Below are 288,358 nucleotides of genomic sequence, written 5' to 3'. Positions count from 1 at the left end.
GAGAGAGTACCTGCCATAGAGGGGTGGGGGGTGTTGGGAGGGAACCTGGGAACACCGGTGCTGGGAAATGTACACTGGTGGAGGGATGGGTGTTGGAACACTGTAGACTGAAACCTAATCATAAACAGCTTTGTAAGGGTCTATCTCAATAGTGATTCAATAAAAATGTCTTGGAAAAAAATTATAATAAAAGATGCCCAATTTTAGGAGTGGTCAAGCATACACACATATTACAAGGGATCTTTTTCTCTCAAGACACTAGCAAGAATCAAAAGTAGCCAGGCACATTATTTGGAAGAATCTAAAAAGTGTTATATGTTCACATACTTCTTTGATCCCAGTGATCCCACGGAGCGACAGTACAGAGAGTAGGGCATTAGTCCTTGCGTATGGCTGATCCGGGTTCAATCCCCCGCTCTCCATATGGTTCCCCCCAAGTCGGCCAGGAGTGATCTCTGGTCCACGAGCCAGAAGTAAGCTCTAAAAACTGCTGGGTGTGGCCCAACACACACACACACACACACACACACACACACACACACACACACACACACACACACGAGCATATAGTGGCCCAGGGATGAGATTCAGCCATGAAGCTGCACATTCAGTCCCAGCATGACCCACACGCAATTCTACCCACTTTGCAGCTGGGGAACCCTGGAGCCACACCAAAGTGTGTGTGAACCCTGGTCATGGTAGAAACAACAATTAAACTGAAAGCAAAGGGCGGAGGAAATACCAATGTTTTACATGCTTAGGAGGACTGCTTCTGTTTCTTTACACATCAAGGGGTCTGCATCTATGGGTGCACTGTGGGCACAAACCAAGTGTCCACAGAGAAGGCATGCAGGGATTCTTGTTTCCTCCTCTGTGTGAAGACTAAACTATCAATATGCTTATTGGGTTTAACATCCAATTTGTTACTCTTAGTCATTCTTTCTGAACAAATAACTAACTAGAGGGGGCCGAGCTACAGTCATCCTAGGGTAAGGCTGACAGAGAAAATACTAGATTCTCTGTTAATATTTCAGACCGATAATGAATGATTTCTTGATAGAAGAACATGCAATATTGAACCATTCAAACTGAATGCAGTGTTCTGAGTATCTCTTGGGCATGGTCAACCCCCAGACCTGGCTGAGACTGTGGGTTACTGCAATCAAGGGAGCATCATTTGGATCCTGGCGAATGTTCTGACTCCATGGAGTCTTTTGTTTCCATGTCCAGATTTACTGAACATTTAAATCAAAAGTGTACCTCCCTAGGGGCCTGAGAGATGGCCTATGGGCTAGAGCAGAGCAGAGGTAAAAATGAGTTTGAGTTTGATTTCACTCACACTGCTTAGTATCACCCACCACCACCACCAAAAAAAATACCTATGTATACTGACTTCCCATAAAAAGATATTTTTCAGGGGGCTGGAGCGATAGCACAGTGGGTAGGGTGTTTGCCTTGCACTCGGCCGGCCCAGGTTCGATTCCCAGCATCCCATATGGTCTCCCAGCATTGCCAGGAGTAATTCCTGAGTGCATAGCCAGGAGTAACCCCTGTGCACAGCTGGGTGTGACCCAAAAAGAAAAAAAAAGATATTTTTCAGAACAAATGAAATTAAATCTATTTAATTTGTATATATTTTCATGCCACACAACCTCTTATTGTCTAGTTCTCCCTCTCAGAAAACCCACCAAGCTACCAAGAATATCCTACCAGCACGGCAGAGCCTGGCAAGTTCCCTGTGGCATATTCGATATGCCAAAAACAGTAACAATGATGGGTCTCATTGCTCTGACTCTGAAAAAGCCTCCAATGTGGCACCGTTGGGAAGGATGAGTAAAGAGAGGTTGCTAAAATCTCAGGGCTAGGGTGAATGGAGATGTTACTGGCGCCTGCTCGAGCAAATCGATGAACAAAGGGATGACAGTGATACAGTGATACAGTGATATTTTTTGTTCAGTGCAATCAAGCACATTGCTTTTTTTTAATCTTCACTTTCATTTTACCGAAACTACTGTTATTGTAATTGAAAAAAATTTAAATTGTTTTCTATTTAAATTTCCCAACACCAACTTGGCTCACGGATATCACTTTTATGTTGAGGTTCACATCAGGCTTTAGCAAATAAAACCCCTCTCTAAATTATCTCTCGTGGGGGTGGGTGCATTGAGTCCAGAAGTCCCCAACAGGATTCTTCTGTCACTGTATCATTGCCTTAGCACCTTTAGCATGATGAGCAATTTTAGCTATGGTTATCGAGTGGGGACATTTCTGCCCGCAATTACAGGAGCCATGTGGTATCTGTTTCATTGCTGATCCATGGGGACACTGGGAGCAAAGCCCGCAGGCACTCCAGCCTAGCCCTAGCCCGGCAGAGTCCCCCTCCAGGCCCACACTGGTCTCCCTCCTCTGGACAGACTCAAGAAGTGCTGATGGAGCAGGAGATAACTCAAGTAGGACTGCACATGCCTAGCATGTTTGGGACCCTGAGTGTAATATCCCCTCTTCCCTGGCACCTCTGGGTGTGGCCCCAAGCTCCCAGCACTACTATATTAATTTTTTTATTTTTATCTTATTTTATTTTACTTTGCTTTTTGGGTCACACCCGGCATTGCACAGGGGTTACTCTTGGCAGTACACTCAGGAATTACTCCTGGCAGTGCTTGGGGACCATATGGGATGCTGGGAATCGAACCTGGGTTGGCCGCGTGCAAGGCAAATGCCCTACCCGCTGTGCTATTGCTCCAGCCCCACTACTATATTTTTTTAAGAGAAGAAGGAGAAGGAGGAGGAGGAGAAGAAGAAGAAGAAAAAGGAGGAGGAGGAGGAGGAGAAGAAGAAGAAGAAGAAGAAGAAGAAGAAGAAGAAAAAGGAAGAGGAGGAGAAGGAGGAGAAGGAGAGGGGGAAGGGCAGAGGGGGAGGGGGTGAGGGAGAGGGAGAAGGAGAAGGAGAAGAAGAACCCCTGGGGCCAAAGAGAGAAGGCTTGATGTGCTGAGCACCTGCTCTGTACACAGAGGACACAGAATTGATCCCTGTCACTTCATGGTTCCCCCAGCACGGTGCCAGAAGTATCCCCCAAACACTGCTGGGTGTGGCAAGAGAAAAGAAAGAAAGAAAGAAAGAAAGAAAGAAAGAAAGAAAGAAAGAAAGAAAGAAAGAAAGAAAGAAAGAAAGAAAGAAAGAAAGAAAGAAAGAAAGAAGAGAAGAGAAGAGAAGAGAAGAGAAGAGAAGAGAAGAGAAGAGAAGAGAAGAGAAGAGAAGAGAAGAGAAGAGAAGAGAAGAGAAGAGAAGAGAAGAGAAGAGAAGAGAAGAGAAGAGAAAAGCTAATTCCTGCAGCCCATGCCAGAGTTTCCCATTCAGTCCACGTGCTGTGGCTCACTGATCTCTGGTAAAGCCCAGGTTACCCTAAGAATCAGCAGGGTTGGACCCCAGCCCTCAACCTGAGGCTGTGCTGTCTGACACGGAAGCCCCTGTGTGCATTCGCCATTGACGTTTAAGTGCACAAGATATCATAATCGGGGGCTGGAGGTAGGTAAAGCAGGTAGGGCATTTGCCTTGCACGTGGCTGACCTGGGTTCAATTCCTAGCATTCCATATGGTCCCCCGAGCACTGCCAGGAGTAATTCCTGAGTGCACAGTCAGGAGTAACCTCTGTACATCGCCAAATGTGACCCCCCCCCTTGAAAAAAAAAGATATAATCAGAAGCTTTAGCTCTTCACTTGCACAAGCCCATACACGGAGCCAGGGGAAGGGGGAGGGTGGAATATTTCCCATCAACTCAAAAAGTTCCATCTTCCCTGGCTAACGTCGGGCTGGTGGCTGTCAGCCCAGACTGCACGACCCACATGCCTGACAGCTGGGAGCTTGTCATGATGCCCAGCCCCGCCCCAGCCGAGGAGACCTGAACCTCCGGGAGCGTCCAGCGCCAGGGGCTGGGAAAGCTGCTGCTGACCACTCTGTGACCTGGTTAGGGACCTCTGGGCCAAGCATCCCAGGGGGCCAAACACCTGATGAGGTATCAGGGGCTCCGCATCCCTGGGGTCAAAGCTGTTCTGACACGAGGGCCCCTTCCTGCCAGCAGCTCTGAGAAGCCCAAAATCAACAGGAAACTGTCAAGTGCGCCGGCACCGGAGTCCAGGGGCCAGCTGGACTCGCCCGAGCTTCCTCTCATGTGCGCCTCAAACCTGACTCGCAGACAGAGCTGGTCCACCCCGCGGTGGCCGGGGAGTCCCCTGGCTCAGGGAGGACGGGGTGCAGAGCAGCTCAGAGGCACTTCCCAGCCTGAGAATCCTCCTCGGAGGAATGAGGTCGGGGCTTCCCAAGATTCCACTCCAGCGGGCAGAGCAGTCTAGGATGTCACCCCACACTTCAGACCCTTCACAGCAGACACAAAAACATCAAAGGCACCAGAAGTAAAGGGGGCAGAGGCGCATGAAGGTGGGGGAAGTCCTGCGTTCAGTCCCTGGACCACACACACACACACACACACACACACAATCACAGAGGGATGAAGAAGAAGAGAAGCAAAGCAAGAATCAACTCTCTAAGCCTGGCTGCAGGTTCAAATCCCCTGTCCCGCAGGTATCAAGGGAGCCCCTGAGAGGCCGGCTGTTTGTTCTGCTTATTTGTTTTTTTTTTTCTTTGTTTGTTTGGCGGGCGTCACACCGGGTGGTGCTCAGGCCTTACTCGGCTCTGCGCTCAGAGATTACTCCTGGCGGGGCTCAGGTTCCATGGGGTGCTGGGGCTTGAACCCAAGCCAGCAGCATGCACATTAAGTGTCTGACCTACTGTGTTGGATAGACCTTAAGACCTTGCTAATTAACAGTTTGATTACAGGAAGAGCAGATAAACTGGTAGAAGTGGTTACAGATAAACAAAGGAATGGGAGTGACTCTGGAGCACTTTGATTGGCGTGACTGATATACTAAGCTCCTAGTGGCAAGGGGAGCAGGACATACCAATGTAGTCTAGAATTGTTTAGAGATTATTACCAGATAAACCCAAACTCTGTGGCAAGGGAGAAAGGACAAACCAATGATATCCAACACTACTGTATGATCACTCTGGCCCCGCCTGTGGTTTGAATGTCACAGCTCTGTGCCCTGAGATCCCCCACATGGCAGCCAACTGTGAGCAGGGACTACTAGAAAAGGTGTGACCCCCCCAGGAAGCACAGGTATGAGAACCACAACTGAAGTTGTGCGACCCCCAGGGAGTACTTCCAAAGATAAGCAACCACCGTTGGAGGTACCACCCAGCCAGCACTGCCCTTAGTCTGATGTACCACCCGTAGCCCATCACTGCCCACAGTCTAATGTACCACCCCCACCCATCACTGCTCACAGTCTGATGTACCACCCCCACCAGCACTGTCCATAGTCTGATGTACCACCCCCAACCCATCACTGCCCTCAGTATGATGTACCACCCCCAACCCATCACTGCCCTCAGTCTGATGTACCACCCCCAACCCATCACTGCCCTCAGTATAATGTACCACCCCCAGCCATCACTGCCCTCAGTATGATGTACCACCCCCTACTATCACTGCCCTCAGTATGATGTAACACCCCCAACCCATCACTGCCCACAGTCTGATGTTCCACCCCCACCGGCACTGTCCACAGCCTGACGTACCACCCCCAACCCATCACTGCCCTCAGTATGATGTACCAGCCCCAACCCATGACTGCCCTCAGTATGATGTACCAGCCCCAACCCATCACTGCCCACAGCCTGATGTACAACCCCCAACCCATCACTGCCCACAGTCTGATGTACCACCCCAGCCCAGCACTGCCGTCAGTCTGATGTACCACCCAAAGCCAGCATCACATCTAAGTGCATGAGTGCCATGATCACTGCTACTGCATTAACGGTGGGAAAGGAAGAGGGAGGGGAAGGAGCTAGCTCTGTGGGGTGGCACCTGCCTTGGTGGCCTGGCACCTGCCGTGAGTTCAATCCTCAGCACTGCCCACACACCAGGTGTGATCACAGGGATCCAGGTCTGCGCACCCCCCAACACACAGCAGCCACACAAAGGAGTGGGAACAGCAGCAGTGATGTCCCCCAGTCCCATGCATGCTGCTGAGGGTACCCACACCACACGAGTCAGTCAGAGGAAAGGCGCAGAACAGAACGAGCTCTCGTACGCGGCACATAAAGGTACACAGCGAGGCAGCAACAGAGATCCAGAGGCAACATAAGGAGGGAACTGGTGGGCACGGCTGAGCCTGAGCCGGGTTGGGCTTTAAGAGAGGAGGCTGGGTTTCTTAAGGGAGGGAGACGGGTACAGGGTGATGGGTGTGGTGTTGGAATTATGTCCGTGAGAAGCCATTATTAATAGTATTGTAAACCAAAAAATTCTAACAAAAAGGAAAAAGCAACTGCAGTGAAGGGAGGGGTGGGGTGACCCCGAAGGCCGGCCCCTGCCTCCAGCTCCTGAGAATGCCGTGTCTGGCTCCTGGCCTCTGGGCGGCTTCTGAGGTTTATGAATATAAATTCGCATTTAGCTGAATTAGACCTTCATTGTAATGGACAGAAATGCAAAATTGAGATCAATGTTGGGAAAACTCACAAGTGACATGCAAGTCATCATAAGAAGAAAAGTTCCAGGGCTGAAGCAATAGCACAGCGGGTACGGCATTTGCCTTGCACGCAGCAGACCCGGGTTTGATTCCCAGCATCCCATATGGTCCCCCCCAGCACTGCCAGGAGTAATTCCTGAGTGCAAAGCCAGGAGTAACCCCTGAGCATCACCGAGTGTGACCCCCCCCAAAAAAAAATAAAAAGAAAGAATGAAAAGTTCCTGGTACACTGGGCAGTGTTGTGAGTCAGCTCTGTGGAAACTTGACATTTGAGGAACTGATGTCCAGCACGCGGGCTCTGCCATGAACCGGTCATGTGAAGGAGAACCGCCCTGTGGGGATCCCCAAAGGAGTGAGGGGACACACACGGGAAGCCCAGGAGGCAACATGGCGTGCCTTCCTGTGTGAGTTCTGACCTCAGGGCCGGGACAGCCCATGGACACCACTGTCCGAGTCACCCTGAGGACCAGCCCAGCCCTAGATGCAAAATATGTGCTGGCCACTCAGACTGTACTGCTGTCGAGGGCTCAGATACTTCCCTGGGGTCTGTAAACATGCTAACCGTGATGCTGAGAGCAGAACCCCGGTTCCTCAACAGAGGCCTGCCACAGCTGTTTCCATATCAGGAAAGAGACTGCAGAAGGAGCCAGACCCTACCCTCGAGCGTCCCATGCACAGGGGCTCAGCGACTCCGAGTGTCCTGCAGGCCTGTCCTCCCATCACATCTCGGCCACTGTTAGCCTTGGGGGAGCCTACCCAACTCACTTAGCCTCAGTTTCCCTGTCAGTAATGAGGACATGAGACACTCAATTATGCTCCAGTCAGGAGGGATCACATATATGATCAGAGTAGGGTACCTACATCTATGCCATGGAACCAAGCAGCGCGACAGGCACTGTTGGGTCTGTGGGTCACAGACACAGACACACACACACACATGCACACACACCACTTTGGGAAAGCTCCAGCAAACGTCAGCTGCATGGTTTCACTATTATCACCCTCTTCCTGGTCTGGGAGTCCCTCCCCAACGGTACCCCTCACCCACTTCTCACTGGAGCACACAGGGTTCGCCTCCGAGTTCCAGCCCCAAGGCTTCAGCCCGGTTTCCCTCCACACCCAAATACCAGAATCACCTCCATAAAGCCTGTCCCTGCCTCCCAGTCAGCCTGAGTGCCTCCTCTAGGAAGCTTTCCAGGACCACGAAGCACCCAGCATCCCTCTCACTGATCCACCCACCAGCGATACTTGCTAGTGCCTCTTCGGCTTTGCACAAAATATTAGGGCAGGTCAGTGTGAACCGACTCCAGCCCCATCCCCCTGCACAGGAACATACTGCTGAAGCCCAAACTGTATGAAACAGGGGCAAGACACACTGGGTCCCCACAACCTGCAGTTTGTGTGCAAAGGAAGACACATACACACACATACAAACACACACACAAGCACACATACATATGCACACATACACACATGCACACACATATACATTTACATGCACACACATGCACACACATGTACAAGCACACATTGCATGCACACACATATGCACACACATACACACACGCTCACAGGAGCACACATATGCACACACACATGCACCACACACGCGCGCACGCGCGCACACACACACACACACACACACACACACACCGTGTCCTATACCTGTGACCAGCAGAATCACCAGAAGACTGGGCAATGCATTTCCCTGGCAAACTTTCTAAGATTTCGAACTTTTCCAGGCTTCTGGTAGCCTGAGCCCCTCCTCGGCCCGCCCGAGTCTCTGAGTCCTCCCTCCTCGTCTCTCTGTCCTCCCCAGCCCAGGCTTTGTCACAGGCTGACCCAGTTCCCAGACAAAGGCTCCCTGTGAGCCGCTCACCAGACAGCAAGGCTGGGCCTGCTCCCAGGGCCCAGACCCCAGGAGTCGGCACAAGAGCAGGAAGGAACCCACCGCCGTGGGCACCGCACACAGCTGCCCCACAGGGGCTTCCGAGCGCCCGAGTCCACAGGCCGCCCAACCCATGGCCACAGGCCTGTCAGATCACATGCCCCCACCCGCGGCCCAGGAGACCCAGGCCCCTCATCCCCACCTAGGGACGCTGCCCCGTCACCTTTGTCTGCTCTGCCTTTGCCCAGAATCCCTTCCTGCTGCACACGCACCATCACAGCAGAAGGCACCGCCAGAGCCAGAGCGGCGCTGCGGTCCTGACTCCTAAACCCCCTGCCCCCCAGTCCCACCTCTGCCACGAGCCTCCGTGCGCAGCGCCCGGCCTGTGCACACTCTGTCTGCCGCGTCCTGCATGTGCAGCCGCCCTCAGCGGGAGAGGGCTGGGCCAGGACACGAGCCAACAGGCGCACACCTGACTCCAGCCCTTCCCCTTCCCTGCAGCCGGGCGGCTCCCAGGTCTGCCCAGGGCTTCCTTCCCAAAGCTGCAGCAGGCCTCTCCCCAAGCGCGGGCCCAGGGCCAGACCCACAAGAGGCAGGTCTCTCACAAACGGGAGCGCAAACACCAGCACCCCGGGGTCCGAGTTCTGGAATCTACCCACCACTGTCCTGCTGGAACCTGCAGGTCATGGACCATGTCCCTCGCCAAGTCTCACCTGTTCCGCCCCATCGTCTCATGGTCCTTGACCACCACATGAAGCTCTGAGCTGTGGTCCAGGGGGATGCCCTTGAGGTCCCACTCAAAGCCCTGCAAGGAAAGGAAAGACATCTTAGCCTGAGCCCAGTGTCAGGGTCACCACGGACCCCACATGCCACTGAGTGCTAGTAGATGAGCGGAAGAATGAGTAAGATAAATGAATATATGGGGGCTCGAGATAGTTCAGTGGGTAGGGAGCTTGCCTGGCACACAGCCAACCGAGGTTCAATTCCTAGAACCACGTATCATTCCCTGAGCCCCACTAGGAGCGGTTTCTGAGCACAGAGACAGGAATAACCTCTGAGCATTACCGGGTGTGGCCCAAAGGCCCCACACACACCAAAAAAAAAAAAAAAAAAGAATATATGAAAGAAGCAGTGTGTGAATGATGAATGAGTACATGAACGAATGTGCCAATGAATAAACACATTAATGAATGAACATGTAAAAGAGCACATGAATGAATGAATGAATGAATGAATGAAGAGCATAACTTCAGAGCTTTAAAATTAAAACAGCAGAGAAACAGAAATGTAGCAGAAAAGAAAAGGAAACTCTGTTTACCCAACCAGGAAACTGTACCGGAGACAGCAGATCCACGGGCTAGTGCAGAGGCATGACAGCAGTGCCAAGCTGGATATACCCATTCAGAGGCATCAGGACCCTCCTTGGAGCAAAGGGGCCCTGTGCCTCTGAACCACAGCCCCTCCAGGCATCCGCGACTTCCAAGTTAGGACAGGGAGCCACAGGCTTTTGGTTGAGGGCCCAGTGGCCAGCAGGAACCGGGGGGCACAGGTGCCAGAGAAAGAGCACAGCAGACAGGGTGCTTGCCTTGAACACAGCCCACCTGGGCCCCCCAAGCAGTGCCAGGAGTAATCCCTGAGCACAGCGGGTGTGGCCGAAAACAAAAGGAAAAAAAGAAGAGCCCGAGGAGAACCTAGGTGACCAGAAAGGGCTGTAGGGAGGAGAGCTGTGTGAGGGAGACCAGGCAGGCCAGAGGGCCCCTGGACAGCCTGGTCTCTCTACCGCCACACTCGGCATCCCATAAGGGAGACATCTCTCCTGGCCCAGCAAGCCAGGCTACGAGCCGCTCCCTCAGCTAGTACCAGGAGACGCCAGCTGGCACCCCCTGGGACTGGGAACCCACCACCTTGATGATGCAGAGAGAACAGACTGAGGACAGGGACACCCGCATACCTCATTCCACACAGGGTTCACGCTGTTCTTGATGACTTTGGTTCTCTTCTTCACCCCTACAAATGACACAAAGAAACAGTGGGCACCGGTTCTGACATTCCCTGCCGCTCGTCCACCAAGAAAATGCAAATGCATATGGATTCTCAGAGACACCACACACACACACACACACACACACACACACACACACACACACACAGCCTGTAAAGAAGGCCCCACACCAACCCTGCAACCTTGCTTGGCTCAGGCAGCCCCATCAGGAGAGGCTGACTCTTACCCAGACCAACTCTTTGGATGAGTCTGTTCTTGTATCCCTCGATGTCTACATAAAGTTGCCTACTTTTTCTTTTCTCTCTCTCTCTCTCTTTTTTTTATTATAGTTAATTTGTTTTGGGTTTTTGTTTGGTTTCGGTTTTGGTTCTGGTTTTGGAGCACACCCAGAGATGATGCTCAAGGCTTATTCCTGGCAGTGCTCAGGGGATCCTAAGGATAGAACCTAGGTCAGCTGTATGCAAGGCAAGCACCTTACCCCCTGTACTATTGCTCCAGCCCCCACATAAAGTCTTTAACTTGTAAATGCCCTTATTATTTCTAAAATTTAATCACTTTCACCAAGAAACAATCTCATTTCCTTTGATCTGGGTGCAGTGCACCCTCGAGGTGCTCAGGAACCGCCAGAGCTATGCTCGATGCTCAAAGCTCTAGGACAGTGTGGTGTCAGGGGTGGAACCAGGGTCATCGCCCTAACTCCTTAACCCCTGAACCTTCCCTCCAGCCCCTCCTTTTCCTTTTTACCAACACCTACTTCCTCATATTATAGGATTCCGTTTTTCTGAAATGTCCAGAATGAGCATATCCAGAGACAGAAAACAGTCATGTTTTTTTTTTTTTTTTTGCTTTTGGGGTTACACCCGGCGATGCACAGGGGTTACTCCTGGCTCTGCACTCAGGAATTACCCTTGGCGGTGCTCAGGGGACCATATGGGATGCTGGGATTCGAACCCAGGTTGGCCGCTTGCAAGGCAAATGCCCTACCCGCTGTGCTATTGCTCCAGCCCCAGAGAGTCATGGTTTTTAACACAAGTGATACAAGTGATAAAGTTTCTAAATCCCCTCAGCGTGGCCATGGTGGGTCTGTCTGAAGTACATGATGTCTTGGGGGTCCTACATGAGCATGAGAACAGGGTCGCAAGCATGCAGACTAGGAGCAGATCCTCATGCACTGGTGGCTGAAACTGGACCCACAATGCCCCACCTGAATGTCACTTTTGTCCTGGCATGAAGGGTGGGTGAGAACAGAGGAGCTTGACATTCCCAGCAGCTTCACAAAGGCCCCATGCTCAGTGGAAGATAAAAAATTCCACCAGAATGGGGGGGCTGGAGCAATAGCACAGCGGGTAGGGCGTTTGCCTTGCACGCGGCCGACCCGGGTTCGATTCCCAGCATCCCATATGGTCCCCTGAGCACCGCCAGGGGTAATTCCTGAGTACAGAGCCAGGAGCAACCCCTGTGCATTGCCGGGTGTGACCCAAAAAGCAAAAAAAAAAAAAAAAAAAAAAAAAATTCCACCAGAATGGAAGCCAGAGTGAGAGCACAGCAATAAGGTGCTTGCCTTGTCCATGACTATACAGGGTGCCGGTTCAATCCCCAGCACCCTATACAGTCCCCCAAGCACCACCAGGAGTAATTCCTGAGTGGAGAACCAGGAGTAGCCTCGAGGCATTGCCAGGTATAGTGCAAAACACAAATAAAACAAAATAAAGCAAAAAAAGCAAAAAATTCCACCAGACACAAAACAGATATTCGGGATGGACCTTTGAGGTGCCTGAGTTCAGCACCACCTGTGCACAGCGTCTGGGAGAGGCCTCTGGTCTCAGTTTGAGTGTCCCACCTGGACTTGAAAGCCCCCCAAGCTTCTGGAAACGTCTCTCCAGATGATGAGTCCTCCTCCAAAGCTGAGCCTTGTAGCTCTTATCCAGTTCCCCACGGCACAACCTCCTGGGTTAGTGGGACAGGGGTCGTTTTAAGCTTGGGGAAGAGAAAGACCAGGAGTCATTGGTTTAGCAGCCAGGACACAAACAAGGCTGCTGGTGGGAGGACAGGCAGGGAGAAAGGGCTAAGGAGAGCTATGAAGGATCATCTGAGGAGAGAACAGACCCTCTGCTCGCAGAGGCTGCATGACCGAGCCTGCAAAGGCTGCATGACTGAAAAATGAGGGTGATCCCCCCAAGCTGGTGTCACCAACCACTCCTACAGCCTGTTGAAAGCCCTGGAATAAGAAGGCACACAGGCTTTGGCATGAAGCAGACCACCAGAAAACTGAGTTTCTGGGGGGCTTTAAGGTAGCAGGTCTCAACCTTTCCTGAGACCCCAAAATGGGAAGACCCTAAATAAGAAGACCCCGAATGAGACCCATCTCTTGGCTTTCACTGCATTTACAATGAAGACTGTGGGGGCTGCGTGGGCATGGCTCAGAGATGCAAGGCACCTTCCCTGGGCTGGAGAGAGAGCATCGGGCCAACCTGGTTCGATCCCCAGCACCACATATGGTCCCCCAAGCACTGCCAGAAATGATCCCTGAGCACAAAGCCAGGAGTAAGCCCTGAGAATTGCCAGGTATGGTGCAAAAACAAACAAAATACCTGCCTTGCAAATGTGAGGCTGGGAGTTGGAGCCCCTCACATGCCTGGCACCATCCCTACAGCTCCGCCGTGGGAGACCCCTGAGGCGGTGTGTGACAGTGCACAACCCCCGGCAAACATCACTGCAACAAGCATGTTCAAGTGAGAGACCAGGAAGTGAGATGCCTAATGGATATGTATGTGAGCACGGTAACACAGACTGCAGGAGCACCCCAACTCAAGAGTGCAACCCTCCCCCCGCAAGCACGTGTATGAGCATGTGACCCCCCAGCCAACACGAGGACCATGTGAGCACATGAGCCCCAGTCACCACAATATCAAAGACAAGGAAAGGGGGGCAAAGAAACCAAGACTGGGGCACTTAAAAATTAAACTTATTGGGGCTGGAGCAATAGCACAGAAGGTAGGGCATTTGCCTTGCACGCGGCTGACCAGGGTTCAATTCCCAGCATCCCATATGGTCCCCTGAGCACTGCCAGGAGTAATTCCTGAGTGCAGAGCCAGGAGTAACCCCTGTGCATCACCAGGTGTGACCCAAAAAGCAGAAAAAAAATTAAACTTATTAAGATTTGGTAGCTTCAAATTGACAACAATAAACCCAGGACATGTTTACATATTTTTAAGACATATCAAAAGAACAATGTAGCACTGTAGCACTGTCATCCCGTTGTTCATGAAGTTGCTCAAGTGGGCACCAGTAATGTCTCCATCGTGAGACTTGTTACTATTTTTTGCGTATCGAATACACCATGGGTAGCTTGCCAGGCTCTGCCATAAAGGCAGGATACTCTCGGTAGCTTGCCGGAGAGCCCGCACGGCAGCCTTACTCAAGGCAAACACCCGACCCGCTTGTACTATCACTCCAGCTCTGCATTTCTTAGACTTCTAAAACTTAGCTGCAGTGCAAATTCTGAGTCATATTAATGACTGTTTTTTAACCCTGTTATATTAAAGACCATAGTCTATCTTTCATTTTGAACAAATAATTAATCCAAGTATGATTGCATAAAGCCTTTCACTGATGATTTAGATCATTTTCATTCATTGAGTTATATAAGTCTTCCAAATTACCTGCATTATTATACAATACCAAACTTGCATTCGTTAATACTATCTATATCAGAAACCATAACTCAATTTTGATCCTTCTCCAGGCATTTATTATGAAGTCACTTCATGACAAAACCATCACGAGTTGGAAATATCTGAAGTCAAAATGCAATAATACACTTAGCCCTACCAAACAACACAGCCCAGCTGAGCCTGCCTTTCATATGCTCGGAATACATACGTTAGACTGCAGTGGGCCAAAATCATCTATACAAAGCTTTTGTGTGTGGGGGGGGGTAAGTGGGAGCTGTTTGGGGGCTACACCCAGCAGTGTTCAGGGCTTACTCCTGGCTCTGGCTGAGATCTGAGGCCCATACGTGGTGCTAAGATTTAAACCAGTGTCAGCCACAGGCAGATCAAGTACCTTATCTTCTGTGCTATCTTTCTGGTCCCTGGTAATTTTTGTTAGGGATTACTCCTGGCTCTACACTCAGGGATCACTCTAGGCAGTTTTCAGGGGAGTGTACATGGTGCTGAGGATTGAATCTGGGTTGGCCACACGTACTGCTAGTTCCTTATCCCCTGCACTATCTCTACAGCCAAAGTATAAGGAAGTACAGCTAATCTCCTACAGTTTGCCAGATACTGCATTGAAGGTGATAATAGAGTGGCTGTTGACCTGGTAGCCCAAAACCTATTCATCAGTGACTCAATAAACTCAATGACAGGTGCTGAAGCCCACTGTCCCTGTCCAGCACCATCAGAAGGTAAGAAAAGATCAACATTCGACACCTAACGTCCAATTTCTACTGAAAGCATATTTTTTCTACACCACTGTAAAGTGAGAGCTTGTAAGTAGAACAATATAAGTCAGGAAGCATCTGTACTGGGAAGCTGGAAGACACACATTTCCTAAAATTACAGTTTTCACCTGAAAGCTCCAATCTTAAGATTGGCCATGAGTGATGAATGTCAGCTCTTTTCCTCAAAGCAACAGGCTCATGAGGATGTTATCGAGAAAACATCCACCAAATGCCCGGTTCTGAATCATCCTGGTTTGTCCTCCACTCCACCAACAAACAGCACCGTTTGAGAAAACTCCAAGATGGCTAGTTGAGCTGGCAACTCAGACACACAAATGCTTTCCTGGTAATAGCTGCCATTTCCCAGTGAGCACAGGAATTCTTTGCATATACTGCCCCTTCCCACACACAGTACAGGGGCCAGAGATGTGGTTCAGTGGCAGAGCACAAGCCTCACCTATACAGGAGATCCTGAATCCAATTCCTGCATGCCCCTTCCCCCTAAAAAATAAACCACTACAAATACATGTCTTCAGGCTCGAGATCAGTAACATTCAGAATTAGATCCTTTCACCAGAAACCTTCTTTAATAAGACAGGCTTGATTCTGTCTGTGAATTCGTGAGGGTCAAGAATGCCGTGACTCGTCCTCAACCCACCCTCAGTGCCATCTTGCCGCACCTAGCAGTGAAGAATCCAGGCCGGCGGGCACTGCAAGCCGGAGAATGCTCCAGACCCCAGACCAGGCCAACAACACCAGGGTGCCAGGCAGAGAAGGTACAACCAACCCGCCTTCTCCAGATGGAGTCCCAGCAACACTGAGCTTCTACTAACACGGTTCCGGTATGTGGGACTGGGATATTTCTCCAAGCCACGGGGCCGCTTATGCAGCCATGCGACCTTTTCTAATATACAAAAAAAAAACTACTCAGGAACGGCTTTCCCACCCCTGAGTGTCCATTATCCCAGAGGCACAGAAACCAATCTCAGAATGCAGCGGCTGCTGGCAGATATACTCCTGGACTGTGAACTAAGCTACGGCCCCGTGCAGCCCCGGGAGGAGAAGGGTTTCTGTCCCTCTGCCTTTTCCCCTTTGCGGCAGCATGGCGACCGCCACCGTTCAGAACCAATTGGACAGAGAGGTAGGAGCTTGCAGTGATGGGTCGCATGGGGAATCTCGAGAACAGGGTGAGGGGGCAGAACTGGCCCTACCTTCTTCCCAAATGAGACCCCAAGCATTGCCTACAAACAGCTCCCCAGCTCCTGAACAGCCATGATCCCAGAGGCACACAAACCAATCTCGGAATGCGGCGGCTGCTGGCAGAAATACCTCTGGACTTAATACCAAAATCCCAAAACTGGGCGGCCACTTTCATGACCGTGCAACATCATATGCTCTTTGTTACCAACAATAGAAAACATACAATCTAATGATGTCATTCTGACAGGTCTGACCATTGGGAGAAAAACTCCAAAAACTCCAAATAATGATAGTGAGTTTTCTGTAATCAAGGTAAGGAGAGAGTAAAGTGAAAATTATCTGCCACACAAGCAGGGGAGGAGTGTGTGTGTGTGTGTGGGGGGGTGTATGCTGGGGTTTTGGTGGTGGAACATGTGCACTGGTGAAGGGATGGGTGTTTGAGCATAATATGACTGAGACTTGATCCTGAAAGCTCTATAACTGTTCTCACTGTGACTCAATTAAAAAAAAAATTATTTTTAAAAAAAAAAGAATGCCGTGACTTGGACAAGTTGGTGTGAAGGCCCTGGCTGATATGGAGGCGCCTTGGAGCACGTCCCCCCAACCTCCCTGCAGATGCCGCCCAGGGGAAAGGGGAAGCTCCTTTGTGTCACTGTACAAAGACCTGCCACACTTGGAGAACTTCTCAGATAAGTCATTGAACCTCGCAGGCACTATTTTCTTATCACATGGGGGAAATCAAGCAGGCCAGGATGAGTGAGGCGCCTGGCACGCAGCACCGAGTAAATGTGAGTTGGTATCACTGTGCTCTGGGTGTCACGCTGGTGCTTCTAATAAACTTCTACTGGTGCTTAAAACCCCACTCAGAGTTTCTCCTCTGATTGCCCCAGAGATGAAGCAAGCTGTGGCCACACGTATCAGACAGAGGCTAACGGTGAGTGCCTATGTCTGTCTGCCCAGCTGGACTATGGGCTGCAGAGAGTAGACGTCACGTCTTTATCATGCTAGGGACCCTAGCACATGGGGAGGCATCTGGAATTGGGTGCAGAATGGGTCCTGCTCATCCCCTAACTGGCTGCAAGTTCACTTGCTCACCCTACAGGCTAGGATCTCCCTTTGCCGGGGACACCAGAAGCATGGATCAACAGCATGGCGGCTTCTTAACAGACAACGGGAGGCCCAGTGTGTGGGGAAGCACTCTGGAGGGGCCCCAGTTATATTCTCAAAGATGGTCCAAGCCCACCCAGACCAAAGCCCTCGTGGTGGACTACACAGGCAGGGTTCCAGCAGAGGCCGGACACATGGATGTGAGCCAGTCAAGAAATATCCAGGGCTGGGGGGGGGGCGGGGAGGGGAGGGAGGGCGGAGCCATAGCACCGTGGGTAGAGCATTTGCCTTACATGCGACCGACCAGGGTTCAATCACCAGCATCCCATATGGCCCCCTGAGCACCACCAGGAGTAATTTCTGAGGGAGTAACCCCTGAGCACCTCAGGGCATGACCCAAAAAGAAAAAAAAAAAAAAAGCCACCGTGACCATGGAAAGGGCTTCAAAGGTCTCTCAGCCGAGCTCCCCCTACAGTGGCTGCTGAGAAGGCTCTCAGGGCACTCAGATGCTATAGCCCAGTGCTCTCCCCTCCCCTCCCCTGTCGACTCCCCAAGACATCCCATAATAACCTGGAAAATTCCATCGGCGGCTCTGAATTGTCCCTTTGGAAACTCATTTCCTGGGGCTCCAAGCAGTACGAACTTCAAAATAATAAGTAGATTGGGGTGGGGGTGGGGGCGGGGGGCGGGAATGAGCCTTGTCTATGGGCCAAGCTCCAGGCCGAGTGTCTTTGAAACGTTTTCCATTTCCTGCCTTCCCTGGAGATGAGGAACGGCCAGGTTCTCTGTGAGGTTTCCCTCACGGAGTGAGATGGCCCAGCGCCAAGGCCCTGCGGGTGAGGGCAGGGCAGGGCAGGGCCAGCCGTGGGTGCTGCGGCACGAACAGGAGCAGGAAAGGCATGTAGCCGTGACACGGCACCATCACGGGCTTCCCAGACGCCAAGGAAAGGGAGGGCACGCTGCTAATTAGGAAACAGTTAAGAAAATAGTTCCTTCCTCCTCGTGGATGAGGGCCTGTCCTGCCCTTGATGATTAGCCTCGGCCTTATGAGAAGTGGCTTCGTGCATGATTGAACGGACTCCAGGAAGAGAACCGGAGGGCTCCCATGGCAGGCCACGAGGTGGTCTCCCCAGACGGCTCTCCCCAGAACTGGGGGCCAGGGCCCTCTGAGAACCCTCCTCTGGGGTAACCTGCAGACTGGACTGACTCTGAGGAGAGAATGAACCTGCCCTGCCAGGGCGGAATTGTCTGCATTCTTGGAAATTTCCCACTGGGACACACAGAAAGGCGCTTGCCTTGCACATGGCCAATCTGTGTTCAATCCCTGGCACCCCATATGGGCCCTCTAGCACAGAAGCACAGAGCCAGGAGTGCTCCCTAAGTGCAGCCAGTATGGAAGGGGGATGGGAGGAAGGAAGAAAGAAAAGAAAGAAAGAAAGAAAGAAAGAAAGAAAGAAAGAAAGAAAGAAAGAAAGAAAGAAAGAAAGAAAGAAAGAAAGAAAGAAAGAAAGAAAGAAAGAAAGAAAGAGAAAAAGAAAGAAAGGAAGAAAGGGAGAGAGATTGAAAGAAAGAAAGAAAGAAAGAAAGAAAGAAAGAAAGAAAGAAAGAAAGAAAGAAAGAAAGAAAGAAAGAAAGAAAGAAGGAAGGAAGGAAGGAAGGAAGGAAAGAAAGAAAGAAAGAAAGAAAGAAAGAAAGAAAGAAAGAAAGAAAGAAAGAAAGAAAGAAAGAAAGAAAGAAAGAAAGAAAGAAAGAAAGAAAGAAAGAAAGAAAGAAGGAAGGAAGGATGAAGGAGGAAAGAGGGAGGGAGGGAAGAAACAGAAAAGAGTCAAACTCTTGGGCTCAACCACACACTTGGGGTCACCTGGCTGAGCAGGCTCCACTAGCAGAAGCCACACACTTGACCACAGCTGCCAACATGGTGTGGCCTCACCCAAGAAGCCAGAGTGCTTCCCCTGGCATCTGGTCCAGTGGAGCTGCAGCATCCAAGGGACTGACTCAAACTGCAGGCTTCACCCACCACTTCTAGCCCAGCAAGTAGGGATGAGTCCCTTTCATGGGCCAGGTGCTTGTTAGCCTTCTAGAACCTGGGCACCCTGGGAGTCATTTGTAGAAGGAAGCACCCTGGCAGAACCAGCTGGTTCTCTTGACCTCTTGACCTCTTGGTTGGCCAGACGGACACCCCTGACCACGACCCCTGCACAAAGGTAAGGCACATTCAGAAAGCAGAATGCTCGTTTCTGTGATGCTCACAGAGGCTTTGGGCCATTGGGAGAGTAGAGAAGATGGAGCAAATACAGGGGTTATCACGGGCAGTGAGGGTCACCCACCGGGGACGCTTCTAGGCCCAGAAAGTTAGTGGAAAGGCTGAAAACTGCTATTGCAAAATACCAAATCATCTCACTTGTCTGTGGTAGATCATGACAAAACAAGGGAACAGACATATTGAAAGCGAGAAGCCCTTGGCCTTGGATTATAAAACTGAGATTATCAAGAAATGGGGGAGGGTCAGAGCGATGGCACAGCAGGTAGGGCATTTGCCTTGCATGAGGCAGACCCAGGTTCGACTCCCGGCATCCCATATTGTTCCCCCAGCATCACCAGGAGTAATTTCTGAGTGCTGGGCCAGGAGTCGCAAGACACGGAGCATAACTGGGTGTGATCCGGAAAGGAAAAAAAAAAAAAGAAAAGAAATGGGGGAAAGAGGAGGCCAGAGTGACAGTACAGCAGGCAGGGCACTTCCCTTGCACACAGCCAACTTGGTTTGATCACCAACATCCCATATGGTGCCCAAGGCTACCTGGAGTGGTACCAGCAAGCACAGTCAGGAGTAAACTGAGCACTGCCAGGTGTGGCACAAAACACAAAGCCAAAGAAGTGGGGAATACTCTCTCTCTACAAAGAAGGAGAGAGAGAGAGAGAGAGAGAGAGAGAGAGAGAGAGAGAGAGAGAGAGAGAGAGAGAGAGAGAGAAAGAGAGAGAGAGAAATGAAGAGGCAAACCAGAGACTAAAGAAGTGGAGGACCCTCGGGAATTTTGGTGATGGTGAAGGTGTAGTAACTTTCTACATTAGAACTAGAAATGTTAACTATTATAATCTTGTTGCCTAAACTATATAAAAAAATATAAACCATAAGTAAAACAGTAGAAGAAAAAAAATGCATTTCCCACTGTAGTTCAAAAGGGTACCAAAAGCCTCAATATCATTTCCCAGAAGAACAAAGAAGGTGGAAGATCCATGCTACGGACCAGCACTTAGCCTTCAAGAGGAAGGAATTCTAATACCTATCACCACGCAGATGAGCTTGAAAACATCACACTGAAATAAGCTAACACAGCAGGGCAAATATTCTATGGCTTCATGTAAAAGAGGCATCTGGAATAGTCAAGTCCTAGGAACTGGAGGTAGAATGGAGGGGTTAAGGATTGGGAGTGGGGTCGGGAGTTTATTGGCTTTTCCCCCCCCTCATTTTAGGCATTGTTATTTTCAATCCCATTAATCATTCCCATCCTCCGCCCTCTACTTTATTGTTTAATGTGTTAGAGTCTCAATTTGGATAGGAGAGGGGCACCTGGAGTGACTGGGTGGGAGGCGGGGACAATGGCCTAGTGAAAGGGGGAGTGTTCAGGACCAGAGCAAGTGTTACAGGCTGCTTCCTGGCCATGAAGTAGATGACAGATGCATTGTGAGAAGGGGTGGGACACCTTCAGAAAAGTTCTAGAGATAGTGGCGGTGAACCATGAGCGTTGAATGGTCGATGCCACTGAATTACTGAAAAATGGTTAACGTGGTAATTGGTTTTATATTTTATATATTATATATGTTACCACAATGAAACAAAAAAATTTTTTTTTAAAAATCCCACCACCGGTCAACATCCAGAGACTATAAAACCAAGCTCCTGAAAGACATCTTATAGCCTACCTGGCAAGCTACCAAGCTATAACCTGGCAAGCTACCAAGAGCTTCCTGCCCGCATGGGAGAGCCTCGCAAACTCCCCATGTTGTATTCACATGCCAAAACCCGTAACAATGATGGGTCTCATTCCCCTAACCCTGAAAGAGCCTCCAATGCGGCACCATTGGAAAGGACGAGTAAAGATTCTAAAGATTCCAGCCCCAATCTAAAATTGGGGCTGGAGCGATAATACAGCGGGTAGGGCATTTGCCTTGCACGCAGCAGACCCGGGTTCAATTCTCAGCATCCCATATGATCCCCCAAGCACCGCAAGGAGTGATTCCTGAGTGCAGAACCAGGAGTCAGCCCTGAGCATTGCCGGGTGTGACCCAAAAAGCCAAAAAAATTAAAAAATTAAAAATAAATAAAATCTCACGGCTAGGACGAATGGAGACATTACTGCTCGATAATTCGACAATCAATGGGATGATGATGATGATGATGATGATGATGATGATGATGATGATGATGATGATGAAGAAAAAGTGCTTAGAGCACCAAGTCTTGAAAAGACTCATACTTAGAAAAAGCTGCTACTCCTAGCTTGTAGGGACCACTGACCTCCATGCAGGGGGATGGGAATAAAGGCGTGCAGAGGGTTATGCCTTCCTCACACGTGCCCAACTCTGTGCTGGGTGGGACTCATCAAAGGGATTGTGGACACCACAGCCACCACACTAGGCATTCAAGTGAAGAAGAAGTGGTCCCCACCTGCAGAGCTGAAATGCTGGGAGCTGACCCAGTAGGGTGGCCTCTGAAGATGGCCCAGTAAGCCCCGCTGGAGGACAGAGAGTGAAGACAGCAAGAGACACACGCTCTTGGAACTGTCTAGCGCAGTCTAGAGACTTGGGGCACACACCCACCCCCACCCCCTGCTCCCCGAAGCATTATGTCAGGAGCCGGAGTGTGGAGCGCCCACGTGTTCACTAACTCATCAGTGCACTGGCAGAATGTGGGGTTTCCAGAAAGGAAATTCTCCCAGGCTTTGAAAGGGGGCAGATGCTGGGGCTGGAGAGCCAGCACAGAGGCCAGGGCGCCTGCCTTGCATACAGCCAAGCCCAGTTCAATGCCCAGTACCACATAAGGTTCCCCGTGCAGCCCCGAGTGCAGACCCAGAGTAAGCCCTTAGCACAGCTGGGTGTGCCCTCCCTAAGGCCCTCCCCCACCAAAAAAACAACAACAACAACAAATTAAATTTTTTTTTAAATAAACAAAAGGAGAAGGAGTTTCTGGAAGGTGCTATAAAATGTCTGGACTCTGAAGGCATGGCTATAAAGGAATAAGATTCGGGGAGGGGTATGAGACGTTATTGTTACTATTAAATGGGCACAGGGCTTCAGTTGGGGAAATCAAAGCATTCTGGAGAGGATACATGAGTGATGACTGCAAACTCAGATAAATGTTCTTAATATCGGTGGCTAAGCGCTACATCTGAATACGGGTCAGGTGGTAAATGGCACATTCTGTGTATTTTACACCATTTTTAAGGTCCAGCTGCCAGATGGTAAAGACACAGGCGGTGGGGCCGGGGCTCATGGCTATTGTCTGGGTGGAGCAGGGGCAGAAGGAGGTGCAGGATAGGGCTCGAGGGGCACCAGCAGTAACTTGGTGGGGGGGGCGATGGCCTAGTTGGGGGGCGATCAGGACCAGAGCGAGTGCTACAGGCTGTTTTCTGCCCGTGAAGTAGGCGACAGACGCACTGTGAGAAGGGGTGGGACACCTTCAGATCCTGGGCGCAGTCTCTCGCTGATCATGGTGGCCAAGAACCGCGAGCGCCACGTTTCCAGGCATCACATTAAAACGCCCTTCAGACAGAGAAGTGCCAGAAATCGGACGCATCAGGCAAGCCCATCAAAAGGCAGCAGCAAGTGAATGAAGCGAAAATACCACTGGTGGTTGGGGACAACAAGGGCTAGGAGGTCTGGTCAGTGGTTGGAATCCACCACAGGGCTGGGAGGGAGGAGGGGCAGAGAGGGGGTTGGTAAGATAGAGAAGAGACCAGCATGACAGTAATAGTTGGAAGTTGTCACGCTGGACACGAACCTAGTGTTCAATGTAGGTAAAGGGATAACCTTTCAGTATCTGTATTGCTGTATTGCAAACCGCAGTGCACAACAGGAGAGAGAGAGGGAGAGAGAGAGAGAGAGAGAGAGAGAGAGAGAGAGAGAGAGAGAGAGAGAGAGAGAGAGAGAGGTGCCTGCCAGAGAAGCAGGCTTCGGGGTGGGTGGATGATAGGGATGATAGGAGGGAACCTGGGGACACTGGTGCAGGGAAATGAACACTGATGGAGGGATGGGTGTTGGAATATTGTATGACTGAAACCTAATCATGAACAGCTTTGTAAGGGTCTATCTCACAGTGATTCAATTTAAATAATTTAATTTAATTTAATTTAAAAAAAGAAAAGAAAAAAAAATAACCCTAGTGAAACTGGAGCGATAGTAGCATGGATGGGTCAATCCCCAGCACCTCATACGGTCCCCTGAGTAATGCCAAGAGTGATCCTTGAGTGCAGAGCCAGGAATAAGCCCTGAGCACTGCTGGGTGTGGCCCAAAAAACAACATTAAAAATACCCCTGGCATCTGCGGAAGGAAGGCGACTTTCCTTCCTTGCGTAGGGACCCTTAACAGAAAAAGGAGGTAGGCTCTGATGATTGCCCTGACTCATGCCCATACACCCCAAGAGCCGTGCAGCTGTCACTTCCTTCCCTCCTCTTGTCACCCTTATCTCCATTTTTCTAAATCCTGAAACTTCACTTTCTGGGAAACAGAAGCCAGGAAGAGGCAGTGGCGGAGGTGGGGGTACACTGGCTGTGATGGGCTGCACGCCGTAGGGGCCACCTTTAGACTCAACAGGACCATTAGAACTTGGGAAGGTACTCTCAGTGACAAAGTGCTAATACCCTCCATTTATAAAGAGCACAAACACTTTTACCACCCGTTCCCCCAAATAACAGGCAAATTGAAAGCAATTCCGGGTCAGCCAGAGAGGTCCAAGGCCTCTTCCTGGCATTCGGGAGCCCCGGGTTGAATCCCTGGTTCTGACCCCAGCACCACATCATCTCCTGAACACTGCTGGGGGCAACTCCCAAGTATCACTGGGTGTGACCCCCAAAGCAACAACAACAACAACAAAGAAATGAAAGGCAATTCAGGGGTCTGGCAAGAGAGCATAACAGGTAAGACGGCTTGCCTTGCATGCAGCTGGCCAGGGGTTGATCCCTGCCACCCCATATTGTGGTCCCCTGTGCATCAGCAGGAGTGGTTCCTGCTCTCAGAACCAGAAGGAAGCCCTGAGCACTGTTGGGGGTGGTCTAAATACAAACAAAATTTTGTTAAATACTTGCATAATAATGCTTTTAATAAAAAAAATATTAGCAGGATTAAATGAAAATAAACCTCAAGCTTGTCTGGCAGGATGGTGAAACTGGTACAGATTTTGCATGCAGCCAAGCAGGGGTCAATCCCTGGCACCACATATTGTCCCCTAAGCCTACCAGGAATGATCACTGAGAACAGAGCCAGGAGTAATCCCCGAGCATCACGGGGTGTGGCCCAAAACAACAAAATTGCCAGATTCAGAGAGTGCTAGAGAGACAGTACAGCAGATAGGGCACTTGCCTTGCATGCAACTGCCCTGGGTTCAATCTCCAGCACCACTTAAGCTCCAAAGCTTCTGGCTAGAGTCAGAGAAGTGCCCAGGAGATAGAAGAGGGGGAAGAAAACCCTGGGGAGCAGGGGAGGACCTGGCAGGATGGGAGAGAGGGAAGAACAATAGCAGCTCTTGAGTTTCTAGCTGATGATCCCAGGAAAGCAGGTAGAAATCCAAGTGAAGACCCAGGAGATGCAACTGACAAGAAAAATAGCACATTTGGGCATAAGGACCAGGGACTTGGTCTTGTTTTCAGAGAAAACATCCATTCCCAGTACCTCAAAGAACATGCAGCATGTAGTAGGTGTCCAGTAAATAATATTGATTAATGAGATAAATCTGCAGAGGCAGGACATGAATAATCACATTAGAAGCTGAAAAATGAACAGGACAGAAAGTTGAACTAGATCACCAAGTGCTTCACAGGTGGCCTAGCCAAAATATCTCCCATGGCCCACGTATGGCAGTTTTACTAACAGGCACAAGAACAAGGGAATGATGATTCATTAACAGCCTCCACCCTGAAGCCTTAAGACAGGGGAGCCAAACGGTGCCCCCAGAGTGGAGCCCACAGAGCTCCTGGTCTATTTTGAGAAGCAAGTCCTGAAATTACATCCCAGGCTGGAATGCCCAGGAACAACTGCAAGGAGGGTGAGGCCAGTCAGGGGCACGTACTGGAGCTGCTTAGGGGAGCCCAACACTTCTTCCATATGAGGAGGTTGATTGTTTTGTTTGGGTTTTGTTTTGTTTTGTTTTGTTTTGTTTTGTTTAGCTTTTTGGGTCACACCCAGCGATGCACAGGGGTTACTCCTGGCTCATGCACTCAGGAATTACTCCTGGCGTTGCTTGGGGGACCATATGGGATACTGGGAATTGAATCCTGGTCGGCCACGTGCAAGGCAAACACCTTACCCGCTATGCTATCGATTGGAAGTTCTCTGCCCTGCCTGTCCCTTAGGGGACTTTTTTTCTCCAGAAGTACCTAAATCTGGCCCCTCCTCCACAGAGCCTGCTTCAAAAGAGAGCAACCTGGGAGGGGCTGGAGAGATAATACAAGGATTAGTGTGCTTACCTTGCAAGGAGTTCAATCCCTGGCACCCCTCAGGGTCTCCTGGGCACTGCCAGGAATTATCCCTGAGCACAGAGCCAGGAGTAATCCCTGAGCACTGACAAGTGCACACACACGCACAGACACACAGACACACACAGAGACACACAGACACACATACGTAAATTCTTTTCAACATAATTCCGATATGCAGCCAGGATTAAGAATCCAAGGTTTACCTAGGTCTAAAAGTAACAGTGGGGGCTGGAGCAATAGCACAGCGGGTAGGGCATTTGCCTTGCACGAGGCCGACCCAGGCTCGATTACCAGCATCCCATATGGTCCTCTGAGCACCGCCAGGGGTAATTCCTGAGTGCAACGCCAGGAATAACCCCTGTGCATTGCCAGGTGTGACCCAAAAAGGCAATAAATAAATAAATTAATTAATTAATTAATTAATTAATTAATAAAATAAAAGTAACAGTTTCATCCCTAAGCATCAATTCAGCCGAAATGCCAGCACAGAGACCTGCCGGGAGAGGCGCGTTAGTTTTACCTTCCACCCCAGCTCACCTGCATCTCTCTAAGGGATGGTGTCAAATGCTGAATCTCTGAACACTTAGCACCAGCAGCACCACCCCTTTTCTGGAGAGGACCCAGGAATCTGTCTCCCAGGTAATATTTTTCAGGAGATTCATGGGCTCTGAAAAGCCTAGGGAGCCGGGATTCAGAGTGGGTGTGGTGCTCCAGGTACATCAGAACCGCAAACACAGGCTGAGCCAGAACTGACACAAAACCACCAAGCACCTCTGTGTACCTGGTGAGGACAGGCTGTAGCTGCTCTCAGCATCGTGGCTTCCTGAGCAAGGAGCAAGCTACTGGGGGCATGCACCAGTCACTCCAGCAAGGCACTGTGCCTCTGGGAACCAGAGACTAGTGGTCAGAGAATCCTGAGTGCCTTCCTGGAGAAGGTGTGGGTGCAGCCAGATCAAAGAACTGGTGATGTTTTATTCTATTTCAGTTTGGGAAGGGGATTGTCAATGGGAAGATATAGTGTATAGGATAACATTGCCACAAGAAGCTTAGGTTTATTTGAGTTACTTTCATCACAGTGCTCCCATTCCTCTGTGTTTATTTGTAACTTCTTCCTTTGTGCTCTGTTAACTTGTAGATATTGTTTTTCTCTTCTCCTTAAGTCCTTTGCATAGTTAATTTAGATCAATGTCCTCTTTGTACGAGCACAAGAAGACAGTTAATGCTATGTCTGGGCAGCAAGATGGAGCGCAGAGAGATGAGCAGAAGAGCCAGGAGGAGACGGGAATGAGGGGCAGTGTGAGGCTAGAATGGGGGGCTCAGAGAGATTGGAACAGGTGAGTGGGGAGAATGGAATAAACAGCAACTGATCAACCAACTGGCTTGACCCTCATTTCCTCCTCCATCTGCCCCATGGCACGGGCCTCCCCAGCTGGGCAAGTGGCCCGAGACCTCCCAACCTAGGCGGTGATGGGGAAAGCCGTCAGGGCCTTCCCTGGCCACCCAAAGTTTATACAATAGTGCACCATGGCAAAAGATGGGGCACCCAGAGGCTGAGAGTCAGAGTGGGTGCGGCCACTGCACCCCCGTGCCAGGGGATCTGCACTAGACTGTGTCACCTACCTGGCACAAGGGCACTGTCCACTAGAGCAGTTTCTGCCCCACCCACTAACCTGGCTGCCTCATCCACTGCCCCCAGGGTTTCACTTCCCCATCCACAGGGCAGGAAGAGCTAGCAGCTCTCCCGATACGTTCCAGAACCAGGGGAGAGCTATGATTCCTCAGAAGAGTCCCAGTGCGTCCGAGGAACCTGGGCTGGGTAGGTCCCCAGACTCAGAGTCCTTAGGGAACTTCTTTCCCAGCTGCGGGTGAGCCGGCCAGGGCTAGGCAAAAAATGGCTGCGGCAGAATCTGAAGGATGGGAAATCGAGGCGTTTCCTGAAGTTGCTTTTTAGGAATGTCACCGATGGATGCAAAGAGCCAAGCATTTCAAAAAATTTTAGGACACTTTCCAAACAATAGACTGTGAACTGTCCCAAGACCAAAAAAAAAAAAAAGTCACATAAAGTTCTGACCTTGCCAAATTATTGTGTCTTTCATCTAAGCTTTTAATTATTATGTATTTGGAGGGTGGGGGGTCTTTGGGGAACAGATGGAGATCATAGGTCAGAGTTAAGGGTCCCCTGGAGCTCTCTGTAGTTTTCGTACCTCAGGGAAACACCAGCTGCTCATCCATCTATATTGAAGTATCTTTAGTGACACAAAATTGTAATTGGGGGAGGCCATGCCCAGTGCTTTTTGGGGCTTACTCCTGGCTCTGTGCTGGAGGATCACTCCTGGTGGGCTCAGGGGACCATATGGTGTGCCAGGGATCAACCCAGGGTGGGCTACAGGCAAAGCAAGCACCTTACCTCCTGGACTATCACTCTTGCTCCATACAGATATATATATATTTTAAGTCTGAACAAACTTTTATTTGTATTAACTTTTTAAAAAAATTTTTTTTAATTTTACTGAATCACCGTGAGATAGTTACAAGCTTTCATGTTTGGGTTACAATCTCACAATGATCAAATACCCATCCCTCCACCAGTGCACATTCCCCACCACCAATATCCCGGGTATACCCCCCCTTTCCCACCCTCCCCCTGCCTCTATGGCAGAAAATATTCCCCATACTCTCTCTCTACTTTTGGGCATTATGGCTTGCAACACAGACACTGAGAGGTCATCATGTTTGGTCCATTATCTACTTTCGGCATGCATCTCCCATCCTGACTGGTTCCTCCAGCCATCATTTTCTTAGTGACCCCTTCTCTATTCCATCCATACAGATATTTTTAAGCTGCACAAAACCATAGCACGTGCCTGGTGGTAGGAGGAAAGCCTCTCTCTTCTTATTTATCTTCCTTTGCAGAACTGGGGTCCTGACTCACAGCCATTGTTTCTTCTCTGAAATTCGACAGATTCTTCCTCTTCCATTTCCCCCTCCTGAGACACCTCCTTCCGTGGGAATGTCTGCCCTGAAGCGGGTTGGGTGGTTGCTGGTAAGGGAGGAGGGTGTCCTTTGTTATCTCACAGAACCTCCTCACTAAGCAGCATCTGGAGGCTTTGGGGGTCTTTACTTTTGGAGCAGCACCCCTAAACAACCCTCAAAAGTCCTCCTGTCAGGACCTTGTCCGTCCTAGTCTATCTGTCCCTTTTCCTCTCAAGTGAAAAGAAGCAGGTTTCCATAAGGCTGGTATTGCCTAAAGATGGCAAATGAGAGGGCTGGAGCCATAGCACAGAGGGTTGGGCGTTTGCCTTGCACGCAGCCAACCCAGGTTCGATTCCCAGCATCCCATATGGTCCCCTGAGCCCTGCCAGGAGTAATTCCTGAGTGCAGAGCCAGGAGTAACCCCTGAGCACCGCTGGGTGTGACCCAAAAAGCAAAAATATAAAAATAAATAAAAAATAATGAATGAATGAAATAGACGTAACTTTCAAAGCAACCTGGACAAGCCCCACGTTTAAGCAATCCCGTTCCTTGCCCCGATCAGCACCCACTCTTATCCCTACTTCCCCGCGGTATTTTGGTTTGGGTATTTTTTTTTCTCTCTCTCTCAGTTCATCTGGAATGGGTCTTACAATCTATGGACCTTTTCGCTCTCCAAACTTTTAGAGCACGAGGCCACGGCGAGCAGTTCCCGCTCCCCACTCCTCTGCAGAAGCCGGCGCTGAGGTTTCTGTCTGATGCCCCGACAGGCAGAGCCGCGCAGCCCGCGCACCCGGACAGACAGACCAGACGGAGAGGCGCGGGCAAGGCGCCGGGCGCAGCGGCCACAAGGGCTCTCACCTCGGAACGTTAGACTGGCCACCGGGTCGCTGCGCCGGTCCTTCTTCACGCTGGGGAGGTCGCTGGCCCTCACCAGCAGGCAGCACAGCATGGTTGAGCCGCCCCGGGCAGCACGCTGGCCCAGGCACCACCGAGCAAGGACCCGCCTCGGCCACGCCAAACGGGAGCGTCACCCTCGCTGCTGCCCGGGGGCGAAGTCGCCAGGGCAAGGGAGAGGCCCTCTCTCGGAAGACACCGGACACCCTCGGGGCGGACCCTCCCCTCCCGCCCCTGCCCGCCGGGACCCGCCCTGCCCGCGGTGGCGGGGCGGGACAGGGGTCAGATGGGCGCGCGCGGGGGCGCTGGGCCCCGCTCGCCGCTTGCAAAGGACGCACCGGAGCCCACTGCGGGGCGCACGGCTTAGCCGTCGGATCCTGTTGCGGGTGGGCGCGCAGCGCCCGCTCAGGGACCAGGAGAGCCCCGTGTGCGGCCGACCGACCCGACCCCAGCGCCCACTCGAGACGTCAGGCGGACAGAGGGACGGAGACGCGAAGGAGGGCGGGCGGGGGTCGCCGACGGGGACTACGGGGCGCCGGACGGTACAGACGGGGTGCGCCGAGCCTGGAGCGCGGAGCCCGCACCGCCGGGCGCAGCCTGGCCCGGTTCTGCCTTCCGTGCCGGGTCTGCGGCGCTGTGGATCTGCCGGCCGCCCAGCACCGCCAGGCTCCGAGCCCTCGCGAACCCGCCTCGGCTTTCTCCAGAGCAGCGAGGGGCCCCGAGGTGGAGTCTCGGTCCAAAATGTTCCCCAGAGAGCAGGGCTCCACGCTGTCCAAGAGGGCCCCTGCAACGTCTCCTCCTGTCTCGACGTGGAGGAAATTTCTGAGCTCTCCATCCTTAGGAGGTGACAGCCCTTAGCACCACCTTGTGTCACATCTGGTTTCCTCCCAGCGGATGAGCTGTTTCAGCTGCAGTCCAGGGCTCCTGCCCTCTCTATCCATGGGTCCCGTCACCTAGCACCTGGCCTCCTGCTACCTCCCAAATAATCACTCAACTCGGTGCGCTGGTGACAATGTAACCATTACTAGTTATTATTCCTCTGTAAAATAACTTCACCTCCGCTGCTTGATCTCGTTTGAACACGTGTACTCATGTATCTCACTTGCTTCTCTCTGTTTCTATGCTTGCTTATCACCATTTTGGAGAAGCCTATGTTCTCTCTCCAATACATCTCTCTCTCTCTCTCTCTCTCTCTCTCTCTCTCTCTCTCTCTCTCTCTCTCTCTCTCTCTCTCTCATACATACCTCTCTCTGTCTCTGTCTCTGTCTCTTCACATCTTTAAAATTTTTCAACAAAAAATACTTGCTTCACAAAAAGAAAAGAAGAAAGGAAAGAAGGGAGGAAGGAAGGGAAGGAGGAAGGAAGGAAGAAGGAAGGAGAGAGAAGAAAGAAAGAAAGAAAGAAAGAAAGAAAGAAAGAAAGAAAGAAAGAAAGAAAGAAAGAAAGAAAGAAAGAAAGAAAGAAAGAAAGAAAGAAAGAAAGAAAGAAAGAAAGAAAGAAGGAAGGAAGGAAGGAAGAAATCTCATCTCCCTGATAGAAGACTTTTACTTGGAAGATTCACATTTTTTTTTCTAACGTGAGGGACATACTCTACCACTGAGCCACATCTGTCCCTTATGAACATTTCCTCCTTCTATTGTTTCTGTGTCAGGGTTCACCAGTGTCACATGAATGTCCCTGGCTGCAGAGCTTTTAGTTGCAGTGCTTACTGAATTTCACACACAGCGGGCTGTAAAGCACTGGAGTTCACACACTTTTTTTTTTTTATCACCATGTGGAAAGTTACAGAGTTCTCAAGTTTATGTCTCAGTTATACCGTATTCAAACACCATCCCTTCACCAGTGCCCATATTCCACCACCAAAATCCCCGGTATACCCCCCGCCCCCCACCCCAACTGTATAACTGATGAATTTCACTTCATTTTCTCTTCACCTTGATTACGTTCCGTATTTCAACACAAAACTCATTATTATTGTGGGAGTTATACCCCGAAACAAGATAACCCTATTAAGGAAGCATTTGATAATTAGTTTTCCATTAAAAGATTGTATGTTTTCAGGTTTTAGAAAAGGTCGCGTGGCTCGGATGTGTCCCAGTCCCGAATCCCGGAGCCGTGTAAGTTGCTGCTCAGTGTCGCCAGGGCTCCATCTGGAGAAGGTGTGCTGGCTGCACCTCCTCCTTCCGGCTCCCCGGTGTTGTTGGCCCCAATTCGGGTCCGGAGCATTTTCCGGGCCGCGTTGCTCACCAGAATGCCTGCCGCTTCTCTGTTGATGGAGTTCACACACTTTTAAAATAAATTATTATTACTTGGTTTGAGGGCAGCTCCCAACAATGTTTAGGAATTACTCCTGGCTCGATGCTCAAGGATCGCTCCTGGTTATATTTGCGGGACCCTATGCCATGTCAGGGACCAAACCAGGGTCAGCCACATACAAAGCAAGTGTCTTACCCCCTCCAGCCTTTACTTAGTCTTCTTTTCCAGGGACCCTGGGGACTACACCCACCTCTACTCAGTAGATAGTACTCGCCCAGTAGGCAGCTGCTCAGGCTTGGCATATCTGGGGGTCCATGCAGTGCTGGGCCCACCAGAACCTGGGGGTCCCACCTCAGTGCTGGGTGTTGAATGTGGGGCCTCACTCCAATGAGCCATCTCCCCACCAAGGGTGCCACACTGGGCCGCGGCCAGGGGAGTCCACTCAGCAGGGCTGCTGGGATGGCACTCGGGCATGAGGGCTGGTGCCAGGAGAGCCGACTCGGAGCCTCACCAGTCTCCTGCTGACAAGGCACTCGCTCTACTTACAGCAGCGGCAGCCCAGGGCCCAGCTCAGCCTGTGTATGAGTCTACACCACAACCCTGGGGAAATTCAACTTTGCCAACCCCATCCTTGGGCTCTCCCCGCTGAGCCTGTGGGAGAATGGACAGCTCCCTGGCCCCTCTGTGGCCTGAGGCCAGGCCCCCCAACTCAGCGTGCCCCTGACGCTGCTGGACAACCACACTGGGCTCCTGCGGTCACTTCCGCCTCCCTCTCTCCTCTTGCACGCTTTTCTCCTCCCAGCCCCACAGCACCCCGGGGCCATCCTCCCCTCCACTTACTCCCAATGGACGGAGCAGAGAGCTTCCGCTGGCCTCAGCCTCCTGAATCCAGTTGCTTCTGGGTGCAGGTCCTTTTTCCTCTCTCAGTATGACCCACAGGCCCCAAGTTGTTCCCCTGAAGAGACAATGCTCCAGGCTGGGATAAGCCCTTCTTTATGAGAATGAAAAAGAAAGCTTCAGTTTCCCCTTGCCAGCTGCTGGGAGCAGTCTCATTTTTGACTGCCCCTATCATATATATATATAAATAATATATATACATTTATATATGTATATATATATGATAGGGCTATATATATAGCCACATATATATATGTATATATATATATATATGTATATATAGCCTTTTTGGGGGTCACACCTGGCGATGCTCAAGGGCTACTCCTGGCTTTGCACTCAGGAATCACTCCTGGCAATGCTCAGGGGACCATATGGGCTGCTGGTAATCGAACCCGAGTCGGCCACAGCAGGACAAACGCCCTACCTTCTGTGCTATCACTCCAGCCCCTATCCTATATTTTTAATGTTCCTGTGAATCCCTCAGCTGTTCCTGATAAACGGGAAGTTAGCAATTCCCCAAGACCATAAAATTCTCCCCCTGAACTTAGGCTCACTGGGAAACTAAGATGGTTGATGGGCAATAACTAAAGCAAATGGCCAGACATAAGAAATATAAAGAGTCCAATTTTCATTGAAAGGGGCTACACGAAACATTCCTATCTTTAAGTTCCCACATGATCTGTAACACAAAGACCCAATTTTCCTATGAACACCCCCACCCCCCCACCAAAAAACATGAGCCATAGTTCACTAAATCCTATGCTAAGTTCCTCCCTACTTGGGGAGTTCCTTTTCCTTTCTCTTTTACTTTCTGATAAACTTTTCTAATTTGTAACTCTGAGTCTAAGCATTTTTATTACTCAATATTTTCATTCCTGGAAACAGTGAAGAATCTGGGAACCATGAACCAGCACAGGAACCAGCTGTCTCTGCTCCTGTTTTGAGAGCACAGAGGCATGCAGACCCAGTGGGCACCTGCGCTAGGATCTCGCAGACACGAAGGGAAATGGAGCAGGAATGGGTGTTGACTGAAGGGGGCTGGACACGGTACCCACCTGGAGCCCAGACTCTCTCAGGATCCTGCCTAGGCCTGCTACCCAATGGGTCTTGCTCCCAGGAAGACTGGTTTGAGGGATGAAACTCACTTTCAGACGTCCTCGTTTGGGTTGGAAAGACAGCAGAGGAGCTAAGGCGCGTCTCTTGCACCCGGCTGACTTAGGCTAACTATGTGAGATCCCTGAACCTGTCCAGGAGTGTCCCCTGAGCACAGAGCCAGAAGTAGCCTCTGAGCACCACCAGACATTGCCAATGCCCTTCCCTGCAAGACTACATTGTTAAAATATCTCTGGGGCAAGGTTTCACTTATCTGCCACCTGCAACAACTTTGCTGCTGCCCAGGACTTTGGTTACCATCAATGTGTCCCACCACCCTCCCCTCTGCGAGCTACTTGGGGACCTGTCACCAGTCACCTCCCCATCATCTGGTCATTTCTGGTCCACTATCCACATTGGTGGCAGAGAAGGTAGCTCAAGTGGTAGAACACATGTCTAGCATATGTAAGGCCTGGATTCAATTCCTGGCACTCCATGCCTCTCCTGATATATATATATACACATACATACATAAGTATATATACGCATATGTGTGCATGTATGTATGCATGTATGTATTTATCAGGGTATCCTCACTAATAAAACCCTGCAAAGTTCCCCTTATACTGTTTGGGGGATGAAGCCCAGCTACTTTCTCGGGGAGACACTGGGCTCGGCCCCTCACTCTCTGAGCTCTAGCTCCAGCAGCTTCTCAGTTTCTAGAACGTGCTGATTCCTTCTCAGCTCTGAGCTCTGTAGCTCCCTCTGCCTAGGATGGTCTTCCCCTCCCTCTTCCCCGTTTTCCGGAGACCCCAGAGAAGCCCTATCTGGTCTCCTGGTCTAGGCTGACCCGCACACTGTCATTTTCCCGCGTAGGACTGGTCCCCAGCATCAGGAGCAACTATTCATGCACCTGTTTGTTTGCTAAGTGGGTCACACAGAATCCAGGGGAAACCCAGTCTGCCCCAACCAGCCGGGTTCCCCCAGTGGCAGCCAGTGCTGGCCTGGCACGAGCACTCCAGAGTTCTTCCCAATCCACTTTAAGGTGAAATCTGTGTTTTTCTTTTTTTCTTTTTCTTTTCTTTTTCTGCATTTTGGGTCACACCTGGAGATGCACAGGGGTTACTCCTGGCTCTGCACTCAGGAATTACTCCTGGCGGTGCTCAGGGAACCATATGGGATGCTGGGAATCATATCCGGGTCAGCCGCGTGCAAGGCAAACGCCCTACCCTCTGTGCTGTTGCTCCAGCCCAGAAATCTGTTTTTCAAAGAGGACAGTACTGCCCCCTAGAGGACATCTTAGATACTTTTGTTTTGTTTTGTTTTGTTTTGTTTTGTTTTTTGCTTTTTGGGTCACACCCAGCGATGCTCAGGGGTTACTCCTGGCTTTGCACTCAGGAATTACTTCTGGCAGTGCTTGGGGGACCATATGGGATGCCGGGGATCGAACCCAGGTCGGCCGCGTGCAAGGCAAACGCCCTACCCGCTGTGCTATTGCTCCGGCCCCGTTTTGTTTTGTTTTGTTTTGTTTGTTTTGAAGCCACACCTGGTGATATTCTGGGGTTACTCCTGGTTTTGTGCTCAGGAATCACTCCCACTGGTGTTCAGGGAACCATATAGGATGCTCGATGTCAAACCTGGGTTGGCCGCAAGCAAGGCAAATGCCCTACCCACTGTACTGTAGCTCCAGTCCCCCTTTTTGGATACTTAAAAAAAAATGATTTTAGGCTTCACTCCTCTCAGGACCACTCCTCACCCTGTTTCCGGCCCTAATGTATTAGAAGCAGCACAGGATGTCGAGAAGGGACATAGCACATATGTGCAGAGGAATAATCCTTTCACAAACACTTGGCTACTGTCCAAGGAACAGGGGCTCTGCACGCCTGCTGTGAAGAGCTGGTGGCCAGAGACCTGAACACTTCCTGGGACCCTATTCTGTGCCCCTTCCTGACCTCCCCAGAATGGCTGCCCATTCTCAGCCCAGCACTTATCTCCAGTGTAGACCACATCCTGGGCCCAGACACAAGGGACATGTCTCAGAAAAAAGCAGCTCTCTCAGAGCGTCCCCTTAGAGATGATCTTTCTTTTGGTTTCATGAGAATTTCCCAAAGCTACTTTACCTGGACACACTCCTCATAGACCCAGTAGGTGAGCTGACCGGCCTATCCCAGTGGCCAGCGAGGGAAGGAGACACCTGTTTCGAAGCAGAGTTTGCCAGCAAGCTTGTTTGACTTCAGTTGTCATGTTAGCTGCACTGAGGTGGGGGTCAGGGTAGATAGAGGTGAGGAGCCCTCCTGGCCCACCTTCCCCCTGCACCCCTCCCCTGTAGTCCTGGGCAGCGCTGACTGATCACTCCAGCAAGAGGACAGCCAGGACCAAGGTCTCTGACTTGTCTCCAATACTTCCAATGCTGCCACTGGCATCGCCAGGGCACAGGCTTGTTGCTTGTGCCCAAACCACACAGTTACTTGGTTTTGTTACCCGCTGTGTCTGAGTAACAAAAACTTGGATAGTAACAAAAACAGGCACATGAGAGACTTCCCTTACAACTCTGGGGTTACAGTTGCTCTTGGAAGATCAGTGAAGCTGAAAATCACGGCCTCATTCTTTACCTAACACCCATCAGCTGGTTCCTGTGGATAGGGGACCCCAGTGGCCACCATCCATCCAACGTGCCAGTGGGATCCAGAGAATGATGCTTCACAGAGGCAGGGGAGGATCGAACCACACCTCAGAGGCTCAGCAACAGGGCCTGGCACCCAGTGGGTATGGGGCAGAGGTGAGAGCTCTCAGTAGCACGAGAGCTCTTCATGCTAGTGAACCACTCTGCAAAGAGACCAGGCGCAGGGAGCAGAGAAAGAGTGAGTCTGACCTGGGAGAGAGACTGGGCGGTATCTTAGAGTCAGCGGAGTGATTTCTGTTCCACAGAAGGTCTAGCACTGTCACTGTCGTCTCCCTTCTGCTTAGAAAGGGCTGCTCAGGAGGGCCAGCCAGAGGACACACGACAGCATGCCTGGACATAGAGGGACAGGCAGCCCTCCCTCAGCTCACTGCGCCCGTTCTGCTGGGACAGCGGCTGAACCAACAGAGCTGATGGGCAAACATGTCACAGTCTTCTGGATGTGTGTGGTGACTCCATGGTGTGTGTATCACTGCATCACTGTCATCCCGTTGTTCATCAATTTGCTCGAATGGGCGCCAGTAACATCTCCATTCGTCCCTGTCATGACTAGTGTAGCCCGATGGCATTTGGGGGGAACTTTCAGGGTCAGGGGAATGAGGATCGTCGTTGTTACTGTTTTTTGGCATATCAAGTACACCAGTCTCTGCCATGCGGGCGGGATACTCTCAGTATGTGTATAATACAGGCTAACTCTCAAAATTATGATGATAAATATGGTGGAAGTGTATATAATGACTATATTATAGCCAGCACGTATCTAGTACCAGGTATTATTCCAAGTGTGTTATGTGGTTTAACACAAAAGCTGATGGGGTGGGCAGGCAGGGGACACAGAAGGAAAACTGGGGACACTGGTGGGGAGAGATATTGTATGACTGAAATTTTATCACAGATATATAATCTTTAATTATATACCTCACAATAACTCAACTTTAAAAAAATTTTAAAATACACAAACCCTTCAGAACATCCCTTCCAAAGCAGGCACGATGGCTCTCATAAACACTTTAAAGATAAGGAAACTGAAACAGCGTATTTAAGAACTTGCCCAAAGACCTAGTTAGGAAGAGCAAAGCTGGCATTCCAAACCCAAGAACTCAGATAGAGCAGGTCCAGACCTGCGCTCTCTCCATCCTTCTCCCTGCTATTTGCTGCTTTTGTCCCCCTGGAAGGGGGCCAGGGCACCAGCTATCTGCACTCCAGAACAGAACGTCTCCACCCTCCTTCACCCAGGCCTCGCTAACGCGGGGCCCACAGCTCTAGTGCACCCTTGATACTGATTTCTCAGCCCCTGAGCAGCCACCACAGGCCTGCTGGGCATCTCATCTATAGCCTGGCACGAAGAACTGCTCAGAGGTGACTGACCAGTCCTCTGAGGCCCAGAGAGGGTGATGTCGAAGGGCAGAGACCCCCTGAGACAAGAAAGCCCCCATCAGAGCAGAGAAAGAGTGTGAGGAGTCTGGGCCTGCATGGGAAAGGGAGTGATGGCAGAAGGGACGACCCGTGGCAGGGTATAAAGGGGAAACGTGCGGACAGACTGGCTCTGGGCTTCAAGCTGCCCCTGCTCCTTTTTCTGTTCACATCTGGGGAAGCAGAGGACCAGCCAGAGGGAGAGAGAAAGGGGGCGGTGGGGGGAGCTACGGGATAGCTCAAATCTCTTTCGTAGGACTTTAAAGAAACAGCATCTGCTCTTGTCACACACATAGCCAGCCACCCTGGCACCACAGTGTCTCTGAGCTCTGCCAGGGACCAGCACAGAGTCAAGAACAACCCCCAAGAACTGCTAGGTATGGCCCAAGAACCACCCTCCCCTCCCCCCGCAATTTTGAATTAAAAGTAAATAAGTGAGGGCCAGAGAGATAGAGCACAAGGGTCAAGGCACTGGCCTTGTACCCAGCTAACCCTAGTTTAATCCCTGGCACTGTGCATGGTCCCCTGAGCCCTGCCACGAGTGATTCTTGAGTGCAGAGCTGGGAGTAAAGGCCTGAGCATAGTTGTGGCCCCCAAAACCAAAATAAACGTAAAGGAATAGCACCTGTGAAAATGGTAAGGAAGCTCATTTTCTATTTTGGGAATAGTCATTCTCAGCTAAAACTTTATTCGGGGTTGGGGTTGTCCCTCAAGCAGTGTCCAGGGGCCCAGGGCCACTCCTGGTGACACTCGGCTCAGCGCTGCTCAGGCCCAACGGTACTGGAGGTACCACCAGAGCATGGAACCCAGGTGCTGAGAATGGACCCCAGAGGCTCCACATGCCAGGAATGTGCTCTGGCCCTTTAAGTCACCCCCCACCCCCAGACTAAATGCACATTCTCCGGGCATGAGAGTCCTCCTTCTTTGGGTCATTGGTCTCAGTCTGGGCTGTCTCCAGGCTGCCTCCCCCACTCTGACCCAGCCCTCTGCTGGGAGCACAGCCCTGCCGTATCCTGGCTCAGGCCCAGGTGCCTGGCTGTGGGCAGCACAGGGAATGCTTCCCAAAGCACTCTCTTCCTCTGAGCCATGAGTGCTGAGAACAACTAAGGGCACTGATGGGGGCAGGGGACGTTTGGGCCACTGTGTCACCTGGGGGAGGACCGAGGACCCTTGCCTCCTCTGGGCCTCTTTGCTCATGTGGAGAGGGAATTCCAGGCCACCCTCTGGCCTCACCCTCCGGTGCTGTGGGAGCAGGGGATGGAATTTCTGCCCTGGAGCGGTGAGGGGTGCCCGTGGCTATTGCTGTCAGAGAGCCACAGGCAGACTTTCGTGAGCCCCCCGCCTAAAGGGCATGGGAAGGCCAGGTCCCCGCCAGCTGACCGGGGGAACTCCTCCGGAAGAGGCTGTGCTCTGCGGAGCGAGTCCCTGAGAGCCGAGTCCGTGCAATCATTCACCAGCCTGGCCCTGGCCAGGACAGTGAGGCTGCGCAGGCCTGCAGGCACACAGAGGCCAAATTTGGACATGGGCTAAGTCAGAGGCGGCTGATGCAGGAGGTGGACCTCGGCCAGGCCGGGCAGGAGGGACTGCATTCCCCCGGAAGGGCTGGCTCAAGCAGGGGGTCCCAGCCTGCCCTCTCTGCAGCCGGGGAAGCACCATGGTCAGTGGACAGCCTGCTTCCCTGCTCCTCAGGACAGGGGAGTCCCCGCACCCCAGGAGCCAGGTCACAAGGGCAGGACTGACCACAGGCAGAAGGTGGGGCTGGCTCAGGGACACAGCTGTAGGATGGTGGGGGAGCCGCTCCCCTGACAACCCCAGGGACAGAAATAGCAGCAACAGGAGAGGAGCCCCCTGGGCTGCACTTCCTGTGGGTAACACAATCTGGATGGGAGCCAGCACCTAAGTTCATCGTTTGTCGGGCTTCTTTCCTGCCGCCTGCAGGAGGTGGGGGCTGGTGGTGGGGAACCAGGAAGTCTGGGATAGGAAAGAGCACAGTGAGGAAGGGGGCTGAGGTCAGGGAAGGGAGAAGGAAATCTGGCCAGAGGCGAAGGAGACCAGTCCCTGGGTACAGAGGCAGGACCTGCATGGAGGCCCCTGTCCCAGGCAACTGAGGGGCAGCATCCCCGGAAGGACTGTGTGGACACTGAGCATGCACCACCAGCTCCTTAAAGACAGCTGGGGACCACGTGTGTTTCTGGGTGTGCGCTCGTAGGCCCTGAAAGGGGCAGGAGCTTGTGACAAGGAAAGGGACTGGCTGACGCCTGACGGGGCCCAGGGAAGCTGGGATGTAGGTAGATTTGAAATCGCGTTGCGTCAGCAGAGCTGGGAGACTGGGGCAGGGACCAGGGAAGCTGGGGGCACTAATTCCCACTCTTGGCCCCTGGTCCTTCTCCCCAGAATGACTCCAAACCCAATGAAGCCCAGCAGGGACTTGACCCTGAGTGTCCCGGGAGCACACGGGGTCCTGTCATGACCGAGCCTGCCCGCCCAGCTCCAGCAGCGAGTAGAGGCCAGCGGCGCGGCCAGGCCAGGGCGCGGCAGTGCGAGTCGAGCTACTTAGAATAAGGCAGGTGGGGGACCCAATCTCGCGCGCCGGCAGCCAAGCCCGCTGCCCCCAAAGAGCCTTCCTTGAAAGACCCAAAGAAGACAAGTGAGACCAGGTTGCCGCCCGGCCTTCCCGGGCCGGGGGAAATCTCCGTTCAGCCACGCGCCTTGCCTCAGTTTCCCTCTGAGTGCCCCCCAGACCCCTCTAGCCACCCTCCACCCCTGCCCCGCGAGCAAGTTCTGCCAAGTTCCCAGTCCGGCGGGTCGCGATGAAGCACAGTGCGGGGTACCCACCGCGGGGTCCCCGGTGCCCGCCCGACGGGGTCCGGGCGCCTCCTACCTGCGAACACGGCGGAGCAGTAGGCATCGCTGATGTCGGCGTCCGACGTGTGCACGTTCTCGGCGTAGAGGATGAAGACCCGGAGCATGACTCGGTCGGGCAGGGCGCGGGGCGCGCGGGGGGGAAGGTCGGGCCGGGCGGCGGCGGGCGCGGGTGGGCTCCGGGCGAGCCTGACGGTGGGGACTGAGCCACCCGCGGCGCGCGCTCGGGAACCGGGGGCTTCTGCTCCCCTTCCGCCCTCCCCGGGCCCGGCCGGGCTGTGTAATTCAATGCTCCGGCCGCGGACTCTCCCAATGACACGGCGTTTTGCACCTGGCGGGGGTGGGGGTGGGGGACCGGACTGGGCGGCGGCCGCCGGAGCCCCGGGGCTGCCCCAGTGTCGCTATGCCCGCATCCCGCGCAGCCCGCATCGCGCTGGCCCCTCCCCGACTGTCCACTCTTCTCCCGGAGCCGCCCCAGCGCCCCGGTAGGTGGCGAGATCCCGGGAACAGTCTGTAGGAGGGCGGGGTGGGGGGCGTCCAGGCTGGGGGACAGCCACAGGGCCGGCGCTTTTTCAAGAAGACGCGAGCTGAGGAACGTCGCAGATCGGTGATTTTCAAAACTTTGCCGCCTCCCCCCCCCCCCACCCGCCCCAGTTCTCCCCCTACCCTCCCACCGATCGTAAAAGCAGTGACACGTGCTGCTTTCAACGCCAAAAAGTACAAAAGGAGGCCGCGGGTATAAGAGCTTGCAGTTGTGAGGCCCTGGGTGCTGCTAGTCATCTGGAAAAGAAGAAAAGAGGGTGTGGAAGCAGCAGCGCCCAAGAGCCGCTCAACAGGCGGCAGTCCCGGATTTGCAGCAGGAGACCCGCTTTCTCCAGCCCTGAGCACCGCTAGGTGTGGAAGAAAGAAGAGAACGGGAGAGGAAGTACAGCAGGTAAGGCGCTTGTCCTGCACACTGTCGACCGAGGGTAGATCCCTCGCACCACCATGTGGTCCCCTGAGCAGTACCAGGAGTAACTAGCCTTGAGCACAGCTGGGTCCAGCCCCAAGCTCCCCAAATTCAAAATAACTTTTTTCAAAAGAAAGAGAAATTGATCTGAAATGGATAGTATTACCATTTGTATACTTTCCCATTCCAAGTGTTTTGTTCCTGTGAGTGTGGGTTTATGTTATATCTGAGATCAGGTTGTTGTCCTGCTTTTTCATATGGCATTTTTTTGAATCATTACATTTTTCCCCCCCATAGGGAACAGAGCTTGCCTTGCATGCAGTGGACCCCATTTAATTTCCCATTCAATGCTGAGCCCACAAGGACCCTCCAGCACTGCTGGTGTAGTGCCAGGGTGACAGGTATCTTCCCCAACATGCCCTCTGGCTGTCCCACTCTGAATGTGTGGTTGCCAGGTTGACCAGGGGTCACCGGGAAGGGTCTCCTGGGCACCACTTGAGAGACATTCTCCCCGCCCCCACCAAATTTCTTCCTAAAGAAAGTTTTTTTTTTTTAAAAAAGAAAGTTTTCTATAGCTGCATCGTTTTCTATCAAATGTAGCTCTTCCCTCTCACTATTACAAGAATGAGAACCAGTTTTTATTTAAAAAAAAAAATGCAGTCTAAGAGTATCTTGAACTCCCCTCTATTGGTTGGGTCCTGGCCCTGGGAATTAGTAGGTCACAGGACATGGCATTTTTAAAGGCCCAGGACCTATTTCTAAACTGCTTTCCCGGAGCCACGTAGATTCACTCCCGGCAGCGTCTGAGTCACCTTCTAAAGAGGGCCTTTGGCTATCTACACAGCTGTCAGCCAAGCCTCCCCCACGCCCCAGCCCTGCTACACCCAGGGCAAGAAGGGGAGCTGCTGTCAGACCAGCTCTGGCCCCTGTGGCAGTTCTGGGAGGGGACAAGGCTTCCCCGAAGCTCTGACATTTGAAGAGCGAGAGATCAGAAGGCCCTGCGGTCATGCATGGTCCCACTGCGCAATCCTGCATTCCTAGCAGCAACCTGCAACAGCTTCCTTCCCTGTTTTTTGCCTCTAGCACAGAGGCCACTGGGGAGTGGGGGAAGGGGAAAATCACTCATTCAGCAGGTAGCTGTCAAATCCCACTGCCTGCAAGTCCCCTGGTTGATGGGGATACACGATAAGGCAGAGAAGTGATATGGTCCCAACTAGGACCCTTTCTGGTCCCCACATTCACACACTGAAACACAAAGGCCTCATTAGAACCTTAAGTATAGGTGGAGGTAGGCCCTTTCGAGGCTTAGTTCAGGTGGACTCGAATCCAAGCAGATGGATGCGTTCTTCTAAGAAGGGAAAATTGGAAACAGAGGCAGCCAGAATGCATATCCACAGCAGGAAGACTGGAAGAGGACATAGTGAAAAGGCCACAGAGAGAGGTCCCAGAAGAAACACAACCTGCCTAACTACAATCTGACCTTGGATTTCTGACCTCAAACAGCGAGAAAATGACTATTAAATCACCCAGTCAGTGATATGGTGTGACAGCAGCGAAAAAAACTGAACAGGTCCCTGACTTCAAGGGGTTTCCACTTGCATGGAGAAAACCGACACTTATCAAAGAATCAAGTCAATCATGTGCCATTGCCAATGAGAACAGACAAGAGAAGATGAAATGTGGGCAAGGTGAGGACAGAGAGACCTTCATCTAGTTGCAGGGACCATGGCAGTTATTGGAGAACTGGCTCTGAAGGCTAATTAGAATTAGCTAAGTAAAACTGAGAAAAAGCATATTCTAGGAAGACGGTGTGAGTGCTTGGGCCAAAGAGATAGTACAGTGGGTAGGATGTTTGCCTTGCACTTGGCTGATCTGGGTTTGATCACTGGTATCACATATGGTTCTCCAAGCCCTGCCAGGAGTGCTCCCTGAGCCAGGAAGCCCTGAGCATCACTGGGGATGCCCAACCCTCCCCCAACAACAAAAAAAGGAAGTGAGTTCTCCTGTTCAAGACCTTGGGAAGATGGGGCTGGAGAGATAGCACAGCGGGTAGGGCATCTGCCTGGCACACGGCCGACCCGGGTTCAATTCCCAGCATCCCATATGGTCCCCTGAGCACCACCAGGGGTAATTCCTGAGTGCAGAGCCAGGAGTGACCCCTGTGCATCACCGGGTGTAACCCAAAAAGCAAAAAAAAAAAAAAAAAAGACCTTGGGAAGAATGTGGATGGGAGAAGATCCATATGACTAGATCATAAACTGGAGGTGCTTGGGGGCTCAGAAAAGGTGGGGCTGGAGAGAAAAAAAAGTCCTGTACAGGGCTGGAGCGATAGCACAGCAGGTCGGGCATTTGCCTTGCACGTGGCTGACCCGGGTTCGATTCGCAGCATCCCATATGGTCCCCTGATCACCACCAGGAGTAATTCTTGAGTGCAGGAGCCAGGAGTAACCCCTGTGCATCACTGGGTGTGAGCCAAAAAGCAAAACAAGAACAAAAACAAAAAAATAAAACAGGCTTGTGGGATGACAGGATTCCACTGACTTTTCCAAATCTCTGGCTTAGAGAATGAGTTTTGCATGAGGTCGGAGTAAGGAAGAGAGATCAGTTAGAAGCTCCAGCAGAGATTCAAGGTAAGAGATGGTGGTGACAGCCGCAGGTGGGAAGAATGGAGGTAAGAGTCTGGAACAATTGTACAGTGGGGTCAACCCTGACATTCCATATGGTCCCTGAGGCCATCAGAAATGATCCTTGAGGGCTGGAGAGATAGCACAGCGGGTAGGGCGTTTGCCTTGCACGCGGCCGACCCGGGTTCAAATCCCAGCATCCCATATGGTCCCCTGAGCACAGCCAGGGGTAATTCCTGAGTGCAGAGCCAGGAGTAACCCCTGTGCATCGCCAGTTGTGACCCAAAAAGCCAAAAAAAAAAAAAGAAAAAAAAAAAGAAATGATCCTTAAGCACACAGCCAGGAGTAAATTCTGAGCATTTCGGTGTGTCCCAAACCCAACCTTTCATGTCCCCCCCACAAAAAAGAAAAAGAATGGAACTAGGGCGGGAGCGATAGTTCAGCGGGCAGGGCGTTTGCCCTGCAGATGGCCAACCCAGGTTCAATCCCCGGCATTCTATATGGTCCCCCAAGCACCACCAGGAGTAATTCCTGAGTGCAGAGTCAGGGGTAACCCCTGAGCACTGCTGGGTGTGACCCAAAAAGCAAAAAAAAAAAAAAAAAATGGTACTAAGAGTAGTAAAGTGAAGCTGGAAGTAGGAGGCTCCTTCTTCGGAGCAGGTGGACTAGATCAAGTTTCTTGCTGCTAAACTTAGTCATTCTGTGTAACTGTAGAAAAAAATCTTGGCTTGGATGAAGTAATTGACTCATTCATTCACCCATCCATTCACTTATCCAACCAAAGGTTCACCTTGTCTCCAACAGTAGTTTGGCAAATTCAGCTTTTAGAGAAGGGCATCACATAAACTATAACTTCTTTAAGGAAAGAGGCCCTGTTGATCTTAGGGAAAGCCCAAATTATGATCTATTTTTAAAGAAGTACTGTTTGGGGGCTGGAGCAATGGCACAGCGGGTAGGGCATTTGCATTGCACGTGGCCAACCCGGGTTCGATTCCCAGCTTCCCATGTGGTCCCCTGGGCACCGCCAGGGGTAATTCCTGAGTGCAGAGCCGGGAGTAACCCCTGTGCATCACCGGGTGTGATCCAAAAAAAAAAAAAAAAAGAACAACAACAACAAGTACTGTTTGGCTCAATTGGATACATAAAGTACCACAAACCTATGGGAAGCAGTGCCAAAATTAGATCCAAGGAGCCCCTAGCAGCTCATAAAGGTGTGTGGCTGAGGTGACTAGGAAAGAACGAGCTCTCTTTACTGGATAAATAAACATTCACCCGAAAACTTCTCAGTTTTGTTTATTCAGTCTTCTCAAAAACTGCAGAAATGGATTGTACATAGCCTCGTCTGGACATAAATGAGTTCCAAGTGAGTATGCACCCCAACTTTACCCATGTGTAAGACATGATGGGGTTTCTTTTCTATTTGAAGGAACCATATTTTCTGAAATTCATTCCTGAAATAAAGGACAACACACACACACAGGTGCTGAGCAGAATCAATCTGACGAGTTCCACCAAGAACTGGGAACTGGGAGTGCTGGTCTCTAGGGGTGTCTGGTGTTCTGGTGGCAACAAAAGGAGGGTCTAAACAAGCCATGTGCAAGAGAAAATTCAGCAGAGAAATCGGGGCTGAGGTGAAGGGAATGGGAGAAAGGAATTCTTCTGCTTATTCCTGGATTCCATTATTCTATTCTTCAGGATTCCACCTGGGAGTGCAGAGAGATAGGCTGAGAGCTTCCATTGTCTCCTAAACTCTCCTACTCATGAGTGGCCCTGAAGACCAGAAGTTCTCTCTCCCCCTCCCTCGCCCTGTCCCTCTCCCTGTCACAGTACAGCGTCATTGTGGCTCAGTTAAATGGATGCTGTCAGGACTTGCAGTCAGTCTTTAAAGAACTTGGCTTCAAGAAGTCTGAGAAGCTACAGTGACACCAAATAACCACCTTTGCCTGCTGTAGGATGGGGGATTATAGCTGTAGTTTCTGAGTCCCGCCCACTTCCCAAACCACAGCTCCCAGTTCTGTTATCTTTTCTTGCCTCACATGTTATCTTGGGTACTACTGTTAGCAGCCAAGAATGCAAGGGAGGGAACATCATCACCCTGCAGTGAATCTCTACACATTTTGCCTAGGGTAAGTGGAAATATGATTCTGTTTCTTGTTACCAAAGACCCACCTCTGACAGCAAACGTGGAGAGAGTAGAACTAATGGCTTTTATAAATGCTTTGGGATTAGACCAGAAAAGAAGAGCAGCAGTGGAGAAAAGAGATTAGAATTCAGATGAAGTTCAGGAAATTTCTTGAAGTGCCAGGTGTGTGTGTGTGTGTGTGTGTGTGTGTGTGTACTGAAATATCTCATGAAGTTTTAGGAGAAAATAACTGCCAGGGCTGCCAATATGACTGTCTGTATAGTGTGCTGCTGAGTTAAGTATGGGGATCTTTCTAGACTACAGCCCCCTAGAAGTCAGAGTGTTGAACTGCAGTTCACCATGTTCCTCAAGAGAAATTCTACTCTACTACCACAATAAGTTGGCTGCTATGCAGGTGTACATCTTTATGTAGTTAACATGCATTAGTCCAAGGGGCTGGAGCTAGGGTGCTCGCCTTCCATGCAACTTATCTGGGTTCCGTCCCTGGCACTACATATGGTCTCCCGAGCACTGCTAGGAGTAACCCCTGAGCATTACAAGTTGTGACCCAAATAAAACCCATTAAAGTGCTTTAGCTTGGGGGCAGGCAACCACTCTCTACTCCATCCCAGGAAATTCCAGAAACCCTGGCAGCCACACCCACACCCCACAGCTGCTGCCATATACATTCATCCAGCTGCCCAGCTTACAGGTTCACAACTACACCTCCAAGGATGTGCAATTAAGTCACTAATATTCATGGTACACCAGTCCCCTGGCTGTAAACTCTGGGGCACCCTTGGGAGGGGGAGGGAGGACAAGTTGTGCCATGCCATTGACCCAACTCTACTGCTTCATGTCTCATTTCTGCAAAGATACCAAACATATGATAATTCCAGGTATATATGTCCTCAGGATGAGAATGCTGGGTCTTCTCAGAGTTGGGGTAGGTAACATCCTCCATCATTCTGTACTTCTGGAAGCCCTGGCCGCCACATGCACCCCACAATTGCCACCATGTAAACTCATTGGCCCAGTTCTATAAATCCTGGAACTTCTGGAGCATGTGGTCACATATGTGGCCAAGAAACAGCTCCAAATACTGACACCCCAATAGGAGCACAGTAAAGCAGAAGGGGAAGTAATATAGAAGCCAACTAAGCTCAATGAACAAAAACAGTGACATGGGAGGTGCCTCCAGCAACAAAACAGCTTAGTAAAGCCTCAGATGTGGACTTCTGATTCCCTGGAAAGTTATAATAATTTTCACAAATTTTCACTGAAACCTTTTTTGATAATTCCATTAGCCATTTAGTTGTAGCAAGCTTGAGAAAATAAATTATTTTGTGTGTGATAAAGGGGGTGTTGAGGGTGGTTGGAAAAATAGGGACGATGGTGGAGGTAAAGGATTTTGGTGGGGGCTGGAGCGATAGCATAGCAGCGGGGAGGGCGTTTGCCTTTCATGTAGCCAGACTGGGTTCAGTGGTCCCTTGAGCACCACGAGGAGTGCAGAGCCGGGAGTAACCCCTGTGCATCACCAAGTGTGATCCAAAAAACCAAAAGAAAAAATAAAAAAAGAAAGGACTCTGGTGGCAGGATTGGAACACTGAATGCCCATAACAAGTGCTTTATGAACAACTTCGTAAACCAGTGTTTAAACAAAGTATAATAAATAAAATTAATTAAATAAGTATTTAAAAATTGCTTAAATGTTTTAATCCTTTCCTTTGTCGCTTCAGCTGTTATTGGCTTGATAAGTGCTTCTGCCCTCATCCCAGGCTATGTAAAGATTGACATATATTTATCTGCTGAGTTTGTTTAGTTCTTAAAAACTCTCTCTAGAATACTTTGATTTCTCCACTGCTAAAAGAAAGAAGTAGAGCCCTCCCAACTTAAGAAATTGTGAATAAGGTATCTGAATCTTTTCAGAGTAAATTCACTTCTACTTCTATGAGCTGAGTTTTTTGAGGACCACATGTCTGTGTTCAGATGGAAGAATCCAGTGGGTGTGATATTTTGAGGGCAGGGAGTAAGGATGACAATTGTTGGATCCCAGTTTCGGTGTAACTATTGATTTAACTTTCCAGTAAACTTAAGTTTACTCATCTGTAAAATGGATTAAATAACAATATAGAGATAAATATAAAATGATAATAAAATGCATTCAGGGTTCTGGGAGATATAACAGGGAGCATGTATGATTCAGGTTCGTTGAGGAGCATTAGGTCATCCCAGAATTATTGGGTATAGTCCTGAAGACCCTCATGCATAGCAAGAGGTGACCCTGGGGGTCCTCCACACTGCAGGCCTGAGTGACACTGTATCCTCGGGTGATAGTATTCAACTGTCCACTTGGTTGACTGATGATCATTAAGAAATGGGCCCTGGGCCCTCTGGGGCATTGTGTGGGGTTCCCAAATTAACTTAACTAAAATTAATAATGGACTTGGGGGATAGTATAGCAGGTGAGTCATTTGCCTTACATGTAGCTAACCTGGGTTCAATCCCCAGCACCACATATGATCCCTTGAGTACCATCAGGGGTAATCCTGAGCACAGGAACAGGAGTAACCCCTGACCAGGTGTGACCACCAAACAAAAACTACAAAAAGAAATGTATGCAAGCACTACTTCAGAGACTTTTCAGATTATGGGGGAGGGTCTCTCTTCTCTAGACTAGATTTAAAATAAAAATTATAGCAGATCAAATTAGTACACCAAGGCAGAATCTAATTAAACTTTTTATTCTTTTTTTTTTCTTTTTGGGTCACACCTGGCGATGCACAGGGGTTACTCCTGGCTCTGCACCCAGGAATTACTCCTGGCGGTGCTCAGGGGACCATATGGGATGCTGGGAATCGAACCTGGGTCGGCTGCGTGCAAGGCAAACGCCCTACCCGCTGTGCTATCGCTCCAGCCCCTCTTTATTTCATGTAAAATGCAGAGATTTCCACTCCATTTTTGATCTTTGCTAAAAGGTGATGTTAGGGGCCGGAGCGATAGCACAGTGGGTAGGTCGTTTGCCTTGCACACAGCCGACCCGGGTTCGATCCCCGGCATCCCATATGGTCCCCCAAGCACTGCCAGGAGTAATTCCTGAGTGCAAAGCCAGGAGTAACCCCTGAGCATCGCTGGGTGTGACCCAAAAAGCAAAAAAAAAAAAAAAAAAAAAAAAAAGGTGAGGTTCTACAATTATCTGGAGTGTTCAGCATCATGGAGTGGAGTTTGCTGACTCAGTTTGGGGGGTGAAACAGAACATGCCTACTCTCATGGCCAAGCATGGTAGGCAGAAAAAAATAAATCCTCCACAAGAATATTCTTTTCCTAAACTTTGGAATGTGTAACTTGTGAAAAGGTTTATATGGGGACCAGAAAAATAGTACAATGGGAAGTGTGTTTGCCTTGCATGCAGTCAATCTGAATTTGATCCCCAGCATTCAATATGGTCCCTGAGCCCACCAGAAATGATTTATTCAGAGCCAGGATCAAGCCCTGTGCATCACTGTATAGAGCCCTAACACCATAAAAGAAAAATAATTTATAATCTTAGGAGTGCTTTACTTCATAAAAAATCATTTATATGATAAAGATCTTGCTAAGGGTTTAGCCTGGATTATCCCAGGGCACCCCAAATGTAATCACATGTACCATTATAAAGAAAGAAGTAGCCAGAGAGATAGTATAGCAGGTAGGGTGCTTGCCTTGCTCATGGCTGACCCAGGTTTGATCTCTAGCATCCCATATGGTCCCCGAGCCTGCCAGGAGTAACCCATGAGTGCAAAGCCAGGAATAATAAGTCCTGAGCACTATAAGATGTCGCCCCAGGGGCTGGAGAGATAGCACAGCGGGTAGGGCGTTTGCCTTGCACGCGGCCGACCCGGGTTCAAATCCCAGCATCCCATATGGTCCCCTGAGCACGGCCAGGGGTAATTCCTGAGTGCAGAGCCAGGAGTAACCCCTGTGCATCGCCAGGTGTGACCCAAAAAGCAAAAAAAAAAAAAAAAAAAAAAAGATGTCGCCCCAAAACAAAACAACAATAAATAAATAAATGAAAGAAGCAGAGGGAGGTCAGACAGGCACACAGAGTAATGTGAATACAGAGGCAGAGGTTAGATGATGGGGTTACAAGTCAAGAAATATTAGACAATTCTGGTACCATATAAGCTCATTAACTGGCCATGATCCAGACCCACAAATAAATCTGGGAAGAGATCAACAAGCTGCAGAGATGCCAGGTTGAACTGCATATCTGGGACACTCTGGAGTGGGGCAGATGAGTCCCACCACCTGCCCTTACAGAGCCCTGGCAGCAAAATCCTCCAGACCCCATCGCCGCCATGCCCACAGTTCATCTCCACAGGCTCAGAAGAGCCTCATCCATAAATGTATCTGTTGAAAAACTCAGGTATGCAGATTTTGTCACCAAAATCTGCAGGCTCTTGTGGAGTTGGGAATGGGCAACCACCCCACCGCCCCCATTTTCCAGGAGAGCCTGGCAGTCACATCTACAAACTACCTCTGGTGCCATATAAGCTCATTAACTGGCCAAAACCTAGAGACTCACAAATAAATCTTGGAAAAGATCAATAAGCTGCAGAGATGTCTCAGAACCTGAAATCACCATTCAGTTAAAAATTTAACTCCAGCTGCGTCATCTTATTTAAAATTTTAGAATTCCTGGAATGTGCAGCCGAGAACTCTATTCCACTGATGTACCAGGAGTAGCACACACTGGATAGGATGTAAGGTAGAAGGCAATCAAGCTTAATTAAAAATATTAGCACACAAGGCTTAACTTGTAACAACATGTAGGTAATCTCTTATCCAGGACTCAATGGCTCCATGGTGAGGTACAACAATCTTTATATGCTTTCTTCTAAGGAAACCTTTTTTGATCATTTTTAGAGAATTATTCCTAACAAGCAATACAAAATAATTTAGGGCCTACTATTGGGGCAGGCTTGGGTGGTGGTTGGGAAAATTCAAAATAGCGGTGATGGGTAAGGTGTAATGGTGGTAGTATTGGAGTCGGAATGTTGAATGTAATAAATTATTGTGAGCAACCTTATCAAAATTAAATTTTAAAAAAGATATATTAGGCAACTCCAAATTAGATTAAAAAAAAAATACTAGGAAAGCCCAGAGAAAGAAGAGGCAAGAAATCACTTCTTTCAAAGGCCTCAGAGGAAGGAACATGGCTCAGCTGACAATTCAATTCTGAACTTCTGGCCCGAAGAAATGTGCTGTTTTAAGCCATCACAATTATAGTATGATTAGGTTAGTCATAGGAAATGAATGCCCCAGCCTCTGAGAATGCAATCAGATGATTACTGGAAAAAACTGACACTTTCTAGACAGCTTAGACATTTCATTGCTTATTACTTCAGGGAAAATAGGAGAGTCAGACTAGAGAAAAAGCACAGGGGTAAGGTGCTTGCCTTGTATGTGGCCACTGCCTCACCCCACTGCCCCGTTTAATCTCCAGCACCGCAGAGTCCCTTAAGCACCTTCAGGAGTGATCCCTGAGCAGTGCCAAGGGTAGGCTCTAAACACCACCAGGTGTGGCACGGGCACACGGGCACACACACGGGCACACACACACACACTCACACGGTCAGCTTTTCAACCTTACTGAGACACTCAGCTTTTGTCATTAAAAAGGGGGGGTGGCGGGAAAACAATGATTTTGAATTTTGATTTTGATTTTCTTGGTTCTCTGCCAAACAGATCTTGGTGAAGCCTGCTCAGAACCATAGATCCTGATCACACTCCGGGCATCGGGACTTTCCCTGAGGAAAAAAAGCACATAGAACATGGAGCGGAGAGCAGCGTGAGCAATGAACAAAAGGGGGTGGGGTGAAGAGTAAGAGAGGAGGCTTTCAAGGAATGAGAGGGACATGCAGAGTAAGTGGCTAGTGCAGGGCAGCAGGCTGAGCTTTCTCCTGTGCTTAGTTCATCCTCTGGACAAGGACTCAGCATCACAGGACACACCAGCCTTAGCAAATGTGAAGTCTATTGTCGGCAGGCTCCTGCAGGGGGACTCAGGGCTGGATGGCTCCTTGCTAAGGTGCTGAGGACACAGGCAGCGCTGTTGCAGATGAGGGGAGCAGGGAAGAGGAGTCTCCTCTACTTGTCTCACCTAAGCATCAAGCTTGTTCCTGTTGTTTTGTGGGGGAGACGCCACCAGAAAAAGCCAAAGGAACATTTCAAGAGATAAAAGGGCAACAGACTGATGGCATTGTTGTTGCTTTCTCCTTGACTAAAGGCCAGGTCTTTGGAAAGGAAAAGGTGACCAAACAAGTCAGTTTTTGTTTTACTCTGTGCTTAGGGATCACTCTTGGCAAACTCAAGGGACCATATGGTGTGCCCGGAATTAGCATGCAAGGAAACAGGTCAGCGTGCAAGGAAAATGCCCTGCCCACTGTACTACCTCTCTGGCCCTCAAGTAAGTACTTACCGGGGAATCTCGGTGTTGTCAGCCTTAAGGTCTGAATAGCAGAATCTCGCATGAAAAATGGACATTCTGAATCTATACATACTGAATCAAAATCTCTGCAAGAGTCTGACTCTTGAAAGTCTTCCCAGACATTAAGAATTTTACTATTTTTTTACACCGGTGGTGCTCAGGGCTCTGTGTGATGCTAGGGATCAAATCTGGATGCGAAGCTTGTGTTCCAGCTTTGGGTCACCTGCCTGACTCCTGTGTATTTACAAAAAGGGAGTTGTGGGAGTTTTTGGTTTGGAGGCTACACCCAGTGGTGGTCAGGGGCTACTGCTGGGTCTGCACTCTGGAGTTACTTCTGGTGGTGCTTAGGCAACCAAATGGGATTGCTGGGGATCAAACCTGGGTTGGCTGCTTGCAAGGCAAGAGTCATATCTAATGTGTTGTCTCTCTGGCCCCATCCTTCTGCATTTTTTGTTTTGGGGCTGCACCCTCCGGTGCTCAGGATAATTCCCGACTGCACTCAGGAGTCACTCCTGGTGGGCTCAGGGGAGGGACCATATGGGATGCCGGGGATGGAACCCAAGTCAGCTGCATGCATACCCTACCTATACCCTACCTGCTGTACTATCGCTCAGGCCCCTATCCTGTTATTTATGCAGACTAAGGACGAGGAACCACTGACCTAGATTGTAGCAAAGAGTAGGCTTTGGCCATTTGGATAATCATCTAAAATGCCAGGTGAATACTTGAATCCAGGAGACTTTAAGGACTGAGAAGGGGATTAACTTTTAACTCTAGAAACAAAGTATCAGGTCATAGAAATTTAGCTACAAAATGCAAACCAGCAGGACAAGTTTTATGGCAACAATGTAAAAGGATAACCAGTCATATGACATGGGTTCAGCCCTAGCTCCCTTACCTATGTGCTCTGTGGTTGTAGAAGACTCTGCTTTCCTCTCTGTCACAGGGAGACTAGGAATACCTGTCTCGAAGGGCAGCTTTAAGTCAATTTGGCTGCACGAAGGAATGTCCACATAAGCTGATAAAATTTTATTTCTGGCTGCCTGAGGGTGTTTCTGAGTGACGAACATTTGATTCAGGAAACAGTAAATGTGGGTAGTCATCATCCCATCTAAGGAGAGTTGGAACAGACTTAGAGATCAAACAGGCCAAGGGTGAATTTGCTTTCTGCATAAGCTGATATCCAACTTCTGCATTCAGATACGTACTCTGTCCTTGTTTTTGGACTTAGTCTGGGACTATTGGTTTCCTGAGTTCTCAGTTTTTGGGGTTAGAACTGAACCAACCATATGGAGATATGCATATGCATTTCCGGTCTGCAGAGAGAGACCATGGGATATCCCAGCCCCCATAACGAAGTCAATTCTGCATCACAAATCTCTATGGGGACTGGAGAGAGTACAATAGGTAAGGTGCTTGCCTTGCACACAGCTGACACAGGTTCAATCTCCAGCATCCCCCAAAGCTCCGTATGTCATATCAAGATTATCCCTGAGCATCGCCCCCCGCCACCACCAAAAAAACCCACCACTATATTTTGCTTTGGGGGAGGCCATGCTAGGGTTACTCCTGACTCCGCACTCAATGATGGGGCCCAGGGGCAATACGGGGTGTTGGGAACCAAACTCAGATGGGGCACATGCAAAGAAATCTCTCCAGTCCACCCATTTTATGTATCCTATAGATTGGTTATGAGTTCTATTAATGTATTACACATGCCTGATAGCTAATTAGCACATATTCACTATTATTTTTAATGAAATATTTTCAATAGCTTTATAAATGAAGTCACAAGTATCTATGGTCTTGTACATCTATTAACTATTAACATGTTGCAAACATGGAGTGAGAGAGAGAAAGAGAGTGAGGGGAGAGAGAGAGAGAGAGGGAGAGAGAGAGAGAGAGAGAGAGCAGGTTAGATGGTTAGATGCTTGCTAGGCACTTGACTGATTTGGGTTTGATCCTGGCACTGCATGTTCCCCATGCCCCATCAGGCATGATCTCCAAGCACCACCGGATGCAGCCTTCTGTAACAAAAATACAGTAGACTGGGTGGCTTATAAATGGCAAGGATTTATTTCTCATAGTTCTGGGAGCTGGAACCACATCAGAGTGCCCTCATGGTTGAGAGAGCTCTCTTCTAGACTTCTAACACATCTTTACATGGTGGAGGGGCCAGGAGTCTCAATGGGGCCTCTTTTACGTACTCATTTACTTTGACTTTTGGGTCACACTTTTTTTTGCACTGCGCAAGGGCTACTCATGGCTTGGTGCTCAAGAAAGCATGCAATTTAGGGAATCTACCCTGGGCCTCAGTTGAGCCTTCTCTCTGGAGCTGTGGCATCTTTTTCAGGACGTTAATTCCACTTTTCTGATTTTAAGCACCTCCCAGAGCACCAACTGGGGAGCAACCATCTTGAGGAGTTAGGATTTCAACTATAAAATTGTGGGGGGAAGAGTAGCTATATTCAGACCATATCAGGAATATTTATATAAACCCAATAGATAGGCAAAAGATATTCCTTGTTCAAACATAACTAGGAAGCAGCAGGCAAAAGTTCTAGGAATCAAGACATATTATTGCATGGCAATCTTCACCAAGACTCATACAAGAAAGCCTCCAGGAAAGAATTGAGAGGGAAAAGAGGGAATATGATTAATAGTGATAATAATAGTGCAATGGCAAGCTGAGGTGGAAATTTGGGAAGATACACTATCTCAAAGATATTTTATCTGGTAATGTCTTTTCTCAGAGACAATTCCATCTCTTGGAAAATGAACTCAGAATAAAGAAAACTGCTACACAGATCCTAATCTTGAGCAACAAAATGAATACTGATGGAGAGGGAGACTTATAAGGGAAACTTGGGAGGATTATCTTTGGGATAAATGCTTGGCAGGGCAACGGCCAATTTGCAAGGTTTAAACCCTTTGTTTACTGTGGGACTATCTTTCCTCATCAAACTCAGGTAACCTACCTTGTTTCCTTCCCTTGGCAAGCCCCACCCTTCCAAGCTTTTATTTATTTTCTCCAACAGTCATCTAGGAAGAGCTCCTTGCCTTGAGGGAAAACAAGACTGAATCAAAGTTCCTTCTGAGACAACAGGACAAAGCATGTGCTAGTGTTACTCAGAGCGACAGTGACAGTAACTCCATGGCTGCTCATTATTACCCGATGTCTGATCCAGAAATCAGATCCCACTGATGCCCCCGACATTGGAGAACACTTGCCCATCCAAGATTATCTTCCCTTCAAGTCTAAGCTTGGAGGTTCATCTTGACGGATATCCAAGTCTCTTAGTGGTGTTAGAGCGGGTTACTTGTCAGAGCATCCTTAGTCTGTAATACCCAGTATGTGAATTAATGAGGCTGGGGCATAACATTTTTAAAATCATAACTAGTCTTCACTTTAAATCTAGTAATAGGACCTATGCTGAAAATGACAGCTTAATTTTTCCTTTACTCATTCCTTCTTCCTCTGGCCTCACCAGTGTAAGATCAGGCAGAAGTGAGTCCTGACTGGTCTTGTCATTACTGAACTGCTGCAGTCTCCAGCCACTAGGACGAGTGGGCAAGAGTCCCAAGGGGCATTCCCATGAATCTTGTGAGTTCCAAACATGATCCTTCTTGCCTCTCCTGGGTGGAAGCAATTGGTTTCCCCCGAGTTAGGACTAATCATTCCGTCGTGTACATCAGATACACCCCATTGGATCCCTTTCCCTTTCATTCCGCTCATGGCTTGAGGAACCCCAAAGGGTGAGAGAACCGTCTCTGCTTTCACTTAGGAGAACTGTGCCCTTATTTCTTGGTGTCTGTTTTCTTCTCTTGGCACTTGCACTTCCAAAAAGACTGAGGTCAAGATCAGAGATGGGAAGTGAAAATCCTAAAAAAAAGAAAGAAAAGAATTCTTCAAGTGGGTTAGTAGACGTAATAGCGAGAGGGGGAAACCCACCTCTACTTCTTTGGTTCCCAAACACTGGCTATGGGAAAGATGATACCACAGACTGGTATCTAAGGCATAGTGACGAGCACTGTTAGGACAATATCCAAATTTGCCAAGATGTCTCTAACTTGTACATAACCAGTCTTTAGCAGGTCATTCTACCTATCAAGTCAGCTGCTTCTCGGTGACAGACCATAGAGCAAAAATTTAAGTTTGTGGGCATGAGGCTGTGGTCTACATGCTCATATACAACAAAGATTTATCTTTGTTAAATTTATGTTGCATGGCATTTCATGGTGATGAATAATAAGCTCATTCAAAAGTTTACAAGTAGAGTTGTTATCAGAAGTTGTATCAGGGAAGGAAAATTTATAACCAAACTGTGTAAGGAGCAAACACCAAAACTTTCCAAGACTTTTTCAAGAAGGGCAGTATAGAGTTGACCAGCAAGTAGATGGCAGTGTCCTGAGATGAATGTGTCTCGTCAGGAGTTTCACTCTTACCTGCCCTGGGACATCTATGATAGCCTTCAAAACTGCCAGAGAGGCCTTGTGTTCTGTACCTGTTTCAATTGTATGATAGTTCTTTATCCCCAAAAATGCTCACTTGAAAATAAGAGATAATTTCACCTCAAAAGCCTTAAAGCTTTCTGTTGACAATGGGATAAAGATTAATTCCCCAGCTCAACACCCAAAGTTAAAGAACAAAGCTGACAAAAACTTAAGCAAACATAATGGTGCTCAGGACTGCAGGGTGGCTCAGAAGTGCAGCATAAGGATGTCATCCTGGGTCCAGCTATGTACTGCTTCTGTTTTACCAGTTATAACAGGTTCTTCCAAAGTCTGGTGACATTTGTTGGAGGATGACAATTAGAAGCACTCAGGAAAATTTCCATTTAAATTATGGGCTGCTGTGGGTTTCTGCAAAGGAGGCCCCTACTCTTACGAGAGCTGGGCAAACTTTCTTTGGAGTCAAACTGGTTTAAGCTGAAATTCAACCTGGCTAGCTAGAAGAAAAATTACTGATCAAGATCCACGAAGAACTTGTACCTGGGATCAATAATTCCCAAGCACAAAGCTACTTCAAAGGATCAGGAGAAATGAAAACTTGTGATCATCAGTAATAGGCAAGATGTCCAGTGGCACCACTCCCATCTTTAAACTTGACTTTTCTATAGCACTCTTAGGTTTTGGACTACATGTTATGTCCATTTAAATGATATGCTTGGCGAAAGAGGAAGATTCAAAGACTTAATGATAGGCCATTTCACTTGAGCAGGTAGGGTAAGTCCTAGCTGAATAGCATGGAGGCTCGATTTTGTCTTCTATCAAGAAGGCTGCAGGTCACAGGCACCTTTCAGTACAAGTAGTGCTATACTGCATGTGACTGCAAACTTGAAAGACATAAGGTACTTCATAAGAAAGGTAGTAAATACAAGTTAATTTCTTAATCTATGGCTCATGGAAGGGAAATTGGTGCTTTGAATACTGAGATAGAACAAACCAGCTGACAAACAACAAGACCAAACAGCTCACAACAAAACATGTTAAAAACTCCTTAAATGCAGAACCACCATCTGAGCTATACCAAAGTAACCATGCTGAAGACTTCTGATCACACCACTCTCACCTCACCCTTACTGGGGCAGTTCAACACCAAAGGGTTGCCTTAGCTAAGCTACAGCCACAGTATGGGTAAGCTATGACTAGGCAGTTGGAAATGGACTAAAAATTAGGAAATTCTAGGCTTCAGAGTCACTTCAGAGCCTAAAAATACCCACTCAGGTATTCAGGAAGTACCTGAGTACCCTTCCAATATTTCTGTGGGTAGCTGTGAAAAATTAGGCATAATTTCTCTGGTCTTTAGGCACAACCTAAAGACCTACACAAATGGGGGTCATGGGGTCATTCTGGTAGCAACCATACCTGGGAAGAACTGGTGCTTTAGTTACACTTTCACGTAAACCTCTAAAACAATCTTTACAAAAACACAACAGCAATTTCTCGATGTGCTTGCAACCCCTGAACACTCCGAAGTCTTTTAGACTCTCAGAAATGCTCATATGACTACTCCCAGCTTGGTGCCAGGGTTTGGGTTGGAAGTAACTACATGGTGCTGGGAACTGAACCCAGGGTTCCTGCATGCACTCTAGTCCTCTGAGTTATCTCTGCAGTCCTATGTATTTTATTCTTAATAGTATAAGTACTGATGGCCACAGTGGTAGTACAGCATGTAGGGTGCTTGCTTTGCACACAGTCAACCCAGATATCACATATGGTCCCCCAAGTACTACTGGGAGTGATCCTTGAACGCAGAGCCAGGAGTAAGCTCTGAGCACTACTGGATGTGGCTCCAAAACCAAATACATCCCACCAGAGTGGAGACAACTTCTACCAGTGTCTCCCACTTTTCCATGTTAGTAATGAACAACCATGCAAAGGGGGAGGGCCATCTTGCCTCCCTCTGGTCTCTAATAAACTTTTATTCCTCATAACCCTGAGCGACCCAACCAAGCTTACCACATCTCCAGAGAGTGGAAAAAGCATGGATTCTAGAGTAAGATGAAGTGCTTTCATCTTCCCTAGAATCATCTTTCAAACCCAGTTCTATCATTTGGCTACTTGTGTGGTCATGAGCAAATGATGGATAATCTCTGAATTTTCTTCATCATAAATGAAAGAATTGGGGCTGGAGCGATAGCACAGCTGGTAGGGTGTTTGCCTTGCATGCAGCGACCCAGTTTGGTTCCCAGTATTCCATATGGTCCCCCCACCCCAAGCACTGCCAGGAGTAATTCCTGAGTGCATGAGCCAGGAGTAATCCCTGTGCATCCCCAGGTGTGACCAAAAAAGCAAAAATAAATAAAATAAAATAATGGAAGAATTACTATTGTACCATCCATTTCCAAGAATTAAAGATTAAGTGAAAATGCTGCAAAACTAGCACATATAAAGGATTATTTTCTCTTATAGCTTAGTATTAAAAGCTACTAGCATATTCTCTACCAACCTATTTTCTTCACCAGAGTTCAATTCTAGTCAGGTAACAAGATCATTTACCAAACTAGAAACTTTTAAGGGACAAAATTTTTCCCACACAATTCAGATACCTATAATAACTGGAGTTATTTGCAAGCTCTGTTACCTTTTCTTTGAGGACTTAAATTAAAAAAAAAAAAATCACCTTCCAGGTTTAGGAGTCATTTGGAGTATAAAGATGTGGGCTAAATGAGAATGTGCTAACCAACAAGCCCCAGTTAATCCTTAAGTATCAAAAACTGGAATGTATAGTGACATTAAAGAAAATTGCTGAAGAGGTTAAACTAACTCTTCCATCATCCTGCATGTTTATTACATGTTTGTTTTTCTTTAATAACTCTTTCTTGGTTTGGTTAGGTTTTTTTTTTTTTTTGGCTTTTTGAGTCACACCTGGTGATGCACAGTGGTTACTCCTGGCTCATGCACTCAGGAATTACTCCTGGCGGTGCTCAGGGAACCATATGGGATGCTGGGAATAGAACCCAGGTCAGCTGCATGCAAGGCAAATGCCCTCCCTGCTATCGCTCCAGCCCCCAAGGTTCTTAAGCCATTTAGATTGAAACCCAATCAAGAACAAATTGTGTATCTCACGATGATTCCATTAAAATAATGATAATACAATAAACCAGAAAGTTTTTTAAAAAGATTAACTCATTTAACTTTCTCTAAGCACCTTTTTTGGGGGGATGGGGATGAGGATACTCCCAAGCAGTACTTAGGGGTTTTGGCATCACTCCCAATAACACTTGGTCCAGCTATGCAAGCGGGATGGTTCAGTGCTTGAGCCAGTGAGGTCATGCTGCTCAAATCCTTCAACGCTGGGGCCGACCAGGACCATTTCCAACAGTGCTTGGGTGCTATCTGTAGTGCTGGAGAAAGGGCATGGGATGCTGGAATAGAACTAGTGGTTTCATGCGTGCTAGGTATGTGTTCCTTTGAAGTATATCCCTGACTGCTCTACTGATTTCTTAACTTATCTCTATCTATCTATTCCAATGGCAGAGATCCTAAATTTATTATGTAAAGATTTTTGATATTCTAACTACCAAAAATTAGGAGGTGGGTGGGAAAAGAAGCACCTGGAAAATAATTTTAAAAGTTTAATTTTATTAACCTTCACCCCTTGTCATTGATTTTACTACTCTCCATGTTAACTTTCCATGTCTCACTAAGCACTTAGTGTAGGTGAAGTTGTCAATTATCTCTGTATGTTAATGCTCTCATGTCAGTTGTTGAAAAGGAGGTAAAAAGGTTCAGCACCTATTTCAGCAGCTGGTAATAATGTTTTGCTATTGGAAGACTTACAGGTGTCAGAGCAGAATAAAGTAATAAATCAATCATAGCACCTTCAACTCTTTTCTCACCTTTCTTCTTGTTTCGGCCACACCCGACAATGCTCAGGGCTTCCTTCTAGTTCTGTGCTCAAGGATCACTACTCTTGGAGGGGCTTGGGAGAACATATTGGACCTGAGGATAGAACTCAGATAAGCTGTGGGCAAGGCAAAGTGCCCTATCTGCTGTCCTATAGCTCTGACCCACATCTCTTCAAATTCTTCAAAGTGTTCTTATAAAAACAACTCTTTAGAGCCAGAGATAGTACAGGAATTAAGGCACCTGCTTTGCATATGGCTGAGTCAGGTTCAATTACTTGCACCATGCTGAGCAACACCTGGTGTGGCCCCAAAACCAAAATAGTAACAATAATAATGATAGTACAGAAGTTAAGGCATATGCCTTGCATGTGGTCAACCGCAGTATGATCTCTGAAACTACATGGTCCCCTACCACTACTGATTGTGATCCTGGAGGAGCCTGAACACCGAATGACAGGGAATCACAGACCACTGCTTGGGAAGCACTCTCCAAAATAAATAAATAATTAAAGAAGACAAAACCCAAAAATAACCTCCTAAACAATGTTAAAGTTGGGGCCAGAGAGATGATAGTAGAATAGGTAAGGCATTTGCTCTTGAACGACATCAACCCAGAATCCATCTCTAGTACCACGGAGTCTCACCGAGAGTCATCCCTGAGCCCAAATCCAAGACAAAGTCTTGCTTCGTGTAGCCACCTCAGCACCAACCTCTACCCTCCCCACCCACACAGAAAAATTATCAATGTTTTTTAAGTTCAACTTAGAATCATATAAATAGCTTCTATCAAACTGAGGACCTCACACACAAAGTATATACTACTGCTGAGTCACACCTCTGTTCCAAATCACGAAATTAACTGAAACAGGGGAAGATACAGCTCTGTGGTAGGCTAGACGCCCTGCATATGTGAGGTCTCAAGTATCACAAAACAAATACTTTCTGAGTCTTCCTTCCCTCCAAGACCCTTGGAACAGTAAGAAAATCGAATCGTAGTAAAAAACTAAAGAACGATCCCACCTGACTGGACAAAGCTATAATTTGAATGTTTATCCCTATTATACCTTAATCACAAAAGAGCAAAATAATTTTGGGGGATATTTTTGAAAAGATCATTTGACCGAGACGAGAAGGCTTTGATCACATAAAGCCATTTTCGACACTGGAGAAGGACTGTTCCTCGGAACATGCGACAGTATAGGTGTCGGTGGTGTTGGTGTCCTTGTCAACACAAACTTGGCCATGAGCATTGATTTGTTCAAATGCCTAACAACCCGAATCGGACACCTGAATAGATGTGGCTCATTGCCAGCAGTTTCTATCTTCATCATCTATGCACCAACATCCAACTATGACGAAGAAGAAATTGAGAAGTTCTACATGGAGCTGAAGAAGTTCTATAAAGGAGATCATACCTTCTACAAGGTCATTGTTGGTGATTTTAATGCCAAGATAGGACCAAGAAGGTCGCCCGAAGAACTTTACATCGGGACCCATCGCCTAGAATGGAACGAACAGGGTGAGAGACTGAGTTCATCATATCGACCAAGACCATCCATGGGTAACTCACAGTTCCAGAAGGCCAAATCTAATGTTGGATATGGGAATCTCCTGGGGTACAGTTCCTCAACAAAACTGACCAAACCATATTCAATCGACAGCTTTGCCTGACAGATGTTGCTGTTGTCCTAAAATTCCAAACCAATCAGACCACCGTCTCCTTCATGCGAAATTCTATTTCACGGAGTGGGGAGAAAGGGCTGCAAAGTTTAATAAGAGAACTCCCAGAACAACCACGAACTGGAAGCTCTTTAGCACTATTGCAGCAACATAGGAAGATGCCATCATTGACAAGATTGACAAGGAATACAATTGACTGGTTCAGCACCTCCATGATTGTGTGAGGAACACCAAGAGAGAAGCCACAAAAAGACACCTGTCTTCGGAAACTCTCGAGCTCATTCGACAACGTGGTTTGGCATGAGCCTCAGGCAATCACAAGCTAATCTCCAAGCTTGTAGAGCTGTGCTGAGAAGCGATAAAGGAAGACGCCAAAGAGAGAAGGGCAGCAGTGTTGGCTGATGCAGAAGCTGGGAAAAGTATTCATCAACGACTGCCTGCCTTCGCCAACTATAAGATCAAGATGACTGCTCCCTGATGTCCTGATGGATCTATCATAACTTCCAGAAGGGCAGTGGAAAAGATTATCCACAACTTCTACTCGGATCTCTTCGATAGCCACGTCCACCTGCCCACATACCAAATTCCACAGGATGGATATGTTGTTCCCAGTGCTCACCCTTCTGAAATCTGACGCCACTTTGTCAATAAAGAAGCGTACAACACCTTGTCCAGACAAGGTCACCCAAACACCTGAAGAATCCCTGCCAGTACTCGTCAATACACTGGCTCGGCTCTTCACATGCTACCTGTCTGAATGCAAGGTTACGTCCCAGTGGAAAACCAGCAAGACCGTTCCGCTGTACAAGTAGGGAGACATCCACGACATCAGCAACTATCACCCAATCTGCCTGCTGTCGTCGCCTACAAATTATTCACTCGAGTCATCCTGAATAGGATTGGCAGAACACTAGATGACGGACAACCACACAAGCAAGCCGAGTTCTGAAAAGGATTCAGCACAATTGGCCATATCCACACAGTGACCAAGCTCACTGAGATTTCATGAGAGTTCAAGATGCGGCTCTGTCTAGTGTTCATTGATTTAAAGAAGGCCTTTGATTCTGTTGAGACTTAAGTGGTCATCAAAGCCCTAGCCAAACAGGGCGTTCAAACTCAGTACATCAGGATCCTCCATGAACTGTATTACGGATTCACCACCAGGATCTCACCATTCTACATTCGACGAAAAAACCCTTGAGAATGTCAAGCAACGACTGGAAAGGGAAATGGGAGTGAAGATAGATGGTCGGCAACTACACTACCTCTGCTTCGCTGATGACATCATTCTAGTAACACGAAATATTAGCCAAGCAGCACGAATGCTAGCCGACTTCAACTGTGATTGTGGAAAGGTCGGACTGCAGCTGAATCTCACGAAGACAATGTTCATGAGAAATGGACTAGTTCCTGACACTCCATTTGCTCTCAACAGAACGAACATCTCCGAATGTAGCAGTTATGTGTACCTCAGTCAAGAACTCAACATGACGAGCGAACTGGCACCCGAACTGCACAGTGAGAGAGTGGCATGGAACACCTTCAAGAGTGTTGAAGAAGTTGTTAAAAGGATGAAGAATTTCCGTATCCAGGCACATCTTTTTTGACTCCACCGTTCTTCCTCCATTAACATACACCTCAGAGACCTGGACCCTACACAAACAGGATGAGAACGCTATTTGGGTCTCCCAAAGAGGAATCAGAGGAGCTATGCTTGGAATATCATGTTTCACTCAAGGGAGAGAAGGAATCCGGAGTTCCAACCTCTGCTGACTATCGAGAATCAGGGACGCTGTCTCGTTTGCCAAGGCATCGAAAATCAGACGGGCTGGACATGTAATAAAATTTAGAGATGACCACTGAACTAGAGCTGTTACCGACTGGATTCCAATTGGGACATCAAAAGAACGCCTGGATGCCCACCTATGAGATGGTCAGACTTCTTTATCAAGACCCTGAAAGAATAGTTTGAGGCTCTTCGTGTTCCTGGAGCAAGCAGATGCCATTGGGCTACACTAGCACGAGACAGGGACGAATGGAAACGTTACTGGTGCCCGCTCAAATAAATCAATGAGCTATGGGATGACAAGTGATACAAGTGATTCAATAGCTTAATTCTATCACTCTAATGTCCGGAATATTTGCAATTGTTGACCCAGAACAAAGATCCAGATTTAAGATAGAAGTTCTAAATTTGAACTATAAAAATCAATATAACTACGATGTACTTCTAAGTCGTATTCTTTAAAAAGCAACAGATGGCCTTTGTTCCTGGAAGAAACGATAGATATAAAATATGGAGCAGAAAGCATACAAAATGAACTTACAATGTTACAAAGGAAAACAAAGAACCCAGATAACTAGTGGTGTGATGTAAAGAGAAGTAATAAGTTAAACCCCAGAATTTAGTAATTAGGTGACAGGGAGATGGCTTAAAGGGCAGGAACACATACTGCACATGCAGAAGCCCTAGGTTTGATGCCTGGCATCTCATAGTACCCCCAAAACACTGCCAGATATGGCCAAATACTGAAACAAACAAAAAAATAGGGCAGCTTGAGATCAGTTAAGGCTTGTACTAGGAAAGTTTACAGTATCAAATGTTATACATTCATAAATACTTAATAAAAAATTAATCATAATGAGATGAGACAACTTGCACTAAAAAAAGTAAAGAAGGGTCTGAGAAGTGGATCAGTAGTAAAGCACATGGCTTATACATGTGAAGCTGGCTCTGGGCTCAATCCCTCGCGGGAAGGAGGGAGGGAGGGAGGGAGGGAGGGAGGGAGGGAGGGAGGGAGGGAGGAAGGAAGGAAGGAAGGAAGGAAGGAAGGAAGGAAGGAAGGAAGGAAGGAAGGAAGGAAGGAAGGAAGGAAGACTGGTAGGGGTAGGGCTGGAGTACAGTGGGGAAGTCTCTTCTCTTACATACAGCCAAACTGAGTTCAATCTCCAGCACTTGTGTATGGTCCTCTGACCCCCACCAAAAGTGATCCTGTGATCCTGAACTCAGCGCCAGGAGTAAGCCCTGAGCACAGTAGGGTGTGACCCAAAACCAAAAAAAAAAATATTGGTAAAAAGAAAAATCAAAAATCAAATATTATCCTACTACCAAGGAATTAAATATGGAAATTTTTTTCCCCTAAAATTACACCCAAAGAGCATGAAATTTTTTTCCCCTAAAATTACACCCAAAGAGAAAAACAAAAATAAGTACTAGATGCAAAATGAGAAATGTAATAAAAATTCTATAGTAAGTGAGAAATGGAGGGGGAATATTTTATTTACCACATGTATACAGCAACATCATTAGGATGAATCACAAAATTCACACCTATTAAATTTTATGTCTTAATAATTTTTATTAATAGTATCCTGATTTCCACACAAAGAATTTAAAAGAAACACTAGAGTTTCACAGTGAAGTCCTCAAGTCTAAACTTAAGTTTAATAAGCACCTCTAAAAAACAAACAAACAAACAAAAAAACTAAGAACTGGGACAGGGAGATGACTCAAACGGCCAGAGCACACGCTTTGCATATAGAGTCCTGAGTTTGATTCCTAGCACTATAAAATCCCGAAGCATTGCTGTGAGTGATTCCCTGAATATTACATAGGAAGTGGCCTCTGCTTACTGTCAACTATGGCCCCCAAACAAACTAAAAATGAAGTCATTAGAAACAAAAACAAAATAAAGGCTACAGAAATAGCTCAACAGGATACAGCATTGCATAGCCTAGTGGAGGTCCAGATTTGATCCCTAGAACTGCATGGTCCACCAAACACTGCCAGGAGAAAATCCCACAAGCACTCAGCTGGGAATAACCCCTTTGCATCACTGGATGTAGCTCTCAAACAGAAAAACAAATACAATGAAACCACAAACAAAAAAAACCCTCACAAACTCTGGTTTTAAAATACATTTCAGAAGCAATACCAGGAAAATAATGTTTAAAAGATTCTTATTTACTTTGAATATGTGGCTGGCTTTAGAACACAATTCTCCAAAATTTTAACAATTCTCTCTTGTATTATTTATATGGCTTTCAATTAGTCTTGGTATCTACTATCCCACTCCTTAATATATATATGTATATTAATATATATATTATACAGACACACACACACATTTTTGCTTTTTGGGTCACACCTAACAATGCAGTGGTTACTGCTGGCTCATGCACTCAGGAACTACTCCTGGCAGTGCTTGGGGGACCATATGGGATGCTGGGAAGCGAACCAGGGTCAGCCGCGAGCAAGGCAAACGCCCTACACACTATGCTATCACTCCAGTCCCCTAAAACATTCTTTAGCCTATGGCATGCAGTACTATTTTGTCCAGGCTGAAAAAGTCTGAAATGAGTGTGCAGTGTTTGTAAACAACACAAAATTTTTTATTTTTTTTTTGTTTTCATTCATGCTGATTATGCAGAAACTCCTATACTTTGATGGGAATGAGTTTTTAAAAAGAAATTGTTTTTGATTCCTTACATTTATATTCTATTATCTGGTGCCTTCTAATAGCTTGGTTAGACATGAGAAATAGACACTATAACAATTTAAAATCAGCAGGCTTAAGCACATCCAATTAAAAAATGCAAGGGCTGTGTGTTTTAACACCAAACAATTCACTTAATTTTTTTTGTTTTTGGGTCACACCTGGCGATGCACAGGAGTTACTCCTGGCTCTTCACTCAGGAATTACCCCAGGCGGTGCTCAGGGGACCATATGGGATGCTGGGATTAGAACCCGGGTCGGCCGCGTGCAAGGCAAACACCCTACCCGCTGTGCTATCGCTCCAGCCCCACAATTCACTTAATTTTTCTGTACCTAATAATGCTTAGAAGAGTCTTAAATAAAAACTTGAAGGGTAGGTGAGGACCAGTACAGCAGTCTGACCCAAGTTCAATCCCGGGACCATGTGGATTGAGTGTGGCTCTGGAGGCCCTGGCAGTCCCTGAGGGCCCGAGCAGCACTGTATTATCAGGTACCAGCATTGAACTGCCAGCCAAGTGGCTGAGCATTGTTGGAAGTGGCCTCTGACACTGCTGGGCATAATTTTTGATCCCAAGCCCAACAAAAAGATTCAAACTCTAGAGGTTTACAAGAAAAAAGGCTGTGTGTGGCTTTCAGTTAATACTGACTATCGGGCTTGAGAATATAGAAGGTAAGGTGTTGTCTGACTTGCATGCTTGCATGTTGCTGACCTGGGTTTGATCCCCAGCATCTCATATGGTCCGCACTGGGGACCTCAAAAGCATAAACAAAAAATCAAGTAAATACTGACTTGCTTTGAGCTATCTTTAAATGGGTCCTCATAGAAACAGTCATTAAGAGAAACAGATAAAATACCTTCCCTAAAAGATTATCATATATAGATAAAATCAAGCAAACAGAAAAATAGCTTAAGTAGTAAAGCCCATACTTAGCACACATGAGGCCTAAGTTCAACCCTTAGCACTGACTGGGCAAAACATCATCAAAAGTACATACCTTCAATCTCTAAAAGTGCCGGATATGGTCTCCTTTTTTTTCTAAAGTTTTTTGAAACTCAAACACATCTGGGATTAACAAGTAGAAATCTAAGTATTTTATCCAGAAAGATGAGAATTTATTTACTGAGGGTAGAAAGTTGGTGTGTGTGTGTGGGGGGGGGGGGGGGGGCATGGCATAGCTCATAGGTAGAAATGCTCAGGTGTTAACTCCTGGCTCAGCACTCAGTAATCACTCCTGGAAGTGATTGGCGGATCATATGGAGTACTGGGTATCAAACCCAGGTTGGCTGTATGCAAGGCAAGTGCCTTACTTGCTGCCAAGAATTTAAAAGATCTTTGACTTGTTGCATGGATGCTTGAAGCAAAGTGAAACACTGCTGTACTATGACTTCCAATAATAAGTGAAGAATCCCCAAACATCCCAAGCCATAGCAGTTATAGAGAAACCCTCTACAACCAGAGGCAAATTAGTATTTAATAAATCAGCAACAGACACAAGGTAGTATTTTAAATATGCAGTAGGAACATTTATTTTAACACTTCTAAAAGATATTTCTCCATGCCTGATGATTTGATATAAAAATCAAACCCATCATACTTTCCCCATCAGTCTCTCTACATCAAGGGCAATCAGAAATTTGTACAACATGAATATTTGCTTTTGAAACAAAAATTACAAATTAAGTGATAACAAAAATACACAAATCAACTGGACCCTAAGTGAATTTCTAATGAATTCTTTTCCCTTTTCCCCAATCACCTAGAGCTTCTTTCTTCAGCCTCATTCTGCTCCTTTTCCTTTCTTTGCTTGGCCATGAACTTCTGTTAAAAAGCAATTTGCAATATAAAATATTTATTAGATGCTGCTTTGGTATGTGTACAAACATATCTAATATATTTTATTATATTTACAAATTAAAAGATTCTAGTCCTATAAATAAAGATTAGAAACACGGTGTCTTACATTAACATTCATTCCATCTATTCCATCTATTCATTAGTCACCTCATATTTATGATATTCAGGCATTGTACTTGATGTTTGGGAATATTTACTGGTCTATAAGATTAAGTAAGGCTCTTCACTGAATTTATATTCCAGTGGGGAAATAGGAACAAAATTAAAGTAATATGGAGTGGTGGTAAACACTGCCAAGAAAGAAATGTAACAAAACAACTTAGAATTACTTTTGAGGGAGAATGAGAGGAAGTTTGTACTACTTTAGCAAGGCCTAAAAGCTACGTTTGGCAAAAGCGAAAACTTGTATTTGAATGCCTCCTTCAAAGATGAGGAAAAAGCAGCTATACAATTGAGAGTGGTAGAAAATAAAGGAATAGCAACATGAATGTAGTAGGAAGGGAGCAGAGAAGGCTTGCAGCCTTGAAAAATAAAAGCTGAAGAACTGTACACAGAAAAAAAAAATTAAAAAGTAAAAGTCAGAGAAGTAAAAAGGAAACCAGATTACGTATATAAAGTGCTTCAGACTCACAAGAAACTGGTTATTATTCTAAATGTAATTATATCAGTTATCCAAATGACAACAGTCACTTGGAAGATTTTAAATGGGAGGGGGGGAAAAATAGGCTAACTTAAGAGCATAAGCAATATAACACAAATGTTTAAAAGCTAAATAAAACCAAGTTAGGTTAGTTCAAATCCTAAATCTGCCGCTATGAGAATTCAGGATTAGATTAGACTTTTCTAATAAACTTTCTTCTTTAACAGGGGTAAAATTGATACATGGAATAAAATACCATCAAGTAACAGTTCATTAAATGTTATGAGTGTCTATGAGTGTTTATACAGCAAATTTAATATAAGTGACAAAATAAAAATGTTCAGGGGATAGAGAAATAGTATAGCGAGTAGGATGCTTGCTTTGCATGTGGCCAACCATGCTCAATCTCTGACACCCCATATAGTCCCTTGGCCCTGCCAGGAATGAATGATTCCTGAGCATAAAGCCAGGAACAAACCCTGAGCACTATGGGGTGTGGTCTGACTAACCCCACCCCAAACACACACGAAACATTCTGAATGAAATCAGAATTGCTGTGATTATTTTTGCTAATGATAATTTTCTAGAGCAATGGTTCCCAAAATCTTAAAAAAGCTAAACTATTCTCCTCCTTTGGTGTGGAGGCAGGGGTTTCTCTATTAATACTTTTTTTTTTTTTTTGCTTTTTGGGTCACACCTGGTGATGCACAGGGGTTACTCCTGGCTCTGCACTCAGGAATCACTCCTGGCAGTGCTCAGGGGACCATATGGAATGCTGGGAATCAAACCCAGGTTGACTGCATGCAAGGCAAACGCCCTACCCACTGTGCTATCAATCCAGCCCCTCTCTATTAATACATTTAGAAAATGGGTTAAAGCTATACAATTTTTTGAGTAGACAATTTTTTAAAAATATGATACATGCCCGTAACTCTGAGAGGTGCAAGGCAAGAGTTTTCCACATTTAATAGGGAACCACACAGGACTAGTGAAATGCAGAATCTATCTGCAAATGCTACCAGAGGCAAAGACTAAAGACTAGAAGTTGACCGGCAAAGAGGAATAGTGAAAGGTAAGATTTTGGATTTAAGAAGAATAAAATGACACAAACCTGGAAAACGTTCTCCCAAAGGGAAAGAATGCATACTACAAGTTGATATTTAAGTATTTTTACTGTAGGACAATAATACCACCTGAAATTTTATGAGTTGAGAATTAAAAAAAAATTTTTTTTAAATTACCTGTTTATTTTGTTTATGGCGTGTACTCTTGCAGTGATTTGTCATTGCTTTTTCACCTGAGTAGAAGAGGGAACAAATTGGACAGAAGAACCCAGCCTTCGGTACAAGAAAGTCTAAATCTGTAAGATGGGACGAGAAAGGAGAAAAATTAACCATAATTTATATATTGTGCATAATCAATTTATCTTAAGAAAAATACTAAGCACAGTATATAATATATGTACGAAAAAAACATACTGCTATTTGTCTAGGGATCAAGAAAAACTTAGCTTAAAATCTGAGATTTACCTTAGGTCTTTATTTTTTAACTAAGATTATAATACTCAAGAGGCCTCTAGGAGGGCAGGGAATTACTTCTAAATAGCTATTCAGAAGTAGAGAAAGTGGCTCAGCAGTAGGTCATATGCCTCACATCTGTAAAGCCCAGGGTTCAATCCCTGGTACCACCAAGACAAAGGACAAGTAAAACAGCAATTCAATTAACCAAGGGCAGTAACTTAAACGGCTAAGTACAAGCTTTGCATGTGGAAGCCCCAAGTCACTGTCATCCCACTGCTCTTCAATTTGTTCAAGCGGGGAACAGTAACATCTCTCATTGAGACTTATTGTTACTGTTTTTGGCATATCTAATACGCCACGGGTAGCTTGCCAGGCTCTCCAGAGGGGCGGAGGAATCGAACACGGTCGGCCGTGTGAAAGGCGAATGCCCTACCACTGTGCTATCACTCAAGCCCCGGAAGCCCCAGGTGCAATCCCAAAATCACATTGACATTCAGTCCCTTGAAAGCACTGCTGGAAGAAAGTCCACGAATACTGTGCCAGAAATAGCCCCCAAGGACTGGCAGATGTGCACTCTGCCCTTGCCCTAACAAATAGGAATTCATTACAAATTAGTCCTTGAAATAAATCTCTTAAGAATCTCCTTTTTAGGGCCAAGAGGATTGGCCCATGGCTGGAAGCCTGCTTCAAGGGCTGGGGGAGAGGGCAGCTGGGATAGAGAAGGGACCATTGTAACAATGACAGTTGGAAGGGACTGCTCCGGATGGGAGATGTGTGCTGAAAGTGAGTAAAGGACTAAAGATGGCCTCTCAGTATCAGTATTGCAAACCATACTGCCCAAAAGTAGAGAGAGAGACAAAGAAGAAAAGTGCCTGCCATAGAAGCAGGCGGGGATACAGGAAATACTGGTGGTGGTAAATGTACACTGGTGGAAGGATGGGTGTTAGAACATTGTATGACTGAAACCTGATCATGAAAGCTTTATAACTGTACTTCACAGTGATTCAATTAAAAAAAATTTAATTTAAAAGAAAAAAAAGAAGAATATTGTTTTTAAAAAGGAAGGCTCTCCACAGGTAACTGTCTACTTTAGGAACATACTAGGTAAACAAAGTGCCCCTCAGTTCACCTTAACTGGCTATAAGCCAAGTTTTTTAGCATGTTCTACTTAACTGGAATTTATGCTTAGGAAAATATAAGTTCTTGACAGAGCAGTCAAAAATTACTCAAGTAACATTTGACTTGACTTGACTTCAAAAGTAGAATTCATCCTTGCCAAGTAAAAACGGCCTAAATAGAATCCTAGGTAAGTTTCTTAGTAATTGAGATCATGTCTTGCTTCTGCGGAAGTACTGAGTTTGATCTCTGGCACACCCCATGTTGCCAAGGATGAGTCCTGACACCTCAACAAAGTACTCCACCCTGCAACACTAGCAGCACCAACAGCAAGGGTAAAAACAAAACCCCACATCTGAAACTCTTCAGAATTACCAATGTGCAAAATCCATGTTAAGTTTCTACTTTATTTATTTATTTATTTAGTTAGTTATTTTATTTAGTTATTTGCTTTTTGAGTCACACCTGGCAATGCACAGGGGTTACTCCTGGCTCTGCACTCAGGAATTACTCCTGGGGGTGCTCAGGGAACCATATGGGATGCTGGGATCGAATCCTGGTCAGCCTCGTGCAAGGCAAATGCCCTACCCGCTGTGCTATTGCCCCAGCTCCAAGTTTCCACTTTAAAATAACTTTCACTCCAAAATAATCATCTAAGCAAGATTTCACTATTAATCACTGAAACAAAAGAACATTATTGGTACTAAATTTTTATTTCATAAGGATAAGGAATAAAGTAATTTTCATTTTACCTTCAGAGACATCAGATGTCACTGATGTTCCTAAAGAAGAGTCATCTTCAATTTTCCTGCGTTTTCGTTCTGGTTCTGAATCCTTTAATTTAGATTCTTCATCAACTAAAGTTATTAAAAATTTTGAGGAAAAAAGTTATTTAAAACAGATGAACACACAATTTTTAAAGCTAGCATCACAATGTTTCTGCTGTTAAAGATAAATTTATGATTCATTGTGCTAAGTAAATCTTCCTAGACTAATATCATTTGGCTACTTGACTATATTTCTTTGATATAAGGAATCAATGGATAAACCTGCTAAATGTTAGTAAATGGTTGTAAAGGTACAGGACAAATATATATCCTAGGGGCCAGAGCAAGAGTGAATGGAGAAGGCATTTGCCTTGCATGTGGCTGACCAGGGTTCAACCCACAGGATCCTATATGGTCCCCCAAGCACTGCCAGGAGTGATATCTAACTGCAGTACCAGAAATAACTCCTCAACACTGCCTGGTGTGGCCTCCCTCAAAAACCAACCAAATCCAAAAACTTAGTCTATTTTATACATCGCTCCAGAAGGAACTTAAAGAGTAACGAAAGTTGTGTAAGCTTTATTATATTGGCAAGAGTTAATCTTGTGTGTAAGAGGTGCTAGTTGGGTTAAGAGTATGAATAAAGAAGAAAAGGACACAGCAGAGTTGCCCTCTGCCAACTGAAGAAAAACAGCCTAAATTGGGATAGAAATGTAAATGAAATGAGAAACATTAAATGAACTACAATGCAAGCAGCACTCAAGTCAACAAACTGTATAATCTGATCTTGGTGGGGGGAAGACAAAAACTGCACCTGAATCTAGCAACCCTGGTACGGCCAGCAGCTGAAAAGCTCATTCCCCCCCATAATACTTGACGAAACCCTTCAATTTGTTATTTAGCTTTTATCTCAGCTAGATACACAGGTTAAATCATTACTTTTTTTTTTTTCCATAAATGGGAAAAGACTGATAAGAAACTGATGTGCACTAGATTGCAGAGCTAGTGGCAAAGGTGAAAACAAGACTTGGGACTTCAAGTTCAGTGCTCTTGATATTCAAGTGGGTTGCCCCTTACCAAATCTAAGGAGATAGCTATGAAATTTTTATTTATTCTTTTACTACTACCATTTTACAGTTCACCTATACCTAAATGGTCTAAGAATAAAAAGGTTGTCTCCCTCTTAATTTGATGTTTAAAATAGCCTGTTTCATCCTAAAATTTATATCCACGCCAGGTTTACAAACTTTCTAATACGTTTGCCATTACCACTAAAAAGGCATTACATAACTAAAATAATAGTTATATAATTTAAATAGATTTAAACAAAGAGCTTAATCATTTGTTGTTTTGTCCACACCTGCTGGTGTGCTGGTACTTACGGATCACTCTGTGCTTAAGGATCACTCCTAATGATGCTTGAGAGACCATATGTGGTGCCTGAGATTATATCCAGGCCAGATGAATGTAAGGCAAGAAACTTACCCACCTTGGGGGGGCTAAGGGTGGGAGGGCTAGGGGCGTGGGGGGGTGGGGTGGAGCTATACTGGGATTCTTTTTTTTTTTTGCCTTTTTTTTGGGTCACACCTGGCGATACACAGGGGTTACTCCTGGCTCTGTACTCAGGAATGACTCCTGGCGGTGCTCAGGGGACCATATGGGATGCTGGGAATCGAACCCGGGTCGGCCGCGTGCAAGGCAAACGCCCTACCCCGCTGTGCTATTGCTCCAGCCCCTATACTGGGATTCTTGGTGGTGGAGTATGAGCACTGGTGAAGGGATGGGTATTCGAGCATTGTATAACTGAGATTTAAACCTGAAAACTTTGTAACTTTCCACATGGTGACTCAATAAAAAAAAAAAAAGAAACTTACCCACCTTGGGCCCAAAGAATTTAAATTTTAAGATGACTTTTTTTTTGTAGCCTAAATGCAGCTCTTATCACAAAATACTGCCCACTAATAGAAATAAATTGCTTGATATTGGTTGGATATCATTGGTTTGTCCTTTCTCCCTTGCAACAGAGTTTGAGCTAATCTGGTAATAATCTCTAAACAATTCTAGACTACACTGGTATGTCCTACTCCCCTTGCCACTAGTTTAGGTATATCAGTCACGCCCATCAAGGTGCTCCTGAGTCACTCCCATTCCTTTGTTTATCTGTTATCACTTCTATGCTCCCTTCCCCAACTAGTCATTCAGCTCTTCCCCTAATCAAACTCTGTTAATCTGTAAGGTCAGACCTTGCTAGGACAGTGAACTTGTATTGTAAATTGATGTTGTCTTTGTCCTCTCTTATGTCTTTTGAATAGTTTATTTTAAAACAATATCCTTTTTGTATGGACAAAGAAAGACAATTGTTAATATGCTTTGGTAACATGGGATTTAATTGGCTTCAAATATTATTCACTCCCGGGCATCTGCTTTCTCAACTTAAGCCTCAGCTGCCCTTACTTCCTAGCACCCCCAAAAGTAGGGTCCCAACGAGGGACGGGATGGACCCAGGCAAGTGGTGAGTTATGTGCTATCCTGGCATCGAGATGGGCCTGGCCAAAGTGCCTAATGCTTAACTATATGTTAAGAGATTGGTCATGGACATGTCATGATCCAGAAGCAACGACGAGACTAGGACCCTGCTAGGGACAGGAAAGACTAATCTGGCCTGAGAACTGTAGTCTGAGATCGAGATGACCCCAGGACAGCAATTCTATAAGCTTAATGCATCTCTTGCTATGTCCATACAGAATGATTAATAATATGAATACTTATATGTTAGCTGGACAAAGAGAGGAGAAACACACCCATGGGATTCTGCTCTTGGGCGGGTGTCCTGATGAAAGAGTATCTGTCCTAGAAGGAGCATCCCCTAAGGGATAGAACTTTATCCCCTATTGCCCCATTGATTGTGACCACGTCTATGTGTAAGCCCTGATCCCTGATGTGGGGGATTTAAGTGGCTGTATGAGGGAGTTTGGGGGGAAGAAGCAAAGAGAGAGATGGGAGTGTACAGAGAGGAGATTGGAATAAACTGCGATTGAGACCAACCGGCTGGCCTCCGTTCCTTCCTTCATCTGTCTCATCACTGCCATCAACCTCCCCGGTGTGGTGCCCACTCCTTTTTCTTTTTGTGTTTTTACACAGATATTCTTCAGTGAGATGAGGCAGTTCTAAATTATCTGAAGGTGATGTATAACAACACTGATGAACAGTGTGAGCTGTCATATTACTAGACCATTAACTATGACCTGATATCAAGAAATTTTTAAGAAAAAGACCAACAAGGACTAACTTGCTTAACCATAGACAAATATCTTTGAGGAAGAGGTAAATACTAGTGAATAATTAGAGAAACAAAAGGAATTAATACGGACCAAAGATCTAGTTCAACAGTCTAGTGCATGCTTTGCATATGAGGCCCTATATTTGAGCCCCAGCACAAAAATGTAAATAAAATTGAATCCAATTTGCAAACAGGCTTTCTTTTTCATATTAATTTCAAGAAGGTAGACTAGAAAAGCAGACAAAGTACATCTAGTTCAACATAGATGAAGAAAGGAAATGAAGAAAGGAAAGAAGTGATACTGTTTTGTTCTGAAAGAAAAGAGTAGGTGTTAGAGTATTCCAAGGGTATCACTGTATCACTATCATCCCGTTGTTTATCGATTTACTCAAGCGGGCACCAGTAACGTCTCTATTCCTCCCAGCCCTGAGATTTTAGCAGCCTCTCCTTACTCAATTTCCAAATGATTGGAGGCTCTTTCAGGGTCAGGTGAATGAGACGTATCGTTAACTGTTTTTGGCATATTGAATATGCTATGGGTAGCTTGCCAGGCTCTGCCGGTGCTGCCGGGATACTCTCGGTAGCTTGCTGGGCTCTCCGAGAGGTGTGTATACACACCTCTCTGATTTGTTGCCTACTGTCTTAACTCCACCAAATATGGTGTGAGAATTATGGAAAATGGGTAGGAAGTGTCTTATAATTTCCAGTTCTGGAAAGCGGCCTAGAGTGTGGTGGCGGGTTGGGTAGTGGAGGTCAGCTGCCTGGGCTGGGTCCCTGGCGGTGAGGAAAGTTCTCACCTGCGCACCCCCCCACGCCCCGCCCGAGTGCCCCAAGTGAAAACAGCCTAGCACTCCTACCAGGGGGCATGGAGGAGCATGACAGTCACGCTGTAGCGCCCCCTGGCGGCCCTGACTTCCCAAGGAGAATCCAGTGCCTCCGGCCCCTTCCTGGCAGCTGGTGGACAGGAAATGACCCTCATTTCTGCGCCTGCGGGCCTGCTCACATGCAGATATTTTTTGATAAAAATAAACATTTAAATTCCAAGGGTAAGGGCATGTTATTGTTTTTTCTTTTTGTGTCACACCCGGCGATGCAGAGGTCACTCCTGGCTCATGCACTCAGGAATTACTCCTGACGGTGCTCGGGGGACCATATGGGATGCTGGGATTCAAACCCGGATAGGCCGCATGCAAGGCAAACGCCCTACCCGCTGTGCTATCACTCCAGCCCCAGGGCATGTTATTTTTACTTTACATTGTTTTGTTTGTTTGCTTTTTGGGTCACACCCGGCGATGCACAGGGGTTACTCCTGGCTCTGCACTCAGGAATCACTCCTGGTGGTGCTCAGGGGACCATATGGGATGCTGGGAATCGAACCCGGGTTGGCCACGTGCAAGGCAAACCCCCTACCCGCTGTGCTATTGCTCCAGCCCCACCTTTAATTTACTTTTTAAGTAATTTTTTTTAAAAAAGTTTTGGCACCGCAATTTATAGTATTGTTAATGATAGGATTTCACACCGCCATCCAAGTGTCTGAGTCCCTCCACCACTGTCTCAGTGTCCACTCCCCTTCAATACCCTCTCCATTCCCTATCATTGTTAAGTCCAGCATGACATGGCCATTTTATGAGGAGCCAATGTAGGTTTAAAAAAAGAGAACAAACAAAATACGGTGGCTCTATATTAACTATGGAAACAGAAACAAATGCAAAGTTATGTGGTGAGTAAAAGGCCAATTAATGCAGTAGGTCTTAGAAGAAGGGAGTCAAGTATTACACCTGACCCAAAAAAAAAAAAAAAAGAAAAGAAAAAAGGAAGACTGTGGGGCAGTACTGAAGGACCCTAAGATCAGATTCAGAGAATTTGCACTGAGTCATATAGGCGCACTTTCTTAAGGATAAAATTAAACACACCAAGTGGTTGACTGAACTTCATCCACTAACTTAAATTGTGTTACTCTCCTCCCACTTCCTCTCTTTTCATCAATTTTGCTTTGCCTTCATTCACTGAGAAAGCCTCTCTTCTGCTGGTTCTGCTGTAAGAGCTTTTTTTACTGGTACCATTTTCCCAATTCTAACTCTCCTGCTTGGAGTTTTAGCTTTAAAAAAAAGTCTAATTAATGGCTGCAGTAACCACATTTAAGTTGCTTCTTTCTCTGAACAACAATTTTTTTAAAGGAAGACTCCTAACATTTATTTTCAGATATATATTTTTAAATCTTCAGATATTTCACAATCCAAATTACTTATAATCTTCAAATGCCAATTGTACATTTATTTATTTTTTGATCCATATCCAGCATTGCTCAGGACTGACTCCAAGGATCACTCATGGCAGTGTTTGAGGGACCTTATGGGATGCCATAGATCCAACCCTAGTTGGCTGCGTAAAAGGCAAATGCACTATCTGTTATACTATCTCTAAAATTTTAACACCTTTTGCAAACAAAATAACTCTAACTTGAGAAGAAAATAATTTCTAAATGCATATGAAGTTTGTATTTCTGGCATTTTTCATTCTCAGTTCAATCTTCAGCAATTTTCTTGTTAGAAGTTATTTTTAATCTCTAGGTTCTCTAAGTGAGTTGATCTATATTCTATACTGTCAAAAAATAATTAAAAGTAAAATGGTACCAATAAACATCTTTCTGCTAAAGTCAAGTTTTCTCCCTAATACAGACAGACCAATTTCATCCCAATTCTAAGCTGACTATTCTAGTTTGCTTCCTGTAGTTTTTTTTTTTTTTAAGGTAAGAGTAAGATCAACTCTAATAAATGTGTCTATTTGTACATTTTGATTTCTAAAATATCACCAGCCGCAACATTTGGTAACTTTTTACTAGTAAAAACATGTATTTAACTTTTAGTTTTTGATTTTTGGTCCATACCCAGTGGTGCTCAGGGTTTACTCCTGGCTCTGCACTCAGGGATTTCTGGCAGTGCTTGGGAAAACATTACACAGTGCCAGGGATTTAACCCGGGTCAGGCAGCTGTGTGGAAGGCCAAGTGCCCTGCCCACACTACTATCACTCTGGCCTAATATACTTAACATTTCAAACGCCATATGGTCTGCCAAGCCCACCAGGAGTGATCCCAGAGCACAACTGGTGTGGTTCCCAAACCAAAGGAAAATTGGAAAAAAAAAACCCTAAAGAAAGAACGACGACTTTTAAATATGTACCTGTTAAATGTCTTTCAATCGTGCTTTTCAGATCTTCTTCCATAATATTCTCATTTTTTGGACCTACTTTGGACAAGGCTTCGAGTTTTGTTTTCTTTGTGTCCATTGCTCTCTTTTTTCTCTCTCTCTTATCTGCAGAATGATCATTTTTTCTTTGTGCGAATTCTATTTTCAAATCATTAGCTACATCTTCCTCTTCTCCAACTTCATCAACAGTAACAAAATTAAGTTCCTCTTTAAGATTGTTAAAATCCACTAAAGAATCTTCATCCTCTTCAGTTACTTCATCTAAAGTCACTAAATGCAGATCACTGCTGTCATCTTGTATTTCATCTACAGTAACTAAAGTAGAAGGGTCTTCAGGCATCTGAGAAGAAATGAACCCAATGCTATCTCTTCCAGTATTTTCCTCATCTACTTTAGTATTTAAAGTAAAACTCAGGTCTGCTGAATCATTTAAAGGTAGCTCTTCTACTTCTCCAATCTCATCCACAGTCACCAAACGCTCCTGTTTGAGAAGATCTTGTTCTTCAGCCACTGACAGTACTGTAACATCTTTAGGTTCACTATGAGAAACGCAATCATCTTGATCAATTAATTCATCTAGTGTAAGAAGTGAATTTGAATTTTTTACCATTTCTTCCATATTTATTTCCTCTTCATCAATGACTTCATCCACAGTGACGAGATTCTGTGACAGATGTGCAGCTGCATCCTCCTCTTCCCCTATCTCATCTAATGTTACAAAAGATAATTCTCCCTCAGCAACATGAGAGGCAGATGTTTTCCCCTTCTTCTTTAAGTTAAGCTCAGGCGTACTTTTGAGGGCTTCCTTTCTTTTTGTCTTTAGTGGACTCTGCTTGGTTTGAAAAGGGTTCACATCTTCTATAACCTCATCCACAGTAACACATTCATCCAAGTTAAATGAAAATAATAGCAGTTCCTGTTGGCAATATAGGGGCAAAAAAAGTCACAGAGCTATCAACTACTGCTAATTTGCTTGGCATGTTCTAAATAATCACAGGCAGCCATTTCCTACAGACTAAAATCAGGGTTGAAAAGATGGTACAGGGGCTGGAGTGATAGCACAGTGGGTAGGGCTTTTGCCTTACACGAGGCCGACCCGGGTTTGATTCCTAGCATCCTAGCATCCTAGATTCCTAGCCCCCCAAGCACTGCCAGGAGCAATTCCTGAGTGCAGAGCCAGGAAAAACCCCTGAGCATCGCTGGATGTGACCCAAAAAGCCAAAGTAAAAAAAAATAGTACAGAGATGAAGGCACTGTCTGCAAGAGGCTAGTGCTGGCTGGATACTCAGCATGATATGGTGCCCCAAGTATCACTGGATGCAGACCTGAAGGTCCTGAGCACCACTAGGAAGGCTAAGGTAATTCTCAGCACTGTAGGGCCCAAACAGAACAGCATCCTTGGGCACTTCCTTGCATTATTGGCCTAGTTGGCTCAGAACTGTGCGAGGGTCTTTGAGCCTTCCAAGACATCACTTAGGAGATCTTCTGCCCTCTGTCTCAAAACACTGAAATTAGTCAAGAATGTGGCACTGTATATGTCTCACATTTTTGCAGCCCTAGGTTTGATTCCTGGTATTACAAAATGAATTAATTATAACTCACAGCATAGATAATTCATTTTAATAGCTTCAATTAGACTTACAAACATTTCTTAAAAGATATACAAATTTCAACGATACACAAATGTTTATTTATAGCATGCGATATCAAAATTATCCCATATGTTAAAAATAATATTTAACAAGTGTTCTAGAAACTTAGAACACTAAAATTTCAAAGAGTAATTAGTTATATTGTGACACTGACCTTTTTATGCAATATTTAATGCATGCACATTCTACAAATCTCTACATTTAAAAATTATCACCGACATGTTAAATGTAAATGCATCTTAAAAATATTAAAAACAAAGTCAGCAAACCCAACACATTTAGTAGTATTCTATGTCAATTAGCACATAATGATATTCCCAGTATATATAAAAGTGCACTATACATACTAGTTAACTACAATACATATATCAAGTAATCTTGAGACAAAAAACCATTAACAAGCTAATAAAACCACCATAATTTTAATTTTGCTTATGTAAAAATACTCACATACTTTTCAGTAACACTGTTTCAATAAAACAAATTTACCCCCCAGAAGTGTGTGTGTGTGTGTGTGTGTGTGTGTGTGTGTGTGTGTGCGCGCGCGCGCATGTGTGAGAGAGAAACTGAGACAAAGAGAAAGAGACAGAGACACTGTAGTGGTGAGAAAAATGAACGGCATAAATTTGTGTGTGTGTGTGTCCCCACTCCCCCACTATACTATGGCTCCCTCACAGGATCAACTCTAAGCAACCATCATGGCACTCGGGACTAAGTTCAGGACCTCCTGCTTGCCCCCCATCATTGAGTCATTTTCTCACTGAAGATTCCTAATTGAGTTGGCAGAATAACCTGAGTGCTTGCTGATAGCACTGGGTTTTGAACTGGTAGCCTTGTACTTGCCAGGCAAGTGCCTGAAGTCACTGAGCCACCTTCTGGTGGCTAGCCTGAAAAAATAGTTTGAGCTGTAGAACCCTCAAAAGAGCAAATAACTAAATATGATATGTTAAAACATACATTTGACAATAGAATTCAGTACAAGGAAAATAAATCTTAGAGTTGACTCAAATGTTTGGAAGTTCCCACTCTCCTTAGTAGCAAGAAATGCAATCTCAAAATAGAAAGGAATTTGGTCAGACACCAATTTCGATTAAATCTAATCTTATTCAGTGCTCAGATCCTTTCAGTATGAGATTGGAGGTATTTTCCCTCTCTAATACTCCTTCTGACCCTGATCAACCTTTTGCTTTGCAAGAAGTCAAACTAACTTTATACAAAACAGATCAAAACAAGATCAAAAAAACAAGTAGTAATAGAGGGAAAGAAATTTTCATACTTTGTTTCATAAAGTACTAATTATTATAGGAGAAAATTCAAGTTATAAGGTAAATGAACTCTTATTTGAGGAACAGAGACTTATCATGTTAATGGAATATTTCTTACCTCATTACACTTGGAGCTTCTAGTCGGGGTGCTTTTGGGATTCTTCGTGCTTTGCCCAGAAAAAGTCTGAATATTAAATGAGAAATACAGAAACATAATATTTAAAGCTAGGTAACTAATTCCCTTAAAAAAAAAAAATCCCACAAAAACTCAAGCAGCAAACATTATCCACATTAAATTATGTAAATGTTTAACAGGAATATCAAACAATCATAACAGTAGAGACATCATCATCTCCTTAAGTTGTAAGTATGTTACTGATCTTTTCCTCTCTAGAGTTACAGTTACCAAGTCGGGTAATTTAGTAGTTAATAATAGAAGCAACTTTGGTTTAAGAGAAAATGATTTCCTATTCAAAGAGTGCTAAATCACCTCAATAGATTTGCTGTACCTTTCTTAAAAATGCAAATGTATATTTCTGACCTCATTTACACAAAAGTTTCAAACCTGTAATTTACAAACTTGAACTTATTCTACATGACTTCCTTACATAAATCAATGGAATTAAGAAAGTTTATTAAAGAGTTTAATATTAAGGAGTTTGAGGGTGGCATGAGGAGACAAAAGTATAAAACAAAGACTGCATCTCCTACTCCATAGCTACAACAGCAGAAGTAATCACTTCAAAGACAGACTGATCATTCTTCCTATCCTCCTCACCTTGTTGCTGCTGTCTTCCCATTTCATGAAGAGAGGTCTAGCCTCTGTTTCCTGAGACTGTTTTGTAATATCCCTGAAATCCAGTTTAGAATCCTTGCCTTGAAAGGCTGAGATCCTTCCACTGCTTCTGGGAAAAGCGCTCTGAGTGGGTTTAAATTTACTGCTCCAATCAGTCAAGCCTGGCCTGGCAGTTGTTGGTTTAAGCAGACCCACTTCTTTAGCTGCAAGTTTCTTCTCAGCAATTATTTGATCTCTGAGTACAGATCTCAGGAAACTTTTTTGGTTTTCAAATTTTGAAGCTGTAGCTTTTATCTTTGGAGAAACGACCGTTCTGGCTTTCATACTTGTTTTACCACTAGATACATTTGGTACAGGGAACGTACTAGTTTTACCAGTTTCATCAGGCTTATTTACCTGACCTTCTCCTTTATTTGAGAATGCCTTATTCACAATGTTTTCTGCAGGCTTTTCTTTCATTGCTGCCATGACCTTTTCCAACTTCTCTGCAACCACCTTAGCATCATTTTTTTCAGTATTTTCTGTTATGATCTGCAGATCCATTCTGGTTTCCTTTGCATTAAATTCATTCTCCTCCTTTTCATCCATGTTACTTTTCCCAGAAATTTCCTTTTTGCTCACTGCCTTCTCATTCTCAGTGGAAATTCCTGATACTAATGCAGTAACACAAGTAGATGGTATTACTTCTGAAGCAGTTTTATATTTGTTTACTTCAGCTACAGATCCCATCATAGACTGTGTAATGCCAGAGAAAAGATCTTCTGCTTCTGATGGAGATTCTTCTAGAATTCCTTTGATACTCCTTTCTTCTATAAATGCACTTTCAGATGTTAATAATTCTGTTACAGGATTAATAATTTCTTCCTCTTCTGTATGAAAATCACTGGTACACACCTGCTGATTTAAAACTGATTCCTCTAGATTTTCAGTGAGTAATTCAATACTGGCTGGAACAGATGCTACGAGAGGAATTTCCACCTTGATCTTATCCTGAGTTTTAATTTCCAATGTTTCTATTGTCAAGTCAGGGTCACACAGTGCTTTTTCAGGTTTTTCCTCACCAGGTTCTTCCCTTTGTGTACAAGTTTCTGTTTGAATGTTGGTAATAGTTTCTTCTTCAACCTCACTAGGTTTAACAGAAGGACTATCAGTTGCTGTCTGCACCTCACTTTCATCAATTGGATTGTTTTTCAAGTCAGGGCTAAAAATATTTGAAAACAAACGACAAAAGAACACAAAAACACAAACAAAAAAAAATCAAACTATAATGAGAATTCAACCATTAGAAATAAGTCGATTGATGCCAATTGTTGAGACTTCCTTTTGCCTTAGTAAAAAGCACTGGAAATCCAGCAATTAGCTTTAAAATGGTTACGAGGCTTTGACATAAATATGTAACAATATAAAATTTTAAGAGGACCACCACTGAAGATTGAAAATTTCTTTACAATTCAAAGCATGTAAATAAAATAATGACCACTGACAGCCTTTTGTTTATGTAAGTTATAACCCATGTTTCTTTTGTATCAAGTTTGCATTTAACAGTAGAAAGCCAAATGGAAATGAGGTATCTCAAAAGATTTTTGAGATATTTCATTTTTCATGATTTTTCATTCTAATTACCAATAATGTAACTGAAATAGTATCTGCTTAGTCCCACAATTAAACTAATGACTAATACAACTTAAAAATGTTATAAACCTTACCTAAAAAAAACATAAATAAAACTGGTAGGATGGTAAAGCTATAACCATGAGGCCTTTCATTTGTAGATAAAAATAAAATAGATTAATTTTATTGAAATAACATGAATGAAACAGATTCATTTTTAATTTCCCAAGGTTCGTGCTTGGAAGTAATACTTTTTTCTTTAGTGGTATCTTCTAAATGTCCTGGTGGAACTTTATAGAGATGCAATGTTAGGAGGACACACAGTTCAATCCACTGCATGGTCTCATGAGCATCAAAAGGACCCTACGGCCATCAAACATGGCAGCACTAAAGAGCCTGAGCTAAGCTGAATTCTCAGGCCCCTGCACCAAATCTCTGGTCCAGACGGCTAAGAATCACTGATGGTGGGGGCCCCAGAGTCTCTGTACACTATGTAGGAATCTCTGAGTACTACGTGGGAGCAGCAAAATAAACAAATCTTTATAGTGACAAAATAATATAATTACAATGTTAAAAATATAAGGAGAAATGCAAAAATACATGGTTAGTTATGTAGTTGATCTTATTTCATCATTTTCTTCCCAAATCCAAAGTGATACTAAAATTCAACTTTCATCTAGACAGAAACAAATAAGCTTCTTTTTCTATCTAATGTCTGGTTATTGGAGGTTATCTTAAAGATTAGCAAGTCAATCTTAATTCCCAAAGACAATGTTAGCCTATCATCAACATAAAGTAGGGACTATTACATATACTTGCTAAAAGCAAGTTAGAAAAAATATGCCAGAAAGGATCATGATATACCAGTATCTAAGGCAAAAAGTATCCATTCCTTTTCTCCAATTTTTTCAAAGATCTTCCCATTGATATACCAAAGAGATATAAATCTAAGTCCTGAATGTAAATATTTTTAAAAGTTTGGCAAAAAGTAAATATTAACACATGAGGGTTTAAATTCTTTGAGACATAAACTGAAGATGCTATGTTTAAATTTCTAAAGGAAAAAACCTTGCAAGAAATCAGAGAAATACCACTTGAAAAAAGAGAAAGGTTTGAGGAATTTTAACTGAAAGTAATCATACACCTATAATCAATATAATTATATTTCTATAAACAACACTGCATGCTGAAAGGGTGCAAACATTTTTATTTTTATTTAAAAAAAATTCATGTCCTTTATTTTAAAAAATACCAACAGTTAACTAAGTGTTCCAAATTTTTTAAGTTTTTGGGTCACACCCATAGGTGTTCAGGGGTTAGTTACTCCTGGCTTTGTATTCAGGAATCACTTCTTGTGGTCCTTTGGGGGACCATATAGGATGCTGAAGATCAAAATTTAGGTCAGCTGCATGCAAGGCAAGTGCCCTACCAGTTGTACTAGCTCTCTGGTCCCCAAAGTCTTAAAACTAGTCAAAGTGAAAGTTGGGGAAAGGTACAAATATGGAAAAAGGAAAGAAGTAGAGAGACTCAGTTATAGCATTTATATATAGCTCCTCAAAATTAAAAGTGTGTTTTAAATTATAATATTCATAAGATTAAACTTCCTATATCACGACAGAACTGCACATTTAACAATGTGTTGGCAATATAAACAAATGAGACTACATTAAATTGAGAAGCTTTTGCATCTTAAGAGAAACAGTTACTAAAGTACATAAAGAGCTCATAGAAGAGGAGAAAATATTTACCCAATACCCATCAGATAGGGGCTAACTATTCAGGTTATATAAGACACTGGCAGAACTTTATAAGAAAAAACCTCTAACCCCATCAACATATGGGGAGAACAGATGAACAGGAATTTCCTAAAAAAAAAAAAAAAAAGAAAAGAAAGAAATTCAAATGGCCAAAAGGCACATGAAAAAATTCTCTACAAAATTCTCTACATCACTAATCATCAGGGAGATGCATATCAAAACAACAATGAGGTACCATCTTACACCACAGAAACTGGCACACATCAATAAGAACAAGGACAACCAGTGCTGGTGCAGATTTGGGGAGAAAGAGACATTGTTGGTGGTAATGCCGACTGGTCCAGGCTTTTTGGAAAACAATATGAACATTTCTCAGTGTGTGTGTGTGTGTGTGTGTGTGTGTGTGTGAGAGAGAGAGAGAGAGAGAGAGAGAGAGAGAGAGAGAGAGAGAGAGAGAGAGACTGGGGACACTGGTGGTGGAAAATGTGCACTGATGGAGGGAAGAGTGTTCAATCATTGTATGACTGAAACTCAAACACGAAAGCTTTGAAACTGTATCTCATGGTAATTCAATAAAATAATTTTTTAAAAAAACCAATGTGTTGGCTAAAAACAAAATATTGGAGGAGATTTTTGTTCCTTGCTAAAACAAGGAACCGTCAGACTGTCTTCACCAGGGCACCCTCAGAGGGGGGGCGAAACTTATTTTGCTCACATTTGGTAGACTGGGAGCACACTTGTAAGGACAATTAGAGATGGCCCTAAAAGCCTCCATTCCTCTCGGAGAGCCCAGCAAGCTACCGAGGGTATCCTGCCCTCCTAGCAGAGCCCAGCAATATCGGAGGCATACTCAATATGCCGAAAACAGTAACAATAATGGGCCTCAATCCCCTGATCCTGAAAGAACCCCCTATTCGGGAGCGTTGGGAAGGATGAGTAAGGAGAGGCTGAGATGCTTTTCGTGTTCCTGGAACAAGCAGATGCCATTGGGCTACACTAGCACATGACAGGGACGAACAGAGACATTACTGGCGCCCGCTTGAGCAAATTGATGAGCAATGGGACAAGAGATACAAGTGATACAACTGCTAAAACAAATCCTTCACCTTTCCATTTTTAAATTAATCAAGTAGAGGAATCCAAATTATCTTTTATGTAAAATGAATCACTATGCAGGTTTCACACTTCAATAATACAACTCACTCTGAAAAATGGCTGACTTCCATTTTTATTAACAGAATTCAATGACCAAAGATTATTTTATAGCTTTCTGGCTAACACGAAAAAGACCTGAAAGTCAACATGAGATGTCAAATCAAATTATGTCAAAGACACACATGAATTTTTCAAAGATCAAGGAGAAACAGAGTCTGGAGTCTGGGAGATGGCACACACACACACACAAAAAAGGTTACAGGAAGGTCATCGGTATAAAGATATCTAATTTCCCACATCCCACAACCCATTCCCTCATAATATCAAAATCTTTAGAAAAGGCCTAACAATAAAAACAGCATGAGAACAAAGGCTGACACCATAGCTTAGACTTCCTGAGAAACTTTAGACTAAGCCTTAATACTGAAGATTAGTATTTATTTCAGAAAGTGGGAGGGTACGTTTCAACATGAATAATGAACTGCTAAAAATTTTATCCAGCATCCTTATTAGGGCCCTTAATCACATGATGTTTACATAGAAATAAAAACAGAACAAGCAAAATTTAGCAATGTATAAATTACTAATTATCCTTAAGTTCCTTTAAATATATTTTACATTAATTACAAATAGGATCAGTATTGTTACGCATCCACACATAATTCGAAATAACAAAAAACACAAAAGCACCAGTATTTTCTCAAGATCAGTTTACTCCTAATAAAAAAGAGTAAGTTTAGGCAACTACCATGTCTTTTTCTCTAGCATTACAGACATGTCAGGGGAAAAAAACCCACAAAACAGAAATTTAACTTAATGATGACTTTTTGTAAGTGATTTTGTAAGATAGGTTATCTGTAAAATTATTTGCATCAAATACTACAGAGCTGGGAGAGTACACAAAGGGCTGAGGGCATTCTCTGCATGCAGGAGGCACAGGTATGACCCCTGGTGCCACATGATCCCCAGAAACAGTCTGAGTGGGCCCTAGCAATGCACTGGAGGTAATTCCCAAATTTAAAAAACTAACGATAAATATCAAGAGGAATAAAATAACCTAAATACAGATAACATCAGTTGTAAAAACCCTTAAAAAAAATTCTACAAAATAAAATGACTATTTCAAAGTCTATTTACTTACCAGACCAAATTAATGTGATCAAATTATGTATTTGTCTACCTTACAACAAACATTATGTAATCTCCATATAATGTGTATTAACAAAATGTACATTATATGTGTATCAATAATGCATGGTAATTAAGTGTATATTGTGTAAAATGTACAATGTATATTATAGAACAGAGTGGGCTTTATACACAATATCAAACAATGGGGTTGGTATTTTTAGTCAAGTTACTATAATGGGCATGAGAATATGAATATACAGCTTAATAAATTCTGTGCTATCAAGTATCAACAACCTATTGAACTACCAATATATTTTAATATATTCATAAGCACTGTTATCACTTAAAGATCACTTTAGGAAAGGAATACATAAGACATACAATTTTTTAGGCTTTTTAAGAATAATGAAACAAAAACACATTAAATATTTACATTGCAACTTAAAAATTTTTACCACAGGTATCCTGAGGAATAAGGGTAAAGAACATATAAAGGACGTTAAAAAAAATACAAATCAGTGATTTGCCATCAAAAGTAATAAGGAGGGACTGGAGAGACAGTACAGTAGTTAGGGTGTTTGCCTTGCATGCAGTCAATACAGGTTCTATCCTGAGAATACCAAAAAGTCTCCTGAGTGATCCCTGGGTAAAGAGCCAGCAGCATATTGCCCTGAACACAGCTGGTATGGCCCCAAAACAATTACAAAAAAGTTTTTTTTAAAAAAAAAAAAGTAATAAAAGTGCGTGCTTAATTGATTGAACAAGATATTCACTAGAAGAAAGTTACAGTATGCTGTATAGGTAAAAATCAAGATCACTGGTTTGTATACACTAACGAACAAATTTTTAGACTTTGAAAACACAAAGTGCTACACACAGTAAAATTGTTTCGCAAAATCCCCTTCTGCCCCAATTGTTGTTTGAAAGTTTGAAAACATGTAACAAATATTCTTTTGATATTAGGCCAAAAAACTTAAAAAAATGAAAAACAAAAAACTACAAACATCTAAAAACAAATGATAAATTTCCCCTACAGAAATAAATCCAGTATCAACTATATACTCTATATACTATATGAAACATTAGCAATACCAAACAACATACCTTTCTTTTCCTGGTCCTGTATACTTCTCTGCTTGATCCTGTAACATAATTCCACAGTTTATTAGAGGCTATTCTAACTGAGATTTAAATATTTAACCCATCAATGAAATGCTTTAATTTCTTAAAATGAAAGCCAAAAAGAAGGATTATCTTAGAAATAAATCAAAATAGCTATTGACAAATGATCAAGATTTAGATTTAGACATTTTTTAAATATTAGGTAAAAAACTCTTTCAGGTTATACGGAGTAACAAGCAACCAATGAGAAAAATAAGTTTCATAAAAACTCACCTTTAAAATCCTGAAAATACTACCTTTTGCTTAGAATATAAACAACTAGATCCCAGGATATAGCTCAAATGCTAGTGCAAACACCCTGCATGTATGAGGTCCTGGGTTCAATCCATGATACAACACAGTGCCCTACCATCCCTTGACATTCTCTTCCCCGCCCCCTTCCCTCCAATAAAAAACTCTAGGTCCATTTTTCACTTGGGGGATCACCTGCACGTATAATTGACCTTTTCTCCTCTAGAGAAACACATTTTTTCTTTTAAACTCTGATTCTCCTTATATTTCTCAAAACATAAAGTGGGAAGGGAGAGGAATGGGAGGAGAAAAAAGAAGGGGAAAGAAAAGGAAAAGGAAAAAGCACTACTCAAGCAAACAGAAAAGTCATACAAGAGAGCTGGTTATACTAAATCTAAGAAATAAAAGAAATAACTCAGGAAACATTAAGATGAAAACCAAAGGTGTTCATTAGAGTTGCTTTACATAGCAAACGGCCACACATATAAAATAGAAATGAAAAGAAAAAAGCTGGTTGTAGATCTGAGTCCACAATCACAAGTAAATTGTTTGAACTACATAATATAAAAATTCAAAAATCTCCCAAAGTAATACCAAATCAATTTCTAAATTGCACACAATCTAAAGAAAACAAAACAAAGCATCATTAGGAAAAATGACAACTTGAGGAAAGCAGCCCAAGTCATGTAAGTTATAGACACCCCTTCACTCTCATTGTATTTGATTCTGCAGTAAATTGATATACAAAATATGAAAGATGCAGATACCCATTTTATTACTTTAGAATTAAGACTTCAGGCTTCATATGCAGGATAGCTATAGTTAAAGACATGATTTAACATACAACATTTAGAAGTAACATAGACAACAGGAGGAATGAGGAAGACTAATTCTAGTAGTATCAAGATAATTAATTCATTAAGAGCAGGGCAATTTAGAAACTGCTATCAGAATGACCTAAAGACAGATTTATTCTCATTTCATAGTCTATTCCTAGCTGTGGGCTTTCATTATTTTATAGACTACAATACCTGGATTGTACCTCTCTCCTGTCCAATTTTACATTCTTACTGTTTTGTTTTTGGGTCACATCTACTGGTGCTCAGGGCTTACTCCTGGTGAGGCTTGGGGAACCTTAATATGGTTCAGGGGATCAAACCGAAGTCAGCTGTATGCAAGGCAAACACCTTATGCACTCTACTTCTATCACTAATTTATCATTCTTAGAGTACATAAACTGAATATCACGTTATTAACAAACCAGTAAGATGCAAACACATGGTTTTGAGTAAGTCTTAAGAAATGAAATTATCAAATCAGTTAATGGTTTTATATTATTTCTTAAACTAAGAATTTGGAATGTTTCTAAAAGAAAATTCATGTAGTCAGTGTTTACTGTAATTTAAAAAGTTGGCTGTAGGAGCCACAGTGATAGTACAGTAGGTAGGGTGATTGCCTTGCACATGGCGAGTTCAATCCCCAACATCCCATATGGTCCTCCAAGCATCATCAGGAGTAATTCCTGAGTGCAGAGTAAGGAGAAAACCCTGAGCATCGCCGGCTGTACTACTAAAAGAAAAAAAAAAAAAAAAAGAAAGAAATTAAACAAAACAGTTCGGGATTTTGAAGGGATTTATTTGCCTTACTGACAATGCAATTGAACGATAGATCTAGTTGGCCAAGAATCACAGGAAGAGATGTCTGGGTCTTCTGAGCAGTGCTTAGGAGGCCGCTACAAAAACTAAAAGCAAAAGCAAAACAAAACACCAAGGGGGGCGGACCACAATGACCAAAATTTGCTAAATAGCTGTAACTTGGAAAAATATCAAAAACAAATGCTTTAAAAGTATTTTGGAGTGAAGGGATAGTACAGTAGGTAGGGTGCTTGCCTAGCACACAGCTGATCCAGGTTTGATGCCCGGCATCCCTTACGATGAGCATCGTCCAGTGTAATTCCTGAATTCAGAATCAGGAGTCACCTTTGAGCATCACTGGGTATGGCCCCAAAACAGGAAAAAAACAACAACAAAAACAAGAACACAGTCCTATTGTGTAAGTAGACACCAAACATAAAGAACTAAAATGGAAAAAAAAAAATTCTCTCCAGGATTCAGAAAGCTAGCTCAAAGGGTGGAACGTACGCTTGCTTGCACACATGTAGCCATGATCAAGTCCCAACACTGCATTATACCTTCTCACCTCAGTACCAACCACCAGGTGAGTTGGTGGTACAAGAGCACTGCACAGTGTGTTTCTCGTGGCCCCCAGAGCACTGCATTGGATCCCTCACACACAATTTCTGCCTCCCCTGGACTTAGCTAGTTAAATTACTCATATTTGAACTTAAATTAGTACCTCTCTTTATAGATACTCAACTTCATTTGGCTTTAAATATTGCAAATTTCACTTCGGTTAGCACAAGATTTTTGGCTAACAAAAAAAATGTATAAGACAGAAAAAGATACAACGAAAGATAGAATAGAGCTTATAAAATAGAATAGGGCATTTGCCTTATACACAGCCAACCCAAGTTCGATCCTCAGCATCCCATACGATCCCCAGAGCAATGCCAAGAATAACCCCTGAACATCACTGCCAGGTGTGATCCAAAAAAGCCAAAAAGGAAAAAAAAATAAAAAGGGGACTTAGAAAATAAAGCTCCCAGAAGAGAGCAACATAGAACACACCATGCCACAGAGATGCCGCGGGACCATGCACCAGGCTGTCTTAACTGGGGCAATTAGGAGTAGAGGGTTGGTTAAGTTTTTCCCTCCCTACCTCAACAGAGCACCAGGAGCTTGAAAACCCCCAGAAGTCAAATCACCACCATGCTCACAACCATTCTCCAGTCTCTGATGAGTGAATCTGCAGAAAAACCTAGGTTTTCGGGACTTGTGACTGAAATCTCCAAGGTCACTCAGAGTGGGAATGGGCTTCCTTCCCGCATCTCTCTAGTTTACCAGTAGCTGAACAGTCACGAGCACAAACTGCTCTTGGTACCATATAATCTCATCAACAACAGCCTTACCCATGAGTGAACCTCCTGTACAATCATATTTAGACCTTTAAATTTTAGACCTCTCATATCTACACAGATATACAAAGAGTAGCATACAACATTTGATGAAATTTAACAAACATATTAGTCATCAAGGGTTTAATGGCTCCAGGATGAAATACAACAATTTTTATACACTTTCTTTAAGGAAACTTTATTGGACCATTTTTAGCGGATTACTCTTAACAAGCAATGCAAAACTGTTGTGATTCTGCTTTGCGGGGCACGGTTTGGGATTTGGGGTAGAAACATTCAAAACATGGTGCAATACTGGTAGGATTGGTCTCTGAATATTAAATGTAATGAATTATTGCGAACAACTTTAGCACTGTAGCACTGCAGTCCCGTTGTTCATCGATTTTCTCAAGTGAGCACCAGTAATGTCTCCATTGTGAGACTAGTTCTTACTGCTTCTGGCATATCAAATACGCCGTAAGTAGCTTGCCAGGCTCTGCCGTGCGGGCAGGATACTCTTGGTAGCTTGCCGGGCTCTCCGAGAGGGACAGAGGAATTGAATCCAGGTCAGCCACGTGCAAGGAAAACACTCTACCTGCTGTGCTAACGTTCCAGTCCAACTTTATAAAAATAAAATTTTTAAAAAAATTTTAAACACAAAATACCTAAATCAATTTCACTAGTACCCAAAAATAATTCATAAAGTTCATCTTCCAGCTTTGAGAGAATAACCTTTATGCTTTATTTGTTAAAAGTACCAAAAAAAAAAAAAAAAACAATCGTACCTCTGACAAATTTATTTTTGGAGATAATTTGCAGGTCAATACATGATCACCTATGTTCTGTGGATGCTGTTTCAGAAAGCTGTACATTGACTGAGCAGATTCAGGACTATCTAGCTGAAGAATTGCCTATGAAAAAGGAAAAAAAGTGTGAGGGGTTACTTACAAATTAAAGGTGCAATTACAAATATTCAACAATTTCACCTTTTGGTCTATGATCAAAAACTTGAAATCAGGAACTCAAAGTTATTCACATACACATATTGATATTAGTTACTTTAACCAAAAAGTAGAAGAAACCCAAGTGTTCATCAACAGTTGAGAAGTTAAAATATGATTTATCAGTTGTAATTTGTATAATTAGTTGTAACAGGATGGCAATTATGACTAATGCTACAACACATTCCAGAAGACACTGTCTTAACCACGTTTGTCACCAAAGAATAGTATTTCACTTATGTGAGGTGCTTAGAGCAGTCAAATTCATAGAAAGTAAATGGCAGAATGATACCTGCTAGGAGCTAGAAAAAGAATGGGAAGTTACCATTTAACTCAGTCTGGGAACAAAACAAAGTTGCGGCAATGGATAAACAAAAATTACGACTATTTGTAGTACTACTGAACTGACAGTTAAGGTCAAAAGGGTAATTTCTACATTCTATGTATTTAATCACAATATATATCTAAATCTGTTAATCACAAATATTTCTTTTAATTTAAAAATTACTCTGTTTTTCTTCATAACTTCAAATATTTGATTATAGCTATTTTTTCCTTTTAAAGTAAATCAGAGGGTCTGTGCCAGGAACCAATGCCTGGGAACCAATATGTCAGTACAAACTTACCTGTAACTGAGGAACAACCGCTTCTTGGGAAAAATATCAAGTACCTTTTGAAGGTTGCAGAAAAATGCCCAGGGTAACTGCCATCAGGGCCCACATCCAGTTTCGTTAATAATTTGCATTCTTTGCTATTCTCCCATTCTGCCCACTTCCTCATATAATCAATTATAAAAGACTAGCTTAGGAGAAATAAAATTGGAGCTTGCTCCCATTCTTTTGTGTCCGTCTGTGTCTGTCTCTTTCTTCTTGTGTCGGTCTCCTATTTACTCGTGCACCCTCTCCCAGCTACCCACATTGACCAAGTCCCGCGGGATGGGAGAGGTCTGGAAAGTCAAGACAAAACTGAAAATAATGGCAATTTAGTATTTATGTAAATTTTTGGTGCTCTGGTCAACCTGTGGTTCTTAGGGGTCAGTTCTTGGCTCACTCTTCAGGGGTTACTCTTGGCAGTACTAAAGCAGCAGAACTCTGGGCCTCCTGCATGCAAAACATGAGCTCTAATTCATTAAGTTATCTCTCTGCCCCAAGATGGTATTTTTAAAATAAAGGATTAAGTATGTCTAAAGTAAAGAGTCAGAATTATTCCACCCACTCTATCCTTTCCGTAATTTGTCACACTACTTTTAAATATCAAACTTGGTGTATGCTTCTAAAACAAGCCAAAAAGTTAAATATCTACTTGTGGTTGGCTTGGTATTTTTTGGTGAAGAATACATTTCAAGTTTGCTATGAAAACCTATCTTTCTAGGTAATATAGGATTGACCAAAATCTCAATTAAACATTAAACAGAGAGCATAACAAATGTAAACAATTTCTTTAATGACGCCAAATCAAAAAAGAATATTCACTTTCCACTTTTATTTAACTAAAGGAACAATATAAACCAAGTGTTTTATGACTAGAAGGGACTTCTAACAATTCTGAAGACAGATATAAACTCTTCCTGTCAAAGCCCGAGAGTAAATATGAAAGTTTTTCATAACTCTAAAAGACTGAGAAGTATTTATAGAGTTTTAATGCTTAATTCAGGAGCGAAAGAAAAAGTTTATGGACCATACAAATATTAAAATTCAGTTACATACACCAATGAACTTACAGCTAAAACAAGCAGAATCTTGTTACCTTGTTTTTATTACTCATGAATATGTGATGCTCCACTTTTCCAAATTGAAGTCCAATACAAAGTACACACTGAAGTCCATCTTCTGGTAAATTATCAAGGTGTACAAATCGGTTGTAAATTTTATCCATATTTCCCTGTAATTTTCAGGCAGTAATAAAAAATATAGGTTAACAATAGTATTTCAGAGGTCAAAGGTCAAATGGTGTCCTCTCAGAAAATAAGAAAATGACTTGGTGAGGACAGTGAGGAGTTATAATTTAACATTTTTGTTTGTTTACAATTTCTCAGACTGAATCTAGAGTGTCACATATATAAAGCAGGTGCTCTGACACTGGGCCACATTCTCAGCCTTTAGATATTATTAATAACAGAAAAACAATAAACAAAAAGAAAAAAATATTGTCTATCAATCTCAGATTTAAAACGACCTCAGAGTACTAACCTATTTAGACACTTGACATGGCTCCAGTATCTAGAAAATATTTATCAGGGACTACTACCATCACCATTTGTCTTTACTTCTACCAAGAGAAGACTGAACAAATCTTCATCACTTGTACTGGCTAGAGAGATAATACAGCAGGTGTGTGGAAAACCAGATTTCAATCCCTGGCTTCCTGTTTGGCCCCTGGAGCAATGCCAGGAGAAATTCCTGAGCACAGAGCCTGGGGTAACCCCTGTGAATTGCTGATGTGGCCCCCAAACCAAAAACTAAAATAGGTTCTAGAGTGTCTTTAGTTCTTAATTAACAGATAACTAGAACATCAATGTTTTTATCAATTAAGGGTACAAAAGCACTAATATTGAAAACTTACCGATGGGTCATTTTCTTTAATCAAGGTTGTAAATATACCTTCCTGAAAAGTCAAAATAGAAAGAAGTTGAGGACACAAGTTCTTTCTTAACCATTCACCTAGTCAAGAGTAATAATATACTGACATAAAAAAATTTATGCTTTTTTATAAAAATTTATAAAAGTTTATAAACATTATTCGTAAGTTGAGAAATCAGCAAGAGTTCTGTTCTTTCAAAAATTTGCCACACTTGTAATAAATAAGTTACTGAAATTCACTGTACCCACACAGTTTAATTCTTCTTATACATGAAATTTAAAAATAACAATGTGCAACCACTTAGAATAAGACATCAAAACTTATACGCAGGGGCTGGAGTGATACAACAGCGAGTAGGGCATTTGCCTTGCACGTGGCCGACCCGGGTTCAATTCCCAGCATACCATATGGTCCCCTGAGCACAGCTAGGGATAATTCCTGAGTGCAGAGTCAGGAGTGACCCTTGTGCATCACCAGGTATGGCCCCCCCAAAAAAAAACCATTTATACAGAGATAACAAAAGATTTAACTCAGCAGAGTACTCAAACCAGAAACAAAAATTAAGGAGCCAAAGGCAGATCCTAAAAGCAGCTGACCTGGGCTGAAGGGATAGCACAGCAGGTAAGGCGTTTTGCCTTGCACATGGCTGACCCGGGTTCAATTTCTAGCAGCCCATATGGTTCCCTGAGCACCACCAGGAGTAATTCCTGAGTGCAGAGACAGGAGTAACCTCTGTGTATTGCCGGGTGTGACCCAAAAAGAAAAAGAAAAAAAAAAAGTAGCTGAGCCAATTTGACACTATACCTGGTCATCTTAGAACCACCAGGGTTCACTCCTGAGCACAGGGCTTCAAAACCAACTCAAAAATGCACTGGTTGAACTCCACAGGAAGAAAACTGCCAACCCGATCAAAAAATGGGGCGAGGAAATGAACAGAAACTTTTCCAAAGAAGAAATCTGAATGGCTGAGAGGCACATGAGAAAATGTTCAACATCACTAATCATCAGGGAGATGAAGATCATCTCACACCACAGAGACTGGCCCACATCCCAAAAACCAAAAGTGACCAGTGTTGGCGTGGATGTGGGGAGAAAGGGACTCTCCTTCACTGCTGGTGGGAATGCAGACTGGTTCAGCCCTTTTGGAAAACAATATGGATGATTCTCAAAAAATTAGAAATTGAGCTTCCATTTGACCCAGCAATACCAGTCCTGGGAATATATCCCGGAGAGGCAAAAAGGTATAGTAGAAATGACATCTGCATTTCTATGTTCATTGCAGCACTGTTTGCAATAGCCACAATCTGGAAAAAAAAACAGAGTGCCCAAAAACATGACTGGTTAAAGAAACTCTGGTACATCTACACAATGGAATACTATGTAGCTGTCAGAAAACATAAGTCATGAAATTTGCATATAAGTGGATCAACATGGAGAGTGTCATGCTGAGTGAAATGAGTCAGAAAAAAAGAGACAGATATAGAAAGGTTGCACTCATATGTGGAATATAAAATAGCTGAGAGGTACAAGCTTGCAATGATGCAATTTCTGGCAGAAATTTCTCTGGACTTGGTTATTAAAATACAAAAATCCAAACCCGTGCGGCTGCTAGTGTGGCCGCTTGACCTCATATCTCTTCATTCTCAGCAATGGAAAACAAATTATCAATGCTTCCTTTTCAGCAGGTCCGACTTTAGTGGGGAGAAACTCCAAATAATAATAGTGAGTTTTTCTTGTTGAAATATTGAATGTAAACAAAGTAAACTGAAAATATAGTGAAATTTATCAGTTACACAGGCGGGGTGGGGAGCTGGAGAGGTGGGGGGGGTGGGGGTTGGGGGAGGTTTACTGTGAATCTTGATGGTGGAATATGTGCACTGGTGAAGGGATGGGTGTTCGAGCATTGTATAACTGGGACTTAAACCTGAAAGCTTTGTAACTTTCCACATGATGATTCAATAAAAGAATAAAATTTTTTAAAAAAAGGGGCAAAAAAGGTGAAAGACAGCGAACAGAATGAACATACACTTTGAATGCAGGACAAACATGGAGATGTGGCTCAGTGAAAGAATGCCTGTTGTGCATTTATGAGACGATCAATCCTCACCACTGTTCTGCTCATAGAATGTGATCCCTAGCACTGCAACAGAGCATACAAGGTCTAGACACCAACCATCTTTAAAATAAGTAACAAAATCTTTAGAGTGTTCTAAGAAATGCTCCAAGACCAGAAATACATGTTTTGCATGCAGGAGTTCCAGACTCAATGCCTATTATGGTCACCTGAGCATGGGTAAAGTTCAAACTACCCAGCCACTTCCAAAGCTCTTCATACAAAATAAGAGAATATTAAGAAAAGAAATGAGGGGCTAGGGTGATAGCACAGCGGGTAGGGCGTTTGCCTTGCACGCGGTCGACCCGGGTTCAATTCCCAGCATCCCATACGGTCCCGTGAGCACCGCCAGGAGTGATTCCTGAGTGCATGAGCCAGGAGTAACCCCTGTGCATCGCCAGGTAAGACCCAAAAAGCAAAAAAAAAAAAAAAAAAAAGGAAAATTCCCAAACAGCAGTGGCATTAAGTATTCTGAGATTTACAGATAGTAAGTTATAAAGAGTCTAAGAGTAATAAGACTGATGTTGAAGCTGACAGAGGCTAGCAAATAGAAGGTCTATATCTACAAGAATTTATCTTACGAAGCTATGATTTTTTTTTTCCCCTTCCAACACATACCATTTTTTATGAGGACCTTCAGTCTGATCACAATCTTAGAAATACAGGTCAAAACTAGTTTCTACATTTTTCACTTAAAAGTCTCTGAATTACAAATGAGTGTCTTATACATTGTATATGCTTTGAATAGCTACAGACTTGAAATAATCTGTTCATCAAATATGTAATATGTGAAAGTACCAGAGATGTTATAATGATCTACGGGTTCCCTATTTTCAAACAGGGCAGAATATGAAACATTCAAGTAAACACTAAGTCATTAACATATGCAATATTTCTGTACCTTTTTGAGAATCAAAGAGATCTCTAAGGATAAGAATAGACACATAGGTTGCTGAAATTGTGCTTTAACTTCTAAAAAACCAAATCAATCAAACAATATTAACAGTCATATGTCATTAACTATTGAATACATACATCCAAAACTTAACATTTTAGAATTCAACTGTTTGATGGATATAAATTACATGCATTTCCATGTTTCTCTAGATTCTAGTGTCTGTTTCACACTTTAGCAATTGATAATAAATTTGTAGATCAAAAAAATGAGTTTCTTAATTAAATCTGAATACATCTGAATGTAATTCAGCCTCACAACTTTGTGGAGGAAAGTTCTGATGGAGACAAAACTGTAGATATAAGATGTTACTTTGGTAAAAAACAAAACAAAACAAAAAAAAGATGTTACTTTGGTGACTTCTAAGGTATGAAGCAATGGTAAGGGGAATAAAGAAAGAATAAACTTGGGGCTGGAGCAATAGCACAGCGGGGAGGGTGTTTGCCTTGCACACAGCCAACCCGGGTTCGATTCCCAGCACCCCATATGATCCCCTGAGCACCTCCAGGGGTAATTCCTGAGTGCAGAGCCAGGAGTAAGCCCTGTGCATCGCCGGGTGTGACCCAACAAGCAAAAAAAAAAAAAAAAAAAAGAATAAACTCCAGAAATATTCAGGAGTTAAAACAGAAAAGAGATAGTGACAACGGTGGTTTAAAACTAGAAGAAAAAGATTAATTGCAACCTCTGGGATTCTAGTTTGTAGACAGAAAACAGTGAATTCTCTGGGGGAGTGGAAAAGGGGAAAAACACAGAACTCTTGACAAAGAACTATCAACTTTTTTCCTACCCCAATATATAAGGGGTAGGATTTCATCAATATTTAAAGAAGTCTTAAAAACTGAAATGAAAGTGAAGTGAAAAGAAAGTTTCACACTGCCAGAAAATACGCAACCTAAAGAAAATGTATCCAACCAAAATAAATCTTATTTTCAAATTTAATAATATTCTAGAAAAAAACGGTAAGTTTACATTTATTACTTACCTCATCTTTTATATTCATATTTTCTGGAGCCATACTTATTGAGAGTTGATTCCCATCTACTGATATTGGGAAGGAGGTATGAAAGTTCACCATAGAATCTGCAGATTTTTTACTTAACTCTAGAAGAGCCTTTTAAAACATAAGTTATAAGAACAAAAAAAATTAATATCTTAAATTACCTTTCCTTAAAAAGCTTTAACATTTTAAAAATATTTAACAGTTAAATTATATTGAATCATTTTCAATTTGAAGACAAATAAATGAATTCCTCCCAAAAGATGGTAATAGACATTACCAAAGAATATTACAATCCTGATAAACAATAAATCATGACAACACTCACATGACAGTAATAGAAATATTAGGGGACATTCTAGTAAAATAAAGAAAATTTTGTAAATTTTATTCTTCACTATATTCTTTACTAGCTAGCATGAAGCAGACACTTGTTAAGTGGAAAAAATTTGGAAGGCTAGGGTGAGAGGGATACACAGCAACAGACCTCCCAAGTAGTGCTCAGGGACCTCCGGGTCACTGCTGGGGAAACGCAGCCACCTTGGCTGGGCAGCGCTGCTTGGGCCCTGTGGTGCTGTATGCTGTAGACCACCACAGCTACACCTGGCACGCTAAGAGGCCTTTGAGTTCTAGGTTTCAACTCAAGTCCCATGTATACCTCATCCCACTGAAATGTCTCTCTAGACTCTTTATAATTTTAATTACAAAATAAGAAAAATGAGACAAATAAAGAAATCCACAGCGATGGCCCTTTATTTTCAGTTGCTTTCACAGGAGCAAAATTGTAACCCCATGTATTTGTTTTTAATTTTCATACATAGTTAAATAATAAAGTCAAGTATCTATAAGTTTTCAATTTATATTTTGAACATTCTTGTTATTACTACTACTATTATTTTTTCAGGGGTTTGAATCACAGCCAGCAATGCTCTGGGATCACTAATAGTAGCACTCCGGAGACCACGTTGGGTGCCCAATTACAGCTAATGTGGATGTAAATCTTTTGTTCTTCATTTAACACAAAAAGCTCTTTGGTTTTATGTTTTGGCCACACCCACTTAACAGCTACAGAGCTTAACTCATGACTCTGTATCACCATAAATGGTACCCTACCAAACCTTCTTCAGGTACTCACTGGACCAACAAAACTCTTTTCTTAAAGGCAGTTAACAATGCCTAAAAAGGGGAGAGAGAAAGAGGGGAAGGGGGTGGAAGAGTGAGAGATAAGGGGGGGGGGGGGGAGAGAGAGACACAGAGAGAGAGACAGAAAGACAGAGACAGAGACAGAGACAGAGGAGGTAGAAAAGTTCCTGCCATATCCAAAAGCACATGAAAAAATGCTCTTCATCACTAATCATCAGGGAGATGCAGATCAAAACAACAAGGTATCATCTCACACCAGAGACTGGCCCACATCCAAAAGAATAAAAGCAACCAGTGTTGGCATGGATGTGTGGAGAAATGGACTCTCCTTCACTGCTGGTGGGAATGCCGACTGGTTCAGCCCTTTTGGAAAACAGTATGGATGTTTCTCAAAAAATTAGAAATTGAACTCCCATTTGACCCAGCAATACCACTTCTGGGAATATATCCCGGAGATACAAAAAAGTATAGTAGTGGGGCTGGAGCAATAGCACAGCAGGTAGGGCGTTTGCCTTGCACGCAGCCAACCTGGGTTCAATTCCCAGCATCCCATATGGTCCGCTGAGCACCGCCAGGAGTAATTCCTGAGTGCATGAGCCAGGAGTAACTCCTGTGCATCGCCGGGTGTGACCCAAAAAGCAAAAACAAAAACAAAAGCGTATAGTAGAAATGACATCTGCACTTGTATGTTCATTGCAGTACTATTTATAATAGCCAGAATCTAAAAAAAACCCAAGTGCCTGAGAAAAGATGACTAGGTAAGGAAACTCTGGTACATCTACACAATGGAATACTATGCAAATGTTAGAAAAGATGAAGTCATGAAATTTGCATATAAGTGGATCATGAAGAGTATCATGTTAAGTGAAATGAGTCAGAAACAGAGGGACAGACATAGAAGCACTGCACTCATCTGTGGAATATAAAGTAACAGAATGGGAGACTAACACCCAAGGACAGTAGAGACAAGGACCAGAAGTATTGCTCCACAGCTTGATAGCTGGCGTCATATGCTGGGGGAAAAGGCAGCTCAGACAGAGAAGGAACCAACAAGTAAAGGATGCTTGGAGGGCCCACTAGAGATGGGAGATGCGTGCTAAAGGTAGATTATAGACGAACATGATATCCACTATTAAGTGTATTGCAAACCACAACATCCAAAGGGAGAGAGAAAAAGGGAATGTGCCTGCCACAAGGCGGGGAGGGAGATACGGACATGGGGGTGGTGGTGGGAAGGATACTGGGAACATTGGTGGTAGAGAATGGGCACTGGTGGATGGATGGATGGGTACTCAATCATTGTATGATTGAAATGTAAGCATGAAAATTTTTAAGTCTGTAACTATACTTCATGGTGATTAAAAAAAAAAAGTGCCTGCCATAGAGGCGGAAGTAGGAGACTATGATGACAAAACTGGGGACACTGGTGGTAGGAAATGTACACTGGTGAAGGGGATGGGTGTGAGAACATTTTATGACTGAAACCTAATCATCAACAAATTTGTAACTGTGTATCTCACTAGATTCAATTGAAAATTAATAAATTTAAATTTAAAAATATTAAAGGGAGGTAACAATTTTTTAAAGACAAGAATGACAGCATTTTACAAAAATAAGAATTTTATGTGACTGCATTGAAGTTGGGAAAGTAGGAATCTTAGAACAAATCATTCTATAATTAGATCAAATATAAAATACAGAGATTAAATATAAAATGCAGAAATGTAGCCAGGAGTACATACTTTGCATGTGGAAGTCCCAGGTTCAGTCCATGGCACTGTATGGTACCACTAGCAATGATCTTGAGTCATTCTGGGAGCAATTCCTCCCACCATAATACAGAAAATCTCATCAAGTATAATTTTGTTCTAAAATTTATTTTAAAAAATCAAATAAGCTGAAGAGATATAGCAGGAGGGTGCTTGCTTTGCATGTGGACAACGTGGGTTGAATTCTCAGCACTCCAGACAGTTCCCTGAGCCTGGGAAGAGTGATTACTGAGTACAGAGCCAACAGTAACCTTTAAGCACCACCAGGTGTGGTCCCAAAACAAAACAAAAAGTCATAAAAACATGTAAATAAAATGTGAGAGACAGTACAGTTGGTAAGGTGCTTGCCCTGCAGAGCCCCAGCACTGTATATGGTACCAGTGCCAAGAGAAAATTCTGAGAGAAGTCAGCAGCAAGTACTGCATCTGCAGTGCCGCCCCACACAAAAGGAAAAAAGAAAACAGTTTTGTTGAAATAGTTTACAGTGTCATAAAGTTTACCCATTTAAGTGTTCAATTCAATGGTTTTCAGAATATTTAAGAACTGTGCAATAAGTCTTTTAACAGTTTATGAATTACAATAACTTGCATTTGGCTCTTTCTTCTTAGGCTCAGATTAACATCATCAAACGAAAAAATCTCTAGTGATCAACTCCTTTCTATCTTGAGTGCTACTTCCCACCACTGTAATTGTGTGATTTCTATTAAATGACTGAAACCTTTCTGAAAATAACTATTTACCTCCCCCAAGTTGTTTGGTATTATTAACAGTACAGAGAACTAAACATAAACTCAGATTAAGTGTAAGTCTGAAAATGAGTTATTCCTAATGAGTACCATAGGCAACAACAAATATACTGTTGTAAAGAGAGACTAACAAAATTTTAAATCACTTTTTTAAAAATATGCATTAACATTTTAAGGGTAGAAAACATTTTCTTCTTGATTTTTGGGCTGTAGCTGACTGTGCTCAGGGGTTACTCCTGGCTCTGCTGCACTCAGGAATTAGTCTTGGCAGTGCTCTGGGACCATTGAGGATACTGGGGATCCAACCCAGGGTGGCCTAAGGCAAGTGCCCTAACCACTGTATGATTTCCCAGCTCCAGATATAAATATTTTCTATTAAACGAAATACTGGGCAAATTTCTAAAACATCAGTTAGTCATTCTTCCATCTTTAAAACTAGATGTGATTTGAAAGTAAGGAATATATTTATGCTATGTTTTTAAAGTTCTTTAACTTGAGATTTTTTGTGCTGTCTTTAAGCCCATTCTAGTTTTGCGAACTTAATGTTTTTCCAAATATGCTTACAGAAGTGAACAGCTACTATAAACTCTTACCTTTTTGTGAGATGATAAGATCAAAATATCCTTTAAACCACCAAAAGGTTTTACTAGGTTGCAAATTTCTTCTATAGAATATCCTTTATTAGGCAAATTAGAAATAAGTATCACACACATTTCCTCTGTTTCCTTCAAAACAAATTTCAGAGTTGACATTAAATTTCAAGTTGAAGATTTACTCAATTTATACTGTTGGTCATGATAGTATTTAAATTGCATTAGTATGATTAACTCAAAAGACTACCTTCAACCTCAAATTAAAAACAAAATGTAAATTTCCTCTCAAGTACAAAGAAATATTTTCACTCACACCATGTCACAATAAGGTTTTTAGTTCTTTAGAACTGCTGTTTAGAAATGCAAATTAGTCAGTCCTTTGACAACTCTGTCCTTTTAAATACTGCTTGTTTTTTTGTTTGGGGGCTACACCGCGAAGTAGTTAACTCCTCAGGGCTTACTCCTAGCTCTGTGTTCAGTGATCACTGATGTGAAGCTTTGGGGCCCGCATGGAGTGCTGGGAATCAGACCTGATAAGCTATGTGCAAGGCAAGTGCCCTAACTGCTATACTATGCCTCCAGCCCCATGTCCTTTAAAATACTGTTACCCTGTGCTTTGTGATGCTAACACCTCAAGATTTAATCAGTGTGTATCCTTTCATTTGCAGGGGTTGGGTGGGATCATTTGAAGAAAATAAAATACAGGGGCTGGAGCAATAGCTCAGCACTAAGGCGGTTGCCTTGCCAACCCAGGTTCGAATCCCAGCATCCCATATGGTCTCCCGAGCACCCCCAGCATCCCATATGGTCTCCTGAGCACCGCCAGGAGTAATTCCTGAGTGCATTAGCCAGGAGTAACCCCCTGTGCATCGCCGGGTGTGACCCAAAAAGGGAAAAAAAAAAAAAAAGAAAAGAAAAGAAAAGGCAGTTTTTTAGTGTCCTGATCCCATAACCCAATCCCCACTGCAAAGAAAATACTCCCTTTCGTGACTTCTCAGATCTATTTATTCTTCAAAATGACCCAACATCACTTTTTTCTGTTAGAGGATAGAGGTTAATCTCCAAAGGTACATTACATACAGTAAATGTAGCAACTTGTTACTTTTTTTTTTGAAAAATAATAAAACAAACAAAAAGTGGGAAGTTGTAATTTTCAGAAACCAGCTGAGAATGACTACCATGTCAACTGTGCTCAAAAGTGGATGCTTCTAAATTACTTTGAATGAATCTATAAAACTCTACTGGTAGTTTAAAATATCCTCCTTATAACAAGATGTATTATTTATTTGGAAAATATATCTACCAGTCAAAAATAAACTCATGCTTATCCCTGAATTATCTCTAGGTCTTATCCAACAAAGTCTTAAACTAGTAACCAGTAAGATCTGATATTCATAACTGACAGATGTAACAAGTATGTTATAACTTATGCCTTTCAAATACAATGTGCTACCCAATCCTCTTAAAAATGCAAAGAAAAACGGATATCCTAAATAATAATATATTTCCTGTTTGCTTTTTAAGGAGAAAAAAATTTTCACAAAATTCTATTGATTCTAATTTAGCTACTCAAAAACCCACTCTGGTCCAACAGTTTGGTTATGTTCCTAAATTCTTAACATTTACTGCAACCGTTGAAGGCTTTTTACTTCAAACCATAGTTCAAAGTAAAAGTCACAATGGACTGAAGTTTTACACGATACCAAATACTACGCACTTTTTAAATCTTTGGTTTCTAAGAAAAATATACTATTGTCAAAATGTCTTAAGCTTTGAAAATGTAAAATATGAAAACTGACCTTTTTAACTGGTTCATTTTCTAGTGCATCCAAAACAGCTTCTTGAGACATAAAATAAAAGAATTCATGAAAATTATATTTTACTTATCAAAATCTCAATTTATTCCACAATGAAATAGTAGCTAAATGAAAATGTCTACAACTGGAAAATGATACTTAAATAGGAAATATATACAAAGTAACACTGATTTTTAATTTAGCATGGGGGACAGGGGTTAAGGGGTGGGCAGCAGACCTCCCCATCCCTGCTCAAAAGACAATACTTGCCCCAATTATGTGAGCCAGATAGGTCCAGTCCTCACTCCAAGTGATGCTGTGCTTCTCTGGCTCTCTGGGGGTACTTGGTCGACCAGGACAAAACCTGGTGATGGAGCCTCATATGCAAGGCATGGACTCCAGTCCTCTGAGTTACCTCAAGCCCCAAAGGTTTTTAATAAACATTTTAGTTTATTTCCGTTCTGGAGAAACTCAAGTTCCCTTTTGAACACATGCATCTCTAACTCTTGCCCAACAGATGTATCTAGGTGAATTTAGTTAAAACTATTTTGCTTGATTAAAAAAATTTTTAGCTATATTCTTTCATAGAACAAAATTTCAGAATAACCAAGAAATAGGGGAAAAAGCTGAATCACATAATGTTCTTAATTTTACTTAATTGTTGAAGAAAATATAGGATAAAAAATTAAACATATTTTCTTAGAAGTTTAATATTCTAGCTCTGAATTAAGAGAACACATACTTTTTTTGACCTACCTGGAACAGTTTCATTGCAAGTATTTTCAGTAGCCTTGGCTTTCATCTTGCTCTTTAGTTCAGATTTTTCTGCATGAAATAGTCTAGTTTAATAGTCTAGAAAAACACTATTAAAATTAAGCTAATGAATCTAACAAAACAAAAATTGCTGCTTATAATTTCTTGTTGAAAAATAAATAATTTAAGAATTGTAAGCAATGGTTTCAAAAATACCACAGAATAATATACAAAGAGAATCTAAAAAAAAAAAATAAAAAAATTTAAAAATAAATAAATAAATAAATAAATAAATAAAACAAAGAGAATCTAAATGGAAAGAACATTGGATATTTTAAGCTTACCTGGTACGATCAAAGATTTGTTAGTATCTTTTTTGCCAATGCCACTTTTTTTGATTTCCAGCAATTTCTTTCCACTAGATTTGGCTTTAAAAAGCAGAATCGATCAATTATTCAATTGAATATCAAACATTCAATCAAGCGTTTGTTGAATCATGTAACATGTTTCACTCTAATGTATTAGTAAATAAGAATTTCAAGATTTTATTAAAATAGTTCTTTTCTTAGCATTTATTTTTAACATCTGACCAATAAAATGTAAAGCATATATAAACTAATTTTTTGTTTTGTTTTGGGGCCACTCCCAGCGATGCTCAATGGTTACACCTGGCTCAGCATGCCGAAATATTCCTGGCAGTGCAAAGGAGACCATATGGCAACAAACCTGGATTGGCCTGCAAGGCAAGCGCCCTACCTGCTATATCATATCTCCAGTTCCAAACTGATACAACTTTTCTTGATGGTTAGTAGTTAAGACAAATTTAACCATGTGGCAAAAGACACATCAAAATCACACCAAAAACTGTAACTTCTACAATACTTTTTAAAAAATTACCCATTGGCAAAAATGTATTAGTAAACAAACCATATTAGCTTCAACGAGTTCCATTTAAGAGTTCAATTTCATTATGGAGGAAATACATATTTACAATATTAAAAAAAAATCTTTTAACAAGAGTATGTAAAGCTAAAAAAAGTAAAAAATATGTAGTGACACTTTTTAAAAAAGAGGGGCCAGAGAGATAGTACATCAGGTAGGGTGCTTGCTTTGCAGGCAGCAGACCAGGGTTCAATCCCTGGAATCTCAAATAAGTCCTCTGAGCACCAACAGGAATTATCCCTGATGCAGGCCCAGGAATAAGTCCTGAGCACAGCTGGTGTGGCTCCCAAACAGAAACAAATAAAATGTGCCTGTTAAAAAAAAAAACTCAAGGAAACAAAGATTAAACAATTTATCAGAGTGAAAAAAAGACAGTGCTAGGCTGAAATGTATAGCTGCCAAAATCTGTGTGTAGTAGCAGATACAACATATCAAAGTAAGGCAAAATTTAATTCCTGTTAGGTTTTCGATATTAAATTTCCTATAAAACTTTTCAAGACACTATTACATATTATAAATTACATAAATTTCAAACTGTTGATACATTATGTCTTTATATTTATTTGGGGGGTTTGGACCACACTTAGCAATGCTGAGCAGTTACTCCTGGCTCTGAACTCAGGAATCACCGCTAGAAGTGCTCAGCAGATCATATGGGACAACAGAGATCAAACCAAGGATGGCTGCATACAAGGCAAGCGCCTAACCTGCTGTACTATCAGTACATTGTATGTTTAAAGACATAATAGGGGCCGGAGAGATAGCACAGCGGGTAGGGCGTTTGCCTTGCACTCGGCCGACCCGGATTCGATCCCTGGCATCCCATATGGTCCCCCAAGCACTGCCAGGAGTAATTTCTGAGTGCAAAGCCAGGAGTAACCCCTGAGCATCGCTGGGTGTGACCCAAAAAGCAAAAAAAAAAAAAAAAAAAAAAAAAAGACATAATAATAAGCTTTAGGGGCCAGAGTGATAGTACAGCAGGTAGGGTGCTTGCCTTGCACACAGCCAACCCGGGTTCGATCCCTGGCATCCTATATGGCTGCCCCAGCACTGCTGGGGCAGAGTGCAGAGCCAGGAGTAACCCCTGAGCATCACTGCGTGTGTCCCAAAAAAAATAAAAAATAAAAAAATAAACTTTAATAAAATCTCTTATTCCCAACAATCTTACCTGTTTTAATTGAAGCTTTACCTTTAGCACCTGTTAGCACAGTTTTTATAGAACCAGCAGGTTTCCCTAAATCACAAAAACTAAAGTCAAAACTGGTTTATTTAACAAATGCAATCTGCAAAGAATTTAAGAATTTGCATAACGGGTTACTTATACTATGATCTTTAGGCACAGGTTAGTTTTTACTTTTTCTTCTTCCTTTTTCCTTTTTTTGTTTGTTTTGGGGTCACACCCAGAAGTGCTCAGGGTTTACTCCTGGCTCTACATGCAGGGATCACTCCTGACAAGCTTGGGGGACCACATGGAATGGCAGGGATCAAACCTGGGTTGACCACATGCAAGGCAAAGCATTTTCTAAATCTAGCAATAACAATAATTTACAAGAAAAATGACACCAAAATAAGAATTCACATTCTGTTTTGAAATATGCAAAAGCAGCAATCAGGCAAATGAAATACAGGTCTAAATGTATGGCTCTAGTAGCAAAAGTACTAACTGAAAAGATAACATAATTGTCTTAAGATGCTTTTAATGGTTCCAAAAGCAAAGTATTTAGGGCCTCTCAACTACTGCTTCCATTGGCTCCCTCTTGATAAAAGAACTAAACCATACCTATATCACAATTAGGACACAAAGAAAGTTAGATTCATTCCTAGTAGACCTTGTATCTTAATGATAAGAAAATATTTAAGGGAAGGGGGGAAGTATTCCCAAGTAAAATATTTCTTTTGGGCTGGAGTAACAGCACAGCGGGTAGGGCGTTTGCCTTACATGAAGCAGATCCGGGTTCAATTACCAGCATCCCATATGGTCCCCCAAGCACCGCCAGGTGCATGAGCCAGGAGTAACCCCTGAGCATTGTCAGTGTGACCCAAAAAGAAAAAAAAAAATTCTATTGATGATTACAGATAAAGTATAGTAGAGCTGAAGAGACAGTACAGAACATTGTAAAGCCTTGCATATGGGTTACCACAGGTGGCATCCCTACACCACAAACACACATACATGTATGTACATGTATATGCATATGCACATGCCCAATCACCTGAACACTGGCAGGAATGACCCCTGAGCAAATCATGTGTTATACTCCTTCCCCAACAAAAAACAAATCAAAGTGCAGTAGCTACTAACTCTCTTTTTTCCAAATTTCTAGATGAAAATTTCAAAAGTCATGATATCAATTTCAAACTAATCTCATCATTTATTGATGCCCTGTGAAATACAAGGCTACAATTCACATGCTTATAATAAAGTTAAAGTAATATGTTTAGATTATAATGAAAACCATACCTGAAAATTTATTCACTTTGGCTACAGATGTCTTTGCTTGTCCAGTTTTGACTAGAATAACAAGAAAAATGTATTAATGAGAAATTGAAAGTAACATCATTTAGATTTAGGAAAAAGCTAAGGTGCAAATGATTCTGGGAAAAAAACAAAAAGCATCTCCATATTAATCTTTTATAAATCACTCTATCACTGTCACTGTCATCCCGTTACTCATCGATTGCTGGAGTGTGCACCAGTAATGTCTCCATTCGTCCCTGTCTCGTGCTAGTGTAGCCCAATGGCGTCTGCTCGCTCCAGGAACATGAAGAGCATGTTACTGTTACTGTTTTAGGCATATCAAAAACATCACGGGTAGCTTGCCAGGCTCTGCCATGTGGGCAGGATATCCTCAGTAGTAGCTTGCCAGGCTCTCAGAGAGTAGAGACTGTCTTATGATGTGTTGTGTGGCCACAAAAGCGGCCACGCAGTCCAGGAATATGTTCACTCATATGTGAAGTGCGGCCTGAGCATGTGGAAAGTGGCCTGGAGCTTGGCAGCGGTTGGATTGTGGAGGTCGGCTGCCAGGTTTGGGTTCCTTGGGGCAGGGAGGGCTCACACCCACCCCCCTCTTGGGGCGCCCTTAGTGGAAACAGATGGCACAGAATCTGATGGCATGGTTGTGGGGGCGTCATTTTATGCTCCCCTTATGGAACTATAATTATAAATTCATTTAGATGTGAAATCACTGAGACTAAAGAAATTAATTTTTAAAAAATAATTAACATTAAACTGTCTTTCAGAAAGACTGCAGTTAAAATTTCTATTATTAGTAAATAAATATGGGGCTTCCCTAAGTAACACACAGTAGGTCAGAAAAATTATTACTCATTCCCACCTGAAATTGAAACTGGTATTTTAGTTCCTTTTATTACTCATAAAGCTTAGTTGTCTTTAACAAGTATTTATTTCTATTTATTTCTTGTGCTCTCTCTACTCTTAATATCTGCCAATTTATTTTCTGGGTTATTTATTGAGGACTTTTTTATTTTTTTGGTTTTAAGCTCTATTTTCTTTTCTAGAAATATAGCTAGAGCTGGAGCAATAGTACATCAAATAGGAGGCTTGCCTTGCTCATAGCCAGTCTTGGTTTGATCCTGGCACCCCATATGGTCCCCCCAAGCATAGAACCAGGAATAAGCCCTGAGTACCACTGGATGTGACTCAAAACAACAACACAGGATCTATCAAACAACTGTGCAAAAATACTTATGCAATATAACCTCTAGGAAAAATAAGATAATCTACACAAATCTATTTTCCAATTACTCAAATATTAGTTTCAATATAAAAATTATCTATTAAAAATAAAAATCTACAACATGCTCTACTTTCCTTCCAAAGAGCAAACATTCAATACACAATTTCATTTTCTTTATATATCTACTTTTGCTTGTCTTTTTTTTTTTTTTTGCTTTTTGGGTCACACCTGGCGATGCACAGGGGTCACGCCTGGCTCTGCACTCAGGAATTACCCCTTGGCGGTGCTCAGGGGACCATATGAGATGCTGGGAATCGAACCTGGGTCGGCCGCGTGCAAGGCAAACAAACGCCCTACCCGCTGTGGTATCGCTCCAGCCCCTTGCTTGTCTATCTTATCCTACTCTATCAAACTTTATTTTCACTAGACTAGAAAGTGCATGTTCTAGTGTGTAGATGCAAGGAACACCCATTCCCTGGTACTGCACCAACTATCCATTCCCCCTCCTTAGTGAATGCAGTAACTTCTTTCTCTCCACCTTTTCAATCCTAAATGCACTAATGAAAAAGACAGACGTGGTTCATCTGTAGAGTACTTGCCTTTCATATGTGAAGCCCTGGATTCAATTCCTATCATTGCTGAGAAAGAAAAAGAGAATGATAATTTAATAAAAATGTACACAAATTTCATTTAAATTATGAGTAACAATTAAAAAGTCTTTTCCTAAAGCAACAGAAACAACTCTTAGTGCATTAATCCAGTAATATCTGTTTCTTTGAGCCTTTTTTGTTTCTGGCAGTCGGCACTTTTAAGATCAATGGCAATCAGGTAACTGCAACACTTTTTGTCTTTTTTTTTAATGCAAGAAAAAAGGTATTACAAAACTAATCAAGTTACATGTATAAAAACCACTTAGGATGCCTCCAATCACTATGAACATTCGTTAATTTAAATAATTAAATATTTATCTAGCTATTTAGGTGACTATTATTTTTTGTAGTCACCTAAATAGCTAAATACTTAATTATTTAAACAAACAATTAAATAAAATAATAAAGAAATAACCTAAATCTCTATCTCCATATATGATGTCACTGAGTCAGTATTCCAGAAATGATTCATAACTACTTGGTACTAAATGTTCAACACTAGCTTTATGCAGAAGTCAATCTGGGCTCTATTTCAGCATAATATATGTTTTACTAACATCTTAAGGAAAATTTCAACTGAAACTGACAAGAAATTCATTTGAAGAAGTACTAAAAAAAAAAACTCAACTTACTAGCAGTCACAGTTTCAGCAGCTTTTGAAGTATCTGAATCCTTTCTATTTAAGAGAACAAAGTTTTAGATGAAGAATAAAATTATAAGTTTTAAAATTCCCAAAAACACAAAGTGTAAATTTTAAATAATTTAAAAAAATTTGAATGACATTCCATTTTTTAATTTGAAGGCAATGTAATAAATATATTAAAAGCACTTATAAAAAATAAAATTCAAACATATTCATTCTCAATACAAAATTGCAAACTTACTTTAATGTAGATGAAAGTGTTTTCTTTGAATCTAATGTCTTCTTTTTCAACTCTTTGTTCTATTAAGAAAAAGTTATTTGAAAAAAAAAGTTATTTGAAAAAAATTATTTCTTCAACTATAGAAAGCAATTTAGAAAATACATAAACATTAAATAAGAACCACATTAATCTTCCTATTGTAAAGTATGATTATTAGATTTTTCCATTTACAGTTCAATTTTTAATCACATGGTATAATTTTACACCTCACCTTCTGTCAGTCACCTACATTTTATTTTCTTTTTTGTTTTTCTGGGTCACATCCAAGTGTGCTCAAGACTACTCTCAGCTTGGTGGTCACAGCAATCTCAAGAGATAATGTGGTATAAGGATAAAGCCTAGTATTCCTGGACAATACTTGGCCCCCTCGTGCACTGTCTTTCATAAACACTAGGGTATTTCAGGTTTTTCTGTACCATCCTGGCCTTAGTTTAAACCTGGCTGTGTTTAGAGTTCCTCCTGACTCTACACTCAGGCATCACTCCTGGAGTGGCTCATAGTAGTACCATATGTTATTCCCAGGATGGAATCAGCATGTCTGTCTTTCTCTCCACTTATTTCCTAAATAAAGCTCTTCACTTCACTATTCATCTCCTGAAATTTTTGTCTGTGAAAGAAAGCAATGGACCTGGAAAGACTTAGGACTTTCCTTTCTTGAGAAGAGCAATTCCTCACAGTAGCTTGAATTTGACAGCTCCCTGAGAAATCACTTCCCAAATCAGGCAGAACAGGTGGAACCAGTTGCATTTGACAGTTACCTCACTGGGCTGGTGAGACCTGAAGTCTGTACTGTGCAGGGGTTCACTGTCAGTGTTGTGTTCCATCAGTCCTAAATCTTCCCCAGGCACTTCCCCAAGTGACTGAAGTAGGAAGAGAAGGAAAGCAACAGATTCCCTTCTCAAGGATGCCACCTTTCTCCCCACTTCACATAAGATACCCAGATAAGTAGGCTTGTTCTGTAAGCCAGTGTTTTCCCTTGCACACATATCTCACTTGCTTATATCAATGTTTCTGATTGCTTATTTCCACTCTGGAAAAGCCTGTGTTTTCTCTCAAGCATGTAGTTCTTCCCTTTTCTTTCCTCACATCTTTCTAAATAAGTTCCAATAAAACCTTTCTTGCTTCACCAAGAAACAAAAACTCACAGATTTTGCAAAGCAATGCTCTAAAAACCTAGGCTTCATACTTAACAATATTTGTGCTAGAAGCCAGCTCTCATTTCCAGGGATACCTGGGGTGGAAGGCAGAGTGTTTCAGTGATGGAAATCTAATGATTTTCATGCAATTTGAGTGTATCCTGTACCAGGGCACTGGGATGGTGCCCCTTCTGCAACTTACAGGCATCCCCACCAGGACATGCATAAGGGTCTTGGCTAGGCATACAACCTGGCTGTGTGGGAAGCCTTATCAAGTCTCCAAGGAAGTCTGCTGTGGAGGACAGAGATCACTGGAGATATCCAATTCAATGACTATCATGGAACCCCAAGGATTTCTGTGTTAATGAGGTGACATTCCCTCGAGCAACTCTTAGGGAGTCCTCATGGAAGGGCAAATGGTAGAGTGCCATCTTGCAAACTTCAAGGGATATTACAGTAATCAAAGGAACATTAGTGAGAGCAGGCTGAGACTCCCCTCAGGAGAAAGAAATTAAAGACAACTTGAAAGGAAAATGTCAGGATCACCTTGTTCTTAAGTTTCTCACTGCACAGGCTGCTGCTAATAAGTACACAAAAGCGTGGGAAATTAAGCTAAATTATGAAATACTTCTTTTTAGAGTGCTTGGGAAAAACTGATACATCATTAATGCTTTACCCTCAAGGTGCACCTGAGAGTGCTCCTGTTCTTACAGGAGAACCACCAATGGAACCTATGTTCCTCTTGTACAAAAGTCACATCTCCTACTGGCAACAAATGACTGGAATGAGCCTCTTTGGGCCCTATGGTTAGTCTGTCCCATACATGAAACTATATATTATTATTAAAATAGCTCTCAAATTAACCAAGTCTTAGTTTTAAGATAACTAAATTTTATTCGCTGGTGTGAAAATTGTGATGCACTGCTATCCAAGGCTCAATTATCCTCTGTACAGCTGCACTACCTCTGCCTGCATCACTTAAGGAAGCCACTTCCATTAATAAAAAAACTCAAAAATCTTCACCAATAAGTAGTCCAGTTATATGCAAATTGGGTCTTGGATATCCACAAGGTCTTTTCTCTTCATCATCTTATGTACTTTAACCTATAATAATAACCTATAAATGCCAAGAAGTGTGGAAGCAGACCTGTCCTTATTCACCATTGTTATTTTCTACATATATTACAAAGCCCAACAAATTAGTGTTTAAGAAAGTTTCTGAGTTAAAACTATAATATACTCTCATCTGAATTGATCATATCTTTTCAGTGTTTCCCTATTAATCAGTACACTTCATAAAATTCAAACTACTGTTCAATTAATTCTTCCAAACATTTAAAAAAAGAATTCCAGGGGCTGGAGAGATAGCACAGCGGGTGGGGCGTTTGCCTTGCACGCGGCTGACCCGGGTTCAAATCCCAGCATCCCATATGGTCCCCTGAGCATGGCCAGGGGTAATTCCTGAGTGCAGAGCCAGGAGTAACCCCTGTGCATTGCCAGGTGTGACCCAAAAAGCAAAAAAAAAAAAAAAAAAAGAATTCCAAAATGGGGCTGGAGTGACAGTACAGCGGGTAAGGCGTTTGCCTTGCATGTGGCCGACCCGGGTTCGATTCCCAGCATCCCTTATGGTCCCCTGAGCACCGCCAGGAGTGATTCCTGAGCGCAGGCCCAAGAGTAATCCCTGTGCATAGCCAGGTGTGACCCAAAAAGCAAAAAAAAAGAATCTTTTTGGCACACTGATCATTTTTAAGGCACTGATACATAATCAACAACTAGAAGAAAATACTTCTAAGGGCTATAAGTACAACAAACAGTTCTCTAGGATAATTCCTGGTACCACATACGCCCCTACATACCTTTTCATGTATGTGAGGAACTAGCACCAAAAAAGTTATATCATGGGCTGGAAAGATACCTCAAGGGCTTTGCATGCAAGAGGCAAGGAGGCAAAGGTGTGGTCCCCAATGCTGTGTGTTCACCTGAGTACTAAGGATGCTCACTAAGGAGCTCACCTGAGGATGTAGACTCAAAAAATAAGTTACTAAATTTCACTGAAATTTCATTTATACACTACTGACTGCTGCATGAACATTTACATTGCTATGTTTTTCAATATGCATATACTTTAGAAAAAAAACGAGTAAAATTTACAGACAGCTTACCTGGGATTTTTTCTTTCCTGGAACACATACTTTAACACTTTTCCCTTTTATCAGAAGAGGTGTTGTTTCAATATACTTCATGACTGCAGTAACTGTCTCTTTAAATTCCATTTCCAAGTAAGCCTAAAATAAAATATACTCCATTTTTAATGGGAAAAAACTCTTAAAAAATTCTCCACATTACTGTGGATCATAAAGCTCTAAAATTACCTACAGTTCTGGTTACTTTCACCTTTTTTGTTTTGCTAAAGTATAATCTGTACTATTACCAAGATAAGAAAAAGGAAACATGTTATCCATGACAGTTACATAGGATAATCGAAAATAGGAAAGCAGAGATCACTGAACAAAAAGTAGCAGAATCTAATCTAGCTGCTATATCTGATGATTTTTAAGACTTCTTGCAAGAAAAAATACTACCAACCATGTTTCCTTGTCTTATCTCAGAGCTTTATGTTCTGCTTAGTTTAGAAATGTTCCTTAAAATTAGTAAACTCTACTATGTACAGGGGTAAATACCACATGTAAAAGATACCTACTGCATTAAAAAAAAAGTGTATCAGTAAATTCTTATTACTGCGCTAAGGCAATTACTGGAAAAGAGACCTCTTGTCTGTTTTTATGAGGGGTGGGTGGATGGAACTGGTTCACAACCAGTAGTGTCGAATGTTGCCTAAGATTGTAGTGCACTGCGCTCTAAACGTGATCAGTGGGATGCAAGGCAAATAATTTACCGCTATGCTATTTCTCAGGCCCCTCTCACCATTTTTTGTAAAAAATTTTCATGATAATCATGCTCATTCATATATTATCTATTACTGTTTTATTATAGAAGCAGTGTTAAATAGCTGCAATTCAGGTAAAGCCTTACTTACTATGTGACCCTTTATAGAAAAAGTGCTAAAACCAGTTACACCCATCACAGTACTCCTGAGGTACTCCCATTCCTATGTGTTTATCTTTAACCTCTTCTCTGTGCTCTGCTTCCCCAATCGGTCAATCACCTTTATCCCTAATCAGACTCTGTTAACTTGTAAGGTCAGATCCTTCTAAGGACAATGGATTTGTATTCACAAGTGAAATATTGCTTTTCTCTTCTTCTTATGTCCTTTGCATAGTTACTTCAGAACAATGTCCTTTTTGTATAGACACAGGAAGACAGTTAATGCTACGGTTTTGTAACTTGGGAGTTAACTGGCTCCGAATAATAATTCACTCCTAGATATCTATTTTCTCAATTTAAGCCTCAGTTCCCCTTACTTCCTAGCACCCCAAAAGCAGGGTCGCGACAAGGGACTGGATGGACCCAGGGCAAGCTATGAGCTACCCTGGCATTGAAATGGGCCAGGCCAATCGCCATATTACTTAACCATAAGAGCATGGTCATGGACAAATTCTGTCATGATCTAAAGAGTAACAACTGGATTAGGACCCTGCTAGGATTAAGAAAGACTAATCTGGCCTGAGCACTATATTCTGAGATCTATAGCGTGATGTCCCCAGGAGAGCTACCCTGTAAGTTTAATGTATCTCTTACTGTGTCCATACAAAATGATTAATATCATCATGAAGCAGAATTAAGAGGAATGTTTAAATGGTTGTTGGACTAAGGAAAGGAGAAACCCATCCCTATATGGTATTTCACCCTTAGGGGGGGTCATCTTACTGAATAAGAATTTGTCCTAGAAGAAGCTTCCCCTGAGGGAAGGATTTTACATCCATTGATTGTATGACCACACCTATGTGTAACTACTACCCCAAATCCCTCACGATCTGGGATATAATTAAGGCTGTAAGAGTGGGCAGGAGGGGCTGGAGTGATAGCACAGCAGGTAGGGCGTTTGCCTTGCATGCGGCCCACCCGGGTTCGATTCCCAGCATCCCATATGGTCCCCTGAGCACCTCCAGGAGTAAATCCTGAGTGCAGAGCCAATACACACCCTGTGCATTGCCAGGTGTGACCCAAAAAGCCAAAAATAAAGTGAGCAGGAGAGGAATGAAGGAGAATCGGGAGGATCAAGGAGAATAAGAGGAGAATGGAGAGAGATTGGAATAAACTTCAACTGATACCAACCAGCATGGCCCTCATTTCCTCCTTTGTCCGCCCATTGCCATGGGCCATCCCAGGTGGGGGAACCGGCCCTAGACTACCAAACGCAGGCACCGCAGCTTCGTATTCATTTTTGGAATACACAATTTGAATCCCCAAACACAGACTTCTCAATATATATGTATTAAAAGAGCTAAAATTTCCAGCAACAGTCTTTAAAATAATGACTTTGCACACAGTTTAGATTCAAATGAATGAACTCACCTCCTTTCTATATGGAACAATAAGGATATCATTTACTTTCCCAAACGGCTGAAATATTTTCTTAACATCATCTTCAGTACACCCATCCTCTGGTAATTCAGATACAAGTAGAACTGAACCATAAGGTGAAGCCTGATCTTTCCGAAGCTATTTTTGGGATAAAAGAAAACTTAAAATAAACCAAATTAAACCACAAAGTAGAATAAAAATATTTCCCAATATAATTTTTCTAGTCATTAATCTTAGTATTTTAAATAGTCTTTTCTAAGTATTTTAGCACAATTAAAAATTTCAGTGGGGGGGCTGGAGTGATAGCACAGTAGGTAGGGCATTTGCCTTGCACAAGGTCAACCCGGGTTCGATTCCCAGCATCCCATATGGACCCCTGAGCACCGCCAAAAGTGGTTCCTGAGTGCAGAGCCAGGAGTAACCCCTGTGCATCGCCGGGCTGTGACCCAAAAAGTAAAAAAAAAAAAAATTTCAGTGGAGGGCTGAAAAGGTGGTTTGATGGTCGTCTTGCAGTGTATTAATCCCGGGGTTAATTTCCGTCACTGCTTATTCCCCTGAGTCTGAGAGATTCACCCCTTTGCCATCCAAGATTATCAATTTGGAGTCAGAGATAGCATGATCGCTGAAGTGCATGGTTAGCAACCCAGAGCACTGTAAGGAGAAATCCCCAAGCAACAAGCTAGGAAGAGCCCCTGAGCATGTTTGATTTAGCTCAAAAGCAAAATGTAAAAATGCTTTCTAATTTTCAATTAAAAACAAAACTAGTAATAAGTTTATATGCAACCAACAGGCACTCTAAGATTAATTCAAAACTATTACAGAGTACCTCTTTCTGTTTACGTGTGCTTTGAGGTTTTGGAGACACACCTGGCAGTGTTCTGTGGATTGTATTGATCTGTACTCACGAGTGACCATTAGCAGTGCTTAGGGCACCATATGCAGTGCTGGGGACGGAACAAGGGTTATATATATGCAAGACAAGCATCTTAGCTTCTGTACTATCTCTTTGGCTGAAGAAAGTAATTCTTTTTTTTTTCTTTTTGGATCACACCTGGCTCTGCATCAGGAATTACCCCTGGCGGTGCTCAGGGGACCATATGGGATGCTGGGAATGGAACTCGGGGTGGCCACATGCAAGGCAAACACCCTACCCACTGTGCTATTGCTCCAGCCCCAATAGAATAATTTTTTCTTATGAGAAACTGCACTATCCATCACTAGCTAAGCTGAAAGTACAAATTTGTTCACACTGTTCTAACAATTTAATATCATTTAAGGGTCAGAGAGATGATCCCTGAATGGGAAGCCAGGTATGGCCCAACTCCTCACACCCCCTACAATTAAAAAAAAAAATCTCTAGGGAGAGAAGAGCAAATACAATGTGTAAGGTACATGCTTACCTTGCACACAGCCAAACCCACACTGATATCAACACTGCGTATGGTCTCCTGAGCACGGCCAGGAGTCAATCCTTGGCAGAGTCAGTAGTAAGCCCTGAGCACTACCAGGTATGGCCCCCAAAGCTTCTAATATCATAATAACAACTATCTGAATAAACATATACTAACAAAGATGTACTGACCTTACGCTGAAGAGAAACCGGTTTATCAGACACCTGTTTAGATTCTGGTAAGGTTTCATCTTCAAGATTCTTTGATTTATAACGAGTAGGATGTGCTGAACTTGAATCACTCTTCGTAGCGCTTGTAGATTTAATGAATGGCTTTGATCCACTGCCAGTTTTAGGCTTTAATGCTGGTGAGAGTCCTTTATCAACTGCTTCAAGATGCTTCTGTTTACTAAATTCTGTCCCATGTCCAGATCGTTGTACTACATCTTCTAATGCTTTTTTTCTATCTAATAAAAGGATATAAATGTAATTTCAGTTAAAAAGAAGTTAAAGTAGGAACAAATATCATGACATTAAGGGGGGAAAAAATCCCCCAAGTGCTTATATATTATTACAGAATATTTACTATAGAATTATCTTGGGCCAAATATAAAAAATATGCACACAAAAATTCTCCTCCACTCAAAAAGGATTTTTACTAGTTTTCTGATTCAATGAGCTTCTCTTAAACCAGTTACCTAAATTAGTGTTTTAACAGTCAAAGAAGTAGCACATTGGTTAGTACACGTACCAGCCCTGGTTGTCTCCAGCACTAGGTGGCTTCCCTAGCAGTGCCAGGTATAGCCCTGGAGGTCCCTGAGCAGTGCTCGGATAGCCCTGGTGCAACCCACAGTGAAGAGCCTGAGCAGCACGCCACATCCTCAGGCCCTACCATTCTACTGTACAGTATGGCTGAGAATTGCCAGATATGGCCTACAGAGAGCTCATGAAGACCACCTGGTAATTTGTTTCTTATTATACTTTTTGCTGTTAAAAGGGAGAACTTCAAAGAGCTTTCTTTTCGTAAAATTTATCAAAACTCACAATATAATTAATACATGCCTTAAAAACTAAACTTGCACGGTTTTGTTTTGTGTTTTCTGGGTTTTTGGGGGTTTTTTTTTGGGGGGGGCTTTTTAAGTCACACCCAGTGATGCTCAGGGGTTACTCCTGGCTCTGCACTCAGGAATTACTCCTGGCAGTACTAGACGGACCATCTGGGATGCTGGGGATTGAACCTGGTTGGCTACGTACAAGGCAAACACCCTACTAGCTCTATTATCACTCCGGCTCCCAAATCCCAAGTTAATATTATCTTTAAAAACAACTTTAAGTCCCAAGACACAAAAATGGTTAGTCAAATGAGTAGCCACAAGCACCTCTATATTATTTTCTCAGACATTGCAATGCTGGGCTTAAAAGACATCTAAATTCAGGGGCTGGAGTGATAGCATAGCGGGGAGGGAGTTTGCCCTGCACGCAGCCGACCCAGGTTCGATTCCCAGCATCCCATATGGTCCCCTGAGCACCGCCAGGAGTAATTCCTGAGTGCATGAGCCAGGAGTAACCCCTGTGCATCGCCGGGTGTGACCCAAAAACCAAAAAAAAAAAAAAAATCTAAATTCTATCAAAATCTAATTCAATTCACTAGAAAACATCACTTGGTTAAAATATGCGAAGAAAATCCAGCTTCATAGGTAAGAATAAAATAAGTAAAATTTGTGTTAAGTTATTGTTAAAAAGATCACGAAACAATGTTTAAGGTTAAAAATTTAAATTTCAGGGGCTAGAGAGATATACAGCAGGTAAGGTGTTTGCCCTGTATGCAGCCTACCCCAATATGGTCCCTCAAGACCCACCAGAAGTTAGTCCTGAACATAGCCAGTCATGTCCCAAAAATAAAAACATAAAAGAACTTTTTTAAAGGGATGGGGAGATGGAGTCAAGTTTGGGGGCCACAACTGGCGGTGTTCAGGGTTTACTCTTGATGGGTTTAAATGACCACAGGGGATGGCAAGGATGGAACTCAGGTCAGCCATGTGCAAGAAAAGAGGCTTACTTGCTATAATACTGCTTTGGCCTATCAAAAAACTTTACTTCATCAGAGTTTAATTTATGATTAATTACTGAAATAGATAAACACAGAAGTTTAAAAAGGATTGAGACTAATCGCAGAAAATGTCAACTTTTCTAAATTTTACTAAAACTTATCAGTTTGTAAGTCACCATTTCAAGCTAATTAGAAATAAAAAAATTAAAAAGCCTTTCTGCTAGAACAATCATCATCCAATAAACTGTCAAAATGACCAGCATAAGGGGAAAGAGAAATACCCACTATATGCCCTCTAGACCTTTTAGAAATCACAGAATTGTTCCTTTGGCCACTTACATGCAGGTCTACAAAAAAGGTGATAGTATAGACATATCCAAAAAGGAATGACCCATGAAAGTTACCGTGGCAAAACTAGAACACTGTGCAATGCTACTCAGCATGCCACCACTGTAAATAAAAAAAGGGTGACATTTTTTGCCAAGAGAATTAATGTTCGAATGATCACATTAAGCACTCTTAGAGATTGCTTCCCGAAACAAAAAGAAAAATGATGTTTTGTTTTGTTTTTTAAAAAAAAAGGGGCGCAAAAGAGAAAGGCACATGGTTCAACAGAAGCACTAGCCTACTAGGTTCAGAGAAACACACTTTATGAGAATCAAATGAAAGAAGTTTAAGTTGCTAGAGCCCATTTCCTGTGAATTCATGGCATCATTGGGTTTTTTGGGTTTTTTTTTTAAAGAAATTAAAAGACCTCTGGGCTACTAAAGAGCACAGGCCTTATATGTATAATGCCCTTGGTTTGACCAATGCACTGCAAGAATTGAAACCAAAACCAAAAAACAAAACAAAGCCCAAAAAAAATCAAAAACCAACCACCCACAATAAGCATACTATCCATGACCCTACCTGATGATCTCACTGATCTCCTTACTGTCCTTTCAGGACTAACTGATCGGTAGCATTTTGGACTGCCCCTATATGAAGGTCTCATTCGATGTGGTGAACGGGATCTGGACCGGTATCTAGAAATGTAGCGATGGCAAATTCTTGGACTTCGACTTCTTGGTCTATATATATATTGTACTGGACTTCGAGATCGTCGGAATCTGTGACTTGAGCTTGATCTCCTGGAACGTCTAGGACTGGGGGAATGAGAACGTCTTCTTGGAGTTTCATTTTCTTTCCTATTGCCTTCATTTCTATAAAGTAAGAAAATCACACAAGATTTAGTAGCTTAAAGTAAATTTAAATTATATAAAAGTACCTTCTTAAGGAAACAGTACCAAATGGACACTATGATTTACTTTTAAAAAATCATGTTAATCAGAACACATCATCAGTCCTCTAATTGAACACCCTGTTTAGGTAAGTTTTGGATGACTATTTTGGGCTTTTCCTAGACCATACTTATATCCAATTATATTTTCAAAGTATTAACAAAGAATTTAAGACAGACTTCCATAAACAAATGGTTTCAACAACATCTTCCTAAAAGATTATGCCATCTACAATTTGAAATAATACCTACGTATACGTCTGTATGTATACTGAATGTACATAAACATATACATATACAAACATTGTGATACAGTCTGTCACTCCAGTCTTCTGAGCACTAAGTCTCATAGCTATGAAACAGTAAATATAAAATGTTTTTAGAAAAGACACAAAAAAATAGAAGCTCACAGACAGGAGCTCCTATTTCCCACATTTAAGCTGGGGTAATTAAAGATTCAGACTATGCAAATTTAAATTGTTGCATTTGCTTGCTGTTTAAAAGTAAAAATGGTCAAAACAGGAGTCAATTCAAAACAATACCATTTTTTAAAAAGTACTTCTTTACTTTTTTTTAAAAAAGAATTATCAAACTTCATTAATACCACTATTTAAAAAAATAATCACCTTCTTGATGGTAGGATCTCAGGATTCCAATCAGGATACCTATTTTGAGAATAAATAGTATTAATGAAGAGTTTAAAAAAGACTAAGCTCAATTATTCTTTCCCTGAAGAAAAGAGACTGTTCAAGCTTACATGATTGGTTAGTATAATAAAAATATAAAATCTGTCATGAAAGTAAAATATTTTTAGTATAATTAATAAGGCATTATGCTAGTAAGCAATTCGGGGGGTAGGGGAGACACATTCCCCCTACTTTAAAAGCTTTCTATTTATGTAAAATAAACAGTACAATTAAAAGTGTTGACATACTGAAAAGGCAGTAGATACAAGTTTAAGTGGGGCGGGGGAGATGGTTCACAGTTCACCCACTTCGCAGAACTCCAAGGGGACACTTTTCTATGAAAACTACACGAATGGTGTCCCTTCCATGGTACCAAGTAATCACACAGAGCTATATCTAGTGGGAAGAGCTAGAAAGGATTCATACAAAATGTTGTTTTTCAGATAACTGTCATGAAAGTCTCTTTCAACAAACACAAATCAAGTTAGGTTTCTTACACTGGTCATACATGAAAGAAATGTAGACGAGGAGCTGGAGCAATATCACAGCGGGTAGGACATTTTTCTTGCACTCGGCCGACCCGGGTTCGATTCCCAGCATCCCATCTGGTCCCCTGAGCACCGCCAGGAGTAATTCCTGAGTGCATGAGCCAGGAGTAACCCCTGTGCATCACTGGATGTGACCCAAAAACCAAAAACAACAACAAAAAAAGAACATGAAACACCAGAAACCAGTCTGGCTATGGAAACAAGAGGGAAAAAAATCTGAGACAAATTCTAAAATTTGGGCCAGGGACAGAGGTAGCTCAGTGGAAGAGCACTTGCATTGCATGAATGGTCCTCTGGGTTTGATTCTTAACACCACAGATTTTGAAACAAAAAATGCTGCATATAAATAAAAGACTCTAGGGAACAAAACATTCCTAAAGCATGGAGGGCATAAGAATATTTTGAGAACAACTGGAAATAAGTATCTGAAAAATAGGCTGAGATAGTCATAAACCAAGCATGAAGGACCCACTGTCATCCCGTTGCTCATCGATTTGTTAGAGCGGGCACCAGTAACGTCTCTCATTGAGAGACATTGTTACTGTTTTTGACATATCCAATACGCACGGGTAGCTTGCCAGGCTCTGCCACACGAGCTCGATACTCTCGGTAGCTTGCCGGACTCTCCGAGAGGGGCGGAGGAATCAACTCGGGTCGGCCGCGTGAAAGGTGAACGCCCAACTGCTGTGCTATCGCTTCAGCCCGGAGGAGCCACAGTTACAACATAGTAAGAGTGAATGAGACCAACAGAATAGATTTGGAGATAGTGAACTGAGGAGAGAATACACATACTAAGTTAAGAATAGACAAATACATATTAATGAAAGAGATGAAAGGACAATTACAGAAAGAAAAATTAGAGTATCACAGAAATAAAACAAAAAGACATCTCCACTCTTAACTTTTCTAGAGAATAAGGATTGTAAATGTTAGGATAGTGAATAAATCACATTAAAGTACTTTTATAAAAAAATAGGCTCAATCTACAAAAGAAAACACAGATTAGGAAATGAAAACAGCAAAGTCGGTAAGTCTCCTAGCAGAGGAATAGGTCAAAAATGTAGTCAAAGCAACATGGATTTTTGTTGTTAGTCTGTCTCAGACATTGTTAGCTGGCTGACTCAATTAATTTTTCTATTCTTGGTTTTTGGGCCACACTCGCAAAGCACAGGGTTAAGTTTTGGCTATGTGCTCAGGAATCGCTCCTGGCAGTGCTGGGAGACTTTATGAGATACTGGGGATTCAATCTGGATTGGCCATATGGTGCAAGGCAAGCACTGTACCATTGTACTATCTCTCTAGCCCCATGACTCAAGATCAATTCTAAACTCCTCTTCCCTTGTGTGCCTCTACTATAAAGACTAAAAAAAAAAAAAACATAGGGCCGGAGCAATAGCACAGCGGGTAGGGCGTTTGCCTTGCACGCGGCCGACCCAGGTTCGATCCCCGGCATCCCATATGGTCCCCCAAGCACCGCCAGGAGTAATTCCTGAGTGTAAAGCCAGGAGTAACCCCTGAGCATCGCTGGGTTGTGACCCAAAAAGCAAAAAAAAAAAAAACAGATTAGAGAGAGAATTTAGTGTGTAGGACACGAGGTCCACATGTGGCCGACCCAGGTATATTCCCCAGCATCCCATTTGTCCCCCCTAAACACAGCCAGAATAAGTTCTGAGTACAGAGCCTGGAATAATCCCTGAGCATCACCTGGTATGGCCCAAAAACCAACCAAACAAACGAAAGTTAAAAACAAACTTATCTACTTTCAATTTAAGATATAAGTTTAAAAAACAGGAGGACTAAGAAAACTTTTGCTCTCCCTTCTTGATTTAAAATGAGTATGCTTCTAGGAGCGTTAAGCATGACAAACCATGAAAAATTAAAATATTAATGCCATCTATCATGTATCACCAACAATTGTGAATTCATGAATTGTGAATTCATGAGCACATGAATAGTTTTACTTCATGTATTCATATTTCAAACCAAAAGATAAAGTCCTATCTTATAGCATAATTATTAAGGGCAAAACCTATGAAATCAAACAAAGTTGGATTTAAATCGAGGCACTATAACAGATGGCTGTTAACATGTGGAAGTTGTATTTCTAAGGTCCTCCAGTTTTTCGAGTCACAAGTGAGAACTTGAGAACTACTATTCAAGAACTGGCATGCATTAATATTTCAGATGGCTACTGGGCTGACTACATAATACAGGTTCTTATATCCGCTGCCCAGAACAAAAAGATAAAGATATACACTATTCCAATAGTAGAATTTGGAACCCTTGTATATGCCTCAATAATTTAAAATAGTAGAATATTTAAAATAGTTTTCAGGAGCCAGAGTAACAGTAAAGTAGGTAGGGTATTTCACTGCATGTGGCTGACCCAGATTCAAATCCCCACACTCCATATGGTCCCCAGAGCACTGTCAGGAGTGATCTATAAGAACAGAGGCAAGAGTAATCCCTGAGCACTGCCAAGTGTGTCCTCACTCTCCAAAAAATAAAACAGTTTTCAGAAGTATGACATCCTTTACATAGCAGACAGTATAACAATGGCTAAGAATAAGAACCTAAGTTACTGATAATTTCCCAACATTATAGTTTTTCTGTGATGAAATGTTCAACCTGGATTTAATGATGAGGAAACAAATAGAAAAGTAAAGAATGCAGGGAAGTCTACATGACAACTTTCCTGACTTTTCCAAAAAAGTAAGAGTAAGGGGCTAGGAGACATGACTTAAGAGTAGATCACATGTCTCACATATTTAAGGCACTGGGTTTGATCATTGGCATCAAAGTGGGGTGGGGAAAAGGATAGTAGGAAGCTAAATAGTCATTAATAAAGACTAAATTGTTCAAGTTCTACATAAAGGAACCTAACATAGCTTAATATAAAGTAGCAGATTTTTGTCATGGAAAGATTCCAAACACTCTAATCATTTGTTAAACCCTGCAATCAGATATAATGTTAACAAGAATTGATCTTCTGTATCTATTGATTTTAATATTACAGCTTTGTTATCCAAACAATGTTAATTCTAAAACTAAAAAAAAATCATGTTAATTTATTTTGCAATGGTAAGAAAGCCATAAAGAAATTATTCACAAGCACTCACCTAAAAAAGTGAAAAATTTATGCTAAGAGCATTGAAGTGGCAAACCGCTAAAGCACATGCACGAAAACAATCTATAGGCTGATCTACACAGAAGGTTTTAATTAATGGGAATACATGCCATTTGTTCTAATAAAGGAATGGCAGTGCTTGTAGTTTGTTAGAATTTACTTATTCCCATTATTGGCTACCTACCATAACTTAATTTCTACCTAAATCCCTTATCTTTATAAAAACCAGATAGTCCTCTGGTATGTGTGAGGAAAATGTGTAGTTTAAGAGACATTTTCCATACATATAGGCAATATTACCTACCCAATTTAGGTAACATTATGTATATATTATACTGTATTTGTCTGCCATGATGTATATAAGGAAGTAACTCAGAGCTCAATTCTTAGTCTATGTGATTCAGGTAAGTATATTATTCACAGCTACAAGAAATAGGCATATGATATCAACCAAGGTAAAGTACTCTAATCCCACAGCCATAACTTAGAAATGGACATCTTATTCAAAGTGAACAAAAAAGGTGAAACCAATAATATCTGCAGGAGTTTTGAGAAAATATACTAGTTTTCTAAAAACTGCTACATATACTAGCTATACAGATCATATTAAAATCAGGAGAACTATGTAGGGAGCTGTTTTACAAGTCTGGCTCTTATTTCCTAGTAAGACAGCCTGGCTCTTCTGATTCAAACAGAGGCTTGTAGCAAGTTTGCCACCATAGTCGCCATTTGTTTCTCAATAGCCTATGCCTGTAACAAAAGGACATGTCAATCTGCATTTGTATGTGGGTCCAGACACCATTTCCTCCCAGCAGAGAGGTATAGGTATTGTAACTGCCAGTAGAATAAACTCTCTCTTCCTCCTTCTTGCTTTCTGGCTCTGTGTCTGTTCATTTGGAGTCCCCTCCTCAGCCCCACAAGGGGTCCTCCCTGCTGGACAGGATGAGACCCCACAGAACTAAAAGGGTTAGTTTTGCTTTTTGGAGTAAGTATATCAATGACTTTCAAGAACTCACAGTAAAAAGAGAAAAACCAAAAAGCAAAATTATTTCTAACATTTTTAAGAGAATCCAATTCAGACGTTCTTAAAATCTGAGCCACTTAGTCTTCCCAGTTAATGAGCTAATGAAATTTCTAAAGATTGAGTTAGCTCATTATTTATGACTAGAAGAGCCTTCTAGTCATCCTGAAATTATTCAACCATGAAAATTTTTGGTGTTTCATAAAGAACAAAAAGTCAATTGCCAGAAATGCATTGGTAAATTCCTGTTACTACCACCTGAGTGGCTAACAAGTCAAATCCTAACTGGATCAGTGATTACAACTATTAAAAATCACATTTTTGTGGGGAGGAGTACTGAGTGAGAACACAGCGGGTAGGATGCTTGACTTGCACATGGTGCAAATCCTGACACCTCTTCAGGTCCCTTAAGCACCCTCTAGGAGTGACTTCTGAGTACAGAGCTAGGACATGAGCATCATAGGGTGTGACCCAAAACAATACAAAATCACTTTCCATCTTCATAGGTGTCCTGTCTAAAAGAGGAAAGATGGAAGATTGGAGAAACAACACATCTATCATCTTTATCTCCTACTTAAGGTTTAATCTGAAAATAAATTCTTCTTTTTTTTTTTTTCGTTTTTGGGTCACACCCAGCGATGCACAGGGGTTACTCCTGGCTCATGCACTCAAGAATTACTCCTGGCGGTGCTCAGGGGACCATATGGGATGCTGGGAATCGAACCCGGGTCGGCCGCGTGCAAGGCAAACGCCCTACCCGCTGTGCTATTGCTCCAGCCCCTGAAAATAAATTCTAAATCAGGGAAGAGCTTTGGCTCTATAAGCACTGGTGTTTGGTTTGGATTTTTAGTTATTCATTGTTTGAGCATAAGGGTGGGGAATAGTAAGAGATAGGAGAAAGAAAAAGAATCTGCTTTGAAATAAATAATTCTACAAAGTAAGGCAACTCAGCAAGGAATGAACCAATGATGAAGTTACAAACCCAACTACTGCAAGAGTACAAGAAATAGCTCAAAGAGCTGGAGGATATGCTGCACATGCAGGGGACCATATTTCAATCTCTGGCACTGCATGCTTCCCTCAATTGCCTGGAGCAACCCCCAAACACTAAGCCAGGAATAGAACAGCTTTGAGAACTGTCTAGAATGGTCAAAAAAACAAAGTCTTAAAATTTGGATAAAATTAGTAAAGAGAGGAAGGGGTATTTGATTTTTTTTTTTTGGAAAAACATTAAATATACCCCTGTGAAACTATTATCTCAAATAACAATGACTTTTTAAAAATATTTTTCTCCAAAGAATCACACTAGCGCACTTAAACAGTCTATATACATGAATATTAACTAATCTGTAAATTTGCATCCTCTAAAAATTAAAAAATCATTCTTACTGTTGACGTAATTGCCGGCAGCTCTCAATATGAGTAGATGTATTTTGATGTTGAATCCAATCCTATAGTAAAAGGAGAAGAGTGCTAAAATTAGAATATACCTACTGTTGACTAATGAAACAAGGATTATTTTGAATGATAGCATTTTTGTTTTCAAAAATTAAACAAATCTAGTTATAAACAGCAGTCAAAATTTTTACAGAAAGAAAAGATGCCCCAAGTACTCAAAATACGTAACTCATTAACACCATTAAATACATTTTGTACCAAAATACTTAAAATAGCATACTCATTAGAAATGTAAGTGTGAATTTCAAGAAAATAAAAGAGCAAAAATAAATCATCTCAAATATACCCAAGTAAAAACCTACTCAAACACCTAAATTTTCATAGAAAAAAAAATGGTTTCTGATAAGGCATCCTTACACTGTAGAATCTCAATAATTTCTACCTCCAAATTCAAGGTAAGCACATTAACCACAAAAATATCCTACCTCTTAACTAGTACCATCCAAACCAGGAATATACTATTAGCAAAGAATGAGCCAGGTAAAGTACAAAAAAAAAAAAAAATCACTGATCAAATCTTATTTTCAAGATCAAAAGGAAAGGAACACCATCTTAAAGACAGAATATTCCTTATACATACGTATTTATGAACAAAATGCTTATACATTATTTTTCATTTACAAATCTACCTTAAAATTACATTCTGTACCCATATACATCTATATATACATAACAACAACAAAAAACATGAAGACAGTTTTCAGAGATTAAGTCCCCAAGTAAGTTTTTAATAAAAGGAAAAAAAGCAATGTGTATATCCATTCGATTTTATTATTTCTCCAACATTTGGATTAGCAAAAAGTTTCACTGAATAGTTGTATATTTTTTATTTTTCCTTGAGCAAAATTTTATTTATTTCCATTTCAAGAGCACATTTTATCATTGGTGAGGACGAACTATGTTTCCATCCATAGTTAAAACCAGTTAACACTGATTTTGAATCTGCCTTGTCAACCACCTAAAAATAAGTGCATACTATCAGCAACAAGTTATGATAAACTCTAGACTATTTCATTAAGTCATGGAACTGTTATAAATTACAAAACAAGTAACTGTATATTAAACTCATATATAAATAGAAAATTGTAAGAAGGCAGCAGTTTAGAGTTCTCCAACATTGGCAAAACCATGTCTCTTACATTAACTGAATACTGCATCAAACAAACACAATGGCAGGTAGTGGGGACTAGCATGATTTATTTGACCATTAAATTTTATTTATTTTGGTGCCAGGATCAAACCCAAGGTGACTCTAATGCATGCAAAGCATGTGCTCTAACACTGAGCAACCTATGTTTCTTTGCTTAATGAGTTGCCAACATTTAAAAATCTAGAAATCTTAACACTAAATTCATATTTCCAGTTTTTCCTTAAAAATATGAAAATATGGTAATACTGGGATACAGTTTATGTAACAACTATCAACTGATGCTGACGGTTTGCCCTATTAAGGCAGTTCTACAAACATACATATCACACAGTCACTCTCTACTGTCTGTTGAGAGGCTTTCTCAGGGGCTGGGGAAATAGTTTAAAGGTGAAGAATATGCTCCGCATACAGTAGGCCCAGGTTTGACCCTAGGCACTCCATGATTTACAAGCAACCCCCTCCCTGAAGAAAAAAAAAAAATACACTGAAAATCCACAGGCTCACTTCACTAACAATGTTCACTTTAAACTCAGTAAACAGGGCAGAAGAAATAGTTCACAGGGCATACTTTGTGGGAGGTCAGGTTTCAGTCCCTGACTTCACTTGGTACCTAAGCACTGTAAGTATGGCCCCAAAACCAGAAATAATAAACTCAGTAAATCTACCTACCTTTTTACCAGTGCAAGTTCTTAAACTCTCTAGTAACAATATTCAATTAAAGGTACAAAAGCAGTACCTTTTGAGAGAAAGGTACTACCTTTTGAGGAAAAGTGCTAATTACTTACTAAACAGATGCAACAGTGATTAGATGAAGTGATTACAGGCTTGATTAGGTCCATAATCACTACATAAAGGTAACTATACATATTGGAGCTTCCTCTTCCAACTACTTCAAAAATCTTTAAGTTATTTTCTCGGGGCTGGAGTGATAGCACAGCACAGCGGGTAGGGCATTTGCCTTGCACACAGACGACCCGGGTTCGATTCCCAGCATCCCATATGGTCCCCCAAGCACCATCAGGAGTGATTCCTGAGTACAGAGTCAGGAGTAACCCCTGAGCATCGCCAGGTGTGACCCAAAAAAAGAAAAAAATTAAAAAATAATAAGTTATTTTCTCAAACTGAAATATTTCAGTAAGATCTGCAATTCCTCTTTCTTAACTCCAGTTTAGAAATAAACTTCACATTCTATAGTTGCCCTTTTTCAAGTTGTACAGACTATTAAGAGGGGCCAAAAAGATAGTAAAACTAGTAGAGAATTTCATTTGCTTGCACAGGGTAGACTTGGTTTGATCGCCAGCACCCCATATGGTCCCCTGAGCCTGCCAGGAGTGATCCCTGAGCACCGAGATGTATGCCCCACCCAACCCTCCCCCATCCCTCCCCGCCCCCAAAAAGACTAATAAACACTGTCAGATGCTAATTGGCAGGAAAAAATAATTAGTAATTTACACATAGCAGCTATATTTTTGTCACATGTCACACTTGTAAGACAACAAGATATACCACAGAAATTAAAGGTACCACTGTAAGTTCACATTCACAAATCATTTGTTCCTGAGTACTAAAGAAATTTTAGTTGCACTGTATTTGAAATGGTATCAATTTTTGTGAAGTCTAATGATCACCAAATTTCTTCTCCTCTCTTTAAGTTTCATTTTTATCATATTAACCCAGACTTTTGCCATGTTACAAATTAATAATCAGAAGTCTGGAATTAAGTACATTACTGCATCTCTTTCATACCTGTTTATCCTGTAAACCCAGATCATGTCCAACTGTACAACTCCACATGTCATTTTCTATCAAGAACTTAGTAGTTAACTTTAGAATACCTCACATTAAGTCAAAATTCTGTCAACTAGTTTTCCAAGGCCTTTTCTATTTATTTTTAAATAGACTGACCACATCTTTCCAATCACCTTCCAACATAAGATGATGTGGTCTTTTTTTCTTTTTCTTTGTTAGCACTTTTACTTCTCTACATACTGTTACTTTCATCTGGAATGCTACCCTGACAATATATGCCTACTTATCACCCAAGACCCAAACCTATTATCATGAAATATTTCCTATCAGATCATTCTAACCCAGTTAGTCTGTCACTTAGTCTTATCTAACTAGACTATAGAAGTCTTTTATCTTTTTTGGGGGTGGAGGGGTGGGGAAATGGGGGTTAGAGGGGGACCCAACACTGGGGGTCACACCCAGCTGTACTCTGGAATCACTCTTGGCTGGCTCACATGGAATCACTAGCAGTATTGGGGCTCAAACTGGAGGTCTCTGCAAGCGGATTTAACCACTATACTAACTCACTGTCTCCCTAAAAGCCTTTTAAAAAAATTTTTTTTCACTCATTTATTTATTTTTTGGTTTTTTGGGGGGGCCACACCCAGTAGGTACTCAAGGCTTTCTCCTGGCTCAGTACACAAGGATCACTCAAGGGATCTTATATAACGCCAGTGATAGAGCCAAAATGAAAATTGTATCAATACATCTCTTCAGTCCCATACTGCTAAACATAATAGATGTTATCAAACTAACAATGCTGGCCTGAACTAATAAGAAATGAAACTAAGAGAAAAACATTATCTCTTCTCCCAAATGAGTTCTCTACAATCACCAAAACATTTGTTATACTCCACTTTTATTTACTTAGCAGTGTCAGGATCAAATTTTACTTAGCAGTGTCAGGATCAAATTCAGGGCTTCACTCATGCAAGTCATGCAGCATAACACGAAGCTACATCCCTGCTCTCCAAATTTTAAAACATTTATAGGTATTATTGCGATTTTCCTCTTCAACTGGATTATATAAACTATGTAAGAACAACATTTGTATTTTATAGTTATGTATACCCTAGTCATGTATAATGCCAGCAAATACTTTATACAGTAAACACTGGCTGAAAAAAAGGTAAACATTTTCTACTTTACAGATTTTTCAAACTTATTTTTCTTGGATTCATCATTACTATTACTATTAAAAGTTCAAAACCAAAAAAAATTGAATTACTTATCCCCTTTGATAGAGTAAGACAACTCTTATTAGAACTAAACAAATCTGACTAAAACAGGGAAGACTACTGCTTTCCTCTACTGAAGTTATTAACCTTAAGATAACAGCACTAGCTTCAAAATTACCATTAAAAAAGTTTATTTCCTTTAGAAATATTCCTTCCTTTCCAACCTATTAAAACTTCTAATCACAATAAACAGATGGTATAGTGATTTTAAAACATAAGTATATCCAATATTAATTTTCAGCATCTGTATGCTACCATCACCTATATTACCATGTAAAATATTTAAGGTTTCTTTAAACTAAAGGGTTTTTTCCTCTAAATAATTATTGCTTTTCCCTCTATTCTCTGAACCAATAGCTGGTCCCAAAATGATTCATCATGATTTTATCTGCTATGAATTAATTTAGGAAGCTCCTTCTCATGAAATGTTTTTTTAAAAATCTACCCCACAGACAAAAATATTCTTTTTTTAGTTCAAGATGGGTAAATACATGCAAGACCACAATGTATACTATCTCTGAAGTGTGCAGTACAAATGTTTTATTTCAATTTTTATATTTTTATGCTAGCAGATGTTAAAGATATTTTTGTGTGTTTATAATAAGTACACATTGTTTTATAATACACAGATGTTATGGAAATTTTATGCACAAACTTTCTAGGGTAACCAATCCAGAACTCAAAAGAAATGGACAACCACACTGTGTGCCCATTCACAGGAACACAGAAAGCTTAACATTCAATACAGGACTTTGGCCAGGGATATAGTACCTCTAATTGCTGATGTTGCAAACAAAATTAATTTCTGCCAATTCCTTAATGATTAGGACCAGCACATACACAGAATTCAGAGGAAATGTGGGCGCTGAGTATCATCATACAGTGATCTTTAAAAACACTCACCTTCAAATGACTACATTCTACGTTACACAGAGAACACAAATGTGGAAATATTCTCGGAGATGCTGCATAGTAATCATTCATCATAGAAGGTGTAGGTAGTCTCTTCATCTTCTGGGCATCAGCATGTGAAAACTTTGGTAACCATGATGCTTTCACAATCCCAAAGGGAGACTGAATTGGAATGTCAGCCTCTGACCGGTAACTCTTTTTACTTCCTCCTGATGATCCATGTACATTAGATGAATTAACCACAGATTCACGAGAGATTCGATCTTGATGGCTTACAGATGAAATGACTTCTGATGAAAATGGCTGCTGGTTCATAGATGAAGGAATCAAAGACTGACTCATTGTCTGGTTAACTGTTTGGCTAATGGACTGGCTGACCGATTTTACAGGTTCAAGGACTGAGTGTCCTCCTGAAACATGTAAGCCTGACATCTTCGTTCCACTCTCAATAGGGAAAAATGACTGATTACCGGACTCATTGGGAAAGTCCATGGGTCGAAATACATCTTCAACGGGAAATACAGAATTACATATCACATTTGGAGTGGGAACAGATGAAGAAATGTTCTGCTGTGATCGAAATTCATTCTTAACTTCATCAGTTGGAATTTCAGGATCATAAATACGAACTTCAAGTGGATCTTCTGTGTAGCCGTATTTGCTTGCATGCCCATAATCAATCACATTGCTTGAAACGGAATCACTGCCAAGGGTTTCTTTATTTCTGCTTTGGGAAGGCAAATTAGGTAACCGGCGCCCCATTTTTCGCATTCTTATATCCCTCAAAATTAATGGCATATTTTCCGGAGTTAGCTGTTCATCAGGATAACGACTAAGTTCTTCTAAATCTTCATTAGATAATCCAAAACTTGCCAAGATACTTGAGGCACTCTCTTTCGTATAGCGGCTCTGTACTTTAGGATTCCGCTCTGTAACCTGTGTTACAGAACTCTGTTTCACTCCTACTGATGCAGACAAATGAGATTCATCATCCCACCGGCTACCGTGAGGCTTCCCCTTCTTTTGTTGTGCTTCATGAAAATCCAACTTTTCTTTGGTCAATCTTGGATCAGTTCGATGCTGAGTTACCTGAACATTCATTCTCTGTGGTCCCATGTTCTGATAAGATTCGTGGCCAGCAAATCTGTGTGGAATTCCACGGGCTCTCCCTGCTGGGTAAAATCTTGGAAGACCCATAGATCCAGGCCTCATAAATGGTCCTGGAGGCCTCATCCCAGAAGGATTAGGTGCTCGTGGCCTCTGCAGTGGAAAGTTCCCTCGAGGATTAAACCTGGGTCTCGACATGGCTATTTTCAAGAAAGCCTGATTTAATAAAGTATAAGGTGGTGCTGAACTATGTGAGGCAACGGCATTCAGCTGCTGAAGCGCCAACTGAGTCTTAATCTGAGCAAAGTGCAAAGGAGATGGGCCCAAAAGAAGTGGGTTTGCAATGCCCAGGTTCAAGGAATTCACAAGTGGTGCGAAATTTTCCAAGAATAACACAAAGCTGAAAGTTAAAACACAAATATTAGATCATTTTAACTTAAACTACTTCATGAATTGGGTTCTACAGCCAGTGTAATACATTTTGAAACAAAACCAGGAAACCACTCTGTATCTCATACAATTTAGAGTAAGTGCTTACAAGAATTTTAAGCTTTCCTAAAAATGTTCTCTTCTCTTCTTTCCCAAATACAGAACAAACCCCCAAACTCAAACCAGAGTTCATGTAGATTGTACTGCACTGGGTGCTGTCCTAGGTGCTGAGCAGTAATTACGACTCCTTTTAAATAATTTAGAAAACACTGGAATTCATGCTTTAGTACTAAAAAAAAAAAAAGGCATTAAAATATTTTAAAATGTACACACTTCATGTGTATTTTATGATATGTACAATCAATGAAAACAGGAATTGTAAGCCTAAAATTTTACAAAGCTCATTTTTCCAAGACAGTCTTCCTCACAATCACATTCACAAATTACACATAGCTCAGTTTTGTGTCATTAAACAGCTGTTTATGATGAAACTTGTCACCACTAACTTGACTATAATACCTGACAAATCATGAGATTGGTAACAACATACAACCTAACATAACAAAATCATATGCCTTTTTCTTGGACTCCTTCCAGAGGGAGAGCATAGACAAGTCCTATCAATCATAACAATGATAAACTTTAAAAAACATCATCCATATGTTGATTACAGCACTTCACAGGAATTGAGTAACTTCATCCTCATAACCCCTTTGATACAGTTTTACAGAGGTAGGAATTAAGGCACCAGGAAATTAAGAAATTTAGAGTGGTAAGTCCTCAGATTTTTCACATAACTTATTAACCTTGTAATATACAGTGATAACAAGATTTGTAATGTGATAACAAGATTTGTAAGTCCTCAAACAATTTGATAAGACTGTTTAATGCCCAGCCCATGAATAAATCACACCAATCCACTCTTCAGGGAAAAAGTTAGCTATCATTCAGGACCACCGTCAGCAGCCACAGAACTTGGGGACAGTCTGGTCTTCATTTTTATACTTCACAGAAAAGCAGGTTAAAAAATGTGAACTCTTGAAGCATCTGTCTACTACATAAACCCCAAAACTATGTATCCTATATGATACTCATAACTTTCTGGTACAATGTACAATTTCATTTATAACTTACATATTTTATTAAAATTTACATTTGATGTTAGCCAAATGTTAACCTGCTGAAAAATGGACTTTATCTGGCCAACACACTTCCTTTCAAACTTTTACATGTGGGAACCACATTTATCTAAGAAACAGAACATTTTCATTTCATCACTCTGCTATCACTCCATTAGTACCTCATTCTTTTTACTTTCTAACCCTATGATTGAAGTCCAATGAACCTAGCCAACAGTGCTACATTTCTATTTCTACAAGCATGTATCACAGCTTGGCCTTTCTTCTATTCTTTTCTGTCTCACATCCATCTCTTTTAATCAAAACAATATCCTGGGGCTGGAGTAATAGTACAGTGAGGAGGCTGTTAAGCCTTGCAGGCTGTCTATTTTGAGTTCAATCCCTGAGCATCATCTGGAGTAATTCCTGAGGACAGAGCCAAGAGTAAACACTGTGACTCACCAGGTATGACCCACAAACCAATAAATCATTATCCTGGTCCTATAAGACTTGATTTTATTCATTGTCAGTCTCTAGTATTAAACCTTTCTAGTGAGAGAATCTTTCAATAAACATTCTTATTTATTGTTTTTACCATTTTGAGATTCAAACTTTATTCTTATGTTTGCTAATGTCTAGTCTTTGTCAGCAATCCTGCGTGCAATATAATGCCTAGTATTAATCCTCAAAAGTAATTGCTTTGAGTAAGCAGTATGTCATCTACTTATTCAAACATTATTGTGTATACATTCTTTACATACATACATATACATATGTGTGTACTTCATCTATAGTGTATATAAATTTTATGATGTATACGTTTCCCTCAACTGGTCACAAATCCACTCACAAGTTTGGGAACAAAAATTCTGTCTCCCCATTAAAAAATAAAAAGAAACAGACTTCAATTAGTCATCTAATTAGTACATAGGTTTATAAACACACATCAGTTGGAAGAATCTAGATTTTAAATCCTTCAAAAGCAAAAACAGCTCTATGTATTTCCTAATATAATCTGTCTTATACTGATAAAGATACATATAGATTGCAAGAATTATTTTACAGAATTTATATACTGCACTTCATAAACTATATATATATATATATATATATATACCCTTCAGGATCTCCTGTTCTTTTTTTTTTAAGAGTCTATCTTCCACAAAGAAATTCCCTGGTTAACGCTGAAAAGTACCTGCTACCCTTCTTAGGGGAATATATTGCATACTACATGTCAAACACTGCGGTACCCTGTTTATCAATGTTTTTCACCTCTGTACTTCCCAAACTTGAACCTTTTAATGAATATGCCCAGAGATGATATTTTAATCATTTAGCTAACTGGCAAATAACAATCTATTATTAGAAAAGTAATTGTGCCTGTATGCAAGCAGGCCTTGTATCTCTCAGTCCCTGTTCCACACGCTGTCCACCACCCCCATAAAAAAGTATGTAGTTGTAGCATGAGACAGTCTTAGAGCAATCCTCAGAGGGGGAATGAAAAAAGACGCACTTTTGGGTCAGCTGCTTCTTACTAACTAGGGCAAATTTATACCCATATTATCTGGATATTACCTGGCAATATCCAGATAAGAAAGACTATGTTAAAATGCCGTATTAGACCATATTAGCAAATTGCATAGCAATATTATTAAGTATCGGTACTAAAGCAATGCCTTTCTTTCAAAGAACAATCTGGAGTACACATGAAGAATCAAAATATCTTTTCCTAAATAACAAATTTCAACTACCAGTAAGCAGAGGTATTGTCTTATTTGAATTTAGAAATCTTCAAAAAAAAAAATGACATTAGGGGACAGAGCACCTAGAAGAGTGGCTAGGATGCTTGCCATGTACACAGTCTACCCTGATTGAATTCCTGGCATCCCATACAGTCCAGGAGTGATCCCTGAGTACAGAGCCAGGAGTAAGCCCTGAGCACAGCCAGGTGTAGCCCAAAAAATAAAAACAAAAAATAATCCTCAGAAGTTGAAGCCAGCACTTAACTTTTATCCCAAAACTCCTTCCAAGTCTGTGCACAGGGGTCACTCCTGGCTGTGCTCTGTATGGCGGGGCAACCATACAGAGTCAGCAAATGAACATGGGCCTCTTGCATACTATGTGCTCAACTTTGAGTACCCACATGTCTGGCCTTTAAAGTTTAACATTTTATTTTGTAGGAATATTTTCCTGGTAACCCACTAATATAAAATCACCAAACAGGACCAAAGAGATAGCACAGCAGATGAGGTGATTGTCTCACATCTGGCTGACTTGGGTGCAATCACTCCGGAGCCTGCCTGTCAGGAATGATTCCTGAATACAGAACGAGGAGTAAGCCATGAGCACCACTAAGTTTGAGTCTCCCAAATGTTTACCTACAATCTAGATACCAAATAATGCTATAATAAATTATTTTCTGAAAAGCAAATGTGTGGGGGCCTGGGGGGCTACACCTCGGTGGTGCTCAGAGAACCATATTATATGCCAGAAATAAAACCTGGATTAGTCAGATACAAGGCAAGCACTCTACCTGCTGTACTACACCTCCGGCACCTCATTTTCAAAATTTAAGTTGTTTTTGGTTTTGGTGAAAAGTTTAAGTCTAGTCTATTCGTACATGATTTTACATGTGAACAGTTAATTCAGAAAATAGCTTTAATCTTCTCAAGTTCACATTCACATTCACTCTAAAATGTTTTGCTTAGTAAGGATGCTTGGAGCTGTTATTTCTAGCTATCTATAAAGTTTTATAAATCTCTTCTGCAATTATATAATCATAAAACTGTTTCTCTGAATCGAACTTTTCTTGGGGTAGGACCACACAGAGATGCTCAGAGTTTACTCCTAGCAGGCTTGGGGGAAGATTATGGGATGCTAGGGATCAAATCCAAGGTGACCATATACAAGGCAAGCGCCCAACCTATTATAAGATTCCTCCAGTCCCTCTCCAAATCTAATTTAAAGGCACTAAAAGTTCCACCATCAGCATACTTCCCTTGTTTTTATTTTTGGGGCCACACTGGTACTCGGGTGGGAAGTATTGCTCAGAGGACCATGTGGGGACCATGAAAAGCAAGAAAAGCTCCAGCTCTTCAAACCATCTCCCTTTTGAAGTTTTAACTTCGGCCCTATCAATGATGTCCCAGGATACCTTAAAAATATAGGAAGGCCAAAAAAGATAGTATACAGGATAAAATGCTTACATCCTGCATCTCATACAGTCCAAAGAATCTATTTTTTTTCTGTAGAATAGAGGCCATACAAAGTATGTAAAGGTTCTAACTGGCTATGATTATTATCAAGAACAATAGAGAAAAGGTATTAAAGGTCTTTCTGGTAAGAGGGTAAGTTCTTAATGTTCAAACCAGAAAGTAATGATACTCCAGAATGTTTTGTTTTGATTTGCTGCAGGCAGTAAATTCAGACTAATTTTGTTTGTTTGGGTTTGGGGGCCACAGTTTGCAGTGCTTAAGAATTCATTCCTGGTGCTCAAGGATCACTCCTGGCAGTGCTTGAGGGACCATAATATGGTACCCTAACTTGTATCCAAATCACCCACATGCAAGACAAGGGCCTTAACATCAACTCAGTCTTCAAATTAAAATTTTTTGAAAAGTTTTTTTAAAAGGTCTGTGATCCCCAAAACTTAATAAACCCTTTGAAGATTTTAATTTAGGCCTTCAAGGCACAAATTTAGGCAGCTGTAACAACTATGTGCAGTTTTTTTTCCCCTGATCAAATTTTTAGCTGACTGTCATATACCGCCAAATGCCTGATACCTTTTGCTATTACCACCATGTCTGTACAACTTAAATTTATTTTTGCTATTTTTAGTAGAAAGCAATACTTAATAAACAATGCCAGTAGGTTAGAAAAATTGAAGCACATCCTCGGCAAGTGCCCGAATTTTGCTTGCTGTTATTCAGATACCTGGCGTGTAAACCATGTGTTCGACTCATTAAGCTACCTCTCCATCCCTGAAAGATCATTCTTTTTTTTAATTTATTTATTTTTAATTAGTGAATCACCGTGAGGGTACAGTTACAGATTTACTCATCTTTGTGCTCGTTTCCCTCATACAAAGTTAGAGAACCCATCCCTTCACCAGTGCCCATTCTCCACCACCAGTAAACCCAGCATCCCTCCTACCCTCCCCAATCCCATCTCCCCCCACCTCACCCCGCCACTGTGACAGGGTATTCCCTTTTGTTCTCTCTAATTAGGTGTTGTGGTTCGCAATAAAGGTGTTCAGTGGCCACTGTGTTTAGTCTCTAGTCCACATTCAGCCCGCATCACCCTTCCCCCGCATGGCCCCGCATTATACTTGGTGATCCCTTCTCTGAGTTGCCCTCTCCCCAGAATGTGAGGCCAACCTCCAAGCCATGGAGTCACCCTCTGGTACTTATTTCTACTAGTCTTGGGTGTTAGTCTCCTACTCTGTTATTCTATATTCCACAGATGAGTGCAATCTTCATCCCTGAAAGATAATTCTTACAAGTCTCACAATGGAGAGCAAATTGATGAACAATGGGACAACAGTGCTACTATATATACACAACTTCGATCTTAACAGTTTCACAAAAATACATTCAATCTCTAGTGTTGGATATCATTGGTTTGTCCTTTCTCCCTTGCCACAGAGTTTGGGCTTATCTGGTGGTAATCTCTAGACAATTCTAGACTACATTGGTATGTCCTACTCCCCTTGCCACTAGGAGCTTAGGTATATCAGTCACACCCATCAAAGTGCTCCCGAGTCACTCCCATTCCTTTGTTTATCTGTAACCACTTCTACCAGTTTATCTGCTCTTCCTCTAATCAAACTCTGTTAATTTGTAAGGTCAGACCTTGCTAGGACAGTGAACTTGTATTTTAAGTTAATATTGTCTTTCTCCTCTCTTATGTCTTTTGAATAGTTTACTTTAAAACAATATCCTTTTTGTATGGACAAAGAAAGACATTAATATGCTTTGGTAACATGGGATTTATTGCCTTCAAATATTATTTATACCTGGGCATCTGCTTTCTCAATTTAAGCCTCAGCTGCCCTTACTTCCTAGCACCCCTAAAAGCAGGGTCCCGACGAGGGACGAGACGGACCCAGGGCAAGTGGTGAGTTATGTGCTACCCTGGCATCTAGATGGGCCTGGTCAAAGTGCCTAATGCTTAACTATATGTTAAGAGATTGGTCATGGACATGTCATGTCATGATCCAGAAGCAACGACGAGACTAGGACCCTGCTAGGGCTAGGAAAGACTAATCTGGCCTGGGCACTGTAGTCTGAGATCGAGGTGACCCGGGGAGAGCAATTCTATAAGCTTAATGCGTCTCTTGCTATGTCCATACAAAATTATTAATATGAATACTTATATGTTAGTCGGACAAAGAGAGGAGAAACACACCCATGGGATTCCGCTCTTGGGCTGATGTCCTGCTGAAAGAGATTCTGTCCTAGTGAAAGCATCCCCTAAGGGATAGAACTTTACCCCCAATTGACTAACCACACCTATGCATAAACCCCAGCTCCGCAGTAATACCTAATAATGTAAAATATTTTCATTTAAGCTTAAAATGCAAAGTTTGTGAAGAAAACATTCTTCAGTCTAAACTTACATTTTCCCCTGGCTATTATAAATTGAAGTCTCAGTTATCTACATAGATTCACTCATGCAATGGCACAGTTAAATATTAAGACTAGCAAATAATGTATCAGGGATTTCATTAAAATAATAGGAAAATGGTACAAAAGGTAAGAGAAATCTAATGAAGTTGCTTGGCAAAAATATCTGCTGTGGAAGCTGAGTGACAATTCCATTATAATATGACTTTTCTTCTCTTTTTAAAAAAATATGTTCATGGGGCTGGAGTGATAGCACAGCGGGTAGGGCGTTTGCCTTGCACGTGGCTGACCTGGGTTTGATTCCCAGCATCCCATATGGTCCCCCAGCACCACCAGGAGTAATTCCTGAGTGTAGAGCCAGGAATAACCCCTGTGCATCGCTGGATGGGACCCAAAAAGCAAAAAAAAAAAAAAAAAAAAAAAGTTCACATACTTCCAAAATAAGTTTACATACCAAATACTGTAGCACTGTAGCACTATCATCCCATTTTCATTGATTTGCTCAAGCAGGTGCCAGTAACGTCTCCGTTGTACTAAGTATGTAAATTTTATTTTAGTTTTTGTTTTTGGGCACACCTAGCAGTGCACAGGGCTTACTCCTGGCTCTACACTGAGGAATCACTCCTGGTGGTCTTGGGGGGGAGGGGATGGTCAAATAAGATGTCAGAGATTGAACCCATGTCGTCACATGCAAGGCAAGCACCCTACCTGCTATACTATCACTCCAGTCCCTATGTGCAATTTTTAAGGGAAAACAAAACAGGGAAGGAAAGTACAAAACCAAAGTAATTTCATATTTCTCAATTTATCAAACTAACATTACCAAACTAAGCCAAAATGAGTTAATTTATTATAATTAACAGTCAATATATAAATTCACATTTTGGTATAAAATCCCATTTTAATTCATGGTCTTCTATCACTCCCTTCCCATGCTATTTCATATTTACATGTCGTTTTATAGTATCTTTTGGTGAAAACAGCTTGAAATGAAGAGAATAAATGAGTTTGTAAAACAAAAGTTCCTGATAAGAAACATATGATTAAGAACTGAGTTATGCCATGTCAAACAACTCTTTTGGGAATATTGTAATCTGAAAATAATGTGCTAAGAACAATAACCAGTAAGGCAAGGGCAAGTTTGGCATTAACATCTGAAGAACAACCAAAGTAATGGTAACCAGTCAGGTCTTTCTTATTTAACCTCAGGATCTCTAGCCAAGAGGTTCATTGACCTTCATTGATTTGTAGATAACCTACTTACGAAATCATTAAACTTGAAAATTTTTACTTCTTTTCTCATTTGAAAATAATTACAATTAAATAACATTAAAACTTCAAAAGCAACTTTTTTTTTATTCCTCATTAGGTAATATCCTTGTTGTAACAAAAAGTTGTACATGAAATCCTTACCAACAAGGAGAGTAAAGTGTATCAGGGTATTTCTTCTATTTTTTTGTACGTGCACGCACAAGTGGTTAGAAAAGGAAATACAGATATTTTCAACCAACATATTTCTCAAAAACAGTATGAATTATTTGGGTTTTTTATTTCCCGGCCACACCCAGCGGTGCTGGGGGATTATTCCTGGCTCTGGATTCAAGGATCATTCCTAGTGGGCTTGGTTCGGGGGACTGAATCCTGGTCCAGGCAAAATGTCTTACCTGCTATCTCTGGCCCCAAGATAGATAACTAGCTATCACAAAATATCTCAACTCCAGAACTTCTATCACTTTGAAAAGTAACAGTTACAAAACTCTTTTAAGAACCAAAAATAATGCTACTGATTTACAAGGGATAGTGACTTTGATAGGGATGACTTTTTTTTCCTTTTGGGGCCACACCCATTGATGCACTAAGGAATTACTCCTGGTAGTGCTCAGTGGAACATATGGGATGCCAGGATCCAACCTGGGTCAGCCTCAGAGAAGGCAAATTCCCTACCTGCTGTACTCTTGCTCCAGTCCCAGAAACTGAGTTCTTAAGGCAGTGATAAAGAAATGGCTTGAGGGGCTGGAGCGATAGCACAGTGGGTAGGCACACTGCCAACTGGGGTTCGATTCCCAGCATCCCACATGGTCCCAGCATCTCATATGGTCCCCTGAGCACCACCAGGAGTAATTTCTGAGTGCATGAGCTAGGAGTAACCCCTGTGCATCGACAGGTGTGACCCAAAAAAAGGAAAAAAAAAATGGCCTGATGGATTAAAAAGCACCATCAGGGGCCAAGAAGATGGCTCACAGTAAATGTTCTGAAACTTATTCAGCCTATCACTCCCTTGCCAGAAAAATAATTACTCCTCTGGAAATCCACTTTTTAAAAAAATTTTTATTAGTGAATCACTGTGAGGTACAGTTACAAACTTATGAACTTTCATGTTTGCGTTTCGTTTACATCCCTCCACCAGTGCCCATTCTCCTCCAACAATGTTCCCAGTATCCTTCCCACCACCCCACCCCAACCCCCACCACCACACCCTGCCTCTCCAGCAGGGCATTCCCTTTTGTTCTCTCTCCTGTTGGGTGTTGTAGTTTGCAATAGAGGTATTGAGTGGCCATCATGTTCGGTCTATAGTCTACTTTCGGCACGCAGCTTTAAAACCGAGTGGCTCCTCCCAACATTCTCTACTACGTGTTCCCTTCTCTGTCTCTGCTGCCTTTTCCCCCAGCATGTGAGGCCAGTTTCCAAGCTGCGGGACAGACCTCCTGGTCCTTATCTCTACTACTCTTGGGTGTTAAGTCTCCCATTCTGCTACTTTATATTTGACATATGAGTGCGATCTTTATATGTCTGTCTCTTTCTTTCTGACTCATTTCACTCAACATGATACTTGTAAATCCACCTTTTTAAGTGAACAATTGCACAGAGGTCTGTATCACCTCACTTTGAGAAAAGGTGCCGTAAGCGTAAGAGTGCATGCTTGGTGTGTGGGAGACCTGGGTTTGTTCTCCAGTACTACATAATTCCCCACTACCAGCATTGATAGGAGTGACCCCTAAGCACTTAGCCAGGAATAAAACCTCCAAGCTCTCTCTGCCAGGTGAATCATCCATCCTCTCTCCCAACCCCCAAAGTACTAAATATCATCTGAGATATTCACTATTATAAGAAGTCAAGGGATCAGGGCAATAGAATAGTGAGTAGTGCTTTTGTCTTGCATGCAGCAGACCTAGATTCAATCCTTATATATGGTCCCCCAAGCACTTCCAGGAGTAATTTCGAGTGCAGAGCCCCGTGAACATAGCTGGGTATGACCCCAAAAGCCTCCCCCCAGAAAAAGAGGAAATGAATAACTGGGAATTTAGAATTATCAGTACAGTGGGTAAGGTGCTTGCTTGCTTTACAAAATGTGGTCGATCCCCGTTCAACACCCAGCACTATATATGGTTTCCCAAAAACAGCGTCAGGAGTAAACACTGAATACCACAAGGTGTGCACACATACCCTGCAAAAAAAAAAAAAAAAAAGAAAAGAAAAACTGGACAGTTTTCTTCTGTCCAGTCCCAATCTTCTTGCTCTATTCCCCTGGTTCTTGTCCCCTTCCTAAGGTCTTGTACCTTCTATCCCTTTAAGATCTCACTAGTCCTACTTCCAAGCCCCCTGCAAGGCCTGTAGTCTCCCTGAAGAGCACCTGTCCTTTGCTCCTGAGAGCTCTGCTTTCCCTACAGCCGTTCCTAGAATAAGTATTTTCAGAAAATGATTCCAGGGCACTGAAATTCCACAAACTTCAACAACTCCCCAAAGTTCCTCACCCTAACGAATATTTTTTTTAATACAGAAAAGAATCTGAAATCCAAAACTCTAAAGACAACATCAAAAGTCAACCAGACTAACAGTTCCCTAAGATTCACAATGGAAACACTAATAGCAAATCCCACCTTTAACTTCAGAGCACCTCATTATCCGATTTTACAGCAAAGAATCCCAATTAATTTTGCATTATGCAAAACCATACAACAAAATGCCAAGAACAGAACTACAATCTGAAACTCCTAAGTATTTATTCCAAGCTATATTTAGCACAGCGGTTGGGCATTCGCCTTTCACGCGGCAGATCCGAGTTTGATTCCTCAGCCCCTCTCAGAGAGCTCAGCAAGTTACCGAGTTATCGAGCCCGCGCGGCAGAGCCTGGCAAGCTACCTGTGCGTATTGGATATGCCAAAAACAGTAACAATAAGTCTCTCAATGAGAGACGTTACTGGTGCCCACTCGAACAAATCGATGAGCAACGGGATGACAGTGATTCTAAGTAAACTGTAAACTTTTTTCTAGTTATAAAAAAACTCAAGTTCATTATCACCCCCAAAGAAAATCATCTTCATGACAAGCAGAAAATAAAAATAATCTAACCATGAATGAAAAACTACCATTAGCATTATGTTTCTAGGTATATACCCACACACTCATTTGGTGCTACTTTGTACCAAAGTGTCTCAAAATAAACCAAAATTAATTTCACACATATGAATGCACTATTAAACTGGTCATAAATACCTGTAACAAAGGTTAACATTTCATTCTGTCTTTTTTTCCTTTAACTGGCACTCAATCTGCTAATCTCTTCTAGATATACACAGATCCACCCAATGCTCCCTCCTGGCTTTTAAAGATATGCCAGTCATAATTCTGAATGTACCACAATATGAATTTCTTTTTTTCCTTTCTAGTGTTGGGCCACATCCAGCAGTGGTCAGGGATTATTCCTGATCTGTGCTCAGGGATCACTCCTAGTGTGTTCAGGGGACCATATGGGGGTACCAGGGATCAAATCCAGGTTGGCTATATCCGAGCAAAGTGCCCTACCTGCTGTACTATGGCTCTGGCCCTTAATTTCTAGATGGATATTAAGATGCCAAAAAATGCAGTCTCAATGAAATTATTAAAAAGAAAAGGGGCTGGAGTGATAGCACAGCGGGTAGGGCATTTGCCTTGCACGCAGCCAATCCGGGTTCGATTCCCAGCATCCCATATGGTCCCCTGAGCACCGCCAGGGGTGATTCCTGAGTGCATAAGCCAGGAGTGACCCCTGTGCATTGCTGGGTGTGACCCAAAAAGCAAAAAGAAAAAGAAAAAGAAAAAAGAAACATTTGATATTATGGTCACCACAAACTTCACTGCTACAAGAACTGAGAAACATTATAACATTATTTCAGATTACTGCTAATGAAAAAACACCAAGAACCTAACACCAATGAGAACCACACATTGAGTCCCGTGTAGTACAATAGCTATAAAGAAAAAACAAAACTTTGATAAATAGAAACTTTTTTAAAAAAAGGGGGGGTGGCTAAACTGATAGCACAGTGGGTAGGGCGTTTGCCTTGCACGCGGCTGACCCGGATTTGATTCCCAGCATCCCATATGGTCCCCTGAGCACTGCCAGGAGTAATTCCTGAGTGCAGAGCCAGGAGTGATCCCTGTGCATCTCCGGGTCTGACCCAAAAAGCAAAAAAGAGGGAAAAAAAGATCCATGAGGATGGAGCTATACTACAGCAGGTACCTGCCTTGTAAACTGGCCTTGTATACTGCTGACCCAGGTTCAATGCCTGGCACGTGATATGGTCCAAGACTGCTAACAGTCCCTAGAGCGCAGAGTCAGAAGTTCTGAACACCATCAGATGTGGCCTCAAAACAAAAACAGTAACAACAAAAAGATCATGCAAACTACATGCATAAATTTGGTCAAGAGAACACAACAACATATTCAATGATGCCCCCTAAATTCTGTATTAATAGTCCTGATTACCCATGTAACCCTCACCAAATAAATGAATGCATAGTTCCAAAGAAGTAAGCTGATCTAACTTGAAATAGATATATCCTAAGACTTTTTTAAACACTAGAAATAAGAAGCCAAGAAATTAAGGTGCTTGTCTTGCACGCGGCTGACTGGACTCACTCACTTCCTGGCTCTGCATATGGTGCCCAGAGCCCTGTCAGGAGTGATCCCTGCTCAAAGAACCAAAAGTAAGCCCTAAGCAAAGCCCAAAACCTAAAAACCAAATCCAAAATGAGTCTTAAAATTAAAAAATTGGGGGCTGGAGCAATAGCACAGCCGGTAGGGCGTTTGCCTTGCAAGTGACCAACCTGAGTTCGATTCCCAGCACCCCATATGGTCCCCTGAGCACCGCCAGGGGTAATTCCTGAGTGCAGATCCAGGAGTAACCCCTGTGCATCGCCGGGTGTGACCCAAAAAGCAATCAATCAATCAATCAATCAATCAATCAATCAATAAATTGGTGGGTGTCAATAAAATTAAAATTCTACTGATACTTGGGCCAGAGCCACAGTACAGGCGAAAGGGCTCTTGCCTTGCATGGAGCCAATCCTGTTTTGTACCCCAGCATGCCATATGTTCTCCCAAACATCACCGGGAATAGTTCCTAGTGAAGAACCAGAAATAACCCCTGAACACTGGTTGGATATGGCCCCAAAACAAAACAGAAACAAAAATTGCTACTGATACTTTATCTACACTAGTGAAAAAGCACTAGGACTGAAATAAAATGAAGTTACTATAACAGAAGAGAACCAAGAAGTAAACAGTACTGGTCCCATTTTAACTGTTGCTGAGACCCAAATGCATCCCCTGCTCTCCCAGCCACTTAGTTTTTTACTTCTTTCATTAATAATAGCCAAAAAAAAAAAAATACAGCAAAGAAGTTCCTTCAGTCCTGACACCCTGAGGACACAGCTTCACATAAGGTAATTTTTCTGGTCAGGAGTGCATACATTGTTCCCATCTGTATAAAATTGTTAACAAAATATTGAAGCATATATAAATTACCTGATCAAATGTCTCAGTTCTTTACAAAGTATAAATAAGCATGATTTTTTTACAAAGGACTAAGGAAGCATACATATATGCATGTACTTATAGCTTTTTAAAAAATAGAACAAGGGTCAGAGAGATAGGCCTTGCCTGCTGCTGACCCCAGTTTGATCTTCTGCACCCCATATTTTCAAATGAGTACCATGACTAACTGAAGAGAAAGGAACAAAAAATACAATTAAGAATCTACTATTTGACTTATCTATACTGTTTTGGTAAAGGGAAGAACTATAAATTCTTATTCTCTAAGGTTTTGGTTTTTTTAACTGTGGTATGGGTAAAACAAGTCCTAAGTTACTTCAGATCAATCATAAGAATGAGCAAATATTTTGATAGTGCTGGGAACTGGAGGTTTCATGCAAAAAAAAAAAAAAACACGATACAGAAATATGAAAGAGAAAACAGTATGCTTAGTTGGATCAAAAAAATTCTTCATTTAGATTTGGCCAAATCAGGTAGTATCCTCAGCATCCATTCTCTAAGCACCATCAGGAAGGAGCAATCCCTGAGGGCAGATTCAAGAGTAAGGCTGTGACCCAAAAACAAAACAAAAGGAAGGAAGGAAGGAAAGGAAGGAAAGAGGGAGGAAGGGAGCAAGGTGGAAAGTAAAAAAGATTGCAGTTTTAAAAATATCTACTTCAGAAAATGTCTACTTTGCCAAGAATGGCTATGGAAATATTCAGAGTGAGTAAGACTAAAGGGACATGAGAACTAAATGCAATGACAGGTACTAGAATAGTACTATGTACATTCTGCAGGGTAGAAGAAGCAGGGACAACTACGAAGAACAGAACAAGTGACTAAACAAAACCTGAATATGTAGATTAAAGAATTTTTTTTTCTCTTTGGGTCACACCTGGCGATGCAAAGGGGTCACTCCTGGCTCTGCACTCAGGAAGTACCCCTGGCGGTGCTCAGGGGACCATATGGGATGCTGGGACTTGAACCCGGGTCGGGACGCATGCAAGGCAAACACCCTACCGGCTGTGCTATTGCTCCAGCCCTCTAGATTAAAGAATTTTAACCAAATTAAAATTTATTAAATTTGCTAACTGCACTATGACTATGAAAGATCCTACTAGGAAACAAACTAGGTTGCAAAGGAGAACAATACATGCAACTTTTCATCAAATAAGCCAATTTAAAAAAAAAAAACTGGAGGGGGGCTGGAGAGATAGCACAGCGGGTAGGACGTTTGCCTTGCACTCGGCCGACCTGGGTTCAAGTCCCAGCATCCCATATGGTCCCCCGAGCACGGCCAAGGGTGGTTCCTGAGTGCAGAGCCAGGAGTAACCCTTGTGCATCGCCAGGTGTGACCCAAAAAAAAAAAAAAGAAAAAAAAAAACTGGAGGGCCAGAGCAATAGTACAGTGAGTAGGCTATTTGCTTGCACATGGCTGACCCAGGTTCAATTCCGGGCAAGCCCACTTAGTGTAGTGATTCCTGAGCGCAAAGCCAAGTGTGACAAAAACACAAAAACACAAACACACCAAAAAAAAAAACCTCTGTGTAAAGTAGGGATAAACTCAGGGTGTTAATTCATTAAAAAAAAAAAAAAAGTTAACGACCAAGCTTTTAATTCCAACTCCTTCACCTGTTATGCTGAGTCAAAAATGTCTCTAACAAGAATTGCATCAGGAAACTAAGAGGCCAGAGACTACAGTTAAGGTGCTTGTCCTATATGACCCCAGTTTTATCCCAGGCACCCACTGGCGCGGCCCCCAAACAAACAAAAACAAGTTTGTAATGCTCAATATTTAAGACAACCAAAAACCTGATATAAAAAATAAGGATCAGCCCTAAATATTTTATTTGACCCTATTTTCCTGAATTATGTTCACTGCCTAACGAATTAACCATTAGTCAGCCCATTGTGCAATCTGTAATAATGTGATCTTTGGGGAAATTTCCAGTGATCTGAAGATACCCACCCTTCTAGGAGAGAAGCCAGTGAATGATTTCATGCAAAACTGGTTAACTCCCATAAGTAAGATTATAACACTAAAGTATCATAGTTAAAACCCTGGACCTGGAATAGGGAAGAAAGCTCAAAGAGCTGATACTGAGCTTTGCAGGGAGGTCTTATACATGTATAAGGACTAAGGACAGCTGCAGGAGTGCAGGAGTGCACAGGGAGCAGCACTGAACAAGATGCATGGCCCCCCAAAACAAAATGTAACAAAACAACAACAAAGCAGAAACATTTAGGGTTTAATTCTGGTCCCACAGGATAAAAGGCAAGATGGTTAACCAAAGCCTACTAAAGAATAGGAATTTTATAACTACCCACTTGAGAATGTCTGTAAGAATTAAAAATGAATTCCTGGAGCCAGAATGATAGTATAGCAGGTAGTGTCTTGCATGCAGCCGGCCCAGGTTTGATCCTCAAAACCCATATGGTCCCCCTGAACCAACCAGGAGTGATGCCTGAGTGCAGTCTTAAACCCTAAGCTGAATGTGACCCAAAAATTAAAAAAACAAAAAAGACTCCTGACAATTCAAAATATGTCAACAAAAATGCTTTACCTAAGAAACAGCAAAGCCTAAGATGCCAGCATAGGAAGTCAGAGAAAAGGGAGAGAGGGAGGAAGGACTGATTCAGGGGCTAAGGCTCATGCCCTGCACACAGTCAGCCACAGCAACATATAACAGATCCCCCAGAGCCACAGTTGGTCCTCAGAGGCCCCAACCCTCTCCAGCATAATCAGAGGTGCCCCAGGCCTCCTGACATCACATGAGTGTCATCATGTTGTGTCCCGTTCCCCCCCCCCCCAAAAAAAAAACAGCTAAGGATCAGGGATGCAGGTCAGTGTTAGACTTGCATGTATGAGGCCCTGGGTTAGACTTCTAGCATCATTTAAAAAAAGAGGGAGGGGGAGGAGGAGAAACCAAACATTCCTCCTACTAAGATGGAAATTTTCTGAAAATCACATGGCAGTTGAAATGGACATTAAGTTAATATAGACAAAGCACATGTATAAGGAAAATCAAGTATGGAAAATGAAGTACTAGCTGGTATTATTTCTATGAGTGATAAACATTTTTCTCTTAATAGAAATTTTTGAAATATAAATAAATGACTAGAACTAATATGGGATTTGCTTTAAAATAATATGGACAGAACAACAAACATAGCTCAAAGGGTTGAGTACATATCTCACAGGCAGGAAACCCATGCTCAATCCCTGGCAGCACCACATAGTCTCCAGACCACCACCAGGGAGCAATAAAGAACTAGGAGTAGTCCCAGAACACCATCAGGTGTGGCCCAAAACCAAAATAACTAAATGAATAATAAGAAGTCAGAGACAAGGATGACTATAGCTTACAACTGAAGCAAGATGATAGGTACATGGTAAATCATTAATTCTCCCTACTCTTGTGTGTATTCGATATGCCAAAAACAGTAATAAGTCTTACAATGGAGACATTATTGGTGCCCACTCAAGCAAATTGATGAACAGGACGACAGTGCTACAGTGCTACTCTTGTACGTTTTAATTTTTCCATAACTAAATGCTGGGGTGGGGAGCTCAAGAGATTGTACAGCAAGCAGGGCACACCCCTTGCATATGCCAACCCAAGTTTGATCCCCTGCTCCCTACAGTCCCCAGAGCGCAGCCAGGAGTAACTCCTGAGTAAAGAGCCAGAAGACCTATGCTGGATGTGGCCCAAAAACCAAAGAACAAAAAATACTTTTTGAGATAAATTTTAAATTATTTTTCATAAATTGCTTATCTTCCATATACCTATATTTTTATTCTACTTTTGTTTTCAACTACAAATTTCAGGCTATAGGAAATAAAATTGAGCCAATGAAAGAGTAAGGAAAAGTTGGATATAAATGGCAGCTTAATAACGTTGGCCTGGGGCTGGAGCAATAGCACAGCGGGTAGGGCATTTGCCTTGCACGCGGCTGACCCGGGTTCTAATCCCAGCATCCCCTATGGTCTCCTGAGCACCGCCAGGGGTAATTCCTGAGTGAAGAGCCAGAAGTAACCCCTGTGCATCGCCAGGTGTGACCCAAAAACCAAAAAAAAAAACAAAAAAACAAAAAAAGTTGGCCTATTGATATCAGTTTAAAGGATCTCTAAGTCATGTTTCCACATTCAGTAGTTTCTGAATCTTTGTAAGAGTCAAAATTACATCACTGGGTAGCTGACAGGAAGCACTGTTTGTTACTTAGTATGAAAACATTTTACAAAGAATTTGGAAAGATTCATTGAAATCTTGGCAGTGTATATTAAATGTGACAGAATATGATTTCAATATATGGACCAGTGTTAAGACAGGCTGAGTTCATTTTCTCAATCACATGAATAGCCAATTCAGACCAGGTACTGGGACAGATAAATAAACATAACAATCACATCTTTTTTTGTTTGTTTGTTTTTGGGTCACACCCGGCGATGCACAGGGGGTTACTCCTGGCTCATGCACTCAGGAATTACTCCTGGCGGTGCTCGGGAGACCATATGGGATGCTGGGATTCGAACCCGGGTCGGCCGCGTGCAAGGCAAACGCCCTACCCGCTGTGCTATTGCTCCAGCCGCAACAATCACATCTTAAGCCACCACAATATATTTTGTTAAGTGCTATAGGAGGCATATTTGAATGTATGAGCCAGTGGTGTTTTTGCTTTTTTAAGTCTGCAGCATGCAGAGCAAGCACCCTACCCATTATTTTATATCTCAGTCCCCAACAGGCCAATATTCTTTTTTTGGATTTGTTTTGGGGCCATACCTGATGATGCTCAGGGGTTACTCCTGGCTCTGTGCTCAGGAATCACTCCTGACAGTGCTCAGGGGACCATGGATACTGAGGGGTGAACCTGGGTTGGCCATGTGCAAGGCAAAAATCCTACCCACTGTACTGTCACTGCAGGCCCCCAGGCCAGTGTCCCTCAAGTCACAAGCTGAGTTCATTCTCTCAATCAAGTATTTAATTCAGACCAGGCACTGGAACAGATACACAAATGAACATAACAACCACATATTAATTTACCCCTATATATTTTGTTAAGTATTATGAGGGGCTGGAGCTATAGCACAGTGGGTAGGGCGTTTGCCTTGCATGCGGCTGATCCAGGTTCGATTCCTCCAATTTTCCATGCTAGGGCCAGAGAGACAGTACAATGGGTAGACACTTGCCTCGCAGTTGGTGGACCCAGGTTCCATCTCCAAGCATCCTATGGTCCCCGGGACACCACGCGTTATCCCTAAGCACGTTCAGGTATAGCCAAACCCACTTTCCTGGCTCCCAGAAAGAAAACTGCCAAAAAAAAACCTGCAGCCAAATTAACAGGCTATTTTAAGTATTTAGTACTTGCTAAGGGATTGGAGCTTTCCATACACCACTATCTCACAAAATCATCCTAACAATTCCAAACAGAACTTTACCTCTTTATAGTATGAAAAGAGGTTCTGAAAAAACTTAGTCAAATTTCTGTCTCTTCTCTCTCTCTCTCTCTCTCTCTCTCTCTCACACACACACACACACACACACTACACACACACTCTCACACACACACAGAGGCTAGTGGACCTTCTGTTTCCAAAGCTTATTCTTTTTCCCCGTAAACGATTTTTCATTTTCTTTCACTACATAAAAACAAACCAAGAACCACCTTTTAAGAGACTAGAGAGAGAAACTTTCAAGACAGCCACGGAGTTCCAAGCAGTCGCTGATGGCTGCTCTCAGCTTTCTTTACTGCCCAGGGTAGTATACAACACCCTCTCAAAACATACAGATTAACAAGACACAAAGAAGTCATAAAACTCAAGTGGTAATAAGAGTGATGCTTGGGGCAGGAATAAATCTGAGTCTGAGAACAAAATGAGCTTGTTTTTCCTAACTTTCATTTTTATCCTCACTTGGTACCAACACAAACCATCGGACAGCCAAGCCTATTTTAGCAGCAACACAACTGGGCTCCACTTTATTCACAAGTCCGCATTGCAAGGGTGCGGGAATACAGTATAAAGTCCACCAAGTGTGAAATTTTCAAGAGAATTCAACACAGGTCGACTTAGTCCAGGATGATGCTTAGAGGAGTCTATCAGTAAAAGCTGCAGAGGAATTTAAACTACAGAGGGAAATCGAGCGTTTCTTTTTCTGTGCAAAAGCCAATCAACGGTGGGGCGGAGTGGGGGGGGGGGAAGGAAAAAGAAAAGATTATAAGTCCTTTTCCGATTCCTGCAAGTTCACCGCAAACCCTTGAGGGGGAAAAAAGGCAAGTTAACCCTTAGACGACACGTGAGGAAAACAACGAATTTGGGGGCGTGCACAGTTCCAACGCAGGTTAAGAGGAAAGAATTGGAACCCGCGGCACCCCCGACTCCCCGCCCCGCTGTCCCCCGCACCCGGCCGTGGAAAGGAGCTTTTCCTCAGAACTCCTGCGGGGCGCCAAAGTCAGCAGCTCACTCTACGGCCGCCCCGACCGCCCCTCGCCCCCCGGGCCCCCCGCACAACCCCGCCTGGCAGCGAGACAAGTTAGCGGCGGATGATGGTCGGGTCGCGTCCCGGGCCGAGCGCGCTTCCAGCCCTCGCCGAGAAACCTTCCCCACCACCACCGCCACCGCCACCACAGCTCGGTCCCCAACGTCCCCCTCAGACCCCCGACGCCTTGACCCGGCCGAGACCCCGGCGAGGCGCCGCACGCCAAGTCCCACTTCCCAGCCCTGCAGCGCTCGGCCGGCCGTCCCCTCCATCCCCGCCGCCAACGACGACGGCGCGGAAGAGCCGCTGGTACCCGGCGTCCCCAGAGGCCGCGTCCCGGGCGCCGCGGGCCGGCGGGAGGAAGGCTGGGGCAGCGCGGGGCGGCTCCGAGAGCCCGCGGCTAAACTCCCACCTCACACACACACACACACACACACACACACACACACACACACATACACACACCGGCTAAACCCCCACCTCCCCCACAGCACCACACACACACACACACACACACACCCGCGCGCGCGCGTACACACACACACACACACACACATACACACACCGGCTAAACCCCCACCTCCCCCACAGCACCACACACACACACACCCGCGCGCGCGCGTACACACACACACACACACACACACACACATACATACACACACGCGCGCGCCCCCCGACCGCGCCGCTCGCACACCGCCGCCTGCGGGCCGTCCCCGGGGCAGCCGCCAAGGCGCCGCCTCAGCCTGTCAGGCCTGCGGCGCCGAGGGGGAAGGGGCGACCCGTCGGCCGTGCACACTCGCCGCCTCGTCGGCCAGCTCGGCCCGCTCGGCGGCACCCGGGGCTCTTCCGGGAGCCCGCGCCGCTAGGCGCTCGCTGAGGGCGGCGGGGACGCGGCCGGTCCGGGCCACCCAGCGCCTCGGCCCCCGCTCGCCACCCGACCTCCTCCCGCCCCCGCCGTCTGCCTGCCGCCATTTTGTGCGCAGCCGCTGCGACACATACAATAGTCGCCGGGGTTCTCACGGGTAAGGCTGAGGGCGCCCGGCTTACGGGCCCCCGCCGCCCAGCCCCCCGGTCCCCACGAGGCCGCCTTCCTACCTATGCCTACAGGACTAACAGCCGGCTCCCACTTGCGCCCCACAGTTTAGCACTCAACCTCCAGGGTCGACGCCGAGGAAGACACCGCCTCCGAGCAGCCGCACGCATGCGCGCCCGGCCCGCCGCGGCGAGCCCTCGTCGGCTCCCGGCGCCTGCGTACCGCGGCCCGGCGCACCGCCCCGAGGCGCGGGGAAAGGGGCGGCTCCGGGAGGGGGCGCTCTCGGGCGCGGCGATCCAGGCAAAGCGCGGGCACTCACCCCTCCCCTCTTTTTTTTTTTTTTCCCTGCCTTTCTTAATCCGAGGCGTTCTTGGAAACATGTTTACACACCCTAGAAGTCCGCCCTGACTGTGGTTGCCTCCAATAAAATAAACAGGTGACACCTAGTTCTGGATGCCAATATTTTGCATGGTTATGATTTTGCTTGCCTTTTGAACTTCCTTGATTCATCCCTCTTTATAGCAATGATGCCCGACGAAAATGGGCAATGACAGCCACTCGAAATGTCAGAAAATGTCCAGGAAAGCATATTGGACTAAATAGATGAGTTTAAACTCCTATAGTATTACACACACACACACACACACACACACACACACACACACTTATGTGTCGTTGTGATTTTTGTTTTCGCTTAGTTTGGGGCCACACACGCAGTGCTGTGGGAGGGGGCTATTTCAAAGGGTGTTTGGGTTCCCTGCTGGGGCTCCCTGCTGAGGGACTGGGTGAACCGTGTAGTACTTGAGCTACAACCCATGGACTCAGATATTTGCTTCAGTCCCCTGAGCCCCAAGACGGGAAAGTTTTGTTCTGTTTTGGTTTGGGGTCATGGTGATCAAGGCTTACTCCTGGCTCTGTGCTCATGTACACTTCTGGCAGGGCTCTGAGGACCGACCATTTGGAAAGCTGAGGATCAAACCTGGGTTGACCACATGCAAAGCAAAGGCCCTACTCATTTTACTATTACTCTGGCCGCCCCATGAGTTGTGGTTTTTTTTTTTAACTCTTGCATTAATGATGAAGATCCTTGAGTTGACATTAGTTCAATAAGTTCTCAATTAAAACCAATCATTGGGACAGGAGAGATAGAATCATCACTCCTGACACCATATCGCCATATTAGCTCTTTTGACTAATTTCTTCCCAGTCCCAGAAGCATACCTCCCAAGGAATTCTGCAAAGGTTATTTTCAGCTATCTTTTCTTTTCTTTGTTTGTTTTGGGGCGACATCGGCAGTGTTCAGGAGTTGCTTACTCCTTGCTCTGCACACAAGGATGGTTTCTGGGCATTCCCCAGAAAGACTATGTGGGATACCCAGAATCAAATGGGGAGGTCACTTTGAGCAAGTCAGCTGCTCTACCTCTGTAGATGCCCTACTCACTGTATTTGGCTCTACCCTGCTGTAGCTTTCTAAATTTTACTTACAATTTAACAACCCTTCACATTTAAGTGTTTAACACAAAATTTATTGTCTTCATTGAACAGAGACCTAGCTTTGGGGCTGGAGTGATAGCACAGCGGGTAGGGCGTTTGCCTTGCACGCGGCCGACCCGGGTTCAAATCCAAGCATCCCATATGGTCCCCTGAGCACCGCCAGGGGTGATTCCTGAGTGCATGAGCCAGGAGTGACCCCTGTGCATTGCTGGGTGTAAAGCAAAAAAAAAAAAAAAAAAAGAGAACTAGTTTCAACTTTGTTTTATTCTCAATGTATCAAAGCTTCCAGATATTAAGTAACCATTTTTCTCTGCTTCACTGAAATGCCTCTTCACTTAGGAACTTTAACGTCAACAACATTAATAAGATCCCATATACATGTAAATGAGTTATGAAGCTCTTTATCTATATTAACTCATTTACCCACTGTGTAATGAACCATTTGTTCATTCATTAGCTTGACCCAATTAATATTACTTGGAAGTTTTCTCTGTGCCAGGAACTCTTTTAAGTACCAGAAGCAGCAGGAAACCAGAAAGTTTTCTGTTTTCTGCATCTTCCTCCTGCACTCACTGGGTGTATGTATAGGGGTGGGGCGGGCAAGGAAGTAAGAGAAAGAAGAAGTAAAGATGTCCTTATGCAAGTAAAGATGGTGGTATGTTCTCTGCAGAAAAACAAAGCAAGTACAGGACACAGAATGAGAACGTGACAGAGAACGTGGTTTAAATAATATGGTCAGAAAGGCATTACTAAATAGTCAGCCTTGGAGCAGAAACCTAACTGAAATGTGTGAAGTAGCAGTAGAGATATCTGAAAGATTATCCCGTCAGAATGAACACTAAAAGCATAGAAGTTCTAGAGTTAGGACCTGAGAGATAGAACAGAGGGTAGGGCATTTCCCTTGCACAAGGCTGACCCAGGCAGGACCAATCCCCAGCATCCCACATGGTTCCCTACCCATCCCCTGGGAGTGATTCCTTGAGTGCAGAGCCTGGAGTAAGCCCTGAGCATTACTGGGTGTGGCCCAAACACAAAACAAACAAACAAACAAACAAAAACAAACAAAAAACAACTCTAGAGTTAGGAATAAAGATCAGAGACAGAGCACTAATTTAATCTCTAGTTTCACAAAATTAACAGGTAAAAGCAACCTTAAAAAGCATACTTAAGGGGCCGGAGCGATAGCACAGCCAGTAGGGCGTTTGCCTTGCACGCGGCCGACCCGGGTTCGATCCCCGGCATCCCATTTGGTCCCCCAAGTACCGCCAGGAGTAATTCCTGAGTGCAAAGCCAGGAGTAACCCCTGAGCATCGCTGGGTGTGACCCAAAAAGCAAAAAAAAAAAAAGCATACTTAAGAAACAAAGAGGTTTCTGAAGCATGAGTAAGAAAGGAGGTGATGTGAAGGGAAACTAGGAATACTTGGGAGCATTAATGATTTGGGGCTTCCTAGCAAATATCAGTTGGAGTGATTTAAGTAGCAAAGAATTATTTTTGCACAGTTCATTCAACTGGACATTCAAGTGTGGATAGGTTTAGATTTTCCAGGGACCACTCTCCTTGACTAACAGGAGGTCATCTTCTCTCCGTGCCTCTCACCATGCATTTTCTCTACGTACACACATTCTGGTATTCCCTCCATTTCTTTTTAGAATACCAATCATCAGGTTAGGGATCAATTGTGGCACCTCATTTAATGTCAATTAACTCATTAAAGGCTCCATTTATTACTACAGTCACTGGGGTATAGGTCTCTATCATAAGAATTTGGGAGGACATAATTCAGTCCATAACTTAGGCCATTTTAAAAACTTTATCTTGTTTTACTTTGTTTTTTAGTTTTTAGGGGCCACACCCAGCAGGGCTCAGGGCTTACTCCTGGCACTCCTGGCTGTGCATGGGGGACTGCTGGGATAAATCTAGGTTGGCTGCATGCAAGGCAAAAAAACACCCTAACCACTGTAATATTGCTCTAGAACTTTGACTTTTATTGTGAGTGTTATGAGAAGGTTTTGAGCAAAGAGATGACATCATTTGACTGATTCACCTCTCTGCCATATATGAAATATTTGGCAGATGTAAGTCGCAAAATTCAAGTACACACCATAAAATTTGTATTTTAGTGATAGAGAACAATACAAATGTGATAACATAAAATACACAACTACATGAAAACAGGAAACCCCATCGATTTGCTCGAGCGGGCACCAGTAACATCTCCATCGGGAGACTTGTTGTTACTGTTTTTGGCATATCGAATATGCCACAGGTAGCTTGCCAGGCTCTGCCATGTGGGCGAGATACTCTCAGTAGCCTGCCGGGCTCTGAGAGGAGCGGAGGAACCAGACCCAGGTAAACCGAGTGCAAGGCAAATGCCCTACTGCTGTGCTATCTCTCCAGCCCTACATAAAATGAGAACATAAAATGAGAAAAAACAAATAAGAGAAAAATGTTGAAACAATCTACATGAGGGGGCTGGAGTGATAGCACAGCGGGTAGGGCATTTGCCTTGCACGCAGCCAACCCAGTTTCAATTCCCAGCATTCCATTTGGTCCCAGCATCCCATATGATTCCCCCAGCACCACTAGGAGAAATTCTTGAGTGCATGAGCCAGGAGAAACCTCTGTGTACGCAAAAAAAAAAAAAAAAAAGAAAAAGAAAAAGAAAAAATCTTCATGGTGTCACATTTAGGTAGAATAGGGAAAATAAATCCTCCTTTGTGATGTGATACATGAACAGAGATACAATGGAGGAAGAAAGTCACACAGATATAAGAAGAGCTTTGCACACTCCATATACAAAGACTCTGGAATAGGAACACTTTGGTTATGTCTGATGAATAAAGAAGGCCAGCTCAGTTGAGAGTATAATATAGAGGAAGGACAAGATGAGGATGAAAAATTGGCAAGGTCTAGATCATGTAGTCTTACAAGTTACTTAAGGCAATACAGAAAATAATGGATTAAGAATCACAGAATTATCTTTCTTTTGGCAGCTGGGGGATTAGGCCATATCCAATCATGTCCAGGGATTACTCCTGGATCAGTGCAAAGGGATCACACCTGATGGAATTCAGAAGGTGTAGGGGGAAAACCATGCACGGTGCTAGGGATCCAGCCAGGCCTGGCTGTGGGCAAGGAAAGCACCTTACCCAGGTACTTTCACCTAAGAATTCTCTCCCCACACCCTATGCTAAACTCCTTGTAAAGGGGAATGGGAGAGTAGTGGGGATTTTTTTTTTGTGGTGCGAAGATTTGAAGTCACACCCAATGGGTATTCAGGGTTTACTCTTGGTTCTGAGGTCATGGAACCAATGTGATGACAGATGGAGATGGTGGTGGTAGATGAAGTGAATTCAATCTATACAGAGAGGTGTTAGGCAACACCCCTAAAATTATATATTATAAATAAATGATAAAAGCTTGAGAACTTGAAAAATTCTGCAAAAGGACATAAGCATCAAGAGAACCTGATTAGAATGGGAGACTAACACCCAAGAACAGTAGAGATAAACTTCTCCACAGCTTAGAAGTCGGTTTCACATGCTGGGAGAAAAGGCAACTCGGATAGAGAAGGGGCCACCAAGTAAAAGGTGCCAAGGAGGGCCCTCTCTGGATGGGAGATGTGGGCTGAAAGTAGGCTGTAGACCAAACATGATGGCCACTCAATACCTCTATTGCAAACCACAACACCCCAAAGGAGAGAGAGAGAGCAAAAGGAAATGCCCTGCCACAGAGGTAGGGCAGGGTGGAGGGGACAGGGTAGGGGTGGTGGGAGGGATGCTGGGACCATTGGTGGTGAAAAATGGGCACTGGTGGAGGGATGGGTACTCGGCCATAGTATGACTGAAATGGAAGCACGAAGGTTTGTAAGTCTGTAACTGTACCTCACAATAATTCACTAATAAAAAGTTAGAAAAAAAAAACCTGATTATTACTAGCATTTGAATTTTGCAGCATTTATGCAGGTATTCCCAAATAAGTGCAAGAACAAACTCAAGAGAATAAGTAGTTATTTTTACCAAGCTATTTATCAAAATTATTTTGTTATGATAAACTCACTTTACTTTTTTTGGATTGATGAATATTTTCAGTTTGAAGCAATGGTTACACATTTTCAACTGTAAGCATTGCCATTAATTAAAATGATTAGAATGGTTAATTTTAAGAAAACATTAAAATTTGTTCTAATAATTTCATCTGTATAAAAATATTTTTGTAAACAGTTTCAATTATTTATCAAAACTATCAAGTATGACCAGAATTCAATTTGCTGCTTCTTGTTAAGGTAGTTTCTAAATTTGCCCACCAATTCTTTGATATTCTTCACCCTAATTTGTTTCACTCTAGTGAAGTAGACTCTAATTTCACTCTCTTTGGAGATAGGTCAGACTTAGCTAGTCATTTTGAACAAACAGAATGTGGTGGAAGTGATGCTATTTGACTTCCAAGGTTAGGTCATCAAAAGGATTGTTTATGTCTGACTTTCTCGTCTCTTTCTTGGATTACTCACACTGGAGAAAGTCAGCTGCGATGGCACTAGGACATCCTATTTGCCTGTTAAAAAACTCAAAAAGGGAAGAATTAAAGCCTCCTGCCAACAACCATCAAACAACTACCAGCTGTCAAACTGATAACCATTTCACTTAACTGCTTTGGAGATATAACTTCAAGCTCCAGCTAAGATGATTCAGGCTTAAGCTGACATCTAGAAAGCAATTTCATGAGGGAAATTGAGCAAGAACTGAGCAAGAACTGCCTAGCTAAGTTAGCACCAAATGTCCAACCACAGGCATGGAAAAGACAAAATACATATACCTATAAATCTGCTTATGGATCTATGTATTATAGGCCTTTAAATTTATAGTAACTTTTATGTAGCAATGCATAACGAATTTGCATGTTATATAAAGATTAGGGTCTTAATTCTATATAATCTCTTTTAAAAAGATGAAGAAACTGGGGCTGGAGAGATAGCACAGCGGGTAGGGTGTTTGCCTTGCACGCGGCCGACCCGGGTTCAAATCCCAGCATCCCATATGGTTCCCTGAGCACGGCCAGGGGTAGTTCCTGAGTGCAGAGCCAGGAGTAACCCCTGTGCATCGCCAGGTGTGACCCAAAAAGAAAAAAAAAAAAAATGAAGAAACTTCCTTAGATGTGAAGCATAAAACTTTTAGGAGAAATAAAAAGGGAAAAGTCTTCAGGGATAAAGTGATCTTAGATATGATGCTAGATCTATAAAATAAAAATACTAATTGGATTTCATCAAAAGAAAAATATAATCAAAAACATAATGTGTCAATCAGTAAACAATCACCTGGAGTTTAGAGACCAGAATTTTGACTAATAACCAATGTTAATTTTACTTGAACTCTAATGTAATCAATATTAACATTAAATCATCTCCTCAAGCATAGTAAGAACAAAATGGAATTTTCACTTATGTATGCCTTACCTTCACAGCACTATGTATAGAGTCCAAATACTTGTTACAAAAGAAATTCAAGAAAACAACTTCTTTGAGAATGGAACCATAAAGAGATTTACAGGCACCTTCCCCAGCAATCTTACCATACTTGAAATTTATTTTTGAAAAAACTATCATTTAGGCTAAAGAATACAACAATAAGGGAAATAACAGTTAATAAGAAAAACTAGCTGATTGTGTACAGTAATCAATAGCACCCAAAGGAAAAAACCAATTAGGAAATGTAGGAATAGTGTAAAAATTCAATTGGACTACACTAACAAGAACATCTGCATGTAAGTGTCCTAGAAGAAAAGAGGGTGGTGGATATCAAAACCCTATTTTAAGAAATAACAGTAGAGAACTTCCGTAATTGATGTGTGTGTGTGGGAGGGGGTGTTTGGGGCACACCCAGTGAAGCGCAGGGGTTACTCCTGGTTCTGCACTCAGAATTCCTGGCAGTGCTCAGGGGACCATACGGAGTGCTAGGAAAGCAACCCAGGTTGCCAACGCAAGGCAAGAGCTATTCTATCTCTTACCTGCATTCTATCTCTCTGGCCCCAGAGAACTTCCCTAATATGTGAATTTGTGAAGAAAGTAAACATTCAAATTCAAGAGGCTCAAAAAACCCCGAACAAAATTAACCAAACAGGTACACCCAAGACATACTGCAATTAAAGTGCTAAAAAGATACAAGCATCTAGGGAAAGGTAATTTACATACACAGGAAACCCCATAAGATTATATACAGATTTCATCAGAAACCATAAGATACAAGGAAATGGTATGATGTATTCAAAGTTCTGAAGGAAAGGCTCTTCAGGGATCAGTGCTCAGGGAACCACATGTGGCACTCAGAATTTCAACCAGAATCAACTACATGCTAGGCAAGAGCCTTAACCCTGTACTAGCTCTCTGGACCCAATTTTTTTTTTCTTTTTGGGTCACATCCAGCAATGCACAGGGGTCACTCCTGGCTCATGCACTCAGGAATCACCCCTGGCGGTGCTCAGGGGACCATATGGGATGCTGGGATTTGAACCCGGGTCGGCTGCGTACAAGGCAAACGCCCTACCCACTGTGCTATCACTCCAGTCCCTGGACCCAATTTTTGAAAAATCTGCTACTAACCCATTTTGGCAACCAGCAGCTTCTTATAGAAATGCATCTAGACTGTGAACTGAGCTACAACCCCATGCCACCCCAGGAGGGGAAGGATTTTCTCTCTTAACCCTTTCTACGTGGGAGATGGCAGCAACAGCAGCATCTTCTAGAACTCACAACCCAGAGGTATGAGTTTGCAGTGACGTGGCTCGAAGGAGATCATGGGATGGGGTATTACCAGCATGCTCTCCGCCCAGAGGAGATCCGGAGAAGCCACGTGCGAAAACGGCCCCTCTGCTCCTTAAAGACTACAATCTGGGAGGTCTACTAACCCATTTTGGCACCCAGAGGCTTCTTATAGAAATGCATCTAGGCTGTGAACTGAGCTAAAATATCAAAATTCCAAAACCGCGCGGCTGCGTGAGCTCATATAATCTTCATTCTCAGCAATGGAAAACAAATTATCAAATGATGCCTTTTCAGCAGGTTTGATTGTTGGAGGAAAATTCCAAATAATAATAGTGAGTTCTCTGTTGAAATATTAAAAGTATTCAAAGTATAGAGAGAATAAAGTGAAGATCATTAGCCACTTAGGTGGGGGGCGTGTGGAAGGGGGAATGTATTGGGATTCTTGGTGGTGGGACATGTGCACTGGCGAAGGGATGGGGGTTTGATCATTATATGACTGAGACTTAAATCTGAAAGCTTTGTGACTTTTGTCACGGTGATTCAATAAAACAAAATTTTTTTTAAAAATCTGCTATTTTATTATCTTTGTGGGGGGTAGGAAGGGTAAGACATACCCAGCAGTTCTAAGGACTTATTCCTGCCTCTGTGCTCAGGGATTATTCCTGGTGGTGTTCAGGGAACCAAACATGGCGCTGGGTATCAACTGGGGTTGGCAATGTGCAAAGCAAGTGCCCTACTCACTACACTATCTCTCTGGCCCTTTATTCAAAGTTCTAAAAGGAATTAGGAGAGATAGTGCATTAGGAGAGATAGTGCAGACGTTAAGATGCTTACTTTGCAGGAGGCTGGCCTGCTTTGATCCATAACACTTCATATGATCCCCTGAGCAAACCAGGAGTGATCTCTGAGTATTGAGTCAAGGGTAGTCCCTGAACCAGGACTGGCTTCCCCACCAAAATAATAAAAGGATCTTTAACCAAGAATACCACACCCTATTGGGTTGACATTAGAATTAAAAGCTGTGTAGAAAATAGTAGAACACTCAAGGAAATCAGTGAAAAATAAAAGTGATTCTTTGAATAAAATGGCATAATTGAGATACCTCAAATAAGATTGAGCAGGTAAAATAAGTCTTCATTAAAAATGCCAGAAAACGAGGCTGGAGCGATAGCACAGGGGGTAGGGCGTTTGCCTTGCACACGGTCGACCCGAGTTCGATTCCCAGCATCCCGTATGGTCCCCTGAGCACCGCCAGGAGTGATTCCTGAGTGCAGAGCCAGGAGTAACCCTTGTGCATCACCAGGTGTGACCCAAAAAGAAAAAAAAAAGTGCCAGAAATGAAAGTAAGCTTGCTCTTCAAGGCTGTGTTCTCCCTTTAACATAAATCGTGCTTGCTTATCTCTGTGTCTCAGCTTGCTATTTCCACTGAGGAGGAGGCTACTGTGTTTTTTCCTGAACATGTGCTATCTCTCCTCTCACATGTTTCTAAATAAGTTTCAATATAAACTATCTTGTTTTATCTTTTTAAAAACATTGAGGGCTGGAACACTGGCACAGCAGGTAGGGTGTTTGCCTTGCGTGGCAAACCTGGGTTTGATTCCCAGCATCCCATGTGGTCCCCTAAGCACCGCCAGGAGTGGTTCCTGAGTGCAGAGCCAGGAGTGACACTTTTGTATTGCCAGGTGTGACCCAAAAAGCAAAAATAAATAAATAAATAAATAAATACTTGAGAGAAGTAAAACCAATTACAAAATTTACAAATATTAAAGGAAAAATAACAAGGTATAAGGGAAGAAGCTTTTATGTTATAGTCAATAATTTTTATTTAATGAATTAATTCTTTGAAAATTATAAACCACTAAATTAGTTCAAAATATGACAAGTAACATGAACAGCATAGTATTTTCACTACAAAATAATTGACTTATAGTTAAAACCTTAAAGGAGAGAAATATTCAGGCCAGATGCTTTACACAGCATTAAAATGAGACAACACCAATTACCAATTCTATATAATCACTATTAGATCCCTAATAATCACTGTTCAAAGACATGAAGCAACTTCCAGCAATGTATTACTTTTAGAAGATATAAAAAGAAGAAAATCTTCAGAAATAAATAAAATGTTCTTAGATATGATGCTAAATCTATAAAAGAAAAATATTAATTGAACTTCATCAAAAGAAAAAATTTTGTTCCTTAATATAGACACTCTTTATTTTTTTTAAATTGAATCACCATGAGGAAAGTTACAAAGTACTCAGGCTTATGTCTCAGTTATACAACATTCAAACACCCATCCCTTCACCAGTGCCCATATTCCACCACCAAAAACCCCAGTATACCTCCCGCCCCCGCCCCTCACCCCCAACTGCATAACTGATGAATTTCACTTCATTTTCTCTTTACCTTGATTACATTCCATATTTCAATACAAAACTCACTATTGTTGTTGGAATTTCCCCCCAAGAAGGACAGCCCTACTACCAAGGAAGCATTTGATAATTAGTTTTCCATTGCTTAGAATGAAGAGATATGTAGCCCCACTGCTCCAAGTACATAACTTTTTTTTTCCTTTTTCCTTTTCCTTTTTTCCCCCCCATCCCCCTTCCCGTGCCTCATAGTATGGTGTACGCCACGCCGCGTTTCTCCCCGAAAATGGGAAACCACCAGGAAAGAGGGATATTTCCTCTTCTCGGCTGGAGTGGGGCTGTTGCTTAGTTCAGTCTAGAGAAATGGCTGAGACTTTGACTACCTTCAATATTTCAACAAAAAACTCACTGTTATTATTTGGAGTTTTCCCCCAAGGTCAGATCTGGTAAAAAGGAACCATTTCACATTGCTGACAATTAAGAGATGTTAAGTTTTGGATTTCTGTATAAAGTCCAGGAAAAATTCTGCCAGAAACTGCATAGCCCATCTCACAGTCCGAGTGTATTGCTGTAAGAAGCTGCGCTGGATGCCCAAATGTGTTAGGTCTCTGGAATCAAAATCTTTAGGTGCAGAGGGTCCTTTCGCTCACAGTAGCTCCGGATTTATCTGGGCCAAGGGCGTGCCGGTTACACCCACTTCCCATGATTCCCTAGGAGCCCCAAGTGTAAAAACCGTATACCTCTGGGTTAGGAGTCTTTTTTTTTTTTTAAGAAATTTATTTTTGTTTTTCTTTTCGGCAAATTTAATCAATACAACAAAAGCAGAGATAAATTATCAGAGTACAAGGAAAGGGACTGGTGGGACTGTGAGAAGAAAGTTGATGGGACATGTAACTACAGACTGCATCTAACTACACACATATTTTGGTACCTATAGTGTTTTTTAAAAATCCAGAGTTGCCAACATTTTAAAATTGAGTAATTAAAAATATATTGGTTTCTACATTCCTAGAAATATGTGGCAACATCTGGCTCTCTTTGTCTTATGGCATATGTTTTTGAAGATGATTGTTACCGATGCTCATCTCTCATTCGTGTCAAGTTGTGGGTGTACTGACTGAATTTTCTTGACTTTACTCATTGACATGTTCTACTTGCTCCACTAACTTTTGTGTATGACTTTGACTAAGGAAAATCCTAGGAGCCATCTGCACATATTTCAAAAGGTCAGTCTTTTGGGGGAAGAGCAAATAGGATAAATGCCCTTACTTTAGACTTTGGGTCAAGGACAATCTATTAATGAACTTTGGCCAGTTTTCATTCAGACTATTATAGACACTGAGAACATTTAGTTAACCATACCATGAAGGGAAAATAAATGGAGGAAGTCTCTATTACTTTAGGAACTGGATTTTTATCTTCTTTAAGAAATGTTTATATTAAAAACTGTTTGATATTATCACAAAAATCAAAAGGTGTTGAATGGTGCTAATTAGAAAATTATGTCCCTCTATCCTCAACTCCCTTCAGACAACCATTGGTTCTCTCTAATGTGTATCCCCAGAGATGTTCTATGTATATGGACACTAAGTTATTTTTCCTTATGTGAATGATTACTCACTATACTGTGCTGCTCTATCATTATTTCTTTTGCATTAAGTCAAAGTTTATCTTAGTGTATTGCATATCTTAGATCATTGTACATTGGTTTGGGTTAGGAGTCTTAAAAGATGGCTCTCACCACGTGGATATTGCTGCCGCCGCCATTTTCCATGCAGAAAAACAGGGTGGAGAGGAAAGATCCATCCCCGGGCAGTGCAGAGTTATAGCCCAGCTCACAGTCCCAATGGATTGCTATAAGAAGCTGCGTGGGATGCCAAAATGTGTTAGAAGGTCTCTGGAATCAAAGTCTTTGTGCGCAGAGAGTCCCAGACACTCTTTAGGGGGCCGAAGAGATAGTACAATGGTTAAGGCACTTGCTTTGCATGCAACCAACCCTGCTTTGATCTCTGGCACCACATATGGTCCCCCAGCCCTGCCAGGAGTGAACACTGAATACCAAGTCTGGGGTAAGCCCTGAGCATCACCAATTGAGACTCCACACCCCCCCAAAAAAAAAAAAGAATTCTTTAAAGACACTCTTAAGAGGCTAAAACAAAAAACAACAGGCTATAGACTGGAAGAAAATATAAGCCACATATGTGAGAAAGGACTTGTATAAATATATAAAAGGAATTCTTTTTTTTTTTTCTTGGGTCACACCCGGCGATGCACAGGGGTTACTCCTGGCTCTGCACTCAGGAATCACTCCTGGCGGTGCTCAGGGGACCATATGGGATGCTGGGATCCGAACCCGGGTCGGCCGCGTGCAAGGCAAACGCCCTACCCGCTGTGCTATCACTCCAGCCCCCTATAAAAGGAATTCTTAAAACTCAGCACTAGGGCCAGAAGGATGGAACAGCAGGTAGGGCACTTGCCTTGCATGTAGCCAACCCAGGTTCAGTCCCTGGTATCCCAAGAATTCAAGAAAAAACATGAAAAGATGTTCAACATAGATGGTAACTAGGAAATGCAGATTAAAACCATCTGGAGATATTGATGTAGGCAGGTAGATAGGGAAAGGCCCTTGGCAAAGAAAATTGAGATTTAACAGAGTCTCTGGGAAGGAGACTCTTAAGACTTGCAGATTCAAGAAAACAAAAGACCTGGAGGAAACCATCAGCGGACTCTGAGGATAATGGACCCCTCCCCAGGAGGTTCCCCAAAGAAGGCTATCACCACTCCCAACCTCCCTGGTAACCTCCTTAGCAACGAACTTTTACCTGGAAAGAAACCCCACGTGGGGGCAGGTTGAAGAAACCCTATAAAAGACACCTTGAACAAAGGAAGGGCGGGCATATGCTGCCTGAGTCCATGTGCTGCTAGTGCCCACGTGGCCGAGCACATGTGGTGCCTGAGCACATGTGTTGCCCGCATCTCCCCCTTTGAGATGTGTACTTTCATGCTTTCGTGTCCAGTGCTAGGATGTGTGTAGAGCTTCCTCCACCCTTGGAGAAGCCCGAATTCTTTCTTGAGCACCTTACTCCTACTGTTTTTTCTTTTCCACTTATCCCTTCCTCCTTCCCTCAGAAACCTCTAAATAAAATCTATTTACTTCACTGCTTGTCTACTCCTGAAATTCTTTTCCACGAGCGAGACAAGAACACAGTAACCCTGGGTCCCGGGTGGTAGAGGCGGCTGGGGAGAATGTGACCGTCTTTCTCCTCCCCACTTCACGTAAGTCACCCATGGGGCCCACCAACATCAATATTACTACATGCTTATTAGAATTCCTAAACATTGACAATGCCAAATGTTGGCAGGACATACAACACAGGGACTTACATACATTGCTAGTAGGAGGGAACTAACATTCTAGAAAACACTGGGTACATCTTTTTATGAAGTTAAACAGTGTATTAAAACTGTATAACCCAACAATTCTAATCCTTTTATTTGGGGGAGGGGCTCACCCAGTGGTGCTCAGGGATCACCCCTACTCTGCACTCAGGGATTACTCCTGATGATGCTTCTGAACCATGTGGTGCAAAGAATCGAACTGGGCGGAAAGGATACACCCGCTCCATCCTAGGAGCCCCGGCAGAATTGGCTCTCAGATTTGAATATGCTAGGAAAATTCTAAATAATGGTGGTGGGAAGGTATAAAGGAATGGTGGTGGGATTTGTGTTAAAATATTGGATGTAATCAATTATAGAAAATAATTTTTTTTTAAAAAGGATCGAACCTGGGTCTGCTGTGTGCAAGGCAAGTGCCCTACCTGCTGTGTTATCACTCCTCCCCCCCCAACAAGTCCAATCTTGTATCTACCCAGAACTAAAAGCTTAAAGAAGTTCACACAAAAACCTATGCATAAACGTTCACAGCTGGCTTACTTGGAATAGCTGACTTATTTGGAATCATCTCAAATTGAAAACAACCAACTTCACTTGGGTAATTGGAAAAACAAATCTGTTGGGTTTTATTGATTTATTTTTATTTTTTTGACCACACCAGAAATGCTCAGGGGAGCTCAGGGGCCATACTGGGGGTCCAGCCTGCACAGTACGTACTCCAGCCATCTGAGTAATGCAAGGAAGGCTAGAGGGACATTTTGTACAAACCAACCCAAACCAAACCAAACCTAAAGTCAGCTGTCAGTGGGACAGGGAATAACACGAATTCTTGTAGACTGTTTATTAAGTGCTGCCTCTACCAAAAGCACTTAACTTTTATTTGGACACTTTCCTATTTTTATTTGTCTTGACCATTCATTTCTTTTTTTTTTTTCCTTTTTGGGTCACACCTGGTGATGCACAGGGGTTACTCCTGGCTTTGCACTCAGGAACCACCCCTGGCGGTGCTCAGGGGACCATATGGGATGCTGGGATTCGAACCCGGGTCGGCCGCGTGCAAGGCAAACGCCCTACCCGCTGTGCTACCCTCCAGCTCCTTGACCATTCATTTCTTTATCCTTCCCTTTTTTGTTTATCACTGTTGCTGCTGCAATAACCTGAGGTCATACAGCCTCAGTTGTGGTAGTTGGCCATATGCTCAACTAGCCCTGAGCTCTTTCCTCACGATGATCCACAGGTTTTGGTTGCAGAGCTTGCTTGGGGTCACACATTTGGTTACAGTGCTCACTGGGGCACATACTTCACTTGCAGTACTTCCACACAGGTGGTTGTAGTATACTAGAAGACTGTACGTTTCTTTTGTGGCTTTAGAGATCCCATATGGCAGGACTTAGGGGGGTAATAGTCAACACACACACAGTGGTGCCAGGGATGGAACTCGGGGCCTCACCTTTGCAAAGCAAGCACTTTCTCACTGAGCCACCCTGGCCCTCTTTAAACTTTTGTGTTTATTTTTTAACTATTACATTATATTGCTTTCCTAAAATTATAATATTTTTGGTGAAAGGAGACAGAAGCAGAATCTTAAAAAAAGGGAGAGAAAAGGGGATAGAAAAATAAGAAGACAATATTAATATCCAATATTGATACAATATTGATATCTGTCAAGGTCTGAGAAAAAATATCTAAATAATTTAGCAATTTTTGTTCCCTCTCCAGATTTATTGAGTTGGAGTTTACAAATATGTAATACATCTAATAATTATCACTGTATCAGTGTCATCCCATTGTTCATCAATTTGCTCGAGTGGGCGCCAGTAATGTCTCCATTCATCCTAGCCCTGAGAGTATAGAAGCCTCTCTTTACTCATCCTTCCCAGCGGTGCCGCATTGGAGGCTCTTTCAGGGTCTGGAGAATGAGACCCATAATTGTTACTGTTTTTGGCATATCGAATATGCCACGGGGAGCTTGCCAGGCTCTGCCATGCAGGCAGGATACTCTCGGTAGCTATCTACTTAATCTAAATAATCTAATTAATCTAATAATTAAAGGATATATTATGTGGTCTGGAGAGATGGTGCAGCATGTAGGGCGCTTGCTTTTCATGTGGTCAACTTGAGTTTGATCCCCAGCATCCTGTAGGGCCCCAAGTTCCAGCAGGAGTAATACCTGAGTATAGAGCCAAGAGTAAGCCCTGAGCTTAGCCCCAAAACAAAAATAGACGAAAAATATTCTTAATAAAGTATACATCATAATACATTTATTATAGTAAGAGGATTCCTCCCATCTAGATAATATGTGTCAATCACCTCACATATTTAGATATGTTGTGTATCTGCTATGGTCACCATAGTTTACATTCCATCCTGAGGCCTTTTTCCTATAGCTGAAAGTTTATACTCCTTTACCAACCTCTCCCTATTTCCCTTACAACCATCCAACCCTTGCAACACTTTCCTATTCTGTCTTTATTTTTTACGAGTTTGACTTTTAAAAAATTCTTTTTAAAAAAATTTATTTTGGAACCACACCCAGTGATGCTCAGGGTGTACTCCTGGCTCTGTACTCAGGGATCACTCCTGGCAGACTCAGGGGATCTTATGGGGTTCTGGAAATCAAACCTGGGTTGGCCCCATGCTAAGCAAAACTCTACCCACTATACTATCGCTCTGGTTGATAAATATTCTACATAAAAGCGATACAACTTTTGGGGTTTGGGGGTTTTTTTTGGGGGGAGCACATCCGAGAGGTGCTTAGAGGACCTTTTGGTACCAATCGGACCTGGACCTCCTGCATGCAAAGTCTATGCTCCAGACCACTGGGCTATCTCTCTGGCCCCATGATACTACACTTCAGAAGCTTTTTAACATTTTAAAAATCCTTTCCCGTGGAGTTGGAGAGACAGAACAGTGGGCAGGGTGCTCATGTTTTCACACAGTTGACCAGGGTTCGTTCCCTGGCACTCCATATAGTTCCCTAAGCACTCCCAGGAGAGATCTCTGAGTGCAGAGCCAGGAGAAAGCACTGAACACCGCTGGGTGTGGCCCCCTCCCCAAACATTATTCCTTTCCCTAAACAAAAAATATAACAAGCATTGAATATATTGCCAGAAAGGAGAGCTAGGCTCTGGTTATGGCCATCATATACTTTGTATACAGTGATTAAACTAAGTTTTTTAAACTGCCAGAAAAAAAATATTTTGATCATTCCATAAACTTTGAACACAGACATTATCAAATTTCCTTTCTCTTGTTTTCACCAGGGAAACATCTGCTCTAATAACTGCCTCTCCCAAGTCTTGTTTAAAAGGGCATTTTGGGTGACCCAAGGAGAGTTCCATGGCCTGGCAGCGTCCCACAAACTGGGTGTGCTCCAGACAGCACTGACATTTGGGATTCCCATGTGAGCCTAAGTCATCATAACAACAACAAAGAAAAGGGATTGGGCGAAAAAATAAAGATTAACAACAGCAAAAGAAGACCCACTTAATTTTTTTTTAGGCACTCTAGGGTTCTTATGCCATCTTGTGGTCTCATAAAGTATTGCATCTGGGAAATTTTTTCAATAGTTCTTTGGTTTGGGGGCCACACCTGGCAGTATTCAAGGGCTTCTCCCAGATCTGTGCTTGAGGGGAACTCCTGATGGTGCTCAGGGTTCTAACCCACGTCTTCTGCACCCAAAGCTCAGGCTATTGTGCTCTCTACCCCCTGCTGAAAATTTTAAATGCCTCTGGTTAGGACTCAGAAAAGAAAAGAAATAAACACATTTTAGGTTTAATACTTTGATTTTATCAACTTTCTACGGGCTCCTGAATTTTTTACATTTTAAAAAAAGCATGGTGAAAAAACACAGAACAAAACAGTACATTAAGAGGTAAATAATAAAGTAAGGCCAGCCATACCCAGAGAGAGAGAGAGAGAGAGAGAGAGAGAGAGAGAGAGAGAGAGAGAGAGAGAGAGAGAGAATAGTTATTTCTACTGAACTCATCTTGAGGTGAATACTTTCTGGGTTTCCTTCATAAATAAAATGGAAATTCTGAAATTCATCATTCTACTAGTTCCTCACCTAACAGCAGGTCTCCAGTCTCTTTTTTTTTTTTTTCTTTTTGGGTCACACTTGGCGATGCACAGGGGTTACTCCTGGCTCTGCACTCAGGAATTACCCCTGGCCATGCTCAGGGGACCATATGGGATGCTGGGATTTGAACCCGGGTCAGCCGTGTGCAAGGCAAACGCCTTACCCGCTGTGCTCTCTCTCCAGCCCCCAGTCTCCACTCTTGTTGCTCTTTTCATTTTGTAGAAGCTACCGAGAGTTTCCTGCCCACAAGGGAGAGCTTTGAAAACTCCCCATAGTGTATTCATATACCAAAACCAGTAACATGCTGGTTTTGTTTGGTTTTGTACTGGTTTCTCATTCCCCTGACCCTGAAAGAGCCTCCAATGTGGCATCATTGGGAAGTACAAGTAAAGAGAGGCTTCTAAAATCTCAGTGCTAGGACGAATGGAGACATTACTGAGACCACTCAAGAAATTCAATAATCAACGGGATGATGATGATGTAGATGATGATGATGATGACACACTATACCTATCAAACAATAACATCCAGTTTTTCCCCTGCAGGCCCTGGACAAATCACAGACCTTCCATTCTGGCATGTGATTTTAGCTATGTGATTGATTGATTGGTTTGAGGGTGATACCCACCAGTGCTTAGGGCTTACTCTTGGCTCTGTATGCAGTGGGTCGCTTCTAACTGCCTCAGGGAAACTCAGGGGGTGTCAGAGATTGAACCCAGATCTGTCGCATGCAAAACAAGCACCCTACCTACTGTACTATCTCTCTAGTCCTGAATAATTTTTTTCATGTATTTATTTGCCCTCAGTATATCTTCTGTGTTGAAATATCTCCTCTATCCTTTTCCCATTTTCTAATTGGATTGGTTTTTAACTATGGAATCTTAAGAGCTTAAAAAATTATATCTACACACATATATACACGAAATATTAGTCTTTCATCAGGCATGTAATTTGTAAATAATTTCTCCCATAAAGTGGTCTGTCTTTTCATCCTCTAGCCAAGGTATCTTGCAGAGCAGGAGTGTTAAATTTTAAATCCAATTTATCAACACGACCTTCTATGGATTGTGCTATTGATGTTAACTCAAATTACTTTTGCTCAGAGGTTACTCCTGCCTCTACACTTAGGAATTACGCCTGGTGGTGCTTGGGGGACCATATGGGATGCCAGGGATCAAACAAGGCAAGCACCCTCCCCATGGTACTATCACTCTGGCCCTGGATATTTTATTTGGGATGCCAAAATTAAGTGACCTCTTCTAGAAGTGAAAAGGTATTTGTTTTATCCATTATCTCAACAATTAACACTTGTAATTCAAGGAAGTGAATCGACTATAGCTAGCACAATGGGTCTGATTTCACGACATAATGTACTTTGTTCCTCAAGCAATAGCAGGGAAGCAGGAAGACACAAAAATTTGAAAAGTCTTGGGTTTCCGTGCACAGAGATTTAACGTAGGTGATGTAGAGGAGTAGTTCTCAAATTTTAGGGTATGTCAGAATTACCTGAAGAAACACAGCAGTTTCCTCCTTTGAGAGAGGGGACTGTGGGTCTACAGTGAGCTGTGCTCAGGGCTTACTCCTTGCAGTGCCTTGGGAATCATGCAGTGTTGAGGATTAAGCTGGGTTGACAAGTTTGATGGAGTAGGTAGGGCACTTGCCAAGATCTGATTCCTGCCAAACTATAGGGTCCCCTGAGCCCACAGGATTGATCCCTGATCTCAGAGTCAGGAGTAAACCCTGAGCACTATGAGGTATGAACCTTCCCAAAGAGAAAACCCCAAAAAACTGGGTCTGCTGAATGCAAGACCTTGCCCTCTGTATTATCTCTCTTGGTTCCACCCACCAAGAGTTTCAGAATTTTAAAATCTTGGATTGGACTCTATTCCTCCTCTTCCCTCCCCTTTGCTTCCCTACCCTGAACTTACTCCTGACTGCACTCAGGAATTACTCATGGTGGGGCTAGGGGACCACATGAGGTACCAGGTATTGAACCTAGGTTGGCTATGTGCAAGGCAATAGTCTATCCATGTATTTTCTCTCTGCCCCTCTTACTTATTTTTTGTTAGGGTCTATTACCAGCTTACACTCAAAGTCCTGTGGTACCATGGAGATACTCAGGGGGTCATATGTAGTGCTGGGATAGAACCAGGTCTCCACATGCTAAGCCTGAGCTCTAGTTAGTTCATCAGTCCATTTCTCCAGTCCACAAGCCTTTTCGGTTCTACTCAGGCAATGCCAGGAACTGCTTGCATAAAAACTATACTTTGATCACCCCTGAAGAGCCTATTCAGAAACATCACTATCATCCCATTGCTCATTGATTTGCTCGAGCAGGCACCAGTAACGTCTCCATTGTCAGACTTATTGTTACTGGTTTTTGGCATATCAAACACACCACGGGGAGCTTGCCAGGCTCTGGTGTGTGGGCGAGATACTCTTGGTAGTTTGTCGGGCTCTCCGAGAGGGATGAAAGAATCGAACCCGGGTCAGCCACATTCAAGGCAAACACCCTACCTGCTGTACTATTGCTCCAGTCCTTTCAGAAACATAGTTCACATTTTAACTACTGGATCCCAAAGGATGACCAAAAAGGAGCAAGGAGAAATGAGAAGTGGGTAGCTACCATTTTATCCTTTCATAAATTATTTCCTTACATAGAAACTTTTTTTTTTTTTTTTTTGCTTTTTTAGATCACACCCGGCAATGCATAGGGGTTACTCCTGGCTCTGCACTCAGGAACTAGCCCTGGCGGTGCTAAGGGGACCATATGGGATGCTGGGAATTGAACCCGGGTCGGCTGCGTGCAAGGCAAACGCCCTACCCGCTGTGCTATCTCTCCAGCCCCTACATAGAAACATTTTTAAACACTCATTAAAATTAAAATTTAAACACTAACAATATGGTCCTACTTGTTCTTAACATGAGGTCTCAGCTTTTTTGTGGTCCCAGTCAGTGTCCAGGTTCTGGCCCCCAGCCTAAAGACAGCCCTGGGCAGGCCACAGGCCCCAGGAGCCACAGAAAGTGTCAACATTCCAGAATTGGCTTCTTTCTGAATGCACAGAAATGTCTCATTTGATCTATACATTTGGGGCAAAGCACATTTTGAAGAATGTGTTTCGCATCGAGGAGCAACTGCTGAGACGGCTCTTTGGTCGAAGCAGAGTCTCCACCATGAAGTTTGGAAAGGAGTTCCAATAGTACAGTGGGTAGGGTGCTTGGTCCCCAGCATCCCAATATGGGCCACTCCACACCCTCCCCCCAGCACTGCCTGGAGTAATTTCTGCCTGGAGTGCAGAGCCAGGAGTAACCCTAAGCATTGCCAGCTGCGGGCCCAAAACCAAAAAAAAAGCAAAAAAGAAGAGTTCCAGGTCTTACAGCAGGTGGGCAAGCTGCACCAGGCAGGCAAGGTGGAAATCCTGATCAAGGGGAGGGGCTGGCACAGGCTGCTTCCATCTGGGCTTTGAAATCGGAAGGGCAGAGTAAACGCCTCAGAGACACGCTGATACTCATCCTGGCAAACAAGCCTAAAAGACTCAAAGTCGCTCCACTGCTTTCCTCTCTGACCCTGTGGCCACAGGACTGGATGTGGCCAAACAGTCCTGGAATTAAGCCATGACACTGCCCAAGATACCGGCAACCAAGACAAAAACCATGTGATGGGGACTGGGTCTAGGTCTTTCTGAATCTTGCCTTTGTTATTCTGGCTGGGTGAAAGCAAGTTTTGTCTGTGCTCTGTCCACCCTTTGGCCTACACACTTGTTTGAAAATGCACACATGGCTGGCAACACATTAATGGTATTATAAATTGAAATTTAGAAAAACGTTTTCCATTATTCTTTCTTTCCCCATTTCTGTTTTCCTTGAACTAAGTTTGGGAACTTTAGAAAAAACTTTCCCCCACCACCCCCCTGACTGTCAAAAGCTTTAATAGAGAGTCGTTGATGTATATCATTCTATGAAAAGGCAACACATAGGAAGCAATTGAAAGGCAGAGCCATAGCTGCCTCTGAGCCAGGGTGAGGATAATAGTAGCAGGGAGAGAGCGGTACCAGGCAGCGTGTCAGAGAAGACAGACATCTGCTCCCACACCGAAGAATTTCAGTGAGGGAACAATGGAAACTCGTGAGTTACCAGAACACTCCTGAATTATATAGAAACTCATGAGTTATCAGGACCTGATAGCACAGGGGTTAAGGGCTTGCCTTGTATGCAGCTGATGCTAGTTGGAGCCCCAGCACCTCCAGGGATTAGCTCTGAGAACAGAGCTAGAATTAAGCCCTGAATATGGCTGGGTGTGTCCCCAAAACAAACAACAACAAGAAGAAGAATATATTGAATGTTTCGCAGAGATTTTTTTTTTTTTTGGCTTTTTTGGGTCACACCCGGCGATGCACAGGGGTTACTCCTGGCTTTACACTCAGGAATTGCTCCTGGCAGTGCTCGAGGGACCAGATGGGATGCTGGGAATTGAACCCAGGTCGGCTGCGTGCAAGGCAAACGCCTTACTCGCTGTGCTATTGCTCTAGCCCCCTTGCAGAGAATTTTCATTGAAGATTCTGTCAGGGGGTTGAGAAAAGGGTGAAGGGAAAGAAGTCTTGTGACATGATACTGAGCTAAGACATATTTACCATGATGAAATTAATAAGCAGGAACTCACTATTTTTAATTCCTGAAACTATGGTCATAAAATTAACCATCATGAAAATATGTTTAAGGACTATACTAAGGAAAAGTCATAACAGTGTCAAATTAATTAGATTGACATGATCTACCATATTTTCACAGGTATTCTCTTCCAATAAGATAACTTAGATTTCTACCTCTCTCCTATGACAAGTATCACAAACTCAAATGTTCCTAGAGCACAAGTGATGACATGGGTAATTGATGTGACCAATATTTAAAAATTCAAATGCAAAAACAAAATAGAAGTTATTTTTACATTTATTATTTTATTTAGGACTGGAGCGATAGCACAGCAGGTAGGGCGTTTGCCTTGCACGCGGCCCACCGGGGTTTGGTTTCTTTGTCCCTCTCGGAGAGCCTGGCAAGCTACCGAGAGTATCCCACCCCCATGCCAGAGCCTGGCAAGCTACCCGTGGCGTATTCAATATGCCATAAGCAGTAACAACAAGTCTCATAATGGAGATGTTACTTGTGCCCGCTCAAGCAAATTGATGAACAATGGGATGAAAGTGCTATTTTAATTAGATACTATGATTTACAATACTTATAATATTAATGAGGATTTGGGGGACGCCATTCCCAGTGATGTTTAGGGGTTACTCCTGGCTCTGCACTCAGGAATTATTCCTGGTGGAGCTTGGGGGACTATATGGGATGCCAGGGATTGAGCCTGGTATACCAGGCAAATACCCTACCTGCTATACTAGCACTCCAGTCTCCTCTAATATTAATGTTTCAGAAACATAATATTGATACACCAGATTCACCACTAGAGTATCAGCATCCCTCCATTATTGTCTTTAGGTTCCCCCTCACTCTTCATCCCTTCATCTTTCATCCCTCTGCATAGAAAACTCAATTCTGTAGACTCTCAGGGTCATTATCATTGGCTATTTCCCCCCCTTACTATTATTATACTCCACATATGAGACATATCATTTGGTATTTGTCCTTCTTCCTTTGACTCATTTCACTCACCACGATATATTCTACTTTCATTCAAGTTGCAACAAGCTGCGAGATCTTCACTTTTTTCTAATAGTCTAGTAGGATTCCATTATATGTGTATATATCTCACAATTTCTTTATTCACTCATATGTGCTTGTCAGTTAGGTTGTTTCCAGATTTTGGCCCTTGAGACTAGGACAACAATGAACACAGAAATTCAAATATATTTTCAAATGGATATTATTAAGCTCTTGGGGTAGATGCCAAGTGGAATCACTGGGTCATATGGAAGTTCAGTTATTAATTTTTTGAGAAATCTTCATACTGATTTCCAGAGAGGCTGAACCAGATGGCATTCCCACTAATGATGCATGAAGGCTCCTTTTTCACCTCATCCTTACCAGCACTGGTCTTTCCCTGTTCTTTTGATATACCTCATTCAGTAATGTGGGATGATATCTCACTGACATTAGCATTTGTATTTCCCTGATAATATAGATGGTGAAGAGCACTTCTTCATGTACCTATTGGCCATCTGGATATCTTTTTTGAGGAAGTATCTGCTCAGCAACTCTCTCCACTTTTTGATGGGGTTGTTTGCTTTTATGTTAAGTTTTGTGAGCACTTTATATATTCAAACATTATTTTTAATGAACTATAATTTTCATGGAACCTGATACAAGAATGTATTATATTGGAGACAATACATTTGAAATTTAAGGCTAACATGATAGTTGGCTCAATGGATGACATGGGTTCAATTCCTGTTACTGCACCCAGTTCAGAGAAGCCCCTGAGCACCGCTGAACATGATCTGTGTCCCCTACCCTCCCTGTCCCAAAGCAGTAATTGGAAACATTCAGACCCCAAAGTATTGAATGGTGGAGGATGGCTCACTAGCTAAAAGCAAACTGCCTTGCAGGCAAGAAACCATGAGATATTATTAAGCTCTTGGGGTAGATGCCAAGTGGAATCATTGTTGCCACCTGCAAGTGCTGAGCAAGTGGCCCTGTGGTTCTGGTATCTGCAATCTCCAGGGGCATAATAGCATCTGGACTCTCTGGACCACACACTGGCGGGTGTGAGCACCTTCACTAAAGATCTGCGAGAACTGTGACTGGGAGGGAGACCTCTGCCAAGCTCTGTGTGAGCACACAGCACCTCCAGCAAACGCAACACCAAACAACACCAAAATGTAAGAGAGAAACATCAGTAGGCAAGTGTCGCCCCAGCTGAGGCTGTGCCTGTGTTGAGTGAGCGCTGTGATCAGATGTGTGACTCCAGCCAAGCACCACCACCAAGAGTATGCAGAAACTCAGCAGCTGTAATAACAAAGGAAAGGGGAAAGGGGTCGGAGCATTTAGTTTGGGGACTTTCCTTTTTTTTTTTTTTATTAGTTTATTTTTAATTAGAGAGTCATCGTGAGGGTAACAGTTACAGATCCATACATCTTTGTGCTCATGTTTCCCCCATACAAAGTTCGATAACCCATCCCTTCACCAGTGCCCATTCTCCACCACCCGTAAACCCAACATCCCTCCCCCCCTCCCCAGTCCCGTCTCCCCCCACCCCACCCTGCCACTATGGCAGGGAATTCCCTTTTGTTCTCTGATTAGGTGTTGTGGTTTGCAATAAAGGTGTTGAGTGGCCATTGTGTTCAGTCTCTAGTCTGTATTCGGCCCGGCCCGCATCACCCTTCAGTTTGGGGACTTTTCTTGTAGCTCATCATATGTTTTATCTCAAACCTAAAACTTGACACTATTTCCCCCGAACCAGAGTGTCAGGACAGTTAAGAACTGCATGTAAGGAGTCAGAATGATAGTACAGTGGCTAGTACAGTTGTCCTACATATGGTTTGATCCTTGGCACTTCATATGGTCCCCCAAGCTCTGGGGTCCCCAAGGAGTGATCTTATGGCCCAGTAAACAGACAAGCAAACCAAAATAGAAATGTATGTAACATGCATTATAGAATTCAGTATTATTAAACTAAGAACAGTATTTGAAAGATTCAGTTTGTTTCAGGGGCCCCAAGAGATAACACGGCAAGTACAGCACTAGTGTTGCCTGTGACTGAATTGAATTCAACCCCAGGATCACATAAGGTTCCCTGAGCTCTGCTCAGAGTGATCCCTGAGCTCAGAGCAAGGAGTAATTCCTGAGCACTGCTGAGTGTGGCCCAAGAGCCAAAACGAAAAAGAAAAACCAAATGAGTTTCACAAGAGAAAACAACTACATAGACGCTTTAAATCAAAAGTGAAATATTTGCAATGAGTTTTAAATTTGGGGTAATGCAAAGGTATTTATAAAATTCTGGGAATTGCCTTTATAATATCTAGTGTACCATACTTTCATTAGTAAGTACCCACGCAGATTATAGTTATTAATTTTTAAATGTTATGTAATTTATGTAAAGTAATAAAATAGTCAGTCTTGAAATTCAGTCTTAAATTTCATAATTTGGGGTATGAAGTAAAGACCATACTTTTCATTTCTGGAAACCAGCTTGAGCACATGAAAGTAATCCTGCTTATTCTCAACCAAAAAAAAGAAAAATGTTTGCCAAAACAAATGTTTACTAGACATGGAAGAAATGAATCATCTTAATGTGGAAGTCCTTGTGAATAACACTATTAATAAATATGTGCAGTGGGGCCAGAGCGATAGTACATCAGGCAACGCCCTGCACATGGCTGACCCGAGTTCGATCCCTGGAATCCCACATGGTTCCCCAAGCCAGCCCAGAGTGATCCCTGAGTACAGAGCCTGGAGTGACCCCTGTGCACCACCAGGTATGACCCCAAAACCAAAATAAACAAATAAATTAAAATAAATAATTTAATAAACATGTGCAGTGTTTAAATTAGCTACCATGTCAATCCCCAAAAGTCAGATCTTTAAGCCATTCTTTACTGGTAAACTAAGATAAGATTCTCCCCGAGATAACAGATTGATTTCCCTTAACAATTTATTCTATTTTTGTTTAATTTTTTTGGATTTGGGGCTATATATGACTATGTTCAGGGATCACTCGTGGTGGGGTTCAGGAGAGCTCATGCAGTGCTGTGGATTGGACTCTGATCAAGTGCGGGGAAGACAAGCACTTAGCACTGTCTTTTTGGCCCTTTCTTAACAGTTCAAAATACATTTTAAGGGGTGTAAAGATAGACCAAAGGGATGGAGCTCATTTTCTGGGTTCAATCACCATCACCACATGCTCTCCCCTAGCAAATCCAGATGTGGCCCCGGTGGCACCCAATATCTCATTTTTGGCATTTTTGTTTCTGAAATCTAGAGCCAGCATTTTGCCCACCTTTGCTATCTACCATTCCCTGGATATGTCATTCTATGTACTATAGATTAATGAGAACATCTGGTATTTGAACTTTAATATCTTTTGGGGGGGGCAGGGGAGGGATTTAGGCCACATCCAGTGGTGCTCAAGGGCTATTTCTGGCTCTGTGCTCAACAGTAACTCTGGCCATGCGCAGGGGTTCAGGGGATTCAAACCAGGATCAGCAGAGTGCGAGGCAAGTACCTTGACCATGTACTAGCCCTCCAGCCTAAACTTGTCCTCCTGACTTACTAAACTGTCCAATGTTAACTCCATTTATTTACTATTCCAGGAATACTCTCTATTAGCAAGCTAAGTTTTTACACATTAAATTTTTACAGGCTTTTCTAACACATAATAATGAGTCATCTGGTTCTGGCATTTTGAAGGGCATCAACTCCAAATATTTGTTTCCTTGCTTTTGAAAATAAGTAGACCCTAAATGTATCGCCCATTTGTCAAGCAATAGTGGTAAAACACCCATAGGAATACAAAGAATTAATGACTCTTTACCCTTCTAGCCCAGATACTGGAGGCCAGAGCACACACTCCTCTAAAGGGGCAGCTTCTGTCTATTGCAGCCATGAGCTATTAAAAATATATCCTCCAATTTTTACAGCTTATCTGGTTTTTGGGGACTGGGGAGAGGGCCACAGCCAGTCATGCTCAGGGGCTATTCTTAGTGGTGCTTAGGGGCCATATGTGGTAAAGGAGGATTTGAACCACGGCTGTTGCCACCGTGGCTATCACATAAAGGCCTTTGCCTTAACTCCTTAACTCCTATACTCTCTCTTCAAACCCAGCTTCCAAGTTTTTAAAACTGAAAAAAACTGTTTTGGGACGTGTGTGTGTGTGTGTGTGTGTGTGTGTGTATGTGTGTGTGTGTGTGTGTGTGTGAATGGTCCAACAGGGACATATTTCCCTACATAGCCCTCCCTCTGCTCATCCTGAGATGAATGTTCTACCAACGTTAATCTATATCTTATCATATCTAATAAAACACAGAAGCAACAATATTTTTACATAAAAGGCCTCCCTTCTTGGCCAGATCTTAACTGTCATCTGCCAAATGTTGGCAGAAAGTTTTTTACCTAAGTTAATTCCCTAAGAGCCCTGAGTTTTTGTTTTCTTTTGTTTTAATAGCCTTGCCCAACTTTTTTTGCCATCAAACTGCCCATATTCTATGAAGATAAAATTTCAAATACGGCAAACTTCTCTTGTAAAGCTAAAACTGTGCGTGATTTCCTTCTTTGACCTTGCCTCTTGCAGTATTGTGTCTCTATCTGTGGTGTTCTTCAAATCCAAATGGCCAAAAGGTACATGAAAAAATGTTCTTCATCACTAATCATCAGGGAGATGCAGATCAAAACAACAATGAGATATCATCTCACACCACGGAAACTGGCACACATCCAAAAGAACAAAAGCAACTGGTATTGGCGTGGATGTGGGGAGAAGGGGATTCTCCTTCACTGATGGTGGGAATGCCAACTGGTCCAGGCTTTTTGGAAAACAATATGGATGTTTCTCAAAACACTAGAAATTGAGCTCCCGTTTGACCCAGCAATAACACTTCTGGAAATAGATCCTGGAAATGCAAAAAAAAAAAAATACAGTAGAAATGACATCTGTACTTGTATATTTTTTTGCAGCACTATTTACAATAGCCAGAATCTGGAAAAAACCCGAGTACCCGAGAACAGATGGCTGGTTAAAAAAACTTTGGTACATATACACAATGAAATATTATGCAGCTGTTAGAAAAGATGAAATCATGAAATTTGCATATAGTTGGATCAACATGGAGAGTATCATGTAAGTGAAATGAATCAGAGAGAGAGGGACGAACATAGAATGACAGCACTCATTTGTGGAATATTAAGTAACAGTATGGGAGACTAACACCCAAGGATATTAGAGATAAGGGCCAGAAGGACCACTCCGTGGCTTGGAAGCCAGCCTCACATGCTGGGGGACAAGGCAGCTGGGATGAAGAAGGCAACATTAAGTGAATGATGCTTGGAGGACTCGCTCGGGATGGGAGATGCATGCTGAAAGTGTATTGTAAACCATAATACCCAAAAGGAGAGAGAGAGAGAGTAAAAGGGACTGTGCCTGCCACGGAGGCAGGGAGCAGGGGGACAGCGTGAAGGTAGTGGGAGGGATACCGGGAACATTGAAGATGGAGAATGGGCACTGGTGGAGGGATGGGTACTCGATCATTGTATGACTGAAACATAATCACAAAGTTTGTAAGTCTGTAACTATCTCACGGTGATTCATTAAAAAACAAAACAGAAAACTAAAACTGTAGAAGAAAATAAACATAAAAAGTAATTCAGGGATGGGCTGAAAAGGTAGTACAGGGGTTAAGGCACTTATCTTTTTTTTTTTCTTTTTGGGTCACACCCGGCAATGCACAGGGGTCATTCCTGGCTCATGCACTCAGGAATTACCCCTGGCGGTGCTCAGGGGACCATATGGGATGCTGGGATTCGAACCCGGGTCGGCCGCGTGCAAGGCAAACGCCCTACCCGATGTGCTATCGCTCCAGCCCCCTAGGCACTTATCTTTTCTTGTTGTTCTTGGACCACAACTGGCTATGATCAAGGGTTACTCCTGACTCTGCACTCAGGAATTACTCCTGGTGGTGCTTGGGTGACTATATGGGATGCCGGATTGAACCCGGGTTGGGCACATGGCAAGGCAAATGCTCTCCCCACTATACTATCACTCTGGCTTCTAAGGCACTTGTCTTGCAGGCAGCCAACCCTGCTTCAATCCCTGACACAACATGACCTCCAGAGCATCACGGGGTATAACGCTGGGAGCCCCTGAGCAACCCAAGATTTGGAGGTCCCAGAGCCCTGCAGCGGTGACCTGTGTACCTCAGAACCCAAGCAGCACCACATCCTTGGGCCCTCGCCTTGAACTATCGATGCAGTTTGCCAAGAATTTCTAGGAGAGCCTCCAGTTCCTAATTATTGGGATGAAATATCCTGCCTCTGCCTTCCCTTCCCTTTGCTGCTGATGCAAGACTGAGGTCAGACACATGCTTGGCTATGATGCCTGCATTTGGCTGTGGTGTTCACTAGGGGTTGCAAATCTGGTGGCAGTGCCCAAATTATCAGTCTCAGTATTTACAAAGGGTTGGACACTTTTAGTTGTGGTGCTTGCACACATGCTCACCAGGTGTCACATTTCTGAGCTTCATACTCAAGTTTGGTGGTTTGTTTGTTATTGTTGCTGTTGTTTTAATTGTAGTGCTCTCCGGGATGTCCCAAAAGCAGAGCTTCAAGGCCATGCTCGGCACATGGAGCTTCACTGGGAATCAGACTTGCAAGGCAGGCACTTCTGCCCCTGAGCCATTAAGCTAAGAGCTTACTCCTAGAGGTGCTTGGGGGACCATGTGGGGTGCAAGGAACCGAACCTGGATTGGCCACATACAAGGAAAGCACTTTACCTGCTGTACTATAGCTTCAGTACCCTTAACAGTGCATTCAAAACTCTTAAGTACACAGCACATATTGTCTACCTGAGAAGGAATTAGCAAAGTCATGCTTCTCTATAAAAAAAAAAGTGGAAAATCTGGAGAATAAAGAACTAGAAAAAAAATTTTAAATGTGTTTTTGATTTGTTTGATTTTGTTTTATTCTGTTTGGGGGGTATATACCCAGTAGTGCTCAGGGCTTACTCTTGGCTCTGAGCTTAGAGATTACGCCTAGTGGGCTCAGGGGATCATGGGGGCTGCTGAGGTTAGAACTCAGGTTGGCAATGTACTAGGCAAGCACCCTGCCCATTGTACTGTTGCTCTGGTCCCTTAAAACGTATTCTTTATGAAGAATAAAAATGTTTAATTATGGCCAAGAATGTGATTCAGTGGTAGTACGTGTGGCCCTGGGTTCAATCTCACACACACAGAGACAGACAGACACACATATGTTCTCAGGAAATAATGTCATTTAAAATAACAATATTGAGAACACAATTGCTACCATGCTCACGGCCAATCTGCACAGGCTTGAGATGAGCCACTATGATACTGTCATCCCGTTGCTCATCCATTTGCTCGAGCGGGCACCAGTAACGTCTCTATTGTGATACTTGTTACCGATTTTAGCATATTGAATACGCCATGGGTAGCTTGCCAGGCTCTACCATGCGGGCAAGATACTCTTGGTAGCTTGCTGGGCTTTCCAAGAGGGGCGGAGGAATCGAACCCGGGTCGGCCTTGTGCAAGGCGAATACCTTACCCGCTGTGCTATTGCTCCAGTCCACATTCATTAATGAATCTGTTGAAAACCTCAGGCATAAGGGCTTTGTGACCAAAATCTCCAGACTATCATGGAGTCAGAGATAGGCAACCTCCCACCATCACCCTGTTCTTCCAGGAGCCTAGCAGTCACACCCATAAACTGCCTCTAGCACCATATAAGCTCATTAATGGCCATGATTCAGAGACTCACAAATAAATCACTAAAGAGATTAATAAACTGCAGAAATAACTCTGGACCCCAAAGCCATCATCCAGTTAAAGATCTCACTCCAATTTTATCACCCTATTTAAAATTTGCACATGGTGACAATATCTCATACTCTGCACCCTGATGTACCAGGAGTAGCATCCCAAATTGGATGGGATATAAAGTAGAAGGCAACCAATCTCTATTAAAAAAATATTAGCACACAAGGCTCAACCTGTAACAATGTTAGTAATGTCTTATACAAGGGCTTAATGGCTCCAGGGTGAAATACAACAATCTTCACAAACTTCCTTCTGAGGAAACTTTTTTTTATCATTTTTAGCTAATTATTCATAACAAGCAATACAAAATAATTTTTTAGGGCCTGATATTGGGGCAGGCTTGGGTGGTGGTTGGGAAAATTCGAAATAATGGTGATGGGAAGGTGTAACGGTGGTGGGATAAGTGTTAGAATGTTGGATTTAATAAATTATTGTGTGCAATGGTTTTTTTTTTGCTTTTTGGGTCACACCTGGCGATGCACAGGGTTACTCCTGGCTTTGCACTCAGAAATTACTCCTGGCGGTGCTCGGGGGACCATATGGAATGCTGAAAATCAAACCCGGGTGGGCTGCATGTAAGGCAAACACCCTACCTGCTGTACTATCACTCCAGCCCCTGTGAGCAACCTTATAAAAGTAAAGTAAAATTTTTTAAATAATAAAAATAAAATAACAATGTCCTGGATTCAATTTCTGCCACTACCTGGTCCCCAAGCACTGCCAGCAATAGGACCCAAACCAGGTACAATCCCCAAAATTTAAAAAAACAGACAAAAATATGCTGAAAACTAGAAATGGAATAATGGAATAATAATAATGGAATGCAATGGAATAAGCATGATTATACCTTAGTACAGTGAGTAGACCAGCTAGATCTCCAGGTTTTGAATCAAATCTTGCTAATATTTGTACAGTTCACAGCACTGGTAATCATAAGGTGTTTGCATATGACCAAAGGGTAAATAACATTTCTGTAATCCTGGGGAAGAGGTCTGTGTGATACAGAATTAATGGAAGAGAGTATCTTTGTTTCTGATCAGTTCTGAAGAGATAGAATGAATATTTGTTAGAATGCAGATAAGTTGTTACAACAAAGGCCCCAAAACAAGATGTGATGTAAGTATGACCTAAATATGATTATTTCTCAATGAACCACCTAGACATGGGCCAGCAGTTTTATTGTTATTGTTATTGTTCAGTCTTTTTTCTTTTTAATTAATGAATCACCATGAGGTACTGTTACAGACTTACAAACTTTCATGCTTATGTTTCAGTCATACAACAATCGAGCACCTATCCCCACCAGTGCCCATTCACCACCACCAATATTCCCAGTATCTCTCCCCTCCATCCCCCCCTCCACCTCTGTGGCAAGCGCATTCCCCTTCACTCTTACTCTCTCTGTCCTTTTGGGTGTTGTGGTTTGCAATACAGGTGTGCTGTCCAGTCTTTAAGTCCCCTCTCTCTGTTGCTTACATTCTTTTTTTGGTTTGTGTGTTTGTTTTTAACTTTTAAATTATAATTTACAGTTTTTTTTTTAGGGTAGTTACTAGGAATCAAAACTAGGAACTCTTTTCTTTTTTTCTTTTTGGGTCACACCCAGCATTGCACAGGGGTTACTCCTGGCTCATGCACTCAGGAATCACTCCTGGCGGCGCTCAGGGGACTATATGGGATGCTGGGAATTGAACCTGGTCAGCCGCATGCAAGGCAAATGCCCTACCCTCTGTGCTATCGCTCCAGTCCCCAAACCTAGGAGCTCTTATAAGCAAAGTATGTATTATGCCACTGTCCCTTAGTCCCTCTAGGTTCCCATGCCCAGATATGTGAATACAGACTTTTTCCCCCCACCCCTCAGTCTGGCTGAAAGGTTTCCTAACTTTTCTGTGCAAAAGAATTTCTCTCAAAGTGTTGGGCCTAAATATTAAGTCGAGCAATATTTTTAATAGTATTTCAGAATCTTTCTCTACATCTTTTAACCAAAATGGAACACCCATCATTCCTTTGTGAGACTGTATTCATAATTCACACCAGGGATGGCCAAAAGCCTTGCAAGCATGAGGATACGAATCTGCTCCCCAGTGCTGTGCATGGGGGACAAGAGCTGTCCTGGCTACCCTACGATTTGGAACCCCTGACACCCCAACAATATGCAATCACACCACAGCCAGATGTGTGCAAGTCCCAAAACAAAAGTATGCAACTCCTGGTAAGTACAACAACCAGATGTGCAGAAGCACCCTAGCTCCAGTGAACACATATGCAAGCACTGCACTCTAAGTGTTAACCACCAGTGCATACCACAACCAAGCATGCATGTGGCCTGTGGTCACTGCAGAAACAGTTGACAAGAACAACCAAGGGAAGTGGGGAGTTATCACCCCTGACATATTGTATCCACCTTTTTATTTTGTCAGATTTCTCCTACAGTATATAGCTCTGTAATGGCTACATACTGTTACACTAACGTAAAAGCACTTGGATATGTTATAATAATTATTAGATTGTATATGTTTCCATAAAATCTAGATTTTAAATTATTTTGTCATTTTTCTATTTATACACTGAATAATTTTAAAATCCCACCATCAGAAACAACACTACAGCAAACATTTTAACAATTAACCTTATGTATATATCCATTATTATTTCCTTAGAATAAGCTTCTAGTAGAACTGCTGGGTCAAAATGAGCATAAAAAATTGTGAATTGTGGTATGTTTGAACAAAAAAAGCCCTCCCAAACCTAACTATTAATGGGGAATTAACTATACAGTACTTAAGGGAAATACAAAGAGGATGCTTTAGTGCTTCCTCTGAGTCTTCATGTCCCTAGCAGAACCTCTAAATTTCAAGTATTTTGTACCTGTAACTTGTCAACAGTTCTTAAGAAACAGAGTGATAAATGTTGATGTCCAGGGGTGGGGGGTGGGGTACCCCCCAAAAAAACACAACAGGTCAGCAATATTAGCTCCTAGCGGGCTTGAGCGATAGCACAGCGGGTAGAGCGTTTGCCTTGCACGCAGCCAACCCGGATTCGATTCCCAGCATCCCATATGGTCCCCTGAGCACATCCAGGAGTAATTTCTGAGTGCATGAGCCAGGAGTAGCCCCTGTGCATCACCAGGTGTGACCCAAAAACTAACATATATGTATATATTAGCTGCTGGGGGAAAATTTTTTTTTTTATGTCAAAACCACAGCTCCTAATGCATGCTGCAAGAAACATGCCAAAGCTTTGAAAAGAAGAGACTTGCTCTTCAAGCCTGTCCTCCTGGGACAATGTATCTTGTTTGTTTCTTTGCTGCCAGTTGCTCCTAAACACATTTCCTCTTTTTTTCCCCTTCTCACATCTTTCTAAGTGAGTTTCCATTGAAAAAAGAAGAAAACGAATCTTGAACAATGGCATGTCACTGAAAGGTGACAGAATTAAATTCCAACTTAATCCATTAAAACAAACAAAAAAAATCACAACATTTGGGGCCAGAGGATATAGCTTAGTGGTAGTGTGCATGACTCACATGTGTGAAGCCCTGAGTTCAATTCCAGGAACTACAAAAATAATTACAGCACTTAACAGTAGTAACTACAATATTCAAAATTATTAAACACTTTATCATCACATCCCTTTCTTTCTTTCTTTCTTTCTTTCTTTCTTTCTTTCTTTCTTTCTTTCTTTCTTTCTTTCTTTCTTTCTTTCTTTCTCTCTTTCTTTCTTTCTTTCTTTCTTTCTTTCTTTCTTTCCTTCCTTCCCTCTTCCTTCCTTCCTTCCTTCCTTTCTTTCTTTCTTTCTTTCTTTCTTTCTTTCTTTCTTTCTTTCTTTCTTTCTTTCTTTCTTTCTTTCTTTTTTTTTTGCTTTTTGGGTCACACCTGGAGATACACAGGGGTCACCTCCTGGCTCTGCATTCAGGAATTACCCCTGGTGGTGCTCAGGGGACCATATGGGTTGCTGGGAATCTAACCCTGGTCGGCCTCGTGCAAGGCAAACGCCCTACCCACTGTGCTATCGCTCCAGGCCCATCACATCCCTTTCTTGATGGAGAAAATGCCATAATGATCTCAGTTGGTGCTGATATTTCAATGGAGAAAAGTAAACATTTTAATAAAATCCATAAGCCAGATTCTCCCAAATTGCATATTCAGCTCTATTAACACCACTGCAATATAATTATGTGTGTAATCTAAATATGTAGTTGTGGGTGAAAGCAGATCTAAGAGGGGAAAAACTGATAACTCAAAAACAGTTACATAGCTTTTTATTTTTTGTATTTTGAATTTTTTTTAATGAAAGATACTGTATTGCCATAAGATAAGGTTTTAGGAAATGAAGGCGTCAGCATTACATTCAAATGCTGGTATCAAAATCTTTTTTTGGATAAGATACAATTTTGAATGATTTTAATATTCACAGTGCCAAAGTTTTTTTTATAAGAAATCCCAAAATTCTTTAAATTATTATATTCTCTTGGACTGGAGTGACAGGGTTCAATTCCTTCATCCCTCTCGGAGAGCCGGCAAGCTACTGAGAGTATCCCGCCCATACGGCAGAGCCTGGCAAGCTCCCCATGGCATATTGGATATGCCAAAAACAGTAACAACAAGTCTCACAATGGAGACGTTACTGGTGCCCGATCAAGCAAACCAATGAACAATGGGAGGACAGTGCTACAGAACAGTGCTATTATATTCTCAAATGATGGATAAAGTGACCACCGCCATATGTGACCAACAGACCGTCCTGCAGAGACAAAGGCCACCTCTGTAAGGTTTGGTTTCAGTTTCTTCAAGTTCCTGTTCATTTTGAGAAATTCTGAGCTTGTCACCCTATATAATTCCTTCATCAAATTTCCTGAAAATAAACTTAAAAGTTTAAAAGTCATGAAGAACCTTGACAAAGACAAAAGAAAAATACTGCATAAATCTTTTAAGCATATGTAGGGGTGTGGTGCCACTAGCAGGTCAACTTGTACCCGCGGGGCAAATGCATTAGCAGCCTGATGGTGTCTTCAGGCTTCCTGATAGTCCAAAATTGCCCTGTACCTCTGGCTGGACCCCAACAACTCACGTTCAAGTTTCCTGGGAAATTAAACAGCCAAAAGTTAGGTGTGAGCCATGCCCACAAACATCTCTGGCTCAGCTATACAAACTCATTTATTGGCCTTGCTTTAGAGACCCATATATAAGTCTTGAAAGAAATCAAAAGTGGCAGTTAATCTCGGACCTGCACACGGCTGAACACACAAGGGTAAATCAGATAAGGCAGGTCAGCCTGGTGCCTGCCCAAGCAGAGCCCCTGGCACAATGTCCCTGGCCAAACTCTACTGTCTTGGCACGGACCTCACCAAGATATAAGCTGCTGTAAATTCAGATATGCAGGTTTTATGGCCAAAATCTCCAGGTTTTCTCAGTGTTGGATGGATTACCTCCCTCCGCTTCCCTATACTCCTGGAAGCACTGGCAGTCATTTCCATGAATCAACTCCAGGGCCACCATGTAAATCTTCAACTGGCCATGCTCCAGAGACCATAAATAAATCTTACAAGGATCGAAAGCCTCATTTAAGTTGATCTCAAGATGAGATCTGGAGCAGCCGCGCACAACATGGCCCCTCTGCTCCTTAAAGACTATGATCCGGGAGGTCTAATAACCCATTTTGGCACCCAGAGACTTATAGAAATGCATCTAGACTGTGAGCTGAGCTATGACCCCATGCTGCCCAGGGAGGGGGAAGGATTTTCTCTCCCAACGCTTTCTTTCTACGGGGAAGATAGCAGCAGCAGCAGCAGCAGCAGCAGCAGCACCCAAGTGGTGTCCTCCATTCTCTAAGAACTCACAACCCAGAGGTACAAGCTTGTAGTGACGTGGTGCACAGAGATCATGGGATGGGGGTGTTACCGGCACACCTTCGGCCCAGATGAGATCTGGAGCAGCTGCACACGACACGGCCCCTCTGCTCCTTAAAGACTATGATCTGGGAGGTCTACTAACCCATTTTGGCACACAGAGACTTAGAGAAATGTATCTAGACTGTAAACTGAGCTAAAACAACAGAAATCCAAAACCGCGTGGCTGCTGTTGCTGCCGCGCGAGCTCCTATAATCTTCATTCTCAGCAATGGAAAACAAACTATCAAATGATGCCTTTTCAGCAGGTTTGATTGTTGGGATAAAATTCCAAATAATAATAGTCAGTTCTCTGTTGAAATATTGAATGTATACAAAGTATAGAGAGAATAAAGTGAAGATCATTAGCCACTCAGGTGCAGGGGGTTGTGGGAGGGCGGTATATTGGGGTTCTTGGTGGGGGATCAGGTGCACTGGTGAAGGAATGGGGTTTTGATAATTATATGACTGAGACTTAAACCTGAAAGCTTTGTAACTTTTGTCACGGTGATTCAATTATAAAAAAAAGTTAATTTCAGATCTGCACAAGGTCTGAAATTAAAAAAAAAAGTTTATTTCAGACCTGTACAAGGGTAAATCGGAGGGGGGCAGGTCAGCCTGGTGCTTGCCCAAGCAGAGCCCCTGGCAGCCACTTGCTTCCAAAATTGCTGCCACGCCCCCAGCTGGACTCAACCGTCTCAGGACAGACTTCACTGAGATATAATCTGCTGAAAATTTGGGTATGTAGGTTTTGTGACTGAAATATCCAGGTTTTCTTGGGGTCAAAATGGGCTACATTCCCCCACCCCCACCTCCCTGTACTTCAGGAAGCCACATCCATATCCCAAAACAGCCACCCAGTTAAAAAGCTATTCTGCCTTACCTTCCTGATAAAATTACTGAATGCTCTGAACAAACATAATGATCTCTTAGTACTGGTATTCAAACTATAATGTACAAGAGGAGAGAGAGAAAGAAGAAAAGTGCCTGCCATAGAGGTAGGCTGGCGGGGGATGGAAAGGGGTGCAATGTTGAGGAATGGTGGGAGGGAAACAGGGGACATTGGTGGTAGGAAATGTACACTGGTGGAGGGATGGGTATTGGATTATTGTATGACTGAAACCAAATCATGAAAAGCTTTGTAATGGGATATCTCACAGATATTCAATAAGAAAATTTTTTTAAATAAAGCAAATTAAAAAAACTTTTACAAAATCTTTTAAGCATCCTGTTGCTCATTGATTTGCTCGAGTGGGCACCAGTAATGTCTCCAAGTGAGACTTGTTGTTACTATTTTTGGCATATCAAATATGCCACAGGTAGCTTGGCATATGCAAAATAAATACAATTTGTTTAATCATGGAAAAGTACTTTTTTTTTCCAGTTTTTGGGCACACTAGGCAATGCTCAGGGAACCCTCCCTGGACAGAGCTCAAGGGACCATATGAGGAGCCTAGGATCAAACTGGATCAGCAGCATGCAAGGCAAAGATCTCACTGGCTATATTATCTCTCTGGCCCCTATATAAAGTATAACGTTAGCGTCATATTTTTCATATTTTCTCATAAAAACAATATTTACACAATTCTACAATCTTCAATACTCCATTATTTAAAAAAAGAAAAACCCTAATTTTCTGATCTTTGGAAAGTAGCAGACTGAATTCTAGTACCTTTATCTCAATACAGCAATAACTTTTCCTAATCCCCAGTGGATAAAAAAATTAGGTGCTCTGGTGGAAGGAGACAGGTACCTACCTGGTTCGATCCCCTGCATCCCATGGCCCAATGAGCATTACTAGGTATGCTCCTGGGCACCTGGGTGACGCTGGTTGTCTATACAGGGTCACATCACCCTAGCACTGACCTGAAGGTCCAGTTGGCTAAAATCCCCATGAGTGACACACAGCTTGGGAGACCCCTACTCCTTTCTCCACCCACTAACAAACAGAGAGAGAGAGAGAGAGAGAGAGAGAGAGAGAGAGAGAGAGAGAGAGAGAGAGAGAGAGAGAGCATAAGAAAAAAGAGAGATAACACAAGCAGGAAAGAAAGAAGAGAAAAGAGGAAATTTGAGGAAAAAGGAAAGGAGAGGAAAAAGGAGGGGAAGGGAGGGGAAAGGAAGGAAGGAAGCAAGGAAAAATGAGAGGAGGAGAGGAAAGGAAAGAATCGGCAGTCACACCTGCTTCCTGCTGCCACCATGTAAGCTTATCTACTGGCTCTGTTCCAGACTCATAAATAAATATCAAAAGAGATCAAGTAGCTGCAAAAGTTTCTTGGATGCCCAGTACCAGCTGAGACATTTGGGGTGATCTCAGGATGGGCAGGACAAGTCTCTGCCCTTCCAAAGCCTCCGCAGCCACACTCACACCCCAACAACTGTCACCATGCCTCTGGCTGGACTGCCCAGCTAAATCTTCTGGATTTTCTGGAGCGACATCTCCAAACTGACAACACTAATATCCCAGTAGGAGTATACTAGATTGGATGGCAATGTAACACAGAAGCCAACTGAGATCAATTAATAAAAACATTAATAAAGAAGTCTCAAGTAGCATTCATAGCTTAGTAAACAAACCCTCAGACAAGGACTTAATTCCCCTCATAAAAATTTTCACAAATTTTCTTTTACTGAAGTATTTCTTTTTATAATGCCATTAGTCATGCTGTGGCAACAAGCAACATGAAATAAATTAGTGTGGGCCTCCTATGGGGGCAGGCTTGAGAAATGGTTGAGAAAATGAAGACAATGGTGGAGGGAAGTTGACAGTGGTGGTGGGATTGGGGTTGGAATATTGAATGCCTGAGACATCACGAACAACTTTGTAAACCACAGTGTTTAACATGGGGGGGAGGGGGATATCTAGAAGCACACACACACACACACACACACACACACACACACACAAAGGAAGGAAGAAATGAAGAAAGGAGAGAAAAAGAAGAAAAAAAAGCGTTCAGGAAGGGAGGGAGGGAGGCAGGGAGAGGAAAACAAACTACTTTTCTCCTCAAACCAAGCCAGCTAGGGAAAGGTCAAAACATTTAAAACAATGTCCCCAGCACTTGAACCTTGCTAGTAACTAGCGCCAAGAAACATGACATAATACTAGAGCATTCCGTTCTATAAGAAGGACTGTCATTCTCTTCACTCCAGACTCCCACCCAACAACTCTCAAAATGCCACGAAGATTGGAAGCGAGCAGTACAGTACTGGTTTCTCATTGCAGAGTAATTCATTTCATTATTATAAGCTTCAGTTCAGCCGCTCCAATGAAAACTCTGGAGGCCGACTCAGGCCACCCGGTGAATTTAAGCTGCGAGGAAGTGTCCTCCAGGCAGGGACGTGTGCAGTGTCCTAAGAGATCTGCAGCCTTGGGACTGGGCAACAAGCAAATCTCGCAGCAATCAACACGCCGCTCAGCTGGTGTCCCCCCGCCCTCCCCTGGCTGTCTGCCTCTCTGGAGAGGCCAGTTTGGGTGCCCGCTGGAGCAGCCTGATTTCCAGACGTGGCTGATTTCCCCTCCGTTGTCAAATGGGATTAGGTGACCAAGGCACACGCGTTATTTACACCATTCCAAATCCTTAAATCTCTGTATGCAGTTGTGGATGGAAGCAAGTCTAAGCAAACTATTAAAAAAATAAAAAAGAAAGAAAGAAAGAAAAAAAAAGAAAAAAGGAAAAAGGAAACAAAACACTCAAATAACATGACTCACTATCAGACATGGACTCTTTTATTTGATTTTTTTCTGTACTTTGAAAAATTTCCTTTAATGAAAGAAATCCTTTTCTCTAAGAAAACTCGAAGCTATTTAGGAAACAAAACTACAAATGCTGTAGTTCAAATGACTATGCTAATATGAAGGCATGATTTGCGATGATCTTCAGCACAGTATGCAATTTTACGATGTTATGGGAATTTTAAATCGCAATCTTTAAAAAGACATTCAACTATTATGCAGATCCGAAAGCAAATAGGAAGTTATTTGCTGACCGCTCGTGCTCAGCTCCCTAAACAATTTCCTAAACGATGCCAAAGGTTCGGTTTCTTTCTCATAAGTTCCCCAGCACCTGCCCAGCACCGCACCACGTCCACCGAGCTTGTCCAGACCCGAGGAATGAGCAGTTGCTGAGACCACGGAAGTCCCACGACAGCTGACCAGAAGCAGCCAGGCGCCTAGCTGACCGGCTAGCACCCCCCGCCCCCCGCCCCCCACGCCCCCAACACACACACCGCTTGACCTAAAGACAGGTCAACAGGGGGGAGTGTCTGTCAGCGAGCCGGGGGCGGGGAAGGGGATTTAGAGGAGCGGGACGCGAACTCTGCAAAGCTAGGGTGACTCTCGGAGATCAGCCCGGTCCTCCCGCTCCTGCCCACTTACTACCAAACTGCCTGTGAATACTGGGAGCTCAGGGGGCAAGGAAGTGCTCACCGCGTCAGCGGGTCTGAAGCCCCTGGTTCCGTGGCGGTGGCCGACACTGAGCTCGGCGCCCCGATTCCAGCCCCCGCCTGAGTTGCAGCTTCAGAGGGAAGAGCGTCCCCGGGCATCGCCGGGCCGGGCGCGCGCGCTGCACCCGCGCGACTCCGGAGGGTCCCCGCTCTCAGTGCCTGGGGCGCGGGGTGCCCGGCTGAGCCCGGGAGGGTCCGCCCACTCCTGAGAGCCGCCAATGGGCGCGCAGCGCGGGAAGCAGGGGGCGGGGCGGGGCCAGATCGCGACGCCCAGCCACCCCGCTTAATCAGGCTGTCCCCGCATCCTGGCACAGGCTTACCCAGGGTTGCCCAGGTCTCTCCCCACCACTCACGCTGAAAACGTGGTTCAGGTAAGTGAGGTGGGACGTGGGAGGAGAAGAGCATTCCGCAAAAACCTTTGAATCCAAGATATTCTCTGTCTGTCTGTCTGTCTGTCTGTCTGTCTGTCTGTCTGTCTGTCTGTCTGTCTGTGTCTCATTTTGGGGCCACACCCGGCAGATGCTCAGGGCTTACTTTTGGTGGTGCTCAGGGAACCTTATGAGGTGGTGGAGATGGAACCTTCAGAGCTATCTTCTGTCCCCCCCCCCCCTTTCTCTTTAGACAATTTTTTTTTTTTTGAGGGCCAGTCCCAATGATTGGGAACCATGGAAAGGAGAAACAGGTCCTGCTTTTAGACATGGTTTCCAACGGTTCACACCTGCAAACAGGCAGGTGGAAACCCCTGGTAGAGGTCCTCACAGTCCAGACCAGCAAAAGGAAGACAAATCAAGTACCAAAGTGGGGTGGGGTGGGGGAACCTGGAGATCGTGTTCCAATAGCAAAGTTCTGATTTGCAAATATGGGGTGAGGGGACAGAGGGGAGATTGGTTCCATAAGAGCTAAGTTTCAGATTTATTTTCCTGGAATTCTGATGTCCTTTATTACCAGTGAATAGTCCACACATCTTTTACTTGGTACAATGAAATAGTTAAAATTTTCAATAGTTTCAAAAGTATATTGACATAACAGCATAAGACCTTTAAACCATCAGTTTTTATGAAACATGAGTAAACCTTCTTTGACTTAATTTCAATAGTTCTTGTACCTTAGTTATTTCGAATCATGAGCTTTCTACGCCAGATATTTCTTTCTTTCTTTCTTTCTTTCTTTCTTTCTTTCTTTCTTTCTTTCTTTCTTTCTTTCTTTCTTTCTTTCTTTCTTCCTTTCTTTCTTTCTTTTGCTTTTTGTGTCATACCCAGCGATGCACAGGGGTTACTCCTGGCTCTGCACTCAGGAATTACCCCTGGCGGTGCTCAGGAGACCATATGGGATGCTGGGAATCAAACCCGGGTCGGCCGAGTGCAAGGCAAATGCCCTACCTGCTGTGCTATTGCTCCAGCCCTACACCAGATACTTTTAACAAGTCCACAAGAATACAAACATGCTTTCAGACACAGGAAAAAGCCCTTTTTTTTTTCTATCTAACTTTGATATTAGCATAGAAAAAACACTTGAACTTCCAATGTTTATGGAAACATAAGAAAACTGCTTATTTTGATAGTTTGTACCTCTGTTGTTTGTAAAACAGCTAAATTCTTCATTAAAATTGGCTGAGGCTTGTAAGATTGCATTCTCTGAACTTTATTTCACTTTAGTTTCACTTTGGCCCCACAAAGTGAAGTGAAAGTGGGGCCAGATAGTGATCGCGAATATATATGCCTTGCATATGAGGCCCCAAGTTTGACTCCTGACATAAAACCAAAACCAAAACCAAACCTGACATTGAAGCCAGGCTGCCTGAAGTCAAATCCCAAGTATATTATTCCTTGCCAGGCAACCTTAAGGAAATGATTCGATAATAATTAACTTAGCTTTAAGGGGAAATAAGAATACTGACCTCAAAGAGCTGTACACATGGTCAGTGGATTATTAGAATGAGAGTTGAAATAATTGTGATACATAAAAACAGGTTGAAAGAGTAATGGTTTAGTTTAAAACATGAGTTTCTAGAGTTGGTTGCAAAACTTAACTTACCAGTGTTTTATTCGATCTCCAGTGACTAAAATTCCTGGAGCAATAGCACAGCAAGTAGGGAATTTGCCTTGCACATGGCCAACCCGGGTTCGATTCCTCCGTCCCTCTTGGAGAGCCAGCAAGCTACCAAGAGTGTAGCACGGCAGAGCCTGGCAAGCTACCCATGGCGTATTTGATATGCCAAAAACAGTAACAAGTCTCACAATGGAGATGTTACTGGTGCCCGCTCCAGCAAATTGATAAACAATGGGATAACAGTGACAGTGACAGTGATCAAAAGTACATGATATGTAATGAAAAGAAAGTTTTCTTTCCTCCTCCTCCTCCTCCTTCCTCTTCTCCTTTTTTTTTTTTTTTTTTTTTTTTTGCTTTTTGGGTCACACCTGGCGATGCACAGGGGTTACTCCTGGCTCTGCACTCAGGAATTACCCCTGGCAGTGCTCAGGGGACCATATGGGATGCTGGGATTCGAACCCGGGTTGGCCGCGTGCAAGGCAAACGCCCTACCAGCTGTGCTATCACTCCAGCCCCCCTCTTCTCCTTCTTCTCCTTCTCCTTCTTCACCTTCTTCTCCTTCTCCTTCTCCTTCTCCTTTTTCCCCTCCTCCTCCTCCTCCTCCTCCTCCTCTTCCTCCTTATTCTTTTTGAGCCTGCACCTGACAGTACTCAGGGGTTACTCCTGGGCACTCAGGAATCACTCCTGGCAGTGTTCAAGGTACCATATGTGTGTAAAAACACAAAAAAGAAGAGGGCCCAGCGGGGCTCTATCTCTCCCGCTGCCGGCGTTCGGTAGTCTCCAGCCGCTTCCCCCACCCCTGGGAGATTGATGGCGATGATAGGCAGGCGAAGGAAGGAACGGAACCAAGCTGGTTGGTCTCAATCGCAGTTTATTCCAATCTCCTCTCTATACACTCCCGTCTCTCTCGTTGCTTCCTCCCCGTTCTCGATCTCTCTCTGGATCTTCTAATGTTCCCCTTTCTGTCCTGCTCACTCTCACTTCTTTCACTTTGTGTTCTGCTTATGTGTGTGCCACTGTGCTCTGTCTGTCTCTCTGCGCCTGTCTCTCTGCCTCTGCTTCTGTGTCTTCTTCCTCTGTCTTCTTCTTCTGCCTCTCTGTCTCTTCTATCTCTCTGTCTTCTTCATCTATCTCCCTCTTCTGTTTCCTTCTTCCTCTGTCTCCCTTGTCTTCTTTTTCCTCCCCCGCCCCCATCTTTTCTATCTCCCCTCAGTGCCCCACAGTCTTAGTTTATATACAAATTACATAGGGTGGTGACACAAAGGTGGGTTTAACATCAACAAATCAACAAAGAAGGGTAAGACCATTTCTTGAGGAGATTAACAAAATCTCATCTAAAGAGATCTCATCTAAGGAGATCCACTCAAGGGTGGGGGTCCAAACAAGGGTGTGTCAGGGTGTGAGGTAGTAATCTACTTAGTTATAGTAAATCTACTTCTAATATTTCTAGCAATGTCATTCTGTATGAGCACAGTAAGTGATATAAAGTTTGGTTTTTCCTGAGGACATCTCCAGACCACAGTCCTCAGGCCAGGTTAATCTTCCTAACCCCAGCAGGATCCTAATCTCATCGTTACTTTTGGATCATGACAGCATTGTCCATGATCATGTTCTCAACTTATAGTTGAGTATTGTGGCACTTTGGCCTGGCCTATCTCGATGCCAGGGTAGCACATAACTCACCACTTGCCCTGGATCCATCCTGTCCCTCGTCGGGACCCTGCTTTTGGAGTGCTAGGAACTGAGGGCAACTGAGTTAAGAAAGCAGATGCCCAGGAGTAAATATTATTGGAGTCAATCAACTCCCAAGTTACAAGCACAATATTGTCTTCCTGTGTCCATACAGAAAGGACATTGCTTTAAGGTAAACTATGTTCCCTAAGGCAAGGCTAAAAGGACAAACCCCATGTTCTCCTACAATATGTAGTACCAGGGATTGAACCAGGGCTGGTTGCTTGCAAGGCAAACACCCTACCTGCTGTACTATCTCTCTGGCCCCGAAAAGAAAGTTTCTGTCATCTGAAAAGAAAGTTTCTATAATCAACTGTCACCCACTATTCTTTCCCCCTATCTTACTAATTGCACAATACAGAACTGTAGGGTTTACAACATTTTCTTAACATACAACGGTATAGTGAATAACTTTGTTCCTTTTGGTGATTGCATGGCATTCCATAAATTTTTTTCAATGTTCCCCATTCTTTTCCTATTACCAACAATTCAGTCACTTTATTATTAATAGCTACTTGGCATGTGAGCAAATTAAATCTTTAGACAGCCTAGGTGGAATCTGAATGCTGAAATATAAGGTAGAAATATTTAAAATTCTCAGAAAAGTTGCCAACTTGTTCTCTGTACAATAGTTTGTTTCTATTTATGCTTCCATACATGTGAAAGATACCTGTTTAAGCACATTTCTCCATACAAAGTTTTCAAACTTAATATTAACTTTTCTTTTCTGTTAACTGTTATATTCTTTGCTCCTTTTTCTCTTCAGTTTTTATTGCTTTTTTAAATTATAAAATCTATCAGAGCGATATAGAATAAATGATTTTAACCTGTCGTTACTAAAGTGCTTGTCTCGTACCCACCTTGTCTATTTGACTTTGTTTATTATATGTGTTGGACTGGAGCGATAGCACAGTGGGTAGGGCGTTTGTCTTGCATGTGGCCGACCCGGGTTCAATTCCTCTGTCCCTCTCAGAGGGCCGGCAAGCTACTGAGAGTATCCCGCCCACACGGCAGAGCCTGGCAAACTACCCGTGGCATATTCTATATGCCAAAAACAGTAACAAGTCTCACAATGAAGACATTACTGGTGCCTGCTCAAGCAAATCGATGAACAATGGAACGACAGTGCTACAGTGCTATTGTATGTGTTGCAATTAATTTAAATTTTTTTCTCATGAATACTATTTACTTTTGGTTTTCCTTTTGTCTTTTAATTTAAAAAGGCAAATAATTTAATTTAATTCATTTTTTATTGAGGTAACAATGGTTTACAAGAATGTACATGTTTTTCCAGTTTTAGGCATAGGTTACTATACTGTACCTATCACCAAAGTGCTAATATCCCCCAGCACTTTTCATAGTTTCCTTACTGTCCATGCCCTCCTTGTAATCTCAGTTCTGTCCTCAGGGCCAAAGGGGTTTTTGGTTGGTTGGTTGGTTGGTTTGGTTTGGTTTGGAGCCACACCCAACTGTGCTCAGGGCTTACTACTGGCTGTGCTTGGGGGAACCATATGAGGCACTGGGGATTGAACCCAGGTCGAACTCAGACCCGTGAAAGGCAAATGCTTTACCTGTTGAACTACCTCTCTGGCCCCTCTGGGTCTAAGGTTTTTCTTTTAATTGTCTGTTCCCCTGCTTTGTTTCTTTATAATGCATATATAAGTGAAACCATCAGGTCTTTTCCCTCTAACTTACTTTGTTTGACAAGACACCATTAGTTCTATTCACATTGTAGAGATTTATCTTTTCAATTTGAGCCTTGGGGTGGGCCACTCCCAGAAGCACTCAGCCTTTACCTAGCTCTGTGCTCAGAAGTGACCCCCGAGGAACCATATATAGTGTGAAGGAGAGTGCTGGGGCCAGCCATATGCAAGAGTTTACCTCCTATACCATCAGCCCTCTTGTTATTTTTTAAAATTTTCAAATGGTTACATTATTGCTTCATACGGCGCTCGCCCATCTCTCAGGACCGACTGACCCGTGTTCAACTGCTGTTCACATGGAACCCTTCTCCACTTCGGCCTTCAAAGTTCTTGTTTGATTACTGGGGCTGCACAGTGAGTAGGGTGTTTGCATTGCACACGGCCGGCCCAGTTTGGATTCCTCCATCCCTCTTGGAGAGCCCGGCAAGCTACAGAGAGTATCCTGCCAGCATGGCAGAGCCTGGCAAGCTACCCGTGGAGTATTCGATATGCCAAAAACAGTAACAAGTCTCACAATGGAGATGATACTGGTGCCCGGTCAAGCAAATTGATGAACAACGGGAGGACAGTGCTACATTATTGCTTACTTTCATTTTTAAATTAGTTTCGTTGCTCCTAGAAAAATTGGCAATATCGCCAACACTTTAGAAAAACTCTCTTTCGCTTCTAGCACTTTCATAAAAAGATATAGTCAATTCACAACACAGGGACAGTGAACATAATATTATAAAAAGAAACAAACCTAGGGAGCTGGAGGGATAGTAAAACAGGTAGGGCACTTTCCTTCCATGCAGCTGACCTAGGTTCAAACCCCGGCATCCCATGGTTCCCTTGAGCACCCCCAGGAGTGATTCCTGAGTGCAGAGCTAGGAGAAATCCTGAGTATCACTGGTGTAGCCCAAAAGCAAAAAAAAAAAAAAAAAAAGAAATCATGACAACAAATCAACAAATGACAACAAATATAAATGGATAGTTCACCAAAGAAAATATAAATATAATGTGTGCTTATTCAATTACTGCACATTAAAAGATATTTAGACATAGTAATTATTGAAACAAAAATTAATATCACACTGGGCCTGAGATATAGTACAGAGGATAGGGCACTTTCCTTGCAGTTGACTGACCTGAGTTTGATCCCTGGCAGACTGTATGGTCCTTCAGATCCTGTGAGGATTATTCCTGAATGCAGAGTCAGGAATAACTCCGAGGCTGGGTGACATTAACAACTGACATTTATTTCTCACAGTTTTAGAGGCTGATATAGTCAAGACTGGGATTCTGGCAGACTGGGTGTCTTTCCATTTCTTAGAAAGCTGTTATATAAATGCAATAATTTTATTCTTGAGAGCTCCACCTCCTGATCTAATAAATCCTCGACAGTAACTTAAAAATATCTAAATAAAGACTTGGTTTAATTATATGAATTGTAAGGAGAGGGATACAGAGAGATAGTACAAAGTTTAAGGCACTTGCCTTGTATGTGGCCGCAGCCTGAAACTGGTTAAAATTCCCAGCATTATGTATGATCACCTAAGCACATGGCCAGATGTGACTCTTCCAAAAAATATGAATCTTAGTGAAGCATCAATGGTTTATCTGTAACAGTTAGCAGAGATTATGGAATGAATTTTGACCTCTAAAACTTACATGTTGAAGCTTAACCCCTAATATGGGGTTATTTGGAGATAGAGCCTTCATAGAATCAATTAAGGTGAAATGAAACCACTTGAGTGATATCCTAATATAACTCTGTCCTTTTATTTTTTAATTTGTTTCACTTTTAGGTTTTGGAGCCACCCCTGCCTGTGCTCAATGCTTATTCTTGGCTCTGTGCTCTGGGATCACTCATGGTGAGGCTTGGAGACATATATAATACCAGGAATTGAGTCCCTCTTTGATCCCAGGTCCCCTGCAGGACAAGCACCTTACTCTCTGTCCCTTTTCTTCAGCCCCAACTGGTATCCTTTTTAAAAAGAAGAGATACTGGGGGTGTGGCAACACAGGGAAAAGACCATGTGAGGAAACCAAAATTGTGGCCACCTTCAAGTCAGAGAATGAAACCTCAGGAGAAACTGGACCTGTTGCCATTTTAATCTTAAACTTCCAGCGTCCTGAATCATGAGAAAATTTCTGTTATTTAAACCATCCAGTCTGTGGTATTTTTCTTTGGCAGAACTAACATGCTAATAAAGAAGGAATGTGAAGGGATTGTAACTTCCCGCTGGTGGGAATGGAAAATGGTGCAGTTACTTTGAAAACCACTTTGGTAGTTTCTCAGTTAATGCAGTTCCTATATGGCTCAGCACCAGTACCCCGTACAAATACCACAAGCATATGTCCAAACAAAGACTTGTACTTGAATGTTTATAAAAAAACATTCACGATAAACCAAAAGTACAAACAACCCATATGCCCATCAGCTGAGGAATGAGTAAAGGAATGATTGTTTCTACAATAAAATCTTATTTAGCAATTAAAAAGATCAAGTACTTTTACAAGCAACAACATAGATGAACATTGAAAGTATGTTAAGGAATGGGGAATGGTTGCAAGGATGGGGAATAATATAAAGGTTAAGGCACTTGCTTGCATGTCAATCCTGGCACTGCATATGGTCCCCTGAGCACATTGGGTGTAGCTCCAACGCAAACAAACAAACAAATAAACAGAAAGAAAGCATACTAAATGAAAAAAATCAGAATGAAGGTATTTTATGGAGCGATAGCGCAGCGAGTAGGGCATTAGTCTTGCATGTGGCCGACCAGGGTTCAATTCCTCCATCCCTCTCGGAGAGCCCCACAAGCTACCGAGAGTATCCCGCTCAGCCTGGCAAGCTACCCATGACGTATTAGATATGCCAAAAACAGTAACAACAAGTCTCACAATGGAGACATTACTGGTACCCGCTCGAGCAAATCGATGAACAATGGGACAACAGTGCTACGGTGCATTTATATTATCTAGGATAGGCAATTCAATAATTCAATAATAAACAAAGATTAGTGATTAGGCTGGGAGTGAAATGGAAGGGTAGGGTGGTGATGACTAGGTGATGACTAGGAAGGCATAATTTCTTTTGGAGATAAAAGAAGTTTCCTAAAAGTTATTTGGGGGAGGAGATGATTCTGGGGGCAACTCTCTGCTCAGATGTTTCTCCTGATGTTAAAGATAAAGTACCAGGAATCAAACTGAGGTTAAGTACTTTCAAGGCAAATGCCTTAACCCTTGTATTATCTCTCCAGTCCTAAAAGTTGTTGCTGGTATGTCTCACAGCTCTGTGTAGACTTTCAATGGATAAATTGTGTGGTGATTGGATTGACCTCAGAAAAGTATCAGAATAAATTTGGTACTGGGGCTCGAAAGACAGTATTGCCTTGTACACAGCTAATCTGAGTTTGATTACCAGTATCCAAAATGCTCTCCCAAGCCCCTCCAGTAGTGATTTCCTGAGCACAGAAGCAGGGGTAAGACTTCTGGGTGTGGTCCAACCCCTACTCTCCACACACCCCCACATGTCAAAAATAAAACAAAAAAGAACAAAATTGGTACCCAGATTTTTCAGAACAGAAGGTCAATGTATGTGGCTAAATTTTTCATACATTAAAAACAAAGACAGGGCCGGAGCGATAGCACAGCGGGTAGGGCGTTTGCCTTGCACGCGGCTGACCCGGGTTCGATCCCCGGCATCCCATATGGTCCCCCAGCACCGCCAGGGGTAATTCCTGAGTGCAAAGCCAGGAGTAACCCCTGAGCATCGCTGGGTGTGACCCAAAAAGCAAAAAAAAAAAAACAACAAACAAAACAAAACAAAAAAAACAAAGACAGGGGTTGGAGCAATAGCACAGCAGGTAGGGTGTTTGCCTTGCACGAAGCCGACCCGGGTTCGATTCCCAGCATTCCATATGGTCCCCTGAGCACTGCCAGGAGTGATTCCTGAGTGCATGAGCCAGGAGTAACCCCTGTGCATCACTGGGTGTGACCCAAAAAGAAAAAAAAAGACAGAAACCGTGGGGGTATCTCAGGGGTTAGGAACATACACTTTGTATGGGATCCGAGTTTTGAACCCTGGCACCACACGGACTCTTGGAGCACCACTAGCTATCGCTGTAGGGGATCCCCCACCCCCAGCACTGCCAGGTGTAGACCTGGAGACATCTGAGCACTACCAGGTGGCCATGGTGGTCACTGTGGATCCAAGCATCCTAAAAACTTGGCCCCTAACATTTAGCCACCCTACTCAACTGGCGAAATATCACTGGGAATGGCCCCAGCACTCCTGAGCACTTCTTGGGAGTCCCCCACTAAAGTCAGAAAAATAAATCTTGGGGCTGGAGCAATAGCACAGCAGGTAGGGCGTTTACCTTGCACGCGGCCGACCCAGGTTCAAATCCCAGCATCCCATATGGTCCCCTGAGCACCGCCAAGGGTGATTCCTGAGTGCAGAGCCAGGAGTAACCCCTGTGCTTCGCCAGTTGTGACCCAAAAAAGCAGGAAAAAAGAAAGAAAAAGAAATCTTAGGGAAATGATTTTCCCCGTTGAAAGACTCGTTGAAAATTATAAAGGAGAGGGGCCGGAGCGATAGCACAGCGGGTAGGGCGTTTGCCTTGCACGCGGCCGACCCAGGTTCGTATCCCCGGCGTCCCATATGGTCCCCCAAGCACTGCCAGGAGTAATTCCTGAGTGCAAAGCCAGGAGTAACCCCTGAGCATCGCTGGGTGTGACGCAAAAAAAAAAATTATAAAGGAGAATATAGGTAAAAACTAAAGATAAATAACTAAATTCACCCAAGTTAATAAAATTGGTGGAACTATTTTTGAAAGTACTAAGACAAAACATAGGATCTATGAAATTGCTCATATAAATCTCATAATCCATATGTTAGAGTGTTTCCCCTCAAAATAGTCTACAAGAGAATCCATTTTCACTAAATCTTTATAGCAGCATTATGAGTAATATAAAAATTAAATATAATTGGAAACAATTAAATTAGTGATAATTGGGAGTATGTTTATTAATGTAAAAAACATAGATTACACAGACATATGGGAAAGTATATGCAATATAGTGAGAAAAGTAGAACTCAAATCAGTCTGTAAATGCTGATAGTATACATAAGGAAATGAAGACTGCTCTGAGGAAATGTAGTAATACATTTGGCCTTCTGTGTGTGGGCTCCATAGCTGTGGATCTATCAACCTGGAATCACTACATGTGCTATGTCGCTGGGCTTAGAATGGGTACTGGATTTTCAGTGTAGATATTTAGACCTTTTCTTGTTGTTATTGCTAAAAAACGTAGTATTTAAATATATAGTGTTTACTTTTTACATTCATACATTGCTAAACAACTGGGATATCATCTGAGAAATGTGACATTGGCGATTTCATAGTTATATAAACATCAGTGTACATATTTAAACCTAGATAGAATAACCTGTTGGTTATATGTTACAGCCAAAATTGTTTGTAGACTACAGACCTATACACATATCAATGTGATGAGTATTGTTGGTAATTATGACACATAGAATGTGTGCGTCTAAATGTAGTTAGACATAGAAAGGGTTTAGTAAAAACGAAAAGTATGAAAGACTTTAAATGATGTGTCTCTTTGGGGTGCCTATCATGACTGGTGCTTGTAGGTCTAGAAGTTGCTCTGGATGAGTGATTGAGTGAGTGAGTGAGTGAATGAGTGAGTGAGTGAGTGAGTGAATGAGTGAGTGAGTGAGAGAGTGAGTGAGTGAGCAGTGACTGAAAGTCTCAGTCTAGGAAACAACTGCATGACTAAAGATTTATCTGTCCTATATATTTAACTTACATGTTACTTGTACCTGCTCAAGCAAATCGATGAACAACGGGACCACAGTGCTACAGGGCTACACTAATGTTAGGGAAACTATTTTTAATTCTTCATTTATAAATTTACTTTAGCTTACTGGAACATTTTGCTTCATAACCTTTGAACAAATTGTGAGCTCTTTGGCCAGAACTCTAGCTGAGTAGCAGGATGGATTGCATCTTGCAAGGCCCTGGGTTCCAGCACAGCCGGGCCACACTTGGTTATAGTACTTTCACACTTGTTCTTCAGTGTGGTACTTGCTGTAGGTCACACACTTTAGGTGAAGTGTTGGCACATACTTGGATACAATGCACCAGAGACCGCATACTTCTTATTGTGAATTGAACTCATGGTTTCAGACTTTCAAGGCAGGCTCTAGGCCTATATCTATCCCCTAGCTCCCATCTATTTTGGTTTCTGTAGTAATACTTGGCTTAAAACTCCAACACATTTTACAGTTTTATAGAAATACTTGCTTTATTAATATCTATATAAGCATTTTTTTCTCTTGTAAATTAAAATTTTTCAGGGCCATTGAGAATTCAAAGGGGCTAGAGTGCATGTCTTGCATGCACAAGGTCCAGAGTTTAGTCCTGACTCTGTATATAGTATGTCAGATATGGCCATATAACCCTGAGCACTGTAGGGGTTCCCTGGTGACCCCAGAACTTCTACATCTAAGCAACATAATATCATGAGGTCAAGCAGAGAGTACAGAATGGCAGCTTACACCACTGAGCTAAATATTACCAGGAGTGGACCCCAATCTGTGATCATGCTGGGGAGTCCCCCACAAATTAAAAATATTTTTTCTTATATTCAAAGATTTTGTTAAAAATTAAGACACATGGGACTGGAGCAATAGCAGAGTAGGTAGGGTTTTTGCCTTGCACTTGGCCGAACCGGGTTCGATTCCCAGCATCCCATATGGTCCCCCGAGCACCACCAGGAGTGATTCCTGAGTGCAGAGCCAGGAGTTAGCCCTGAGCATCACCGGGTGTGACCCCCCAAAAAGCTGAAAAAATAAATTTAAGTCACAGGGATGGAAAGCACTTTACAGTGGGTAAGGTGCTTGCTTTGCATATGGCTGGACCTGGGTTTGATCCCCAGCATTGCATATAGTCCTCAAAGCACCACCAGGAATGATCCCTGAGTGCAAAACCAGGAGTAAGTTCTGAGTGCCACTGGGTGTGGGTGGAAGGAAAAAAAGGAAGGAAAGAAGGAAGCAAGGGAGGGAGGAAAGAAAGGAGAGTCACAAGAGTCAGTAGGAAGAAAAGTCGGAGTTCCTGCATTGGTGTGAGGGTAGGAATGTGGACTTAATGAACAGACTGTTAAAATATGAATTAATTTCAGTAGTTTCCTAAAATATTAAAATATCATTAATATAAAATTAATCATTAATATAAAATCATTAATATAAAATATATGAATGTAGTTCAAATTTAGAATAATTATTTTATGTGTTCTATTTTGAATTATTGTGATAGTAAAACTTGTAACAAAATATGATGAAATGTCCAAGCAAGAAAAAAACCGAATTAATGTGTAAGTAATTCTCAGTGAGCCTGCTGAAGCTTTTCATTGCCCAGCTCCAGAATTCATGACATTTATTCACCTAGCCAGAGGAGTTTACTAACCAGATCTAGTTTACAGATGGCAGCTCTGTGGCTAAGATCTAGAAGTTGTTTTCCCAAGGTTATAGAGCAAGCCAGAGGGTGAACTGAAAATAGAAGTGTAGCTCACACTCCCGTGCAGGCTATACGATAACTTGTGTGCTGTCAGCAAAGAGTTGAGGAATTAATGTCCTGGAGACGTTAACAGTTTTATGGGTAAAGGTGACTTGCTCAACAATTGCTTGCAGATGCTACTTGACTACAGCAAAAGGCCTACCAAATCCCATAAACAGTAACAATTCAGGAACTTAAGCAAAACTAGCAGAAAAAAAAAGTTAGCAGGGGCTAGAGCAATCGTACAGCAGGGCATTTTCCTTGCATGTTGCCGACCTGGGTTTGTTCCCTGGCATTCCAGATGGTTCCCAAGCACTACCAGGAGTAATTCTTGGGTACAGAGCCAGGAGTAATCCTGAGAATTGGCGGATATGTCCACCCCTCCACACACACACACACACACACACACACACACACACACACAAATACAACCAAATTAACAATAGTTAAAATAAACTTGGGGGCTCACTCCTGGCAGTGTTCCCACCTAGAGATACTTGGGGAACAATGCAATGCTGATAATCAAATCTGAGATCTCAAACATGCACTATATATGTTCTACTGAAGACAGAGAGATGGTATAGTGGGTAAGGCAATTGCCTTGCTTGCAGCTGATTCAGATTCTATCGCTGAAACCACATATGCTCACCCAAGCCCCAATAGGAGTGATCCCTGAGTGCCGAGGCAGGAGTAAGCCCTGAGCACAGCTGGGTCAGCCCCAAACCTAGATAGATAGACAGACATAGATAGATAGATAGATAGATAGATAGATAGATAGATAGATAGATATACATAGATAGATAAAGATTCTATATGCTATAATGTATATATACATAATTCTATTGCTTGAGCTATATCCCTGATCCTACAATTCTAAAAAAATTTTTATGCACAGTTCTGTTGTGAAACCAACCCACTTATGTCATGCTAAGACTTATAGACTCACTTTTTACCCTCCTCCCCTAAACACTAAACTTACATATAAAGACACACAACACTATATCAGCAGGTTTACAAGACCCTAATACTTCCATATATGGAGGATTTTTATGGAGACTCAGTTCCTCCATGGTAACTATGCAAGTTTCCTTACTGAATTAGAGTAGAAAGTAGAATGAGGTAGTGATATATTAGAGCCAGGATTTATCCGGGAAATTTATTTCCCTAGGACCCAGGCCACAAAGGTATTGCTCAACTAGTGGCTACACTATAACTCAGTAATTATGTTCATATTTTTTAAGAAAGCATTAAAAACTAGTAGAACTGGGCTGGAGCAATAGCACAGCAGGTAGGGCATTTGCCTTGCATGAGGCCGACCCATTTTAATTCCCAGCAATCATATGGTCTCCTTAGCACCGCCAGGAGTAATTCCTGAGTGCAAAGCCAGGAGTAACCCCTGTGCATCACCAGGTGTGACCCCCCAAAAAAAACAAACAAACAAACTAGTACCACTGTTAACTGTTCTCTAGGATATATTCTTTTTGTTAGTTTATTTTGTTTTGGGGCCACATCCAGTGATGCTTATGGGTTACTCCTGGCTCTGCACTCATCCAGGAGTTACTCCTAACAGTGACCAGGGACCATATGGGTGCTTGGGGACCATATGGGATGCCAGGAATTGAATCCAGTTTTCTACAGGTAAGGGAAGTGTCCTACCCCTACCTGCTGTACTATATCTCCAGCCCTCTAGGATAGATTCTTACACTGTATTCTAGTCCACAGAGTTTTAAAATTATATGTTTTCAGGGGCCAGAGCAATAGTACAACAGGAAATAGTACAGGACTTTTGCCTTGCAGGCCAGCCCAGGTTTGATTCCTGACATCCCATATGGTCCCCCAAGCCTACCAGGAGTGATCCCTGAGCACAAAGCCAGGAATAATCCCTGAGCACCGCCAGATGTGGTAAAAAAATAATTGTATGTTTTCAGAAGAGTTGTTATCCCATTCCCACTTTTCAGAAGGTATTTTTTTCCTTGACAATTGCTGAGTAAAATTGTTTAGTACTTTAATTTTAATACAAGTATTAGAGTTGAAGACTATTGTCTACTTGCCTTCTACTTCTTCTCAGTTCTTCAGAGCTGCACTCTCTATAAGACCCAGCCAAAAAAAAAGAAATCTAAGTGCACAGTAGGAAAAAGAAAGTGATAGCTCCAGCAACTATTTCTCAATAAGCTCTGATTTAACTGGTAAAAGTTGTTGAATACAATCCCCTCCATAGTATAACATCATGACTTATAGATGCCCCGTTACAATCAGAATCAAGGGGGCCATGGATATAACTCAGCAGTAGAACACTTGCCTTACTTATGTGATTCAGTAGCTTAATTCCAAGAACCACTAAAAATTTCTTTTTACTTAGCATGGATTGGATAAATTAATATTGTAAAAGTGACCATCCCACCCAAAGCACTATACAGATTCCGTACAATCCCTATCAAAATTCATATGGAACTCTTCACAGGACAAATATTTTAGAACTGTCACTGTCACTATTTACTGTCATCCCATTGCTCATCGATTTGCTCAAGCAGGCACCAGTAACGTCTCCATTGTGAGACTTGTTGTTACTGTTTTTGGCATATTGAATACACCACAGGTAGCTTGCCAGGCTCTGCCATGTGGGCAGGATACTCTCAGTAGCTTGTCGGGCTCTCCAAGAGGGGCAGAGGATTCAAACCCGGGTCGGCCACATGCAAGCAAACGCCCTACCACTGTGCTATTGCTCCAGCTCACTTTAGAACAAACTTTCAAAATTTTTATGGAATCTTAAAACGTAAGAATAACTAAAAAAATCCTTAGAGACAAAAAATGGGGGGTTGCGGGGCTGGAGAGATAGCACAGCGGGTAGGGCGTTTGCCTTGCACCCGGCCGACCCGGGTTCAAATCCCAGCATCCCATATGGTCCCCTGAGCACGGCCAGGGGTAATTCCTGAGTGCATGAGCCAGGAGTAACCCTTGTGCATCTCCAGGTATGACCCAAAAAGCAAAAAAAAAAAAAGAGGGGGTTGCATTTTCTGACTTTAAACTGTACTATAAAGCTATTAGTAATTAGAATGGTGTGTATGGGGAATAAATGGAATAGATTGAGAGTCTAAGGGTTAACACTCAAATGTCTGAATAGTTAATTTGTGACAAATAGTATGCATAAAATGGAGCAAGGAAAGTCACTTAAATGGTGTTGGTAACCACATGTGGCCAGTATGGGGGGAGATTTTGGGTCCCTATCTCATTGCATACATAAATGTTAAATCAGAACGGGTTAACAATTTCCACCTTATTTGCATATTACTATGTGTTTCCAAATACATAAAATACATTGAGGAAAACATAGGCAGAACTCTCCATAATATCACCTCAGTCACAAAGAAAACAAAGTAGAAATAAACAAATGAAACTAAATCAGAATAAAAATTTTCTGTACTGAAAAATGATAACTAAAATCAAAATACATCCTACTTAATGGAAGGAAATATCCACATGACATATAAAGGGATAATAAGTTACAGAAAGAACTCACAAAAGGTAACAAAAGGCTAGTAAGTTGCATAAAGCACTCACAAAGCTAAAATACTTAAAAACAAAAACAAACCCTATTAGGGCCAGAGATACAGTAAGCAGGGAGTGTCCTTCCCTTCCTCCTGGCCAAACTGAGTTTCCCAACATTTCATAGGGTCAACCCAAGAACCACCAGTAGTAATTCCTGAATGCAGAACCAGGAGTAACCCCTGAGCATTGCACTGTGTGGCCAAAAACAAAACCAAAAACAAAAAAAACAAAAAGAGAAGAAGTAAGAGATAAATCCTATCAAAATATAGGGAGAAAACTGAACACTTTTCCTCAAGACATTCAGACAGCCAACAGGCATCAGAAAAAAAAGTTTCATTGTCACTGATTATCGAAAATTGCAAATTAAAACTACAGGATATCTCACTGAAAATGACTCTATATCTAAAAGGCCAGAAACAAGTGCAAAGGAACTCTCACTTACTATTGGTAGACTGTGTTCTTGTTCAGCCTCTATGGAAAACAAAACTATAACTTCTCAAAAAATAGGGTCGGGTGATACTTAAATAGGTTAATGTGCGTGCTTTGCATGCCAGACTCTGGGTTCAATCCTCAGCATCCCATCATTTCTTCTTTTTTTAAACTTATTTATTTTTTAATTAGAGAATCACCGTGAGGGTACAGTTACAGATTTATAAATTTTCGTGCTCGTGTTTCCCTCACACAATGTTCGAGAACCCATCCCTTCACCAGTGCCCATTCTCCACCACCAATAAACCCAGCATCCCTCCCACCCCCCGAATCCCATCTCCCCCCACCCCACCCTGCCTCTGTGGCAAGGTATTCCCTTTTGTTCTCTCTCTCCAATTGGGTGTTGTGGTTTGCAATAGGGGTGTTGAGTGGCCATCGTGTTAAGTCTCTAGTCTACTTCCAGCACGCATCACCCTTCCCCTGCATGGCCTCCAATCACATTTTACTTGGTATTCCCTTCTCTCTCTGAGCTGCCTTTTCCCCAGGATGTGAGGCCAGCTTCCAAGCCATGGAGTCAACCGTCTAGTACTTATTTCTACTATTCTTGGGTGTTAGTCTCCTACTCTGTTATTTTATATTCCACAGATGAGTGCAATCTTTCTATGTCTGTCTCTTTCTGACTCATTTCACTAAGCATGACACTTTCCATGTTGATCCACTTATATGCAAAGTTCATGACTTCATTTTTTCTAACAGCTGCATAGTATTCCATTGTATAGATGTACCAAAGTTTCTTTAACCAGTCATCTGTTCTAGGGCACTCGGTTTTTTTTCCAGATTCTGGCTATTGTAAACAGTGCTGCGATGAACATATAAGTGCAGATTTCATTTCGACTATACTTTTTTGCTTCTCCGGGATATATTCCCAGCAGTGGTATTGCTGGGTCAAATGGGAGCTCAATGTCTAATTTTTTGAGAAGCGTCGATATTGTTTTCCAAAAGGGCTGAACCAGTTGGCATTCCCACCAGCAGTGTAGAAGGGTCCCTTTCTCCCCACATCCTCTCCAACAGTGGTTGCTTTTGTTCTTTTGGATGTGTGCCAGTCTCTGTGGTGTGGGGTGGTATCTCATGGTTGTTTTGATCTGCATCTCCCTGATGATTAGTGATGTAGAGCACTTTTTCATGTGCCTTTTGGCCATTCGTATCTCTTCCTTGGGAAAGTTTCTGTTCATTTCTTCGCCCCATTTTCTGCATCCCATCATTCTTTAAGTACCAAGTTAGGTAATATCCCTCCCACCCAGAAAAGAACTTTGTGAACTGGAGTGATAGCACAGCGGGGCTGGAGTGATAGCACAGTGGGTCGGGTGTTCACCTTGATTCCCAGCATCCCATATGGTTCCCTGAGCACGGCCAGGAGTAACCCCTGTGCATCACCAGGTGTGACCCAAAAACCAAAAAAAAAAGGAAAAAAAGAACATTGTATGACCTATTAATTGTATTACCCACAACGGGTGAGGCTCTTGTGTACATGGCAAATCAGGTTTTAGCCCCGGAAACTCATGTGGTCCCATAAGTTCTGCCAGGAGTGATCCCTGAGCACAGAGCCAGGAGTAAGTCTGAGTACTGCAGGGTGTGTCCCCTTAAAACAACAAAAAATAAATGAAAATATTCTAGAGGCAAACTTTATGCTCAGGAATTCTTATGTTCAAATATGGGTCTGTCAAGACCTAAGTGACATCCTGGAATTATGGAACCTCACTAAACTTCAGTTTCGTGATCCAGGGGAAGGAGTGTGGCAGGTGTCATACAGAGCCCCTCGGTGATCTTGGTTTTCACATCAGGATGTAATTTCCTTAAATGTGGTCTTGATAAACTTACTACACTTCTAACAAATAGAAACTGCTAACGTAACAGGATGTCACTTTCATGATGAAGATGCAGATGACTGACTTTCCATCCATATGGAGTTTTTCTCTCGCTTCCTTTTCAGCTTACATGATTTGGTGAAGCAAGCTGCCATGTTCTAGGGCCCCATGTAGGAATGAATTGAGGGAGGCCTCCAGCCAGTAACTGTGAGGAACTGAATCCTGCCAACCACCACGTGATTGAGCCTACAAGTAAATCCTTTCCTAGTTGAGGCTTAAAATCTCCACAACCCCAGCCAACACCTTCACTACAGCCTATGAAATAGAGCACCTCAGATGCCTGCACAGAAACTGTGAGATAATAAATGTTTAGGTTTAAAATAGAAGGCAACAAATCTTAGAGGGCAAATATATATATATATATATATATATATATGATATCTATATATATCACTGTATCACTGTCAGGCTGGAGCAGTAGCACAGCAGGTAAGGTGTTTGCCTTGCACGTGGCCGACCCTGGTTCAATTCCTCCCCTCTCCCCCCTCTCGGGGAGCCTGGCAAGCTACCAAGAGTATCTCGCCCACATGGCAGAGCCTGGCAAGCTACCTGTGGGGTATTCAATATGCCAAAAACAGTAACAAGTCTCACAGTGGAGACTTAAATGGTGCCCGCTCAAGCAAATCGATGAGCAACTGTCAACCCGTTATTCATTGATTTGCTCGAGCGGGCACCAATGGCATCTTCATTTGTCCCTGTCTCGTGGTAGTGTAGCCCAATGGTGTCTGCTCACTCCGGGAACATGAAGAGCAGATATATATATATATGTATATATATTATATATACATATACACATATATATACATATACGTATACTTATTTATCTGTATATAAGTACACAAGACTCAACCTTTAACAAATTTTTATTAATCTCTTATAGAAGGGCTTAATGGCTCCTGGGTGAAATACAACAATCTTCACACACTTTCCTCTAAGAGAACTTTTTTGGATCATTTTTAGCGAATTTTTCATAAAAAGCAATACAAAATAACTCACTTTGGTTCTGCTTTGGGGGCGGGGTTTGGGGTTAGGGATGGAAACATTCAAAATATGGTGGTGAGAAGGTGTAATGGTAGTGTGGTAGTGGGATTGCTGTTCCAATAATAAATGTAATCAATTATAGTGAACAACTTTATAAAAGTAAAATTAAATTAAAAAAATAAATTAAAAATAAATGTTATTTTAAGTCACCAATTTTTGATTAATCTTTTTTTTTTCTTTTTGGGTCACACCCAGCCATGCACAGGGGTTACTCCTGGCTCTGCACTCAGGAATTACCCCTGGCGGTGCTCAGGGGACCATATGGGATGCTGGGAATCGAACTTGGGCCGGCCGCGTGCAAGACAAATAAATGCCCTACCTGCTGTGTTATCACTCCAGCCCCACCAAGTCACCAATTTTGGAAAGGCAAGTAGTTACACAACAAGAAATAACTAACAAATGAGATAGTATGTTTCTTGCAGAATTGCAATGAGGATCAGAATTCGAAAAGGATTAGAGAAATGATGGTGATGAAAATAGAAGATCCTGGCTTAGCTTAAATTAAGATTCATAACCTGCCAGTTGTATACTACTTTTGTTGTTGTTTTGGTTTTTGGGCCGCACCTAGGAATGCTCAGGAGACCAACCATATGTGATGCCAGGAATCGAACCCCTGTCGGCCATATACAAGGCAAAACACCCTACCTGCTGTACTATTGCTCCAGCCCCAGGTGTGCAACTTTTGTGAAGATTTCAGTGCTCAGTCTCCTGAAGAAAGATAAAGAGATAGACAGTGAGGTATTGCTTCTCATTCAGGCTTCTCATTCACTATATCTGACTTTGATTTAAAAATATTTATATACATAAACATATATATCTGATTTTGATTTAAAAAATATGGGGAGTGCTTGTGAGGTCAAGGATATAGTACAAAGAGTGGGTGCACTTGCTTTGCACGTTGAAGGCCTGGGTTTGATCCCTGATGCTGTATGTTCCCCCAAGCACTGCCAGGAGTGTCCCCTAAACACTGTGTGGTTCCCCAAGCACTGCCAGGAGTGCCCCCTAAACACTATTCTGGGAATAACCACTGAGCACTGTCAAGTGTGACCAAAATACAAAAACAAAAATCAGACAGGGGACACTTATATTGCAAAACCAACGTAGCAGGTTTGTGAGAACTGATGAAGGAGTCCAGTGATTTCATTCAGCAAAGAATAAGGGAGGGCAGATGATTCTCTCACTCCTACTCAAATGTAGCATGGCTATGCTCTAATGGGAGGGCTGGGCGGACAGAGCTACTGCTCAACTCCAGGAATATCCTGCCTTGGGGGCACGGAAGAACCTTGGCAGGGAGGCAGGGTTTTCATGGAAGACACCCCCACAGTGAACTGCCAAGGTCCTCCCACTTGCGCCAAGATCGGAGCATAGCTCTCTCTGTGGTTGGTGAACAATGGGGAGATTATGGGATTGGAACACAGACACTCTTGATTCCAGGAAGCTGCTAAGAAGAAAAACCCAGGACCTATAATATCACAAGGAAATTTAGATTATAGGCACTTTAAAGGATATGTAGTGTTTGTTTTGGTTGTTTTTTTTTTTTTGTTCTGTTTTTGGGGGGCTACACTTGGCTATGATCTTTTATTTTTAATTTTAAAATTTTATTTTCGTAAGATTGTTCACCTTAATTCATTACATTCAATATTTTAGCACCAATCCCACCACCATTACACCTTCCCGCCACCATTATTTCGAATTTTCCCAGCACCATTCAAGCCTGCCTGTCACAGGCAGGTGCTGGATAATTTATTTTCTATTACTTATTATGAGTATCATGAGAGATTGCAATGCCACGAAAGTGGCTGTGTGCTCCTGGAATTCTTTTTTTTTTTTTTTTTTGCTTTTTGGGTCACACCCAGCGATGCTCAGGGGTTACTCCTGGCTTTGCACTCAGGAATTACTCCTGGCGGTGCTTGGGGGATCATATGGGATGCCGGGGATCGAACCTGGGTCGGCCACGTGCAAGGCAAACGCCCTACCCGCTGTGCTATCGCTCCGGCCCCATGCTCCTGGAATTCTAAAACACCTGGATATTTTCAGGGTTTACTCTTGGTTCTGCACTCAGGACTCCTGGCAGGGCTGGGGGTGGGGGGGTGGAGAAGAACTTATGATATGAGGTGTTGAAGGGATTGAGCCAGGGTAGGATGTGTGCAAGGCAAGGACCCTACCTGCTGCACCATCACTTGGGATATGTCATGTTCTGATAACAAAGAAAGGTAGACATCATAAGCTGAGAGAGTAGAACCAATAAAGATAAAAAATGTGAGTGTACACTCTCTGCCGAGATGTGACCCGAGTGTCGGCACGTGTGCGGCCTCTCCATTGCTGAATGACCATGATCCCCGAGGCCACCTATCTACTTTTGACACCAGCAGCTTCTTGCAGAAATGTCTCTAGACTGTGAACTAAGCCAGGGCCCCATGCCACCCCAGGGAGGGAAAGGTTTATCCTCTCTCGGCTTTTCCTTTGGGGGGGGGCTCTGCGAGGCAACCGACATATTATAAGGACCACTAAAGAGAGGTACGAGCTTGCAATGATGCAATTTCTGGCAGAAATTTCCCTGGACTTAGTTATTAAAATACTAAAAGACAGAAATCCAAAACCGTGCGGCTGCTATTGTGTCTGTGCAACCTCATATCTCTTCATTCTCAGCAATGGAAAACAAATTATCAAATGCTTCCTTTTCAGCAGGTCTGATTTTGGGGGGGAAACTCCAAACAATAATAGTGAGTTTTTTGTTGAAATATTAAATGTAATCGAAGTAAAGAGAAAGTAAAGTGAAAATTATCAGCTACACAGGCAGAGGGGTGGGGGTAGGACAGGAGGTATACTGGGGTTCTTGGTGGTGGAACATGTGCACTGGTGAAGGGACGGGTGTTCGAACATTGTACAACTGAGACTTAAGCCTGAAAGCTTTGTAACTTTCTACATAGTGATTCAGTAAAAAAAAAAAAAAAATGAGTGTAAATAATTTCTTAAGGAAAAGCAAATAATCTTACATGACCAGAGAAAACAATACAAACAAACTGATAGTTCTGATTCTAATTCTGCTGTTGTGTCTACAGCATTGATTCGAAACTTCTTTCTATTCATTTCACTTTATACTCTTGAAGTTATTGGTAATTTGCAGAGCTTTTGTTTATGTACATAATATTTCTGAACATTTACTGTATTCAAAAAAGAAACATTATTTCTAAATATTTAGTTTGAAATAATATAAAATAGCATTAATGAAAATTAATCAAAATAACATTTTATTAAAATTAGTTACTTTCAAAGCAATAACAAAAATAAGCAATAAGAGTGCCATTCTTTTACATTTCTTTTTTAAACTACTTTTTGTGTCTTGGAGGGGCTGGAGCGATAATACAGCGGGTAGGGCGTTTGCCTTGCACGCGGCTGACCCCGGTTTGATTCTCAGCATCCCATATGGTCCCCTGAGCACGGCCAGGAGTAATTCCTGAGTGCATGAGCCAGGAGTTACCCCTGTGCATTGCCAGGTGTGACTCAAAAAAGCAAAAAAAAAAAAAAAAAAGAAAAAGAAACTACTTTTTGTGTCTTGCTTAACAGAAGACAGCTAGATTTTCATATATATTTCTGCTCAAATCAGTTGCAATATAACACATCCTATTGCCTCTGGAAAACTGTGCTTTACACTTGTGATAGGAATTAAGAAGGAGAATCATGTTTTCACACTGTAAAAACAATTTTGAACTTTCAGTTGCGCTGTAGAGTTCAGGGGAGCCCTCCTCCAGCCCCTCGGCCACCAGAGCTCCCTGGCCCACACTCTGAGAATCACTGTTTCAGAGCAAAAGCAGTAGATAGCACTGGGAGGAAAGCCAGAATTTCACATTGGTAATGATGATTCTAATGTTAATAATATTGAGAACTAACATTGATAAGGTGCTCACTATTCTTATTCTAGGCAAAAACCCAAGGAGGAATTATGATTATACTTTACAGATAAGGCGGCGAAGGACAAAGAAGTTAAATAACAGGCCCAAGTTTACATAGCTAATAAATAATGGTGAAGCTGGGATACAATGCAAGCAGCCTGGCTCCAGAGCTGGTCATAACCACTGCGCCATTCTGCCCCTCTAACACACAAAGGCCTGCAGTGTACTAGAGAAAGAGTTGAGTCATCCCACTCATGCACTGCCCCCTCTCCCTGCCATTTTCAATTTCAATGCTCTTTTCTCTTTTCTCGCCTGCTTAGGGAACTCATGTTTCTTTTCACTCTGCAGTAAGTCCTTTTTCATCACCCGTTGTTCATTATTCCCACCACTCCACAGAAACTGCTCTCCCCAAAAGCACCAATGACCTTATAATTACCATTTTCTGTAGCTGCTCTGCTCTGTGAGATGTGGGCTATTGTTGCCCGTTTTCTTTTTTATTAAATGTCTCTCCTCTCTTGGCTCTTCTGACACCAGACACTTAATATTTCTTTCCCCCCTTTTTTTTTTTGGTGGGGGGAGGGGAGGATACCATTTGTTCAATAATGCTTCTTCAGAAAATCTTCAATGAGTCCCTCTCCGTGTGTGTGTGTGTGTGTATGTGTATGTTTGTGTGTGTGTTGGGGGGTGGGGGTGGGGTTAGATCACATCCAGTGGTGCTTGAGGTTTACTCCTGGGTTTGTGCTCAAAGATTACTCCTGGCAGGGTTTGGAGAACCATATGTGGTGTTGTGGGTCATACCTAAATCAGTAACATACAGAGCAATCACCTTACTTCCTATACTATGTTTCTGGCTCCGGGGACTTCTTCCTTAATCTGTATTTTAAACTTCTTTATTCCTCAGTGTTCCTAGACCCTTTTTCCTTTTCTGTATCTTCTCCAACTGCCACACCATCTGTGACTTTATTTACTAAATATATGTTGTTGACACCCAAAGACATGATTTATCCAAGTGATGCCTCGATTTTCCCAAACACCTTAAATTTAACACATCCAAATCCTAATACATCATCCCTTCCTTCCAACTGGTCACTCCTTCCTTAGTCTATGATCTGAGGGATTCAACCACAATCCTCTACGACCCAGGCACTTGGGTGTATTTCCAGACTTTTGCTTCACTGCTAAGATCTGCCTAGCGGTTCTAGCTCTGAAATATTTCTGAAATCTTTTCTTTATCTCTACTGCTTCTACCCTAGCATAGACCCTTTTCTTCCACCTGGATTACTACCCTAGCCCCCTGAGTAGTTCACTTCCTTCTAACTGTTGGCATGTATGTACAGTAGCCAGAGATGCCACTGCTTGTAATTCCAGGCCATTGTTACATTGAATCCTCAATCATTGGCACATCTCGGAGTTAGGCAACACTGAGGTTTTATAGATACTATTGTTGAAATCTTCTCTCTAAATCCTCTGAGAAACAAAATTACTCCATAAATTTAAACTGTTTCCATGTTTCCCATGCCTTTCAGAATAAAGTCCAAATCAGTGTTCCAGTTATTATGACTGGGACAAATGACTCCAAACCTTGTAGTATAAAATAATCATTTTACTGGACTCCTGGATTATGGTCCAAGATTTGGAAAGGGACCAGGAGGAAAAAGCATTTGCCTCTACATCTTGAGAAATTCTACCCCTCGGTAGGGATGCATCTTTGGGTTCTGATTAGGATCTCTGAAGACTTATTCACTCGTAGGTCTGGTGCTGGGGTTGGTGGAAAAGATTAGTACTGCTTAGATGGCGAGATAGGACAGTGAATAAGGTGCTTGCCTTGCACATGCCTGACCTAAATTCAATCCCTGGCATGGGTCCCCCAAGCCCACAAGGAATGATTCCTGAGAACAGAGCCAAGAGTTACCCCAGAGCATCTAAGTAACTTGGAGTTTCAGTAGCTTGGTCACCTCAGGGTAGAAAGATTTCTTAATTGCATTTCAGAGTTCCAAGTCTGAGCACCCCAGAAAACAGGATGGAAGTCACCTGGACATTGACTGATGCTGAATTCATACAGTATTGCTTCTACGACATTTAAAATTTGTTTTTAATTTTAAAATTTTATCCTTATAAGGCTGTTCACATTAATTGATTGCATTCAATATTTCAACCCCAATCTCACCACCATTACACCTTCTCACCACCATTATTTCTAATTTTCCCACCACCACTCAAGCCTGTTTGCCACAGGCAAATGCTAGATAATTTATTTTCTATTTCTTGTTATGAATATCATGAGAGGTTGCATGGCCACAAAAGCAGCTGCGCACTCCTGGAATTCTAAAATTTTAAATAATTGGGGTTTGGAGACATCTCTGCAGTGAGCTAATCCATTCCGAGATTCATTTGTGAGTCTCTGGATCATGTCTATTAGTGCACATAAATGACACCCGGAGGCAGTTCATGGGTGTGACAGCCAGGACCCCAGAGGGGCAGAAAGATGGGAAGGAGTGGCCCATCCCAATCCCTTGAGGCCTGTAGTTTACAGTCACTGGTCCTGACTACCTTGGTTTTTTCTTCTGGAAGTTTGTGACTGCAGGGGCTTCATTTGGAGTAAGCGGAGAGAGAACACCTGCTCCATCTGAGATGCCCCGATGAAATCAACTGAGTACGGGGTTCGGAGAGATCTCTGGCAAGCTGCTGGAAGACCAGGATTCATTCATGAGTCTCTGGATCAAGGCTGTTAGTGTGCTTAAATGGCACCCTGAGGTAGTTTATGGGGTGACAGCCAGGACCCCAAAGGGATGGGGAAATGGGGAGGGATGGCCAGTCCCCGCCTTCTGTGAGATTTTGTTAGTTATATACATGTGCATCCAGGTTCAAGGAGAAGGGACACAGACATCACCTCTCAATGGAAAGTAGCAACTATAGATGAGCATGAGAGGTAGCAGATCGCTGCTCTCCCTGGAAAATATAACCTGCCACACACCTCATCCAACTTTCCCTACAAACCCAGCCTCCCCTGCTGGCCATCTACTCCAGCAACTTTTGACTGCTCCCTGCTGTTCCAGGTGCTGCCCTTTTCTGCACACTCCTATACCTCCTTTAAAAGTTGCTACAAGGGGCCGGAGCAATAGCACAGCGGGTAGGGCGTTTGCCTTGCACGCGGCCGACCCAGGTTCGATCCCCGGCATCCCATATGGTCCCCCAAGCACTGCCAGGAGTAATTCCTGAGTGCAAAGCCAGGAGTAACCCCTGAGCATCGCTGGGTGTGACCCAAAAAGCAAAAACAAAACAAAACAAAAAAAATAAAAGTTGCTACAAGGGGGACTGGAGCAATAGCACAGCGGGTAGGGCGTTTGCCTTGCATGCAGCCAACTCAGGTTTGATCCCCAGCATCCCATATGGTCCCCTGAGCACCGCCAGGACTGATTCCTGAGTGCAGAGCCAGGAGTAACCCCTGTACATGGGTCACGGGTGTAACCCAAAAAGCAAAAAAAAAAACCCAAAAATATTTAATGAACAAACAAAAAAATGATATGGTTAAGGTGCTTACCTTGCATGCAACTGACCTGAGTTTGATCCCCAGCACCCCATATGGCCCCCTGATCACTGCCAGGAGTGATTCCTGAGCACAGAGCTAGGAGTAAGGCCTGAGCACTGCCAGATGTGGCCCCTCAAACCAAAAATAAGAAGAAGAACTTGAGTGTCACTTCATAGCTGCCTATCTAGGCTTTCATAAATTAAAAAATAATAATCCTGTCATTTTCAGGCAGAACAGAACAAAACAGTGGCTTTATAAGAATGAAACCACCTTTCAGAAGTGACAAAGAATAAGGTTTGAGGGGCCAGAGCTAGAGTACAGCAGGTAGAGTGATTGCTTTGCACAGGTCCAACCAGGGTTCAATCCCCATCACACTGTATGGTCTCCTGAGCACTGCAAGGAGTAATTCCTGAGTGCAGAGCCAGGAGTAAGTCCCAAGCACAACTAAGTGTATCCAAATAAGAACAATAGGATTTAAATTCAGAAATTAGCATTAAAGCCAGAGACAGAATCCAGAAAGAGATCCAAGGATACACTGGAATTTAATATTTGATTAGTAAGTGACTTTTCAAATCAGAAAAGGTTAAGATATATGTCCCAATGTTTACCTTAGAGTCTGTTTCATCTAATAGTCATTGGAAAAATTGAATATTAAAAATATGTATCTTTCTGGGGGTTGGAATGATAGCACAGCACAGCGGGGAGGGCATTTGCTTTGCAAGTGGCTGACCCAGGTTCGATTCCCAGCATCCCATATGGCTCCCCGTGCACTGCCAGGAGTAATTCCTGAGTGTATGAGCCAGAAGTAACCCCTGTGCATTGCCAGGTGTGACTCCAAAAGCAAAATATATATGTATAAACGTTTTATATATATAATTTATATAACATATATATAAATTATATATATAAATATATATATCTTTCTGAAGCTAGGGTGATAGTATAGCTGGTAGAGCATCAGCCTTGCAAGCAGCCAACCCGGGTTTGATCCTTGGCATTCCATATGGTCCCCCAGCACTGCCAGGAGTAATTTCTGAATGCAGAGCCAGGAGTAACCCGAGCATCTCTGGAGGTGGTCCAAAAAACAACAACAAATAAATCTTTCTTCTGAGTTATCTACTCTGCATATGCTCCTCCTAACTCCACCCTTGTCCACCCTTCTTTGCTTCGGGCTTCTTGACACATTGATTCAACTGCTTCAGTGTCCACATCATCATCACACAAGGCTATGCAAGGGAATTCCATTCTATTAAGGAAGAAAAATAATTAGTAATTATAATATAGTAGGGAAAACAAAAATTGAGTGCAAAAAAAGTTTTTGAGCCATCCATGATGTTTATGTAATGCAAGCTGTTCATTTAACATTCATTTATCTATCTATTTCCCCTTCCCTTGGTTGTTTTTGCACTTTGCTGGGGTCACACACTTACTTGTGCTGCTCACACACTCCACTGGGGCACACCAGGAGCCATACCAGGGCTGAAGTCCTCACAGGGTGTGCCAAGAGTCAGGTAGTTGGTTACAGCGGCAAGGATGACAGCAGAGCCAGGGATCACACTTAGCAGTGGAGTGGGGAGTTGCCAGGGACAGAACTTGTAACCTCACTCATGCAAGGCGGGGGCTCAACCAGAACAACGTCGCTAGAACCCAACATGTATTTATTGAGTGTCCAGCAGGTATCAGGCGCAATTCTAGAAAATGGAGAGATTATGATGTAGCTGATGGTGGTGGGGCCCCATCCATACCATTACCATTAGTGGTGACCCCCATTAGAGTTACGTGCTGTTTCCATTAGCAAGGGACAGCCTATATGGTGTGGTTCCAAAAGGCTGTAACCTTTCTTGGTTTGTAGTAGACTAGCTTATCTAAGTTTGTTTAAACTCTACTATGTTTGCACAATGAAATCACCTTATGACGCATTTCTTATCATAAATCTTGTCATTACATACTGCAGAGCTGTAGAGTATGGGCTATCCCAACTACTTATTATCAGGATCTCTATATCTTTGCCTGTTGGCTCTCTTCATTGACAGAACGCTGATAGACAAATCTTTTCACAAAGCCAGAAATATGTATGAGGTACTGCACTAGGAAAAGTATTAATTTTGCCTGTTTATTATTCTTATTCACTTAGTTTGAGTTTATCAGAAGCATACCTGAGATAAGAATATATGATTTTAGGAACTGAGAAATGCTATGAAACATAAGAAAGGGTAGATAGAATGGCAGAGAAGAGATACTATTTAGATAGGTTGATTAAGAAAAGTACATTCAAGAAGAAAAGTACCTCTGAGAAGGGGATATTTGAGAAGTTTAAATGAAGTTGGAGGGGCTGGAGCGATAGGACAGCAGGTAGGGCATTTGCCTTGCACACGGTCCATCCAGGTTCAATTCCCAGCATCCCATATAGTTCATATAGTCCCCTCAGCACTCCCAGGAGTAATTCCTGAGTGCATGAGCCAGGAGTAACCCCTGTGCATTGCCAAAACACACACACACACACACACACACACACACACAAAAAGAAGCTTGGAGTGATCTCACAAATGTATAGTAGAATATTCTGTTTCTACTACTATTTATTCTATTTCCAGGTGAATGCCATTCTATTGGTTGGAAAACTAGGAAAATTAATGCATTATGTATAAAATGCATTATATATAGTGCAAATCTTCTGCCCCATGCCAGGCTGTCTTCACCAGGGGGGAGTGGCGGGTTGAATTTCCCTCCCCACACCAAACAGAGCCCCTACAGCTGAAAACTTCCAGAATCCAGCCACGGCCATGCTTAAGGCCACTCTCCACACACTCAGATGAGCCTTACCCATGAAGGAACCGACAGAGGAACCCAGGTATGCAATACCCATGGCTGAGATCTCCAAGCCTGCTCAGATTGGGACTGGGCCTCCTCTACCCAGATCCCCAGTTTTCCAGTAGCTTAGGAGTCACACCCACAAACTCCCCCCACCTTCCCAGTGTCATGTAATCTCATCAATGGCCAAGATTCAGAGACTATAAAACAAAGCTCCCAGAAGAGAGTGAGAAATTTTTCCTGGAGCACGCAGAGGCGAATGTGACCTCTTTGTTTTTATTTTTTTTAATTTATTTATGTATTTATTTATTTATTTCCCTCATGGCAGAGCCTGGCAAGTTACCCATGATGTATTTGATATGGCAAAAACAATAACCACAATGTGCTCTTCGTGTTCCTGGAGTGAACAGACGCCATTGGGCTACACTAGCACTCGACAGGGACATATGAAGACATTACTGGCACCCACTCGAGCAAATCATGACCAATGGGATGACAGTGATACAGTGATACTATGTATAGTGCATTTTATATAAAAATTAATTATAATTTAATTCAGGTACAGTAAGCTTAAGAATTGAATGCAGAGAACTTTAAAAATCCATGTATAATATTTATGTAATGTGAAGTGTTTATTTAACACTTATTCATTTGTATGCTTATTTATTTCTTCTTCCCTTTGTTGTTTTTCAGTGTGCCAGGGTCACACCCTTGCTTGTTGCTGCTCTCACACGTAATTGGGACATGCCAGGAGACATACACTGACTTTTCATTGAAATTGAATTAATGAATTTTTGTCTGTTGACTTTGCTTAAAAGAATTCAGAATTCAGTTTTGGCCAATAGCATCTAAAATATCTTGCCTGGCAAAAGTCACTCATTTGATTCCTCTCTGGTCTTGAATTCAGTGAAAAGGAAAATTCACCCTCATTATTTGCTCTTGCACAGAAAAATATACTCATTCCACAGAGTCCTTGGTCACTCTTGGAGAAAGTATGGGCAGAGGATTCTCTTCATTTTTTCATATGGAATATCTGAGTTCTAGAAAGAGAGTCAAGGGGTCTTATTCCGGTGGGTACTGAGTGGAGGCATTGACACCTAAATCTGTGAGTCCTGAGAATTATCCCTGTCATTACTTCCATCCTCTCCGTCCTGTCTGACTTTCCTTTCTACCATCTAGGTATCATTAATACAAAGGCCTCTGCCAGGAAGTAAGAGGTACTAAGTGCTGGAAAAGTCACAAATTAGCGTCACTATGCTTCCTCTTTCCTGAGACCCTGAGGTCCCAATTCTGCCTGCCCAGGGACAGAAGCAAATGTCCCTCTTGCCAGCTTACTATGCTGACAGCTCTAATTGCTAAATGAACAGCCTGTTTTCAGGGAGGAAGAGAGCGTCTCAAGAGTGTCTGGGCTTTTGACAGTCCTAAGAAGGGAACACAATATTGCGCAATGCAAAACTACCACCTCAGCAAGAGAGGTCAGCACTGGATTTTCCATTACAGGAGGAGTAAATTTGGAACCCAGAGACATTCCTGGAATTTTGGTTCTGAGATATGGTGGACCCTGTGAGCTTCACTTTCAGCATGCAAGCTACTATATAAAAATAATTTGCAAAAATTAAATTGGGTAGTAGTGACAGGGTATATGGGTTCTGCTAATGTATTCACAGCATGAATCTTTAAAGTCCATCTGTAAATAAATGGTTTAAGGTTATGTACATGTTGGGTAGTTATATGAAGAGTTCTAAAATAGGATCCTAAAAAGGTGGCAATTTTATGGAAGAATAAATAAGGTAGTCTTGATAATATAACTAGAAATTCTACACAAAACAGGAAAAGGACCACAGACAGAAATAAGCTCTGAGAAAAGGAAGAAATCATTACCCCCAATGTTCTTAAAATAGAAAAATTTGAAAAATTAATATTTTGATAATTAAAGCCAAAAGACGCCTAAGAAACTACTGAAGAAGTTTGAAAACTTTCATCAGCCAACTCATCTCTCAAATTGGATATATTATGTTATAGAACTTTTACCAAATGTTTCTTATTAATGGTGCTGATAAAATATGCTCATCCACATAGTCTTGATTTCTCACTAGTATAATATTTATAGCATAGCTATACTTTAATTTCTGTAGCATTTATTTCTAACGCTCTTTCTTATTTTTAACAATTATTAGGAAAATGTTTGAAATTATAGAAAAGTGGACCGTATACAGAATAGCCATATATTCATTACTTGAAAGCAGGCTTGTTTATATTTTGTCATACTGACCTTACACTTTTAAATGTGTATTGCTAAACCATTTTAAGGTTAATTTCATATTTTGGTTCTGCTTTGGGGCAGGGATTGGGGTTCAGGATGGAAACATCCTAAATGGTGGTGGGAAGGTGTAATGGTGGTAGGACTGCTGTTCAAATATTATATGTATTCAGATATTGTAAACTACTTTATAAAATAAAAAAATTTAAATCTTAGTTCAAGAGCCACCTTCTTAAAAAATAGTTAATTTCAGTTATCATTAAAGTTCATTCTTAATCATGTTATCTTAAAGCCCTAAAAATTATAAGGCTATTCTCCATATTAATTACTTCAGACCTTACCATAAAGTGGTGATAATAATAAACAGTATAGTGTAGAATAAAAATGGATGTATAGACCAATGGGATAGAGTTAAGAAGCTAGAAATAAACTCATACATATTTAAAAAAGCAGTTAACTTGCTACAAAGGAGCTAAGACCGAACAATAAAGGAAAGCATTTTCAGAAATGATACTGGGATGTCTCGAGTTTTGGGTTTTTTTTTGAGGGTGGGGGTTCTTGCTTACTTCCACTCTGAAGAAGCCTGTATTCTTTCTCGAATATGTGCTTCTTTCTTTCTCTCCCTCCCTATCTTTCTAATTAATTTTCAATAAAAATTATTTTGCTTCACACACACAAATACACAACACACACACACACACAAAGTGGTGCTAGGAAACCTAAATTGCCAAATGCAATAATAATAATAATAATAATAATGAAACTGGAGCATAACTTAACACCATATACAAAAATTAATTCAAAATGGATATAAACATGGAAACCATAAAGTGCTCAGAATACTTAGATGATATACTCATGAACATAGTCTGCAGAGATGAATTTGGGGACTCAGCTTCCATAGAAAAGTTTTCAAAAGCAAGATAGGGGCTGGAGCAATAGTACAGCGGGTAGGGCGTTTGCCCCGCACGAGGCCGACCCGGGTTCGATTCCCAGCATCCCATATGGTCATCTGAGCACCTGCAAGGGTGATTCCTGAGTGGAGAGCCAGGAGTAACCCCTGTGCATCGCCGGGTCTGACCCAAAAAGCAATAAATAAATAAAAGATAACAGCCCAATAAAATAATGGATAGAAGTGAATAGACACTTCTCCAAATAAGACAAACAGATGACTAAGATCATCAATAGACCCATAAAAAAAATTATGATCTCACTTATTATTAGGGAACTAAAACTAAAAATCACAGAGTTTTTTCCCCCTCTCTCTCACTCTCTCTCTCCACCTTTCTCTTTTTTTTTATAAAAAATATTTTATTGAATCACCGTAAAAAAAAAATTACAAAGCTTTCAGGTTTAATTCACAGTCAGATACTGATTAAACCCCCATCCCTTCACCAGTGCACATGTTCCACCACCAAGAACCCCAATACACCCCCCTCCCACACCACCCCCCACCTAAGTAGCTAATAATATTCCCTTTATTCTCTATATACTTTGAGTACATTCCATATTTCCATACAGAACTCACTATTATTGTTTGGAAAATTTCCCCAACAATCAGGCCTGCTGAATAGGCATCATCTAATAATTTCTCTTCATTGCTGAGAGTGAAGACTCTGAGGCCGCGAGGCCGCGATAGCGGCCGCGCAGTTTTGGGTTTCTAATATTTTAGCTCAGTTCACAGTCAAAATGCATGGCTGCAAGAAGCTGCTCTGGTGCCAAAATGGGTTAGGAGACCTCAGGATCACAGTCTTTAGGCGCGGAGGGTCTGTTTCTCGTGCCGAGGCTCCAGATCATCTCTGGGCGGAAGGCGTGCAGGTAACGCTCCCCCCTTCCAGAACCACCTACAGGCTACGTCACTAAAGAGAGTCCTACCTCCGGGTTGAGGGGTCTTAGAGGGTGGCTCTCACCACGTGGATGCTGCCTCTGCCGCCATTTTCCCTCAGAAAAACAGGGCAGAGAGGGAAAAGCCCTCCCCGGGCTGCACAAGATTGTAGCTCAGTTCACAGTCAAAATGCATGGCTGCAAGAAGCCACTCTGGTGCCAAAATAGGTTAGGAGACCTCAGGATCAGTCTTTAGGAGCGGAGGGTCTGTCTCTCCACCTTTCTCTTAAGTAAATTTCTTTAAATAAAATTATTTTACTTTACTAAAAAAACTAAAACCACAGCCACACCAAGCTCTCACATAACACCTCTGAGAATGGCATTTGTTAAAAAAGTAGCAAACAACCTTGTTGGAAAGAGCCTGGCAAAAAGGAACTCATGAACTTTATTGGTGGGAAGGAAAATTTGTACAGCTTCTATGGAAAATAATGTGAATTTTTGTAAACACAAAAATAGAAATGAAGTATGATGAAGTAATACTATCTTAGGTATTGATCTAAACTATAAAAATACTAATTAAAAATATATGTGCACCGGGACTGGAGCTAGAGTAGGGTATTTGTCTTGCATGGGGCCGACCTGGGTTTCCCAGCATCCCATTTGGTCGCCCAAGCACTGCCAGGAGTAATTTCTGAGTGCAAAGCCAGGAGTAACCCCTGTATATTGCTGGGTGTGACCCAAAAAGCAAATATATATATATATTCATATTCATATATATATTCATATATATATCACTTGTGTCACTTGTCATTCCGTTAATCTTCGATTTGCTCGAGCTGGCACCAGTAACATCTCCATTTGTCCCTGTTGCGTGCTAGTGCAGCCCAATGATACCTGCTTGCTCCAGGCACAGTAAGAGCCTCAAATCGTTCATTCAGGGATTTGACGAAGAAATCTGACCATCTAGTTGGTGGGCAGCCACGAGGTCTTCTGACATCCCGTGGAATCCGGTCGGTAAAGCTCTAGTCCAGCGGTCATCTCTGAATCGCATTACATGACCGGCCCATATGATTTTTGATGCCTTGGCAAACAAGACAGCATCCCTGATTCTTGACCGTCAACGGAGGTCAGAGCTCCGCCGGATTCCTTCTCTCACTTGAGTGAGACGTGATACTCCTAACATAGCTCTTTCGATTCCTCTTTGGGATACCCTAATAGCATTCTCATCCTGTTTGTGTAGGGCCCAGGTCTCTGAGGCATATGTTAGTGCAGGAAGAACTGTGGAATCGAAAAGATGTGCCTGGAGTGGAGGTTCTTCATTCTCTTAACCACTTCTTCAACACTCTTGAAGGCATTCCACGCTGCTCTCTTCCTCCTGCGCAGTTCTGGCACCAAGTTGTTCCTCATGTTGATTTCTCAACCCAGGTATACATAGAAAAATTTTATGTTTATGGAAGCTTTATTCTAATAGGTAAGCTATGAAAATAACCTAAATGCCCATTCATGGATGATTGGATAACGCAATTTTAATATTGGAATGGAATGGAATATTACATAGCTATTTCAAAAGACAACTTGACAACATGGATGGAACTTGATTATGTTAAGCAAAATGAGTCAGAAAGTAAACGATAAGGCTGGTGATTTTTCTCACATGTGGAACATAAATACTCGAAGTAAACTAAAAAGAATCACAGAAAAAATAACTTAAGACTCTGAGTAATGATTTTCAGGAGGGGAGGAGAAAAGGGTATGAGGAAAGGGTTTAAGAGGTCAGTCTGTTTAGGGGCTAGAGAGATAGTACAAAAGGTAGGATGTTTGCTTTTCATGCAGCCTACCTGGGTTCAATCCCCATCATCCCATATGGTCCCCCGCGCCCTTCCAGGAGTAATTTTGAGTGCAGAGCCATAAGTACCCCAGAGCATCACCGTATGTGGCCCCAAAACAAAATTAAGAGGTTAGTCTGGTCATAGGCATTAGAACTTTTTTTTTTTTTTTTTTTTTGCTCTTTGGGTCACACCTGGCAATGCACAGGGGTTACTCCTGGCTTTGCACTCAGGAATTACCCATGGTCATGCTCAGGGGACCATATGGGACGCTGGGATTTGAACCCGGGTCGGCCGCGTGCAAGGCAAACACCCTACCCGCTGTGCTATCTCTCCAGCCCCGGCATTAGAACTTTGTTGGTAGGTGCAGTGAAGCTTGTACGTAGATAGTGAGATGTAAATCTGTACTCTAAATATTTATATAATATTTTAAAACAATTTCAAAACATTACCATTTTAATTTGAAAATTAAGTCTTAAGAGGATGCATGCCTCAAAAGTATGCTGCTCTGTCTGGGTTTAATGAGGAAAATGAAGACTGAAATCTCAGTGTCTAATGTCAGGCAGCAGGGGGCGCTGCTTATTGTTACTCAAGAGACCCACCACCGTGGATCTCTACACATGCTATGTGATTGCTACCGTAGGAAGTTGTGGCATATTGTGTTCTGGCTCTTTTTGTTTGTTTTGTTTCTGTTCTTATTTTTTTTGGGGGGCCACACCCGGAAGCTCTCAGGACATACTCTGGGCTCTGTGCTCAGGGATCACTCCCAACTGGGCTTGGGGGACCATATGTGGTGCTAAGGATTGAACCCTAGTTGGCTGCATGCAAGGCAAGAGCCCTACCTACTATATTTTGGGCCCCAGAGTTCTGGCTCTTAAGACACCTGTGTAGAAATACATTGCTTCCACACATGCAATTCTGTGTCCATGCCTAATTTACAAAGGCAGAAAAGAGCAAACTACCATGAATCTGGAAGAAATACTGGAGTCCTTGTGAATGATCTTAATGAGACAGACCTACGACCCACTAGGTACAGCACAAGGATGGTTCCCCAGGTCAAGTTCCCACCACTGCCCATTCCTGGGTTACCCCTTGCTCTTAGAAGAGACTTCTTTCCCTCTCCCTGCCCCCATTCGCTATTCATTCCCATAGCCTCTACAACCCTGCCCCTGCCCTCAGCATCGCCCCTTAGGTGAGCTCCCCTGTGTGCGTCTGCCTTTTGTGTCTGTTCTCTGGCTTTGGATGATATAAACATGGGACGGAACTGCTCTGCTTCCAGGACATACCTGGCACCCACCACAGCCAGATTAGTCTGTGTCAGCCTCTCATCTGACAGCAGAGGTTTAGACACCCAGAGTCTCGGCCCCTAGAGCTATGGACAAATACCAAAGCTGTGTCTGAGGACGTGTGCCCAGGCTGAGGAACGCAGGCAAATCGAATCGCCATGCAAGGAGCCAGAAGGAAGAAACAGGATCCCGAGACAAGGTCAGGAAGCTGGGAAACATGAGCGTAAAGACCAGCAGACAGGACACTGCAAATAGAAACTCCATAAACAGTCTCTTCACACCTACGGTTTTCCAATGAGAGATTTAATCAAAGTAATGCCTGCACATGTTTTCCTAAACAGGTTGCTTCTGCGAGGCTTTTAATGAAAACCCCCCAGTCCCCTCTACCCCCCCGAAACAACTTTTTTTTTCAGTGAATCTTTTCTACTTATTTCTTTTGATATAGAGCTTCATAGATTCCTAATTTGATAATACCCCTCTGTTCTCTCTTAAGTTTTAGATTAGCTTTTCATTTTTTTCCTGTGAAGTAGGGGAAATTAGTTCTTATGTCACTCACTACATGCTTCCCCCCTCCCTATTCTCCCAGTATGATTATGTTCCATTATGTTTCTTAAATCCACCTTCAATGTCAGCATGATAATTATGTAAAAAATTAGCATATCGGGGCCGGAGAGATAGAACAGCAGGTACGGTGCTTTCTTACTTATAGCCAATTTGGCTTTGATCCCCAGCATGCCATATTGTCCCCTGAGCCCACCAGGAGTGATCCCTGAGACAGAGCCAGGAGTAAGCCCTGAGCCCGCTGGGTATGGCCCAAAGAAAGAAAGAGAGAGTGAAAGTGAGAGAGAAAGAGAGAGGGGGAGAGAAGGAGGAAGAAGAAAGGAAAGAAAAAAATAGCACATTGGCAGCAGAGCAAAATGATTAAGAGTAGGGCCTTTGCAGCTAGATTGCCTAGGTTTGAGTCCTAACTCCACCCAACTGTGTTAGTGATAGGCTGAACTGTGTCTCCTCTTAGGTGCCCATTCTCTGATCCCTGGGACCTACCTATGGATACGTTACCTTATATGGTGAAAGGGACTGTGTGGATGTGATTAAGGTAATAATTTTGAGATGGAAAGATTATCCTGGATTACCGGGTGGGACACAATGTAATCACCAGGGTCTTATTAGGTAAAGGCCGAGAAATCAGAGAGAGAGATGTAAGAAATCAAAGGAGAAAGGGTGCTAGCTCAGCTGCTGCCTGTGAAGATGGAGGAAGGAGCATCCTACAGAGAATGTAGGAGACTAAGATGGAAAAGAGCCTCCAAATGAAACAGACACCTTGAATTTATATTATTTTTGACACCTTGATTTGAGGCAACTGAAATTTACTAAGGACTTCTGGCTTCCAGAACTGTAAGATAATAAATTGCTATTGTGTTTAGCAGTTAAGTTGCTTAGAGCAGCAAAAAAAAAAAAAAACCTAACACATTATGTGGCCTTCAACAGGGTGCTTGGGCTCTTTGCCAAAGATTTATTTGAAAAACCAGAATTAAGTGAGTTTTTTCAAGGGGCCTGAGGACAATATAAGGGTTAAGGGTTAAGCAGTTCCTGGTTGCAATCTGGACGCTACATACTGTGGTTCCTGAAGGACTGCCAGGAACAGTCCCTGAGCAGAGAGCCAGGAGTAAGAACACGGCTGGGTGAGGCCCCCTTCCACAGACAAAAATTAAATTTTATCTTCTGATTTTGATGGCACTATCTTCCTATATCTCCTGAGATTTTGATTGTCTAAGAGTGATTTTATTCCACATGATAATATAAATGGATTTAGTATCTAATGAATCCCTCACCCCACTCCCCAATTCATATGTTAATACTGAATTTCCAGTGTAACTGTTCGGAGCTGGGGCTTTTGGAAGGTCATGAAAGTCTGGCCAGGTGTTTGAGATGAATGTGTTTAGAAAAGCGGCCCCTTCAGATCTCTCCCTGCTGAGCTGCCATGTGTGATGGTAGCAAAAATCTGGCTTCTCTGAACAGGAATTGGCCTTCACCATGTTTGCCAGCACCTTGAACTTAAACTTCTTAGCTTTCAGACCGTGATAAACAGTGAGGTTTTAAGCCATTCTATCTATTTTGTTAGGACAGCCAAAATAGTCTAAACCGTTTCGGTGTAGAAATGATTATGTGGACTGGAGCGATAGCACAGCAGGTAGGGTGATTGCCTTGCATGCAGCCAACCTGGGTCCGGTTCCCAGTATCCCATAAGGTCCTCTGAACCCTGCCAGGAGGACTTCCTGAGTCCAAAACCCAGGTGTAACCCCTGTACATCACCGGCTGTGACCCAAAAAAGCAAAAAAAAAAAATAGAAATGATTATCCCCCCAAATTTTGAAGAGCATTGTTCCAGTCCGCTATTACCTTTAGAAAGTCTGGTTTTCTTTTTTTTTTTTTTCCTTTTTGGGTCACAGCTGGCGATGCACAGGGGTTATTCCTGGCTTTGCACTCAGGAATCACTCCTGGCGGTGCTCAGGGGACCATAAGGGATGCTGGGAATCGAACCCAGGTCGGCCGCGTGCAAGGCAAATGCCCTACCCGCTATGCTATCACTCCAGCCCCGAAAGTCTGGTTTTCTTGATATCTGGGTTTTGGTGTGTGCATCTGCTCCTTCCTAGACCTTGCAGATTATGAGACCACTGTATAGTCCACAATACCACACCCACATCATTGAGCCAGTGCCACAACAAACATGGTCTCTAGTGAGCACCACAGCCAATTATGTGAGCAATGAAACAAAGGCAGGAACTTCCCAGCCCCTCACCCTCTCCCTAACACACCACACTAACATTGCAACAACACAGGGAAGGGAAGGGAACGGGGGTCGAACTCTGCTTTTGATACGTGGCAGTGGGTTTTTAGTCTTCAGCCCTCTCTCTTCCCTTGCCCCACAGGTAGGCAAAGCAATAAAGCAAATGCTCCCTCCTTCGGGAAGTTCAAATCATGCAAGTCTTCACTTGTCCCTGAAAAACCTCAGTGCCGGCCTCCTATCTAGCCACAACCCAAACCAGAGCTGATTGCCCTTCCTGCTTCTCTTGAGACCTTATTTGACCTGCTTGGGAGCCTGGGTTATGTAGACTCATTAGATGCATGATCAGTCTTTTGATGTCTTCTTGGTACATGTGTTGATTATCTGTATCAACAAATCCATTCCCACTTGCAAAGAAACTATAATACAACCCCACCATTCATTACCTTAATGATCTTGAATAAGTTAAATAATCTTTTCTGCCTCTTATCTGTTTGTAAGATGGAGATAATAACCATACTCACACTATTGTTTTGAAGTGAAGCGTATTAATATGTGGTTTATTTTTATTTGGGGGGTTTGGGACCACACCTGACGGTTCTCAGGGGCTACTCCTAGTTCCATGATAGGGGAGATCACTCCTAGTGGTACTTGGGGGACCCGTGCACTGGGGATTGAGGTGGAGTTGGTACTTGCACGCAAAGCACCTTAGCTCCGTTACTCTCTCTCCTGCCCAGGGTTAATATATATTAAGCAATGCTAGCACATAGTAAATATTCATTTGTTAAGTACTAGTTTCTTTCTGGTGTGAAAATGTTTTCCATTTTAAGTCTGTTTTATCATTTTTACAGTGATTCTAATGCCATTGATTATTATTAGAGTAAGAATAATAATCTAACTTTATTAAACTATGACATACCTGATACTATAACATCCACACATCTATTCTCTGCTTCTAAAATATCACTCATGCTTTGTCTCCTATTCCCTTTATCCTTTGCTTCATGAGACAGTTTTTCAACCTTGTCTCCCAACTCCCTGTGTGCTTTAAATCCATTCTTCTAATTACTAGTGAAATCCCTGTTTTTGAATTAGACACTTGGTCATGCAGACTAAGTACCCACTTCCCAGCCTCTGCTGCAATGGGGTATTTTTCCCTGATTAAGTCCTGGGCAGTGGGATGTCATTGAAATGGTGGATGATGTACTCTCTTGACGTCTCTTTAAGAGAAGTCACAAGGGGCACAGAAGAGATAGTACAGCTGGTACGGCACTTGCTTTGCATGTGGCCAATCCAGTTTCTATCCCTGGCACCCCATATGGTTCCCTAAGCACTGCCAAGTTGTGATCTCTGAGTGCAGAGGCAGGAGTAAGCCCTGAGGACTGCCAGTGTGACCCCAAAACAAACAGAGGGATGATACAGTGTGCTGTCTAGAATGTGGAAGCCCTTGCTTATTAGATGCAATAATGCTAAAAACAGGCTTATTAGATGCAAATCTAAACTATAACAAAATTTTAGGGTTTTTATTTAATTTCCAGTAATTTTTTAATTCTTTCTTTTTCTCTAATAGTGTGCACTTGGGAGGGTGCACTTGGGACCAAACTCAGGGCCTCGAGCATGTAAGACTTGAACTTTACAACTGAACCACATCCCAAAGACTGAATGTTTCTTTTGTTTTGTTGGGTTTTATTTGGTTTTATTTTTGTTTTGACCAGCAGTTGTCAGTGCTTAGTTCTGCCTCTGTGCTCAGGAATCACTCTTGGCAGGGCTCAGGGGACCATATTGGTTCTGGGGATCTAACCCCTGTGGCTACATGCAACGCACAACCCTACCAGCTGTACTATTACTCTAGGCCCTTGAATGTTTCTTTTTAAAAAATACTATTTTATTCTTTTCTTGTGTGTTTGGGAGAGGGTGGACCCATCCCTCAGTATACAGGGCTTACACTGCACTCAGGGGCACTTCTAGTGGTGCTTGGAGGATCATATTGGTGCCAGGGATAGAACCAGGGTTAGCCACATGCAAAACAAGGGCCTTAACTCTTGTTCCATCTCTCTGGCCCCAGGATTTCATTTCATGATAAGATACCTTATCTTTGAAGGACATTAGTTGTTTTGTTTTGTTTTGTTTTGTCTTGTTTTCGGTCTTTGGGCCACACCCAAAGGTGCTCAGGGCTTACATACAAGGAAAGAGCCTTAAACCCTGTACTATCTCTCTATAGCCACTGATTAAGGCATTTAAATAGACCTTACAAGAAAAGCTCAAGTCTTTTAGGGGAAAAAAAAAATCACTTGCCTCCAAGATAGTTTCCTTGTAGCCTCCACTATCCTTCTTTTTAGCTGCAGGTGTGTTAACATGCTTCTCCATGGTAGAGCTTGGGACCCAGGACTAGAACTCCTAGAACTCGGGGTCTTGCACCTTCAGGCATATACTATACCACTTACACTCTCTCCCCGGGTGCCTGTCTCTTTTCCTTGGATAGCCTTCAGGTGTGTGGTGAGAGGGGGACTGAAATGAGGATGTCTCAGAGCTTTGAAAACCGGAGTTTTCAGGTCCACAATCTGAGATACTCCTGAGAACAAGGGAGATAACTCCGAGGGCTGAGGACAAGCTCTACATGCTGGAGGCTGATTTCAAGGCTAGGCAGGCATGATCCCCCCAGCACCTGGGAGCAAGTCCCAGCAACAACCCAGAGTGGCTTTTGACTCCCAATAGGTGTGGCCCAAAGTCAAGAGAGAGAGAGAGAGACAGACATGGAAGGACTAATTCTTTGAACATCAAAGGACTGCTTTCTTTTTTAATTTGTTTGTTTGGTTTTTGCTTTTGTCTGGGCGCCCCACCCATCAGTGATCAGTGAGTGACCACTCCTGGCTCAGGGACCATGCCTGGTGGGGATCATATGTGGTGGCGATCATGTTTGCAGTACCTCTGATCATGTTTGCAGTATCAACTGATACTTACCTTTTGGGGAGGTGAGGGCCATACCCAGCGGTGTTCAGGGATTATTCCTGACCCTGCACTCAGGCATCAATCCTGGCAGGATCAGAGGACCATACAGGGTGCTAGGGATTGGATATGGATTGGCTGTGTGCAAGACAAGTGCCCAACCCACTGTACTATCGCTCCAGTTCTAACCATCAAAGGATACTTTTAAGTTAAAAAAGGCAACCCACAGAATTAAAGGAAAGTATGCAACAGATTTTATAAGAAAATAATACCCATAATATATAAATAGAACTCTCACAATTAAAAAAAATTTATCAATAGCTCAATTTACAACATGCAAAGAATATGTATGGGCATTTCCCCCAAAGAATACATACAAATATCCAATAGACACATGAAAAAATCCTCAACATTGCTAATAATTGGATAAAGCAAATAAAAACCACAGTAAGATGCCACTTCACACTCATTAAAGTAGCTATTAACTAAAGATAAATAAAAGAAAATAAAAGAAAACCAGGGAAATGTGGAGAAAATGGATCCTGCGTACAGCCCTCCTGGTAGGAATGTAATATGGTACAACCACTGTGAAACATCATAACTGTTTCTCAGAAAAGTAAATACAGAATTTACCTGTGATCCAGCAAATATATATACTCAAAAGAATTGAAATCTGGGATTTAAGCATAATTTTATACAACAGGTAGCACTGTAGCACTGTCCTCCCGTTGTTCATCAGTTTGCTCAAGTGGGCACCAGTAACATCTCCATTGTGAGACTTGTTACTGTTTTTGGCGTATTGAATATGCCACAGGTAGCTTGCCAGGCTCTGCTGTGCGGGCAGGATACTCTCGGTAGCTTGCTGGGCTCTCCGAGCGGGATGGAGAAATTGAACCAGGGTAAGCCGAGTGCAAGGCAAACGCCCTACCCAAAAATTCAAATTCCATTGACAGTAAATGCATCACAGTAAATACACTGACAAATGGTATTATCTACAGATCCAGGCATGAACTTCATCAGTAGAGCATACCTCACACATGTGAGGTTCTGGGCTCAATCTCTTGTGCTGAAGGAAATAAAGAGTGGTTTATACATATACATACAACAGTTTACTATTTAGCTTTATAAATTTGGGGAGTGAGGGTGTGATTTTTTTTTTGTTCTTTTGCTTTGCTTTTTGGAGCCATATCCTGAGTTGCTCCAACACAGTGCTTGGAGGTTGAACCCCAGGGATTCAACCCAGGCCTCTTGTATGTAAAGCATGTGCTCCATCCTTTTGAACTGTCCCTGAAACCCCTCAGCTTTAAAATGAAATGACATTCTGAAAGACACTACAACATGGATAAACCTTGAAAACTTTGAAACTTGTGAAATAAGCCAGATATGAAAGGAAAGAGTATAGATGATTTCACTATGAGGTACTACTAGTCAAACTCAGAGAGACAGAAATTTGGAATTATGGTATTTCAATGGTATGGGGGGGGAGGTACAATGGGAAGTGTATTATTTACCCATATAGAATTTCAATTTCAGATGAATAAAACTTTATGGAGGAGCTGGAGCAATAGTACAGCAGGTAGGACGCTTGCCTTGCATGTGGCCAACCCAAGTTTGATCCCTGGCACCCTGTAGTCTCCGAAGCCACCAGGAACAATGCCTGAGCACAATTCCTGAGTTCAGGAGTAAATACTGAACACCACTGGGTGTGGTCCCAAACCAAACAAACAAAACCAAAAAACTTCCTGGAGATGGGCAGTGGTAATGGTTGCAAAACATTGTAAATGTACTTACTGCCATTGATCTATTTACTTTAGATGGTCAAAATGGTTTATGTTAGGGAAGTATGGTTTTGTTTTGTTTGTATTTAAGACACACCAAATAGTGCTGGGGCTCCTCCTGGTTCTGTGCCTGAAAGTGGCTCTCCCAGAACTGAGGGATCATGCATGCTGGGGCATGACCCTGGGCCTTCTGCATACAAACATGTGTTCCTGTCCTTTGAGCTATCTCTCCTGATCCTGTTAATAATTTTTTTAAAAAGTTCTGCTGTTAAGTGTAATTTTTACCTAAATGAAATAGAAGAGATTTGTCTCAAGGTTAATCTTTATTCAAAGGACAGCAGGAGATGCAGGGAAGAATAGAGAATCTCTCCCAGTGACATCATCTCCTAAAATTTTAAGGTTTTGTGTTATATATATGTATATATATGTAAAATATATATTTCCCTTTGGACTCCTAGCTAGTTTGCATGCCACTACCAGGAAGCTATGTCCATCCTTGACTGTCTTTTGGCTTTCATAGTTGTTTTTGAAGCAATTTGCTGTGGTTCTCATCACCTCCTTCCTGATTGTATCTTTTTCCTGATCTTAAGGTTCTCTTTTTATTATTAGTGACATCTCATTATAAAATTATAAGAGGATTGGTAAAATGGAGGGAGACAATAGGAACCCATCAACCCTTTCCCCTATCCCATCGCTATCCTGGCAATAAATTTAATCCTTGAAGATTCTTTTTTTTTTTTTCTTTTGCTTTTTGGGTCACACCCGGCAATGCACAGGGGTCACCACACCGGGCTCTGCACTCAGGAATTACCCCTAGTGGTGCTCAGGGGACCATATGAGATGCTGGGAATCAACCCGGGTTGGCCGCGTGCAAGGCAAATGTCCTACCCATTGTGCTATCACTCCAGCCCCTGAAGATTATTTCTTATTATGCCAAGATTCAAGATGGACCTAAAGGCTCTCTTCTTCAAAGCTATCTACCTGAACTCCAATTTAGGAAAAGAAGCAGTGGACAGTATAAAGGAGTTACCTTGGAGAAAGATTTTCTTTTCAAAGAGAAATGAATTTTTCTAGTAGAATTCATTTAAATTATTTATTCAGTGACTGCGGAGACAGTAGATTAAGGTGCTTGCCTTGTATTCCGCTGACCCAGTTTTGATACCTGGCACAGCGTTTTGTCCCCCACCACCACCAGGAGTGAGCCCTGAGCACCACAAGGTGTGGCCCCCAACCCACTTCCCCCCCCACAGAAATAATAATTTCTTCCGGTAAGTTAAATATCAGAATAGTTTATTCTTAATTTGTACCTAATAAATAATAGGTCAGAAGTACATGAAGAGACAAGTGATCCTGAAAGTTTCATGTAGTAAATTTTGTTCAGCAGCCCCACTTCCTTCTCTGAATTATTCAGATTTTGGTTATGCTCCTTGTGCATTTTTCCCTGAAAAACCATCTTCATTGATTACTGAACTGTTTTATTTTCACTTTTAGCACTTAAGGCAACATGATGTTTTTATTATTACTTGTTTACTGTTAGTTTCCTTCACCAGAAAATAAGGGCTATGGTATCTTCATTATCTTATTCATATCATAAACCCACAGCTTAAATCAGAACCTGAAAAATCATAACATATTCTCAGTAATATATGTTGAATATATGGATTATTCACTTATATTTACTAGATTATATAGTAACATATTATTTATTATTTAGACTGTTTATTGCACTAGTCTTCATTTATATCATTTATGCAGTCACATATTAAACCTTTACTTCATGTTATATATAGCGTTGAATTCGGAGTCGGGAAGAAGCAAAGACTACAAAGACTTTCATAAAGAAATTCCCACTTCCTGAAAGTAACATTCAGGACACTCTAAATCCAACGGGAAAATGGATTTTATTTATTCTAATCATCCAAGAAGTTAGGTTTGTTTCTAAATGTGTGGAAGAGTCCCTCATCTTCTATCCAGGCCCTCCAAGCGCCCCAACTTGCCAATTTTCCGCAAGGCAGCGCAGTACCAGGCGCTAGCCTGCAGTGCTCAGCCCACTTCCCTCGGTAATTGACAGCAGGGGAAATCCCACTGAGTCCCGCGTCTGCGCCCCTCCTCGCTAGACAGAGTAGCGCGGCCCAAAGGGAGTGGCTGCTAACTCCACCAATGGAAGGAAGCAGGAGCCAAAGCCTGTGTAAACAAACCCAAGAGGTACTGAGCCTTGTGCTCCTCCCCCACGTGGGGACCGATCGCATCCTTGGCCCTATGCCTATCCAAGACCTTCGTGGCGTCCTTTCAGCCAATCAGAACCTGTGTGTCCCGCTGAGAGGCGCGCCAGCCGAGAAAGCAAAAAAAGACAGACATCAATACCAATCAGAAGCTGGGACTTCTGAAGGAGCGGGCGGGAACCGCCTCAGCTGTAGACCAATGATCACCATACATGCCCTTGTAGGTGCCTGAGTGGCATCCTCTCCAGCCCAATGAACGAACGGGGCGGAGCCCAACAACCAATAGCATGGGCTCGGGGGCGGGGTGAGGCGCCAGTGTGCTGTAAGAGGTAACCTGGCGAGTGGTAGCGGCGCTCCTCTATTGCGGTGGCTCACGCTTTGGTGCTAGAGGCCGACTGTTCTGGCAACGGCGACGACCTTCGCGGCGGAGGCTTTCGGAGAAGTGGCGGAGTACGGTGTGGAGGAAGAAGGACTTCTGGTTATCCCAGGTGGGCTCGGGCGTCCCGGCTGCCGGGGAAGGGGGGACCCGCGCGAAGCGCCGCTCCTCTGGCTCCGGGGGCGCCGTGCGCCTCTCTTGGGCGTCTGGGCTCGGAGGGGCGGCGCGCGCCTGTCCGGGCTGCTGTAGGGAGAGCTGAGCCCGGGAGCCCCACGTCGCGGGCTTTCGCGAGATGGGGCATCCGCTGGTGTCACCCTCGTGGGCTCTTTTGGGGGGGTCTCGATCGCTGTTCCTCCCCTGCCTGCTTCCCCCCAACTTCCCTAAACCTCCCTCTCCCCCTTCTGATACTCGGGCTACAACACCTGGCTGCCGAGTCCCCATCTCCCCGGGTGCCGCGGTGCGGGGCGCCCGGGCCGGCCGTGCGCGCCCCCCGCCCCCCAGCGGGGAGGACCCGGAGTTGCGCATTTTCGCCCCTCCCCCACTCGCGGGCCCCTGCGTTTCGGTGCGTTTCTTCTGTCCCTTCCACCTGCCGCTTTACTCCAGCGCTCGCGTTCCGGTGCCGGATTTGATTCTAGGACCTTGTCCCTGTCCTCCCCCTGGCCACTTCTCCCTTTCCTCGAGTGAGCCCTGTACGCCCCCACCCGCCACCCCCGTGCATCCCACTCGCCAGGTTTTGTCCTCATCGCTCAGGGAAACAAATATTTTCCGCTTGCTCCCTCCAGGCTGCTGGAAGGTGAATACAGACGGAGAGCTTTACAAGGTTGAGAACTTTAATCGGTTTTGTTGATGATAAACCGCCCTTGTTTTCTTTAAAAGGGCATTTAGTCACCATCTCCTCTCTTAGGGTCTTTGTCCAAATACCGCTGTTGTGGGTGATTGTTTCTGGAAACGCAGGTGAGAAGAGTTTGCCGGCGTAAGCAATTGAAATGTGTTTTTTGCTTTTTAAAGTAGATTGAATTGGATAAATAACTGGGTTCGCAGAGAGTTTGCAGCCAAAGGGCCTTGCCCCTGCCCCCAAGTTTGTCTTAAAATGCATGTCCTATATATATGTTTTTTATTCGGCACAATGCGGTTTGGTTATACCTGGCCTGTGGATGGTATTGGATCTGTTTTAAAACAGCATTCTCTATTCCTCCTTTAGAGAGAATTGAAATCAGCTTGGATTTCAGTAGTGTTGGTTTTAACCATATGTTTCCAGATAAAGCAAACTATCATCAGCTAAATGAAATTATGCTAAGAATTTTAGGGTGGGAGTAGGTAACTCACCACACCTAGTTTTGATTGAGATTTTGAAGAGTTGTGAAAATACTAATTTAGATATTGGACAGTAAGGGGTGGAGGAAATTGAAGTACTGCAATTGCACCTGGTGGAGGAAATTGAAATACTGCAATTGCGCTCTTTTTTGTACTGTGTATGAGTACAGACTAGGGGAAGTACAGACATAAAAACCTTTAAATTCTGAAAGTGTTTAAGTTGCAGGAGATTATATAAATTGGAATTGTTTTTCCTAGTTTTTAGTGGTGAAATGTCACTGGTAAATTTAGCATCATTTTTTTTTTGATTGATCGGTTGCCGTTTCCAGTCTCTCTAAACTCCCCATTCTAGTCTCCTCCTGTCTCATCTCTCCTAGCATCATGTTTTGACCCGAATTTTGCGAACTTTTGTGAGAAAAAAATTGTTTTCCCCGAATTGTATTTTTAACATATATATCAATGTTTTCTTGTTTTATTAATTTAAAAATATCTCATATTTAGAAAAGTAGAGTGAATTAAAACAAACCGTTACTGAGGAGGCAGCATTGCCTCTAACTGGACCATATGTTTGAGCCCTGTTAATAAATCATAGCATTCTAACAAATTCCCAGTTATCCAGAACAAGAAAAAGAATCTGTCCTCCCCACCCCTACCTCATGCAGTTATCAAAGACAAAACTGTCCTAGACAAATTGCAAGTCTGTGACTTGGTCACTGTCTTAAATTGGTATGAAGCTGAAGCTCAAAGCTATTTTGTACAGTCTTTTACAGGTGTATTAACACTTAATAATTGTTTGCACATTTAAAGGACTATAGCTATGATTCTGGCTAGACCTTTTGATTTAAGGACATCACAGTTTAATAGAAGGAGCAGTTCTACAAGCCAGGAATCAAATGCAGAAGGTTTTGTAATATAGGGCCTGTACAGGGCCCAGAGCTCTATGAGAGCACATTCTAGTCTCATCTACTCTAGACCTTCTGAAATGCCATTTTTAAACCCATCTGTTTCACACACCTCTCAGAAGTATTCTCTCTCCTTCAAGCCTTTCCTGAGCCTTAAGTCCTTGATTAGATCCTAATTAAAAACCTTGAGACCTGCCACTACCCACCACTCCTTTCAGGTAATTGTTTTCTGCATCTTTACATTGTTTTACTTTTTTTTTTATTATTGTTTACAATATTATGGAATGTCAAGGGTTTGCTGTCACACACACCTCTAATATTTGTGTAACTGCCACCATTCCCTTCATCAAAGTTCCAAGACAGTCCTACCACCCAAAAAAGATCTCTTTCACTCATTCCTCCCTCCCTCCCTACTCTCTCTGGTAACCTCTCTTTTCTATGATTTTATTACGCATAATGATAGTTGTTTCTTCTTCTTCTTCTTCTTCTTCTTCTTCTTCTTCTTCTTTTTTTTTTTTTTGCTTTTTGGGTCACACCCGGCAATGCACAGGGGTTACCTCCTGGCTTTGCACTCAGGAGTTACTCCTGTCGGTGCTCAGGGGACCATATGGGATGCTGGGAATCAAACCCAGGTCTGCAGTGTTCAAGGCAAATGCCCTACCCGCTGTGCTATTGCTCCAGCCCCCTTTGTAGGTTTTTTTGTTTGTTTGTTTGTTTTTTGTTGATACTTGTTTCTTATGCACAGTAGGAATGGTATGTTACCTTAAACACTAAATCTCCCAACAGAACTGTTCTTTGCACTGGAAATAAGTGCGCATTTCACACAGATTATAATCGTTAATCCCAAATACAATTCATTTTTAATAGATTTCATTGTCTTTATTTTAAAAAAGAGAAAATGTGACTCAGACTTTTTTTTTAACGACTTGCCTTGAGGCTAACACTGGCCTGGCCTGGGATTCAAACCCTGTCCTGCTGACCCCAGAGCCTCTTGCACTACCCTGCACTGCCCCCTACCGTCTGTGTCCTTTTCTTGTCTCTGAGAGCTGAAACCTGAAGGCGGAGTGTTGGTCTGTGTTCCCTGGAAAGTGCTTGAGGCACGACTAAACTGTTTTTGCTGCTTTGCGCATGTCTGTGAATGACTCAGAAAGCACCACCAGTGTAGATTTTGAATTTAGAAATAAATGTTACCAAGTTCGGCGAATTCCCAAGTAGAGAATCCACAAATGATGGGGATGACAGAAATCAATTTTTTGGTTACCCCTCCCCCAGAGTTTTCCTTTAGTTTGTGAAGAAATAGAATTTTCTCACATGCTTGCATGTGTGAAGCCTTGAGTACCCCATCATTGCAAGAAAAAAAAAATACTCCCGTTTGTATAAAAAAAAATACATTATGACTGGGGATGTGTGTCAGAGATAGAGGATTTGCCTTGTGTGTGTGAGACCCTGGGTTTGATCCCCAGCTTTGCAGCAAAACTTTCCGTATTAGATAATCCAGAAGTCAGCTTTTGGAGATAGCGTATAGGATGTAAGGTGCTAGCCTTGCACGCTCTGACCCCAGTTTGAGCCCTACCACCATGGTTTGGTCCCTAGCACCATGTTTCTGTCCCCTAAACACAAGCAGGGAGCATTTCTGGACACAGTCTGTGATCACTGTCACTGCCAGGTGTGGCCTGACCACCTCTTCAACCCGCCCCCCGAGATTATTTGTTAAGTACTTAATGTCAGTCTCTGTTTTAGACTGTCGTGAACAAAGATTAAACCCTGCTCTTAGGAATTTTATATTTAAGTTAAAGGGACAGATAACTAATAGTCTGGAGATCTGGGGAGAGATCCAGGCAGGAATTATAAACTTTTTTTTTCTTTTTGGGTCACACCTGGTGGTGCTCAAGGGTTACTCCTGGCTCTGTGCTCAGGAATTACTCCTGGCGGTGCTTGAAAGACCATATGGGTTGCTGAGGATTGAACCCGGGTTGGCTGCGTACAGCCCTACCCATTGTACTGTAGCTCCAGCCCCCAGGAATTATAAATTAATTTGGTTCATTGAAACCTGGTAGGCCTTCTCTTACTCATATAACTTAGCATACTAAACTTCTAGAACATTTCTGTTCTAGCCTGTGTATAAAGACTTTTTTTTTTTCTTTTTGGGTCACACCCAGCAATGCTCAGGGATCACTCCTGGCTCTGCAGTCAGGAATTACTCCTGGCGGTGCTCGGGGGACCCTATGGGATGCTGGGAATCGAACCTGGGTCGGCCGCATGCAAGGCAAAAGCCCTACCCTCTGTGCTATTGCTCCAGCCCCTAAACACTTTCGAGTCTCCTTGACTTGTGTAAACCTCTGTTTTTTTATGAATTAAATTTGAAGCCATTAGCCCATGTAACTATCAGGATAGAACAACTAAGCCAACCTGGCCATTGATTCCTGACTTGGTGCCCTGCTTTGTTCAAATACTTGGTTTTTAAGTCTGTTTACTTATTTCTAAGATAGTGATATGGTAGACCCACGTGGGTTGCACAGAAGAGGCAAATACATACCACTTTTGATGGTAAGGGCTTAATATCAACTTGAGTGGGAAATTGCTTCAGCTCTGTATATTGTCCCTCAGTTCTTGTGATTTCAAAATCTTATAGAAATAACTTGGCAGTATTTATTATGGTTTTTATGTACTTTATTTCTTTTCCTGACTCTGCCACTTTCTTGTTTTTGATGTTCTGATGCCCAGGCGTTGGACACACATCACTGTATTGCTTGTACATTTTTAGCTGTGATATCCACTGCAGATCACACATCAGGTAATAGTTTCTGCACACTTGACCTCAGTGCTCTCCAGGTCTTTGCATTGTGCTTACTCCTGTGCTTTTTGGGCGGGTCAGACTCTTAGTTGAGGTACACTGTTAGAGTTGGTGGTGCTCACGCTGTCACTGTGGTGCTCATATTTGTGCTTAACCAGAGCTCTTGCTTCTTGGTTAGAACACATATTTTCTTATCTGTGCTTGCACCATTTTTTTGTGATGCTCCAGCACACCTGACTGTGGTAAGGCAAGAAGTGTCTTTTGGCACCAGGAAGGAGTTGGCAGCCAATTTTATTTTAGTGCTAAAATACTTGTCAAAGTAAAAAGTGTAAAAAAAACATTTCTGAACAGCCATGCTTTTGCTTTAGTAGCTGTTTTCTTTTTTGTATTATTTGTATTTTTTGCATACACATTTCCTGTTGTAAGTATACATATATACATTTTTATATATTCTTTTTGCTTTTTTGGGTCACACCCGGTGATGCACAGGGGTTACTCCTAGCTCATGCACTCAGGAATTACCCCTGGTGGTGCTCGGGGACCATATGAGATGCTGGGAATTGAACCCAGGTCGGCCGCGTGCAAGGCAAACGCTCTACCTGCTGTGCTATTGCTCCAGCCCCCATATTCATATTTTTTTTTAATTTTTTTTTCTTTTTGGGTCACACCCAGCGATGCTCAGGGGTTACTCCTGGCTTTGCACTCAGGAATTACTCCTGGCGATGCTTGGGGGACCATATGGGATGCCGGGGATCGAACCCGGGTCGGCCGCGTGCAAGGCAAATGCCCTACCCGCTGTGCTATCGCTCCAGCCCCCCATATTCATATTTTTAAAGCTTCCTGTTTTCTGTGTTGCCACCAGAGGACTTTTAAAAAGCAATGAAGGTGGGAGATAGCTCGAAGGACTAGTACATGTGCTCTGCATGCAGGAGGCTGGAGTTTCATCCTGAGCACTGAATGGTACCCCTGCTCCCAGCACTGCTCGGTACCATGAAAGTAGGGCAGCTTTGTCCAGTGCACAGCTAAGAAGAGCATAGGCCTGCCTCAAGAAGCAGGGATTCAAACTCATTAGTCTGCATGTGCCACACATAGAAGATATTTAAATATATAAAAATGAAAATAACATTGCTCCCTGTTTTAAAGGAAACTGTAGGGGTTTTTTGTTTTTGTTTTTGCTTTGCCACACCTAACATTGAGGGCTCACTCCTGGTTCTACACTCAGGGATGATTCTTGGAGGTGCTTGGGGAGCCATCGGGGTGCCAGGAATCAAACTGAAGTCCCCCACATGTTTTGAAGGCCATTCCCTGGCCCTTTCTTACATTTTAATAAGTGTATGTGTATTATTAACCATTGTCCATGGTGAACTTCCTGCCCATGCACTTCAGTGAACTTTGAGAAAGCACTTTGTCCATTTTGGGGCAGGGGGAGTCACCCAAGGTGCTGGCGGGCCATTTCCAGTGATACTTAGCCAGCCAGGCCAGTTGATTTCAGCACTCAGCTTAGCAGTGAGTACCTCCAAGCCCACTTTGTCGTATCAGGGATTGAGCTTTGCTTGCACCCCAACCCCCTATACTCATTGGCCATTTTATACTTGTGTGATTGCCTTTTTCTCTGCTGCCCATTTTCTATCAAAATATTTCTTTTTTATATTTTAATTTTAAAGATTTCTTTATAGGCTAATGATTTCTTTATTTATTTTGCTTTCGGGGCCACACCCCGCAGTTCTCAGGGGTTGCTTCTGGCTCTGCACTCAGGAATTACTTCTGGTGGTGCTCAAGGGACCATATGGGATACCAGGGATTGGACGGGGTTAGTCAGCCAAGTGCAAAGCAAATGCCCTACCAGCACTAGTACTCTGGCCCCAGTAGGCTAATGATTTAAACTTTGTAACTAGTATTGATGTTGCAAATACTTTCCTCAGAAAGTTATTTCTGCAGTACTTTTTTTTTTTTACTTTTTCTTTTAACTTTATGTTGTCTTGGCTCCCCTCCCCCTTTATTAAGAGAGAATTGACATTTGTATGTTTTACATCATTGTATATTATACACCATGTATTTGCAGTACATGTCATTGTATAAATTTAAAGCATTCAGGGTGAGGGTTTGATTTGCCTGTTGTAAAATAATTACCACAGTAGGTTCAGTCAGCTTCCATCTTCTCAGTTAGATACAATAAAAAGAGAAAGGAAAACAAAAAATATTTTCTCCTTGTGATGAGATTTACTCAACAGCTTTCCCATATACTTTACAGCAGTGTTAGCTATAAGTATCACATTGTATGTTATATCTCCAGTACAGATTTATAACGAGTTTGTGCCTTTTGACCACTTTTCTCCGATTCTCCCTCATAAGTTTTTTTGTTTGTTTGTTTTGCTAAGCAGAAGCATTTTTGCTTGTTTGTACTATATTCAAATTCAGATCCTTTTTTTTTCTTTTTACTTTGGTCCTTAAGACTTTCCTCCCTCCCAAGGTTAAATAAGGTTAAAAACATTAAATTTTTAAAAAAATATTGTCCCACTTTCGCTTGCCTTTGATTCGTAATAACCAGGACCATGCTTTAGTTCACTCTTGGAGGAAGGATATCACACACCTGGTGGTGAGTGAGCTAGATACTGCACATTTTCATCTTTAAAGAAAAAAAAAAAAACCTGGGCCGGAGCAATAGTACAGTGGGTAGGGGGTTTGCATCCTATATGGTCCCCCAAATACCGCCAGGAGTAATTCCTGAATGCAGAGCCAGGAGTAACCCCTGAGCATCGCTGGGTGTGACCCAAAAAGCAAAAAAAAACAGACAAAAAAACAGGACCACATCCACTGGTAACTGTTGGGCCCAAGAGCCAGGGACGCCCTCCTGGGTGCTGTGAGGCCAACTAGTGCCAGGACCTCACACATTCTAGCATGGTTCAACCTTTATGAGCTTTCACCTCAGCTGGGGCTCTCAGAGTTTGTCGTGGCACCAGGACCTAGACAGCAGAGCCATGGAGCCGGCCTTGGGCCTGTGCCAGGGATGCAATTGCAGCCTCCCTCACACTTGCGAGGCAGCCACTTTCAGACTCAGTTAATCCTAAATCACCCCGCCCCCTTTTTTACATATTCTAAACCCCAGTCTGTGTTTCATAACTTTTGTGTGAAAGTAAACCAGCCCAGTTTTTTTTTTTTTTAATTTGCTTTTTGGGTCACACCCGGCGATGCACAGGGGTGACTCCTGGCTCTGCACTCAGGAATCACCCCTGGCGGTGCTCAGGGGACCATATGGGATGCTGGGATTCAAACCCAGGTCGCTCGCGTGCAAGGCAAACGCCTACCCGCTGTGCTATCACTCCAGCCCCCAGCCCAGTTGTTTTTATGTGAAAGTACCAAGCCAGTTGTTTGCCCTCTCGTCCCAGGTTTGAGTAGTTAGTTAGTTTTCCAGTGACCCATCCTTCACTATTTGAAATGCAGCTTTTGAAACAAACCAGATTCCAATATCTGGGCTCTCTATTCTGCTGTTATATTTATGCTCATTCTATACACTTAATTGTTGATTCCTCTTCATTCTATAAAAAAAAAATTCTTGACATTTTTTGCAGCTATGTGAATGGATAGGAAATTAGAGACTACTCTCCAAATTTTCAGAAAATTCTTGGAGATTCTTTTGGAATTTAACTGAATCTATAGATTTGTATGAAGAGTAAACATTATACCATGTATTCATTTATTTGAGTCATTTTAGGTACATGACAATAAGTTGCTTTGTGTTCTATACTTTTATTTTTTCCCAAGAATTTATAATTTTGTGAAATTATAAATTAGGTTATTTTTTTATGTTTCCTAACATAAAACGTAATATTAGCTTATGCAGGAGTAATTGGTAAGTAATGTCTGCTTATGCAGAAGTAATTTTTATTTGTAACCAGTCTTTCTGTTAAGATTGATTTCACTCATCACAAAAAAACTATTTCTCAAAATGCATAAAATTCCTCAAAATAACTTACATGAATTTTCAATACCAGCATAGTAAATGAAAATAGAGCTACATAAAGACACATTCTTAAGCTTTTATAATGTTCCAGATAACCACTTTGAAAGCTGAAAGACTGGTTGAAACCTAAGGGGGTGCAGAGAGCACTGCTTTGCACGCAGGAGGCCTAGGTTTGATCACCCACATCACATGGTCCCCTGGGCACATAGCTGGGAGTTGCCCCTAAAATTCCCAGGGTTTGGTCCAAAAAAATAAAAAATGGGACCAAAAAGATAGGACAGTGGGTAAGGCACTTGCTTTGCACGCAACCTACCTGGGTTCTATCACTGGCATCCCATATGGTCTCTGAGCACTGCCAGGAGTAACTCCGGAGCACCACTGGGTATGGCCTAAAAAACAAAAAACATCTGAGGGGAAGAGCAGGGAGGTTAGCACAAGGATCAGGGCCCCAGTTCAATCCCCAGCACTGCAGGGGCCTGACAGACTGTGATGGTGCTCACGTAGTGGTCCCAGAACTGTAGGGTCCAAGCACCGAATTTACAGTTGGTTGACCAGCTGTGCCTAGGAATAGCCTTGGGACCCCTGAGTAAAGCTGCAGGAGTGGGGAGAGTGCACCAAGAAAAACCATAATAACAACTGAAGGGAAAGTAATTTCTCACCAAGAATTCCTTTGGAAGGGGAGGAAGGACACACAATGTCACAGTGTATTCTCAGGGATTACGCCTAAGGATGCTTGGGGGATGCCGGGATTGAACCAGGTCCGTGTGCAAGGCAAGTGCCCTACCCACTGGACTATATCTCCAGGCCTAAGAATTCTATACTCAGATATGAAGATAGAATGAAGACTTTCAGGGGGCAGAGAGATAAATATAGAGGTTAAGTCTCATGCCAGGTGAAGCCCTGGAACCCACTGAGCACTGCCCAAGGGGTCCCAGGTAATTCCAGGAACCCCAGGGCCTGAGCAGCACCACATTCTCTTTGTTCCTCACGTTGAACTCCTTTGTCCTGAATTGCTGGGAAGGGATCTGAGCACCACCTGGGAATTCTCCCCTAAAAAAGACACATTCACATGATCAAGAACTAAAAACTTTGCTTCATGTGCACACCCTTTAAAATGTACCTATTAAAGGTTGTGCTTACTAAGATGAAGCCATAGGGGTGGGGGGCGGGTGGAGTTTCGGGGGGTGGACAAGATCACACTAGAGCTAAGAAACAGGTTGCAACAGAGGAGAGGAAATGCCCAGCATGTTGGTGAAAGAACAGCCTAGATGGGTCCGGAGTGGTAGCACAATGGGTAGGGCGGCTGCCTTGCATGCAGCCAACCCGGGTTTGATCCCCAACATCTCATATGATCCCCTGAGCACCGCCAGGAGTGATTCCTGAGTGCAGAGCCAGGAGTAACCCCTGAGCATCGTTGGTTGTGACCCAAAAAGAAAAAAAAAAGGGCCTAGATGACAGGTTTCCAAGTGGGGAGAAGCCACTGAGAGTGGGCCATACTAGAGAACTCAGATTTCTTCAAGGTCATGAAATTAACAGAATGCGTGTGTATGTTTGAATGCAAAGAGAGTACATAGTACATAAGTACATAGAAAACCAACAAGAACCATTATTTTTATTAGGGGTAGGGGAATTAGACCACATCCAGCTGATGAGCTGGGGATTGGACCAGCGTTGGCCACATCCAAGGAAAATGCCTTAACCTCCATACTATCTCTCTGACCATTATTAAGTACAGCAGAAAGAAAACGTGCTGGAATGAAAAAAAAAAATAATGATTTACAAATGACTTGACTTGAGAAGAACATTTACATAATACTAGTAACAGAGAAACTAATTATTGACCTGACTAAATTTACCTTCTAGTTCCATGAAGAGAAAGAATGGGGACTAGGAATAGGGAGAGGGGAGAATTAAATCTTTTATCTCCCAGATAAATCAGTAGAGTCTGAGTTGGGTTGTTTTTTTTTTAAGTAGCATTATGAGCATGTCGTGTAGAGATAGATAAATGCAGAGCTAGAGAGATCACTGAAAAGGCGAGCACATGATTTGTGTTTATAAGGCCCAGGTTCAATCCCTGCTACCATGTGACCTCCTGAGCACTGTGCAAAGCCAAGAGAAGCCCCAGTGTTGTTTGATGTGACCTCAAAAGAGAATCAGGGATGACTAGATGATTGTCATCTTCTTTCCAAGTTAACACCTCTTGTCTTCTTAACAAATTGCATTGGATAACAGTTACATATGGGTCCTGATATCTCTATCCTGCCTTTGTCTTTTTTTTTTTTTTTTTTGCAGTACCAGGGATCAAACCAAGGGCCTCACACATATGAAGTATGTGCTCTACCACTGAGTCACATCCCTGGCCCTTTTGCATCTTTTTAGTGGAAAAATACCGAAGGTTGGGACAGAGAAGTGACTTAACTTAATAATTTAAGAAGCTTGATTTTATGCATTTAAAAAATTAGTTTTATGAAAAATAAGTATTTTATTAAGTACTTGTGGTAATTATTGAGCTGCTTAGATAGATTTTTTTCTATTGTGCCTGTTAGTAGGATTAAACTTAAATATTTATTAATTTCAGACCATTGCATTTCCAGACTAAACCTTATTTTAAGGGTTTTTCACAATTTTCTCATTTTAGTTGGTGGTAGTGTGGAATTTGGTTTGTGGTTTTCTTTTGTGTTTTTTGGTTTCATTTAATATATTGAGCTCTTGTAGACAAATCTTTGTAAGGCTCTCTTGGTTTCTTTCTTTTTTTTTTTTTTTGCTTTTGGGGTCACACCCGGCAATGCACAGGGGTTACTCCTGGCTCTGCACTCAGCAATTACCCCTAGCAGTGCTCAGGGGACCATATGGGATGCTGGCAATCGAACCCGGGTAGGCTTCATGCAAGGCAAATGCTCTACCCTCTGTGTTATCACTTCAGCCCTCTCTTTGTTTCTTTATGCTCTGAGGCAGTGGGATTTGTCTGCTTTTGAAAGTAGATGCTCTTTAGCTTCTATTCCTGCCAGCCCTTTAAATTTGTAATCATTTCTGGGCTTGAGAGAGAGAGTACAGGGGTTAAAAGTGCTTGCCTTGCTTGTGGCAGACCCAGGTTTGACCATTTGATACCCCCCCCTCCCACTGCACTTGGTCCCCTGAGCATAGTCAGGAATAGCCTCTGGGTACTTCCAAGTGTGGCCCCAGACCCCAAAAGGCATCTCAGCAGAAGTGACATTTTCATGTAAACAGAAGTAGGGTAGAATACAGTTAACTAGTAAGAGCTTGCTTTTGTTTGGTAGTGGCTTGGTGCCTGGGTTCTTTTCAGGCTAGTGAAAGGAGGAATTACTGCATTCACTTCTGAGGGTTTACAAGAGCTTTGCTTCTAGTACGGAAGGGATAGGTGTAACTATTCCTTTTTGCAGCCCTGCAGATACACAAAGTGTGCCTAGCCCAACTCTGCTTTTAACTCTTCTGCAAGAAATATGTAATACAGTAAAACTTTGCCTGGGTTTAGAAGCTATTGAAGAATGGGATACTCCCGCTTAACTCTTTTTAATTTGGAAGTGTAAAAAGGTGGGGAAAAAACCCCAACTTCCTCTTGATTGCAATCTTAAAATGTGGCAAGCAATCCCAACTTATCTTCTTGTAAATCTAATATTCTCTGATTAGTTAATGTTTTATTATGTGAGTTCCTAACATGTTTGGAGTTCTCATATGAAGATCCTAGATATTTTCCTTCCCCTCCCCCTCCTTCTTTTTATTTTGTTTTTCTTTTGGGGCCCATACCCAGCGATGCTCAGGGGTTATGCCTGATTCTGCACTCAGGAATTACTCCTGGCAGTGTTCAGGGGACCATATGGGATACCAGTAATCGAACCCAGGTCGGCTGCATGCTAGCAAATCTCTCTGGCCCCGTTTTCCAATTTAAAAGAGAATAAGAAAACTCTTCCCCCAAAGAAAAATCACTAGAATTATTTTACTTACGGAATGTTGGGGGATATAGTATTCTGTGTAAAAACACCAAGCATGCTTCAGTGTTTCATGTTTCATGATGTTTCAGTGATTTGACATTGTATTTTTTTGTTTGTTTTTGGATCCCACCTGGCTATCCTCGGGACCCACGCCTGGCTCTGCACTGCTGGTGGAGCTCAGGGGAAAAAATGGGTTGTGGGAATTGAACCTGCATTGGGCATGTGCCCTACCCATTCTACCTTCCACCCCCAACATTGTATTTTTAATGTAGTACTGGGAATTCCTGTAATCCCTCTGAAGATGAAAACTGAAGGTCAGTATCACAAATCTGGCATCTGAGCTGTACCCAGGAGTCAGTATGAAAAAGTAGATACACACTTATGCACCCTTTTTTTTTCTTTTTTAAGCTGAAGACAAAGATGGCTGTGCTGAATTTAGGTATATAGAATCCTCAATCTGAAGTGAAAGGAAACTGAAAAAAACTTTGATGCCACACCTTTCCATAGAGGAGTTTTTTGTTTTGTTTTGCTTTTCACTTGTCTGCTACCTGATTTCTTTTGTTGCTCGGTTGACAGATTCACTTTTCAAGTTGACCAGCTGGTCCAGCATTGACTGTTGCAGAAATAACCAAATAACCGGTATTACAAGTGGCTTGGTTAGACTTCCCTACTTGGAAACGTTCCTGTTTTGCTTTTTTGCGCTGCTGCTTCAGAGAATTTGGAAGAGGAGAAGGAAAGTCAGGCTCGCTCCTGCAGACTAGAGCAGTAGTTCCAAAATGATGGCTGCGCACCAAAACACCCCACATGAAAACAGATTTGGGGTCCCCATCTCAGACCATCTATCTCAGTATTCTCCTTGGACCAAGCCTGCGTGCCTGCTTGTTCTTTTCTCTTCCCCCTCTGTTGCTGTTATTGTGACCGAGCATCCGTACCTGGTTGTGCTCACAGGGGTTGCACATCTCATTGTACTCTCCTATACTCCAGCCACAGTGCTCATCTCGGGCTCTTCAGGTTTGCAGTGCTTGCCAGGGGTTACATATCAGCTGTGTCTCTGTGCTGGATACCTCACACTCTGCGCAGCTCTGGGGTCCCAGCCAGGAGAGCCACCTGGCCCTGGCACCGAGACAGGTACCCTGCCATTGCCCTAGTGTCAGTATTTTCAATGACTTTCTAAAGTAATTTTATGCTTGCTGGGTTCTGATGAGACCAGTGTGTCTCCCAAGTGAACTTTCACCAGCCTTGTGGTGATATTAGAAAAATTAGAACTGCTTAGAATTTTTTGATGAAAACCAATTTATTCACTTTAGTGAATTGTGTCAATTAAGGACATCCATGTATGTTTAACATACCCTTTTATAAAGTAATATTGATAAGGACAGTTACCTCCTGATTTTGGGGGGTAATTGATAAATAAAATTGTATATTTCAATATAAGTAACATAAGGATAATTACCTCCTTGATTTGGGGGGTGTAGGGGCATACCCAGCAGTACTCAGGGCTTACTCCTGGCATTATGCTCAGAGATTATTCCTGACAGGACTCGGGACATATATGGTGCTGGGGATAAAGCCAGGGTTGGCCACATGCACGGCAAGTGCCCTACCTTCACTCTACTATCTCCCCTGCCCACCTCCTTAGTTTTTTTAAAATGTAATTCTATACTGTCCTCAAAATAATTTTGAAACTTTGGCCAGAGAGATAGTGCAGGGGTTAAGGCACTTGCCTCATGTGAGGCTCACCCCATTTTGATCTCCAACACCACATGTGGTTCCCCAAGCACCAACAGGAGTGACACTTGAGCAGAGGGAGAGTTAGGAGTAAGACCTGAGCACCGCTGGGTGTAACTCAGAAACCCGAACAACTCCCCCTTCCACCCCACAGATTGAGTACCTCTGATCTGATCATTTTTGGAAATTGTCATGAAATTGCTTTCACGGCCATATTTGGTCCTAAACCTTTGGCATGATCAGTGTTTTCTTAACTGTCCATCATATGTCCACTCAGGGCCCCCAGGATATTCCTAGGGGGCTACAGCACAAGACTGGGGCTACAGGAAGGAAACAAACTCAAAAAAGGGACAAAAGGTTAGATAAAAGATTGTGAAACACCAGGCTGGGCCACTTATAGAATTGAGAATATTTGAGATTTGGAAGAACTAGTTTGCCTCTATGTTACACAATGCCCCCTAGTGCAGCAGTCTGAATCACACACATGGATACTTCTGAGCAAAGTAAGGTATTCACAAATGGAAGAAGTGGAAGCTATATATAACTTCACATCAGTTCAGGGCAAGTTTTAGTGTCACCTGAATTTTGACATGAAACATGGAAATTTCTTTTTAAAGCTTTTTGGATTTTGAGGTTGTGTAAGGGATTATCGACCTATTTAGGAGTCTGGTTTCTTATTCAAGTGTCAACAGGCTTCATTTAAATCGGGGTTTGTGTATTTATGGTAAAGAATATAATTGTATACTGTTATATAAGGATAGTATTATTTTTTTTCTCCCTAAAACTTAATTCCTATTGAATAGCATGTTTTGTATATTTTTTTTCTATAGCCCGGTTCACCCATTTCTATTAGCAGTGCTTTAGAAAATTCAGTTTTATGTCATTCTGGGACTAAGGTGGGAAGTGTGAGCGTGTAGAGTAAACATAAGCTTCAGAGACATAAGGATCTCTATTTGGTGGGCGCCAAAGAGGCGGTGCAATGGGTAGTGCACTTGCCTTGCATATATGTCCTTCCCAGGTTCTATACCCAATACCCCAGATGATCCTTCAAGCCCCTCCAGGTATGATCCCTGAGTATCGATCCAAGTAGCCCAATTATTTTTTAAATCTCAATTTAAAAAAAAAATTCAATTTTTAAGCCCCAATTCTGACACTTAGTAGTGTATATTGCAAGATACAATAAATATCGGCAAATCTGAGTGATAAGGAAGTCATATTAAAAAATTAGTAAGATAGCACCTATCTTATAGGTACATTGTGAAGATTAAAAGAGTGACTAGTAGAATACTAGCTATGCTCAGGTCTTACTCCTGGCAGTGCTTGAGGAACCGTGTGGGATGCCAAGGATCCAACCGGGGATGACCACGTGCAGGGCAGGTGCCTTACCAGCTCCACAGTGTCTCCTGCCTTTTTGTTCATTTTCCTTGCCAGGGAGACCAAACTGAAGGGCTGTCAGAATCACCTTGGCTCATGGTGGCAGTGCTGAAGATTTAAGCCCATAACTTTCCATTTGCCAGGCAAGCATTTAAGCCACAGAGCCACCTGCAGGGACCTGATACTGTATTCTTTTCTTGTTTATTTTTGGACCAGTAAGCCCAACAATGCTCAGGGCTTACTCCAGGCTTTGTGCTCAGGAGTTACTCCTAGCAGTGCTTGGGGGACCATATGGGATGTTGAGGATCAAACTCAGGCTGGCCGTATGCAAGACACCCTACCCACTGTACTATTGCTCTGATCTCTGATATTTTATTATCTTTCCCCCTTGGATTTGGGTAGATTATTTGTTTCCTGTATGTAACTAGATAGTCCGATGATGTCTTTTCTTTAGAGGGCTGTGTAGACTTATTTTAAACACTTTCTCTTTTCACGACCTACTTCTGTCTCACCCTTGCACTGTAGAGACATTAATTTCTGCCTCTTCAGTCAGTTCCATGCCAAAAACTTCAGTATCCTGAGCTTTATATAAACTGGCACTTTTTTTGAAAGTGGAGTTTACATTGGGATAGAGTTCCCATTACACAGTGGGAGGCCTTTCACTATCTGCAACATTTCACATTTGATCCTTTTCTTTTTTTTGCTTTAGCATCACTCCCCAATTAGCCAGGAAAAAAAAAAGGTTCCCTTTCTCCTGTGGAGCAGCTCTGCACTTAATCCTGGTCCTTCAAAGAGACTCCTTCTACCCTAAGTTAATTTTCAAGGAGTTTCTTCTTTCTTTTCACTAAACTGTTCTCATTAAGGTCATCAGAGACCATGATCCTATATTCTGTGGACACTCCTCAGCCTTCCTCAGCAGCCTTCTGCACGCCCTCTTTATGGAGTATTTTCTGTCATTACTGTAACAGATCACCAGAAACTGATGTCTTTAAACAACATGCATTCTCTTGTGCTTATGAAAGCCAGAAGTTAAAAAATCAAGGTATAGACCAGACACACTCTTTCTGGAGGTTATAGGGGAGGATCTCTTCCTTTGACTTTTTTTTTTTTTTTTTTTTGCTTTTTGGGTCACACCTGGCGATGCACAGGGGTTACTCCTGGCTCTGCAGTCAGGAATTACCCCTGGCCGTGCTCAGGGGACCATATGGGATGCTGGGATTTGAACCTGGGTCGGCCGCGTGCAAGGCAAACGCCCTACCCGCTGTGCTATCTCTCCAGCCCCCGTCTTCCTTTGACTTTTTAACTTTTGGTGGCTGTGGCATTTCATTACTTGACTTGTCATCACTCCAGTCACTCCAGTCTCTTCCTCCTTCGTCTCATTACCTCCTCCGCTTTGTTTCAGATCTCACTTTGCTTCTCTCATAAGGACACATACCAAACTGAAGACCCACCAGGATAATCTCATTAATGAATGATCTATTGCATCATGGTCCTTAATCACATCTGTAAAGACCCTTTTTCCAAAGAAGGTAGCCTACATAGGTTCTAGGGATTAGAACATTTAGCAATCCCTTGGTGGGCCTATTACCCTCAGCCCTGTCATTGCACTGAGATTTTATCATCCTTGATTGCCAAACTCTCTGGCTTTTTTCCTCAGTTCTCTGACTCCCACACTTCTTTCCTCCACATGAATTTGAAAAATGCTTAAATGCTTTAAGACTGTATCTTGGGTTTTCTTTCATCCCACTTTCTCCTTTCTTCCTCATTAATATATTCCAATCCCATGACTTCAGTTATCATTTATATATATGTATATATATATATACTCTAACTTCTGTAGCCAGATATGACCTATTGTTGATGTATATAGACAACCTACTTAAAATCACCATTTGAGTGTTTCAGAGAACATTGCATATTTAATGTATCCAAAATTAGAACCCTACCTTTTTTAACCCCTACTTCCTGTCACTACCCATGAATAATTTGCCTTCCCACAGAGTTCTTGGTGACTGACATTACCATTCTCCCAGTGTCATCTTTGGTATTTCCCTGACTCTGTCCTTGCATCTACTTCATCACCAAAATCCTCCTATAATAGGTTTCAAACCTTCCTTGTCTCCCTTACTGCCATTCCTTAGGTCCAAGTAGCCACCATTTTTTGTTCTTAGCCCGGATCTTTCATTGCTGACTCATCTCAGTCTCTCCCATCCATACTCCCTATAACAACCTGAGTGTTCTCAAAGTATAAGTTGAATTATGTCACCATGCTGCTAAGAGCATTTTAAAATGCTTTTAGGATGAAATTCAATATCCTTCCGGTGTCCAGTATTACCTGGCCGTGTGTGCCTCTCCAGCCCCATCTCTCTTCCTGTCACTCTTCACTGGTCCAGATTTGCTCCTCCAACTGTATGCATGCCTGACCTTCATTTAGTTCCTGAAAGGTCCCTCCTGCCTTTGGGGGCTATACGTGCTTTTCCCTTCCTTCCTACTGCTCCCCCACCTATTCTTTATATGATGAAGAAGTGTGCTTGCTCAGGGAAATATTTCCTAACCATCCTGTCTGGAATTTTAGTTTTTGTCTTGTTTTTACTTTTGTCTTTGACCATACTGGGCAGTACTCAGTTCTTATTCTGGTTCTACACTTAAGGATCACTCTCTTCTGCTTCTGCACTTAGGGATCACTTCTGGCAGGCTCAGGGCACCATATGGGGTGCCAAGGATCAAACCCCGGTCATCATATGTAAGGCAGATGCTTTACCCCCTGTGTTATTTCTCCAGTTCCTCAGAGGGATTTCTGGCCCCCATATAGTTTTCTAATAATTCTTTTATCATCACCCTTTGTGGTATTGATCATAATTTTTATAATAGTTCTCATGTCTCTCTCATGAAAATATAAATTCTACCTGTCCCATGACTGTAACCAGCAAAAGCACAGGTCAGGCACGGTGCCTGGGCAAATACACAATTGCATATTGACTTAGTGCATCTCATGACCTGAGTTGCTAAGATACAATGAGGAAAGACAATAGTTGGATCTAATGGCAACATATTCAAAGTAAAATAAAATTTAAATATGATGACCTAAATATTTGATTTTTGAAATTATATTGCTAGAGTGAATAATACTAGTAAAACTAAGAAAAGAGTTGTAGAGGACTAAATTTTATATTTGCTACCCAAAGTCTTTGCAGGTAATTCAGTTGAAAGTTCCAAGTTTTCACAAAGAAATTGTGATCACGGGGACATTCATGCTTTTAGCTTCTGAAAAATCTCATTTAAATCCAGACAAATACCGTGTTTGGTTATGAGAATTCTCAAAAGATCTGAAAGTTGTGGATGTTCAAAGTATTGAATTGATAGCCATATTTTCTAGAAATAAACCTAAACATATTAAACTTCTGAGGCTTTAGTCCTAAAGTCCTTAGGGCTGGGAACTGAGTCCCTGATGTCAAGCCAAAAGTTTTGTTTGTTTTGGCGTTATCACTTTTAAGTGCTGGAGACACTTTTATTATTATAAGTGACTTTTTTTTTTCTTGAATCACCGTGAGATATAGTTACAAAGCTTTCATGATTAAGTTTCAGTCATACAATGACCGAACACCCATCCCTCCACCAGTGTGTATTTTCCACCGCCAATGTCCCCAGTATCCCTCCTGCCACCCCCACCCCACCCCACCCCACCCCCTGCCTTCATGGCAGACTATTTCCTTCTTACTCTCTCTTTACTTTTGGGCATTATGGTTTGCAATACAGATACCAAGAGACCATCATGCTTGATCCTTTATCTACTTTTAGCACACATCGCCCAGCCTGAAGCCATATATTTTAGACACAAAGTCTTGGCTATGATGAAGTGCTTAAATCAAAGGGTTGGCAGGCCTCCGCTTGCTCCCCTCTTTTGACTGTGAGCAGGACCTTGTGCTTTCCCATCTTCAGCCAAAATGGCAACTGCTATTTCTTCATTCCCAATACGTTTGCCAGCTATTTTCGAAGGAAAGTAAGGTGAAGGGAATGAATTTCAAAGAATTCTTAGATTTCATGAGGTAATGTAGACACAGACCAAACAGACTCCCCTGTTGCTGAGATCTGATTCTGGAAGAACTGATTCATAAGCCAACACCTACTTCAAATTGCACATTTGTCATCTTGATGGAGAAGGAAAAGATGTGGTGATTGGTGGTTGTTAGCAGAACTAGTTATCGGTGTTTGTAGAATGCCAGTAGTATCTATCCGGTTACCCAAACTGAACAGACTAAAGCAGCATTTATTGTCTCAGTTTCCGTGGGTGAGGAATCTGGGAGCAGCATAGTTGGGTACCTCTGCCTCACAATCTTCTCACAATGGTAAATTAAACTTGTTGGCTGGGTGCAGTCTCACATGAAGGCTTGGTCAGGAGAAGGTGAAGTTCTCTTTGGTTTGGGTGCCACATCTAGTGGTTCTCAGGGGCTCTTCCTGGCTCTTGCACTTGGGGGACACTCCTGGCAGTGCCCTGCGGACCGTGTTATACTAGGGGTCAAACCCAGGCTTCATGAAGGCAAAGTATAGGTCCTGATGCATTGAGCATGCAGGAGGCCTGGCCCAGAGTCGGTGAACATTTTTGTTTTGTTTTAGGGCCACACCTGGCGGTGCTCAAGGGCTGTTCCAAAGTTGGTGATTGGTAGTCATTCCTGGCAGCACTGGGGCGACCAGAGGTGGTGCCAGGGATGGCACTCAAGCCTCCCAAATGCAAAGCATGCACTCCAGCCCTCTCAGCTGTCTCTCCAATCCTAGAGAAGATACACCTCTGCTCTCACTCACAGGGTTGCTAACAGAATTTAATTTCTTGTCACATGACCTTCATAGTATATCTGACTTTGCAGCAGCCATTCTGAATGCTTGGTCCAACTTAGGTAACCAAACACTTCTTCCATCTTCGGAAGCTTAAGGAACATTTTTTTTGTCCCCCACTATACCAAAAGTTCACAACAACCGCCTAGATGTGAGTAAGGATCAAGTGAATTAATGAAAGAGGAAAAAAGGTACAAACAGAAATGAAGAAAAACTCCATGCTCCTTAAGCATGGTGGATGGGATGCTGGAGAAGAACTGGGAGCTTCTAGAAGAGATGCTCGATGAAACTCTGGGAATAGGAAATTCAGGGACATTATGGGTAATGACTCATTCCCTTGGTATTGGAGCATCCAAATGTCATGCCTAGAAGTTGGAAGTCTCCAGCAGAATCTCCCTTCCCTACCTCACTATTAAAGTGAAGGGCCGTGTTATACATCAGCTCATTGTCACCTAGTAGACTTATAAATTAATGTGTTTCTTGAACTAGCCTGGCAAAAGTTGCTTAACCCCTGAATATGAGTGCATAGCACTGTATGGACAGTTGTTTCGTTTTTGTTTTTGTTTTAATGTGAAAACACAGGTTGGATGGTATAAAATTCACATCAATGTTAAATAACTGACATTTAAATAGCAGTGTTAAATAACTGACACTTTCCTAGTCCTAGCTAATCCCGTTTCTCAGTATTTTCTACTTCTAAAACGTTTGCATTAAATTTAGTAACACCCCCATGTTGGGTTTATGGTAAATTTCCATTCTCTTTCTCATGAACAAGTGCATCCTGCAGTTTGCTCTCTTTCTTCCTCTTGCTGTTAAATTTGAAGTTATTCTGTTCTTGCTCTCTCTTCTTTCTATATGGTCATAAGACACTCAGGATTTTTTTTTTTTTTTTTATGCTCAGAATCAAACCCGGGTTGGCCGCGTTCAAGGCAAACGCCCTACCCGCTGTGCTATCACTCCAGCCCTGACACTCAGGATTTCTTATGGGCAAAGGCAGGTGTTTTAGAAAACTGAACTGTGATACTCTGGGGGTGAGAACCAAATTGATTGGGAGAACTCATTGTACTTATATGTTAAAAAAAAAATGGACTCTCACATATCTTTTGTAATGCCATATAACCTGCTACCCAGCGAGAGTCAAGACTGGGGTTGGAGGGATTATAAAGTGGTTAAGGCTCTGGTCTTGCACATGGCTGACCCAGATTTGATCCCCAGCATCCAATTTGATCCCCTCAAGCATGGTAGGAGTAATCCCTGACCTTAGGGTCTGGAGTAAACCCTGAGACCCCAATTGAAAAAAGAATCTCTGCTTAGGAAAACCCCAGATTTGTAGTTTTTCTGGCATTTAAAGCTAGCTTCTTACAAATGTTATGCTGCAAATGGAAGTCGTACTGGTAAATTTGTTTTGTTTCCTCCACGGTCCTATGGAAATATTATGAAGCCGTTTTGGGAATAATTAACTTCTTTCTTTTGTCTCTCCAAATATGTTGAGAAGATACATTTCATGTTAGATGGCTAGTTAAACCAACAGTGGTTTTGTCTAAAATGGGCTATCTTTTTGTTTGGGGCCACACCCAGCAGTGCTTAGGGCTTACTTCTGGCTTTGGGCTCATTCCCAGTGGGGCATAGAGGTTGGCACCCTTCCCCTGTATTTTTCTCTGGTCCCAAATGGATTCTGTCTTTGAATTGTTAAGACAACAACTTAATCCAGATCAGTGAAGATCTTACTGACTTAACTCAGTGATTCATGAATCAAGCAGTTTTCCATCTAGACTAATACAAAGGAGCTCTGAGTGCTGTACCAAATGAAAGATTTACAGGCAGAAAGGGGTGGGACAAGGAAGTTAGACTGAGGAAGAGTGATTGTTTATGGCAAGGTCACCTTCCTTTAGGGGATTGCTGAGGTCTATCAGGCAAATTATCTCACTAGTGCTGGATCTGGTAAATCCAGATAGACTGGTTTAAGATTCCATTCCTGGGAGAGGATGAAACTAATTAAATTTGCTGTTAAATCTCAGTTTTGGTGAACAGTGGCTCCATTTCAGACCTGTCGTCTTATTTCTAACAGAACTACCAAGAAATTGTTTTTCCACCTGTTTTTCACAGTTTATAATTCTACCCTATTTTTCAAGATTGGCTTTCCTAAGTTTAAACAGACCAGAAAATTTTTTAAACTTCAAAAGGGATTAAGCAATAATTCTTACCCTATATAGAAGCAGAGGAGTTTTACATGTCTGTTGCCATAATGTAATAAGTTAGGACATAATTTTGTTTTCTTTTGTTTTGATTTGCTTTTTGGGTCACACCCGGTGATGCACAGGGGTTACTCCTGGTTCTGCACTCAGGAATTACTCCTGGTGGTGCTCAGGGGACCATATGGGATGCTGGGATTCAAACCCGGGTCATCTGCATGCAAGGCAAATGCCCTACCCATTGTGCTATATATAGCTCCAGCCCCTGGGACATAATTTTTAAAGAGAACTTCAAGAAGTTCTCGAAGGAAGAGGCAAAGCTGGGAGTGTGGCGAGGCTGGAAAGGGAAAGTTGTCTGAGCAGAGTGACTAGCGGTATTTGTGGGATTCCTCATGTTCTGGTGAGTCACCAAGTATATAAACCTCAGCTTTGCCTTTCAGAAGTTGGTAAGATAATTGGGGATGGTGATGTCTGAGTCCTTGAGTTCCAGGGCTACATTCCTCAGTGTTCAGGGAGCCGTGCAGTGGCTGGGATCTGAGCCAGGGCCTCCTCACACTGAGATGAAGAGCAGGAAAAGATACATGCCAGACAGGAGTGAAGATAGATTTGGGGACCAAAAAAATAGGCAATTAGAAAAAATGTATCTATATTTTTAAAAGCCTTAGCCAGGACTGGAGAGAAGTACAGGAAGGTAAAGCATTTGCCTTGCATGTGGCCAGCCCCAGTTCGATTCCCAGCACCACATATGGTCTCCTGAGTACCATCAGGAGCTACCCTGAGCACTGCCAAGTATGGCCAAAACTGCCCCCCACACCCCCCAAAAATAATAGCCAGAAAGACATTCTGGAGATAAAAATTAAGTTTAGCAAAACCGTCCCCCTCCCCCACCCTAATAGTAATTTGTGGGCAAGAGAGATGTGCAGGACGAAAGGCGTTTGTTTGCCTTGAATGCAGCCGTGGATATGCAACCATGGTTCATATCCCTTACCACGTATGGTTGAATGGCCCCTGAGTTTACCAGCAGTGGTCCAAACCCCTTGCATTACAAAATAATAATAATAATAATAATAACAACAACAACAATAATGATAATGATAAATAATAAATAAAAGCTGCCATCAGAATATTAAGGAGATGTTTTCATTTACACATTATGAAAAATTCAACCCATTACAAATAAAATAATTATCTTAAAAGAAGATACATACTAAGGAAAAATAGTCAAAATACTTCAGCAGAAAAATTACAAAATATAGATGTCCGTTAAGCATGTCTGAAAATATTCAACTTAGTTGAAAATCGAGACATGTATGTAAACAATTAATCACAGGTTTTCTCTTTCGAGATCAGTGGTTTAAAAAATAACATGGGGAAAAAGATAGTTTAATGGGTAGGGTGCTTGCCTTGCATGCAGCTGACCCATATGGTCCCTTGAGCACAGCCAGGAGTAATTCCTGCTGCAGAACCAGAAGTAACCCTGAGCACCAGGTGTAGCTCCAAAACCAAAGGATTAATGATAAATAGTAAAGGGGCCAGAGCGATAGAGCAGCAGGTAGTGCATTTGCCTTGTATGCAGCCAACCCAGATTCAATCTCCGGCGTCCTATATGGTCCCCCCAAGCCTGACAGGAGTAATTCCTGAACATAACACCAGGTGTAACCTCTGAGTTTTGGACTGTGGCCCCAAAACAAAATGAAAAACCAAACAAATGAATACGGTTTGCTCCTTCAACCTCATGTTCTCCCTTGAACATGTATCTTTCTTGCTTGTCTCTTTGTCTCTTTTTAATTTATTTTTATAAAGTATTTAACAGCGGGTTAAATACTTTAACCCTTGCATGCGGCCAATCTGATTCCCAGCATCCTATATGGTCCCCCGAGCACCGCCAGGAGTAATTCCTATGTGCAGATCCAGGAGTAACCCCGGTGCATTGCTGGGTGGGACCCAAAAAGCAAAAAAAAAAAAAAAAAAGTATTTAATTACATTCAATATTCAAACAATCCCAACACCATTACACCATTACACCTTCCCAACACATATTTTGGATATTTCCATCCCGAACCCCAACCCTGACCCAAAGCAGAACTGAAATAATTTATTTTGTATTGTTTCTTATGAATAAACAAAGAAAATGCTCTAAAAAACTTTACTTAGGGGAGAGTGTGTGAAGATCGTTGTATTTCACTCAGGGGCCATTAAGCCCTTCTATAAGAGATTGCTAATATGTTGTTAGAAGTTGAGCCTTGTGTGCTTACACACACACACACGTAAAAATATATTTCCCTCTAAGATTGGTTGCCTTCTGCTTTAAACTCCATCAAATGTAGTGCACTACTCTTGGAATGGGAGTGGTGTGAGGTGTGAGATGCTCAGGAATAGATTCACTCATGGGTGAAGCTTGGCCCGAGTGTGTGCAGAGTGGCTGTGAACATGGTGGCATTTGAGTTCTGGAGGTTTTTGGCTGCCTGGGCTGGGTCCCTTGGGGCAGGGAGAGGCCTCACCTGCCCCCCGCTCTAGGGTGTCCCGAATGAAACAGCCTGGCGTGGTGGCATGGCTATGATGAGTTATTTTATGCAGTCTTCTGAGAGAAGGACAGTGAGTCTGGATTGGCTGTTGATGAGGTTATCTCGTCTCTATGTCTCTTTGCCTGTGGCTTTTCCCAGTCTGGAGAAGCCCCTGTTCTCTTTTTACATGTACTTCCTTTCTTTCTCCCCTTAGGTTCTTCTCAGTAAATTTTTTTCAATATAAACTATCTTGCCTCTCAGTATATGTATTGCAAACTGTAATGCCCAAAAGGGCAGAGGGTGTGTGTGTTGCTGGGGGCGGGGATGGGAGGGGAGCGAGTGAGAGAGGAGAGACAGAGGAGATGCCTGCCATAGAAGCAGGCTGGAGTCTGGGGGTGGCAGGAGACGGATATGGGGGATATTGGTGGTGAAAAATGCACACTGGAGGGATTGTTGTATGACTGAAACCCAATCACAAAACCTTTGTAACTGTAGTTTAATTGAAAAAACAAAATAATAATAAATAAATGAACTAAAAAAAAAACTATCTTGCATCACTATTTCACCTCCTCAAATTCTTTCTGCAAGAGAAGGCGAGAGACGCAGAGCACTATACCAAGGCTGGGGCTCACTTTCTTTTCCTTCAAAGAATAGTTTCTTACTCCAGCTAAGTTCATGGCTCCCCTTGGTTGGCAGTTATCATCTCCCACGTCGAGGAGAATATGTGACCTTCAGGCAGAGCTTGATGGCTGCCTTGTGGGACTGGTCGGAAGTGAGAGTCCATGCCACATAGGTGCTTGTAGCAGACTTGACCAGTCTGAGATATTTCCTCTAGTGAGGGCAGCTGAAGTGGGTGGGTGAGCAGAGGGGTAGAAGCCCTCTTTCCTTGAGTCTCCTCCCTTGCTTCCTATTCTACAGATTCCTATTTGACTACTGGCAATGCAGTCAAATAGACAATGGAAACTATCTATTTCTAGCAGGGAGTGGGGAAAAAGGAAGATGTAAATGAGAGACCTTGACCAGGTGATTTCCTAAAAAAAGGAGAGGAAAAAAATAACTTACAATACAGAGGAGCAGGTTCTTACATACTGCTGGTGGGAATTTAAAATCTGTGACATGGGGCAATAACCTGAGCCTAGACAAAGCTAAGGGCTTGGGAGTGTGGCTTAGTAGAAGAGCACAAGCGCTGCAGGAACAGGACTGCAGGGAGACATTCCTAGTACATTGGTGCTGTCTTTTGTGATCCCCAGGACCACAGCCACGTGTTCGATCAGCATACCACAGCCCCGTATGTGTGGACATCACAACCGAATGTTCAACCCCTAGCAAGCACCCCGTCATTGCAGCAACGGCGGGGGGGGGGGGGGATCGATTTAAAAACAAGCGCCAAAAAACTAAGTTTCCAGTACTTCCTAGTTCTACTGCTAGGGGTTACCCTTCGGAAATCATTAGAAAAGATGAATAGGAGTTCATCCAGGGCTGAGGAGAGCACGGCAGCTAGGGTGTGTGCCTCGCGTTCACCCAACCCAATTTGATTTCCAGCACCACATGCTTTCCCTGAGTACCGCTGAGTGTGGCCTTGGAGGCCCCCAGCACCTCTTGGGTGGCCCAGGTAACCCCTCAGTACCACAGGGCCTGAGCAGCTTCTCATCCTCTCATTTCCCAGCACCAGGGTCCCCGGTTTCTCTCCTATCACCCCCCACTTCACCCCCAGCCTACCTCTATAGCAGGTGTTCTCTCTCTGTCTCTCTGTCTCTGTCTGTCTGTGTGTGTGTCTCTCTTTCCTGGTTTCTCTCCTATCACCCCCCCACCTCACCCCCAGCCTGCCTCTATGGCAGGTGCTCGCTCTCTCGCTCGCTCTCTCTCTCCCCCCTCCTCTCTCTCGTTCTTTCTTTCTCATTATTTTAACTTTATGTATGGCAGTCAGGGAGGAGCCACAGCTGGCAATGCTCACAGTCTACTCCTGGCTTAGTGTTAGGGGCCCGTGCAGTGCTGGGGATCAAACCTGGGGCTTCTACATGCATGCAAAGCATGTATCTGGTCCTTTGAGCCATCTCCGTGACCCCTGTTATTTTAACTCTTAAAGAATTGTACACCGATATAAAAACCACGGGATATTGTTATAAGCATTACAGACTATCAATTTCTTCTCTAGTTTATAACTTTGATTTAGAACTTGATACTTTTGGAATCAGAATGTTTCAATTGGTCAGGCTGGTACGATAGTACAGCAGGTAGGATGTTTACCTTGCAACAGCCAACCCTGGTTCGATCCCCAGCATCCCATATAGTTCCCTGACCACCATCAGGAGTAATTTCTGAATGCAGAGTCAGGAGTAACCCCTGAGCATTACCAGGTGTGACCCAATAAGCCAGAAAGAAAAAAAAAACATTAATTGATTTTCATTTCTTGATCCTTGTATTTATTTTATTTATTTTACTTTTATTTAGGTTCAGTCACAATGAATGGGTCCAGTGTAGCGAATACATCACCCAGTGTGAAGTCCAAAGAAGACCAGGGAATAAATGGGCATGAGGAGAAGGAAAACCCATTTGCAGAGTACATGTGGATGGAGAATGAGGAGGATTTCGACAGACAGGTAAAGAAGGCGGCAACTGGTATATGCAACTCAGCAGTTATGTAATGTCTTGTTATCGGTCTATTTAAAAAGGAATAGGGTTTGTTGGCTGGAGAATCAAAATAAACAGAGGACTGGTCTGGGTCGACCAAAAAGCATCTTCGCTTGGTAAGAAATCAAGAGTACCCTTGGAGAAAGGCACTGGTATTTTTCTACCACACTGACAGAGGAGGTAATGCTGTGGGGATCTGGCTGGGTCCTGGGGAGCAGCAGCTGTGTGCAGACAGCCCAGCCTGCTGCGCCCCAGATAGCAGCTCCTGGCCTGGCGGTGTGTGAGCCTGAGGTCCAAGGAGTTTGAAGAGGGGACTGCTGGGCTGCTCCACAGTCAGGGCAGCAACCAGCAGCCTTAGATTAACCCTCCAGCATAAGCATTTCAGGTCTAGGGGATTCTTTGACCTTTCATCCCTTCCATGGGTTTGCTCTGTTTCCCCCATGGCATTTATCAGCCGAGAAGCTAAAGGGTAACTGGAGAGGGCAAATGAAGGCTAAAGTTAGGTATTTCCCTTTAATTGGTATCAAAGTGCTCATGAGCCTTCTGGGAAGATTCCTTGATGAATAGATGACCGACCAGAGCTATTATGTAAAGTGGGAAATCTTATTTTTTCTTATTTTTTGTTTGTTTGGGGCCACACCCAGCAGTGTTCCCAACTATCCCTGACTTGGTTGATATATTGGCGGGGGCATGTGTTTCCAGGTATTGAACCTGGGACTCCCAAATGTAGAAGATGTGCTCCAGTCCATTGAGCTGTCTCTTTGGGGCCACACCCTGAGATGCTCAGGGGCTATTCCTGTCTCTGCTCAGAAGTGACCCTTCTGGTGCTTGGTGGACCATATTGTTGCCTGTGATTTGAATTGGGATAAGCCATATGCAGGGAAGCACCTTACCTCCTGTTCTGTCTCTCCCCCCTCCAGAAATGTGGTTTTTAGTATAATAATCTAGTGTCTGGAAAGAAGGCAGCAAGTTCAGGGGGAAACCAGCAACTTCCAGACCAAGTACCTCACTGTTAGGGTGTGTTGAATAGCCCAAACTGTTTCCCATCACTTCTGTGTCCGGGTATCCATTTGTATGATTGTACCTCGGACAAGGGTAAATGTAGTTAAACAGGACCATGCTGGTAGGTCATTAGGCAAAGTTAGGGTAGATCTTAAGCAGTCATATTAAATCCTGTGCCCTGGAAATACTGTTATCTTAAGTACTTCATAATTAATATACTTGAGGATTTTTTAAGAGTGTATCTGATTGTAGTGTTGAAAAATGTAAGTCATGCTACCAGTGACTTTTACTCTGAGTTCATGAGGTTAACTTTTGGGGCTCCATTGGGTTATTTTTGTTTGATCTGTGGTGGTGATATAGTGAGTTATATAAGCACCAGGTGGCCTGCAGCAAGGGAAAGAGACCTATTCAGGTTACACTTCAGACCATAGTGGGAACTCTACGGAGTTAATTGTGTCCATAAAGAAATACCTTAGGACAGTGCTTTAGTTTTGGATTTAGTTCTGAGTTATTTAAATATTCAGATTTCTTCCTTGTTTGGAAAGAATAATTGACCTATAACTTTTTTTTTTTTTTGCTTTTTGGGTCACACCTTGCTCTGCACATGGGTTACTCCTGGCTCTGCACTCAGGAATTATCCCTGGCGGTGCTCAGGGGACCATATGGGATGCTGGGAATCGAACCCGGGTCGGCCGCGTGCAAGGCAAACGCCCTACCCGCTGTGCTATCACTCCAGCCCCTATAACATCATTTTTAAGTGGTATGACAGACTGGTATTCTTTATATCTTCCTAAGATCCTGGAAGTACTTTTTCACTATAGGGGTTTCATTACTGAAAAAGTGGGCAAAAGCTGAATTGGTTTTGATTTATTCTCCACTTCCAGGTAGTGATCTAGTTACATCATGCCTTTATCTTTTTTTTTCATATTTATAAAATGGGAATTTTAAGAGAAGATTGAAAGATGAGCTTCAAGCGCTAAAATGATTTTCATATGTGCCATATGAATATGGATCACAGAAGATATGCAAACACCTGCAATTCTTGCTTCTTTGTGTGTGTGTGTGCGCGCTTGTGTGTGTGAAGCAAGAAAGTTCTTTATTGAAACTTATTTAGCAAGATGTGAAGAGAAAGAAAGGGAAAAGTACATGTTTGAGTGAGAACACAGGCTTCTCCAGGGTGGAAATAAGAGAAACAAACCTGTTTAATGGAGAACAGGGGCTTGAAGACCAAGCCTCTCGCTATTTTGTATAACTGTTTCCTCAGTCCTACTGTTGAATTAAAAATGATATCAAAATTATATTTTCTCGGGGCTGGAGCGATAGCACAGCGGGTAGGGCGTTTGCCTTGCACGCGGCCGACCCGGGTTCGAATCCCAGCATCCCATATGGTCCCCTGAGCACAGCCAGGGGTGATTCCTGAGTGCAGAGCCAGGAGTAACCCCTGTGCATCGCCAGGTGTGACCCAAAAAGCAAAAAAAAAAAAAAAAAAATTATATTTTCTCTTGGGCTGGAGTGATAGCACAGCGGGTAGGGCATTTGCCTTGCACGCGGCCGACCCGGGTTCGATTCCCAGCATCCCATATGGTCCCCTGAGTACCACCAGGGGTAATTCCTGAGTGCAGAGCCAGGAGTGACCCCTGTGCATCGCCGGGTGTGACCCAAAAAGAAAAAAAAATTATATTTTCTCTAGCCCGTCATTAGAAGGAACATCTTAGACTCATACAAGATCATTTTTAGAGGCAGGGACTCGCCTGTGAGGAAGGTTGAGGAAGGGTTGCGGTGGTATGTCCCCCTGGCAGAGCGGGACTGAGTTGCTCACTTGTGCTTGGTAGGTGGAAGAGGAGCTTCAAGAGCAAGAGTTTTTGGACCGTTGCTTCCAGGAGATGTTGGATGAAGAAGACCAAGACTGGTTTATCCCTTCACGGGACCTGCCACAGGCCATGGGCCAGCTGCAGCAACAGTTAAACGGACTGTCTGTCAGTGAGGGCCACGATTCTGAAGAGATTTTGGTAAGAACTGTACATAGTTCCAAATGTGATACGGGGTTTGAGTCAGGCTCAGCTTTCCAGTCCTGCCGCTTTGGGAACCCTGTGAGCTGCTGTTGTTTCCACCCCTCTCCCCTCCCCCCCTACATTAATGAAATGAGACATTGATGCTGCAGCACCCTCGTAAATCATTGTGAAAACATCACTGCGGTTTCACCAACTTTTATTTTCCCCGTGGGCTTTTCAAAGTATAATCAGCATTAAAAATAAAAATGTAAACACAGGCTAAGGAGAACAAGGGTTAAGGATCTTGACTTGTATTCCGAACCAACCCTGATTCGGATTCTTGGGATGTATGGTCTCCTTAGCACTATCGGGTGTGACCCAAAAATTAAACAAAAAAAATGGAGCATAGAAGAGATTTGATTGTTGGTTTTGTTTTATTTTGTTCTCTTTTGCTTTTGGTTCACACCCAGCGATTCTCAGGGCTTACTCCTGACTCTGCTCAGGGATCACTCCTGGCAGGCTCAGGGGACCGTATGGGGTTCTGGGGATCCGAAACCAGGCCAGCCACATGCAAAGGCTAATGCCATACCCACAGTATTATAATTCTAGCCCCGGACGAAGCTTGGTTTTAAATTATCATTTGCTAAGGTCAGGGATATGGTTCAGTGGTAGAGTGCTTACGAGTATGAGGCTGTATATTCCCTGGTGTGACCAAAAAAAAAAAAATGCTGCTTTCTTTTCCTTTTACTCTCCCTCAGTCTTTGTAATTCTGAATAATGCTAATATAATAGAAAACTGAGTTTTGGAAGTAACATATTCCTTAAGAGGTGGTTTTCCATATAAGAAAAAAATGAATTCCCTGTCTTCCATGTTTACTTCCTGTCAGAATTCTGAATGGTATAGTTCTCATACTACTCATGTTCTGAATCATTGACCCTGCAGTCACCAAGGTTTTAGATGGTCACAGCTAACTTAGATATCAAAGAAAGTTCAGAATTTTTTTTTTTTTTTTTTGCTTTTTGGGTCACACCCAGCAATGCACAGGGGTCATTCCTGGCTCATGCACTCAAGAATCACCCCTGGCGGTGCACAGGGGACCATATGGGATGCTGGGATTTGAGCCCGGGTCAGCCGCATGCAAGGCAAATGCCCTACCCGCTGTGCTATCACTCCAGCCCCCCAGAAATAAATATTTTTAAAATTTTTAAATCAGGATAGTGATAATCAAACTGATTTGATTAGAGTAAGTCTGATTTTCACTGTGTTAAGGTACTCAGTGAATCAAAAAAGTTTTTTCTTGGGTTGAACTTGCAAGCCTTTTATGAAAACATTATGAAGGGAACAGGATTCTAAAGCAGGAAAGAAGAAATGAGGGCATGGTCAGGACTTAGTATATTACGAGCTTTGGAGAGCAGCCCAGCTTTATCGGCCTGATTGCAAGGCATTCTACTTTTCTCCCTCTCCTTGAAGCTGGTAGGAAGGTGCTGGGAATAATAGAAGCAGACAGATAGTAAGCTTTAAAGTGCGGCTTGCTCTGGACTTACTATCTCTTTATTCTTATTTCAGAACAAAAGTAACCTGAACCCGGATGCGAAGGAATTTATTCCAGGAGTGAAGTACTGATCGAACAGAGCGAACAGAGCGCTTTGAGAGAGACTTGTACTTCCCCACGTCTGGGGACAAAGCTACACAAAAAGGCAGCATTGAGAGGGGGTGGGTTGGGTGAAGGGTGCACAGCGGGAATGGGGAACAGTGGTTTAACTTGACATTGCGACTGGAGGAACTAATGTGCTCAGTCTTACTGGACAAACCTCTTGAGTATTTCTCTTTTGTTCTCCATTGTCGTTTGGAGCAGTTTCCTGTTGTTGTTGTTGTTGTTGTTGTTATTGTTGTTGTTGTCATTATCTCTTTCAAGTTAAGGAATTGGCAATCTTTTTTTTTTTCCCCTTCATCAGAATTTTTCTGCTGTATATGTATTTAAAAATAAGTTGACCAAGAAAATCTAGGTGTTTAAGAAATGCCCTGCTCGTCCTGCTGTACATGTCCCAGGGGCAGCGAACACCTGGGTAACTACTTATGAGTCTACTTGAGCTGGATAGGAAGAGAGACACGTGGGAGAAGCAGGTGTTGCACTCGCATAGCTCGGCTTCCCAGGCTTCCCTGCGGTGAATGGGGGGGTTACTGGAAGCCTGCCATGACCTTGACTCCCGACCTGAATCCATTCAAGAAAACACAGCCTTAAGGAACTGGTTTACAGTTCATCTTTGATGGTTAATTGGAGGTCTAAAATGTGATTGTCACCTGTCATTCAGCTTCTGCTCGCCTTCTGTTCAGCCTCTGTTACATCTCCCGTCATCATTGCAAGTTAAAAAACACTAGGGTTGACCTGTCACTTTGTCCCTTGTGGTGTCTAGTCCCCTCTGTCCTGCCCACCCCACTTTGTTTTTCAGAAAAGATATGTTACCAAAGGTGCACGAAAGGCATGCTAGGCTGGCTGTCAATCCTACACCTGGAGAGGTCGTCCTTGAATTGTTCATCCTCGTTCATTGTGTCTTAAGTTTATTTTGACAGTGTTTTTCTTTCTGCCCCATGAACATTTAGTCCTGGCATCTTAATTCTTAGAAAGGATTATACCCTTTGCAAGTAAATCGTTTTTTGGGACACTAGCAAGTAGTTCAATTCACAATTTGAGCGCTTCTCCCCACCGTCATAGTTTTGCAAAAGAACTCAGACCAGTGAGTCCTGAGATTGACCCAGATGGCTGGGCCTCATTGGAAGTTTCAGCAATTGTAGGATATTGGCATTGGCACACACCGTATATGCAGGTTTTTTTGGTGGGTGTTTTCTGGGTATGTTCTCATGTAATTTTTTGTGGGTGGAGGCTGGGGGATTTACTGATAGTCATAAAGAACTGAACTGGACACTGGGAGCTCTCTTTGTGAGACAGATGTTAAGTGACAGTCAGGGAAAAGAATGTGTATCCAGTCCTGGCCATTCTCCAGGGACAGGGAATTTCAGAGGCCTGAGGAAGACAGTGACTTCTGGGTAATTGCTACTGTGTTGTGTATAGGCCTCTTAGGAAAAGATCATGGCACTTGAAATAAAGTCTGTGTAAAGTTAGTATGCGGATGTGGGACAGTGGGAGGAGAGGACTAGGATTGGGAAAACTTAATTTGATTTTTCCTTATGCACGCCCTTGTTAACGTTTGGAACACCCACAGGCTAATCTCGGATTTCGAACATGAACCGCAACTTTCCTTATTTGAGCAGAGGATGGTATCATTTGAAAGGAGATCTAGCATGTTAAGTTGCAGCTGTAGGAGAGTTGTATTGTTGCTTGTATCGTGTGCGCATTAATTCCCAAAGCCTCTACCTCCAGAGAATGGTACTCTTTTCAGGGAGGGCCCCAAATAAGGGAGCTTCTTTGCGTGTCCCCTAGACTGTTACCTGTAGTAATGGACTTAAGCCTTGGAAGTACAGAGATGGGGGGTCCTCTCTTCTGGGGCTGCTCCTCCCCTGGCAGTCTCCATCAGCTGGTATCCATTCAGAATTCTGGAGGCTGCTGGGATTGCCAGTGGAGCCCTTTTCTAGACCAGTCTTCAGCAGCGCACAGAAGATTTTGTTTGGCATCTGGTCTGGAAAGTTCTACAGGATCCAGATTGAGTCATTTCTCCATTTCTGAAGATGACTTACTCCTCTGACCCATCGACAGGCTAAGATGCTGGCTGCAGTCCAAGGGGCCTTCTCGTGCTCTGTGGTTTCATTGTGCGTCTGTTTTCAGTGTGATCTACAAGGTGTATTTGGGCAGGATTAAGGAAGCTTCCTTCCGGGTGAGCAGAACTGAGGGCTCCATTCATAGTGTACTGACTTCAGGACTGGGAAGCAGTTAGCAGTGAATGCGAACTGTTTTCTTCTTATGTGGGTTTGTGCTTCCAATAGTTCCTCTTACAGCCCAGTTCTTTCCCCACCTATTTTATGTGAGGTTGTCGCATTTGTCACATAGGTTGCATATGTTCAGCGATGGTTAGAGTTTGCCACTTCTTAGCATAAAAACCCTGTGTTTTGCCTAATGAAAACCAGGTAAACATTGGGAGCCTAAGTATAAGCAGTTAGCACAACTTGAATGATTTACAAGTGACAGATTTGATGTGAATTTAAGCCACTACTCTGGTCAAACTTCTTTTAACTGGCAACTGTTTACAAACAACATATGTTTTAAAAGTTGTTCATTCTCGCTGGTCCAAGTGTTAATTTATTGGTGGTTGATTCCTAGTTTTCATGATTATCTGATACAAATTCCAAGGTGAAAATTATTTTCCTCTCTTATTCTCAAGAGGATTCTCAAATCCGTTTTAGTTTCTTCAAGCCTTTGAACTGCCGCAAAAAAAAAAAAAAAAAAAAAACCTGTTGCTCGGGTCTTTAAGTCAAGGCGAACCTTGACATCACTTTTAGTTTCCCAGTTCAGAATAACGGCAGTCTCTTTAATTTGTTATAATCAAAACTGGCTTAAGAAAATACTGTTCGGGCTAGTGAGAATGGTACAGCCTTGCACATGGTTGACCCGGTTTCTTAGCTCATATGTTCTCCTGAGCCCTACCAGGAGTGATCTTTGAGTACCACTGGGTGTGGTCCAGAAACAAAAAAAAAAGAAAGAAAAAAATATTTTTAATGAAACACTAAATATTTTTCAAATTCTGTATTACAATAATACCAATGTTTTGCTTTGATTTTGCAAAAGTAGGAAGGTCAGTTGGATGTTCTTGACAGTTTACATATATCAGCAAAGTTGTTTGAAGCAAGTACCAAGGGAGACAATTGAATATTTTTGCTTTAGTGATACTGCACACCCCATACCCAGGGATTTGCTGGAGAGGGTAGATGCTCTTTGATAACACAGATTAATAGTGTTTCTCGGTTTAGGTGGTATTGAGCTGTGGGAGCAGGCAGAGACCAGACAGTGTGACAAGATTCGAAGATGTCCATCTAGTGGGAAAACTTGTGCATTTTCTCCTCGGAAAAAACTCCTAAGCCTGGGTGGAGTGAATAGGATTTACCCAGACCTAAAGTTTAGAGGGCCATGCTCTGCTCTTGCTTCCTTGTGAGTAACCCCCAATAAGGTCAGTTCTGCTAGTTCTTTGGTCCCGCTTGCTACCTTGTGAATTCCATTCAGAGTGGGGCTAGTCACAACTGGAAGGTTTTAAATCTGCAGCCTTTCATTTAAAGGCTACAGTTAGGACAAGGGACAGAATTACACACTAACCCAAAGAGACACTCTAGTTTCCTGCTTGCTCCCTGGCCTTCTGCCTTCAGCACCCAGCTCCCTACTGTTGTTCCCAGTCTAGTTTGTTTGGGTTTTTTCTTTTGGGTGGGGGTCTAGGAGTAAGATGGCTGAGTACACTGTTCTTTCCAGGGTGTCAGCCTTGACACCACCGCCGGCCACAGGATGGAAGAGAAATCTGCAAAGGAACGGATGCATCGTCTTTATTCCAAAAGAAAAAGTCCCTTTAGATTTAATTGTGATTTGGCATTTCAACATTTGCTGACCTTTCCTGCCTTATTGTTGGTTACCTTTTAATTTAAATAATGAATAAACATTCTACGTAAATATTATACACAAACCAAAACAGAGATACTTGTAATTTTTTTTTACAATTTTACATTTCCAAAATGTGCATATGAGAAAATACATGTTTTCACTCTGTAATTCAACCCTAAACGAACATCTGTCCTAATGTGAGCCTGCAGGGATGTTTAATGCTTGTTAATGGATGGTTTGGGAGGCAAGGCAAGCTTTTAACAGACTCAGGTTTATTTTGCATATGAGATCCAGCCTATTTCAGGTGTGTAGTTCAGCAGTTTTAATAACTTTCCTGGTGTCTCCATAACCAATGACTCACAACTTTTCATCCTTCTCAGTATGAGCCTTCATGCCTGTTTACATGATAATCTCTGTACACAGCTCAAAGCAACCACTAATCTATCTATAAATTTGCTTTTTCTGAACATCATGGTAATGGAGTCACCCAGTAAATAATTTCTTGTTTCTGTTGTGTGTGTGTGGTTTTCATTTTTTTATATTGTGTTTTTGAGATTCATCCATCACATAGAACTTGTGCTGGTAGCTTGTTCCTTCTTAAGGAATTGTATGTCATTGATGGATATACCATTTTTTTTTGTCCCGGGGAGCCTTTTAAACTTGAATCTTTCATCCTCCTGTGGTTTCAGTCCTTAGAACACAGAACTCCTAGAGAAAGCTGCCGACACATCCTCCCTCAGAATCAGCCTTGCCATCAGAAGCTTCTCACTCATGGTTGAGCTGCTGCAGAAATTTTTTTTTTCAATTTCGCAACTTTTTTACGAGGAATTTTTGTGCTACCTGTTCATCGCAACAAGAAAGAGAGAACAGGCACATGCAATGCTGAGTTATTTCGCCCCTCCTTGACTGACTTACTAAATGCAGTTTCATCCCCATCACAGTGCTTCATGATCATGTGTTCACAGTGGGACTGCCTTTGTTCACATGGTGTTGGCAGGAAGCAGGCAGCCAACAGTGAGTTAGGCAGAGAAAGGGAATGGGAATGGCATTCATGGGATAAGAAGTGCCCAGGAGGTCTAAGCATGACCCACTCTTTGACTGGAGTGGAAGGGATAGGTGTGTGCTGATGGTGTCTGGGAGCATAGCACCTCCAGGAGACTCAAGTCTTGACTTTGGACCTCTGTCCCTGTTTCACAAGGGTTTTTTTTTTTTTTTCTTTTTGGGTCACACCCAGCGATGCTCAGGGGTTACTCCTGGCTTTGCACTCAGGAATTACTCCTGGCGGTGCTTGGGGGACCATATGGGATGCCGGGGATCGAACCCGGGTCGGCCGCGTGCAAGGCAAACGCCCTACCCGCTGTGCTATCGCTCCGGCCCCTTCACAAGGGTTTAAAGGGTTGTTTTCCTAAATAATACCTGGTAGTTATTAATACTTCCTTGGGAGGAGGGGGTAGGACTTTAAATGAAGAAAAGAAATTTTCATAAAAATAACCAAAAATAGGGGGGAGTTACTTTTTAAACAAATTTTGCTATACGCACCAAATGGCAGCTGTTGGAAATCTCAATAAAATGAGAAATAAATGCTCTAAGTGGTCTCCTTTTTCCTGTGATGGGTCAGACATTATACAGAGTATGTGTGAGGCACATTTATGAGAGAACTTGAGTCAGGATCAGTTTTGGTTGCACAATTTTCTGTTCTAAGTAATATTACAGTCTAATAAAACTGGTCTGGAAGTCACAGACTTAAGGTTGAGTCCCACTACCACCCACATTCTTTGTGTCTTTGTTCTGACCTTGATGATTTCTAAAGAAGTGACACTCTCCACCTGGGGCTATTCTGGAAATCAGACCAAATTTAACATGAGACTTCTTGCCTGGCACATAATAAACTCAATATAGTTATGGTGGCATTAATACATCTTTGAATAATGAGATAGTTTAAGAGGAAATCCTTGGGCCAACAATAGTACAGTGGGTAGGGTACTTGCCTTGCAGGTCAACCTGGGTTCGATCCTTGGTGTACCCCATAGGGTCTCCTGAGCCTGGATGGAGCAATCCCCTGAGCTCAGAGCCAGGACTAAGTCCTGAGAACTGCTGGATGTGGCCCAAAACCCAGAAGGAAAAAAAAAATCCTTGCACACGAAGGAAAACAATTACTTTTCTAATTTCTGGGCAAAACTGATTTCTCAAAAAACAAGTTTGTTTTTTTTTTCCAAAATGTCTGCCTAATATTTATTATCACCTTATTCTTTGTGACTGATTTCAAATTTGGGTAATGTAGCAAGGTGTGCAGCTAAAAAATCAGATATAACCCTTCAGGCTCTGCATTCAGGGTAGTCAGTGACCAAGTTCCAACCAATGAGACATAATCCAAAGAATCTAGGTAAGATTCCAAGACAGCTTTTTTTTTTTTAATCGTTTATTTGTTTTTTTTAATTGAGTCACCGTGAGAACAGTAACTCAGGGCTTTTAGGATCAAGTCTTAGTCATACTATGCTCAAACACCCATCCCTTCACCAGTGCACATGTTCCACCACCAAGAACCCCAGCATACCCCTCCTCCCACTCCCCCTCTCCCTGTGTGGCAGATGATTTTCACTTTACTCTTTCCTTACTTTGATTACATTCAATTTTCGACAGAAAACTCACTATCATTATTTGGAGTTTTTCCCCCAACAGTCAGACCTGTCGGAATGGGATCATTAGATCATATGTTTTCTTTTGTCGATAACAAAGAGCATATGATGTTGCATGGTCGAGAAAGCAGCCGCCCAGTTTTGGGATTCTGGTATTAAGTCCAGAGGCATTTCTGCCAGCAGCCGCTGCATTCTGAGATTGGTTTA

The 288,358-nt window shown here is 42.9% G+C and overlaps 3 protein-coding genes across 22 annotated transcripts in view; 1 reads left to right on the top strand and 2 right to left on the bottom strand.

Annotated features, from left to right (window-relative positions):
• The window catches only part of DYSF (dysferlin), a 214,406-nt gene extending 173,167 nt beyond the window's left edge, over positions 1 to 41,239 (bottom strand). For 9 of the 16 annotated variants that reach the window (XM_055122406.1, XM_004609122.2, XM_055122407.1 and 6 more), the window contains exons 1-3: positions 41,004 to 41,239; positions 10,425 to 10,480; positions 9,187 to 9,278 (exon numbers count right to left, since the gene is read on the bottom strand). In XM_055122406.1, coding sequence (XP_054978381.1) covers positions 9,187 to 9,278; positions 10,425 to 10,480; positions 41,004 to 41,091 — 236 coding nt within the window. In that variant the 5' untranslated portion in view covers positions 41,092 to 41,239. Of the gene's footprint in view, positions 1 to 9,186; positions 9,279 to 10,424; positions 10,481 to 29,748; positions 29,944 to 41,003 lie in introns of those variants that run through there. The other 7 variants (XM_004609121.2, XM_004609119.2, XM_004609123.2 and 4 more) reach the window with 1 other exon arrangement.
• A 14,410-nt stretch (positions 41,240 to 55,649) lies between these two features.
• ZNF638 (zinc finger protein 638) lies at positions 55,650 to 201,411 on the bottom strand. 4 transcript variants are annotated; one of them, XM_055119696.1, is made up of 29 exons: positions 201,263 to 201,411; positions 136,773 to 138,288; positions 131,625 to 131,686; positions 125,480 to 125,518; positions 124,484 to 124,776; positions 121,717 to 121,991; positions 120,126 to 120,272; positions 117,812 to 117,934; positions 114,475 to 114,533; positions 114,223 to 114,266; positions 113,540 to 113,578; positions 111,704 to 111,754; positions 110,411 to 110,476; positions 108,645 to 108,728; positions 108,304 to 108,372; positions 107,551 to 107,591; positions 105,752 to 105,883; positions 101,486 to 101,614; positions 97,418 to 97,459; positions 96,602 to 96,736; positions 94,640 to 94,765; positions 90,533 to 90,570; positions 83,757 to 84,975; positions 83,097 to 83,162; positions 80,035 to 80,977; positions 73,560 to 73,664; positions 71,413 to 71,531; positions 69,434 to 69,495; positions 55,650 to 57,028 (listed from the first exon to the last, which is right to left on the bottom strand). In XM_055119696.1, exons 1-29 carry the CDS (start codon positions 201,376 to 201,378, stop codon positions 57,007 to 57,009), a joined length of 6,162 nt encoding a protein of 2,053 aa, XP_054975671.1. In that variant the 5' UTR covers positions 201,379 to 201,411; the 3' UTR covers positions 55,650 to 57,006. The 4 variants fall into 4 exon arrangements, with proteins under 4 accessions (XP_054975671.1, XP_054975670.1, XP_054975673.1 ...); XM_055119695.1 differs by lacking the exon at positions 69,434 to 69,495; XM_055119698.1 differs by lacking the exons at positions 69,434 to 69,495; positions 201,263 to 201,411 and adding an exon at positions 159,427 to 159,551.
• Positions 201,412 to 248,746: 47,335 nt separating this feature from the next.
• PAIP2B (poly(A) binding protein interacting protein 2B) lies at positions 248,747 to 287,099 on the top strand. Of its 2 annotated transcripts, XM_055120901.1 has the most exons (4): positions 248,747 to 248,918; positions 276,807 to 276,955; positions 279,821 to 279,997; positions 281,546 to 286,029. In XM_055120901.1, the coding sequence occupies exons 2-4, from the start codon at positions 276,818 to 276,820 to the stop codon at positions 281,600 to 281,602; spliced, it is 372 nt and encodes a 123-aa protein (XP_054976876.1). In that variant the 5' UTR covers positions 248,747 to 248,918; positions 276,807 to 276,817; the 3' UTR covers positions 281,603 to 286,029. The 2 variants fall into 2 exon arrangements, with proteins under 2 accessions (XP_054976876.1, XP_004609190.1); XM_004609133.2 differs by lacking the exon at positions 248,747 to 248,918 and having other exon boundaries at positions 276,811 to 276,955; positions 281,546 to 287,099.
• The last annotated feature ends 1,259 nt before the right edge of the window (positions 287,100 to 288,358 follow it).

Source organism: Sorex araneus, chromosome X (assembly GCF_027595985.1).
Source record: "Sorex araneus isolate mSorAra2 chromosome X, mSorAra2.pri, whole genome shotgun sequence".
Lineage (NCBI taxonomy): Eukaryota > Metazoa > Chordata > Mammalia > Eulipotyphla > Soricidae > Sorex > Sorex araneus.
Note: the sequence above shows the minus strand (reverse complement) of the source record. Positions and strands in the feature narration are given on the sequence as shown.

Bases quoted from the DNA above. Each gene is read 5' to 3' on its own strand.
- PAIP2B (XM_004609133.2), top strand. From the start codon at position 276,818: ATGAATGGGTCCAGTGTAGCGAATACATCACCCAGTGTGAAGTCCAAA. The intron at 276,956-279,820 runs GTAAAGAAGGCG...TGTGCTTGGTAG, and splicing joins AGGAGGATTTCGACAGACAG to GTGGAAGAGGAGCTTCAAGA. The intron at 279,998-281,545 runs GTAAGAACTGTA...TTCTTATTTCAG, and splicing joins ACGATTCTGAAGAGATTTTG to AACAAAAGTAACCTGAACCC.
- ZNF638 (XM_055119695.1), bottom strand. From the start codon at position 201,378: ATGCCCGGGGACGCTCTTCCCTCTGAAGCTGCAACTCAGGCGGGGGCT. The intron at 120,273-121,716 runs GTCAGTACATCT...TCCCAAAAATAG, and splicing joins CGGTTTCTCTTCAGCGTAAG to CTTCGGAAAGATCAGGCTTC. The intron at 94,766-96,601 runs GTAACAAGATTC...CCTTTTTCATAG, and splicing joins TCATGAGTAATAAAAACAAG to GCAATTCTTCAGCTAGATAG.